Source organism: Pelophylax lessonae (genome assembly GCF_965119305.1).
Source record: "Pelophylax lessonae genome assembly, chromosome: 2".
NCBI lineage: Eukaryota > Metazoa > Chordata > Amphibia > Anura > Ranidae > Pelophylax > Pelophylax lessonae.
Genome location: NC_138769.1, coordinates 564,537,596 through 564,797,354, shown reverse-complemented (window position 1 = coordinate 564,797,354; position 259,759 = coordinate 564,537,596). Strand labels below are relative to the sequence as shown.

The 259,759-nt window shown below is 45.0% G+C and overlaps 2 protein-coding genes across 3 annotated transcripts; one reads left to right on the top strand and one right to left on the bottom strand.

The window, feature by feature from the left end:
• Window positions 1-41,151: 41,151 nt before the first annotated feature.
• ORMDL2 (ORMDL sphingolipid biosynthesis regulator 2) lies at window positions 41,152-71,957 on the bottom strand. The gene is made up of 4 exons (XM_082245274.1): window positions 71,807-71,957; window positions 60,143-60,317; window positions 50,717-50,868; window positions 41,152-41,721 (listed from the first exon to the last, which is right to left on the bottom strand). The coding sequence occupies exons 2-4, from the start codon at window positions 60,314-60,316 to the stop codon at window positions 41,586-41,588; spliced, it is 462 nt and encodes a 153-aa protein (XP_082101400.1). The 5' UTR covers window position 60,317; window positions 71,807-71,957; the 3' UTR covers window positions 41,152-41,585.
• A 232-nt stretch (window positions 71,958-72,189) lies between these two features.
• On the top strand, window positions 72,190-251,544 carry SARNP (SAP domain containing ribonucleoprotein). Of its 2 annotated transcripts, XM_082247114.1 has the most exons (11): window positions 72,190-72,364; window positions 105,308-105,407; window positions 110,415-110,461; window positions 115,359-115,426; window positions 147,036-147,087; window positions 149,501-149,574; window positions 149,750-149,778; window positions 149,926-149,951; window positions 150,227-150,295; window positions 217,236-217,319; window positions 251,351-251,544. In XM_082247114.1, the coding sequence occupies exons 1-11, from the start codon at window positions 72,332-72,334 to the stop codon at window positions 251,390-251,392; spliced, it is 624 nt and encodes a 207-aa protein (XP_082103240.1). In that variant the 5' UTR covers window positions 72,190-72,331; the 3' UTR covers window positions 251,393-251,544. The 2 variants fall into 2 exon arrangements, with proteins under 2 accessions (XP_082103240.1, XP_082103241.1); XM_082247115.1 differs by lacking the exon at window positions 150,227-150,295.
• The last annotated feature ends 8,215 nt before the right edge of the window (window positions 251,545-259,759 follow it).

Here is a 259,759-nt window from a genome sequence, read left to right as displayed (position 1 = left end):
CTGTGGATTCTTCATAGCAATTTAGATACTGTAACCTACTACCAACAGGGTATATTGGATAGAAAGCTGACATCAACCTCCTGTTATGGCAGTTCTGGGTGGGGGGGGGGGGGGGGGGGTGGGGGGGGAGTAATTTTCCTGTCATGCTCCCAAAAACCAGTAAAGACTCAACGGACAAAGCTATTGAGGTGGCGTTCCGATTTAATCCTGCAAAGTCTTTGTGTGCAGTGGAAAATAATCAGATTTTGCTTGATACCAAATGAGAAGTATAGACATGGCATACATTTTAGGTATTCTAATTTCTGCTTTCTGTTAAGGAGTAAGAATACATGTAACCAATCATGAAAGCAGTGCTGTGAAAATTAATGTACACTTGAAAGGGACGTAAACTTAAACTTGCATCTTTAGGCTTCTAAGTGGAATTCTGTTAGTTAGAGCAAGGTTTACTAGTAGTTGTATTGTTGCCACTACTTCGGGTGCACAGCTTTTTTTTCTGTGACCTCAGTCCAGGCTCAAAATCCCAGTGCTTTTCTATGGTTTTCTGAGGATAGTCTGCATGGCATTTGGATACACTAAATCAACAGCAACCAACTGGTAGCTTTGGAGCTTTTCTCAAACCGCTGATCTTGCAGAGAGGTAAGAGCTACACTTTCCTTGCTGGTTACAGACATGGGCAGAAATAAAGCAGTATTAAACCCAAAAGCAAACCTTTATTATATTGCAGCTTACCAGCTGTTAGTTCCTATTTTTATCTGGTGATCCAGCCAGTAAGTCTGTTTCCTTAAAACAACAAGCTCTCCAACGTGTATTAGTTTACAGTGATGACTCAAACCATTTTACAGTGGCAGGGGTGCTGGCCCTGGGTTACCATGATTTGCTTTTAATTTATGTAAAACCTTTATCCCAAAAGGAAAAAAAAAACTGCTGTAACGCAGCTTTCCCCCAACCTCCCTGGCACCAGGAACTGGCTTAATGGAAGAAGACCCCTCCGCGGATCGGGGGGGGGGGGGGTGTTGGTGGTTTGCAGCTTGTCACCTCACCTGCCACCCACATCTTTATTATTATTATGAGAAAAATATTATTTTTACTATTTAAAAAAAGTGTATTTTTAAAGCTTTATTTGTATCTGTTTGGCTGATCACACGAGCCCTATTTATTATTAAAAAATAATAAATGGAGCTTATGTAATTGTCAAACAGATACAAATAAAGAATAACATTTGTTGACCATATGAGCTCAATTAATATTATTATAAAAATTATAAAAATTGTCTGCTGTGCCCTCTGTGCTCCTTCATTCAGAGTTGGGAGGTGTTACTGGCCAGATCAGCAGGTGAACACGGGAAAAAGCAAGAAAAAAAGAAAACTAATGTAGCCACCATCAAAGGATTGGTAAGCTGGAATATATTACATTTTTGGTTTTGGGCTTTTACTGCTTTAAGGGACCTGACACACAGAAACTTAAAGGTAAAACACTGAAGGAAATCTGTCATGAGAGGAACACATAAGCCAGCACTGATGACCTCTTTTTGGGAAAATAGTTGACTATTTTCTAGGGGCTGTGAAATAATCCTCATGAGCCCTCTGGCAAGCCTAAAATAATATGGTTTGCAAATCTGATGATTTAGCTTGCTTGCCTCATCAAACTAAATTTGTCTAAAAGATTGAATTGGACTTTAAGAGCCCATTCAGACTAGCGCGACTTGTCAGCCTGACAAGTCGCGGTCCATTGAGTAGTACAGGACCTGTTCTAATAGGAGCGACACAAGAAAAAGGGTCCTGTACTACTTTGGGGCGACCTCGGAGCGACTTGCATAGACTTCCATTATGTGAAGTCTCTGCAAGTCGTGGTGCACGCGACTTCACAGGTCGCCCCCCAAAGTCGTGTCGCGCTAGTCTGAATGGGCTCTTAATGGTACAATTAAAAATACTTGCTGAGCTATCTTGTAATGTGATTTTACTGTTCTATAAAGTAAAGTCTATCAGGGCAGTGATAGAATTCAAAAACCTCTATGTCCATTGTATGCATTCTTAATGTTGTAAATCTACTAACATTTGCATACCATGTTCTGCCTTAAATGCTGTATTCACGCTTGTGCTGGTGTCCTTTTTAGGCCCCTTTCACGCTTGTATGACCTGAAAGTCGTGTGACTTTGTCACGACTTGAAGCAACGCCTGTGTAATCTTGAGATCTATGGACCTCAAGTTGCATCAAAGTCAGACCAAAGTAGTGCAGGGATTACTTTGAAGTGGCTGCGACCCGAAGTCAGATATTAATGGTTCTCATTGGAAATCATGGGGTACGGCTTATTATGCGACTTTGCAGTCCCAAGTTGCAGGACAAGTCACACAAGTGTGAAAGGTGCCTTACAGCCAGTAACCCCAGATTACCACCCTGAATCTTGAATGCAGAGAGGCTTCATCCACACCTCCTATAAAGGAGATGAGGGGTTTTTTTTTTTTTTTTAAATCCTGTTGGAAGGTGTATTTTTATAGAAACAAAAACACAGCAGAATTTCTTAGTGCGCAACATCTTCAGCGCACCACAACATAGAGGTGTGAATTGACCTTGAGTTTCAATCCACTTTCTATTGACCAAGCTGCCCTTGGCAGCAGCTAGAGACAAGGGACTGACTCTAAGCTGAGTAGCCAGCCTCCTGTCAGTAGAGTTTGAGCTGACTCAGAGACCTGATCACCAACCAGAACAGTGTTTGGTAGGCAGATCACATTTTCAGAAGCTTAGGTTATTAGCAGTAAAGATAACTGTTTTGGTCTACCCCCCCCCCCCCCCAAGAGGTTGCATGGCCAACTGTAAATACAGCATTTAGAGTAAGAGAGCAAAAGTGCACTTATTCTTTAAAGTGGTTATAAAGGCTGAAGGTGTCTATGCATGAAGGTAAAAAACCTTCAACGTGCTACTCACCTGAGCCCCTTCTCAATCCAGCGATGTGCACAGGAGCCTCTGTCCCGGGTCTCTCTCTCCTCATTGGCTGAGACAGCAGCAGGAGGCATTGGTTCCCACTGATCAAATGTAGCCAGTGAGCCAATCAGTAGAGAGAGGGGGCAGGGCTGAGACATGGCTGTGTGTCTTATGGATGCATAGAGCGGGGCTCGGGAATAAGCACCAGTGCCCCCATAGTAAGCGGCTTGCTATTGGGGGCACTGGTCAAGGGGGAGTAGCTAGAAGCGCAGGCCTGGGACCCGAGAAGAGGATTGGAGCTGCTCTATGCAACACCATTGCACAGAGTAAGTAAGTATGACGTGATTTTATTATTTTTTTTTTTAAACCTTTTAAATATCACTTTAAGTGCCCATATGGTAAAAAAAAAAAAAAATAAGACTTTAATATTTGGATTTCAATTTCTGTCAGAGTGTGAGCTAGTGTGTTATCAGTCACATAAATTGATAAGTTTTTTTTTTTTAATTCTCTAATCTATAAACAGAACCACATTTTTAGTAGCATATGCTAAATGCATATTAGCTAAATTTTGCTTATGCAAGTCTGTAATTTGGTTTTACTGTTTTTATTTAAATCTCTTCCTCTGTAATACTCTTGGAACATGCATTTTTGCTTTCAAGTCATGTTGCTGTCATTGTCTGCCATGCAAGTGATTCGTACCAACGATCATCATCGTCCTATGTACATCACCCTGTCTGCTTTTGTTTCCCTATTTTATGCTACATACTCAGGCAAAGCAAGTGAGAAAGCCGTCCCAAGCTTCCATGTGAACAGTATTTGAGATTAAGGAAATTGTTTTGTGGCTGCTGCAATGCTGGCTTTTTATTTTGGTCTGAGGTGGTCAGATCTAGATCTTATTATATGGTAAATTTCTGCAGGAACAGTGTATAGGACAATCAATTTTAACAGGTTGTGTTTTGTTTGAGTATTTTATATTTTCTGATTTGTACAAGTGTGATACCTCTCAGCCCTGAGGCTCATCCTCATACAGGTGGACCCCCCCCCCCTCCGTAATACTGTAGGATAGAAAACTTTGTGTTAACCTAACAAAAATTCCTTGGTGCAATTAGGAATTTACAGATGGGGAGTTGCACATTATCACATTATCGAACTTAGTAGTGGAAACACCTCTTGCTAATGTATATTTGTAACAACAGGTTTTAGTATTAAACTACGCTTTTGCTTTCTATGGCATGTTGTCAGAGTTAATTTAAGTTCTGTATTACACAAGTGGCAAACTGCAGTAAAGAGTTGATGAGATTAGACAATGTAGGTGCTGGTTTTTGAGACCTGGAGCAAAAGTGGTGCTATCACAAAAAGTCATATATAGCCTATTTATGTAAATAATGAAAGCGGATTCATAACCATGGCTCAGGTTTTTTTTTTTTTATATATATATATATATATCAGCCACATAATTTGTTTCCATTGTGTTAGTGATTCACCCATATCTGCACTGTAAAAATGATTTGTTTGTAAGATCCTAAGACAAGTGAACATTATATTCTCTTGTAAAGCAAACAATGACAATTGGAACCCTAAGACCAATGGAAGTGTGGCACTGGTGCCCACCTCTAAAAGAATAAGCATGGCAGTCCTAATTGAGCATGGGTCCCATATGTTCCATAGAATGCACCTTTCCTATTAAAGTCCTCTTTACCCTTTTTAGTTTTATACTGCATTAAAAAAAGGAACAGTTCAATTGTGAATGGCTGTACAGGACTGAGGGTGAACTTCGGGACTGAGTGGTAAAATGGTCTTGTATCATATTTTGTTAAATTAAAACTTTTATGCTTTGAAATATGGTTTTGTGTATTCTGTTCATGGCTTGGATTTCAAGACATTCTTAATATTGCTGTTTACTGTTGCAAAAGTAAGGCCTTTTCATTTGTCATAACCAGGCTGTTATACTGACAACTGGCTTCAGTGTTTCCTGAGTCTATAATCTATGGCAAGTAGAGATGGGAAGGTCGGGGGGGGGGGGGGGGGGGAGGAGAGCGAGAAATGAAAAACTGTGAAAAATGTTTTTTCTCTAGCGCTCATTGACAGACGTAGTCCTCGGTGATACACCACCTTTCGGGTTATGTTGCCTCCACAGGAGCAGGACTAGACAGGAAATTAAAAAGCTCTGGCCACACCCTAGGGGCAGTCCCAGAGGGTATATCCTCTCTCTCTCTGCCTCAGCAAATCAGTTATTTTCTGTCTAGTTAGGAGTAAGGACCTAGATACCTTGCTGGGATCTTAGGTCCTGGCAAGATTTTTTTCTTAAAGGATTTTTTAGACAGCTTTTTTTCTCCAGTGTTCCTGTGAGATCTTCAAGCAAGAAAGCTGAACTGGGCGACGGGCTGGATGTTGAGATCCGGTGGTCACCCCAGTTCAGCCTACGAGCGCGTGCAGGCCATAGCTCCGCGCTGGGTCGGCCGCGACAAAGTCCCATTAAAGGACTGACCCCGCGAGTTAAACGTCTCGCTGAAACGCCAAAGACCATGAGTCACGGCGTCCATATCGGTCGACAGCCCTCCCGCCCTGGTGGAGAGGGGTACTGTCAGGAGTTGGTGCCCGCCTGGTTCCGGTATGGTGAGTAGTATGTTCCCCCTTTTCCCCTGACGGGTCTTGTGGTGAACGCGGGCCCCTCTCTGTATGGTAAGATAGAGTCCCTCTCTATCCTATAAATGACACAGATCCTCCTACTTTGAGTGTGATTTTATGTGCAAAAAGCCAGGAGGCTTGGTTTGGGAGCTAACAATCTAATTGTATACATGTTAAAAAGATTATAATCTGTGGCATTCTGGGAATCTTACGGTGATAAGAATAAGCTACCTACCAGTCAGAAGCCACGGACATGTAGACTGCCTTCCTAATCAGATCTCCAGCTATTAGCAGGCCTCCCGAATGGCCATGCGGTCCGCCAGGGCCGGTACCGCCAACCACGCCAAATCCCCATGCAGAGAGAGTGTTGTGTGCCCTGCAGCACACCGCTATTCAGTACAGGCCGCCGCCATTTTTTTTGCTGGATCGCACGAGCCGCCATTTTGGCGTAGCCTCGTGTCTCCAGCATGGGGGCGGCCATGTTTGAGGTGATCCAAACACCTCGTGGAGCTAGGGGAGGCGCCGGAAGGCGTGCAGAGGGGCGGAGCCGCCTCCTTTCTTCCTGGGCAGCCAGCCAAAAGACTTCCTGTTTGTCAAGACAGCGCTGTAACCTGTTGCAGTTAAACTCTGAGCATCAAGTGGTGAGCCTGGGGGTCTATCTCTCTCTCTCTCTCGATCGATAGGGATCCCTAGCAGGTAACACTAAGGGGCTTTTTTGTGGCGCTGGGGGTCTGAAAAAAAAAAAAAAAAAAAAAAAGTTTTTTATTTTTGAATTATATTATCCAGGAAGTGACTGGAATTATCATGGACCCTGCCACACATATTCCCCCACCTGTTTCCCTCGAGGGGGCCACGGGACCCGCCGGTGCACATTTTGAGACAGAGTGTAGACACAGAGTGTAGAGTCATTTACAGCAATTTTGGAGTCTATGGTGGCTCGGGTGGAGGCGGCCTGTCAGGGACGGGGGTCAAGGAAGCGACCCCCGCCTACCCCTATACTATCTGACACCTCTGACTCAGATTCAGAGATGGTCACTGCAGTTGCAGGTTCCTCTGCAAAGGCTGTTATCCCAGGTAAAGCCCCCTCAGACAGTGAGGAGGACGCTTCTTCTCCTGCTATAATTCAGGAAGAAGCATTGGTGGACGCACTAGTTGTGGCAGTGCAGGAAACCTTAAAACTTGAGGCTTTACTGGCAGAGGCAACTGAAACAGAGATTCCTTTTGGTACTAATAAGCCCATCAAAACGGTGAAGGTTTTTCCTGTACCCAAATGTTTCGGTAATCAGATTAAAGGAGAATGGGAGCATTCTAAGCGTACCTTTACTATTTCCAAGCGTATTGCTAGACGCTATCCGTTTGAGGAATCCATCATTAAGAAATGGACGGTACCACCAGTGGTGGATCCACCTATTTCCAGGCTGAATAAAGCCACGGTTATCCCAGTGGAGGACACTTCGTCCTTTAAGGATCCGGTGGATCGAAAGATGGAAGCGGAGTCCCGCACCATCTTCTCTCTGATAGGGTCAGCATTTAGACCAGTAATTGTTATTGGTCTAGTTTCCCAGACACTTACGGAATGGGCGAAAATGGTACGCCAAGACCTTAGGGGAAAAGATATTCCCCAGGAGACATCTGATTTGATGGAACAGATTATACAAGGGCTACAGTTTATCTGTGACGCAGCCTTGGACACTACTCCCTTATTAGGGCATGCATCTATGTCAGCGGTGATCCTCAGACGTGTGCTGTGGTTAAAATGCTGGTCAGCTGACCTAGGTTCCAAAAAGACCTTGACAAATCTCCCTTTTCAGGGGAATCGTCTATTTGGGGCCAACCTAGATGAAATCATCAAGGATGCCACTGGGGGCAAGAGCACTTTTTTGCCACAGGCTGCTAAAGCTAAGGGACCTCGCAACAAGCGAGGACCTTTCTTTACCGCCCATAAAGGGCGCCCGGCTGGTACTAGCGGGAAAGGCAAGACTCCTCCAGGAGGGTTCAAGAAGGGCTGGTCGGACAAGCAGAGGACCAACCCAGCCAAACCCGAAGCAAAGGAGTACACAGCCTGAAGGTGCGCCCCCACCCGGTTTCAGGGTGGGGGGACGTTTTCACCGGTATTCAGGACATTAGATCGAGCTTCAACCACTACTACCGGTGCGATTCTTCCCTTCCAACATTTAAGTACTACAGGAAGCGGTAGTTACCGTTCCCTGAATAGATCTTTTCCTTTACCTTTTCCTAAGATTAGTCCCTATACCTCACAGGAATCGGATCTGGTTGACCAGATAGGCCAAGTAGCCTCTAGTCGGGTGACTTCGGTCCCTGAGGTTCAACCAGAAAAGATCACCCTTCCTGATAACAATCAGGTATCTGATAAATGTGTGGGAACAGAAAACGACCAGACTTTCTCGGATGGTCGGGGCCAGATACCTCTAGGGACGCCTGGTTCAGATTCTATCAGCGCCAGTGGTCCTAGAAATTCTAGGCTGGCCTCCTCAAGCCGGCCTGGCCGACTTGGACATGCTAGTCGCAGACGTTCCGTGGGAACTTCGTCTCAGGGAGTGTCTGTGGTCTCAAGGACCAATTTACCATCATGCTTTACAGTCGCTGGGTTTAATGGCCTGGCCATTGAGACCCAAGTACTGAAGGACAGAGGTTTGTCTACTTCAGTCATTCCTACCCTTATTAAAGCAAGGAAAGCGACTTCCAGCAAGGTCTATTATCACACATGGAAGACTTATATTGCGTGGTGCGAATCTTTAGGATTTCCTCCACGTACCTATTCGGTGACTCGAATATTGGCCTTTTTGCAACAAGGGGTTGAGCAGAAGCTAGCCTTGAGCACCATCAAGGGTCAAGTTTCAGCATTAGCAATCTTCTTTCAGAAACCTTTAGCTACCAAGTCCTTGGTGCGGAATTTCATCCAGGGGGTGCGGCACCTGGCTCCTCCAGTCCGCGCGCCCTTACCGCCCTGGGATCTTAATTTGGTTTTGTCGGTTCTACAGAAACCTCCCTTTGAAAACATCAGGGAGATTCCCTTGCTTACTTTATCCCAGAAGGTGGCCTTCTTGGTGGCTATTACTTCTGCTCGCAGGGTGTCAGAACTGGCTGCATTATCATGCCAGTCCCCATACCTAGTGATTCATAGGGATAAGGTAGTACTTCATCCTAAGCCATCTTTTCTTCCTAAGGTGGTTTCAGATTTTCATCTGAATGAAGATATTGTACTACCTTCCTTGTGTCCTCAGCCCAAGCATCATCGGGAACATGCGTTGCATTCCTTAGATGTGGTTCGGGCAATCAGGGTATACCTGAAAGCTACGGAATCATTCCGTAAGACGGATTCACTTTTTGTGATCACGGATGGCCCCAGAAAGGGTTTGCCTGCATCTGCCGCGACCATTGCCAAATGAATTAGACAAACGGTGGTACAGGCTTATTCTATTAAGGGTCAGAGTCCTCCGTTCCCTGTTAGGGCGCACTCCACTCGAGCGCTCAGTACTTCCTGGGCCTTTCGCCATCAGGCGTCAGTGGTCCAGGTATGTAAGGCGGCCACCTGGTCGTCGGTACATACCTTTACAAAATTCTATAAAATTGATGTGACGGCATCGGTGGATGCCTCATTTGGCCGCAAGGTTTTGCAGGCCGCAATTTGAGGAGACCGGTGGTCTACCTCGAGGGTTTTTTTCTGTTTGAAAAAAAAAATAAATTTTTCTCTTTTTTGTTGAGTCTCATCATTAAGGATGAGCATTGTAAACTTCTAGTTGGCACCGGTTGGGCCTTCTAGATTGGGATTTGATTTCCATTTTCCCACCCCTCATTTGTGATACTGCTCTGGGACGTCCCGAAGGTGGTGTATCACCGAGGACTACGTCTGTCAATGAGCGCTAGAGAAAAATGGATTTTTGTAAAATCTTACCGTAAAATCCTTTTCTCTTAGCTCATTGACAGACGTAGTCCCCGCCCCTCTGTTTTTGAGTTGGGTTGGGTTAAAATCTCTAAAGACTGCTTTTTCACATAACTGATTTGCTGAGGCAGAGAGAGAGAGGATATACCCTCTGGGACTGCCCCTAGGGTGTGGCCAGAGCTTTTTAATTTCCTGTCTAGTCCTGCTCCTGTGGAGGCAACATAACCCGAAGGTGGTGTATCACCGAGGACTACGTCTGTCAATGAGCTAAGAGAAAAGGATTTTACGGTAAGATTTTACAAAAATCCATTTTTCTCTATCGTTCATTGACGGACGCAGTCCTCTGATGCTTATCAGTAGGGTAATACCGCCCCCTACAGGAGTAGGACACTAGGCAGAAAGAATTTCTGGCCACGCCTATGGGCAGTCCCTGGGAGTATACCCTCTCTCTTCCTGCATTAGATGTCCGTTTGAATCTGCCGTGTCGGGAGTAAGGACCTAGTGCATTGCTGGGATCTTTGGTCCTGGTATAGAAGTTTTTTTTTTTTTTTTTTATGTATTTTTTTTTTTTTTTTTTAGCTAGCCTTTTTTTTCTCCAGAATGTTTGGTTTTTTTCCTGTGAGATCTTCAAGCAATTATGCCGAGCTGGATCCCCAGTCCCAGTCTGGCCAGCTTGCTTGTGCAGGCCTTAGCTCCACGCCGGGTTGGCCCCGTCATAGCCCCACTAAACAGGGACTGGCCCAGCGAGTTAAACGTCTCGCCAGGACGCACACGACAGGGTCTAGGCTTTTGTCGCAGCGTTCCTATTTGGCCGACAGCCCCCCCCCCCCCCCACTCCGGTGGCGTGGGGTCTTGTCAGGAGATGGCGCCCACCTGTGTTCCCGATATGGTGAGTAAATATCCCCCCCTTCCCTGGCTGAATTTGGGGTGGACGCGGGCCCCTCATACTACTGGGTTTCTCTCTGTCCTGTGACCCCCCCTCTCCCACGTCACCCACCCCCTCCCACGTGGGGGACGGTTGGGGCCTACCTGAGGCTGGGACCTAGTGTGCAGGCCGCATGGGGGGCCGGGGGCTGTGGCGCTCGGTCGATGGTGCGGGGGGGGGAGAGAATGTGAAGGTAGGCATCAAGGATGCCTACCTTCACATTCCCATTAGTGCCGCTCACCAACGTTTCCTCCATTTTGCCATGGTAGAGGATCACTATCAGTTTGTGGCGTTAGCCTTTGGTCTCGCCTCTGCTCCTCAAGGGGTTGGCCCTGGTCCTGGTGCTGTTACAGCAGCGGGGGATATCGGTCCTGGGTTACTTGGACAATCTGATTCTCGGTGCAGAGTCCCCAGCATTATGGAAAACTTGGGGGTCACCATGAGAACGCTGGAGGAGTTTGGTTGGATCGTGAATCTTCAGAAGTCATCTCTGACCCCTTCCATGAGACTGGTCTATCTGGGCCTGACTTTGGACTCGTCCTCAGCCAGGGTATTTCTTCCTCCGGAAAAACTCCAGAAGCTCCAGTCAGTAGTTCTTCTGTTGATGTCCAACGACCCGCTGTCCCTTCAGACCTGTACGAGAGTATTGGGACTGATTGTGTCCTCCTTCGAGGTGGTCCCATTCGCTCAGTTTCACACAAGTGTTCTTCAAAGGGAAATTCTTAAGTGGAACAAACATTTAAATTCTCTGGATTCTCAGATTTGTTTAAGCCACAGGACCAGGGAGTCCCTGGTCTGGTGGCTTCGGTCCCCAATACTTCAGTTGGGGGAAGTCCTTTCTCCCCATATACTGGACAATTGTCGCCACGGATGCAAATCTGTCCGGGGGGGGGGGGGGGGGTTTCTAATTAGGAACCTGGTCACTGGAGGCATCTTAATTGCCGATCAAGGTCCTGGAGCTGAGAGCGATCCGGCTTTGCCTGGCACACTGGACCGACCGTCTGGAGGAGTGTCCTTGCAGCCCTGGAAGTGGCAGGCATTCTACGTTGGGCGGAGAGCCATGTTCCAGCTCTCTGCTGTCCACATTCCGGGATAGGAAAATTGGCAGGCGGTCCCTGCATCCGGAGGTGTTTCAGCAGTTGTGCCTTCGCTGGGGCACTCCGGACGTGGATCTGTTGGCATCTCGCATCAACAGGAAGGTGCAGAGGTTTGTGGCCTGCTCTCGGGACCCTCTTGCAGATGCCCGCGGAAGTGCTGGTGGCCCTCTGGGGCCAGTACCGGCTGATGTATGCCTTTCCTCCTCTCATGTTGCTGCCAAGACTTCTTTGCAGGATAGAGGCAGAAGGGATTCTGGTCATTCTTGTGGCTCAGGGGACAATCTTCTACTTCTACTTTAGTCGCTGGCTTTGATGGCCTGGCTGTTGAAAGCCAGGTGCTGAAGGACAGGGGTTTGATTGCTTCAGGGATTCCGACTCTGCTAAAAGCGAGGAAGGTGACATCCAGGAAGATTTATCATTGTACGTGGAAGTGGTACATTGCGTGGTGTGAGTCCATTGGGACCCACCCTTGCTCTTATTCGGTGGCTCGGATCTTGCCTTTCCTTCAACGGGGAGTTGATCAAAAGGTGGCCTTGAGTACTATCAAGGGTCAGGTCTCGGCCTTGGCTATTTTCTTTCAGAGGCCATTGGCCGCCCATTCTCTGGTGCGTAGCTTCATCCAGGTGGTGCGACACTTGGTACCTCCGGTGTGATCTGCTACCACCATGGGACCTTAATTTGGTGCTGTCCCCTGCTTACCTTGTCTCAGAAAGTGGCTTTCTTGGTGGCTATCACTTCTGTACGCAGGGTGTCCAAACTGGCGGCACTGTCCTGTCGTCCTTGTCTGGTGGTCACAAGGACAAGGTGGTACTTCGGCCAGCTCCATCTTTTCTGCCGAAGGTAGTTTCAAGTTTTCACTTGAATGAGGATATTGGGTTACCTTCCTTGTGCTCGAAGCCTAAACATCCTTAGGAATTTGCTCTGCATACCCTAGATGTTGTTCGGGTGATCAGGGTGTATTTGGCGTCTGAGTTTTTTCGCAAATCTGACTCGCTATTTGTGCTCACGGATGGCCCAAATAAAGGGATGCCTGCGTCTGCTGCGACTATTTCTAGATGGATCAGTCACAGTGGTGCAGGCTTATTCCATTAAGGGTCATGTTCCACCTTTCCCTGTCAAGGTGCATTCTACTTGGGCGCTTAGTGCTTCCTGGGCTTTTCGCCCTTCGGCATCTGTGCTTCAGGTGTGCAAGGCGGCGACTTGGCCTTCTGTTCACATGTTTACCATATTTTATAAGGTGGATGTGATGGCATCTGCGGATGCCTCCTTTAGCTGCAAGGTTTGGCAGGCTGCGGTTTAGAGGGCCCCTTGGCCTTCCTTGATGGTGTTTTTCTGTTTGTTTTCAGGTGGACCTCATCTGGTTGTTCTGATGAGTTCTGTGTTGCCTGGTTGGCCATGGACTTTTTTTTTTTTTCTTTTGTTCTGCTGTTCCCACCCCTCATTTGGGTACTGCTTTGGGATTTCCCTACTGTTATGCTTCAGAGGACGCAGTACCCGCCCCTCTATTTTTTGGTGTGCTTTTCTCTGACACTGCTTTGATACAAAACTGACATCCTATGCAGGAAGAGAGAGGGTATACCCCCAGGGACTGCCCATAGGCGTAGCCAGAAATTTGTCCTAGTGTTCTCCTCCTGTAGAGGGTGGTATTACCCTACTGATATGCATCAGAGGACTGCGTCCATCAATGAACATAAGAGAAAAGGATTTTACGGTAAGTCACAAATCATGTGTGTTTGTTTTTTTTTTTTTGTTTTTTTTCCCCTGGAAGATTAAAAAAAGTGTGGCATATGTTCTTTTACAATGACAAATAATATATCTATGAAATGGTATTCACACTATATAACATGAAGACCTTCATGAAAGATTTCTGAGATTTTATGTAAAGTCTTGAATGATTGCAAATTCTCTCAGCTGAAGACAATTTTGCCAATAAGGGGCACTGCAGGAGAGAATCCAGTTTAGTTTGCCTGTTGGCTCCATCCTATACCTGCTATAGTTGGATGATTGTTTGGATACAGTAGAATGATAGTTTCTGACCTCTCTGGCCTTAATTGACAGGTAAGTGGGTATGTTTGACAAATTAGTTTCTTTTATAATCTTTAAATGATTCCTATGAATTTTTCTTTATAGTCTGCTCAGTAAATTCGTTTTTTTTTTCTTTTCTTCATCTCAATAAAAGGGTTGAGACCAACATCTAGAGTTTGGAAACATTTCTACAATACAATTTCTGCTGAGAGCAAAGCTGCAATTTGCAAATATTGTAAGAAGAAATATATATATTTCTCTAGCGCTCATTGACAGACGTAGTCCTCGGTGATACACCACCTTCGGGTTATGTTGCCTCCACAGGAGCAGGACTAGACAGGAAATTAAAAAGCTCTGGCCACACCCTAGGGGCAGTCCCAGAGGGTATATCCTCTCTCTCTCTGCCTCAGCAAATCAGTTATTTTCTGTCTAGTTAGGAGTAAGGACCTAGATACCTTGCTGGGATCTTAGGTCCTGGCAAGAATTTTTTCTTAAAGGATTTTTTTAGACAGCTTTTTTTCTCCAAGTGTTCCTGTGAGATCTTCAAGCAAGAAAGCTGAACTGGGCGACGGGCTGGATGTTGAGATCCGGTGGTCACCCCAGTTCAGCCTACGAGCGCGTGCAGGCCATAGCTCCGCGCTGGGTCGGCCGCGACAAAGTCCCATTAAAGGACTGACCCCGCGAGTTAAACGTCTCGCTGAAACGCCAAAGACCATGAGTCACGGCGTCCATATCGGTCGACAGCCCTCCCGCCCCGGTGGAGAGGGGTACTGTCAGGAGTTGGTGCCCGCCTGGTTCCGGTATGGTGAGTAGTATGTTCCCCCTTTTCCCCTGACGGGTCTTGTGGTGAACGCGGGCCCCTCTCTGTATGGTAAGATAGAGTCCCTCTCTAACCTATAAATGACACAGATCCTCCTACTTTGAGTGTGATTTTATGTGCAAAAAGCCAGGAGGCTTGGTTTGGGAGCTAACAATCTAATTGTATACATGTTAAAAAGATTGTAATCTGTGGCATTCTGGGAATCTTACGGTGATAAGAATAAGCTACCTACCAGTCAGAAGCCACGGACATGTAGACTGCCTTCCTAATCAGATCTCCAGCTATTAGCAGGCCTCCCGAATGGCCATGCGGTCCGCCAGGGCCGGTACCGCCAACCACGCCAAAATCCCCATGCAGAGAGAGTGTTGTGTGCCCTGCAGCACACCGCTATTCAGTACAGGCCGCCGCCATTTTTTTTGCTGGATCGCACGAGCCGCCATTTTGGCGTAGCCTCGTGTCTCCAGCATGGGGGCGGCCATGTTTGAGGTGATCCAAACACCTCGTGGAGCTAGGGGAGGCGCCGGAAGGCGTGCAGAGGGGCGGAGCCGCCTCCTTTCTTCCTGGGCAGCCAGCCAAGAGACTTCCTGTTTGTCAGGACAGCGCTGTAACCTGTTGCAGTTAAACTCTGAGCATCAAGTGGTGAGCCTGGGGGTCTATCTCTCTCTCTCTCGATCGATAGGGATCCCTAGCAGGTAACACTAAGGGGCTTTTTGTGGCGCTGGGGGTCTGGAAAAAAAAAAAAAAAAAAGTTTTTTATTTTTGAATTATATTATCCAGAAAGTGACTGGAATTATCATGGACCCTGCCACACATATTCCCCCACCTGTTTCCCTCGAGGGGGCCACGGGACCCGCCGGTGCACAGAGTGTAGAGTCATTTACAGCAATTTTGGAGTCTATGGTGGCTCGGGTGGAGGCGGCCTGTCAGGGACGGGGGTCAAGGAAGCGACCCCCGCCTACCCCTATACTATCTGACACCTCTGACTCAGATTCAGAGATGGTCACTGCAGTTGCAGGTTCCTCTGCAAGGGCTGTTATCCCAGGTAAAGCCCCCTCAGACAGTGAGGAGGACGCTTCTTCTCCTGCTATAATTCAGGAAGAAGCATTGGTGGACGCACTAGTTGTGGCAGTGCAGGAAACCTTAAAACTTGAGGCTTTACCGGCAGAGGCAACTGAAACAGAGATTCCTTTTGGTACTAATAAGCCCATCAAAACGGTGAAGGTTTTTCCTGTACCCAAATGTTTCGGTAATCAGATTAAAGGCAAGACTCCTCCAGGAGGGTTCAAGAAGGGCTGGTCGGACAAGCAGAGGACCAACCCAGCCAAACCCGAAGCAAAGGAGTACACAGCCTGAAGGTGCGCCCCCACCCGGTTTCAGGGTGGGGGGACGTTTTCACCGGTATTCAGGACATTAGATCGAGCATCAACCACTACTACCGGTGCGATTCTTCCCTTCCAACATTTAAGTACTACAGGAAGCGGTAGTTACCGTTCCCTGAATAGATCTTTTCCTTTACCTTTTCCTAAGATTAGTCCCTATACCTCACAGGAATCGGATCTGGTTGACCAGATAGGCCAAGTAGCCTCTAGTCGGGTGACTTCGGTCCCTGAGGTTCAACCAGAAAAGATCACCCTTCCTGATAACAATCAGGTATCTGATAAATGTGTGGGAACAGAAAACGACCAGACTTTCTCGGATGGTCGGGGCCAGATACCTCTAGGGACGCCTGGTTCAGATTCTATCAGCGCCAGTGGTCCTAGAAATTCTAGGCTGGCCTCCTCAAGCCGGCCTGGCCGACTTGAACATGCTAGTCGCAGACGTTCCGTGGGAACTTCGTCTCAGGGAGTGTCTGTGGTCTCAAGGACCAATTTACCATCATGCTTTACAGTCGCTGGGTTTAATGGCCTGGTCATTGAGACCCAAGTACTGAAGGACAGAGGTTTGTCAGCTTCAGTCATTCCTACCCTTATTAAAGCAAGGAAAGCGACTTCCAGCAAGGTCTATTATCACACGTGGAAGACTTATATTGCGTGGTGCGAATCTTTAGGATTTCCTCCACGTACCTATTCGGTGACTCGAATATTGGCCTTTTTGCAACAAGGGGTTGAGCAGAAGCTAGCCTTGAGCACCATCAAGGGTCAAGTTTCAGCATTAGCAATCTTCTTTCAGAAACCTTTAGCTACCAAGTCCTTGGTGCGGAATTTCATCCAGGGGGTGCAGCACCTGGCTCCTCCAGTCCGCGCGCCCTTACCGCCCTGGGATCTTCATTTGGTTTTGTCGGTTCTACAGAAACCTCCCTTTGAAAACATCAGGGAGATTCCCTTGCTTACTTTATCCCAGAAGGTGGCCTTCCTGGTGGCTATTACTTCTGCTCGCAGGGTGTCAGAACTGGCTGCATTATCATGCCAGTCCCCATACCTAGTGATTCATAGGGATAAGGTAGTACTTCATCCTAAGCCATCCTTTCTTCCTAAGGTGGTTTCAGATTTTCATCTGAATGAAGATATTGTACTACCTTCCTTGTGTCCTCAGCCCAAGCATCATCGGGAACATGCGTTGCATTCCTTAGATGTGGTTCGGGCAATCAGGGTATACCTGAAAGCTACGGAATCATTCCGTAAGACGGATTCACTTTTTGTGATCACGGATGGCCCCAGAAAGGGTTTGCCTGCATCTGCCGCGACCATTGCCAAATGGATTAGACAAACGGTGGTACAGGCTTATTCTATTAAGGGTCAGAGTCCTCCGTTCCCTGTTAGGGCGCACTCCACTCGAGCGCTCAGTACTTCCTGGGCCTTTCGCCATCAGGCGTCAGTGGTCCAGGTATGTAAGGCGGCCACCTGGTCGTCGGTACATACCTTTACAAAATTCTATAAAATTGATGTGACGGCATCGGCGGATGCCTCATTTGGCCGCAAGGTTTTGCAGGCCGCAATTTGAGGAGACCGGTGGTCTACCTCGAGGGTTTTTTTCTGTTTGGAAAAAAAAAAAAAAAAAAATGTTTTTTTTTTTTTCTCTTTTTTTGTTGAGTCTCATCATTAAGGATGAGCATTGTAAACTTCTAGTTGGCACCGGTTGGGCCTTCTAGATTGGGATTTGATTTCATTTTCCCACCCCTCATTTGTGATACTGCTCTGGGACGTCCCGAAGGTGGTGTATCACCGAGGACTACGTCTGTCAATGAGCGCTAGAGAAAAATGGATTTTTGTAAAATCTTACCGTAAAATCCTTTTCTCTTAGCTCATTGACAGACATAGTCCCCGCCCCTCTGTTTTTTGAGTTGGGTTGGGTTAAATCTCTAAAGACTGCTTTTTCACATAACTGATTTGCTGAGGCAGAGAGAGAGAGGATATACCCTCTGGGACTGCCCCTAGGGTGTGGCCAGAGCTTTTTAATTTCCTGTCTAGTCCTGCTCCTGTGGAGGCAACATAACCCGAAGGTGGTGTATCACCGAGGACTACGTCTGTCAATGAGCTAAGAGGAAAGGATTTTACGGTAAGATTTTACAAAAATCCATTTTTTTTTTCCAAATGCTACAAAGGTTTACAAAACGCATCCTTGCATGCCGAGGTGCCCTAAAGAAAACAAAAAATACTTTCTGGAATTAAATGATTATGGAAGGGAGTAGCTTTTCACTCCAGAGTTCTCATTCTAGGCAAGTTTAGTTTATTTATTGAATAAGCTGTACTGTTATTTCAAGCTTAATACTTTTGTATACACTGCATTTCACCTTCCCAGTGTAACAAAATTACTTTAAATTTGCAAACTACTTCGCGCTCAATTTTTAATTTTTCTTTCGTTTGTTGACGGACACTGCTTCATATCTTCTTGACCTTTGGGTTGTTGCTGCTCCCTACAGGAGTAGGACACTAGGTGTAAAAAAGTTTGACTACGCCTATAGGGCAGTCCCAGGGGGGGTATACTCCCACTTCCTGCTATACGTCTTCAGTTTTTTTTTTTTTTCTGTTTAGTCAGGAGTAAGGGCCTAGTTCCATGTGGGATCTCTGGTCCTAGCGGTTTTTTCCTTTTTAAACTGAATTTCTTCTTTTATTTTCTTTTCCTGTGAGAACTACAATCAACTGCCAGACTGGGCGATGGACTGGGTATCCTAGATCATGGGTGTCCAACCTTTTGGCCTCTCTGGGCCACATTGAGTGTAGAGAAATTTTCTCGGGCCGCATATAAAATATATACTATAGGTAATATATACTATAGTTAAGGTGAATAAGTAATAAAATGCCACCGCGCTCCCCGCACTAATTTAACACAACTAGAGGATGATCAAATTAAATTGAATCAGTATACAGAGGTTTACTTCTTCTGAGAGATAATAAAGGAACACTCTAACCACCATGACCACTTCAATGATTTGAAGTGGTCATGGTGGTAGGAGTCAGAAACACTGCACATGCTCCCCTCCCCCCCTCTGAGGCAGCCTCTGCCTACCGTTAGTTGGAAGCTGCTGTGGCCATGCCCCCGACCCGACTTCCTTCCTCCTTCCTCCCCAGCAAAAAAAAATTTGTCAGGGGGCAGTGGGCCGCATTGCCTGAGGTTCCGGGCCGCAGGTTGGACATGCCTGTCCTAGATCCTTATGGTCTTTCCAGTCTTGCCAGTGAGCGTGACCTGACCTTAGCTCCGCGTAGGTTGGCCGTGACATAGCCCCACTGGACGGGGGCTGGCTGGCAAGTTAAGGGTCTCACAAGGACGCATAGCCCTTGTCACGACCTGTTCGCCACTTGGCTCCCCCAGTGCGGTCTTCATAGCCCTCGTGAGATCTCAACTTGGTGCTGTTGGTTCTTCAGTAACCTCTGTTGGAAAATATTAGCGAGATTCCTCTGCATACATTGTCCCAGAAGGTAGGCTTCTTGGTGGCTTTTTCTTCTGCATGTAGGGTGTTGGATCTGGCAGCTTGTCTTGTCCACCTTACTTGGTAGTTCACGGAGATAAAGTGGTGCTTCGTCCCTGCCAGTCGTTCCTTCCTTCCTAAGGTTGTCTATGGTTTTCATTTCAATAAAGGCATTGTGTTACCTTCCTTGTGTCCTAAGCCCCCTAAAGAGATTGCCCGAACCGCATCCAAAGAATGTATAGCAATCAGGGTGTACCTGGTGGTGACAGTCATTCCGAAAATCTGCCTATTTGTCCTTTACGGATGGACCCAGTAAGCAGCTGGCCGCGTCTGCTGCGACCATTTCCAGACGGATTAGGCAGACGGTGGTGCAGGCCTATTCCGTTAAGGGCCAGGGTTCTCCTTTCCCTGTTAAGGCACATTCTACAAGGGCACCTAGTGCCTTTTAGGCCTTCCGTCATCAGGCGTCAGTGGTGCAGGTTTAGAAGATGGCCACCTGGTCGTTCGTGCACACTTTAACAAAATTTTATAAGGTGGCTATGTTGGCATCTGCGGATGCTTCCTTTGGCCGCAAGGGTATGCAGGCCGCTGTTGGAGAGGATTAGTCCTCCTTTTGAGGGTGTACTTTTTTTGTCAGGTGAGCTCCAGTTGTTCCTGGTTGAGCTCCTGTTTTGCCTGTTTGGCTAAGTTTAACCTATGGGAAGTATGTTTTATTGCTATGTTCTTCCCACCCCTCATGTTGACCCTGCTTTGGGACGTCCCAAGGGTCAAGAAGATATGGAGCTGTGTCATCCCTCTATTGAGTTGGGTTATATGTTCTTCTGACACTGCTTGTTACAAAACTGAAAACCTATAGCAGGAAGTGGGTGTATAAGCCCTTGGGACAGCCCTACAGGCGTAGTCAAACTTTTTCCTGCCTAGTGTCCTACTCCTGTAGGGGGCAGCATAAACCTAAGGGTCAAGAAGAGATGGAGCTGTGTCCATCGATGGACATCGGAGAAGGATTTTATGGTAAGACAAAAATCTATTTTTTTCCAAATATTTCTATTTTTTTTTTCTTGGAAAAAAAACAGGGAAAATTGGATTTTTTTCTTTCTTACCGTAAAATCCTTTTCTCTGAAGTTCATTGACAGATGTAGTCTCTGTTCTTCATAACAGTAGGGGTTATACTGCCCCCTACAGGAGTAGGACACTAGGCAGAAAAAAAAGTTCTGGCTACGCCTATGGGCAGTCTCAGGAGGTATACTCCCCCCTCTCTGCTTTAGAATGTCAGTTTTGTAACAAAGCAGTGTAAAAAAAAAAAAAAAAAAAAAACCATACCAACCCAACTCAAAATAGAATGGCTGGTACTTCATCCGTCAATGAACTTCAGAGAAAAGGATTTTTGGGTAAGACAAAAATCCAATTTTCTCTACGCAGTCTCTGTTCTTCCTAACAGTAAGGTTGTCCCCAAGCAGTGCTATAAAAATGAGGGGTGGAAACAGCAGAAAACAATTCCCCAGGGCTGAACCATAGCGATCCAGGCAACATAGGACTCCTCAGAACAACAAGATGAGACTCACCTGAGAAAAAATATTACACTCAGGGAGACTAAAAAACACCCTTTAACGGCAGCCTTCATGAAGGTATGAACAGATGACCAGGTAGCCGCTATGCTAACCTGAACCATAGATGCCTGATGGCGAAAGGCCCAGGAAGCACTAAGCGCCCAAGTAGAATGTGCCCTAACAGGGAAAGGTGGAACCTGACCCTTAATTGAATAAGCCTGCACAACTGTCTGTCTGATCCACTTGGAAATAGCGGCAGCAGACAAAGGCAGCCCTTTCTTTGGTCCATCCGTGAGTACAAAGAACCAATCTGACTTTCGAAAAGACTCAGTAGTCGCCAAGTACACCCTGATTGCCCGAACCACATCCAAAGTATGCAGTGCAAATTCCTTAGGATGTTTTAGGTTTAGGACATGAGGGTAGCACAATATCCTCATTTAGGTGGAAACTGGAAACCATCTTCAGAAGGAAGAAAGGACGGACGGACGGATCCGGACGAAGCACGATTTTTATCCCTGTGAACCACCAGATAGGAAGAACGACAGGCCAACGCCGCCAGTTACAACACCCTGCTTGCAGAAGTAAAAGCTACCAAAAAGGCCACATTCTGGGATAAGGTAAGCAGGGGAATCTCCCAAATATTTTCAAAAGGAGGTTTCTTGAGAACCGGCAGCACCAAATTAAGGTCCCAAGGTGGCAACGGCAGTTGCACCTGATGGTGCCAAGTGTCGCACCCCCTGGACAAAGTTACGTACCAGGAAATGGGTGGCCAAAGGCCTTTGGAAGAAAATTGCCAAGGCCGAGACCTGACCTTTGATGGTACTCAAGGCCAATTTTTGATCAACTCCCTATTAAAGGAAGGCCAAGATCTGAGCCACCGAATTAGAGAGAGATGAAACCACGCAATATACGACTTCCACGTACGATGATAGATCTTTCTAGAAGTGGCTTTTCTCGCTTTAAGCAGAGTGGGGATCACTGAAGCAGACAACCCCGTCTGTCAGCACCTGGCTTTCAACAGCCAACCTGTCAAAGCCAGCGACTGTAAAGAAGGATGGGAGATCCTCCCTTGAGACAGTAGATCCTCCCTGAGAGGAAGTTTCCAAGGAACGTCTGCGACTAGCCTGACCAGGTTGGCGTACCAAGCTCGGTGAGGCCAGTTCGGAGCCATAAGGATGACTGGAATCCCTTCTGCCTCGATCCTCCAAAGTAGTTTTCTCTGTCGCTCATTGACAGACTTAGTCCTCCTTGATTAATATCAACTCGGGTTATACTGCCCTCTACAGGAGTAGGACTAGACAGGAAAGAAAACGTTCTGGCCACACCCTAGGGGCAGTCCCAGAGGGTATATCCTCTCACTTCCTGCTACAGCAAATCAGTTTTTTTCTGTCTAGTTAGGAGTAAGGACCTAGATGCCTTGCTAGGATCTTCGGTCCTGGCAGGATTTTTTTCTTAGAAAGATTTTTTTTTTTTTTAGACAGCTTTTTTCTCCAGTGACGGCCCACGGACCGCATGCGGCCTGCCAGGGTCCTATACCACCGGAGGGTGAAGTTTGTGGGGCCGAGGCACTCCCGCAGGCCGCCAGGCCGAATACATACTTCCCGCAGGCCGCTGCTAGCCGCCGCTATCCTACACAGGCCGCCGCCATTGTTTTGCAGATTGCACGAGGCCGCCATATTGGCGTAGCCTCGTGTCTCCAGCATGGGGGCGGCCATGTTTGAGGTGACCAAACACCTCGAGGAGCTATGGGGAGGTGCCGGAAGGCATGTAAAGGGGTGGAGCTGCCTCATTGGCCCAGGGAAAGCTAGCCAAAGACTTCCTGTCTGTAACAGACAGTGCTGGACGCAAGTTGATAGAAACTTCTGTGCATCAGGTGAGCTTGGGGTCTCTATCTCTCTCTTTCTGAGGGGTCCAAGCAGGTAGACTGAGGGGCGCTATTGCGCTGGGGGACTAAGTTTTAAAAAAAAAAAAAAGTGTTTTTCTTGCAATTAATTTTTTTGTGTTTGCTGGCAAGTGTCTTGTTACATGAACCCTGCCACACATGTATCCCCACCTGATCCCCTCGGGGTGGCCGCAGGACCCTCCAGTACCCCATTTGTGATGATGCATTATCAGCAGTTTTGGAGTCTTTGGTATCCCGGGTGGAGGTAGCCTGTCAGGGACGGGGGTCAAGAAGAGCGACCCCCGCCTACCCCTAGGTCATCTGATACTTCAGATACGGATTCTGAGCTGGTCATTGCAGCCCCTTTTTCTGGGGTTGTTGTCTCAGGTACGGTCTCCTCAGACAGTGAGGAGGACGCGTCTGCCTTCGCCATAGCACAAGAAGCGTTGGTGGAAGCACCAGTTGTCTGTCCGGGAAACCTTAACTCTTGAGGTGACACGGGCAGAGGTAGCGGAGACTCGTATTCCTTCTTTGGTACTAGCAAGCCTACCAAAATTATGAAGGGTTTCCCTTACTCAAATGGGGTCGTCCGTAAACGAGCCTCTGCTATTTCCAAACGCATTGCTAGGCGCTATCATTTTGAGGAATCCCTCATTACAAAGATGGACGGTACCACCAATAGTGGACTCACCGATTTCCAGACTAAATAAAGCCACTGTTATCCCGTGGGATTGACAGAATGGACCTCACCCATCTTTAGGGTGGGGGGACGTCTTCACCGGTTTCCGGATCCAGGGCTTACCAGAATCCCGGATAAAGGGGTTCGCAAGGTCATATGGTCGGGATACAAGATCGAGTTTCGATCACTTCCACCGGTGCGATTCTTCCCTTCCAATATTCAACATCCCCGGGTCACTTAAAAAGCTTTGCGGGGGACAGCTTGATGCAACAAGCAGTGGTAGTTCCCATTCCTTGGAGGAGTTCTAGTCGAACCTGTTCACAATGCCCAGGAAAAAGGGCTAGGTGCGTCCAATTCTGGTCTTGGAAGAGCTGGAGTCCATCCATACAGTGGTGGCCTCCCTGCATCAGGGGGATTTCCTGGCGTCCATAGACATTTAGGGTGCCTATCTTCATATCCCCATCTTCGCAGGACATCAGCGTTTTCGTTGCTTTTCCCAAAGATCATCCCTGGTTCCCACCAGGAGACTGAACTATCTGGGCCTAATTTTGGATACATCCTTGGCAAGAGTTTTTCCATGCGGAGAAACTCCAGAAGATTCAGTCATGATTCGGATATTACTGTCCGTCAACTGGCTGGGATTGATGGTCGCCTCTTTAGAGGCAGTACCGTTTGCCCAGTCTCATACCCGAATTCTCCAAAGAGGAGATTCTTCTCATATGGAATCGGAATTTCCGATTCCCTGGACAATCGGATCCGATTGAGCGAGCGGACCAGGGAGGCTCTGGTCTGGTGGTTTCGGTCTCCGATGCTCAGCCAGGGGAAGTCCTTTCTTCTGATAAATTCCAGGTCACCGATAAATGTGTTGGAACGGAGAGCGATCAGATTTTGTCTGATTTACTGGACCGAGCAGCTCCAGGGCAGCCCGGTTCGGATCCAATCGGACTATGCCTCGGTCATGACTTATGTCGATCACCAGGGGGCACCAAGAGTGCCCTGGCGGCCATAGAAGTGGCCAACATTCCTATTGGGGGAACAGTTGTTCCAGTTCTCTCCGCGATAGTTATCACGGGGGTGGACAGGCAGATTATTTCAGCCGTCAGATTCTGGATCAAGAGGAATAGTCTCTTCATCCAGAAGTATTTCTCCAGCTGTCCCTTCATTGGGGCACCCCGGAGATGGATCTGTTGGCAGGTTGGCTCAACAGGGCTCGCGCCCGCGATCCTCTAGCGGAGGCAGCAGACGCGCTGAGCGCCCCGTAGGGGAAGTATCAGCTACTGTATGTCTTCCCCCTTCTCAAGTTACTGCTGAGATTTCTCCGCAGGATAGAGGTGGAAGGAACTCCAGTTATCCCGGTAATTCCGGGCTAGCCTCGTCAAGCCGGGTACGCCGACTTGGGCAAGACTAGTCGCGGACGCTCCTTGGAGACTTCTTCTCAGGGAGGATCTGCGGTCTCAAGGACCGATCTTCCATCGTGCTTTACAGTCGCTGGCTTTAACGGCCTGGCCATTGAGACCCAGGTACTGAAGGACAAGGAATTGTCAGCTTCAGTTATTCCTACTCTAATTAAAGCAAGAAAAGCGACTTCCAGCAAAGTCTATTATCGCACATGGAAGGCTTACATTGCGTGGTGTGAATCGTAGGAGTTTTCCCCCACGTACCTATTCGGTGACCCGAATCTTGGTTTTTTCTGCAAAAGGGGGTTGAGCAGAAACTATCCTTGAGCACTATCAAGGGTCAGGTTTCAGCGTTAGCAATCTTCTTCCAGAAGCCTCTGGCTACTCATTCCTTGGTGTGGAATTTCATCCAGGAGGTGCAGCACTTGGCTTCGCCAGTGCGCGCGCCCTTACCACCCTGGGATCTTAATTTGGTGTTGTCGGTTCTTCAGAAACCTCCCTTTGAAAATATCAGGGAGATTCCCTTGCTTACATTATCCCAGAAGGTGGCCTTCTTGGTGGCTATCACTTCTGCACACAGGGTGTCAGAACTGGCTGCATTATTGTGTCATTCCCCATATCTGGGGATTCATAGGGAGAAGGTAGTTCTTCATCCGAAGCCATCCTTTTTTCCTAAGGTGGTTTTCAGACTTTCTTCTGAATGAAGATATTGTGCTACCTTCCTTGTGTCCTAAGCCCAGTCATCCTCGGGAATGTGCGTTGCATTCCTTGGATGTGGTGCGGGCAATCAGGGTATACCTGAAGACTACGGAATTGTTCCGTAAGACGGATTCACTTTTGTGATCACGGATGGCCCCAGAAAGGGGTTGCCTGCATCTGCCGCGACTATCTCCAAATGGATTAGACAGTCGGTGGTACAGGCTTATTCTATTAAGGGTCGGAATCCTCCGTTCCTTCTTAAGGCGCACTCCACTCGAGCGCTCAGTACTTCCTGGGCCTACCGCCATCAGGCGTCAGTGGTCCAGGTGTGCAAGGCGGCTACCTGGTAGTCGGTGCATACCTTTACAAAATTTTATAAAGTTGATGTGATGGCATAGGTGGATGCCTCATTTGGCCGCAAGGTTTTGCAGACCACAATTTGAGGAGACCGGTGGTCTACCGCGAGGGTTTTTTTTCGTTGGAATTTCTGTTGAGTCTCATCTTTTGTTTGATGAGCCTTTTTAACTTCTAGTTGGCACCGGTTGGGCCTTCTAGATTGGATTTTGATTTCCATTTTCCCACCCCTCATTTGTGGCACTGCTTTGGGACGTCCCGAGTTGATATTAATCAAGGAGGACTACGTCTGTCAATGAGCGACAGAGAAAAATGGATTTTTGTAAAATCTTACCGTAAAATCCTTTTCTCTTAAGCTCATTGACAGACGTAGTACCCGCCCCTCTGTTTTTGAGTTGGGATGGGTTAAATTCTCTAAACACTGCTTTGTGACATAACTGATTTGCTGTAGCAGGAAGTGAGAGGATATACCCTCTGGGACTGCCCCTAGGGTGTGGCCAGAACGTTTTCTTTCCTGTCTAGTCCTACTCCTGTAGAGGGCAGTATAACCCGAGTTGATATTAATCAAGGAGGACTACGTCTGTCAATGAGCTTAAGAGAAAAGGATTTTACGGTAAGATTTTACAAAAATCAATTTTTGGCAGAAACCTGAGAGGGGGAAAGGCATACATCAGCTGATACTGACTGCACAGAGCAACCAAGCGTGTTTGTGGTGTCTCCAGAGGGTCCTAAGAGTGGGCCACAAACCTCTGCACTTTCCTGTTGACCTGAGACACCAACAGATCTAATTCTGGAGTGCCTCAACGAAGGCACAACTGCTGGAACACCTCCAGATGGAGAGACCATTCTCCTTGGTCAACTGAGGTAATCCGCCTGCCAATTTTCCATTCCTGGAATGTGAACAGCGGAGAGAGACGGAAAACAAAGCATTCCACCCATCGAAGGATGCCTGCCACCTCCAAGGCCACTTCTGGTGCCCCCCCTTGATGATTTGACATAAGCCACACCCGTGGCATTGTCCGTTTGAATGTGCACTGGACAGGCCTGAAGATACTCCGTCCAGTGGACTAGGCAAAGCCTGATCACTCTCCGTTCCAGAACATTGATCAGTAACCTGGATTCTTCCAGGGACCAGACTCCTTGATCAGAAAGCTTGCCGAGAACATCTCCCCACCTGGAGAGCCTGGCATCTGTAGTAACAACTGTCCAATATAGGGGGAGCAAGGATCTTCCTAGTTTGAGCGTGGGGGACTGAAGCCACAATATCAGGGACCCCCTGGTTAAGCTGGATCTGGTTGTCCTGGGAATTTGGATCTTTTTTCCATTTGAGAAGGATTTCCTTCTGGAGGCATCTTGTGTGGAACTGAGTGAAAGAGACCACCTTGAAGGATGACCATCAGTCCCAGACCTGCATACAAGTCCGAAGGAACGACCATTTTCTGGACAGCAATAGCTGAATTGCAGGCTGGAGTTTTTGGAGTTTGGACTCGTCCTGAGCCGGGGTGTTTCTTCCTCCGGACAATGTCAGGCCCAGATAATCCAGTCTCATGGAAGGGACCAGGGCGGACTTCTGAAGGTTCAGAATCCACCCGAAGTTCTCATCATGGTGACCTCCAAGTTTGTCACCAGCGTCGTGGGAGACTCTGCACAGAGAAGCAAATCGTCCAGGTAACCCAGGACCGATATCCCCCCTGCTGGCGTTGCAATGCCAGGACTGGATCCAAGACCTTTGTGAAGACCCGAGGAGCAGAGGCGAGACCAAAGGGTAACGCCACAAACATAGTGATCTGAAACCGTTGATGTTGGAATGTGAAGGTAGGCATCTTTGATGCCTAGGGAGACCAGGAAATCCCCCTTAAGACGTTCTCCCACCCCAGATCCGGATCAGAGCACACCTTCAGGTCGGAGGGGTCTTATCCGCAGGTCTGGAGAAAACCGATTTCTGTTTTCCAGACCACAGTCGCTTGGAGCCACCGGAGGGGGCCTTGAAGGCCTTTGATCCCTTATTACTTGACCCTGAGGGATGAAAAAAACTTTGTGTACTTAAAAGGACCCCATCTACGATGAGGGTCCTTACCCTTGTTAGCCTGAGGGAGAAAGGTACTCTTACCCCCTGTAAGACCTTTGATAATGTCATCAAGGGTAGCCCCAAACAGGTGATCACCTTGAAAAAGGTAGCTCAGACAAGGCATTCTTGGAAGTCTGATCCACAGACCAGCCTTTTAGCCAAAGTATACGCCGAACGATCACTGCCAACATTGACTGACAGACAGTTGCACCAATAGTGGAGCCACATCCAGTGAGGCAATGCAAAGAAATTGCAGCCCCTGAATCAACTGGTGCGCCAGCTCCGCAAAGGCATGGGGGGAGATGTTCTCCCTCCAGGTCATGGTGTGGTAACTTAGCCCATTCAGTCAAGGTTTGTGAGACAAGGGCAATAGTAAACACCAATCTTAGTGCAGACCCCGCCAGGGAGTACATATTGCGGGCCACAGACTCCCCATTTCCATCCGCTGGATCCTTAAAGGACAGGGAATCCTCCACTGGAATCATGATGGCGTTATTCAGTCTGGAGCCCAGAGGGTCCACCTCTTAATAAGGGACTCCTCCAAGTGGTAGCGTCTAGCAATCCGCTTAGGCACCCCAGGGGGCGCTTTGGGCGGTCCCACTCTTTTTTTTTTGATAAAAATCACCACTTTTTTTTTTATTTTTTGTAGGAACCTAAGCTCCCACCATGCTAAAGTGCCCCCAAGAGGTTAGGCACAAAGCGCTGAAGACCCGAGAGAGACTCCCCCAGACTCCCCACCCGCACCCTGAAAGACCCAGGATGTCTGTACAGCACATGTCTGCAGCAGTCTTGATAAGAAGAAAAAAAATCCCTAGGGAATAGGGAGGGGCTCCATTGCCAAAAAAAAAACCCCTCCAGGGACTGCAAAAACATGGCCGCCATTGAGTTTCAATGGGGATTCACCACAAAATGGCTGCCGAACTACAGAAACATGGCCACCAATCCTATGCAGCACATAAGCTGCAAGAAAATTGTGGCCCTGTGCGTCCTGTGGAGCTTCTGGGGGACCCCACAGCCTCCTGGATGGGATTGACAGGCAGGGGGGCCCTGGTAGTGACCGGTTAGTCCCCACTGCGCGATCGATCGGTCACTTGCAGTGCACCCCCCGCCCCCATCATCAGCATGAGGCCCGGTTCCAGCCCCTAGGGATACCTGGAACAGGCAGGCACCATCTCCTGAAAGAACCTCTCTCCACCGAAGTGGGGGGGGGGGTGGCTGTCGGCCAATAGGAATGCTGCAACTAGAGCCAAGACTTGGTCGTGTGTGACCTGGCAAGGCGTTTAATTCGCAGGGCCAGTTCCTGTCTGGTGGGACTATGTTGTGGCTGACCTAGCGAAGAGCTGGCCGGCTGGGGTGACTACTGGATCTATATATCCAGCCTGTCGCCCAGATCCGGCTTAGTTGCTTGTAGATCTCACAGGAAAAAAATCTGGAGCAAAAACTAACTAGAAACAACTTTTTCCCAGGACCACAGAGCCCAGCAAGGAATTAGGTCCTTACCCCTGACTAGGCAGATACGTAGACAGAAATTTTTTTTCTCCCTTGTGTCCTATTCCTGTAGGGGGCAGTATAAACCCTACTGTTATGAATAACAAAGACTGCGTCCGTCAATGAACGCTAGAGAATTTTTTTTTTATTGCGTTAAAGTATCTGGAAAATTGACACTGCTCTAGTAGCATACACAGATCAGAAAAGGCAGAAGTTCTTATCTGCACAATTGATTCTGGTCATTGACGGAAGGTATTAAAGCCAGAGAATCTTAGACAGGCAACCTGCATTTTTTTTTAGGAAGGGTTTGCTCTAGTGGCAGCCTCCATGTTACTTCATGAAAGCTTTCCTTTATGACCACAAATAGTGCATGGTTCCCACACTTCCAGATAGGGGAACTGCTGTAATAACTGGTAAACTGTGATGAGTCGACCTGAGTCGATGAGTCTGAGATGCATGCTGTTTTTGGGGACTGGGTTAAGGCATCTGTACCATACAACTCCTGTTATGAATGGCTTCATTTCCTTGGAACAAATTTCAGCAATTCACACTTCCGTCTGAAGATTTTACAAAGGTTCTTGACAGATTCCCTTTTAGAATAAATGTGTGTGCTGGCTTTTAAAATACTTATTGATTTGTTCCTGTTTATTTTGGCACATTTATACTGGTCTTGCCAAAACCTGGACCGGAGACCAAAAAGATTGTTGGAGATTAGCAATGCAAAAACTGGCAGGCTAAAGCACACTCGGAGGAAAGGGGGCCACTGTACAGGAGGTCCCTAGGTTAAAAACATTTCACTTACAAATGGAGGGAGACAACAAGAAGTGAGGAGAAATCTAGCCCTAGGAAGGGATATTCACTCCTATGAGTTAATATGGGAAAAAGGTGTCTCCACTGAAGCTTCATCACTCATGCTTGTTTCCACAACCACCCACAATTTTCAAAATGCAGTTGTCACAGGGACAGAAAGTGAGGTAAAATCTTCTAAACTGGCACAGACAGCAAAACAAATGTTACAGGGGTGTTAACCCTTCCCTATGCTATCCAAAAAAAACATAAAAAAAAAAATGTTTGGCTGGAGCTACACTTAAAAAAATGTACCTGTTTTGACTTGCAAACAAATTCAACTTAAGAACAAACCTACAGAGCCTATCTTGTTTGTATATGCAAAATTTTAACCTTTGTGCTGTCCATTTTTGATTTTTTTTTTCCTGTTTAAATCGATGTATGTTTTCTTTACAAACAAACCAATTTAATTATAAAAAAATAAAATTCTCTACAAGCCATGCTGGCTATTCAGACTAAAGCCCCGTACACACGTACCGATTGTCGGCCGTAAATATTCGGCCGACGACCGATCGGCCGATTGTAGGCTTGTTAGTTTGATGCTTCCGACAGCGCACTTTCGGCCGAAAAGAATCTGTCGTGTAGGCATTAAAATTTTTGTTGGCCAACACCAGAACGGCCGATTGTTCGCCAGTCAGTACAGAATTCGGCCGACAATCAGCAGATTTGCAAGACTGGGCATGCTCAGAAAAGAAAAAACACACGGAAAGTTAACCATCACATGACATCACTTCTGCAATCGGCTGTTGTTGGCCGACAAAATTCGTGTGCAGTCTTTTGCAGTTTTCAACAGACACCGACAGCCCTGGACAAAAGACGGCCGATCGGTACGTGTGTACGAGGCATTACTTATCAGTTAGTGCAACTAATACTTGAGCTCAATTTCCAAATATCTGCCAGTAGTGGAAAGAGACTGAAAAAGGTTTTGAAAGCTATGTAAATCAGTATGCAGTGCTATAAATGAAAAATCAGGCCAATTGTTCATCACATTTATTGGTTTACATTACATCAGAAATATACATTTTATGTACACACACTTACAGATTAGGCATCAAGAGATATGACTGGAAAACAGAAGGTTTCGGTCTCTTTTTTTTGTCGGGTGAACCTGTTTTTTTTCCAGTTCTTTTGGCGCTCTATATAGTATGTGCGGGAGCTTGCCAACACCTTAATTGTGCTAGTGTGTATTCCAGTAATATCTTCAGGCAGAACTGTAGTAGGACATGCACAGGGGTGAGAAGATTTTCCTGCTGTAAACTCTGTAGTGGTCCCAATAAAATAACATCTTTGCTTGGGCTAAATCAGGGCTGGACAAATCTCATGACCCAGGTAGCCAACGTGCTTTTTTTTTTTTTGTGGTTGCTTTTTCCCCTTTTTATCCATTACATCCCATATTCCATAGCCCCTTAAAGTGTATTTCCATTTTTGCAGCCAAATTGGCAAAACCCCTATTGTTATACCATGTTAACCATAAAACCACATGATTTCACTTTGAAAAATAGATTTTAAAACTGCTGCTTAACTTTATGTACTCTTTTTTTACTTGAAAATTTCAAAACTGAACATTTAATACTATATGTACTGTTAAGGGGGCTGAGGAGTTAATGTTAACAGATATGCAGGCATATTATAGTAAACTGTAAATTGGATGTGTACACTATCTGTCCTAACAAAGTATTAAAGATCTGAAAGCTTGGGTGGTACACTGTATAGTAATGGTTGTGAAAAAAAAAAAGTATTGCAGCAGGGCATGCAGGCAGCAGCACAGCCTTCTGATTGTAATTGCAGATACAGGGCAGGCCAGGGTTAATAATGGTATTGTACTCACTCAGTGATAGTCAGTGTGGAATTATGGATTATTCACAGTCTCACTCTCGGGACTCACAGTTGTGGTAGGAGGACTAGGAGCCGGTAGAAGAACACAGCCATACAATGACTCACTCGACTTCCGTGCAGCCCACACGTTCAGTCTGCTGCCCAGCAGCTAGTTTTCTTCACTGGCACAGCGAACCAATCAGGTGTGCAGGCATGCATGATTGGTTAGCTGTGCAGCTGCTCACCACTGAACGTGTGGGACGGATGTGTCGGCTGCAATCACTGTGAGTCCTCCTCCTCCCCCTGAGTCCCGACTTCTCCCTGCCTAATGCCTAAATATCGTATTTTCGGCGATGTGAATATCGCCAATGCCCGCAGAACGATCATCGATATCACATCGACTATCGTTCAGCCCTACTAGAGTCCTATGTGTAAACTTGCTTTAAAGAAACAACTAGAAGAGTAAGAAATAGTTTTAATGATATGTATGTATGCATGCATGGGAACACAAACCTATAGAAGGGGGTTCTCAAATTTGGCTGCAGAAGAAGAAATATTTTTTATAATTTTTATAGGAACAGTTGAAAACACAAACTGCCTCTGCTGAGTTTTTTTTAAAGAGGAAGTAAAGTCACTTAAAAAAAATTAGAAAAAAAAGCTCTGTAAAGAGAAAGGCATAATGTCCGGCCGTCTTGCTTCCAGGTTCGCGTCCTGCGGCCATCTGATTGGCCGAATGCGCGATTACATCACTCCCGTGTGTGCGCGCGGGAGCCTCCGTTCACGGCATAGGACTCTGAAGGAACGGCACGGGTGGCCGTGCCTTTAGAGCGCATGCGCCGATGATGTCATCGGCAGTATGCACTCTAAATATCTCCTAAACGGTGCATGTTTTGGAGATATTTATAGCACCTATAGGTAAAAGTTTGTGAAGTGGGTTTACAACCTCTTTAAGTTTCATACTCCAGGGTTGTCCCTGCTCTTTTCAAGACTAGAGTGGTTAGCCTTGGTTCACACTGATGCGATTTCACAGTGTTTTTTTTTAACGGGTGGAAATTGAATGCAATTCCTGTGGGAACTGGGTTTTATAGAAAACAATGTATGTTTAGATGACGTGAATCTATGCATTTTGGATCGCATCACTTTGAACTGGGCTTAGTGCTTAAATTCTTTGGCTATTTGTTCACCCCTGCAGAAAATTTACCCATAGTCAGCCTATTTCATTCAGTTAACTATAGTGGTGAACACAAAATGTGCTGTAAACTCCCCCCTATCACCAATGTGCATGTAGTTTTAGGTCAGAGGCTGATCAATACCATCATCTTACAATGACCAGCTTCAGAAGGCAGAGACACTGGGGTTGCTTTGCTAAAACTGGAGAGTGCAAAAGCCGATGCAGCTGTGCATGGTAGCCAATCCGCTTCCAGGTTTGCTTTTGCAAGGCTTAATTGAACAAGCTGATTGGCTATCATGCACAGTTGCACCAGATATTGCACTCTCCAGACTTCGTAAATCAACTCTACTGGCACCTTGCAAGTACTTCCAAATTGCTTCTGCACCCATTGCAACCAGTGACAATACCCAGTGTTTTTTTTGTATGGCAGAAAACCCTAACCACCTTCGCTGTGACAATACTTAGGTACCAACCAATTAGTAGATGGAGGGAATGATGCCCCACCCCTTCATAACCACAGCAGCTGACAATTAGGCATGTAAATGCCGAGACAGAAGTGGAAGTAAGATAGTGGCAGTTGCCATTTACAAAAGACACTGTCACTTTGCCACGAATGGGCAAGATTTATTAAAACTGGAGCATTCAGCATCTGGTGCAGCTGTGCATGGTAGCCATGGAGCATTCAGCATCTGGTGCAGCTACGCATGGTAGCCAATCACCTATCAGCTTGTTCAGTTAAGCTTAGGCAATAAAACCTGGAAGCTGACTGGTTTCTGTGCACAACTGCAACAGATTTTGTACTCTCTGGCTTTAGTAAATGAGCTCCAATTTTTAAGACTCAGTTCACACTGTCGCAACTTGGGCTCTGACTTTTGAGAGCCCAAGTGATGAGACGTGAAATCCCATGTTAGTCCATGAGAGCTTGAGAAAAGTTTCCCATACTACTTCAAGGCTGGTTCTATCAAAGTATGTGGCAGTGTGAACCAAGCCTTAGAGCTTTGTTACATGTTTGAGATTAGCTACTACTGCATAGTAATATGCTGTATCAACTATTTGCATTTACTTTCTATGCTCAGATATTCTCTCTTTTACCAATCCCCCGCTATAATTTTAGCATGCAGTTCTAAGGAGCAGGTAAAGTCATAAAAAACATCTAAAATTTGACAGATTAGCAAAAGGAAATGAATTCTGCTGTGATTTCAAATATTAACATGGTAGCAACAGAATGTGTAAAGAGAAATAGAGAGGGAGTGGTGCCTAGCTGCATTCAAATCGTAATATACATCTAAAGAGCCCATGGGTACTTGACTTGACTATTGCCTGACAAGAACAAGAAGGGCAAGGACATTTCAGAGCGTTTCATGCCAGCAATGTTTAAAAAGCAGCAAGACAAAATTTCTCACAAAGCTGCTGCTTACTGGATCATTTCTGTAAGTACTCTACTCCTGCCTGCCACAGCATCAGTTTCTGTGGTGCAATTCTTTTTGGGTGGTAAGGTATTTATGGATGGTGTTAATATGGCGCTCAGTAGCCTGTCAACCCTCAATGCACAACTTATAGCTGGCAGCAACTGCTACAGTCTATATGGCAGCAGTTTGGAGGGGATTGTTTTCAAAAAGTCACAGCAGAAAGCATGCTGCAGGTATCGGATACTCATTCAAGATAATGGAAGTAAATAGCACGTTATTAGGCTTTTGAACTATTGTTAAAGTATGGTTTTTATTATATGTAAAAATTTAGGAAGTGGTATGAAAAAAATCACAATACCTAGTTAATTACCAAAACACTATAGGCGCATGTAAGGCATCCATCTGTATGTAGCCTTGGGGAAGAAATGCAGTTGCATGCTGAAGATGTTTACAGCAAAGGAAATAAACTATTTAAATAATACCAATTATGATTTTGGTTTGGCTAAATACAAGGTAAGAACAATGACTGAAAAAAAATAAAAATAAATAAATCTAATTGAAAACAGCCTTTGTGATCCAAATTAAATGTGCAGCGCTGCTCTAATCCAAGAGAGATCTCCCCGATGGTTGAAGGGAGTCAATGCCCCTATTCAGAGGTGTAAGAGCATTATCAAAGCAAAGAAAAAGGCACCGCTTACCAACCCAATGCATTATGATGTCGATGAATGTGGTCTCAGCCAGCGCCCTGACATGTTTCGCCCCGCTCATTGGGGCTTCGTCACAGAAGTCACTCTCCCAGAGGCCACAGTCCTCTACATCCTATTGTACTGGATCGGAGTGTGGCACCTTTTTGTCACTTTGGTAAAACATTCTATGCAGTAAAATGCAAGGTCTGCTTATTAGGTCTCCACCCCTTGTAAAAAAAAAAAAAAAAAAGATAAATAATTATATACTTATCTAACCTTCCATCTTCAGTGGTGCAGGGGGCATTACTTCCCTTCCAGCAAGATTAGTAAACAACGAGTACCCAAATCTCACACAAAGAACCTCTAGGCCAGTGCAAAAGTGTGTTTTCAAGAATTTGGCTGCTTTGCATGATTTTCTAGGAGTGTGATAGGATGTTACCGCTGCCAAGGCATCACCAGTGAAAGATAGATTATATGCTTGCATTACCCCTAACGCTTTATCTTTAGGGGTACATGTTTCACATACTAGTTGACAGTGAAATTTTGAGGGGGAAATGGGCCAAAACCTTAAAAAAAACCCTTGCATTTTACTGGATGTTCTGTTTTTGACTAGGTCCATACCTTTGCATCTGTATTTTATTGCACTGCCAGTGTAGTCTAGGAGGGCAACAGTGCACAGGTGGGAACAGGCCATATAGAAAAGAGTGGAATCCCTCATCTTAAATCACACAAGGGTGCATAGGGACTTAAAGTGTTACTAAACCCAGGACCCTGCATTCACTAGATCTGGTCTTCCACAGGACACAGAATGCAATTATTTTAGTAAATATAGACTGCTAATACCTTTTCTCATCAGCAGTATATAGCAGTCTTGTGACTCCTATAAGTGTCTGGTTAAAGCTTGTAGGAGGAGTTTTCAGTCTACTCTAAACATCCTGTGAGGCAGTAGGACCCCCAACCCTATGTCTGGACAGTGCTGATTGGCCCTGGCCCAAGCACATACACCCTCCAAAAAATAAAAAATAAATTATCAATACACACAAAACTGAGCATGCGTAGTGTAAAGCCCCGTACACACGTACCGATTGTCGGCCGTAAATATTCGGCCAACGTCCGATCGGCCGATTGTCGGCTTGTTAGTATGATGCTTCCGACAACCGACTCCGACTTTTCGGCCGAACAAAATCTTGTGTGCAGACTTCAAAATTTTTGTTGGCCGTCACCAGAACGGCCGATTGTTCGCCAGTCAGTACAGAATTCGGCCGACAAACAGCAGATTAGCAAGACTGGGCATGCTCAGAGAAGAAAAAAAAAAACACGGAAAGTTAACCATCACATGACATCACTTCTGCAGTTGGCTGTTGTTGGCCGACAAAATTTGTGTGCAGTCTTAGCACTTTTCAAAAGACAGGACAGCACCGGACAAAAGACGGCCGATCGTGCGGCCGACAATCAGTACATGTGTACGGGGCTTAACTCTAAAGGCTGTCATAGCAGGATATAAATTGGGGACAGTAAAAGGGGAAGATCAAACAGCCTTTTTACACAATGCGGAGGAATAACCCCTTAGATTCCATATTGAGTATAACAAGCATGCTTTACTATATATATATATATATATATATATATATATATATATATATATATATATATATATACAGACTGATTTTTACGGTTGTGAGTTTAGTAACACTTTAAAGCAATAACACTCATGTCATGTATGGTGCAGCTGGAGCACATCCCATAGACATATCTGTTTTTATTTTTTACATTATACCTATGGGGTCTGCTTTGCTCCAAAGTCATGGACTGATATAAAAATAAGAAATAGATTACCCAGATCTAAAAAGGGGGGAAAAAAAATGTTATATACACTCTATACCTAATACTGGAAGGGGGGACCTTACTGGATTCCAGGTTTAAGAGAGGAAAAAAGAAAAATCATCAACAAGTTAGAAAACTAACAAAAGTAAATGGACAAAAACTTAGAGCCATGGTGTCCTCGCCTTGGGAGAATTCTTGAGAAGCATGGACTCAGATTTCAGCCAGAGTAGTTTAATCATCTAGTGAACAGCTACATTTTAATAGTGTCCATCTATAAGATTCCGTATTTCCAGTGTAAATGTGCTATTCATAAATGAAATTTTGTTATTCCCATCTTAGAATACATACTGTACCTGGTACCCACAACCAGGCAAATGTGTTAATAAAAAAAAAAAAAAGGTAATTGTGTAAATTATGCTTATATTAGAACATCAAAAGTTGCGGCGCTCATAAAAACGTGAATCCAAAAAGATATAGTTAGTTAATCAAAATGCCCAATGTCCATGGAAATTTCCATAAAAAATCAATATCATGAAAATTGATAAATAGGTTCATATGGGTAGGGATCCAGGTGAATAACTTAAGTCTAAATCATTTCAAAGTGCATGTGGGTTCCTCCCAGTGATTAAATCCACAGCAAAACATGAAAAGAAAATAATGAACACATCATGGTGCAGTACAAACAGGTGTAGGTGCACCTGTGTTGGAAAACAAACCTTAGTGTGCGCAGCTCCTTACCCCTGCATGCATTGCACACTCACCAGATGTTGGAGATATAAGCACTTTAAATCTCCTATGTTGCTAACATTCAGGTGAAGAGACAGGCATTATTTCAGCATTATAATCCATCCATCCCATTAGTTAGGATCACTCCACACCCATTGCTCTCCAGATGTCAGTCAGATCAGTGAAGTCAGTGTATGATAAAAGAAAATTGATTTGTACAAATAGTCAGAACAATAATAAAATTATAGTAGCCACTCACATTCAAAGTCAAAACTTTGCTCCAAACACCATAGGCAGTGATGTGACAGCTCATGTGTGGCTCCGCAGATACTACACTAGGGCTGAACGATAGTCGATGTGATATCAACTATCGTGCTGCAGGCGTGGGCGATAGTCACAACGCCGAAGATACGATATTAAGGCACATAGGCAATAGGCAGGGAGAAGTTGCCTTGGATCCCTCCACTCAACAGCCCCACACTGCATACAGTCTCGGCCGAGGCATAGGCTAGCCTAATCGGCGGTGAATGACGGAGGGCAGGGGTGCGCAGGCGCACTAGCATTAGCATGTTGTGATCCGGTGGGGGGGCCAGAAGCAGGAAGTGGCTGAGAGCGGACTAGAGTGGCGTCTGCTGCGATAGATGAGTCCAGAGATTACCCCGGAGGGACGGGAGGAGCTGGAAGCTACCGCTGATGTGCTTGTCCTGCAAGGACTTAAATGGGAGTGCAACCTTATTGTATTGTCCTTTATTAAAGCGTTATTATCCGAGGTCTGCGTGTGCTTTCTTTTTTACTGTTTGGTATCTGCTATATATCCACCACCCAGTGGAGTACAAGAGGAGCTGCAGTGACCTGCATAAACTTCTTTCCAACATACAAATTGTCACAAGTAGGGATTGGATTCAGGATCAGCGCCAATGTCTGGTGAAGTACTCCTATATATATATATATATATATATATATATATATATATATACCTGATATCTATATGGGTTCTTGTTGATTGAAATGTGTTCTTCTACCGGCTCATACCACCACTGTGAGTCCCGAGACTGTGCCTAATCCACACTGAGTGTCAATCCCTAGTACAATACCATTATTAACCCTGGCCTGCCCTGGCTGTATCTGCAATTACAATCAGAAAAAGGCTGTGCTGCTGCCTGCAATACTCCATGATTTCCATCCCAGTAGGGATGCACCGAATGTTCGGCGGCCGAACATTATTCGGCCGAAAATAGGAAAAATAGCACTTTCGGTGTTCGGCCGAATAAGTCAAAAGGCCGAATAATTTTGTGCCGAACAATAGGGCTGAACGATAGTCGATGTGATATCGACTATCGTTCTGTGGCCGTAGGCGATATTCATATCGCCGAGGTCACGATATTTACATAGGCAGGGGGAAGGGACTCGGAGGAGGACAGGAGGACTCACAGACTTCCGTGTTAGGCAGGGGAAGCCGGGACACTTCAGCGGTGAGCATACATACATTACTCACTCGTGCACTGCAGCCCGCCCCACACATTCAGTGAGTCTTACTCTCCTCCCTAGTTTTTCCAATGGCACATTTAGAGAGCCAATCACGCCGTGATTAGCTGCACAGCGAACCAATCACGCGTGCCTGCACACCTGATTGGTTCCGCTGTGCCGCTACTCACGGCGTGATTGGCTTCCTGAATGTGCCATTGAAAAAACTAGGGAGGAGAGTAAGACTCACTGAATGTGTGGGGCGGGCTGCAGTGCACGAGTGAGTAATGTATGTATGCGGCTGTGCTCCTTTCCAGGCTCCTACTACCACCACTATGAGAGACTGTCTGTCACTGTATAATCTGATCGAGTCCACACTGACACTGACTGACTGTCACTGAGTAATTGATGTTACCACATTAACCCTGACCTGCCCAGTGCCCTGTATCTGCAATTAAAATTTACAAGGCTGCCTGCATGCTTCCTGATTTCCATTCCCAGCATCCTTCCCAATCCCTACAGTGTCACTAACATTAACCCTATGGTACAAGGCTGCAGTGTGCACTGAATCCCATTCCCTACAGTAACATTTAGGGAGAGAGAGAGAGAGAGACACGAGAGGACAAGAGAGAGGACAAAAAATTGGCAAAATAAATGGAAAAAATGCGAAACACCGCGTTCGGTATTCGGCCTTCGGCCAAACATTTCATTATTATTCGGCTTCGGCCAAGAATTTCATTTCGGTGCATCCCTACATCCCAGCATCCCTACAGTAACATTAAACCTGGCTGTCCCAGTGCAGTATATATACAATCAGAAGAAGGCTGCTGCAATACTCATCTCATCCCTACAGTAACATTAACCCTGGCTGTCCCAGCCCGTAATTGTTGACTTTAGCCTGGATTGATGGCTGTCTCAATATCACAATATAGATCATTAAAAAAAAAAAAAATATTGCAATGTACTTTTTTTCCAATATCGTGCAGCCCTATACTGCACTATGAAGTGTTCATTGTTTTCTTTTCATGTTTTTCTGTGGATTTATTCACTGGGAGGAACCCACATGCACTGAAATGAAGATTTCAGGTATTCACTTAGATCCCTACCCATAGGCTCTCTTTATAGATTTTCATGATATTGGTTTTTATGGAAATATCCATGGACATTGAGATATTTTGATTAATGAACTATATCTTTTTGGATTCACGTTTTTATAAGCGCTGCAACTTTTGATATGATACTTCTTTTGCTAGCAGCTGTTTAAGGAGACCAGCGCTGATCTTATATTTGTATCTATGCTCATAATATAGTCTGTCCCACTATATATATATATATATATATATATATATATATATATATATATATATAGTAAATTTACCCTTTTCTTAGTTTTGAAGTGGAGAATGTATTGTATTTAAAAAAAAAAACTCCAGGCAAGAAGTAAAATTAAATACTCTACTGTGCTAATGCAATCCAAACAATACTGTGAATGTGTGACAGTCAGAAATCTGATTTAAATTTTCATTAAGTTTGGCTAAGGCCATGCACCCCATCTTCTCTCTAATTTCCCCCAGAAGCGATTATGCACCCAAATGTCCTTTGGCTACCACCATGACAGTAATAGCCAGGCAAGTAATCAAGCTCTGAAGTCAGCAGACAGGGCCTGGAGTGAAGGGAAAAAAATGGGCCATAGCAGAGGTTTGGACTGTTAACCCTGCTTAAGGTTTATTAAAAAACAAAAAGGAGGGAACTAGGCCCAGAACACCAGATTAAAAGCAGCCCCTTCATGTTCCATAGCAAGCTGATATGCAGCAATACCTAAAAAACCTGGATAGGTGGATGTTTTCCCTTTATACATTAAGTAATTTAAATTCACTAATGACTGGATTGTATATTTTAACAGACGCTGAATAAGTCACTGCAGAATTAATATAGGGTAAAAACAGAAAAATCTTTTACAGTAGTTAGGAAAAGACACAATCCTGACCACTATAAAGAGGCACATTTTCCTTTTCCCATGAGCACAGCTGGTGATTATCACTGTACGGTTTTCATCTGTCAGTAAAAAACATTATGTCTGATTGAACTAAATCAATAAATGATTTTAAAGCACAAAAGGCATTGTCCAAGATGTAATGTCTAAAATAGGGACTTTGACATGCCACGTCGGATGAGAAGTTATCCATCTGCCCACATTCATTGAGAGCTCTGTTAGAAAAGACAACTGCATAAAAGAAGAGCTGGTTTGCACACTAGGCAACTTAGCCCGTTATCTTCAGCACAAGAATAAATATTAACTTTCCCAGCAAGCTCTGCAGAGCAGACTGTCTTATCTGATGGGCAGATATCTGGATATAAAGTCCTCTTCAGTATTTATTTATCCCAAATATCCTGACGCCATGGAACTGTGGAAGTTTTGGAAGGAGGACGCTGATCAATGACAAAGTGTTGATAAGGAAATGGACTGCATCATATTTGGTATAAAAGCTTGCAAGAAGATATCTGAAAGAAAACAGAGGAGGTGAATGGGTAAATACTTACTGTATGGCTATCACATAGCAACCATATATGGCTATTCTTTTTACTAGGATATAATGCGTACTATCATACCATTTTTATTTTTTTTAAATCCCTTAAAATAACAACTTTTTTGATTGGGTTATCTGAGGTCATAGTTACATAGTTAGTGAGGTTGAAAAAAGACATCAGTCCATCCAGTTCAACCTGTGGTGTGTGTGTGTGTTTGCGGTTAACCGTACATTGTATACCCCTGTATGTTGTGGTCTTTAAGGTGCCCATCTAATAGTTTTTTGAAACTATCAATGGTCCCTGCTGATACGACTGCTTGCGGAAGAGAATTCCACATCCTTACCGCTCTTACAGTGAAGAAACCCCTGCGTATTTTAAGGTTAAACCACCTTTCCTCTAGTTTTATTCAGTGGCCACATGTCTTATTGTATCTCCTTTCTCTGAATAGGTTTTTCCATATGCTAGGGTTGCCAGTACAGTATTTGTACATTGATATCATATCCCCCCTCAATCGTCTCTTCTCCAGAGAGAATAAGTTCAGTGCTTGTAGCCTTTCCTCAGAGCTGATGTCCTCCATTCCCCTAATTATTTTTGTTGCCCTTCTCTGGACTCTTTCCAGTTCCAGCACATCCTTCCTGCGGACCGGTGCCCAGAACTGGACAGCATACTCCAGATGTGGCCGGACCAGAGTCTTGTAGAGTGGGAGAATAATCTCTTTACTTCTGGAGTGAATCCCCTTTTTAGGCATCCCAGTATTCTGTTGGCTTTGCTTGCAGCGGCTTGGCATTGCATGCCACTGCCAAGCCTGTTGTCTACCAGTACCCCCAGGTCCTTTTCTATCCTAGACTCACCCAGAGGTTCCCCCCCTAATGAGTAGCTTGCTTCACAACTGAATTCTGGGTAATAAGATTTGTTCTTAGGAGAATAGACACTTAAGCTGCTTATATACTAAGTTTAGCCATAGGCAAAGTGCTTGATTCCCCCATCAACACAGTCAGTGGGTACATTCAGTCTGCCCATACATGGTTTGAATCTTGCAATTCAAACAATCTGTGGCCAGCTTAACAGATTTTTGTTCAGCCTGTGGCTCGAGTACAGATTCCTCCATCCACACAAAGGGCATGGTGGATGAATCGCCCTGTTAGACTCTATTGCATTCCAAGAGCCAATGCTAGCAGTATACCTGAACAGTGCCTGCAGAGGACTGAAACTTTTTTTTTTTTTTTTTTTTATTCAGGCACCATTAAACGGTCAGTTTTTGCCAATAAAGTGGATTTTAAGGTTGGAACTAATTAAGGTAAAACTGCTCCCTCCCCTTCTAACACCTTTTTTAAAGAGGTTGTATACGCAAGAAAAAAAAAAAACCCTGCAGGACAAAGGCATAATGAGCTAGTATGCATCGCATACTAGCTCATTATGAAATACTTACCTTAGAACGAAGCCCCGACACGGTCGTCTGGAAAAAATATATTAGTAAAATTAGTGAACTAATATAATAAACTAATTTACTAATATATTTTTCCTATTTCCCATTGGATGACTCTCACCGAATACTGCTTTTATCTTTATGTTTTACATTTTAATTTAATCTTCCATTGCCCCATCTGTGAGTCACCCATCTGACACCTTTGCATTGCTGTAATACTTCTACCGCTTTCACCTGCACCGATCGGTTGTGATTGAACACGCCCCTTTCGAGGGGTATATAGACTGCTCTGCCCCATTGTCTGGACACTTGAGAAAGGAGTGCGCATGTCCAAGACCGGACATCCGCGCATGCTCTGAAACGCATCGTGAAGCCCAGACTGCCCACACCACCTTGTGACGTCAGACGCTACCGCTGACCATCGGCTGCCGCACAAGTCTCCATCGCTGCATAGCATATCCGGAAGGCTAGAGCGGGTCTCCTTCAGTTCCCGGACATCAAGCTTACGCCTAGACACTTGGATGCAATCACCAGCAGCTGCCCTCGGAGCGTTCTGCACTTACCTGCTTACCCATATGTAAGTTACTACATTGTTTTGTAATAAAATCTGCTTTTACCAGTACTCAAGAGGCACTTCCCTCTTCTCTTTATCTACTGCTCAGAGTCGACTTCACTCTTTTGGATAGCAGCCCTGAGTGCCTTGTGACCCATCCATCCATCCCTGGATCAACCCTGTGTCTGCTTATCCCTTATTGGATTCCAGGTAATTTTATCTCCCCTTTCATCCTCAGAGACTTGCACACAGACTTATAATCCCCACTTTGTGCCAGCATTACAGCCTATTAGCAACACGCTGATTATTGTCCTGGTTATCCACCTAGGACATACTATTCCACCCTGTATTGCTACTGTTATTTCCCTGCATTATCTATGAGCGCCATACTATCACTATATTTTTTTTTTTGCTGGGATCTCTGGTCCTGGCAATTTTTTTTTTAATGCAATTTTTCCTTTTTATTATTTTGTTCTTGTGTAATCTACAATCAAGTGTCAGACGGGCGACAAACTGGATAATCTAGAACAGGGATCCTCAAACTATGGCCTTTCAGCTGTTGAGGAACTAGACATCCCATGAGGCATTGTAAAACTCTGACATTCACAGACATGACAAGGCATGATGGGAATTGTAGTTCCTGAACAACTGGAGGGCCATAGTTTGAAGAACCCTGATGTAGATCCTTAGGGTTCGACGAGCGAACGCGTGCAGACCGCAGCTCCACGCTAGGTCGGCCGTGACAAAGCCCCACTGGACGGGGGCTGGCCTGGGGATTACATGTTTCACGAGGACGCACATGAACTGGCTTCGGCCTGAGTCGCAGCGTTTCCTCCTGGCCACATTACGAGGAAGCAGTGGCACCTCCCTGGGACGGTGGCACCCCCCGGGTTACGCTCCCCCATCCCCTCTAAAATTTTGGTGGTCACTGTGGGTCTTTCCCGAGTCGGGTGCCTCCAGTGGGGGGGCGGCCCCAGTGCCTTTAGACGAAAGCCCCCACTCTTCCTTTGGGCATTTGCCAGGCTGAGATATGTGCGGCTGGACCTCCACAAAAATTTAGGCCGTGGCTTGCAGCCTGCTGGGCCCTGTGGTCATCTTGGCGCCTCCCTTGGAAGGGGTGGCACTTCATTTTCTAATGACAGCCTTGCTGCCATTATTGTGTGGGGCACCTGCCCCTTTTAGAGCTGAGGGACCATCAGGGTACCCTGCCTGTGCGTCCACATCGCGGTGGCCATCGGTGCTTACCCGCTGCCTATTCTACTTAGAGCCGAGAGGGTAGTACACTCTGCAGCTAAGGGGAGGCTCAGGCTGAGCACTGTCACTGTGGACCGCCCTGCCCCCCCTATCCTCTCCACCCCGCCTATAGCGTCAGAGAGACGAGCCATGTCAGGAGGGAAACTAAAAGGAGAAAGTCAGCTGATAGCTGACAACTAATAGAGTGCAGGGGGGAGAGCTTTCCGCTCTTTGAGGAAACCCCAGAGGGAACATGAAGGAAGGAATAAACTGACAGTGAGCAAGCAATTATCAGTGCCCCTGATCCTATCCTCCCCACCACCACCACTTACTGATCGGGATGAGATCAGTGGTGATTGGGGGGGAGGGGAATAGGGATGAGATCAGTGGCACTGATATCATCCCTTTACCTCTCCCCCATCAGCAATGATCTCCCCCCCACACCGATCTCCCCCCCATTCCTCCCCCCCCCCCACACACTGATCTCCCCCCCCACACCAATCTGGTCCCCATCTCCCCCTCCACACACCAATCTGGTCCCCATCCCCCCCCCACACACACACACACACACACACACACACCACACACACACCGATCTCGTCCCTATCCCCCCCCCCCCCCACACACACCGATCTCGTCCCTATCCCCCTCCCACACACACACACCGATCTCGTTCCTATCCCCCCCCCCCCCCACACCGATCCCGTCCCTATCCCCCCCACACACACACACACCGATCTCGTCCCTATCCCCCCCCCCACACACAACGATCTCGTCCCTATCCCCCCCCCCCCCACACACACACACAACGATCTCGTCCCTATCCCACACACACACACACACACACACACACACACACCGATCTCGTCCCTATCCCCCCCACACACACTGATCTCGTCCCTAACTCCCACCCCCCCACCACTGATCTCATCCCTATCACCCACCCCCCCACCACCACCGATGTCATCCCGATCCCAACAACACCACTGCCACTGATGTCACTCCTATTCCACCACCAACCACCGCCACTGTCGTCCCTCGCCCACCACCAATGTAGTCCCTCGCCCACCACCACTGTCGTCCCTCGCCCACCACCGCCACCACTACTGGGTCTTCGTCCATGCACCCCGAGTGCTTTGCTCTGCTCCTCTAGCTGCGCATAAAAAGGTGCTTGTGGATACACTGTTTGTACGAGACACAAAAAAGAAAAAAAAAAAAAAGGGGGGGGGTGGGGAGTTGCGGCTGATGCGTCGGAGGCGCAGGTCTCTTGGCACCAGCAAGCCCTCCAAAGTGGCGAGGGTGTTCCCTTTTCCGCTTACTTTGACAACATTGTCACGAAACAGTGGGGTTGTCCAAAATGGGAGTGGTTTCTAGGCGCTTTTTGTTTGCGGTGTCCTTATGAGGATTAACTGTGTCAAAAGGTGGACATTCCCACCTGTAGTGGAATCGTCGGTTTCCAGGTTAAATAAAGCTACCTTAATTCTGATTGAAGAGTCCCTGGCTTTAAAATATCCAGGTGATAGGAGGGGCGGAGGCTCTGGCCCGCCATATGTTCACTGTGGCTGGTTAGGCACTTAGGCCGGTATTTACTATTGCCCTGGGAGCACAAGCTCTGACCAAGTGGGCTAAACTTTAACGCCGGAACCTGGAGGGGGATATAGCTTCCCCGTCTTTGTGGAGCTGGCAGATTAGTTGCTCCAGGGGCTACAGTTTATCTGTGATGCCTCTTGGATGCGGCCCCTTTGATTTCTAGGCTGTCTGTATCAACAGTGGTCCTTCGGTGTATTATCTGGCTGAAATACTGGTCTGCAGACCAAACTTCTAAGAAGGCCTCATCTGACCCCAACCCCCCCCCCCGTACGGGATTGCCGTTTGGAGCTTCCTTGGATGACATCTTTAAGGGTCTCACATGAGGAAGGGGGGGGAGAAAGAGCACTCTCCTGCAGGATACCAAGGGCAAGGAGCCCCATCATAGACATGGGCTATTCTCCTCGGGTCGGAAGAGGTTTTTTCGTCCCTCAGGGTCTCAAGACAAGGGATCAAAAGTCAGGGCCTCCACCAGAGGTTCCAAGAGGATCTGGTCTGGCAAGCCACCTCTTCCAGACATGCAGACAAGGCTGCCTCTGCATGAAGGGGTGCCCTCACCGTATCTGGGGTGGGGGACGTCTTCGCTTGTTTCCAGATCCCTGGACCTCCCTGGTATATTATATTATGTTATATTATTCGGTCAGGCTCTGTTTAGTCTTATCCTCCGGAAAGGTTCTTCCCTTCCAACCCGCACTTGTCCTCAGATCAATTACAGGTCTCCATTGGGAAGTGCAAGACTTGTTCCTTCAAGGGGTGATTGTTTCAATTTCGGAACGGTTTCAGGTGTTTCTTACTAAAACCTCTTTACAGTTCCCAGGAAGGAACGCAAGGTACGTCCAATTCTGGACCTCAAGGCACTAAACTGCTGGTGCGAGTGCAGAAGTCCCGCTTTGAGTCCATTCACACAGTAGTGGCATCCCCACATCAGGGGGATTTCTTCTAGCTTCTATCGACAGCAAGGACACCTACCTGCACATTCTAATATGTGCAGATAATGCTCCTCGCCCACCCTTCCTCCGTCTTGCCATGGACGAGGAACATCATCAGTGTGTGGCGTTGACCTTTGGTCTCGCCTCCGCTCCTCAGATGTTCACAAAAAAGTGTTGGCCCCGGTGCTGGCATCGTTTGAGTCAGCGGGGGGGGGGGGGGGGGTTGGGGGGAAATCACGGTATTGGGGTACCTGGACGATCTTCTTCTGCAAGACTACTCTGATGGACAATTGGAGATTGCTCTGTGAACTCTGAGGTAGCTCGGTATGTAAATCACCAAGTGCCATCAGTAGTGTCCTGGTGGCTCGGTAAGTAGCTGGCATCCTAAGATGGGCTGACTGATTCGTTCCAGCCCTCTCAAATTTCTGCCACGTCTCCCAATTCCATCCAGACTGACCTCGCCGGTCTTGGTACTGCTGGTCACAGACACTCCTTGCGGGGGGCTTCCTCTCAGGGAGGATCGGCGGTTCCAAGGACCGATATTCCATCCTGCTTTACAGTCGCTTGCTGTTGAACACCAGAGGCTGAAGGATGGAGGTTTGTCTGAGTCTGATCCCTACGCTGTTGAAAGCTAGGAAATCTACTTCTAGGAAGATCTATCATCGTACATGGAAGACGTACATTGCGTGGTGTGAGTCTCTTGAGGTGCATCCTCACTCCTTCTCGGTGGATTGGATCCTAACCTTCCTTTAAATGGGGGTTGAACAGAAATTGGCCTGGAGTACCATCAAGGGCCAGGTATCAGGTTTGGTAGTCTTTTTCCAACGACCTTTGGCCTCACTCCCTGGTACGTACTTTTCTTCAGGGTGTCCGACATTTGGTTCCTTCAGTGCGGGCTCCGCTGCCACCCTGGGATCTTAATATGGTGATTTCAGCTCTACAGAAGCCTCCCTTTGAAAATATTTGGGAGGTTTCCCTACTTGCGCTGCCCCGAAGGTGGCCTTCTCTGGTGACTATCACCTCCATACATCTCTAGGAGATCACCTGATTATAGAGACAGGAATATCAACCATAGAGTTAAGAGCCGGTCTGCTGGATATTTTAGAAGGCGTTGAAGCTGGTTTATAACGTTACCAGCCACTCCATCTGGTGAGTCCGTTTTGGGCGATCGGTGGAAGGATTGCACAGATTTGCCTTTTGAAGATTTTACACATTGCTACATGTACTTTTTGCACTTTACTTTTCACATGGGACTTTATGACAGATGGGACAGTTGTTGCAGTCTCTGATTTTTGGATCACTTTATCACATATTTGATTTTGGATTCACAGTATACATTTAACATGCACTATATAAATTTGTAGTTTATGATTGTATTTGTTATATATGAAACATTTTGCTTTGTGGTACTTCTTGATCACACTTATATGAGAGTGATTGCTTCTAATAATTATTTACAATAATTGCACTCTCACTTTAGGATAGAGTATAAAGAATAGGTTTCTCTGGGATAATTTAATAATTATCTCCACCTCATTAAATAGGGGAGTGTAGATCTGCGCTGACTTATTTTCTTATTACCCAAGTGGGTCTCCCCCTCCATTCCCAGGTGGTATGCGAGTCCAAGGGCTGTGGGTAGCATCTATTAATGCTAAAGAATTGAATGTGAAAAAATAATAGGCGTGTTCATATTGTGTACTGGCAAACCACAAATATTCTTCTCGCTTTATATACATTTGGCTTTTGTTGCATTTCCGTGGTAATTTAATACGCTCTATGTGAACAACTGCAAAATGCTCTACCTCCACAAACACAATCCATGCACAGCTGTCAGAGAGATGAAGCAGTTTATTTACATAACCTGATTGCCTTCTGTCTCACTTCTTCCCATATCCTGGATTCTTCTGGAGCCCTAGCCTCCTTTCATTTCTTAATTTAAATATTACTTTGCCTACCTATCCAATACAGCATGTGAAGTGCAGGACTGCAGCATGTTATACATTTAACATTATTCAGTTATATGTTATTACAATACCCAATAGTGGCAGGTAAAACAAACAGAAATCTTTCATTCACTTAGGAAACCTGATTTTTTTTTTTTAGTGGTTACTCACTGTGGAATGGTCAGCCAACTCTCAGGATCATCTAAATGCATGCACTGCTGTGCAAAGTTAACATTCTGGCCATCTCAATCCCTGCTCTGATGTGCCCAAAACATGCACACTTTTGCTGGTCAAAATCGCCCATATGATAAATGCTAATCTAGTTTTTCATGGTTTAATCCAGAGGTTTGCTAGAAACAATCTGGGTGTTTAAGGCGGGCCATTACAACAGGAAGATCAACTTAAAAAAAAAAAAAAAACATACTTTTAAAAAGGGACTCAACCACCCCCAAAAGCATTGCCAGAAACCAAGATTAATCTATCTTTGAACCCCCAACACATGGACTGCTACTAAAGACTCCCATACAAGAGACTCTGGCATACAAGAGGCTACTGGAGGCAATCTCTACTGCGTTTCAGGAGCGAGATCCAGGAAAGGGAAAGGACTGCTCTCAGGTAAGGAGGAACCAGAACCTTACCCACAGGCAGGCTAGTTCACCTGAGAGGCAGTCAACCACATTTCACACCTAGGTAGAGAACAAAAAACGGGACAATGGGGTTGATTTAGGCAAATATTCTGTGCACTGCAAGTGCTGTTGCTCAAGATCTTCGTAATGGAGGGAAAGCCCTGTGGACTTATATCGTCCAATCATGTGGAAGCAAAAAAAGTAGTTTTTTTATTTTCCTTGCATGGGTTTGGGTATTCTTTGCAAAGTGAAGTTTTACCTCATTTACTAAGCACTGGAGCAACTGCACTTGCAGTGCACAGCATAGTTGCCTTTAGTAAATCAATCCCAATTGCAAAGTGAAGCTTTACCTCATTTATTAAGCACTGGAGCAACTGCACTTGCAGTGCACAGCATAGTTGCCTTTAGTAAATCAATCCCAATTTGTCTTCCTAGAGAGAGTCAGAAAAATAACTAAAGATGAGGGGATGGGAGGGTCCTTTTAACTGTGTGATTGCGTTTCCTATAGAGGGCAAAGCCAATCATCTCATGTAGCTTTCCTGGACGACACTTTGGGAAGAATTGTTAGCAGCTATAGTCTGTCTATATGTCCTTTCTGACTTGCTAAAAATCTTTTCTTATTTCCTACTGACTGTACAGTGCATAAACCGCACAAAAAAAGAATTACTTACAAAACAATTGGGGTTATGGTGAGGAACTTGCGAGAGGATGTAAACTGGATTCCATAATCCATTTGCTCCCAGTGAGTTAGAAGTCGATCTTTACCCTGGTCAGGGGTTTCAAATGGAGTCCCCTTTACCGTGTGCAGAAAGAGGTACATGACCTGATAGAAAGATTTACAAGAAAAGACAATTACAACCATAACAAATGTGGACATGGGCAGGCATAACAAACAAAATACACGGATTATAGTTTTATTAACTGATAGTAGTGATGAACTGAAAATTATTGGCCAAAAATAGGGTTTCTCTTTTGTTTATTGACGGACACAGCTCCTGATCTTCTTAACCAGTGGGTTATACTGCCCCTTACAGGAGTAGGACACTATGTGGAAAAAAGTGCAGCGCTAATAAATACTAGCAATATAAACGTGTATATATATATATATATATATATATACACACACACACATATACATACACACACATACATATACACACATACATACCAAGAAAGGTAAATACAAATAAATTGCAAATTAAATAAAAGTGGACATCAAATCAACAGTCCCATATGCGAAGTGAAAAAAAAACAAAAAACACAAACAGTCGACAACGGTGATAATTGAAGTGCTCACTGGATCCCAACACCAACAAGCTATAGAGATATAATGTGCTCACCAGAATGATAGGACTCAAAATGCCATATAGCATACGAGTCAAATCAGCTTGTTGTACAATGGATGGATAATCCGAAGGGATGACCGAGGTCACTGATATGAACCGTCTGACAGCCTAACTTGTCATCTGTATACGCTCTTTACCACGAGATGTTTGCAAGTGCAATTTGGTGTATTTTTTATTAATAAAAATTTTAGCAGTGTTACACTATTTTGTGCTCCCTTGTTTTTTGGTTCCTTTCTGGCCATTTGACGGAGTGAGAGCCTCTCTGGTGCGACGGTTCATATCTGCTATCACCTCAACATCAGTGACCTCGGTCATCCCTTCGGATTATCCATCCATTGTACAACAAGCTGATTTGACTCATATGCTATATGGCATTTTGAGTCCTATCATAATGTGCTCACCAGAATATCTCTATATCTTGTTGGTGTTGGGATCCAGTGAGCACTTCAATTATCACCGTTGTGGTCTGTTTTTTTCACTTCACATATGGGACTGTTGATTTGATGTTCACTTTTATTTATTTTGCAATTTATTTGTATTTACCTTTCTTGGTATATATATATATATATATATATACACATACACACACACACACACACACACACGTTTATATTGCTAGTATTAGCGCTGCACTTTTTTCCACATTTTGTTATTCACAATTTTCTTGTCAGTTGTTTAGTGTAGCAGCTTTTTTTATGGTTAGCGCAATATTTTTGCTTTTCACTTTTAGGAGTAGGACACTAGGCAGAAAAAAAAGTCTGGCTACGCTTATGGGCAGCCCCAGGGAGTATACTCCCTCTCTCTGCCTAGCCAGGAGTAAGGACCTAGTTCCGTGCTGGGATCTCTGGTCCTGGCATTTTTTGTTTTTTTTATTAGATAGAAATTTTTCTCCTGTGAGATCTACAATGGACTGTCAGACTGGGTGACAGGCTGGATAATCTAGATCCAGTGGTCACCCCAGGGTGCGTCGCTGGCAACCAGATGATTGGCTGTGAGGGGGAGGGGGGTGGCTGTACCTGGTGGGGGCTCCTGCCAGGGCCCGTCTTCGAGGCCCAAGGATCCCTCCTCGGTGCCTCGTGGTGCCGCCATTTTGTTGTAGCCTTGTGCTGCAATGCACAGTGGCCATGTTTGTGTAGTCCGGCAGCCCTTTTGTGGTGGTTTGCCATAGAAAACAGCGGCGGCCATGTCTGTGGAGCCTTCTGGGCGGCATTTTCAGCAGTGGGAGCCCCTTATCACAGACTCCTGGATCTTTTAAATTTTCTGATCGCTGATCGTGCAGTGCAGATTCTTCTTGGTGGCTGCGGTGCCTGGTTTCTACAGAGTGGTGAGTGGGGGGATGTCCTCTCCTTCTCTGCTGAGGATCGATTGGTGCTCTGTAACTGGGTGGTGCTGCCAGAGCGGCGGGGGTTTTCCCGTAAAAGTGTTTTAACACCTTTTTGTGGGGTCCCCCGGTGACTCATGGAGTCTTTGGAGCACATCTCCCCACCTGATCCCCTCTCTGAGGCTACGGGCCCTCTGGGTCCCCACCATCCATTGATGCACTGACGGCGGTCCTTTGTGTCTCGAGTGGAGGTGGTTCTTGGGCGACGGGCTGACAAAAAGTGACCACGCACCTAGAATACTTTGATAATAAGGATGATTCCTCCAGGTCTGACCACGCACAAAATGGCAGTGGCGGATGCACTGATTGCATGTGTGCTTGAGACCCTGACGATGGAGGACACAGCTGCGATGGAGACGCAGGTTCCCTTTGGCACTCACAAGCCATCCAGAGCGGCAAAATGTGTTCCCTTTCCCCTCCTATTTTGGACAGACTTGTCACTAAAGAGTGGGGACGACCAAAGCGTCCCCTTGAGGTCCCTGAGCGATTTGCTAGGCAATACCCCTATGGGAGGAGCCCCTTCTTAAGAAGTGGACTTTTCCGATGGTGATGGACCCTCCGGTTTCCATATTAAATCAAGGCAACCATGATTCAGGTTGAAGAGTTACCGGCCTTTTAAAGGACCCAGCTGACAGGAAGGCGGAGGCTGAGGCCCCCCAATATGTTCACCCTGGCGGGAATCGGCACCGAGGCAGATATTCACTATTGCCCTGGTTTCGCAGACTCTAGCCGAATGGGCTAAGCTTTTGCGCTGTGACCTGGAAGGGGAGCAGCTCCCCCTGCCTTTGGTGAGCTAGTTTGGGCTGCAGTTTATCTGTAATGCCTCTTTTGATGCAATTCACCTAGTGGCTCGGCTCTCTCTTTCGGCAGTGGTCCCTCAGCGTGTCTTCTGGCTCAAATGCTGGTCTGCAGACCAGACTTCTGAAAAGGCCTTGACTGATCGTCCCTTTCAAGGAGATTTCCTGTTTGGTGCTACCCTGGATGACATTATTAAAGGTTTTACGAAGGAAGGGAGGGAGGGGGGGGGGGGGGGGGAGAGTAACTTTCTTCCGCAGGCTACTAAGGGCAAGGACTCTCGTCGTAGACGTGGGTCCTCCTTCTCAGGTCATACGTTTTTTTCGTCCCTCAGTCGACGGACAAGGGATCGAAGCCCTTCGGGAGCGAACTTGGTCTGGCAAGTCAAAAGCGGGCTTCTCCATACCCGCGGAGAAAGCCCCTTCAGCATGAAGGTGCACCCCCATAAGTATCTGGGGTGGAGAGATGTCTTCGCTGGTTCCCAGACCCGTGGACATCCCTGGTACAAGACAAGGGAGTCCACAAGCTCAAGTGGTCCAGCTACAAGATAGAGTTGCATTCTTACCCTCTGGAAATGTTCTTCCTTCTAACGTGTTACTATTTTAGGTCCGCTTACAGGCTTTTTTTGGGGCGGTGCAAGACCGTTTACTTCAAAGGGCGATTGTCCCAGTTCTGGCTTTGGAACATTTTTAGGGGTTTTACTCAAACTGGTTTACAGGCCCCAGGAAGGAAGGCAAGGTGCGTCCAATTCTGGACCTCAAGGTGCTGAACTGCTTTGCGAGGGTGCAGAAGTTCAGAATGGAGTCCATTCGCATGGTGGTGGCTTCCCTGCATCAGGGGGATTTTCTTGCCTCCATCGACATCAAGGGCCCTTAGCTTCACATTCCAATATGTGTTGGTCACCAGCGATTCCTCCCCTTTGCCGTGGGAGAGGAGCAATATCAGTTTGTGGCGTTACCCTTTGGTCTCGCCTCCACTCCTCGGGTCTTCTTGAAAGTGTTGGCCCCAGTGCTAGAATGGTTACGTCAGCGGGGGATCGCGGTCCTGGGCTACTTGGATGACCGTCTTCCGAGAGTCTCCTAATGCACTGGTGGAAAACCTGGAAATCAACATAAGGGCCCTAAAGGAGTTCGGCTGGATTCTGAATCTTCAGAGGCCTGGCCTTGGTTCCTTCCACGAAGCTAGACTATCTGGGTCTGACTCTGGGCTCGGCCTTAGCCAGAGTACTCCTTCCTCTGGACAAACTCCAGAAACTGTAGTCTGCAATTCGCCTCCTGCTGTCTAGTAGATCCCTCTGGACTTGCATGTGGGTGCTGGGCCTGATGGTGTCGACCTTCGAGCCAGTCCCGTTTGCACAGTTCCATACAAGGTCCCTGCAAAGGGAAGATTCTGATCAAATGGGACAAGAATCCAGTCTCTGGACAACCAAATCCAGCTGAGCCAGGGTACAAAAGGGTCTGGTGGCTGATCTGGTGGCTACCTTCACCGGCGCTCCGGCAGGGCAAATCTATCCTCCCCTTGTATTAGACAGTGGTCACCACGGATCGTCTCCAAGGATGTTCAGTGTGCATTTAATCAGACAATGCCACAGCCGTGGCTTATGTCAATCACCAAGGGGGCACAAGAAGTGTCTTGGTGGCTCGAGGTAGCCGGCATTCTCAGATGAGCAGAACATTTCGTTCCAGCCTTTTCCGCCATACATGTTGCCGGAGTGGAAAACTGGCAGGCAGATTACCTAAGTCGGCTGGCATTGGACCAGGGGGAATAGTCTTCATCCGTAGGGGTGTCATCAGTTGCGTCTCTGAAGGGGCACCCCAGAGGTTGATCTGTTGGCGTCTCGGCTCAACAGAAAGGTGCGGAGGTTTGTGGCACGGTCAGGGGATCCTCTGGCGGACACCACAGACGCACTGGTGGCCCTGTCGGGTCGGTTTCGTCTGATTTACGCCTTCCCTCCTCTCAAGCTTGTGCCAAGACTTCTATGCAGGATTGAGGCAGAAGTGATTCCGGTCATATTAGTGGCCCTGGACTGGCCTTACCGGGCCTGGTACGCTGTTCTGGTGCGGCTGGCCACTGACGTTCCTTGGAAGTTTCCTCTCAGGGAGGATCTGCCATCCCAAGGGCCAATCTTCCATCCTGTTTTACAGTCGTTGGCTTTGACGGCTTAGCTGTTGAAAGCCAGGTGCTGAAGGATAGGGGGTTTGTCTGAATCTGTGATTCCAATGCTGTTAAAAGCTAGGAAATCTACTTCTAAGAAGATCTACCGCCGTACGTGGAAGACATACATCGCAGGTGTGAGTCTCTTGGGGTTCATCCTCGCTCCTTCTCGGTGGCTCGGATCTTGACCTTCCTTCAAAACGGGGGGTGGGTGTGAACAGAAAATGGCCTCTTTTGGCCTTTTTTTATTGGTTTATACATTGCCAAGAAGGGACCCCAGCAGGAGGTGTAATTCACTACCAATACTAAAACAACATTCCTAAGTACCCAGTCCTGTCCAGAATTTATTTTATTAGTCAATATAGTTATCCCAAAAATTACAATAAAAACATGACGACATGTTCTAACTGTCCCCTTCTGGATCTAGAGATAAAAAAACTTGCAGGATGGCACAAAAAACAATCAGGGCTTACCCTAAATGTACTTGTACAGTGCTCAGCATAGATGAGTACAACCCTTTTGAAAAGTAAGATTTTAATCAATATCTCATTGAACATAATTTCCAAAATTCCACAATTTCCAAAATTGTATAGAACATTGGTTTATCTCATTACATGAAAGTAAGGTTAATAATATAAATTTAGATTATTAAATCTTCGGGTTTTACTCAAAATTAGTTGATGCAAAAATTAATACACCTCACAACAAAATCTACTACATCTAATATTTTGTGAGAACTCCAAGATTTGTAAGGACAGCACCAAGTTTTCTAGGCATGGAATGAACAAGTTGGTGACATATTGCAACATCTATCTTTCTCTTACGTCCTCCGACAGTCGCCGCCTCTTCATATTCGTCACAATGGGGTTATTGACCTTTTCTCCGTAGGAGTAGCTAGGCAACAGAATATGTTAATATCAAAGCTTTTAGCATACCCCACCCCTAGGGGGTGGTCCCCTCAGTCAATACCCTCCTGCTTCCTGCATTCCTACCTCAGTTTCATTTGTCTAGCTCAGGAGTTAGCAGGCTTCCCTGTGCTGGGATTTCAGTCTCAGCCTCTATTCTCTTTTTTGATTTTATTTCAAGTATTTTCTCTTCTTTACTTAGCTGTTATTTTTCAGCATTAGTTTAGTTCTTCGGATGAAGATGATCATGCGGAGCTGGGTCTCGGGCTGGCCTCCCTGGGTACCCGGGGTTCAGGGCCAGTGGCTTCCCAGCCTGCCATCGAGCGTTCAGCTCAGGTTTCCCTGGCATTTGTGAACGACCCATCCCTGTTCGCTGCAGGGATGCTGCGGTGAGGTGGCTACCTCACCGGACGCCATTTGCGGTTTCGCACCGCAGTTCCACTGCGTCCTGGCTGCGACTCTCCCTGTCCCTAGTACAGCGGTTTGATCGCTTGTGCGGGTTCCCCACGCCATCCGGAGTCTGCCCAGGGAACTTGGTCGGAGGAGGAGTCCTCCCTTCCGATCAACATTCTGGAATTGCGAGCAATAAATCTCTGCCTTCGGCGTTGGTCGGACAGGCTGCAGGGCCGTCCGGTTCGGGTGCAGACGGACAATGCCACAGCGGTGGCCTACATCAACCACCAAGGGGGCACCAGGAGTGCCCGAGCGGCTCGGGAAGTAGCCGACATTCTATCTTGGGCCGAGACGCACGTCCCGGCGATATCTGCTGTTCACATTCCGGGGCTGGAGAACTGGCAGGCGGATTACTACCGTACTTGGAAGGCCTATTTTGCTTGGTGTGAGTCCAGGGGGTATTCCCCTCGCTCATACTCGGTATCAAGGGTGTTGGCTTTTCTTCAAACGGGCGTGGACCAGCGTTTGGCGTTGGCCACGATTAAGGGTCAGATTTCTGCTCTGGCCGTGCTTTTTCAACGCCCTGTGGCGTCTAATTCTTTGGTTGGCACTTTTGTTCAAGGGGTGCGGCATCTGGTCCCTCCTAGGAGGGAGCCTTTGCCCCCATGGGACTTGAATCTTGTTCTGTCCGTGTTGCAACATGCTCCCTTTGAAAAAATCAGGGAGATCTCGTTGTCTATGTTGTCCAAGAAGGTCGCCTTTTTGGTGGCAATCACCTCGGCTCGTAGAATGTCGGAGCTGGCTGCTTTGTCCTGCAGATCTCCGTATTTGGTGGTTCACTTGGATAAGGTGGTCTTGCGACCTAACCCGTCTTTCCTTTCCTTTTCCTTGCGCAAAGCCTAAACATCCAAAGGAAGTGGCTTTGCATTCCTTGGATGTTGTTCGGGCGATCAGGGTTTACCTGTCATCGACTGAATCCTTTCGCAAGAGGGGCCTCGGAAGGGCATGGCGGCGTCGGCTTCTACCATCGCCAAATGGATCAGGCAGGTCATTGAACAGGCCTATGCTTTGAAGGGGAAAGTTCCCCCCATGCCTGTGAAGGCGCACTCTACAAGATCTCCGAGTACGTCTTGGGCCTGTCATCATCGGGCTTCTGTGGCCCAGGTGTGTAAGGCGGCGACTTGGTCGTTTGTTCACACCTTCTCCAAATTCTACAAAGTGGATGTTCAGGCATCGGCAGATGCTTCCTTTGGCCGCAAGGTTCTTTGTGCGGCTGTGCCTTAGGGTTCCTTGTCTTTTCTTGGACCCTTGGCTGTTGGGATGTTTTTATCCCTAGGTTATTTGTTTTCCTGGGTTGTTGCTCCTGTTGAGCAAGTTTTTTACATGTTGCCCAATTGGTTTCCTTCCTTTGGTAAGGTTCCTTTCTCTGATGTGGGTATTACGTTGCTTTAGGCGCGGCTGCTGTTTTCCCACCCCTCATGTCTACACTGCTTTGGGACGTCCCCATTGTGACGAATATGAAGAGGCGGCGACTGTCGGAGGACGTAAGAGAAAACTGAATTTTTGTAAAATCTTACCTGTAAAATTCCTTTTTCTGAGTCCTCCGACAGTCGCCGCCCCCGCCCCTCTTTTGGGGTTTGTTTATGTACTCTACTGCTATACTACTGAAACTGAGGTAGGAATGCAGGAAGCAGGAGGGTATTGACTGAGGGGACCACCCCCTAGGGGTGGGGTATGCTAAAAGCTTTGATATTAACATATTCTGTTGCCTAGCTACTCCTACGGAGCAAAGGTCAATAACCCCATTGTGACGAATATGAAGAGGCGGCGACTGTCGGGGGACTCAGAGAAAGGAATTTTACAGGTAAGATTTTACAAAAATTCAGTTTTTTCCATTCTTTAGGAATTACTTAATTTTAGAGCCTGGATGCTGGATGGAGAGTGATGCTCAACTTGTCTCTTCAGAATTCCCCATGATAGATGTGCGTTTTGAATCACTGTCATGTTGGAAAAGGGCACTGTGACTGCGGGCAGTGATGGTAGCATCTTCACTTTCAATATAGAGCAGTCCATCTGTGAATTCATGTTACTATCAATAAAATGCAGCTCTCATGTAGCCCCATAGGAGGACACTACCACCACCACCACCACGTTCCACTGTAGGCACCGTGGAATTTTTCTTTGTACTCCTCACCTTTGCGACACCATACAGTTTTGAAATCATCAGTTCCAAAAACATTTATCTTGGTTTCATCACTAGCCAGAGTCCCACTAGCCGTCATCTTTTTAAGCATGGATCCTGGCAAATTCTGGGCAAGCTTTTTTGTGCTTTGGGCTTTAGGAGAGGCTTCCTTTGTGGATGACACCCATGCATGCTATTCCTTTGCAGTGTACTCTGTATTGTGTTATGGGAAGTCATCATTCCAGTTTGGCTTTCTACTTCTTTAGTTAACTGCAGTGAACTTGCATGGTGATTTTCGTTAACTCTTCTCAGACAGAAGACGCTCCTGTCGAGGTGTTAACTTCCGTGGATGACCTGGACGTCTGTGTGAGATGGTTGCAGTTTCATCTTTGTTAAACGTTTGCTACATTATTCTGACTGATAAGTAAAGTTTTGCGGATCTTCTTGTAGCCTTCACCTTTCTTGTGTAAAGAAGTTATTTTCTTTCTCAGGCCTAGTGACATTTCTCTTCCATGTGGTGCCATTGCTGATAGCATGAAATGAGAAGCGGTTTTCTTTAAGTAATGCCCCTTTATAATCAACTGTCTGCTGGACACCGGTCCAGCCTCACCTGTAGTTGAATTCTTGTCATTTAGAATTTTGTTGTCTAAAATGTAGCTTTGCTCCTAAGAATTTCATTGGGGTGTATTCATTTTTTTTTGCAACATGGTCTTGAATTAATTTGTTTATTTGCACACACTTTGTGTGTGCAAATTAACAAATCTTGATTGCAATCAATGGCCTGCATTTGTGGGAGTATTTTATAGAATAGCGTCCCAAAGAAAAAGTTGACTCTGAAAGGAAACTAAAGATTTTCTAAAAAATCTGTTGGGGTGTACTTGTGTATGCTGAGCACTTTATATATTAAGAATAACAAAGTATGTTTATAAGCAATAACTTACAAAATTGTGAATGACATTAGTCAGGGTCCAGACAACAGGAACACTGAAGAAAGGAAAGCTCAGGAGGATTATGTGAAGAAAACCCACTAGAATAATGTAAGCCAGCCATATTCCTCGACTGTTCAACACCCGTGTGTTGGGGTTCACTTCACTATGAGCCACCCCAACATTCATTCTGAAAGACAAAAGGGTTATTTTAACTTGCTATATTTCCTTACAAGCACACATAAAAGCAGAAATCTGGCCAATATATAGGCATAAGAGTTAGAAAATGCATATATAAATGTCCACAAAATGTTATTGACTGCACTCTGGAGTCAAATGGAACAGTTTGATACAGTATAATGAATACCGTTGCTGCTTACTGTTCCCAAGGGGAAAGGTTTTTCCAATGTGAAAAATGTTCATTATGAATTTATGGTTTGCTTTTCTGTTCCATGCCATCCTGATATAGATTTTGAATTGTTCTGGCTCTTTCATTTGACAACATATGTTCTCAGGCACCATTTCCCTGAACATCATTTGTCTGGGAATGTTGAAATGATCGCATCGTCAAAATTGTATAAAAGGGAGGGCTCTCCTTGTAGTGTGAAATCTTGTGGGTGGGGTTTTAATAGGTTGATATACTCTGGTATTTGTAAATACTTCTATACAATAAAATGGACCTAAAGCTGGATATACACTATACAACTTTTGTTGTCAGATTTCCTTTAGATTTAACTTTTCTATGTAGTGCAAGGGCCTGCCTTATTGCATACAAATTGAAAGTGTTTAGGTTTGACCTCATATTATATGGTTTTGGTAAGTCTAAAGGAAAAAATCTAAAGAAAATTGTATAGTGTGTATGGCCCTTAAGATGGGACGTGGCTATTGAAGCGTTAATTACCTTTTTTATATTGGTCATTGACTATCACTGGTACATTATCATATGGAAAAATGTTAGATGAAGTCCAGTAATGGTGTTGATTTTTTGTTTTCTTCTAGCTACCCCTGACAATATACTGATAAGAAGACTGGCAGCAAAGAACACTTTATTTCACAACTTTAAAGCGGGGACTTGACAGTTCAACAGTAGTTGATCCAATGGCTGACTTCTTTCAAACAGGAAAGGCCACATACAGATTGAAGTTCAGCCGGTCCCTGCTGAACCAGCCAAATTTCGATCCATCTGAGCTCAACTTAAGAAGAAAAGTTTTTATAGTTGTAAACAAAGTAAAGCTGCACAATTCTGGATAAAATGAGAATCACCATTTTTTGCTTAGAATAAAGATCACGATCCGCTCATGATTCTCAGCATAATATCTTTCACATTATACAAAAAAAGATTTGGGCTAACTATTTAGTTTTGTTAAAATTAATTGAAGTGTATTTTTTCCCAAAGAATTGCGTTTGAAAGACCGCTGCACAAATACAATGTAAAATAAAATATTGCAATGATCGCCATTCTATTCTCTAGGATCTCTGCTAATATATATTATATATGTTTTAATGTTTGGGGGATCTAAGTAATTTTCTAGCAAGAAATACAGATTTTTAACTTGTAAGCAACAAGTGTCAGAAAAAGGTTTAGTCTTTAACCACTTAAGCCCCAGAGGATTTGGCTGCTAAACGACCAGGGGGTATTTTGCGATTCGGCACAAAAAGCGTCAATTTTGCAAATATTTTTCACATTTTTTTTTATATGAAATTCCCCAGAAAATAAATGTAAAAATCAAAATTTTTTAAAATTCTCGGCCAATTTGTTTTAGGCTACCTATGTTTGGTAAAAAAAAAAAAAAAAAAAAAAAAAAAAAAAAAAAAAAAAAATCGCAAAAAGCTTATTTTTATTGGTTTGCGCAAAAGTTATCGCGTTTACTAACAAAGGGAAAGATTTATGTCATTTTTGTTGTTTTTTTTTAATGCGTAATGGCGGCGATCTGCGATTTTTTTGCGGTAGACAGATCGGACCCTTGACTGACATTTTTGGGGTTACCAGTGACATTTCTACAGTAATCAGTGCTATACATATGCACTGTTACTGTAAAAAATACACTGGTAGTGAAGGGGTTAACTTTATTTGAGAGGGAGGGGCTGTGTGTGTCCCTAGGGGCGTGATTCTTACGGTGATTGGCTGTGGCTTGAGCTGTAGGGACACTGATCAACGGTTCTACATTGTATCAGTGTTTTTACACCGAGGAGAATGACAGGTGGCTTGTTTACACAAGCTGCCTGACTTTCTCCCTCTCTCCCGACGATCGCCGAGTGACCAGCGGACATCGGGTCCGCCGGTCACACGCGCGCGGGGGGGGTCCCAGAGCCTCAAAGGCTAGCGACGTAGACCTACGTCGCTCTGCCTGGGAGGGGCTGACTGCTGCAGTAAATATACTGTGAGCAGTCGGCAAGCGGTTAAGAGGTTAAACTGTCCTCACTTACAGATGGAAGTTCATTCCTTTCATCTAAAAGAACAAAATGATACATTGTAAAACATTGGGTTTACAGTTATCTTGCAGCCATGGCAATGTAGAAAAATATTTTGGAGTCTTTTTTTTTTTTTTTCTTTGACAGTAGTAAGTGAGCAGAGAACAGCTCTGCTCTGTAAGATTAGAACAAATGCTGTTTTAAGATTGGCGAGGGGTGAACCGAGATCATGATTTTTTAAACGATTAATTGTGCAGCTCTAAAACAAAAAAGTGCTGCTTTTACTGTGCTATTCTGCCAGACTGCTGACATTATGTTTAACATACAGTCATCTACTTCCAGCATCACCAATCACATTTAAACATCCAGGATGTATTAACCTCCCTGGCGGTATGATTCTTTTGGATTTTAGGTACTGAAAGCGGTACCATTATTCTGCATGTAATTCTTGTGAATGAGCAGCCCAAACCAACTGTATACATTTATTATATATATTATATATATATATATATATATATATATATATATATATATATATATATTACAGTAAAACTGCAGGAAAGGGCATAATGTGAATTTTATTTTATTTTGAATGGGATCAGTGTGTTTGGTGTGTTTTACATTTGAATTTCCCGCTGGTTCCACCCCCCGGCGGACGTCACGTCGCCGGAGACGGAAGCCGAGGCTCGCAGACGGTCGGGAGGAAGCTCCGCCGCCGCATACAGCCCGCATTCCTCGCTGGATCCCGGAGAAAAGGTAAGTAAAACCTCTTCCAGCATCCAGCGATCTTCCTAGCAGTACCCCGAGTGTGGCTCGGGGTTACCGCTTTTGGCTCTAAAATCTTACCCCGAGTCACGCTCGGGAATACCGCTAGGAAGGTTAAAATTTGATTTGATGAACTGTGTCCTTGCATTTTGTAAATCATGCTTTTTGTATGCGAGAGGCAGCAAGAGGGTGCTCAAGAATCCCAAGCAGGTGTGTTCCAATATCACCAAATGTTTTGACCCTCCCTTCTACCGAGCAGGGCCCTCTAGTTCCCCCTGTATTGAACTGTATTGTCTTCCCTCACATTGTAAAGCGCTGCGCAACCTGTGGGCGCTATATAAATCCTGTATTATAATAATAATAATAATGTCAGGCAACAGGAATCAGCTTGGAGGGGGGGGGGGGGGGTTTCAACAACAATGCTAGGGTGCAATAACAGACTCTTCCTATGTATCAGATGGCTTAATTTGCCATTTTGATGTGAGCAGTGGCTTGTTAGAAAGCAGCCGCTGATGTGCAGTGTGAAGCTGATGCACTGTGAATGTCGCCTTGCGCTTTTTTTTTTTTTTACTTTTTTTGCTGTAAATATTGTTGAAATGTCGCAAAGTGACATTTTATTAACCACTTCTGGACCGGAAGGATTTGCCCCCTTAATGGCCAGGCCATTTTTTGCGATTCAGCACTGCGTTACTTAATGGACAATTGCGCGACACTGTACCCTTTTTCCCCACAAATAGAGAATAGAGCTTTCTTTTGGTGGCATTTGATCACCTCTGATTTTTTTTGGGCTATAAACAAAAAAAAAAAAAAAAAGGAGCGACAATTCTGAAAAAATAAAAAAAAGTATTTTTCATTTTCTTCTATACAACACCCCCCCCCCCAAAAAAAAAAAAAAAAAAAATCTAAATTTAACATTTTAGACCAATTTGTTTTCTGCTACATATTTTTGGTAATCAAAAAAAAAAAAAAAAAAATTGGCAATAAGCATATTTTGATTGGTTTGCACAAACGTTGTTGCGTCTACTAACAACGGGAAAGATTTAGGTAATTTTTATTGTTTTTTTTTTTTTTTTAAACTAGTAATGGCAGCGATCTGCGATTTTTAGCGGGACTGCAACATTGCGGCGAACCCCTGACATTTTTGGGGGGACCAGTGACATTACCACAGTAATGCTAAAAATATGCACTGTTACTGTAATAATTACACTGGCAGGGAAGGGGTTAAATGTGAGCCTAGAGGAGTGATTCTAACTGTGGGGGCGGGCTTGTGAAATGATCACAGAGACATGTGATCCAACATAGAAGGATCACAAGCATTCTGATCATTGCAGAGAGAATAACGGTCAGCTGTGTTTACGATAGCCGACTGTCCTCTCTCAGCGAGGAACGATTGCGGGTGTCAGGCAGCAATCGGAGCCGCCTGCACCGTGCATCCGAGTCCCCGCTGCCGAGTGGGGGCAAGAGCTCGCCCCCTAGCTGCAGGCGAGCGACCGACATATACCTACATCAGTTTACGCAGGAGGGGCTGCCCGCCGCAGTATAACTGCGGCGGGCGGTCCCTAAGTAGTTTAAGTGTTACTTAATGCAGGACCCTGCATTCACTATAGCTGGTCTCCCACAGTACAAAGAAAATGGAAATGCAATTATTTTAGTAAATATAAACTGCTAAATACCTTTTCTCATCAGCAGTATATAGCAGACTTCTATCAGTGTCCAGCCAAGCACTGGTTAAATTTTGGTCAACTGGTTAGTTTTCATTCTACTCTGACTGCCCTATGAGGCTGCATGACTCTGGACCTTCTGTCTAGACAGTGCCGATCAGGGTGGATTGGATTGAAATCACTAGTAAAAAAGCTTGATTTAAAATCATAAATTTTTAAAGAGCAGCTGTCATCTCTGTCCTGCAGCCGCTCCTTCTCTGACCCGCTGTTCACTCACAGACAGTCCCATTCACTTTTGGGACTTTTAAGCCCTATGAATATGTCATACGACGAAATGCGTCAGACGTTTGTTTCTGCCTGTAATCACTCCACATGCTCAATGCTGGTTACCTGTAGTTGCTTGTAATTGTTCTGATGTTTTTTTAATAAACTTATTGAAGCAGTTTTACACTATATGTGTATATCTCGGCTTGTTTTTCATATCGATCTAATGCTTGGAGACATAGCCATTATATCCATATATGTGATGACACAGCCTGATGGAAGATTCCCTAACATTAGAAATCTTACACCTATGAAGATCTTCTGGCCTGTTTGACCCCATTTACTGTATGGTACCTGGGTCCAGATTTTCTGGTGAGCGTATATATACCCTTGTTATTGGCGTTGGGTTCTATCTCACTGATGATTAATGGATTCGGAGCACTTTGGCTTCATATCTGGTTTCCAGTCTTCTCCACTTATTTTGGGAATTATGAACTATTAATTTTTCCATACACTCGTCAGCTCCATTTAAGACATTTATAAAACTGTTTTTCACCTCTACACATATACTTCATTGTGTGTGTATATATTTTTAGCGCTGCACTTTTATTATACTTTAATGGGACAGCTGGTGATGCAGCAGTGACAGAATGGGAGGGACGTGGCGTCAGGAGGCGAGTGGATACCTACTAACAGGTGCATTCATGGATCTAAAAATGACAGGTGCTCTTTAAATGTAAGAACTCATTCTTGTTGGTAGTGTGAAATTGTATGAATGCATCAATGCAGTGCATGTTATATCAATTAAAAGAGTTTACCAAAAATGTAACTATTGAAGAATATACAGCCTCAAGCTGCATAACTAAGCCCCATTTCATGCTGAATAAACTAAATTATTAATGTATCTTACATAGAAAAAACTATCTTTAGATAGATTTTTACTCAAAAAGCATTTTATTAAAAATAAAAAGTTGATGAAAAAAATGATTTAAATAAAAATTGATGTATTTTTATCCACCTTGGTGCGTATTTGCCCTGTACTGATCACATGCACCCTTCCCAAAAAAAAAAAAAAAAACCCCCTCTAGCAATACACACCAAATTGAGCATGTGAGCATGTACAGAGTGCCCCGGAGGCTCTGTTCTATCAGGAGATAAATGGGCACTGTGGAATAAAAGGGGAGGATCAAAGAAGACAGGATCAAACAGCATTTTTACACAATGCACAGGATTTACCCCTTAGGTTTCACAGTGAGTATCACAAGCATGCTGTACGGCATATACAGACTGATTTTACTGTTGTGGGTTTAGTAACACTAAGTTCTTTTGGTCACAACACAGTACAATGCAGTATATTGTACTGCACCACTACAACGTGGTAGTGGGAATTGGCATGACAGAGAACAAGGCTTTTTGCTTTGATTTGAGTTGGGATTGTGCTGGTCAAGGTTGCCCAGCACAGTTAAAAACGCACCTAGTGTGAACAGGCCCTCAAAGAGCATGTAAAAGAAAATGGACAAATATAAGGGCATCACTGAGCTCCTGAACAGACTGAGGTGTATCCTGTCGGCGTCGGATGGATCGAAACAATGTCCCAGAGGTGTTGTATTGGATTTAGGTTAGGCGAGCATGGGCTGGACCATTCAATGGTATCAATTTATTCATCCTCCAGGAACTGGCTGCATACTCTCTCCACATGAGGCAGGGAATTGTGGTGCACCAGGAGGAACCCAGGACCCACTACACCATCGAAGGGTCCGATAATGGGTCCAAGAATTTCATCCCAATACCTATTGCACCAGTCAGGCAGCCATTGTCTAGCCTGTAGAGGTCTGTGCATCCCTCCCCCGACCATCACTGACCCACCACCAAACTGGTCATGCTGAACGATGTTACAGGCAGCATAACGTTCTCCACACCCTTTCATGTCTGTCACATGTGCTCGGGGTGAACCTGCTCTCATCTAGGAAAAGCACAGGATGCCAGTGGCAGACCTGCCAATTATGCTGTTCAATGGTAAATGCCAATCGAGCTCCACAGTGCCAGGCAGTGTGCACCGGGCCCAATAGAGGAAGTTGGGCCCTCAGGCCACCCTCAAAGTCTGTTTCCGATTGTTTGCTCAGAGACGTTCACACCAGTGGCCTGCTGGAGGTCATTTTGTAGGGCTCTGGCAGTGCTCATCTTGTTCCTCTTTGCACAAAGGACCAGATACCGGTCCTGCTGATGGGTTAAGGACCTTCTACGGCCCTGTCCAGCTCTCCTATAGTAATTGCCTGTCTCCTGGAATCTCCTCCATGCTTTTCTGGCAGTGGCACATATTAATGTGCCATCCCGGAGGAGTTGGGCTGCCTGTGCAAACTCTATAGGGTCTAGTTATTGCCTCATGCTACCAGTAGTGACACTGACTCCAGCCAAATGCAAAACTAGTGAAAAACTGTCAGAAAAGATGAACAGGGGGAAAAAAAAATGTTTGTGGCCTTCACCTGTAAAACCATTACTGTTTTGGAGGTTGTCTCTTTGTTGCCCATCTAGTGCACCTCTTAACTTCATTAACACCAAAGCAGCTGAAACTGATTACCAACCCCTTCTGCTACTTAACTGACCAGATCAATATCCAAGGAGTTTAATTGCCTTAATGCTATACTCTGATTAAAAAGTGTTCCTTAATTTTTTTGAGAAATATATATATATATATATATATATATATATATATATATATTAGAGCTGCACGATTATTTGTAACAGAATCGAGATCGCGATTCACTCCCCCTGATGATCTTAACATGACACTTGCTCGATTCTTTACATACTATGAGGGAGCAGCTGTCAAAAAAAGCCTCCCACAAAAGCCTATCAGCATTATTCTCCCACTGAACTGTAAACACAAATGATTACATTGTATCTTTTCTTTCCCTCTGCCGGAAGGAAGTTTAACCTCGTAGGGCTGGTTCACACTTATGCGAGTGCGGGAAGGCTGCGAATTCGCAGCCTGATCCCGCATCGCACACGCACCCCCGGCAGTTCACACTGCCATATGCGATACGCTGGGGGTGTCAATGTAATCTCAACGACACCCCCAGTTTGATCGCATATCGCAGTGCGATCGTACAGTTCGCACAGGATCGGATCGCACAAGTGTGAACCGCTGTGCGATCCGATCCTGATGCGGCTAGAAAAAAGGGTCCCTGTGCGTGTTTGGTGCGGCTGCGGTGCGAATTTAGCCATACAAACTGTATGGCTAGACTCGCACCGCACAGCCGATCGCATGTAATGTTGGAGCAGTGCGCTCCGACATTACATGCGAACCCCGCACACGCACAAGTGTGAACCGGGGCTAAAAGACTAAACCTTTTTCCTACACTTGTTGCGTGCAAGTTAAATCAGTTTATTTTTCCTAGAAAAGTAGTTAGAACCCCCAAACATTTATATATTTTTTTTTTTTAGAAGAGACCCTGCAGAATAAAATGGTGATTGTTGTAAATTTTTATGTCACACTGTATTTGCGCAGCAGTCTTTTAAACGCAATTAATACACTTTAATGAATAAAAAAAATAAAACAAAACCGTAACGTTATCCCAATTTTTTTTTATAATGTAAAAGATGTTACACAGAGAATCGTGATCTTTATTCCAAGCAAAAAAATCGTGACTCTCATTTTGGCCAGAATCGTGCAGCTCTAATATATATAAATAAATCTATCAAGTATGGAGCATGAATGATTACAGCATAAAACGTTCAGTCCGGCGGGAACAGAGAGGGACCGAGCAGGTCTCGCTGTTCCCGCTGGACTGAATGTTTTATGCTGTGAACTTCTTTACCAATGTAAGAGGCCATTTTATACCTTTACTTTTACTCAATAAATGTTATCAGGATTACACTATTTGGGCGTTTTTTTCCCTATGCTTTCCATGCCATTGGAGGAGAATTTACCCAGAAGTGTCATTTATCATTTGAATCTGGAGGTGTTGCTGTTTGCCCGTGAGATGTGTTACATTGCCTGTTTATAAAGATCTGAGGTGAGAGGCCACTCTGGAAGGTGGAGGGTTGTGTGTTACTTCTATCTGCACCTGGCTCCTTTGGATTTACATCTTCCCATGCTGAAGTGACGTCATGATGGCCAGGTGTTGATGTCCCCTTCTGCTGCCTCTAAAAGCAATCCTGTGGATGAATAGCCGCTAGGGTGGCTTCTATATTACAGGAAATCGCCGGCTGATCACAAAGATATGTCACAATCTCATCGTACTTGCTGTCACAATCATCCCTGTGAAACAATGAACTAAAAGTCTGGACAGCCTTTGCGGCAGTTGGCTTGCAGTTCTCAATGAAATACCAGAACAAAAAAAAAAAACAATAGATTTTAACTGCATAAAAAAAAAAAAAAGTGCATTCTTTTTTTTTTTTTTAAAGTGAATTTAGCCTTTAAATGTTTACAGGACAATTTAGTCAAAGCAGCAAACTGATGAGCTCATCTTGTTGTCACTCTGCTCTCTTCTCCTGCCAGCATGTCCCTTGTCACTGCATTTGCCCCTTCCACCCCAGTCTGAGTGCTGTTGCACAGAGGGAGCACACAGTGGAGGGAAACCAAGTCAAATCCAGGTTGCATGAAAAACACCCTTCTTTTTAGGGATTTTTTTTCAGTGGGAATGCAGTTCTGGCACCTCCAGCACTGAATGTATGCAATAGCAAGGGGTGCAGGGTCTGTTACTAGCTGCTAGGGAAACTATTGTCGTCAGAGAGGATTTTTTTTTTGTGGGGGGGGGGGGGGGGGGTCTATTGTAGCTGGGTCTTATGTTGCTGAGAGGGGTCTATTAATGCTTGCTGCGAGGAGATCTATTGCTGCTGCTGGGGGTATTCAGGAGCGGGTGGTCCATTATTGCTGGCTACTGGAGAGTCTATTTTTGCTGGCTGCAGGGAGATCTTTTGTTGCTGGAGGAGAGGGGTTATTTTACTGCGGGTTGTCTATTTTTGCTGACTGCAGGGAGATCTGTTATTGCTGCTGGGGGTATTTTGTTGCGGGTTGTCCATTGTTTCTAGCGGTTGTAGAGTTTATTATTGCTGGCTTCAGGGAGATCTATTATTGCTGCTGGGGATCTTTTGTTGTGGGTGGCACATTGTTGCTGGCTTCAGGGAGAATTGTTATTGCTGCTGGGGATCTTTTGTTGCTGGGGGAAGAGGTATTTTTTTGTAGGGGATCCATTGTTTCCGACTGCTGGAGTGTCTATTGATGCTGGCTGCAGGGAGATCTTTTATTGCTGGAGGAGAGGGTTTTGTTGTTGGGGGTCTATTGTTGCTGGAGAGTCTATTGATGCTTGCCACAGGGAGCTCTGTTATTGCTGCAGGGGATCTTGTGTTGCGGTCGGTCCATTGTTGCTGGCTGCTGGAGGGTCTATTGATGCTGGCTGCAGGGAGATCTGTTATTGCTGCTGGGGATCTTTTGTTGCTGGCTTCAGGGAGCTCGGTTATTGCTGCTGGGGATCTTGTGTTGCGGCTGGTCCATTGTTGCTGGGGGTCTATTGATGCTGGCTGCAGGGAGATCTGTTATTGCTGCTGGGGATCTTTTGTTGCTGAGGGAGGTGGTATTTTGTTGTGGGCGGTCCATTGTTGCTGGGGGTCTATTGATGCTGGCTGCAGGGAGATCTGTTATTGCTGGGGGGAGGTGGTATTTTGTTGTGGGTGGTCCATTGTTGCTGGGGGTCTATTGATGCTGGCTTCAGGGAGCTCTGTTATTGCTGCTGGGGATCTTGTGTTGCGGTTGGTCCATTGTTGCTGGGGGTCTATTGATGCTGGCTTCAGGGAGCTCTGTTATTGCTGCTGGGGATCTTGTGTTGCGGTTGGTCCATTGTTGCTGGGGGTCTATTGATGCTGGCTTCAGGGAGCTCGGTTATTGCTGCTGGGGATCTTGTGTTGCGGTTGGTCCATTGTTGCTGGAGGGTCCATTGATGCTGACTGCAGGGAGATCGGTTATTGCTGCTGGGGATCTTGTGTTGCAGTTGGTCCATTGTTGCTGGAGGGTCCATTGATGCCGACTGCAGGGAGATCTGTTATTGCTGCTGGGGGTCTTTAGTTGCTAGGGGAGGGGGTATTTTGTTGCAGGTTGTCCATTAATGCTGGGGGGGGGGGGGGTCTGTTTTACAGCTTTGTTATTAATAAATTCCATACAAATTACTTAGTAGCAGAATTGTTACTTGGCTCTGTATTCTCAAAAAGGGGCGGAACCAAGGAATGGTGCAGGAGGTGGGTAGTGGGGGAGTTCCTGCACTTGTCTGAGGAAAAAAAGCCCTGCTTATAATTAATATGATTTATTAATGAATACCGAGGTGGACCATGGCTGGAGTTGAGCTTGGTCAGTAAATACAGAGCTGATTCAGTCTGTACACTGTACATGTGACTGGAGTTTAGCGTTCAACAATGGACTTCCTGGAAGGAGGCCCAGCGCCTCCTCTGCAGTGAGAACATTGTGGGTAGACAGTCGCAGAAAGCATGCATTTAGCACGCTGGGTATCTTATACAATATGACAACAGACACCACACTCTACAATACCCACAACATCACCCAAACCCACCCGGCACCATTTACCTGTAGCTAGGGCCTCCGCCTGTCACCGGTCTCCAGGAAACGCCGCCACTTCCGCTACCACAAATCCAGGGCGGAGAGCAAGTGACGACATTCCGCACATAACATGGCGCCCAGCCCTAATATTACAATCCTAATGAGGTCTCCGAACCTAACAAAGATGGCGACGATGGTCTGACGTATTTCTCCTGCGCACAACTCTGATTCGCTCCCCCCTTCTTCCCGCCCCTTCTCTCTGTTTGGCTGGTGCTCGCTGCCTTACAACGTGGCCAACCAATGAAAAGCGCTTCCGGGTCAGGTGATCGGACTGCTGAGAAGCAAGTGTTGTTTAGCGATTGGTGAGCCGTCGTTTTAATCAAGTGGCTCGCGGAGTTGTACGGGGGAGTTGTAACGGCGGAGCTTCTTGCGGCTTCGGTAAACTGAAAAGCGGTGGAAACTCCCGCGCTTTGTTGTGGAAGTGACGTCACGTGTGCGACGGGCCAATAGCTGTGCTTGCTGGGAGTGTGGCCACAGAGGCGTGTAAGAAACATGGCGGAAATTGTAGATATTCACAAGCTGAAGGTATGACCGAAATAACAGGGAAACGTTAAGAGGGGCTTTGTGTCGTCTGAAATAGTGACCCTTTCATATATAAGAAGGGCGGCTGCTGTGTGTGTGGGAGGAGGGGGAAGGGTGCTGCTCGGTGTGCTCATCCCTGACCATACTCGTAGTGTAGAGGAATGTGGGAGTGTGGTGTGTATGTGGAGGCACACTACCCTCTTATTACTGGAATCTTCTTCCTCCCTCTGCCCCAGACAAGTTGGCTGGGAAGTTCCAGCACATGCAGTCTTTATGGGGAACAGCTGTTCAGAGTTGGCCATACTCTGGTGCTGGGGGTTGGTGGTGAATACTAGAATAAAAAAGTGTACATGTGGATTCCAAAGAAGGAGTCCCCTTCAGGGTATACGATATCACTAGTGTAGATTTACATGTGTGTCTAAATCTCTCTTTCCTCTGAAGACTGATCTGTGTTTAGATTGCACTCCACAGGCTACTGAAACGTAATGAGGCACCGCATGTTTTTACCCCATTTTTGCCAGCCAGCGAGCCCAAACCATTTGCATTGCACACGCTTGCAGGGTGCTTCCCTTTAATATGTTGCCTTGCTGTCCTCCCAGTTTCTACATATCAGGTAACCTTTGTCATAAAAAATATATAATAAAGGGCCCCTGCGCTATCGGATTTAGAAAATGCAGTGATAAAATAACAGGAAAGAATAAACAGGACACTTGCAGCTCCTAATTCCGTCTAACCAAACAGCTGAATAGGGGTGCGAAGAGGATAGATATATTATATGAAGCTGCACTGATCCAATAAGGTAAATAGAAACATAGAATGTGTCGGCAGATAAGAACCATTTGGCCCATCTAGTCTGCCCAATATATTTGAATCCTATGAATAGTCCCTGGCCCTATCTTATATGAAGGATAGCCTTATGCCTATCCCATGCATGCTTAAACTCCTTCACTGTATTTGCAGCTACCACTTCTGCAGGAAGGTTATTCCATGCATCCACTACTCTCTCAGTAAAGTAATACTTCCTCATATTACTTTTAAACCTTTACCCCTCTAGTTTAAAACGGTGTCCTCTTGTGGTAGTATTTCTTCTTTTAAATATGCTCTCCTCCTTTACTTGATTCCCTTTATGTATTTAAAAGTTTCTATCATATCCCCTCTGTCTCTTCTTTCTTCCAAGCTATACATGTTAAGGTCCTTTAACCTTTCCTGGTAAGTTTTTTCCTGCAATCCATGTACTAGTTTAGTAGCTCTTCTCTAGAGTATCTATATCCTTCTGGAGATATGGCCTCCAATACTGCGCACAATACTCCAAGTGAGGTCTCACCAGTGTTCTGTACAGCGGCATAAGCACTTCTCTCTTTCTACTGCTTATACCTCTCCCTTTCGTGCTGCTCTATTACATTGTCTTCCCACCTTTAAGTCTTCTGAAATAATTACTCCTAAATCCGTTTCCTCAGATACTGAGGTCAGGATTGTGTCAAATATTCTATATTCTGCCCTTGGGTTTTTACGTCCCAGGTGCATTATCTTGCACTTATCCACATTAAATTTCAGTTGCCAGAGTTCCGACCATTCTTCTAGTTTTCCTAAATCCTTTTCCATTTGGCATTTCCCTCCAGGAACATCAACCCTGTTACATTTTTTTGTGTCATCAGCAAAAAGACAAACCTTACCATCGAGGCCTTTTGCAATATCACTTATGAAGATATTAAACAAAATTGGTCCCAGTACAGATCCCTGAGGTACCCCACTGGTAACATGACCTTGTTCTGAATGTTCTCCATTGACTACAACCCTCTGTTGTCTGTCACTCAGCCACTGCCTAATCCACTCAACAATATGGGAGTCCATGCTCAATGACTGAAGTTTATTGATAAGTCTTCTATGTGGGACAGTGTCAAAAGCCTTACTAAAATCTAGATATGCAATGTCTACTGCACCTCCACCGTCTATTATTTTAGTCACCCAGTCAAAAAAATCTATAAGATTTGTTTGACATGATCTCCCTGAAGTAAACCCATGTTGTTTTTCATCTTGCAATCCATGGGAAAATATTAGCAGGTAGGTAGAATGTCAGGAAGCATCGTGACCATGGCACAGAAACGCCCCTGACCGCTGCGTTATGCAGCTTAAAGTGGAACCAGTGTTAACCACTTGCAGACCAGTCTTCTTTTTTTTCTGACATTTGTTGGTTACAAGTAAAAATCTGTATTTTTTTTGTGAGAAAATTACTTGGAACCCCAAACATTTATTTATATATTGGGTAAACAGTTGGAAATTCGTTAAAGCGGAGTTCCAACCTTTTCTGTGCCTATTAAAAGTCAGCAGCTACAAAAAGTTTAGCTGCTGACTTTTAATAAACACACACTCACCTGTCCCACGGTCCAGCGATGCGGCCCCCCGAAGCCTCGATCCTCTCCCTCTGGTCTCTGCGGCGCGGGCATCACTGGTGTGGTTTGCGGCTTCACAGCCGGGTACGCACTGCGCATGCGCAAGTTGCACTGCATGTCTTGATTGGCCATCAATCTTATGGGACCTCTGACATGTTGCAGAAGATTGCAGGGAGGGGGAGAGGAGAACATACGATCGGGGCGCCGCGGCGCTCCGAGCGGAAGTGGGAGCGGGTACCTGTCAAAATTAGGTACCCGCTACCCCCCCCCCCCCCCCCCCCAAAAAAAAAAAAAATTACATGCCAAATGTGGCATGTCAGGGGGTTAGGGCTACCTGAAGCGGAAGTTCCACTTTTGGGTGGAACTCTGCTTTAATTTTGTGATGAGTCTGCTATTGCCAACATTCACGTGTAGGCTGGGTTCTCTTGGTTTTGGGGTTCCCACATTCACGTGTGGCTGGGTTCTCTTGGTTTTGGGGTTCCCACATTCACGTGTGGCTGGGTTCTCTTGGCTTTGGCAATCTACACGTCTAATTAAAATAATACGAAACAATGTGGTTTTGATATAGAAGATTAGGAATAAATGATTGCTGTTAGCTATGGGGGGTATTGCGTGGAGGTGTGAAAATTTGGCGATCATTTGGCGGTTGTTGGAAAATGAGTTAAAGTGGATTTGATTAGAAATTGTGATTAAGGAAATACACCGGTGTAGTGTGAGGCTGGACTCACTGAGGGAATAGAGATAAAAGATTGTACTGAGGAATAGTGCCACACCTGCAGCTTGATGAAGGACATATGCATGCCCGAAACTGTGCAGCCGCTTGTAAATGTATGTTTACTTATATTCTATGCATGAAGATCTGAAGTAAAGGATATTTGGAAAAATTGGATTGCATTTTCAATTATTTGATATATTATTTTTTTTCTTTTTAAGCCCCTAGAGAGAATAAAATGGCAGGCGTTGCAATATTTTATGCCACACTATTTGCGCAGCGGTCTTTCAAATACTTAAGTTTTTGGGAAAAATACACTTTAATATTAAAAAAAAGTAGTTAGCCCATTATTTTTTTTTTTTTTATAATGTGAAAGATGTTACGCTGAGTAAATAGATACCGAACATGCTTTAAAATTGCAACAAACTGCTTGCCGAGCTCACGGGCGAGTCGATAGAAGCATTGGAGGGAAGGGGGGCATCCCCTCCTTCCGCCTATAAAAACGATCAAGCAGCTGAACTGCCACTATGATTGTTCTTGTGGTGCAGGGAATCGGCGGCTGAAAAAGAGGATATCTGAATGATGTCTGCAGCTACAGGCATCATTTTAGATATCCCCACTCAACGTCCAGGATGTCACATGATGGCCTTGGGGGGGGGGGGGGGGGGAGTTGTAAAAAAATCTCCATAGGCAACACTTTATAAACTTTTACAGGTTACTTGTTTAGTTAGAAGAGGACTAAAGCTAGAATTATTGCTCTTGCTCGAGCAATTGCGGCGATACTTCACATGTGTGGTTTGAACACCGGTTACATATGCAGGGGCGACTTGCGTATGCATTAACATCTGCACATGAGCACGCAGAGATGGGTTGCTTTAAATTTTTTAGTTTTACACTATAGCTTTTATTTTTTTTATCACTTTCATTGCTATTACACCAAATGTAAACATCCCTTGTAATCGAAATAGGCATGTCATGTCCTTTTGAGAGATCTGGGGTCAAAGACCCCAGATCTCTCATTTAGCCTTTTGTGTTTTTTTTTAATTCTTTATTTAAAGGTATGCCATGAACAATAAGGAATAACAATGCTACAAACATTTGCATGATAGTAGTAGAAATGTGGACTACGTTATACAGGGAACAACCTCTTCTAAAACATACTATCACAAAGTATAAACATATAGTGTAACCTGGGTTCGTATGTTGTCTTATCTTTCATACTTATTCATTCATGTGCAGCATTGCTGTAAACAAGAGTTTGTGTGGAGGGAAGTCCAGCGCCACCCGCCCAAGCGGAGGGGGGTAGGAATCCCCGCCGGCATCTATCACTCGGCCGGCAAGGGGGCCCACCAAAACCCCCACCCGAAGCGGGGAAGACCCCGGGACTATCCCCCCACTCTTTGTTTGGAGCACACCTAGTGGCATTTTATGATTTAATAGAAGGGATAGGGCAAACACAATGCCCTAAGTCAGGGAAGGAGGGGAAGAGATGCAAGAGAGGGGAGAAATGAAGAGAGAGAAAGGGAGGAAGGAAAAGGAGAGAGGGAGGAGGAAGAAAAAGATAGACAGAAAAGTGAAGAGTGGGGGTTCGCTCCGTCCCATCCGCAGGCATGTCAAGCCGGTGAAGAGTAGGCTAGATAATCGTCGGACAAGTGAAAAAGGTCCCAGTGAATCCAACGTGTCTTGTCCCTTAGAGTTGCCGTAAGCTGTTCCATTTGCCTTATGTCATTCACTCTGGTAAACCAGTGAGAAATAGGGGGGGGGGGGGCGTTTGTTGTTTCCACATGCTAGGTATACAGGCCCTAGCCGCGGACAGCAAGTGTTTCAGTAGCGATTTGCGATACCGCTTGCTTGACATGGGTGTCAAGTTGAGAACAGCAACAGGGTCATCTAGTGAAGAGTAGTCAGTAAGTTTATGTATAATATGTAGTACCTGTTGCCAGAATGGTCTAATCTTGGGGCATTCCCAGAAAATGTGAAAGAGTCACCTCCTGGAGACCGCAGCGCCAACAGGAAGGGTTGTGTCCAGGGAAGATGGCAGAAAGAACTACTGGGGTACGATACCACCGTGTCAGAATCTTGTACGAGGTCTCCTGATATTTTCTACATAGAGATTTATGGGCAAAGAAAAGTATCTTGTTGTTTTGCTCCGTTGTGAACGTAGTGTTTAGATCCCTTTCCCATTTGAGGAGGAATGAAGGATCATGTTGGGTGGTCGTTGATAGAAGAATGGAGGAGGAGATTGAAAGTAATTTCTGGATCGTTCCCTCACTTAAACAGAGGTCTTCAAACTGCGTCAACTGTCTACGGAACTTAGTATGATCAGGAAGGGATCGGAGAAAGCAGGAGAGCTGAAATGTTTTCCAGTGTCCCAGTGGCAAAGAGTGGAATGATGGGATTATTTCTAAAGGTTTTCGCCAGCCAGAAGAATTGAGAAAATGGGAAGCCCTAACGACACTTGCGTCAGTGTGAGGGCGAAAAGACCTATCCGAGAGACCCGGGGCAAAATCTGGATGGCCAATTATCGGGGTCATGTGGGAGGGGAACGCCGTCGTCCCCGCTAACCTGAAGTATCTATTAAGTTCTGCTAAGGTCATTTTAGCCTTTAAAAGCAAAAGAAAAGAATTTGACACTTTCACTAAAAAAAAATCCTAAAAAAACCCCAACAAAATCACGTCTTTAGGATCGAGGACCAGCAGTGACGTCAGTGGTCGCTCAAGTCCTCCAAGAGCATAGAGCCGAGTGGGAGGCTATCTTGTCCTCACTCAGCTTCCTGCCTTGCCATCAGCCACACTGGATTGCTTCCGGGCTTACCAACAGCTCCAGTAAGCTTGGAAACGACCGGGGGGGGGGGGGGGGGTTGGGCACCCCGGGTGGGGCACCCCTCCCACCGCCTATAAAAGTAATCCTGTGGTGACTCCACTGTCGGGATCAATTTATCTGAAAGCTGGCCGCCTCAGGGAAAAAATGATTCCTGGGTTGTGGCAGCTATCTGCTGCCATTACCCCAGTATTTAATGTCAAAAACATGTTGTATATTACCAGCTAGGCGTTACTAATCCCAGGACCCTGCATTGGCTATATCTGGTCTCCCACAGAACATGGAAATACAATTTATTTAGTACAAATTAACTGCCAAATAGCTTTTCTCATAGCAGTCTTGTGACTTCTGCAAGCTTTAACCAGACACTGATAGGAGTTTGCATTCTCCCCTGATTGTCTGTCCAGGCTGGACCCCTGACCTGCCTGGACAGTACTGATTGGTCATGTGCTGATCACATGCACCCACCCAAGAAAAAAAAAATGCTAGCAATACACACCAAACTGAGCAATGTGCAGGGTGCCCCCAAGGCTATCAGGAGATGGTTTGGGGACCGTTGAAGGGGATGCTCAGAGAAGTTAGGATCAAATAGCCTTTTTACACAATACAGAGGATTGACCCCTTGGGTTCCACAGTGAGTATAAAAAGTATGCTTTGCGGCATATGCACACCGATTTTACTGTTGTGGTTTTAGCAACCCTTTTAATGATTTAAAAAAACAGTTACATGGTAACTGTCGCATATTTGCTTGTGCTCTAAAACTGTTAAGCCATCAAATAGTTGAAGTTATAACTGATCATATGTGCAGCACCTTGGCAGGTGCAGAGCAAACGGACTAAGATGGCAGCTTCCTTGGCTGAAAATAAGAGAGGGTTTAGTTTAGTTCCGCTGTAAGGAGGGGCATTTTGTGGACGGCTAAAATGCGTCTCAACCACACAGTTGTGCTGCCCAAAACTGCTCGTCTAAATTAAACCTTAGTTGTAGAAAAATAAACTTAATGAGAAGACTCCCAACACAAGGCGGCTTTACTTTAAAACTAAGGTTTAGGGGGGAAAATTTTTTTTTAATTTTCTCTACAGCTTTAGTCACTTCTCTTACCTGTTAGGATATGTAGGATGCTGTAGAAATGTTCACTACAGGGCTTCTCTGTCCTCTTTCTGCTGCTGAACTACTGTGCTGCAATTTTACCTGCTTCAGGTCTCCTGGCTCAGCTGCACTTAAGATGATGCGATGCTCAATGCCGAAAAGGTGTTTGACTCAGCACAGTGGGAATTCTTTTGGAAGTTGATGCACCGATTTGGATTCAGACCTAAATTCCTTTAGTGGTTGAATGAATATGTTCTACCGAGCTCCCAAGGCCCGTATCCTTACGAATAATAATCTTTCTGAGACCTTCCCACTGCAGAGGGGTGCTCTTCACGGATGCTTGCTGTTTCCCCCTTTATTTGCTCTGGCACTTGAGCCCTTGGCTATTTGGATTTGGGGTTCCCTTCTTATCGAGGGCCTGAGAGCAGGCCTTTTGGAGGAAAAAAAAATTCACTTTACATGAATGACGCCCTCCTTTATCTCCACAATGCTAATACCTCTTTACGGGCTGCCCTTGATATCTTTGACAAGTTTGGATGATTTTTGGGGATCTGAATTAACTGGTCAAAATCTACTCCCCTTCCTCAGGTTTAGGAGATGGCAGTTGACACCCTTTTTTAAAGTGGGTCGATCAGTTTAAGTATTTGGGCATTAAGGTTCAATGGGAACCTTTGAGCTTCCATGACCTTAATTTGCACCCGCTACTACTTCAACTTTGAGAAAAATGTTCCTCTTGGGCTACTCTGCCATTTAATCTCAAGGGGTGTATCAACATTCTCAAAATGATTTTGCTATCTAAATTCACCTATGTTTTTTGTAACTGTAGTTCTTTTTTGGGGAGATTGACCACTGTGTAGGGTCTTTTAATATGAAGGATGCCCTCCCTCGGTTGGCTAAGTTCACTTTACCCCTTCCAGTGTGGTGTGGAGGGCTGGCATTGCCTTAATTTTGGATCTACTACTTGGTTTCTCTTCTTGTTGCTGTCTACTGGTGGTGGTTAATGTGCTCCCGGGCCAATACCACAGTTCGCGTAGAGGCTGCCCTGTTGGGGTCACTTCAGGAGCTTGGTAATCTGGTGTACAGGGGCACTGGGGCATATCCTGATCTTCCACACCCCACTATGATGGCACTTAGGGTATGGGCTTTGATGGGTGATGTACTTTGCCTATTTTCAGTTAAGCTTCGGAGCTCGAGCCCAATTTCCTGATTTATTTTTTTGAAGATTTGGAGGACTGTTTTGAGGATAGCTCAGAATTGAGGATTTCCCCATGGGTTAAATTGATTCAGAATAAATTCTTCCATAAGGTGTACTACAGGTTGTACAGGATCTACCCTCAAAGATCACTGGATTGCCCCTGCTGTTGAGCTAATGCTGGGCACATATTTCCATATATTTTAGAGTTGTCCGGGGGTGGCACAGTTTTGGGTGGAGGTGTTTGAGCTTAGTATAACTTTCTTCTTCAGCTGACCCTCCCGCTTTTCTCCACACTGGCACTGTTGGGTATTCCAGATAAGCAATTGCCCAGATGCACTAAACTTTTAATCTCATACTTGTTTTTTTCTAATAGTCTTCCAGGGCAGCATCTGAGAGAGACTCCTCCCACCTTAAACAAACACAATAGTCCACCATTATAAAAACATTAGATGTACCTTCTGCCTCAGTTTGATTGTTTCCTCCAGATCCACAGGAGCTGCAACTGTATTTTTTATTTTTATTTTTTACCCAGTCTCTGTGCTATCTGCAGGGGACTCCGTGGTCAGCCTCCCATCCAGCTCAGTGGGCTTTGGGCAGCGCAGGTCAGGGACAGCATATGGGGGCAAGCTGGCCCCCGCCGGAAGTGTCACCCCTACTGAGGGGTATGCAACCATCCCCCCAGCTGGAAAAGATGTCAAGGGCATCTCCCCCAAAAAACTGCACCTGGATTGAACATCTACCTGGTCACTGCATTCTCCGGGCTCCAGTATGAGCTGTCCTGGGGCCATACCTCCGGCGGATAGTGTCCCACATTGCTGGAGGAGCAAGATGGCGGTGGGCACGTTATTTCTGGAGCCTTGTGGCACTTCCGATGATGCACTTCCGCCTTTCCCAAGATGGCTGCAGACCGGAAGTGGGCGATAGAGCAGCCAACTTTCGCTGACGTCACTCCTGGGTGGTGGTGAGGATTTCAAAAAAAAAAAACTAAGAGAAAAGATGGGTGGGCTCTCTTCTTCAAGGAAGTAGCAGACTACGAAGATACCAGAAATGCAGATAACAGTGGGGGTACATCCACCAATCTGCATGGGGTCAGCTGGGGGCGGGACTGGAGCTGTGCAGGAAGCAGTTAAAAGGCCCTATGCAAAGGTTCTTTTCTGAGGCTGACCATGTCGGATGCTTCCCCACCCTTCCCTACAGATCCTGTCTGTCAGGACGGCTCCAAGGTAAGCCAGAGCACTCTGAAGTCTCCTCTGTCTCTACCTCACCACAAACAGTTATACATGTTAGTGTATGGCAACCGCCTGTCTCACTGGGTCCTTTGTGCTTATTTGCAGACAAAAACCACATAAGAGAAAAGAGCAAAGACCAGCAGCAAGGCATGTGCCTCTTGTGGTCACAAGTTTCCTCCAGAATGGAAAAAAAAAATGTCAAAGCATCAACAAAATTGTTGGCAAGGAATCACAAGGGTTCCTTAAAGACAGAAATAAGGAGTACGATTGGTTCTCTACGTTCGGCCATAGAAAAGCTGGAGGATCCATCAACTTCCAGTCAGACCAGCACCCCATCTACCAGCAAGCCATCCATCCCCCTCGTGCAGCAGGGAAGAGGTGGACCCAGCGGGGCAGGAAACAGATTCCGATAACCTGAAATCAAAATCTGAAGACGGACTATGCTTGGATGAGGATGAATACCCAGCATCAGAAGAATGCTTTTTCCCACAGAAGACATTGACAATTTACTAGGGGCCATAGCTGATACGCTGGGTATCAAGAACCAAAAAGTCACAGAACTTTCCTTACATAAGATGTTCAAAGGCTTACAACCCAGGAAACCAAGAACATTTCTGGTACACGAGACTCTGAAAAACTTAGCCAAGAAAGAATGGAAAGAGCCGGAAAAGAAGCTCTTCACTCAAGCTGCGGTTAAGAGCAGATATCTTTTCGCAGAGGTGGATACGAAATCCTGGGCTAAATGCCTTTTAAGTAAAATGTCTCCCTCGCCAGAGTCGCAAACGAGGCCGACTTAGCCTTTGACGACTCCGGGACACTGAGTAATCCCATGGATAAAAAGACACCTTCTAAAAAGAGCCTAGGAAGTAGGAACAGCGAACCTAAGTCCAGCTATAGTTTCCACTTGCAGGGCCAGTACCTTGTTAGTCTGGCTGATGCAGCTGCAAGAGCTGCTAGAAGGGAATACCCCCTAGAGAGGAATTGGTAAAAACCATACCCACACTGACCAGAGCGGCAGCATTTTTTTGCGGATGCTTCGGCTGAATCTGTGAGGGTATCGGCCAGGACCACTGGCCTAATTAATTCGGCCAGAAGAGCCTTGTGGCTGAAGTCGTGGGGAGGGGACCCCGCTTTCAAAAATAGATTATACGGCATCCCCTTCACAGGCGATTTACTGTTTGGACCCAACTTGGAAACTTTTCTGGACAGAACCAAAGCCAAAAATAGTGTTTCCTCAAACCCCAAAAAAAGCCAGGGAAAAGCACACTTTCATCAGTACAGGAGATTTGATAAAGAAAAGGGACCAAGAAGTGCTGGACACAACAAAACCAAGGCAAGGGAGATTTTATCCTCAAGCCTTCCACTCCAAGAAACAAAGCAATGCCTGTCTCCAGATGGGGGGCAGACTTTCATCCTTTGTGCTCATCAATGGGAGAGTCACAAACAACGGATTTGTTCTTTGTACGATGGCCCCCCCCCCCCCCCCCCCCCAACCAAGTACCTATAGTGACGATACTCTCCAAAGGCACAAACCAAACAGAGGCTTTCCTTTCTGCATTAGAAAATGTAATAGTTTATGCACACATTTGCAAGGAAGAAGCCATTAGACAAGCTAAGGCTCATACTGAACCTCTGAGCACTCAACAGAAAGATAAGGTACAAGAGATTCAAGATGGAGTCCATCTACTCAGTCAGGAATATTCATCTGGCAGGAGTATTCATGGCCACAGTAGATCTGCAGGATGCATATTTACATGTGCCAATAAAGAGTCCTCAAAGATACCTTAAATTTTCAGTCCAGGGTCCAGCTACTATTCTGCATTTGCAGTTCACAGCTCTACCTTTCGGTATCTCTTCTGTGCCCAGAATCTTCTCGAAAATAATGGCAAAACCCCTAAATAGCCTCAGACAGCAAGGCATAGGTGTAGTGCCATATCTAGACGATCTATTGTTGTATGCCGAATCAGCAGACAGACTGGAAGCCAATCTGCACAAGAGCATCTCTGATTTACAAAGCTTAGGATGGATTGTGAACAAAGAGAAATCACAACTCACCCCAAGCCAGAGTGTCGTATACTTGGCCTTGATGCCAAAATAGCAAAGATTTTTCTGACGGAGGAAAAAGTAAAAAAAAACAAAGAAGCGATACTATACCTGATAGAGGACAAATCCATGACTGTCAGACATGGCAGTGTTGGGACTGATGTCATCCCCAATCCCGGCTATCACCTGGGCACAGCTCCATATGAGACCTCTACAAAATCACATTCTGGCACGATTTAATGGCAACTCATCATCCCTAGAGACAAATATTTTTCAATTCCTTGTTCAATCAAAGGAACGCTTCAGTGGTAGCTCAGCCCGCTAATTTACCTCAAGGGACTCTGACCAATCTGGTGCGGATCACCACGGATGCCAGCACTCTGGGTTGGAGAGCGCATATGAAGGATCGCTGTGTTCAAGGAAAATGGAACCCCCACTGGTCCCAAGCATCCTCAAACATGAGGGAATTAAGAGCCTTTCCAACCGGCCATTTAGGGCAAAGATGTCCGGATTCAATCAGACAACGTCGCATACATGAACAGACAAGGCAGGAACAAAATCAACTCTGCTAATGGATCTGGCCGAAACAATACGGTCATGGGGCGAGAGAAACCTCATATCCATCTCCGCCATCCATCTAAAGGGAACCGACAACATGCTGGCAGACTTCTTAAGCTGAAAAATCATAAAACAGACGGAATGGTCCTTAAATCAAAGTCGTCTTGTAGATCACCAGAATCCTGGGGGGTGCCCGAAGTGGATCTGTTTGCGTCCAAAAATAAGAAGCTCTCAATTTTTCTCCCTAAACCCCACAGATGGGAGTATCGGAGTAGATGCGTTCAACCCAAGCTGGGCTTCCAATTGTTATGCATCCCCCCCCCCCCTCCAACTGCCCTAATACCAAAGCTGGCACAAAAGATCTAGATAGAAAGGGCAACGGTGATACTTATTGCACCCCATTTGGCCTCAGACCATGGTTCAATCACTTAAAAAAACCTCAGCACTCAACCACATCTAACACTTCTAGATCTGTCGAACCTCCTATTGCAAGGGCCGGTCAACCACCCAAACCACAAGGGCATGAAGCTCTCAGCCTGGTTCCTGAAAGAGTGAGGCTACAGGACAAGGGTCTGTTAAACAAAGTGATTGACACTATCTTAGCCAGCAGAAAACCTGTGACTAGAGCCATCTACTAAAAAGTGAGGAAAAAGTTTGCCTTCTGGTACATGAATAAAGGGGACTATTCCAACAATCTTAGATTTTTTTACAGGAAGGAGTGGACAAGGGCATTTAACACCACACCTTGAAGGTTCAAGTGGCAGCACTATCTTCCCACCTAGATATCATGCTGGCAGAACACACGCTCTTAAAGATTCCTTCTCTTTGAAAAGAGCCAGACCCATAAAGCTCAGCAGAACTCCGACATCGGACCTCTCCACTGTACTTAAAGGATTCCTCTCCGAACCCTTTGAACTATTGGAGGAATGCTCAGATAAGTGCCTTACACTAAATACAGTACTTCTGGCGGCTCTTGTGTCAGCAAGAAGTCAGCGAAATGCGGGCTCTATCCATGATAGAACCTCATTGTCTGATTCTGACAGATAAAATTATCCTCACGCCAGACCCAGCCTTCCTACCAAAAGTCTCTTCAACTTTCCACAAAACTCATGATGTGGTTATCCCCCTCCCTTCCAAAATCGATGGACAGCAAGAAAAAACATATATACAACACTCCTAGATGAAGAAAGATCCTGATAGCTTGCCTCAAGAGAACTAAAGATTTGCAAAAAACGACCACACTAATCATTCTCCATGCAGGAGTCAGTAAGGGGAAGCTGGCCTAAAAGTATGATAGCCAAATGGATAAAGCTTGCTATTCAGACAGCCTACCAAGCACTGAAATTTGCCCCGCCAAACTGAGTCATAGCCCACACGAACAGAGTTTGGGTATCAAGTGCAGAAAGAGCCGGGGCAACACCGGCGTAGTTTTGCAGGGCAGCCACATGGTCAAGCTTTAGTACCTTCGCAAGGCATTAACGCATCGACCAGCTGTCCCACGCAAAAAGAAAAGGTTTTGCCTATAGTTCTGCTTTGAGCCCCTTTTTCTCTAGAGTGAGTGTTTATAATTAAGCTTCATAACTGAGGTCCTCTATCACCCTTGCAGGCGGTCCCCAGATTACAAACATCCGACTTACAAACGATGACTCCTTACAACAGGGCTTGACTAATTTGCCTGAAATCTAGGAGCCAGCTAAAAAAGTTAGGAGCCAGAATTTTTTTTTTTTTTTTTTAAACTAACAACCAAGCTTTATTTAATAAAACGGATACTAAATTTACACATAAATATGACTAGAACCCCACTCTCCTCTATAGGGCAGTCGGATGGAAACAGACTGTCTGTCTCTTTCCATCCGATGCTATCTGATCTGATCCACGGGGTGGATAGAAAATAGAACCACCATCCGTCTGTTTTTGGCGGACAGGATAAGATGGCGGCAGATTACCGCTCCATAGAGGAGAATGAAGGGTCCGATCAGGTCTGCCTGAAAAACTGACAGGCGGACCTGATCAGACAGCCCATGTGAAAGGGGCCTTCGGCTGTGCATGGCGACGAGAGAGAAAAAAAAAGATATATATATATATATATATATATATATATATATATATAACACACACACACACACACACACACACACACACACACACACACACACACACACACACACACACACACACACACACACACACACACTACGGAAAGTATTCAGACCCCCTTACATTTTTCACTCTTTGTTATATTGCAGCCATTTGCTAAAATCATTTAGGTTCATTCTTCTTCCTCATGAATGTACACATAGCACCCCATACTGACAGAAAAACACAGAATTGTTAACTTTGTTGCAGATTTATTTAAAAAAGAAAAACTGAAATATCACATGGTCCTAAGTATTCAGACCCTTTGCTCAGTATTTAGTAGAAGCCCCCTTTTGATCTAATACAGCCAGGAGTCTTTTTGGGAAAGATGCAGCAAGTCTTTCACACCTGGATTTGGGGATCCTCTGCCATTCCTCCTTGCAGATCCTCTCCAGTTCTGTCAGGTTGGATGGTAAACGTTGGTGGACAGCCATTTTTAGGTCTCTCCAGAGATGCTCAATTGGGTTTAAGTCAGGGCTCTGGCTGGGCCATTCAAGAACAGTCACGGAGTTGTTGTGAAGCCACTCCTTCGTTATTTTAGCTGTGTGCTTAAGGTCATTGTCTTGTCGGAAGGTAAACCTTTGGCCCAGTCTGAGGTCCAGAGCACTCTGGAAAAGGTTTTTGTCCAGGATATCCCTGTACTTGGCCGTATTCATCTTTCCATCGATTGCAACCAGTCGTCCTGTCCCTGCAGCTGAAAAACACCCCCACAGCATGATGCTGCCACCACCATGCTTCACTGTTGGGACTGTATTGGACAGGTGATGAGCAGTGCCTGGTTTTCTCCACACATACCGCTTAGAATTAAGGCCAAAAAGTTCTATTTTGGTCTCATCAGACCAGAGAATCCTTATTTCTCACCATCTTGGAGTCCTTCAGGTGTTTTTTTAGCAAACTCCATGCGGGCTTTCATGTGTCTTACACTGAGGAGAGTCTTCCGTCGGGCCACTCTGCCATAAAGCCCCGACTGGTGGAGGGCTGCAGTGATGGTTGACTTTCTACAACTTTCTCCCATCTCCTGACTGCATCTCTGGAGCTCAGCCACAGTGATCTTTGGGTTCTTCTTTACCTCTCTCACCAAGGCTCTTCTCCCCCGATAGCTCAGTTTGGCCGGACGGCCAGCTCTAGGAAGGGTTCTGGTCGTCCCAAACGTCTTCCATTTGAGGATTATGGAGGCCACTGTGCTCTTAGGAACCTTAAGTGCAGCAGAAATCTTTTTGTAACCTTGGCCAGATCTGTACCTTGCCACAATTCTGTCTCTGAGCTCTTCAGGCAGTTCCTTTTGACCTCATGATTCTCATTTGCTCTGACATGCATTGTGATCTGGAAGGTCTTATATAGACAGGTGTGTGGCTTTCCTAATCAAGTCCAATCAGTATAATCAAACACAGCTGGACTCAAATGAAGGTGTAGAACCATCTCAAGGATGATCAGAAGAAATGGAAAGCACCTGAGTTAAATATGAGTGTCACAGCAAAGGGTCTGAATACTTAGGACCATGTGATATTTCAGTTTTTCTTTTTTAATAAATCTGCAACAATGTCAACAATTCTGTGTTTTTCTGTCAGTATGGGGTGCTATGTGTACATTCATGAGGAAGAAGAATGAACTTAAATGATTTTAGCAAATGGCTGCAATATAACAGAGTGAAAAATTTACGGGGGTCTGAATACTTTCCGTACCCACTGTGTGTGTGTGTATGTGTGTATGTATATGTGTGTGTGTGTGTGTGTGTGTGTGTGTGTGTGTGTGTATACATACACACACACACACACACACACTTTCTTTTTTTTCCAATTATTAAAAAAAAATATTTTTAATATTTAGAAAAAAAGAAAAATTATTATTTTTTTTTTTTTAATTTAAAAAATAAATTAATAATAAGAACCACACTCCCTATCCACTTACCTTTTAAGCAAAGGTAACTGGACAGGGAGATGAAGCCTGCAAAAACTTACCTCTCATCTCCTCTTAGAAAGGAGAGGGGAATGCATTAACAGGCAATGGAAACAGTCATTACTCCCGGCCACCACAAGAGGGCGCCAGTTCCCCAGCCTCTCTCATCTCACAGAAGAAGGCCGAAAAGCCGGGGCCTCAATTTTCGGACGGCACGGAAGTCCATGCACTCGGGGAGGAGGTGGGGCGCAAAAGGGACAGGACACCTCCTACAGGGCACCCCAGGCGCCAGGTCGCTAATTCTAGTCGCAAATGCGACCTGGCGCCCGGGGGTTTGTCGAGCCCTGCCTTACAAACTAAGTGAGAGGAAATCTCCCCATAGGAAGGGAAATTCACTCCTGGAAGAGTTCTCATGGGAAAAAGGTGTCTCTGCTGAAGCTTTATCACTAATCCTTGTTTCCACAGCAACCCTAAATTTTCAAAATCCAGTTGTCATAGGGACAAAGTGGGTGAAATCTCTTTAACAGGGGTACAGACAGCAAAACAAATGTTTACAGGGGTGTTAACTCTTCAGTAATCTAATGCTATCCAAAAAACGTAAAAACCTTTTTTCCAACCTACAAACAAATTCAACTTAAGAACAAACCTACAGACCCTATCTTGTTTGTAACTCGGACTGCCTGTATTTAATTTTGTTGCCCCTTTCTGAACTTTTTCTAATTCAACAATGTCTTTCCTGAAGTTTGGTGATGAAAATTAAATTGCATATTCGGTCATTCTGTCTTGTTGCTTGGATGTCAGATGTAATAGCAGACCCATGATCGGAAGGCATATCCAATCCCTGGGTACAGGCTGTAGTGGCCAGGAAGACTTTCTAGCCTCTGTGGGATATGCAAGTAGAAATTCTTGATATCCAGTTTTTTTTCCCCAGCTTACCAGCGCTGTAGTTGCTCACCATTACCAGTTTGTAGCCCTACAGTTTGTCCTTGGCTCACAGTCCTAGCTGCTGCGCTGGCCTTATTTTTAGTTGGATCCTGAGCCTTTAGAAGTTAGTGCTGGAACTGGATTGTTGCTTTGAAGTATCTGGGTCTCCTTCTGGATAATGCTCAGTCCAGAGTTCTTCTGCTATACAAACTCTCCACTCCCAGGTTGAGATTCTACAGTCCAAGAGCCATCCAACTCTGTGCTTTTTGTGTGAAATATCTGGGCTTGATGGTAGCCTCATGGCAATCCTATTTTCCCAATTCCAATGCGGTCCGTTGCAAATAAACGTTCTGGCTGCGTTGGACAAGAAGGCACATTTTCTGGACAATCCGCATACATTGGTCACTCAAATCTGGGTTATCTCTGGCCTGGTGGCTCAGGAAAATCTTTCCTTCCACTCACTTGGAAGGTTTTTGTAAAGGATGCCGGACTTTCTTTCGGTGCAGGGGACCAGGTCGACAGGAATCTCATCTCTCTGTTAACCACTTAAGCCCCAGAAGATTTTACCCCCTTCCTGACCAGGGCCTATTTTGCGATCCGGCACTGCTTGACTTTAACGGACAATTGCGCGGTCATGCGAGGCTGTACCTAAACTAATTTGACATCCTTTTTTTATCCCCACAAACAGAGCTTTCTTTTGGTGGTATTTGATCACCTGTGCGTTTTTTTTTTTTTTTTTTTTTTTTCATGCGCTATAAACAAAAAGCGTCAATTTTGCAAAAATGACAATATTCACATTTTTTTTTTAATATGAAATTCCCCCCCCCAAAAAAAAAAATGTAAAAATCTAATTTTTTTTAAACATTTTAGGCCAATTTTGTTTTATGCTACCTATGTTTGGTAAAAAAAATCGCAAAAAGCGCATTTTGATTGGTTTGCGCAAAAGTTATTGCGTTTACTAACTAAGGGAAAGATTTTTGTCAGTAATGGCGGTGATCCTGTGATTTTCTTTTTTTTTTTGTGGGACTGCGACATTGCGGCGGACAGATCAGACCCTTGACTGATATTTTTGACACTTTTGGGGTTACCAGTGACATTATTGCAGTAATCAGTGCTATACATATGCACTGTTACTGTAAAAATGACACTGGCAGTGAAGGAGTTCACTTTATTGGAGAGGGAGGGGTTAAGTGTGTCCCTAGGGGCGTGCTTCTAACTGTGATTGGCTGTGGCTACTAGTGTAAGAACAGAAATCAACGGTCCTACATAGTAGAACCGTGTGATCTCCATTCTTACACAGGGAAGAATGACAGGCGGCTTTGTTTACATTAGCCGCCTGCCTTTCTTCCGGTGTAACGGATGATCGCGGTCTGCCGGGCGCGTGGGGGGGGGGGGCGGTCCTACGTCGCTTTGCCTGTGAGGGGCTGACCACCGCAGTAAATAGTCGTGCGGCGGTCGGCAAGCGGTTAACATCCTTAATTTCCAGGTAAATTGGTTGTCCCTTGAACTGGACTTTTTGCCTGCAGGGACTCTGGTCAGGTTTCAGTCACATGACTCCACAGCTGTGGCATACATCAATCATTCGGTAAGAACCAGAACTCTAGCTGCAGCAAGAGGTATTCCGAATTCTGTTTTGGGCAAAACTTCATGTTCCAGCCCTGTCAGCTGTTCAGTCTCCACATTGAAAATTGGCAGGCAGGGTTTCCCCAGACAATGTCTGGAGTGGACTCGCAACCTTTGTAGCAGGTGGGGGATTGGTCAGTATTGGCCTCCAGATTGAACAATAAACTGACAAATTTTGTTTTCAGACATGGGTCAATTTACTAAAACTGGCGAGTGCAAAATCTGGTGCAGCTGTGCACAGAAACCAATCGGCTTCCAGATTTTTTTTTTGTCAAAGATTAATTTGAGCAAGCTGAAGTCAGAAGCTGTTTGTTACCATGCACAGCTGCATCAGATTTCGCTCACTCCAGTTTTAGTAAATCAACCCCATAGATATCCTTTTGGTGGTAGCCATGGATGTTCTGGTGACTTTGTGGAATTAGTACAAACCAATCTTCGTCTATTTTCCTCTGAAATTCCACCCCTCTCTGCTCTGCAGAATCAAGGAGAGCGTTTTGGTGATGTTCTTAGCCCTGGACTGGCCCAAGAGGATATAGTACTCTGTTCTGATCATACTTCTGGGCTTTTTCAAATACACTATCACAAGGACCGGTTTACCACAATACTTTCTGGTCCCTGGTTTTAACGGCATGGCTGTTGAAACCCAAGTCTTGAGAGATGGGACATCTATAATTTCCAAACTGTTAAAAGCTAGGAAGTCTACTTTTTGGCAAAGTATACTACTGCACAGGAAACGGAAACTTCCCCTGTTGCACTTTAATCCAAGGAAATACTCTGGGATATGTATCCTGATATTTCTGCTATCGGGCTTAGATCAACATTGGCCTTGGGTACTATGAAAGGACAAATCTCAGTCCTTGTGGTCTTATTTTAGAGACTGCTAGCCTCCCCCCCCCCCTTTTTTTTTTTTTTTTTTTTTTTTTTTTTTATTAAGATATAGGGTGCTTCTCATGTAACTCCATCTGTTAACCATTTAAGCCCCGGAGGATTTGGCTGCTAAACGACCATGGGGTATTTTGCGATTCGGCACTGCGTGACTTTAACGGACAATTGCGCGGTCGTGCGATGCTGTACCTAAATGAATTTGGTGTCCTTTTTTTCCCACAAACGGAGCTTTCTTTTGGTGGTATTTGATCACCTGTGCGATTTTTTGATCATGCGCTATAAACAAAAAAAGAGCGTCAATTTTGCAAAAACAGCAATATTTTTCACATTTTTTTTTTTTATATGAAATTCCCCCTCAAAAAAAATGTAAAAATCTAAATTTTTTAACATTTTCGGCCAATTTGTTTTATGCTACCTATGTTTGGTAAAAAAAATCGCAAAAAGCGTATTTTAATTGGTTTGCGCAAAAGTTATCACGTTTACTAACAAAGGGAAAGATTTGTCATTTTTGTTGTTGTTTTTTTTAACGCGTAATGGCGGCGATCTGCAATTTTTTTTTTTTTTGCGGTACTGCAACATTGGGGCGGACAGATCGGACCCTTGACTGACATTTTTGACACTTTTGGGGTTACCAGTGACATTTCTACAGTAATCAGTGCTATACATATGCACTGTTACTGTAAAAATACACTGGTAGTGAAGGGGTTAACTTTATTTGGGAGGGAGGGGCTGTGTGTGTCCCTAGGGGCATGCTTTATACTGTGATGGGCTGTGGCTTGAGCTGTAAGGACACTAATCAACGGATCTACATAGTAGATCTGTGTGATCAGTGTCTTTACACCGAGGAGAATGACAGGCAGCTTGTTTACACAAGCTGCCTGACTTTCTCCCTCTCCCCCACCGATCGCAGAGTGGCCGGCGGACATCGGGTCTGCCGGTCACACGCGCGGGGGGGTCCGTGACCGCGCCGCCGGCGGCACGCGCTCGCTCCCCAGACCCTCCCAGGCTAGTGACGTACCGATACGTCACTCTGCCTGTGAGGGGCTGACCGCCGCAGTATATAGTCGTGCGGCGGTCGGCAAGCGGTTAATATGTGAGGCTTCTGTCGTCTGTTCAAAAACTGCCTTTTGAACTTGTGTGCTGCGCTGTAAGATGGGTCCCATGGTCTCCTGGGACATGTAATGTGTAAGTGGCCACAGGCACAAAATCTCCTGTGCTTGAGTGGGCCCAGAAATATTAATAAGCTATAATTACACCTTAGACTGAAATAAAGTGTAGCGCAACATAAATCAACAAAACCATATAATCTAAGTCCCAAAAGGGGTTCCCCCATAATGTTAATGTGTCCACTCGTTCCAAAGAAAAATATTTCACAAGTTCAGTGGTTAATAACCTGATGAATAAGCAAAAGCATATAAAAACCCAGTGTTTTCATTCTTCATGAACAGGTGCAGCTCCTTCACCAGTCAAAATGAATGTTCACCTCAATACATTAAACAACTCACTCAGTCAACCGATTCCCAACCAGATAGCGCCTCCTGGCTTCCCAGTGACACAGTCCACTTGTCCGAGCAGCTCCTCTCCTTCAGTTCAAATACTCCCCAGACAGCTCACCGCTTAGCACAGTGCAGTCCCGGAGTGATGTCACAAGCTCGACTTACCCCCCCCCCCCCCCCCCAAAAAAAAATTTTTGGGACTTGTATTTGTTGTGTTGATTTTATGTTGCGCTAAACTGTATTTCAGTCTAAAATTTTGGTGTGAAAACACTGAGTAGTGTTTGGCCGAGCACTTTTGTGTGCACTGATTGTGTGTGTGTAATATATAGTAATTACATCCTTGCTTGCATGGATAAGTCTCATCTTGCTGCCCTCGTGAGACTGGGGGAGTGTGTTGTATCTAGTAAACCACAAAACAAAAAAGGGTGCACAAACCTAGTGCATTATTCTAGAACAACTTTATTGATAAGAAGTGGTAAGTATTATACTCTCAAAATGACGGTTGCATCATAGTTCACATATAACACAGCATCGTCCAGTGCATAGTACATCCAAACGTGACAGGAGGAAGTGTTGATCCAATAGGCTAACGCGTTTTGAAATAGAAAATAGCAGGCTGTCATTCCTGGAGTAGCCAGCGCACCAATGCATTATTCCTTGGTACTCTCTCAGTTGACTTAAGCCCCGTACACACGTACCGATCGGCGGCCGAATGATCAGCCGTCTTTTGTCCAGGGCTGTCGTGTCTGTTGAAAAGTGCAAAAGACTGCACACGAATTTTGTCGGCCAACAACAGCCGACTGCAGAAGTGATGTCATGTGATGGTTAACTTTCCTTGTCTTTTTTCTTTTCTGAGCATGCCCAGTCTTGCAAATCTGCTGTCTGTCGGCCGAAATCTGTACTGACTGGCGAACAATCGGCCGTTCTGTTGTCGGCGTACAAAAATTTTAATGCCGCAGGACAGATTCTTTTCGGCCGAAAATGCGCTGTCGGCTGTCGGAAGCATCATACTAACAAGCCTACAATCGGCCGATCGGTCAGCGGCCGAATATTTGCGGCCGACAATCGGTATGTGTGTACGGGGCTTTAGTCCGCTGGTTCCCAGCATTAGTCTTATTTTTGCTGTTGGCGTGCCATATCTCTGGGAGAGAAATGGGTATTAGGGAGAGAGGAGTCGCAAATACATTCATGAGGCAGGGAAGAACATGGACGCAGCCCTCCTTGCGATGTATCCTGTGGGGTTCAGTTAGTTCCGTGTGGCTCTGATTCCCTCAACTTAAATTACTTTTGACCAGTTTCTTGAGGCCTTAAAAAAAGCCTCTATTGCTTTAGTGGGGGCAGCTATACAACCAGCAATTGCAGCCATAGGAGTGTGCCAAAGACTTAAAGTGATTTGTAGTCTTTTATTAGAAAAAGAAAAAAAAAAAAAATAACAAACCTGTTGTACACTTACCTGCTCTGTGCAGTGGTTTTGCACAGAGCAGCCCAGATCCTCCTCTTCTCAGGTGCCTGGCTGGAGCTCCTGTTGAGTTCCCCCGCAGCAAGCAAGCAGCTTGCTATGAGGGCACCCAAGCTGAGCTGCAGCTCCGTGTATACATTCAGACACAGAGCTGCCATTTGTCCCCATTCCCCCCTCTCTCCTAATTGGCTAAGTGAGTTTGACAGCAGTGGGAGCCAATGGCACCACTGCTGTGTCTCAGCCAATCAGGAGAGAGAGTCCCGAACGGCTGAGGCACTCGTGGACATCGCCAGATAGAAAGGGGGCTCGGGTAAGTGTTAGCAGGGTTGCTGCACACAGAAGGCTTTTTATCTTAATGCATTAGGATAAAAAAACCTTCTGACTTTACAACTCCTTGAACATCTGGGCCCGTCACTTTACGAGTGAGCCTACTAGTGGAGATACCGAGTCAAGCAGATACTTGGAAGATTTATCATTTCCCCTTAGTTTCCCAGTGGGCAGCTTTTAATCACTTGCCCACTATGCATTTATACCCCTGTGCTCTCACATTTTGAATGACATGCAACACTGTACCCATGTGGCATTTTTTTTTTTTCCCACACAAATAAATATAACTTTCTTTTTGGTGGTATTTAATCCACCACTGGGTTTTTTATTTTTTGCACTATAAATAAAAAAAAAAAAAAAAAGACAATTTTGTTAAAATGCTTTTTTTTTTTTTTTTTTTTTTTATAAAATTTTGTAAGTTAAGTATTTTTTTTTTCATAAATTTTGACCAAAAGTTATACTGCTACATATCTTTGGTAAAAATAACGAATATCAGTGTATATTATATTTGGCCTTTGTGAAGGTTTGAGTCTACAAGCTATGGTGCCAATCACTGAAAATTGATCTCATCTGATGTACTGATTGCCTATCTCATTTCTTGAGACCCTAACAAGCCAGGACAGTAGTACAAATAATCCCCAAATTACCCTTTTTTTTTTTTTTTTTTGGAAAACCTACTTTCCAAGGTCTTTAATAAGAGGCATGGTGAGTTTTTTGAAGTTGTAATTTTTTTTCCCACAATTCTTTGCAAAATGTTTTTTTTTTTCCCACAAAATTATCATGTTAACAGGTTATCTCTCTCACATGGTATATGCATACTTGCAGCTACACCCAAAACACATTCTGCTTCTCCTCCTGAGTATGGCGATACCACTTGTGTAAGACTTTTTCCCAAGTCATCCTCCAGGACGGTCACATGAGAGATGGCTCCTCCTCCTACAGGAAACACAAGCACAGTTAGGTTTAAAAGGCCGCCTCCCAGGCTGCCCCACAGTTCTTGTGTTTCCTGTCCTGCTTACACAAGCATGGCTTCTAAAACATCCCCTGTTTGTTATTTTTCTTTCCCCTATCCTGGGCAGACGTCCTGGGATACCTCCTCCTTCCACCAGCCTGGGCCGATAAGATTATCAGGCAGGCAGGTACCAGTAATGGGGGCGAAGGAGGAGGACTTCCGAGGGGGAGGAGGGGGTTGCAAATACCCTCTTCTCTCTCTTCCTTATTGGGGCGGATACATGTTGGGAGACCTGAGGCCAGGTGCTCTCCAGGGAATCTGCCTCACCTGCTTACCTTGCTCCACGGGGACTGAGGAGAAGCCGACCTATGAGGGGACCATGCGGCCAGCCGGAGGCCGCACCTGAGCCGCACGCCATACCCTTCGGAGAGGTCTGTTCCACGCTGGGCTCCCGATGGAGTAACCAGCGTATACTGCAGCAGCCAGCGTCGCCGCTGTTGCGGCGGATATGACGCAACTAAAATGGCGCCGCCACCGGAAGTGGGGCGGCGGCCATTTTGGAAGTGGGCAAAAGCGCCGGAAATGGCGGGGAAAGCGCCAAACGAGTCCCTGGTGGGAAATTCGTTTTCAAAAGGCGCCAACCCGCACATACAGGCGGACTACTCGCAGGCAAGTCAAGTTGCTGCAGGATTCCTTCCCTCCAGGCGGTCCTAATGGCGGAGGACCAGTCCCTACTACCAGAGGCTGTTGCCTGTGGCCCCAGCCTGAGTATGGTAAGTGGAGGGAAGGGGAAGAGCAGGGGACAACTCCATCGCTCTCACGGGGCCCCGCCCCCCCCCAAAAAAAAGGGGGGGGGGGAAACCCGGGGGGGGGGGGGGAGTCGGTGGTAGTCCCCTCATAAGGGGGGTAAAGGGGGTAAGCACCCTTGAGGGACGGGCGATAATGGGGTTTTTGTCTCTCTCTGCTTTCCCCTTCTGCAGCTCAAACCCACAGAGGCTACAGAAACAGCGACTAAACCTAAGAAGAAGTACTGCCGCATCTGCGGAACAAAAATCCCAACGGATTCAAACAAACTATTATGCCCCAAGTGCATTAAGAAAGTTATTGGTGAAGAATCCAAGCCGCTAGGGAAAGATTTTCTTGATTTCAAGAAAGAAGTCTCATCCACGCTAAAAGCACTACAATCATCCATAGATGGGATGAGACAGGCGGACCAACCATCCACGTCAGGATACCGCACAAAAACGACAAGAGTTCAAACGGTCACTAGGGCAGTGGAAGAATCCTCAGATTCAGACTCCCAAGATGAGGAAGGAGAACTCCTAAGAGACAGCTCGGATTCAGAAGGGCATGACAGTGGGGTTCAAGAAAAAGTGACCAGACACCTATTCCCATCGGAAGAGACGGAGGAACTTCTAAAGGCAATATACGTAACAGAAGACCTACAAGAAAAGGAAGAAACAAGATCAGTAAGAGACCGACTATATAGAGGACTTCAGGTGCCGAAGACGCGTACCTTTCCAGTCCACCACTCCCTAGAAGGGATCATCAAGAAGGAATGGGAATGTCCTGAAAACAAACTTTTTTTCCCGAAGGCTTTGAAAAAGAGATTCCCCTTTGATGAAGCAGTTGAGGTTTGGGCCAAATGCCCAAAAATTGACGCACCCCTAGCCAAAGTATCAAAAAAGTCGGACCTGTCCTTCGAAGACATGGGCCACTTAAAAGACCCGATGGATAAGAAGATCGACGTGACGCTTCGGAGGGCTTATGAAGCAGGGGCAGCATCCTTTCAGCCTAGTATGGCCAATACCTGTGTGGCTAGGAATGTGTCATTCTGGCTCGAACAGCTTAGGGGACAGCTGGAAAAGGTCCCGGGGAGCGAAGAAGCTCAGGATTCCCTACTCTTTATAGAGAAGGGGGTGGCCTACATGGCAGACGCAGCAGCAGAAGGAGTACGAATCGCAGCCAGAACTACTGGCCTGGTAAACTCTGCAAGAAGAGCCCTCTGGCTTAAAACCTGGGAGGGGGATTATGCGTCTAGGAATAAACTGTGTGGTATCCCCTTCGACGGGAAGCTACTTTTTGGCCAGGAACTGGACAAGGTCCTGGAAAGGTCAGCAGACAAATCAAAAGGATTCCCCGCCAAGAAGGAAAAACAGAAAACGTTTTTTTCGTCGCCCAAGAGGCGACACACAACCCAAAGGGGGAAAACCCAATACCCAGAAGAAGTGGGTATACAATAAAGGCAGGGGTAGACCAAACAACCTCTTCCAGAACAACAGCAGCAATGTCGGCAAGCCTCAGTGACGCCAGAAGGCCGGTAGGGGGGAAACTGAGATTTTTCTTTCCCCAATGGGAAGAATTCTGCACCAACCATTTCATAGTGAATATCATCAAGGAAGGTTACAAGATAGAGTTTGTAACAAATCCTCCCCACAAATTTCGGGTAACCTCTCTACCAGGAACACCTCCGGCAAAGGAAGCCTGGGATATATCCATATCAAACCTACTACAGGAGGAGGTAATAAAGGAGATACCCTTAGCGCATCAAGGGGAAGGGTTTTTCTCCAGAGTCTTTCTAAGACAAAAACCTTCAGGCAAACATCGCCTAATCCTGAACCTCAAGGACCTCAAAATAAGAGTAAGGTACAGGAGGTTCAAGATGGAGTCCATCTTCTCAGTGAGGACGCTACTTCCCGAAGATGCGTTTTTGGTAACATTAGATCTCCAAGACGCTTACCTACATGTGCCCATACACATAAAACATCAAAAGTTTCTGAGGTTCGCAACCAAGTCGGGGTCAAGGGTGCGTCTTTTTCAGTTCCAGGCACTCCCATTCGGAATCTCCTCGGCACCAAGAATCTTTACCAAGATCATGGCAGAGGTGGTCCAGGTCCTCCGAGTAAAAGGAGTCCAGATTATTCCCTACTTGGACGATTTCCTGATATACGGCAAGTCAGAGGCAGAAGTGTTGGGAAGTCTCAGAACAACAGAGAACTTCCTAACATCTCTGGGGTGGGTGATCAACACCCAGAAATCAAACAGAGTCCCTTCACAAGAGACAGTGTTCCTGGGTTACCGAGTCAACACAGTAACACAAAAAATCCTGTTACCAGAGAACAAGATTGTGAAGCTTCAAGAAGCTACAAAACGCCTGATAGACCTACGCCAGATATCAAGAAGAGAAACTATGATGGTACTAGGCCTCATGTCATCAGCCATCCCTGCAGTGCAGTGGGCTCAATTCCACATGAGACCCCTACAGAGACATCTTCTGAGTCACTGGAATGGGAAGACCGCGGAGCTGGACGGTTTAATAAAGATCCCACCATTGATAAAGAAGTCGCTAACCTGGTGGCTAAAGGGAGACTTATTATCTCAAGGGAGACTCTGGATGCCGACAGTACAGATCAGGATAACGACGGACGCAAGCCTCTTCGGTTGGGGAGCCCACATAGGACACCAGGTAAGACAAGGAACCTGGTGCCACTCTGGGGAGGAAGTATCCTCAAACATGAGGGAACTGGCGGCCGTAAGAGAGGCACTGATAGGATTCCAACAAGAGACAAAAGGGAAACATGTCCAAATCCAGTCAGACAACATGACGACAGTCTCTTACATCAACCACCAAGGTGGTACACGCTCAAAGCCCCTGATGAGAATAGCGCAGGAAATCCTATCGGAAGCGGAAGCAAACCTCTTATCCATTTCGGCAGTGCATATAAAGGGATCAGAAAATGTACTGGCAGATCTACTGAGCAGAAAGCAACTGGACCCAGCAGAGTGGGAACTAGATCAACAGGTTTTCAATCTGATGGTACAAAAGTGGGGCACACCGGAGGTGGACCTGTTCGCCACATAAACAACAGAAAAGTAAGGTCATTCTTCTCCCTACACAAGGAAAGAGAAGCGCTGGGCATAGATGCCCTAGCATTTCCCTGGAACTTTCGCCTGGCATACGCATTTCCACCGATACAACTGATTCCGAGAACTATCAGGAAAATCCATCAAGAGGGGACGAGGGTAATACTGGTGGCACCCTTCTGGCCAAAACGAGCTTGGTTCTCCCCGCTGTGGAAAATGGCGGAGGAGGAACCCTGGATGTTACCAGCTCAGGAAGACCTTCTGGCTCAAAAAGGAGCGCATCACCCCTCCAGTCAGACGCTACAACTAGCGGCATGGATCCTGAACGGAGCATACTATTAAATAAAGGACTCTCTACAAGGGTCACGGAAGTACTGCTCCAGAGCAGGAAACCCGTAACCAGGAGGATCTACAACAAGATATGGAAGACGTACAGACTTAAGATGGAGCACAGCAACAAAAATTTAAAAGACATTAGCACAGTGCTAGAATTTTTCCTGGACGGAGCAGACAAGGGTCTGGCTGTAGGTACCCTTAAAGTACAGGCTGCAGCACTGTCTATTTTCCTGGAAAAACCTATAGGAGAGGATCCTTTAGTGAAGAGATTCTTCAAATCTATACAAAGGTCCAGGCCTAGCAAAAATCTTAGCTTAGCCCCTTGGGACCTAACATTAGTACTTCAGGCACTCACCAAAGCCCCTTTCGAACCATTGGAGGAATCTAACTTGAAGTATCTTACTCTGAAAGCGGCTTTTCTTGTGGCAATTACTTCAGCTAGAAGGGTGAGTGACCTACAGGCTCTATCCATGAAGGAACCATTCCTAAAGATTTTTCCGGACAAACTAATCTTGAGGACGGATCCTCTTTTCCTTCCGAAGGTATCATCAAATTTTCATCGGACGCAAGAGGTAGTCCTTCCGTCATTCTGTCAAAATCCAACCTCACCAGGTGAGGAAGTTTTTTCTACACTGGATGTCAAGAGGTGTATCTTGCACTACATAGAAGCTACCAGGGAAATCAGGAAATCAGCTAACTTATTTGTCCTTTTTGGAGGTACTCAGAAAGGTGAAGCAGCTTCTAAATCATCCATAGCCAGGTGGATCAGGATGGCCATCCACACCGCCTACACAGGACAAAATAAAAGTTTACCTGCCGGCATCAAAGCTCATTCCACCCGAGCTATATCAACATCTTGGGCAGAAAAGGCTGGGGCCTCAGCAGAACAAATCTGCAAGGCAGCCACTTGGGCTAGTGATTCGACATTTGTCAAACACTACAGGGTCGACCTGGTCTCCGCCCAGGATCTATCCTTCGGTCGCAAAGTGCTCCAGGCAGTAGTCCCACCCTAGGTATGCATCGTTGGGGTCTCATGTGACCGTCCTGGAGGATGACTTGGGAAAGAATAAGTTATTACCTGATAACTCCCTTTCCAGGAATCCTCCAGGACGGTGGACCCCCACCCTATTAATGTTTGGTATACTTAGAATTTATAGTTTGAGCTAGTCGCTTAAGCAGGCCAGTTCATCTTTTTACAACTGTGGGGCAGCCTGGGAGGCGGCCTTTTAAACCTAACTGTGCTTGTGTTTCCTGTAGGAGGAGGAGCCATCTCTCATGTGACCGTCCTGGAGGATTCCTGGAAAGGGAGTTATCAGGTAATAACTTATTCTTTCGCAGCCTGGCCACATACAGAGGCCCAACATGCAGGGAGCACCATTGGGTGTTCTAGGGACATAAATTCCACCTCTAACTTCCTGACTACTTATTGCACTGTTGTGGCACTGATGTGACATGGATGAGCACTGATGTGGCACAAATGAGGCATGGATAAGCACTGATGTGGCACTGAGCATGGATGAGCACTGATTTGGCATCAATGTGGCACGGATGAGCACTGTTGTGGCAGGAATAAGCCATGAATGGGCACCGATCAGCGCTGTGGGCACTTTATCAAGAGCTTGACAAAACAAAAAATAAATCGTTTCATGCCAATTCAAAGAAACATTTGAAGGTCCCATGCACACAGGGCGTTTTTTGTAGCTGCTTTTAGGAGCGTCAGACTTTTTTTTTTTTTTCTGTAGCTTAACTTCTTCCGGTCCGCGATATAGCCGAAGTACGACTGCAGCGCGGACTCGAATTTCCGGGAGGCCGTCTTTAAACGGCCTCCCAGAGACAGGCTCCCCGTGCGCTCCCGCGAGCGCGCATCGGGTAAAATCTGTGTCGGCCGTGTCCCTTGGACACAGCCAATCACAGATCGTGGTAAATGGCCAATCACAGCGGCCATTTACCACGTGATCGGCCCATGCAATGAGAGATGATCTCATATGTAAACATATGAGATCATCTCTCATCGCCAGCTCTCCTTCCTCACACAGAGACTGCAGTGTGAGGATGGAGGAGAGCCGATCAGCCGTTCGGGGACACAGAGGATCACCAGTGCCCTGATTACACAAGGTAAATAAAATGCACTAAGTGCCCACCATCAGTGCCCACAATCAGTGCCCATAGTGCTGCCAGTCAGTGCCCATCTAGGCACTGATTAGCACTGACTGGCAGCACTATGGGCACTGAGTGTGGGCACTGATGGTGCTGCTCATCAGTGCCACCTATCAGTGCTCATCAGTGCGGCGTATTAGTACCTCCTCATCAGTGCCCATAAGTGCCACCTCTTCAGTGCCAATCAGTGCCGCCTCATCAGCGCACATCAGTGAAGGAGAAAAATGTATTTATTTTCAAAATTTACTCGCAGAAAATAAACTTTTTTTTTTTTTTCAAAATTTTCTGTCTTTTTTTCTTTTCTTTTTTTTTGTAAGAAATAAAAAACCCAGGGATGATCAAATACCACCAAAAGAAAGCTCTATTTGTGTGGAAAAAATGATAAAAATTTCATATGGGTACAGTGTAGTATGACCATGCAATTGTCATTCAAAGTGTGAGAGCACTGAAAGCTGAAAATTGGCCTGGATAGGAAGGGGGTGAAAGTGCTCGGTAGGCAAGTGGTTAAAAACACCCCTCCATGTTATTCTATGGCCTCATGCACACACACAGGCTTTTAGGCACTATGTGAATGGGCATGGGGTACATTGTACCCCTACCCATTCACCCCATAAAAGGCAGTGTATGTAAATAATGACGAGACATTTTGAGAAGTCCTTTATTAAAAATCTTTCTCTGGTCTTTTCCCCTCTGGTCCTCCTCCGACAGACTTCAAAACCCTGTATTTTTCTATAGGCAACCCTTAAAAAGCCCCCTATAGATCATCAGTTTAGTGTTATGGAGGAGGTCTGGTGCTAGAATATTATTGCTCTCACACCGGCATGCGTGGTGATATGTAGCATGTATTGCTATCGTTGTTTTCACGCATAGGCGCCCTGGCGCATCCATTTAGGTTCGTACGTGAGTATAGGTGGGGAAGATTTTATGTACTTGGATGTAACTTTTTATTTATTTTTTTTGCAAAAAAAAAAAAAAAAAAAAGAATTCACTCTTCCATCACAAGGGACAAAAAGTCCCAGATGAGATGATTTTTAGGTGACAGGTTCTCTTTATGTTCAGGCTCCACTAAATGTTTTGAAATGCAGATCGCATAGACGTTGCTTTCTGGGTCGCAGCAAAAAGGGGTGGATGTATGTTCGCTCTTCTGTTTTCCCCCTCCACTCAGTGGCACTCGCAATGTCGGTCCCAGGCCTGCAGATGGGCAAGCGGAGCCTAGAAAACAAGGTGGGGCACACACCGGTATCGTGGGTGTGTGTGAGCAATCGGAGTGGCAGCCCCAAAGAACCCTCCCATGTTGAGGGCATGTGGCCTGGTATGGTTCGGGGGGGGGCTTAAATTTGCATGTCCCCCCTGTGCCTGTGTGGGTTTCCACCCACACTCCAAAGACATGGGGGTATGTTTATTGTCTCCTATCTAAATTTGCCCTAGAATATATATGAATGTGAGTTAGGGACCTTAGATTGTAAGCTCTTTGAGGGCAGGGTAAAGTCCCCTCCCTTTCCTGACCTGCTGGGCTGCATGCTTGGATGAGGGTCTGGTATGGGATTTGGGGGAGGATCTAACGCCATTTTTTTAATAATCCATTAATTCTTGTTTTTACATTCAGGTGTCAGCGGGGAAATTTGTTTCGCTTGATTGTGCCATCGGGAAGCTTCCTGATGACACATTATTCATGCAAAACGCGTTGAGGCATAGTGGTGCGACGCATGTCACTTCCTGCCCTTGGTACACACGCTGGCTTCTGGGGACGGAGCAGCGTGAAACCAGTGATACGAATTGCTGGATTTTACCTGCGTGTTGGCATGTTATACTGGGCGTTTTTATGTAAACTGAATAAATATGTTGCACAACGATGGCATTTTTCTTATTGCATGACTGAGTGAGAGGGGCGACCATATTAGTGGACTCGGGATCCCTGGTGGGATGGATGATCAAGCTTATAATTGATGGCAATCTGGTAAGAAATTTTATTTTGCGGGGAACAGCACGGAATTGGATACTAACCTATTTGAGAGTGGTACAGTAATCGCCACTTTCTTTGGATGGACTTTTTTTGTGACTTTATAATGGATTTGGGGACAAGTATGCAGTGGTGTTGGTGTATATTTGTGTCACAGCAACTGAAGTTATATTGGCGTTTGTGCAGCTATCCATACGCCTAACGTTTTGAGTGCCTGGCTTTGACGGGGTACCTGCTCCCCACTTCCGGGTAAAAGCGGCGATCTACGAGCTTTCCAGCACCTTCTCCTTCCCCCTGTTGCCTTCAGTGCAGAGTTTATCTTGTTTTGAACTAAAGGTAATGCACTAAAGCCTCATTCATTTCTGTGCCACTCTAGCCTAGAGAAACCATCTTGGATAATCTTCAGACTAACATTCTGCTAGTCTGTTAGAGGATATAATCTGTCTTTTAGCACAAAAAAAGTTACTTGTACTTTCTAACCTTTTTTTTACAGGGATTGTTTTACTCTTGAGTACTCTGCAGGAGAGAAGGGACCACTGACAATGGATATACTGTAGGAGCTTATGGCTCCCAGGCATTCAGACATTGAGCGCTCTATCCTCTCCCCTGCATCTGCCATTGGCTGACACCAAAGAATCATGTGACCGGTGCAAGGTGGAAATGGGCACCTAACGTAACCCCCGCAATGGAGGGGGGTTTACTGTATATACATCTTACACAGGTTAATCAACACAAGTGTTAGGAGGGGAGAGGGACTGTTACCTAGAATTTCTACTTTACGAAACTGCACTAGAAAACATCAGACATTGATATTTGGCTGTATGGTAAAATATATTGTTAAATATAATACTGAGGTTTTTCCAATTTCTTTTTGTTGTGTTTTTTTTCTTTTCTGCAGCTGGCAGAGCTCAAACAGGAATGCGTGGCCCGAGGTTTGGACGTGAAGGGGAATAAGAGTGACCTGATCAGCAGGCTTCAAACATATCTAGAGGAACACGGTTGGAAAAGCTCAAATTCTGTTAATTTATATTGATGTTAATATTCTCATCTCAAATGATTTGGTTGCAAATGTTTTTTGTATTTTAAGTGAATTGCCCAGAATAAAATGGGGGTACTTTGACTGTTGTAGAATTGCATCATTTTGCAGGCCTGATTTATTTAAATACAATTCTTTGGGGATATTTCAAAAGAAATCTACCTCTTGTGTTCCTCTGCATACCTTTTATTCTTTCTATCTCATGGAATTATATATTTAAATTCAATTTGATGAAGATTTTATGTGAAAGATATGGCCATCGAGTACAGAACTGTAAGTTTTTAGACCTCAATGTTCGGTTTTGATGTCTTAAGGCCTGTGCAATTTTTTTAATTGTTTAGTTGCCTGGTATTTATTAACTTTATGCAGTTGTGTTTTTTTGGTGTGGTGTTTTTAAAAAAAAAAAAAAAACCTGTTCTTGTTTAGAGTATGACAAGTTACTTTTCAGGAAGTGAGCTTTTACATTGATTATGACAGCAATGTTAGCAAAACTTATGGATTCCCTTGCATCTTTGGAAGACGTGCTTTGCTATTTGAAGCACGATCTGTGTTCTGATCACATGTCAGATAGCAATAGACAGCCAGTGAGAAGGTAATGTATCCCCTCCTCCCTGCCTGTTTTACCCCTAAATGCAAGACAACTGCCTGCATTGCACCCACATTCACTAACTCTTACCACAGCAGTGAAGCATAGCACCCTGGCAAGTGTACAATTCCGATCCTTAGCAAAAGTGGGAGCGGTTGAGGGCTGGTAAAAAAGAAAAAGTGGCTCCACCTTGGGGTTTTACCACCCTGCAATTGTAAGTGTATACAAACTCTTAGGGAATCTTTATTGGATTTTCCATTTCTTTCTACTTATGCCATAGAAACCTAAGGTGACCCTTTACTTGGCAGTGTGTAAATAGAAATGTGCTTAATTTAGACACTTTTATGAGACGTTTTGTTAATCATTGTAATAAAGCGGTAGTAAACGCATTAAAAAAAAAAATAAGCATTGGGCAGTTAAAGTCATAATGTGCTAGTCTGCACTGCGGCACGCTGTTACTGTTGAAGGCGCTTCCATTTTCACCCAATCTTCCAGGTTCCCGGGATATGCTGTCTATGGCACAGCTCTGATCTAACGGCATGAGTAATGCCGTTGCTTCAGAGCGCATGAGCTGGTGACATCACTGGCTGAATCTAAAGTAAATCTCTCCTAAACAGTGCATGCGTAGGATATATTTACTGTACCTATAGGTAAGCCTTATTATAGGCTTACCTATAGGTAAAAATCATACTCACTCCAAAAAAAAATAAATATTCTGTGGTCATTGGAAGTACAGGGAAAAGTTTTCATTTAGACTGACACATTGATGATGTGTTAAAGGACAACTAAAGCAAAACAAAGCAATATATTGCAGCTTCCTTAGTTGTGTGTTTTTCCTCCTCCTCCTCCTCCTCCTCTTCCTCCCTCCCTTCCTCCCTCCCTTCCTCCCTCCTCCTTCTCGATTTTGGCCTAACCGGACCACAACACTTTTACCCAGCTCTCCTCTGAATCGTTCAGATGTTCTTTAACAAACTTCAGATGGACCTATGCATGTGCTTTCTTGAGTAGGGAGTAGGACCTCGTGGGTGCTGCAGGATTTCAGTCCTTCACGGGGTAGTGTGTTACCACTAGTTTTCTTGGTGACTATTGTCCCAGCTGCCTTGAGATCATTGGCAAGATTCTCCTGTGTAATTCTGGGCTGATTCCTCACCGTTCTCATGATCATTAAAACTCCATGAGGTGAGATCTTGCATGGAGACCCAGGCCGAGGGAGATTGACAGTTATTTTGTGTTTCTTCCATTTGTAAATCGCATCAACTGTTGTAACCCTCTCATCAAGCTGCTTGGCGATGGTCTTGTAGTCTATTCCAGCCTTGTGTAGGTCTACAATCCTGTCCCTGACATCCTTGGGACAGCTCTTTGGTCTTGGCCTTGGTGGAGAGATTGGAATCTGATTTGCTTCTGTGGACAGGTGTCCCTTATACAGATAGCAAGCTAAGATTAGGAGCACTCCCTTTTAGTCCCGGTTCACATTTGTGCGATGCGGGAACGCTGCGAATATGCAGAGTGATTCCCGCATCGCATCCGCACCCCTGGCAGTTCAGTTTACACTGCCATATGCGATACGCAGGGGTTGTCAATTAAAAGTTAACGACACCCCAGTTGCGATTGCATATCGCAGTGCGATCTGCAAGTTCGCAAAGAATCGGATCGCACAAGTGTGAACCACTATGCGATCTGATTCTGCTGCGAATAAAAAAAAAAAAAAAAAAAAAAAAAGGGTCAGGTGCGAGTTTAGTGCAGATGCGGTGCGAATTCAGCCATACAAAGTGTATGGCTGAAATTTGCACTGCACATGAGATTGTATGTAATTTAGGAGCAGTGCGCTCCGAATTACATGCGATCTCCGTGATGGCACTAATGTGAACCAGGGGCTTAAGAGTGCTCCTAATCTCAGTTCGTTATCTGTATAGAAGACACCTGGGAGCCAGAAATCTTGCTGATTAAAGCCCCGTACACACAATCAGATTATCGAACGATCTGTCATCGGTTTTTTGTGGCATGCTAGTCTTGATGTGGAAAGTGAAGAGGTTACTTTCATACGAATTTTCCCGTACGACAGAATTCTACTTCAGAATGATGTCATGTGTTGGATTGTTTTGTATGTGTTCTTTTGTCTCTGAGCATGCCTAGTCTTGCTCTTAAGATTTTTTCCGTCAAACTGTACTACTGAGACGAAAATCGGACGTTGTGTTGACGGGACGATAAAAATTTTTATAGCCTGCACATCAGGATTTTTTTGGCCGAAAAGTCTGAGTCGGCTGTCGAAAGCACCATACTAACAATCCCTTCAGATTTTCTTATCGTGTGTACGGCCTTTAGAGGGGATCAAATACTTATTTCACTCATTAAAATGCAAATCAATTTATAACCTTTTTGAAATGTGTTTTTCTGGATATTTTTTTTTTTTTTTTGGTTCTGTCTCTCACTGTTAAAGAGGTTGTAAACTCGTATCAATTTTTTTTTTTTTCTTACACCCTGCAAAAGAAAGACATAATGAGCTAGTATGCATCACATATTAGCTCATTATGCAATACTTACCTCAGAACGAGCCCCCGCCGTGCCGCTCACTCACCTCTATGACGGGCGACATGTCTAGTCGCCCGTCTTCCGGGATCGCGGCATCCGGCCATCTGATTGGCCGGAGCCGCGGTGACGTCACTCCCGCGCACGCGCGCGGGAGCCGACAGTCACGGCACGGGGCTCTGAAGGAACGGCACGATCGGCCGTTCCTTCAGAGCGCATGCGCCAGTGACGTCACTGGCGACATGTAAGGTAAATATCTCCTAAACGGTACATGTTTAGGAGATATTTACAGTACCTATAGGGAAGCCTTATCATAGGCTTGCCTATAGGTACAAGTTGTAGAGGAGGGTTTACTTCCTCTTTAAAATAAACCTACCATTAAAATTCTAGACTGATCATTTCTTTGTCAGTGAGCAAACGTACACAAATCAGCAGGGAATGAAATACTTTTTCCCTCACTGTACAGCTAAAGTGCAGTAACTTGCAGGAAATAAACACATTCTTTTAGCATACCTGACTACATTAAACTAAAAACGAGTTGCTTTCGGTTGCTGCCGTTTGCATATCAGCATTGCTGTTTGCATTTCATTATAGAGTAAGCTCAATAACATGGTTTGATATTGGTTGGTAGCATATATTAATGATTTTGTATCATTTGTTTTAGCCTTCTCTGATCACAGAAGCTACTTTTTCCTTTCTATCTATTTGAAATTCTACTGTAGGTGTATAATGGGAAATATATTCACACGTGGTTGTGGAATGTTTTTGCTGACAGTAATTCTGCACTTTTATGCATGCAAGGGAAACCAATAGGCACCCTTTAATGCTGCCCCCCCCCTTCTACTCCATTCAGTCACAAGACTTAGAGCTTACATAGGGTTGAAGACTCTCTCCCTGAATCCCCCCCCCGTATCACTGCATAGTGGGACTGAGTGGCCAGACCTGTTGTATGGGAGAAAGGGGAGTGACTGGAAATATGAAATATAGGTTTGATATTCAGAGCAGTTCAGGAACATAGGAAAGGTGGCCGCTTCAGGGGCCAGCAATAATGTAAACATGTCACTTCGCCCTGCAGTAACAAAGCATTTGTATATTGGTATATTTTTAGACCTTTAAAGCTAGGTTTTGCTTCAGGCTCACTATTTGATCTAGCACAGCACCTTCTTGAAATGACATCTATTTATAGAAAACCTACCCAAGTAACAATAGAGGCTGACAATGCTTAAAGTATAACTATAGGCATAATGTTGTGTGTTTTGTTTTTTTTTGTTTTTTTTTGGTTTTTTTTTTAGTTTTGAACAGTAGAGTTGGGTTATTTAGAACACCTATTAGTTTTTTTTTTTTTTCTGTCTGTGCCCCCATTGGGGAGATTCAACCAAATTTTTTTTCCAGTTTACCATTTACTGAAAGTAAATGACAAATTTTGGGTTGTCCTCAAAGGGAATCGAGTGGAAACTTTTGAATGGGGACACTAGTTCTGGTGACCTGAAAGGCCACAAGGGGTTCCCTTAATTTTTTTTTAAGGTGTTTTCTCTAACTTCCAGTTTTTTTTCTATGGGACAGGAAGATAAAGGAAATCTTCCCATTTTTTTCTTGAATTGCAAGCACTGGTGTGAACTGTGCCATTGGAAACCATATAACCTACTTTCCATGCATCTTTGGTGAAGAAGAAAAACTCACTGGATTGCATGTGGTGTGACCTGGCCCTTATAAGTTATAACCTTCCTTTACTCTATCCAAAAGGAAAATGTTGCCTGTAGTTCTACTTGAACACTTAAAAAATGCTGGCTTTCATTCTGCATTTAAAATGAACGTAGTCTTAAAATGTAACGTTTCGTTTCCTTGTTTACCCAACAGTTGAAGAAGAGGCCAATGAAGAAGATGTTCTAGGTGATGAAACCGAGGTAACGCCATTTTTAACCACCTGCTGTCTGGGGATGTTTTGACATTTTTCGTATACAGCACATGTTAAAATTGACTTTTCCTAGCAAAAAAAAAATAATAATTACTTGGAATTCCCAAACATGGTATATTTTCTGAAAGCAGGGGCCCTGGAGAATAGAATGGTGGTTGTTGTAACTTATGTTGCACAATTTTTGCACAGCCATTTATCAAACCTTATACAAAACGCATTTTAAATAAATTTTAGTGCACACAAGCACAAATACCTCCTTTTATTGGCAAAATATAAAAGATGATGTGGTATCATCAAGTAAATGGATACCAAATGTGGGAACATTTAAAATTGTGCATGCCAGTGAAATGGCTACAAACTAGTGCCTAAAATGTATCCGTAGGCCGCTCTTTAAAAGCCTTTACAGGTTATCAGTGTAGCCTTAAAACTTGAGCTTATGGCACTAAAATTGTTGCTCTCATTCTGAAGTTCGTGAAAATATCTTGTGTGGTGCAATCACTGCTTATATATGGGTGTTGGCCCTATGTGTGCGTTTGCATTCGTATGGTTGGGGGGGTGGGGGGTGCCTTAAAACATTTTATTTATCATTTTTATTATGTTTATAAGCTTTTTTACACTTTTTTTATTTATTTATTTTTTTCCATTTAACCACTTTACCACCGGAGGATTTTGCTGTCTTACGTCCAGGCCACTTTTTGCGATTCGGCACTGTGCGAATTTAACTGACAATTGCGCGGTCGTGCGACGCCGTACCCAAACGAAATTTACGTCCTTCGTCCTTTTTTTCCCACAAACAGAGCTTTCTTTTGGTGGTATTTGATCACCTGTGCGAATCTTACTTTTTGCGCTATAAACAAAAAAAAGCGTACATTTTGAAAAAATAACAATATTTTTCAAATTTTTTTTATATGAATCCCCCCCCCCCCCCCCCAAAAAAATGTAAAAATCTAAAAAATTTTTTTAATTTTATAGTTATACTTTATTGCTACCATAAGGGGTTAACTAGACCCCTTGTGATGCCTTTGGGCAGTGACAGGTAACCTTTATGGAGACCCCCCTAGTGCCTTCCTTACCCTTCAAAGCATCTGATCACACACAGATAGTTTGATCAGATATTTTCCTGGCTGTGAGGGCCAGGGAAACACAGCATTGAAACCAAAACCGACAAATTCTTTGTCAATTACGCCTTCATTAGTCACAAAAGAGATCAGGGAACAGATGTTTCTATATATGCTCTGTGGGCAGCTAACCCAACTGCTTACAGCTGGAGGGGGGAGGCCCCAAAGTGCTGTAAATTGAGCCACCCAGATCACTTTTGCATGAAATTGGCATAGCAGCAGCCATGATCCTGGAATAACAACTTGCCCATCTATATGTTCACGCTGGACAGCAAATTTTAGGTATGCTGTGTAAATGTATATGTGGTGGTTCTGAAATTTGACTGCAGAAGTGGAGATACACTTTAAGTTAGTGTAGTTAAGTTAATAATCAATGCATATCCAAACATCTCAACCCACTTTTTTTTACTTGGATGATCTGTTCACACAATGGATTGTTCATTTGTGCATAATTGGATAACTGAAGTGAATATTTACAAAGTAAATACGGTAGGCTTTTTCTTTTCATGTAAGAATTGAATCAAATCTTTTAGCATTTTAAAAATCCTTTTGTAAATAGTTAAATTTTGATATCCGATTACAATATAAACTTGTTCACAAGGTAAGCGTTTGATGACGGCCATTTGAAGTTCACAAGTAACTTTCAAAGAGACTCAGTTGCTTAAAGCTGAACTCCAGGCAGGTGCAAATGAATGCAACTCTTTATAATTGAATACATCAATGAGGGCCCATTCACACTAGGAACTGCATGTGAATCGCATAGGAATTAGTGTGTGATTCACATGCAGTTCTGTGAAGTGCTATTTCAGCCCTATTTGAATGGGCTGAAATCGCATCGCGCCAGAAGTAGTGCATGCACTAATTTCTGAAATGCACAACCACATGGTACTTTTTTTCCATAAATGCACTGCATTTGCGACCTGCATTTGGGGTGTCGTTATCATTGCACTGACCCCCGCAGCTGATCACAAGGCAAGTGTGATTGAAATGCGGTGCAGGAAGCCACATGGGAACACAGCTTTCCTGCACTGCATTCTAGTGTAAACGGGCCCTAAATATATTTTCTTGAATGCAAGCAGTGTAAGTACCTGAATCACTCGCATTCCCTGTACAGCAGAGCTCATTTTGAAAGAGAGAGTATCAGTACAAGGATCCTTTCAGCTGTGCTGCAGTGCTTATGTGCTAACAAGGATCATGCTGGTAAAAACACAGAGTGACCTAAAGTTGAGCTGATCAATGTGCTGCTTCTCTTTTCATTGTCCAGTTACAGACTGAGGGAGGGACAAGGCCTGTAAATTTTACTTAAAGGGTAAGTTCATGTTTCACTCATTTGTAGGGTGGAACGTGTTCCCACTCCTGCAGCATCTCCCCGATCCGCTGCTTTGACAGCAAGCGGGGATCTTCTCCCCCTGCTCTGTCACATCATTAATTCACAGATTCCTGTGAATGGGGAAACTACAAGTACTGACAGCCTTTGTGGCTTGTCGCTCTCAATGAACTACCAGGCCATTATTGAGCATTCTAGGCAGTTCATTGTCTCTTCCTGTCAGTATGTAACTGCTTGCCCATACGAGCAGACAGATACACTGACAAGTCTGCAGGAGTCCTGCATGGCAACCCCAATCTGCTTTTTGCAGGGTGCAATGCTTTCCAGGCACAAAAAAAGAAAGAAAAACCTGCAAAAAGGTGTGCATTTATTTATTTTTTTAAGTTATTTTTTATTAAGAGATGATCTTATCCTTTTACTGCAGCAGAGATCAATCAGATCTCCCTTCTAGACAGGGGTGTGGTATCTGGTGGCCCAATGCACTATTAAAATACATATAAAAGAGCCGTTTTACCTGTCAAAGGAGTGTATTTCTATCTATCCAGTCCTGAGATTTACAAAGCGTAGCACAGCCAGGACTTTATTTTTCTCTTCTGCAGTTTGGTAATACAATCTGGTCACTTTCTAACCCCCCTGCCTGTGATTGGACAGTAAATAAGTAGTGATAAGGTCATCACTCTTCTCTCCATCTGTCATCCAGTTCTGCCATACGGAGGTTTACGAGAAGGCGATACAAAGTCAAATTCAGGCACTTGTTACATTTCATAAATATTAATAAAATATAGTTCTCATTTTTACATATATACTTAATTTAATTAAAATCGAACTGAATTAGCCTTGTGTATTTTATATCTGCCTGCAATTCAGTCTCAAAGTAGAGCTATAGGTAAAACTTTTTTTTTTTTTTTTTTGTTTTGGATAGAGTAAGGGAGGCTTATAACTCCTGTCAGATTTTTTTTTTTCCATCACTTCCTGTTCCATAGCCAAACAAGATGTGTGATGAAATCCCTGCAAATTAAAAGAAATTTCTAAGTGGCACCCAGGTCACCAGAATTAGTGTCCCCATTGGAAGATGTCCCCTCTTACTTTTTCTAGGGACAATCCAAAATTTGGCATTTTCTTTTACTTTCAATGATGGTAAATACGAAGAATCTCCTTTTAACAGGGGCACAGACAGCAATAAAAACCAACAGGTGTTCCAATCTCTCTCCACTCCATCCAAAACGAAAGAAGAAAGGTTTTTCCTTCAGTTATACATTAAGCATTGATAGAAAATATAAATATGTAGCGCTAAAACATATTAAAAAGTCCATAAATAGTCCATATAAAAAAGTTTGCAGAGATCCCAGTGAGAAAATGTACAGCAACCAGCACTGAGTAAAAGAGTGAAGTAGATCCGCCACCAAGTAAAGTGCCAAAACACGCTTACCAGACGGATATGATAGACAGGCATTCAAGCTATAACTTGGCAAACTGCATATCACTGTCATAGGGTCATCATCCCAATCCACTTCTCAGAGGGAGGTCTCATAAGTACAATATCAGGTATCGCATCAGATCAGGAACCGCTCATAGAAGATAATACCCCTCATAGTGTAGTAAGTAATCGTCAATCATTTATTCAAATAAATAGGAATACAACTCACATTGAGCAGGGGGTATCTGAGCATATAAACGTCTAAAACATAATTTGCGTATGATGAAACTCGTTGGGCCGCTCCCGATTGGACGCTCATGCGCAGTAGAGGACAACCGCGGCCATCTTGTCGGTTAGATCCGGAACCACGCTGATCGGCGTTTATGTGCTCAGATACCCCCTGCTCAATGTGAGTTGTATTCCTATTTGAATAAATGATTGACGATTACTTACTACACTATGAGGGGTATTATCTTCTTTCTGAGTGGTTCCTGATCTGATGTGATACCTGATATTATACTTATGAGACCTCCCCTCTGAGAAGTGGATTGGGATGATGACCCTATGACAGTGATATGCAGTTTGCCAAGTTATAGCTTGAATGCCTGTCTATCATATCCGTCTGGTAAGCGTGTTTTGGCACTTTACTTGGTGGCGGATCTACTTCACTCTTTTACTCAGTGCTGGTTGATGTGCATTTTCTCACTGGGATCTCCTGGAAACTTTTTTTTATATGGACTATTTATGGACTTTTTAATATTATGTTTTAGCGCTACATATTTATATTTTCTATCTTGTCCACATATTGTCAGTATATGACTAGCGTAGCTGCTGTTTGCTGTGTTTGAAGATTTTTTAAGCGTTTATATATTAATACTTAGCGCAGCTATTTATTTACAATTTTATACATTAAGCATTGTCAGTCATTATTAAAACACTGAAATCCTAATAAATGGATTTGTAGCAGTTCCACAGTGTTTGAAAACTATTTTGTTTAGAGATTTTTTTTCTTCTTAATTTTCAGGAAGAAGAGCAAAAACCTGTTGATGTTCCTGAGAAGAAAGAGGAACCTTCTAGCAAACCAGGAGAAATGTAAGATCAACTATCTTGTCCTCTTTAGAACATCCACCTTGGAGGGTTGACCTTGCACTGTTTTCCTAAGTTTGGAGCTGAACACTGTGCCAAAAGTATCTTGAGGCCAACTACCTAAAGTCTAATTTCATAAATAAACTGTGCTGCTGTAAACCTTCATAGGCAAAATATAGATGACCATAGCAGACATTCTATAGTGATACAAAATAACATTAAGGCTAAGTAATCCTAACCTGTGAATAAATCAAGGTAAAAAGTCCCTGATAAAGTGCTTGTGTAAATTTAAACAGGTGCTCCACTTCTCAGTTCCTCCAGTGTTCCTATACAGACAGACACATGCCACAGGTTGTTGACCTACTATTGCTAGCCAGGTCAGTAGTGCTTATGTTTGGGGATATACCCCTAAGTCTCCAATGGCTTGTTCCTATGGGTCCTTCTCAGATGGTGTACCGTCATGCACGCAAATAAAATACCTGAGCAGATATCATAGTATAAAACTGTTTGATTTTATTAAAACACACAAAAATATTGTAGGTGCCTAGAAGAACCATCACTGGGTATGTATGGCTTGCATAGGGAGGCTAAAAATGGCCGCTGCTGTGCATATATATAGAAAACCAGTGTATGCTCCAAACAGAGGATACAATGTTTATTCACTGTTTATGATTACTTAGACCTAATTTTATTTTGTATCGCTATAGAATGTCTGTTATGGTTATGCTCTATATTTTGTCTATAAAGGTTTATAGCCGCACCATTTATTTATGAAATTAGACTTTTGTACTAAGTATTTTGATTATATAGAACTTGTTTTAATCTGCAGCAGCTAAATTCACAAGAATAATTTTTTTACGCATTTTATGCAATTTTACTTATTTCCTGGGTGTGAGATCTTTAGTTTCTTTGTCTGAAAGTCTGCCTCATTTGCATGTATTGCACTGTTTAAGAATATACATTGCACTATGCTGTGTAAATTGTAGCATTGTGAAAAAGTTTGGAAAATTTTGCAGTCTATTACCACTGACCAAGTGCTCTTAGCATTTGAAAACAGTCCGATCAAATGGATAAGCCATATGTTTTTTAAAGTGTGCAGTTGTTGAACTCACTGAATACAACCTGTTTAACGCTTTACTTTGTCTGCCCTCCCCTTCCCAACATTATGAGGTTGAATAACAAGAAAACAAAGATCCTGATTTGTTTTTTTTTCTTTCCTCATATTTCCCAGTTAGAAAATGCCTGTCTATGATAATCCATTTTTTCTGATAATACTTGGGTAACGCATGACCCATTTAGATGCAATTATTGCTTAGCAATGCTTTTTCTTCACAAGGGTTACATTTGACTTGTGCAATCTATCCTGCAACTTCTACGAAACCGATTCTTCTTTCCATGCTCCTTTTTGTTCATTTTGGCTGAGGATTTATGTACGCAAGCAAATGTTTATTTCCTCTGCCTTTAGGATAAGTCACAAAGCTGCATGATTCAGGGACCATGGCAGAGCGGAGTTGTATCCCAAAGCAACAGAAATAAACTAACTGAAGATGTTGAATACATCACAAATAAACAACATTTAGTGATGCTGTTTTATTCAAATATATTTTGCTTTGCTGTGTGTGCACTTCCACAGTGTATTTCTCTCACCATTGGTCCTCTAATGTGCTCATAACTTTTTTCCTGAAATGGGTGCTTCTGTAATAGTTATACTGGCAGGGGATTTGTAATGTTTTTGTTATATGTATCCTGCCATGGATGCTTGCACGTTGGGGTTCTCAATCTCTCATAATAGTTCTCCTGGTAGGTAATTTATGGTGTTCATGTAATATTTATGCTATGGGTGCTTCTGCATTTAATATTCTGCCAGGTGTTTTCTATTCATATTTTAATAATCCTGCTACGGGTTCTTCTGCCCTATATATCCTGGCCAGTGTTCTCTAATGCACATTTAATATTTGTCTTGCAATGGGTTCTTTAGCATGTTGCATATAGTGCCTTGCAAAAGTGTTCAACCCTTGACTTTTTACCTATTTTGTTACATTACAGCCTTAAGTTCAATGTTTTATTAATCTGAGTTGTATGTGATGAATCAGAACACAGTAGTCTAAGTTGGTGAAGTGAAATGAGAAAAATATATACATAAAACTATTTTTTAGAAATAGAAAACAGAAAATTGGCATGTGCGTATGTATTCACCCCCTTTGTTATGAAGCCCATAAAAAGCTCTGGTGCAACCTATTACCTTCAGAATTCACATAATTAGTGAAATGATGTCCACCTATGTGCAATCTAAAGCCCCGTACACACGCACCGATTGTTGGCCGATCGATCGGCCGTCTTTTGTCCAGTGTTGTTGCGTTGGTTGGAATGTGCTCTAGACTGCACACAAATTTTGTCGGCCAACAACAACCAACTGCAGAAGTGATGTCATGTTCTGGTTTACTTTCCGTGTGTTTTTTCTTCTCTGAGCATGCCCAGTCTTGCTCATCTGACTTTTGTCGGCCGAAATCTGTACTGACTGACGAACAATCGGCCGTTCTGGTGACGGCCAACAAAAATTTTATAGCATGCACACCAGATTTTGTTCGGCCGAAAAGTCAGTCGGTTGTCGGAAGCATCATACTAACAAGCCAACGATCGGACGTTGGCCGAAAATTTACAGCCAGCAATCGGTGCGTGTGTACGGGGCTTTAGTGTCACATGATCTGTCATTACATATACACACCTTTTTTTTTTTTTTTTTTTTTTTTTTTTTTTTTTTGAAAGGCCTCAGAGGCTGCAACACCTAAGCAAGAGGCACCACTAACCAAACACTGCCATGAAGACCAAGGAACTCTCCAAACAAGTAAGGGACAATGTTGTTGAGAAGTACAAGTCAGAGTTAGGTTTTAAAAAAATATCCAAATCTTTGATGATCCCCAGGAGCACCATCAAATCTATCATAACCAAATGGAAAGAACATGGCACAAACAGCAAACCTGCCAAGAGACTGTCACTCATCAAAACTCACGGACTGGGAAAGGAGGGCATTAATCAGAGAGGCAGCACAGAGACCTAAGGTAACCCTGGAGGAGCTGCAGAGACGGGAGTATCTGTACACAGGAGGACAATAAGCCATACGCTCCATAGAGTTGGCTTTATGGCAGAGTGGCCAATGTATGGAGGAAGGTGCTCTGGTCTGATGAGACTAAAGTTTAACTTTTCGGGCCATCAAAGAAAACACATCACATCACCCAAAGAACACCATCCCCACAGTGAAACATGGTGGTGGCAGCATCATGCTGTGGGGATGTTTTTCAGCAGCCGGGACTGGGAAATTAGTCAAAGTTGGGGGAAAGATGGATGGTGCTAAATACAGGGAAATTCTTGAGCAAAACCTGTACCGCTCTGTGTGATAGGACAGAGGTTCACCTTCCAGCAGGACAATGACCCCAAACACACTGGTAAAGCAACACTTTAGTGGTTAAAGGGAAAACATGTAAATGTGTTGGAATGGCCTAGTCAAAGCCCAGACCTCAATCCAATAGAAAATCTGTGGTCTAACGTAAAGATTGCTGTTCACAAGAGCAAACCATCCAACCTAAAGGAGCTGGAGCAGTTTTGCAAGGAGGATTGGGCAAAAATTCCAGTGGTAAGATGTGGCAAGCTCAGAGACTTACCAAAGCGACTTGGAGCTGTGATTGCCGCAAAAGGTGGCTCTACAAAGTATTGACTTTAGGGGGGTGAATAGTTATGCGCATTAACTGTTTCTGTTATTTTGTCCTATTTGTTGTTTGCTTCACAATGAGAAAAAATTAAATAAAATCCTCATTAAAGTTGTGGGCATGTTCTGTAAATTAAATGATGCAAATTGCCAAACAATCAATGTTTATTCCAGGTTGTGAGGCAACAAAACACGAAAAATGCCAAGGGGGTGAATACTTTTGCAAGGCACTGTAGATGCATACATGCATAGTAATTTGTCATACATACATATGTAATTTTAAAAAAAAATTCTGCCATACCAAGTAAACCCACTTATATTGATTTAATTTTGACAGTATACCAAAACAAAACAATATTATTTTGCTGGAAGAAATACCAAAATAATTCAGAAGGAATGAAAGTAGCTATAAAACATTAAAATATAGCAAAAAAAAGTGTAATAAGCTTTATAATTGTACAAATCCATGACTACTACTGCTGATGAGTTAGAAGAAGCTAAAAGAGCATACAGAAGTTTTGTATAACCTAAGTATGTCGCGCAACCTAAGGGGTATCACTTGTATGTTGAATTTAAATGAAATAATATACTGTATGTGCTCATAGCATGCACTTTCATTTTTATAACCTCAGCATTGTAATAACAATGCAAATAGGTATTTTTGACATTCAATAAAAAGTAGAAATAATTTGAAATTCATTGTGGAGATGTATATATGATTTTTTCATTATGCCTTTATGGTGATTTTCTTGGTCACAAACCAAAACACCAAGACAATTTTTTTTTTTTTTTTTTTTTTTAAGCCCCCTTCCCTGGTATTGGAAATTAAACTTCTATTCATTGTTGCCTGAACCAGCATTTAACCTATTATATTTATCACCACTTCATGACTTATACTGTTCATGCTCAAAAAAAAAAAAAAAAAAAATTAAAACGTATGCCCTTGTTACCTGGTCCTGTTTTTTTGTATGTATAAACAGACCATTCTATTAACTGCCCTTTCACTGAGTACTCTTGTAATGAGTGTCACCAGTGTCGGTGTTAACATTGGTTGCACTGACACTGATACTGGTTGCACTAATGCAGCACAAAGGGGTTAATTACCTGCCACTGGTCGGTCACTAATGCATCAGTGACCAGCAGTGGCAATACATTAACCCCCTCATGCTGCATAATACAAATACCGCCTCAACCGCCCCCCCCCCCCCCCCCAAGAGTTAACAATGACAATCTGCTTAGTGCTTACTTGTGGGATTAACATTGTGCTTGTTTCTTCCCGCACGCTGGCTCCTCCATGTCACAGGCAGGCGAAATCTCTGCTCCTCTCCTCTTGGGTCCTCCCTTTCAAAATCCCACCTCTGGCAGGCAGCTCGCCTCTCAGTGATGTCACTACTACGTGACTATGTATATGAACTAACACACCAGGCGGGCGAGTGGCCGCTAATGGCTGTAACGAAGTGAGCCCTTCACTTCCCTGTCAGCGGAGATACAGCCGCTCGCCCGCCAGGTGTGTTGGTTCATATACACTTCACCTGCGCTGTGCTGTGGCGGCCATTAATTTTCGGCATCTTTGATCTGTTTTCAGGCAAAAATTTTGGTTGCCGTCTCTAGTTCTGTTTCGTTCGGCCTACTAGTGGTTGTTGCGGTGTTGCCCACCCCCTCCCATTTGGGCTTCTTTTGGATGTCTCGATCGTACCTTAACCACTTAAGGACCAGAAGGTTTTACCCCCTTTATGACCAGGCCATTTTTTTGCGATACGGGACTGCATTATTTTAACTGACAATTGCGTGGTCGTGCCGCGCTGTACCCAAATAAGTAATTGGTAAGCCAAAAGCGGGTCCCGCTGGTCCCGCAGACAAGTCCTCTTCTGCCTGACAGGGTGCCCCTACCCGTACCTGGGGTTGGGGGACGTCTTTGTTTTTTCCCAAACCCGTGGACCTCTTTCATTCAAGACAAATGGGTCCACAAATTGATTCGGTCCGGTTACAAGATCGAGTTTCGGTCCTTGCCTCTGGCTAGGAAGGTTTTTTTCCTTCCAACTTTCGTCTGTCCCCGGATCTGCTGTAGGGCCTTTTTGGGCGGTACAGGATCTACTCTCGCAAGGAGTAATTGTACCGGTTCCAGAGTCAGAACGTTTTCGGGGGTTTTAGTCAACCTGTTTACTGTTCCCAGGAAGAAAGGAAGGCAAGGTCCGTCCAATCTTGGACCTCAAGGCCCTGAACCGCTTGCGCGGGTACAGAAGTTTGGGATGGAGTCCATTTACACAGTAGTGGCATCCCTTCATCAGGGGGATTCTCTGGCTTCTATCGATATTAATGACGCTTACCAATATATGTCGGACACCAGCATTTTCTTCGCTTTGCCATGGGTGAGGAGCATTATAAATTTGTGGCATTACCCTTTGGTCTCGCCTCAGCTCCTCGGGTGTTCACAAAAGTTTTAGCCCTGTGTTTGGCCTTGCCCAGGCAGAGGGGAATCGCTTTTCCTGGATGATCTTCTTCTGCGAGCAGAGTCTCTGTCTTTAGAAGGCGAGGATTAGATATCACTGTACGAACTCTTCAAGAGTTCTGCTGGAAACAGAGTTTTCAGAAATCAGCTGTGACTCCGTCCAACAGACTGGATTACCTGGGCCTGATTCTGGATTCAGCCTCATCCCGGCTGTTTGTTTCCGGAGATAAAACTCCTGAAGTTGCAGAATTCGACTCGGCTCCTGTTATCCAACAGTTGGTAAACTCTCAGGACTGGCATGCAAGTGCTGGGCTTGATGGTCTCCACCTACTAGGCAGTTCCATTTGCTTAGTTCCATACCAGGCCCTTGCAAAAAGAGATTCTTGCCAAATGGGTCAAGAATCCACAATCTTTGGACAATCTGATCCTGTTGCGCCGGGTACAAGGGAATCCTTAATATTGTGGCTTTGTTTCCCTGAGCTTTGACAGGGAAAGTCCTTTCTTCCCCTGTACTAGACAATGGTTTCCACAGATGCCAGCCTGTCCGGGTGGGGAGATGTCTTAGGCACAGATTAGGCTCAGGGGGTTTGGACTCGGGGAGGAGTCTAGTCTGCCAATTGATATCTTGGAGATTCGGGCGATCAGGTTTTGCCTGTCCCGTGGACGGATCGTCTGCAGGGGTGCCCGGTAAGGATTCAGTTAGACAATGCCGCAGCCGTGGCATAGATCAGTCAGTCATCAAGGGGGCACCAAAAGAGCCCTAGCGGCTAGAGAAGTGGGCGGCATTCTAAGGTGGGCAGAACTTTTTGTTCCAGCCCTCTCTCCGCTGTGCACATTCCAGTGGGAAATTGGCAGGCGGACTACCTCAGTCAACAGACGTTTGATGAGGGTGAATGGTCTCTTCACCCGGAAGTATTTTAACTGTGTCTCTGGTGGGGGACTCCCGACGTGAACCTGTAGGCCCCTCGTCTCAACCGGAAGGTTCAAAGGTTTGTGGCAAGGTCTCAGGATCCTCTGGCCGATGCCTCAGATGCTCTCGTGGCTCCTTGGGGCCAGTATCATCTCTTATACGCCTTTCCTCCATTACAACTTCTGCCGAGACTTCTACGCAAAATCGAGGCAGAAGGGATTCTGGTGGCCACAGACTGGCTTTGTTGGTCTTGGTATGCAGGCCTAGTAAGGCTGGTAGCCAATGCCCCTTGGAGACTCCCTCTCAGAGAGGATCTTTTTGTCTTAAGGGCCGATCTTCCATCCTGCTTTTACGGTGGTTGGCTTTAACGGCCTGGCTATTGAAAGCCAGGCACAGAAGGACATGGGGTTGTCGGTTTCGGTAATTCCTAGACTGTTAAAAGCTAGGAAATCTAGTTTGAGGAAAATGTATCCTCGAGTGTGGAGGACGTATATTACTCTGTGTGAGGCTCTGGGGGGGGGGGGAATTTCTCCCCGTTCCTTTTCTGTGTCCTGTATGCTGGAGTTGCTACAACAAGGTATAGATGAGCATTTGGCCCTGGGCACCAACAAGGGTCAGATTTCTGCCTTGGCAATCTTTTTGCAACGTCTGTTGGCCTCCAATTCCTTAGTCAACACTTTATTCAGGAGGTTGCCTCCATGGGACCTCAACCTAGTTCTCTCGGTTCTTCAAAAACCGCCTTTTGAAAATATTTGTGAGCTTCCTCTGCCTACCCGGCCACAGAAGGTGGCCTTCTTGGTGGCTATCACTTCTGCGCACAGGGTGTCTGAGCTGGCTGCGTTGTCCTGTCGGTCACCCTACCTGGTGGTTCACAGGGACAAAGTGGTGCTTCGTCCCTGTCAGTCCGAAGATCGTCTCAGATTTCCATTTAAATGAAGACATTGTGTTACATTCCTTGTGTCCTAAGCCAAAACATCCTAAAGAAATCTCTTTACATTCCCTGGATGTGGTTTGGCAATCAGGGTTCCCCTGGCGGCAACAGAGCCCCCCCCCCCCCCCCTGAAAATCTGATTCCTTGTTTGTCCTTCCGGATGGATCTCCTAAGGGGTAAGCTGCATCTGCGGTGACCATTTCCACAGGGATCAGGCAGGCGGTGGTGCAGGCCTATTCCATTAAGGGTCAAGTTCCTCCTTTTCCTGTTAAGGTGCATTCTACAAGGGCGCTTAGGGCTTCTTGTGCCTTCCGTCATCAGGCGTCAGTGTTACAGGTTTGCACGGCGGCCACCTGGTTGTCTGTACACAAAGTTTTAAAAGGTGTATTTACTAGCATCTGCGGATGCTGCGTTCCACCCAAAGTTTAGCAGGCTGCTGTTGCAGTGGCTCCTGCCTCTTAGAGGTGTAGTTTTTCTTGGTAAGTGAGCTCCAGTTCTTCCTGATTGAGGTCCTGGTTTACCTGGTTGGCTAAATTTAGCTCTTTTGGGAAATCTGTTTGTTTATTGCTGTGTTTTTTCCTACCCCTCATGTTGTCACTGCTTTTGGGATGTCCGTAATGTCAAAGAAGATATGGAGCTGTGTCCGTCAATGAACGAAAGAGAAAACTGGATTTGTCATACCGTAAAATCCTTTTCTCTGATTTTCATGGAGACGCTGCACCCACCCCTCTGTTAAATTGTTTTTTTATTCTGACACTGCTTGTTACAAAACCTGAAGTCCTATAGCAGAAAGTGGGAGTATACCCCGTAGGACTGCTCTATGGGCATAGTAAATTTTTTTCTGCCTAGTGTCTTACTCCTTTGAAGAACAGCATAATCCAAGGGTCAAAGAAGATAAGGAGCTGTGTCCGCCAATAAACTTCAGAGAAAAAGCTTTTACGGTAAGACAGACAAAAATCCATTTTTTTTTACTTTCTGCTAAAAAACATTCCCAATAAAAAAAAATAAACTGTTTTCATCAACTTAGGCCAATATGTATTCGGCTACATATTTTTGGTTAAAAAAATCCCAATAAGTGTATATTGATTGGTTTATTGGTTTACGCAAAAGTTATCGCGTCCACAAACTAGGGGAAAGATTTGTCTTTTTTTTTTTTTTTTTTTTTTTTTTTACTAGTAATGGCGGCAATCAGCGATTTTTAGCAGGACTGCGACATTGCAGGGTGACAGATCGGACATCTGACACTTTTGAGGGGACCAGTGGCAGGCAGTAATCAGTGCTAAAAATATGCACTTACTGTACTGACACTGGCAGGGAAGGGGTTAACGCCAGGGGCAATAAACTGTGTTGGGGGATTTATTTACTGTTAATCAGAGACCTGTGATCCTAAATAGGAAGAACACAGAATCCCTGTGTTCATCACTGACAGAACAGCGGTGTGCCGTGTTTACATCATCAGACCGCCATTCTGTCTCATGGGGAGCGATCGTGGGTGCCCAGGGGACATCGCATCTGTCGGACCAGCTGATTTGCTCCTCCTTGGGTGCCCCGTGCACCCCCCACTCTATCTGCTACACGAAAAGACGTACAGGTAGATCGTTTTGCATAACAGAGCCGACCTGCTGTAGTATAAAAAAAGTCATACTTGCCTGCTCTGTGCAGCGGTTTTGCACAGAGCAGCCCTGATCCTCCTCTTCTGGGTCCCCCGCTGGCGCTCTGGGCCCCTACCCCTTGCTGAGTGCCCCATAGCAAGCATGCATTTGGGGGACGGCATTCATGCGTGCACTCTCCCGAGCCGTCTCTCTGCATCCAAAAGAGACAGTGCGGCTCCCGCCTCACTGGCTGTGATTGCGATTGGCTCCCACTGCTGCATCTCAGCCATTTAGGAGGGAGACCCTCAGGTCTCATGCACATCACTGGATCGAGATCGCTTAGGCAAGTATTAGGGGGGCTGAGAGTGAGCTGCACCATGAAGGTTTTTTACCTTCATGCATAGAATGTGTGAAGGTAAGAACCTTCAGCCTTTACAACCACTTTAGCTCTTGTGTTCACTAGATGAGAAAAAGAATCATCAGATTTGTGTACTCGCCATAAATTAATTTTCTTCGAATCCATTGATGGACACAGGAGTTTAGATACTGTCACACTAGCGAACTGTAGGCCATCCTTGGATAACCCATCATGCCTCAGTCTTTAGCAAGCAGGACCAAAGGCTCAAACATAACTACAGTGTGGGTGGGATCTGTCCCTTAAATATGATCGCTAGGAATTCCTCTTCTTTGTAAAACGTGCAGGTTTTTTAGGAGTTGAGTCCAATGAGGTGCATGCCACCTCCTGGACTTATCTCGGGAGTTTGCATCTGACCGTTTTATAAAGCTGCAGTTTTGCATTCAGCTGCTGTGCCTGGACCAGCTTCCTGACATGGCATGCCTGGGCAATGCGTGTCAGCAAGGTTGCTTGTATTCTGTATCGGAAACACATGAGACCGTGTGGGAGTGCAGAAACCCTAACATTTTTACCTGTGATTCTATTACGTCATATGGAAGAAAATGTATTTGTTTAGTTATCCTTGAGGACTGATTGGATCTATCGAATTTGGTGCCATAAGCAAATGTCTCGCAATGTTACTTGGAATCCACAGATGTTGAGTTTCATTCTATTTGGTTCTTACACACCCTTCATAAAATTAGAATATTATCAAAAAGTTAATCATTTCAGTAATTCAATTCACTCAATTCAGTCAGTGATGATTTGGGGAGCCATGTCATCTGCTAGTGTTGGTCCACTATGTTTTAAGTTCAGCGCAGCCCTCTACCAGGAAGGAAATTGTAGAGCACTTCATGCTTCCCTCTGCTGACCAGCTTCATGGAGATGCTGATTTCATTTTTCAGCAGAACCTGGGACCTGCCCATGCTGCCAAACGTACCAATACCTGGTTTAATGATCACGGTATCGCTGTGTTTGATTAGCCAGCAAACTCGTCTGACCTAAACCCCATAGAGAATCTGTGGGGTATTGTCATGAGGAAGATGAGACACCAGGCCCAACAATGCAGATGAGCTGTACATGGACATACTTTTCAGTAAACCAACATTTTCTTTATTAAAAACCCTTTTCTCTATTGATCCTGTGTGTAACGCATCTATATAAAATATGAGTTTCACTTTTTGAATTGAATTACTGAAATTAACTTTTCGATATTCTAATTTTTTGAGATGCACCTGTACATATGAGGAATTTTGAAGCTCATTTGTAGCGCCAAATAGTGAATTTACTCCACGCCAACAGTATGTTTTAGGGCTTTTTCTGCCTACTTTTATTTTAAACAAAGCAAAAAGTTCACACTTGAATAGGGTCCCATATTGGGTTCTCAACATCAATGCAACAAAACATAGAATTTAGCCTTGTGGCTCTCTTTGCAGCTTCACTGCTCAGGCCTAATGCCTTGGTCCTCCAGAACATCAAACACACAGTCCCAGTGCTCATGCACGAAACGCTGTACCTTTTGCCATTTTGACTTTTTTTTTTTTTTTCCTGTAGCTCCCAGCTGCTACATCCTCACAGGCTCGTGCCTTTGTCTGTCCTGACCTGGACAGTATCGTGAGATGTGCGCCTCGCAGCGCCCTTCATACACTGATCCCCTCGGGAGGATTGGGCTACTGACCTCTAACATAAACCCAGCACAGATCTGCATCATTTGTGTGCCTTATTCCTGCAAAATCTGGCCAAAACTGCCATTTTTAAGCAGTGGCATGGGCTTGACCTGCCGATATAAAAATGTAAATAGATTAGGAGCTTACAATCTTAGGTCCCTAATTCACATTCATACATGCACATACTAGGGCCAGTTTAGATAGCAGCCAATTAACCTACCAGCATGTCTTTGGAGTGTGGGAGGAAAGAGGAGTACCTGGAGGAAACCCACACGGGGAGAACATGCAAACTTCATGTAGTGCCACTGTTGGGATTCGAACTGACAACCCTAGTGCTGCTAGGCAGAAGTGCGAACCACTTAGCTACTGTACATGTTACACCCTAAATATGGGTGTAACCTGTTGCTGAAGGTGGAGATGGCTTTTTCGACCTACCGTATTTAACAAATTCTTTTTACAGATGTTCATGTTAAACCTAAATGTTTCTATAAATAAAAAATGTTTACTGGCATTTTTGGACCTGCATGAGCCTGACATAAGGACAGCAAGAAAAAACAATTGTACCTTTTTTATAGGCCAACAGTTTTTTCTTCTTTTTGCCTTGCCTGTATGGGCACATCATGCTAGTGTGCTCAATGCCTTCATGAACATTTGTGCAACAATGGTTTGTGAAAATTGTTTTATGATTGAATTGTCCTTAGTTGCCACCTAGCATCTGTAGTCCCACAACAAAAAACAAACAAAATTGGGTACTAATGGAAAGATGGTTATGAGCTATGGTGTCCTAATATGTGAAGTAATCTGATGGAAATGATGTAACCAATTTAAAGAAATATCACACAGAGGGTTAGATTGCCTACTGTACTTTATTGAAGTTGTAGGACATTTGCATTTTTTGTCAGCTAATCCACATCTGGTTTTACAGGGTTTAATTCTACTATTCAGAAGGTTATATAAGGAGTATATTTTATATACCTATAGACTCATAGATTTGTTTTCAGTGCATGTGTTATTTGCGTAATGTGCACATTTCTTTGTCCTCAGATAAACTTCTGGCTTAAACTATAGATGTTTGCCCTGTCGTTTTTAAGTTCCACTTTATGAAAAGGGCTTAGTGCCTGCAGCAGGGTATCTACCTAACAATTCCTCTTACCCTTTATTCCCCCTTTTCATTTAGCAGTTTCCCATGCAGATTACAAAAGATCTTTTCAGATAAACTTTCATCCTAATCTTCTCAAACGTGTATTCTGATGTCACTAAGGGAGGATTAGCTGACATGTAAATTCAGGTTTTGTGCTTTTATACCTTGGAATAAAATACTGTTTGATAATCGGGGTAGTATACGGACAAATGGAGATGGTCATCTTGCTATGCGTTATTATGAAGAAATCTGTTAAATAAATATTTCACCAGAGGGGGTCCCAGAATCTTGTGGCATTTTGCTATAGAATTCCATGTGAAATGAAAATGAATAGGAACCTGTAGAAGGGGGACACTGTGCCACACAAGATGGCAATCTGTGCTGTGCGGACGTGCTAAAATAACCAGCGGCTTCCAACAGGGGCCCAGATGTGGGTTTACAATGCATTTTGGTATCCTGAATGATACTTTTAAAGTTATTTTATAGAAGATTGTCCTGTGACTTCCCACAGTGCATTTTTCAGTTTACTAACAGGAAAAGCTGCACAATTAATCGTTAAAAATCTTAATTCAACCCCCCCTCTTGATCTTAAACAGCATGTCCTCGATTCTTACAGAGCTGTTCTCTGCTCACTCACAGCTGTCAAAAAAAAAAAAAAAAAAAAAGACTCCAGCAAATGTTTATCAACATTGTTAACCACTTGCTGACAACCGCCCGACTATATACGGCGGCGGTCAGCCCCTCCCAGGCAAAGTGACGTACCGGTACGTTACTTGCCTGGGAGCCAATAGGGGGCGAGCGCGCGCTGCCGGAGGCGCGCTCCAGCACCCGCTCGTTCCTTAAGAAGCCCGTGCGTGTGACCGGCGGACCCGATGTCCGCCGCTCACTCGCGATCGTCGGGTGGAGAGGGAGAAAGGCAAGCGGCTAATGTAAACAAAGCCGCCTGTCATTCTTCCCTGTGTAAAAGCACAGATCATATGGTCCTGCTATGTAGGACCGTTGATCTGTGCTGTTACAGACAGTCACATCCCTGCTCAGTAAGAAACTCCCCTAGGGACACACTTAACCCCTCCCTCTCCAATAAAATTAACCCCTACCCTCCCAGTGTCATTTTTACAGTGACAGTGCATATGTATAGCACTGATTACTGTCGTAATGTCACTGGTACCCCCAGAAATGTCGGGGGTCCGATCTGTCCGCCGCAATGTCGCAGTCCCGCAAAAAAAAATCGCAGATCGCCGCCATTACTCATTAAAAAAACAATAAAAATTACAAAAAATCTTTCCCTTAGTTAACGCAATAACTTTTGCGCAAACCAATCAAAATACGCTTTTTGCAATTTTTTTTTTTTCCAAACATAGGTAGCAGAAAACAAATTGGCCTAAAATGTTAAAAATGTTTGTTTGATTTTTACATTTTTTTTTTTTGGGTAATTTCATATAAAAAAAATGTGAAAAATATTGTTTTTTGCAAAATTGTCGCTCCTTTTTTTGTTTATGGCACATGATCAAAAAATCGCACAGGTGATCAAATACCACCAAAAGAAAGCTCTGTTTGTGGGGAAAAAGAGGACATCAATTTAATTTGGGTACAGCGTCGCACGACCGCGCAATTGTCCTTTAAATTCACGCAGTGCCGAATCGCAAATAGGCCTTGGTCAGGAAGGGGGTAAAATCTTCCAGGGCTTAAGTGATTAAAGAGGTTGTAAACCTCAGGGAAAAAAAATTAAAAGAAAAACCTGAAAGACAAAGGCATAATGAGCTAGTATGCATCGCATACTAGCTCATTATGAAATAATTACCTTAGAACGAAGCCCCCACAGTGCCCGCCCGCTCACCTGTAATACCTCAGACATTTTCGGCCATCCTTCTTCCTGGTTCTCATCCTCTGGTCAACTGATTGGCCGGAGGCGCAATGACATCACTCCTGCGTATGCGCACGGGAGCCGCTGTTCACAGCACAGGGCTCTGAAGGAACGACAGGGGTGGCCGTTCCTTCAGAGCGCATGTGCCGATGACGTCATCAACTGCATGCAATGTAAATATCTCCCAAACGGTGCAAGTGTAGGAGATATTTTCAGTACCTATAGGTAAGCCTTATTATAGGCTTACCTATAGGCACGAGTCATTAGGGGGGTTTGCAACCTCTTTAAGGCTGCTAGATAACTATAAACACAATGCTTTGCAATGTATCATTTTGTTTTTAGATCACAGGAATTAACTTGTCTGTATGCAAGGGTAATTTATCCTCCTAGCCACTTGCCGACCGTGCGCTGCAGTTTTACTGCGGCAGGCTAGCTCGGCTGCGTGAATCGACATAGGGGTACGTCGGTTCGCAGGAGTGGTGTTGGAGGGTGAGCACACGGCGCCGCCGTGCTCCTGCCCCCATTAGATAGCAGGGTAGCCGATCCACGATACTGGTGGTCACGATTTCTGCTGAGCACCCGTGATCACTCCCCGCTCAGAGGACGGTCAGCTGTTCTAAATACAGCTGACTGTTGTTCTCTCTGGAATGATCAGAGCGCCTCTGATCCTTTTTTTATATAGGCTCACAGGTGTCTATGATCATTTCACAAGTCCCTCCCCCCACAGTTAGAAAAACCCCCCTAGGCTCACAATTAACCCTTTGATCACCCCTAGGTTAACCCCTGCCCTGCATATTTCTAGCACTGATTATTGTAGTAATTTCACTGGTCCCCCCAAAAGTATCAATGTCGGGGGTCCGATCTGTCTGTCCGCCGCAATGTCGCAGTCTCGCTAAAAATCACAAATCGCCGCCATTACTAGTAAAAAAAAAAGTAAATATTACGTAAATGTTTCCCCTAGTTTGTAGACGCAATAGCTGTTACACAAACCAATCAAAATAAGCTTACAGCGGGTTTTCTTTTTTTTTTTTTTTTTTAACCAAACTTATGTAGCAGAATACAAATTGGCCTAAAAGGATGAACAATTTTTTTTTTTTTTGTTTTTTGGAATGTTGTATAGCAGCATGTGAACAATATTTATTATTTTTTTTTATTTCAGGTTTGTCGCTTTTTTTTTTTTTTTTTTGTTTATAGCGCAAAAAAATAAAAATCGCAGAGGTGATCAAATACCACCAAAAGAGAGCTCGATTTGTGGGGAATAAAAGGACATCAAGTTTATTTCAGTATAGTGTCACAGGACTGCGCAGTTTTTCCCATTAAAGTAACGCAGTGCCAAATAGCAAAAAACCTTCCGGTCCAGAACTGGTTAAAGACTAAGCCTTTTTCTGACACTTGTTGCTTACAAGTTTAAAATCAGTATTTTTAGCTAGAAAATTACTTAGAACCCCCAAACATTATGTAGATCGATACAGTGTATAGAAAATATATATATCTCTCTTTAGCAGAGACCCTAGAGAAAAAATGGCGATCGATGCAACTCTTATGTCACACTGTATTTCCGCAGAAGTCTTTCAAACGCAGTTTTTTTGGGGAAAAAAAATACTTTTTTAATGAGTTTAAAAAAATAAATCAACCGCAAAGTTAGTCCAATTTTTTGTATAATGTAAAAGATGTTACCCTGAGAATCGTGAGAGAGCCGAAGCAAAGACGAAGCAAAAAAAATCATGATTCTCATTTTATCCAGAATCGTGCAGCTCTACTAACAAGTAGATGCACAGCTTTGATAATTTGTACCATATCAGAAGTGCACAGACTATTTACCTGTTGTGTGAAAAAAAAATCTGCAAAACCTAAAGACTAAGTACTGCAGATAAATTGGGAAAAGAAAAAAAAATGCAGCCGTTTTGGTCTCCGTGCCCACCAATTAGCCCCTTACTGATCTGTGTCGTAAAGCCAGTTTACTCTATATTTAAAGCGGAGTTCCACCCTTAAATATTTTTTTTTTTTTTTTTTTTTTACATAAAATACCCCTAGGACAGTCGGGGCTAGTGCATCTAAGCAACGATAGCCTCTGACCTTTCCCCTGCTTAGCTTACCTATAAGAAGAAAAACTTACCTTGAAAATGTCTTGTCCAGCGCTGCCATTTCAGGTGTGGGCAGCTGAAGCCGCAGCGTCCCTCATCGTGTCCTCTTCCTGGATGTCAGAGTCCCAGAATGCCCTGCTCATCGCTTCCGGTACAGGCGCGTCATCCCGCATCGGGTTCTGCGCATGCCCAGAAGCTGTTTTAATCCATCGGCAGAGAATGACGCGCCTGCACCGGAAGTGACGAGGGACACTGGTGCAGGCGCATTGACTCCTGGGATTTATGACGCTCATCTCCCAGGAGTCAATGCAAAGAAGGAAGGGACGTCGGGGGGCCACGGCCGCAGAGGGAGGAAGTGGAAGGAAGGCAAGTTCATTTTCAGAAAAAATCAGGTAAGTGAAACAAAAAAAAAAAACCTATCCAATTCTTTTTCAGAATGTTTTCATCTAACGGAAACTGCAAAGTTCAAAAATAGGGTGGAACTCCGCTTTAAGGATACCATTTTTACAATGGGTAAGCAGTTGTGTGTGTGTGTATAGAGTATCTCACAAAAGTGAGTACACCCCTCGCATTTTTGTAAATATTTTATCATACATTTTTTATGTGACAACACTGAAGAAATGACACTTTGCTACAATGTAAAGTAGTGAGTGTACAGCTTGTGTAACAGTGTAAATTTGCTGTTGTCTAAACTGCTGGCAACAGAAGTGAGTGCACCCCTAAGTGGAAATGCCCAAATTGGGCCTAAAGTGTCAATATTTTGTGTGGCCACCATTATTTTCCAGCACTGCCTTAACCCTCTTGGGCATGGAGTTCACCAGAGCTTCACAGGTTGCCACTGGAGTCCTCTTCCTTCCACTCCTCCATGATGACATCACTGAGCTGATGGATGTTAAAGACCTTGCGCTCCTCCACCTAACGTTTTGAGGATGCCCCACAAATGCTAGGGTTTAGGTCTGGAGACATGCTTGGACAGTTCATCACCTTTACACTCAGCTCCTTTTAGCAAGGCGGTGGTTGTCTTGGAGGTGTGTTTGGAGTTATGTTGGAATACTGAGGCCCAGTCTCTGAAGGGAAGGGATCATGCTCTGATTCAGTATGTAACAACAAAGAGTACAGCGCCACGTATACCCAATGAGCCCAAAATTGAATGATAGGTGTTCAGGAAAAGAGGATACTGTGTAAGGAATAGAAAAGGAGACAATCTATCAGTCCATCAATTCTATAAATGATAGTCCAGACACAATTCCACTTCTTATGTGTAAATAAATTTGAGGAGAGATGGGGAGGAGTCCAGAACCGGGAAGTGATCGTTTCCACATATGCTCCACCATGTGCTCAGGGGAAAGCTGTCCGCTTACCAGAGCTATTTGACGCTCGCTCAAGAGTGGTCAAAAAGCGTATGTAGTGATGATAAATCCATACGATCAGCAGAAATCAAGATCGATCAGCAGCAGCAGACAGCCACCTCCGGACAGAGATCATGCCCCATATTTATGAATTGATAAAACGACACCTCCGAAACTCCCCAATAGTGATCGGCTTGATAGATCAAAAATACCTCCAAAAGAGAAGAGGACTCCAATGGTGTAGTATGTAATGTTTAATAAACGTAAAAAGGTAGATAACTCGCATGTCAGCAGGAGAGTACAAACATGGATAATGAAGATGGCCGCGGCGTGGGCGTGCTTCCGTGCGTCGTGACGTGCCTAAGGCATCTCTGTCCGGAGCTGGCTGTCTGCTGCTAACTGAGTGCTGCTGATCGATATTGATTGCTGCTGATCATATGGATTTATCACTACATAAGCTTTTTGACCACTCTTGAGTGAGGGTCAAATAGCTCTGGTAAGCGGACAGCTTTCCCCTGAGCACGTGGTGGAGCATATGTAGAAACTATCTATCACTTCCCGGTGCTGGACTTCTCCCTATCTCTCCTCAAATTTAATTACACATAAGAAGTGGAATTGTGTCTGGACTATCATTTATAGAATTGATGGACTAATATATTGTCTCTTTCTCTTTAGCATATACACACCCATGGGGGCTGTCCCATCTGGTCAATACCCCCCCTGCATTACCACTCCCAACTCAGTTTTAATCTGCCTAGCGTCAGGAATAGTCAGGCTTACCTTGTGCTGGGGCTTCAGTCTCAGCCTTCCTAATCTTTTATTTGATTTTCTTTGAAAATGTCAGTTTTTTCTCTTACTTTACTAGCTGTTTATTTTGTCAGCTTCTAGTGTTAGTCTTCTCTTCGGATGAAGATGGATCATGCGGTGCTGGGATTCGGACTGACCGCCCTGGTTCTCCAGAGCAAAAGTGTCAGATGGACCCCCAGCCCGCCATCGAGCGTTCAGCTATGGTTCGCCCTGGCATTACGAACGACCCATCCCTGTTCGCTACAGGGATGCAGCCGTGAGGTGGCTACCTCACAGGACTAGTCTGCGGTGCTGCAGCGTCATGTCTCTGGCTCACGGCACTCCCTGTCAGAGGAGGACCGAGGCTTTCCGTGCTTAGCGGCTCCCCGCGCCATCTGGTACAGGTAAGTACTTCTGTGTGGGGCCTCTGTCTGGGGTGGCAGTCTGTGTTGCTGTGTGTTCCCCATGTCTGTGCCTGTGTGACTCCCTGTGGGGATCGCTTGTGCAGATACTGTGTGTGCCCGGGGGTCCCTGTCCCTGTGTCACTTGGGTGCATTGTTGGGGGTGCAGACGTTTCTGATTGTGTGACGACCGCAGCGGCGAATTTTCGCGCGGTCCGCCATCTTTACTATGGGCTAATGTGTAGCTCCTCTGGGGCGATCCTGCATGTTATTTTGGCTCCATTCGCCGCCATTTTGTGGGCGGTGGAACGATCGGTCCGCCCGCATGTCGGCGACCATTTTGGCATAGCCTCCAATGCATCCCTATGGGGCAGCCATTTTCCCAGGGTCTGGCATATAGTCCAGCCTTCTCCAGCAGCGCTTCCTTTCCATCAGCAGCAGGACATCGGTAGCAACACTCTGCAGGTTATCACTCTCAATTTCCCTCTGTGCTATCGCTTCTTTTATCACTGTTGCAGTAGCGGTGGGCTGCGCACACCGCAGCGTTTCTTAAAGGGGACAGTACTTTTGTATTGCACTGTAGTTTTGATAACTTGAGCAATTGATTCTCAGGAAAGCAAGTTTCCTCCAGCTTTAGTGGGGGGCCCCAGTTCTCCTGTGGCCCCGCTGCGACCCGATCTGGCTGCTGTGGTGGCGACTTTAGTGGCAAATATGGAAATACCGATGTCTGAACGCGCTGCGAGAGAGGCACAGGTTGTCTCTCTCTTCTGATTCAGACGGGGATATGGCTGCTGCTGCTGCGAGTATGTCCTTTTCAGGGTCCCGCTCATCCTTGGACCCCCCGGGGCCTGAGGGGGAGGCTGAAATGGAGGGGGTTGATACCTCCTCCCCGGGGTCGCCTGAAGAACGGGCGACCATGGATGAGTTGATTGTGTTTGTAAAGGACACCTTACATTTAGAGGATGAGCCCTGTCCTCCGGGCGTTGTGTCCTTGTTTGGGACGCACAGGACCCGCAAGTCTGCGCAGGTTTTCCCCTGCCCAGCGGAATTCCATTACACTGTTGTTGAAACGTCCATTCCTGGTTCCTAGTCGGTTCAAATTACTTTATCCTTTTGCGCCGGCTACGGAATCGCGATGGTGTGTGCCTCCACAGGTAGATCACACTGTGGCCGTGTTGAACAAGGCTACCTTGGTTCCTACCGAGGATATCCCGGTTTTCCGGGATCCCACGGACCGGCGGTTAGAGTCTCTAGCTCGCCATTCCTATACGGTGGCGGGTTCGTTGCTCAAACCCGTTTTCGCGTCCGTTCTGGTGGCTCAGGCGGTGGCTGATTGTACTAAGATGCTTAGGAGCAATCTCGTGTCTGATGGTGTTCCGCCTGCCCGGCTGGAAATGGTGGATCAGATCCGCCAAGGAGTTATGTACTTGTGTGATGCAGCCTTGAATGAGGCCCCCTTGGTGGCTCGCTTCTCTAGTGTCTCGGTGACTGATATGGCTGAAGAGCTGGTCGGCCGACCAGTCCTCACGGAAAACTGTTGCTGATTTTCCCTATGCTGGCTCTCACCTTTTTGGCGAGGCGTTGGACACCCTGGTGAAAGGCGTCACGGGGGGCAAGAGCACTATGCTGCCCCAGAACCCGAAGAACAAGTCTTTTCGGGGCAAGCGGGGTTCTGCGTCTAGATCCACTCAGGGGTCCTTTCGTGCCTTTCGGAACCAATCCAAGGGCAAGCCCTTCAAGGCCCAGGGCAACCAGAAGAAGCCCTGGGCGGGTAAGCAGAAGTCCGGCAATGCCGGCTCGGCGGGTCAATCCGCCCCTGCCTGAAGAGGCGCCCTCACCCGTTTCAGGGGTGGGGGGACGTTTGCGCGGTTTCCTCCAACCTTGGCTGCTCCGGATATCGGACAAGTGGGTTCAGGAAATCGTTCGATCGGGATACAAGATCGAATTCCTTTCCCGGCCGGCGGACAGATTCTTTCCCTCCAATCTTCATCTGCTTCTGGGGCGTCTGCAGGACTTGCATCAAGCGGTGCAGGACTTGCTTGCTCAGGGAGTGATTGTCCCGGTGCCTCATCGGGACAGGTTTCGGGGGTTTTATTCGAATCTGTTCACTGTGCCCAGGAAAGAGGGCAAAGTGCATCCTATTCTGGACCTGAAAGCGCTAAACCGCTTTGTGCGTGTTCGGAAGTTTCGAATGGAGTCTCTCCGTTCGGTAGTAGCCTCCTTGAGTCCAGGAGAATTCCTGGCTTCGCTAGATCTGAAGGATGCATACCTGCACATCCCCATTTTCGAAGGTCATCAGCGGTACCTTCGGTTTGCTATCGCAGAGGACCACTACCAGTTTGTGGCGTTACCTTTCGGTCTCGCTTCGGCACCAAGGGTGTTTACCAAAGTGTTGGCTCCGGTTCTGGGCCTGCTGAGGGCCCAGGGCATTGCCGTCCTGGGTTACCTGGACGATCTGCTTCTGAGATCACGTGCCAGCCAGGACCTAGTGCGCGATCTGTCCATCACGGTACAGACGCTCCAGGAGTTCGGATGGACCATCAACGTTGAAAAGTCGGCGTTGTCTCCATCGCTTCGCCTTCCCTACCTGGGAATGGTTCTGGACTCTGCTCAGGCAAAGGTGTTCTTGCCGGAGGACAAGCTCCGGACTTTGCGGGACGAGCTCAGGTCCCTCAGGGACAACCCGTCCTCGTCACTCAGAACCTGTATGCGGGGCCTGGGGTTGATGGTTTCGGCCTTCGAGGTGATTCCCTTTGCCCAGTTCCACACGCGGGCTCTCCAGATGGAGATCCTGGCCAGGTGGGACAGACTACCTCAGTCTTTGGATCTGGATGTCTCCTTGAGTCATCGGACCAGATTGGCTCTTCTGTGGTGGCTCCGGTCCCTGTCGGTGGCGGAGGGCAAGTCCTTCCGTCTGTTGGTGTGGACAGTGGTTACCACGGACGCCAGCCTGTCGGGCTGGGGTGGGGTCCTGGGCAACCTGTCTGCCCAGGGCACTTGGTCGGAGGAGGAGTCCTCCCTCCCAATGTGCTGGAATTGCGAGCGATCAAAGTTTCAGGGTCTTGGCAATCTTCTTCTAGCTTGGGCTATCTTTTTGTAGAGCAACAATTCTTTTTTTCAGATCCTCAGATCTTTGCCATGAGGTGCCATGTTTAACTTCCAGTGACCAGTATGAGAGTGAGAACGATAACACCAAATTCAACACACCTGCTCCCCATTCTCACCTGAGACCTTGTGACACTAACGAGTCGCATGACACCGGGGTGGAAAAATGGATAATTGGGCTGAGTTTGGACATTTTCACTTAGGGGTGTAAAGGATAAAACAGTGTAGCGCTAAAAATTACTAAATACATAAACTCATATGAATCTCAAATAGAAAGTCCATTTAAGGAAAAGTTCATGAAAGAATCAGGTGAAGGTCCATGCAAACAGCCCTCAAGTATGTGATGTATAGTGGCAAGAATCCTGATGGGAGACACAAGTGGTGCCAGGTGCAGATAGTAACAAACTCTTCGCACAGCTCACCGCCTTCCAAACTGGCCTCTCACCTCAGCCCGATTATAACAGGCAACTGGATCTCCACTCTCCTCAGAAGGGATGCACATTTTACAGTTTTATATCTTTATGTTTGAAGCCTGAAATGTGGCAAAAGGTCGCAAAGTTATAGGGGGCCGAATACTTTCGCAAGGCACTGTATTTTCCTAGAAGTAGATGTTCTAGCTTTTAACAGAGTAGGAATCATCGATTCAGACACCCCTCCATCCTTCAGCACCTGTCTTTAGACAGCCAAGCCGTTACAGCCAGAGACTGTAAAGCAGGATGGAAGATAGGTCCTTGAGCCAACAGATCTTATATGAGAGGAAGCCTCCAAGGGACATCGGCGACCAGCCGCACTAGGTCTGCATACCAGGATCTGCGAGGCCAGTCCGGAGCCACTAGGATGACCGGAATCCCTTCTGCCTCGATTCTTCACAGGAGTCTTGGCAGAATAGTTATTGGGGGAAATGCGTACATCAGACAATACTGGCCTCAAGGAACCACCAGAGCGTCTGTGGCGTTGGCCAGATGATCCCAAGATCTTGCTATGAACCTCTGCACCTTCCTGTTGAGACAAGAGGCCAACAAATCCACTTCGGGAGTCCCCAACCAGAGACACAGTCGATAAAACCCCTCCTGGTGGAGAGACCATTCTGCCAACTGAGGCAGTGCCCCTGCCAATTTTCTACCTGGAATATGCACAGCAGAGAGATGGCTGGAACGAATCGTTCTGCCCACCTTTAGAATTCTGATTACTTCCCGGGCCTCTAGGACACTTTTGGTGCCCCCTTGATGATTGACATATACCACAACTGTAGCACTGTCTGAATCCTTACCGGGTGCCCCTGCAGACAAACCGTCCATTGGGTCAGGAAAAGCCTGAATTTCCAGGATATTGATCGACAGGGCTGGACTCCTTCAGAGTCCAAACCCCCTGAGCAAAAACCGTGCCCAAGACACCTCTCCAACCGGACAGGCTGGCATCCGTGTCAACCACCGTCCAGTACAGAGGGAGAAAGGATTTTCCCTGTTGAAACGCCGTAGAGCGGAGCCACCAGATCAGAGATCCCCTCGTACGATCAGATTGTCTAGATGGAATGATGTAAGGAGTACGGTGCCTCCCCTGGTAAACAATGTATTGTGTAGAGCTGCCTTAAATTTAAGTAGTAATACTTAAATATGAAATGAGATAAATAAAGAGGCGCTGCTACTAGGTTATCACATACAAGTACATAGACCTATAAAGGATGTACACTTCATGCAATCTTAGTTAATGGGTGACTCCAACTCCCGTTCTGGGGTGGATGTGACTTTTCACTCAAAAGTGATGAAAATAATTATTAGCAAAAATAAATTAAATTAATAAAAATAAAAAGTGCTTGTGACAGAGGGTGCTGTTATCTGGATATGTGCTGTATCCAAATATGTGCAATAGTTAACATAAATAAATAGATCAATTTAAATGGTGTCATGCACATAGCAGGTGCCAAAAAGAACCAACATTTGCAATAAGAGGGTGCTAAGTATGAAGTGTATTAAAGCTCTCTTTTTATGTAGACCAAAAATGAAGACTTGATATACCGATGCTCAGTGTTGTTTTCAAGTAACATAAAGGTGAAACATATTCCTTATAATTAAGTGCAAGGCAACAATACATGTATTATTAAAAAGTAGTGTTCATGAAAGTAGTGCCAAATGGTGTAATATCCTTCTTCCCTTGGTGCAAATCAATGGTGCAACAGATCTCTGATCCTCCACCTAGTAAGCAGTGGCCACTCACCAGAAGCACTCAGGCCTCTGGGACCTAAAGTGCCTGTAGGACTCCTATTTCTTTAGGAACCACTTCCTTCTAGGGGTAGGTCAGGATCACATCTATCCACTTGTGCTTAAATCTCGGAAAATGCAAAAAATCCCTTCATAGTGTAGTAAGTTTTATTGATAAATTTATGCAGAGTTAAGTGGTACACTCACATTTGAAGGTGCTTCAAATGGCACTTGCTAAGAATAAAAAATGACAGGTGTCGGGGAATCGCCGCTCTCCTTGTAGCGTGCGTTCCAATATGCGCCTCACCCCGCTCCGACCAGCCACAAACCGGAAGTGATGTCGTGCTGGAACCTCAATGCATTTCACCAGGAAGTGAAGAACTTCCTGATGACGCCAATTTCCTGGTGCACTTGGCAGACCCTGCTTTCCTTCCAACAGTAAATAGGTTTAAATAAAACACGCGACAGCATTCGGATTCAGGAACCTGTACAATGACCCCTTGTGAAAGCAGATCCTGTACCGCCCCAAGAAGACCTTGTAGGTGATCTGGGGCCAAACGCAGGTTGGAATGGAAGACTCTTGCCGGAGGCAAAGACTGGAACTCGATCTTGTAACCGGACCGCATCAATTCATGGACCCATTTGTCTTGAAACCAGGAGGTCCACGGATACGGAAAGTTAGGTAAAGTTGTATTTTTGAGGATTCATTTCATTATTTTACTACAGTACTCTGTCAATCCAAAATGTTGTTAAAACCTCAAACCTGAATATTTAAAGTTTTTTTTTTTTTTTTTTTTTTTTTTTTTTTTTTTTTTTTTTTTTTTTTGTGTAACAAAAGGGAAACCTGTTCCTTTAAAGCATGTCGTACAGCACAGTGCTTGTGATGTGTAATTTGGCCCTTTGCATCACCTTAAATACCTGTCTGATCCTGCCTGGTTCTACCCTTCCCCCCAGTAAACAGACCATGGCTTTTTAATGGCTACTGAGCCCCGACACCGTGGTCAGTTTACGTGCCTCTGTCATCCGCAGCTCTCCTCATCCCCCCCCCCCCCCATTTCCCTGTCAGCTAGTGAAAGTGCCCGCCCCTTCTGCTGTTAAAATAACTTTTCAATGTCCATACAATCCTCTGTTTGATAGGGATATGTGTCCCAGTGTGTGTGGTCTCTGGTCTGACTCTGAACTGAAGTTGAACAGGATGGGCCAGGCGGGCCTCAGCGGCCTATATGCACGCACGCAGTCCTGGATGGATGGCAGAATCGGATGCCAGTGGTGAGTGGTCTGAGGGGACTCGGGGAGGCAGTAATAGCTGGCCTGGCTGTTAACTCACAGTGGGTGCTCTGCTCTGGATGTGGTGGTGGCCGGGTGCCAGTACCGTGTGATGAGTCGGGCCTGGAGCGTCTGCCTGTAGTGCTGCAGCTGCAGTGCTCTGGTGAGGTCAGGTGACTGGTCTCGAGTCTAATCTCTTGTTGTCCACTCCTCACGTCGGACGTCAAGGGATGAATCAACAACAAGTGGGACACAATCATGAAGTGGAACAAAATTTATTGGATATTTCAAACTTTGTTAACAAATAAAAAACTGAAAAATTGGGCGTGCAAAATTATTCAGCCCCTTTACTTTCAGTGCAGCAAACTCTCTCCAGAAGTTCAGTGAGGATCTCTGAATGATCCAATGTTGACCTAAATGACTAATGATGATAAATAGAATCCACCTGTGTGTAATCAAGTCTCCGTATAAATGCACCTGCACTGTGATAGTCTCAGAGGTCCCTTTTTAAAGTGCAGAGAGCATCATGAAGAACAAGGAACACACCAGGCAGGTCCGAGATACTGTTGTGGAGAAGTTGGATTTGGATAAAAAAAGATTTCCCAAGCTTTAAACATCCCAAGGAGCACTGTGCAAGCGATTAATATTGAAATGGAAGGAGTATCAGATCACTGCAAATCTACGAAGACCTGGCTGTCCCTCTAAACTTTCAGCTCATAAAGAGGCCCATGATCACTCTGGATGAACTGCAGCTGAGGTGGGAGACTCTGTCCATAGGACAACAATCAGTCGTATACTGAACAAATCTGGCCTTTTTATGGAAGAGTGGCAAGAAGAAAGCCATTTCTTAAAGCTATCCATAAAAAGTGTTGTTTAAAGTTTGCCACAAGCCCCCTGGGAGACACACCAAACGTGTGGAAGAAGGTGCTCTGGTCAGATGAAACCAAAATCAAACTTTTTGGCAACAATGCAAAACGTTATGTTTGGCGTAAAAGCAACACAGCTCATCACCCTGAACACACCATCCCCACTGTCAAACATGGTGGTGGCAGCATCATGGTTTGGGCCTGCTTTTCTTCAGCAGGGACAGGAAAGATGGTTAAAATTTGATGGGAAGATGGATGGAGCCAAATACAGGACCATTCTGGAAGAAAACCTGATGGAGTCTGCAAAAGACCTATGACTGGGACGGAGATTTGTCTTCCAACAAGACAATGATCCAAAAAATAAAGCAAAATCTACAATGGAATGGTTCACAAATAAACATATCCTGGTGTTAGAATGGCCAAGTCAAAGTCCAGACCTGAATCCAATTGAGAATCTGTGGAAAGAACTGAAAACTGCTGTTCACAAATGCTCTCCATCCAACCTCACTGAGCTTGAGCTGTTTTGCAAGGAGGAATGGGCAAAAATGTCAGTCTCTCGATGTGCAAAACTGATAGACATACCCCAAGCGACTTACAGCTGTAATCGCAGCAAAAGGTGGCGCTACAAAGTATTAACTTAAGGGGGCTGAATAATTTTGCACGCCCAATTTTTGTTTTTTATTTGTTCAAGTTTGAAATATCCAATTAATTTCGTTCCACTTAATGTTTGTGTCCCACTTGTTGATTCTTCACAAAAAATTACAGTTTTATATCTTTGTTTGAAGCCTGAAATGTGGCAAAAGGTCGCAAAGTTCAAGGGGGTGAATACTTTCGCAAGGCACTGTATATCAAGTTTGGAAGGTCTACATTGCTTGGTGTGAGTCTCCCCCCAACCCCCCGTTACTTTTCGGTGTCTCGTGTTTTGGAGTTTCTCCAAAGAGGTGTAGATCAGCCTTGGGTATCATCAAAGTCCAGATTTCTGCCCTGACGATTATTTCATGTAGTGCTCGTTGGCCACGAATTCCTTGGTTCACACCTTTGTTCAGGGGCTCCCCTGGTGACCTCTCTGTTACCTCCCTGGGACCTCAATTTGGAGCTGTCGGTTCTTCAGAAACCGCCTTTTGAAAATATTTTTGAGGGTTCTCTGACTGTCACAGAAGGTAGCCTTCTTGGTGGCTATTAACTTCTGCGCGCAGGGGGTCGGAGTTGGCTACATTGTCTCTGTGAACGACAAGACAAAGTGGTGCTTCCTTCCTGCCAGTCGTTTCTTCCTGAAAGTCGTCTCTGCTTTCCATTTAAATTAGGACATTGGGTTGTGTTCCTTGTGTCCTAAGCCTAAGCATCAGAGGTTGCCCGAACCACATCCAAAGAATGGAAGGCAATCAGGGTGTAACTGGCGACGACTGAGTCGTTCCGATTATCGAATTCTTTTTTTTCCTTATGGATGGACCCCGTAAGGGGCTGGCCGCGTCTGCTGCGACTATCACTAGATGGATCAGGCAGACCGTTGGGCAGGCCTTTTCAGGATCCTCCTTTCCCTGTTAAGGCGCATTCTACGAGGGAGTTTAGTGCTTCTTTGGCCTTCCGGCGTCGGTAGTGCAGGTTTGCAAGGAGGCCACCTGGTCGTCCGTGCACACTTTCACAAAATGTGATAAGGTGGATCTGTTGGCATCTGCGAATGCTTCTTTTGGCAGCAAGGTTTTGCAGGCTGCTGTTGGAGAGGATTAGTCCTCTTTGAGGGTGTTTGAGTTGTTCCTGGTTGAGCTCCTGTTTTACCTGGTTGGCTTTGTTTAGCCTTTGGGAAGTGTTTTTTTTTCTGCTGCGTTCCTCCCACCCCTCATGTTGACACTGCTTTGGGACGTTCCAAGGGTCAAGAAGATCTGGAGCTTTGTCAGTCAATGAACGGAAGAGAAAAATGGATTTTTGTCTTACCTCTAAATTTCTTTTCTCTGATGTTCATTGATTGACACAGCATTCGCCCCTCTATTGAGTTGGGTTTTATGTTTGTTACAAAACTGAAGACCTATAGCCTGAAGTGGGAGTATACCCCCTGGGACTTCCCTATAGGCATAGGCAAACTTTTTTTCTACCTAGTGTCCTACTCCCTGTAGGGCAGCATAAACCCAAGGGTCAAGAATATCTGGAGCCGTGTACATCAGAGAAAAGGATTTTACGGTAAGACAAAAATAGTTGTTTTGTTTATTTTTTTTCACAGTCCCTTCCATTTCACTTAAAATAGCTTGAGCTTAGTCTGTATATTTTCTTTTTTATTGGTTCTATAGGGTTATTTTGCTTTCTTCTTAAAGGTTCTTTTGTGCATAGTTGTTACCAGTAGATGGCACTGTGTACTCATCTAAATTGGGTAACCATTTTACTTTGCATTGCATCTGTTAAGAGCTGTGCACACCATTGTTAAAAATCATAAATTGGTGTTAAAAAAATTAAAAAATCATGCGTGTTATATAAGTTGAGTGGCAAAATAAAAAAATATTGTATATCTAATTACAAGTATGTAGCGGTCACCAGCAAATCACTTTAGTTAACTGCTTGTTTTTTTTTTTTTTTTTTTTAAGTGCTCTTCTACATAATTCAAGGCTGTTTTTAATACATTTTCACACAAAAAAAAAATTAAGGTTATTTCAAGATTCTTTATAACCCATAATGTGTATCAAAACCCAGGGACAATATATTGGTATAATATATTGCATCTTACCCATCCCCCTTGGGTGTGGTGTCTTCATTGTTTTTTTTTTTTTTTTTTCCTTCTTCTTTTAGGCTTCTTTTCAGTTTTATCTGAGGATGAAGGCAAGAAGTGTATTAGGGCTGCAGAATACCTTGCCCTCCCATCCCCATAGCATTAAGAAGGTGGTAAAAAGTGTTGTGCAGTTCACGGAGAACTGGAAACAGTCCTAGTTAAGGCATAAAGAGCAGGAAGGTATCAGTCCTACTAGTTTTTGGGCACAATAAACCAGAATTTTTTTTTGTATGCATTGAACACCTCTAACAAGATACTTTCAATGGTATATTTAAAGGAAAAGGGAAGCCAATATGAGGTAATTATTTTTGAGGTAGAAATTACCCTTTTTCTTTTTTGGCACACAAGCATGAGTTTGCTTTATTACAGGTATTTAAAAAATGCTGACAATTTACACAGCGCTTTACAATACTGTTCATTCATATCAGTCTTTATAGATATTAACTCTATGTAGAGTGTGTCTTGAACTGTTTTACATGTATGTCATTGGAAATGAAGGCATTTTCTGTTATTTTCTTTTTGAATAGACTTACATCTATGAAACTACTCACCAGTTGTGGCAGCACTTGATATTGCCAACATGCTGCTTCATGCTGCTTCTACCTACAGGGCATTCACATTTTTGTTAACCTATTATCTGTCTGCATCTACCTGGGAAGGGATTAGGACTAGGTTAATGTGCAAGCAGTACTGCATGCTAACATGTGTGCAGGTACAGTAGCCAATTAATTTGAGTAGGCTGCGATTCCTGCAGGAAAAAGGTCCCTACACTTTTTTTTTTTTTTAAATGTGGCCGCAGGGAAACCTCATGGTTTCCTCATGCGAGAAGCCGCACTTTTTTTTTTCAGTGCGCACAATTCCTTTTAAAAGCAGCATTTGTTTTGTGTGGCTGTGGGAATGAATGCAATTTACACACATTCCAACACCCGCTCAGATGTAAACCTAGGCTAATGGTTATAAAAAATATATTTAATCTTTTGCCATATTTTAAAGAAACGAGGTGTCAATCATGGTTATACCCCCTTTTGGCTTGGTGATCATGCATGCATTGTTAAAAGGATTAAAATCCTTTATGTTGTAGGATTATTATAGTAGATGCATACTTCTTACTCTTTTTGTCAGAACTGTTAATGACGCAGCACTTGTACGCAGGTGATGTGGTCAAGTTGAGCAGGTGTTCCTGTAAGTGTGTCCCGCCCTCCAAGAATCACAGTTGTCCTTATTTAATTAGCAAGGGTTTAGAAAGGACAGCCATGGTGGTCATGTTTGGAATAGACAGATTGCCTTGTGACCTGATGTTACATTGACTAAACTATGGACACAAAGAAAATGGCACATTTTAAAATGCCTTTTGATGAGTCCTAAAACTTGCAGTGCGTATTGACTTCTCTGGGGTGTGTGGAATGGCACGTCCTGTCCTATGACCCCACTGTGCTTCCTGTGAAAGTTGTTAAACCTTTTACTGCCCCATGGGAAAAACTTCTTCCAAGATTTTGGAACAAAAGCATTGCAGTGTTCCCCCTGAGTGAGCACCTCTGCCTTTATGGGGCTCTTACGACCCACACTTTATGGGAGAAAGCTTTTTAAGGGCCTGACACCACTTGACTTTCATTTTTGCTTTAAAGCCTGGGAACTTCCTACAAAGAAAATGTCCTTGTGTCACAGCCATAGGGGCAAGTGTGACACTTTCGTCCTCTTGTTGCAAATGAAATTATTGCTTGCTGAAAATCTTACTTCTGAGAGAGACCACCTTCACTTCCAGATGATGCTACCTATGTTTTCATAATGAAGGAAATGGCTATATGCAGCCCATGTGGCCACTCCCAGTTATTTGATTGACTTCACTCGAGGTTCTGCTCTTGGTGAACCTGAAACCTGCAACAGTTTAATCTATACGTTTTGGCAATTTGAATAATTGTTCTAAAATTGCAGTGGAAATCTAATGTTGTACATGCACTAAATTAAGTTGCCTTGGCCTTTTATTGCTTTACCTTGAACGTACTTCCATTTACAACAAAAGATATAAAGCATACGGTTCAATCGTCTCTATATAAAACCTTGCACTGCTATGAGTTAAAAAAAAATATCTTTTTTTCTTTTTGAATCTATGGAAGAGGATGTAGCTCAATATATTCTGTCTTCTATTTTTTGCAGAGAAACAGTGACGAAAGTGGTGAAGATAACAAGTGAGATGCCTCTTGGTGATGTAAGAAATTGATTTGTATTATTAAACTATGACTGTAAATGACTGATTCAGTAAGTGCTTACAACTGCTTAATTTTCCCTAAATACTTCTAGAAGTTTAGAAAACTGCCAATACCAACTTAGACCTAAAGGTACACACCTGTCCAGAAATTGAAATCTTTCAGAGTTATGTAATATTGCCTTGCGGTCTTTTCTTCTCTATTGGTTGCCCATGGGAAGAGAAACTTGGTAAATAACTGACTGATTTTTCTTGTATGGGATTTTTTGGAAAGGCAGTCGTGTAAGAGAAAATCTTTCCTGTTATCATAACAGCCTCCTCATACTATCTGCAAATGTTATAGAAACATCTTTTTACAACATTACTTCATATTTTACGGCCCTTATTTAGTAAAAAAAAACAAATGCCCATTCAACAGGACTGCAGAAATTTTCAAGAATTTCTTGTCTGTGTCCACTGAAGATCAGTTACGCATGCGGTATATAAAATTAACTCTTAACGCTGCTTTAATTAAACCTGCCTGTTGTCCTTCACTTATATTGCTTTTTGCATGGATGTCATGTTCTTAATCTCCATCAGTACTTATGTAGTCCTTTAACCTGTATATAGATCAGAAGTTGTAGATTCACTTGGTTGTTACTTGTTCCTTGTCAATGACTTAAATAAAAAAACTAGCTAGATGGTTAGCATGGTAGTCAGCCCTAATGTTGTCAGGACGTTACTAGCTATGGCAGCCTTCACTCTATAAGTCAGAGGATTTTTTATTTTTAGTTAAAACTATAAAAAAAAATGTGGCTGTTATAAGCATTCAAGAAGTCTTGAAACTTTGACTTTTACACACTGATCAAATAACTGTTCAGGGTTTCAGAGTGTGCAATATATCCTGGAGTTTCCCCTTTCTTGTCAAAGTGTAGGACCTCTTCAATTCTATTTCTGTATGCGTATATGTATGCGAGTGACCCTTATGGTAACCGCCCCACGTACATATACTGCGGCAGGGCGGCCCTTCCGCACAAAATCACGTACCTGTACGTGATTTTCTTCTTCAGCTATGGGGCGTGCACCACCACCCAAGCCCTGCTCCCGCTGTGATTGGACACAGCAAGAGGAAAAACTGGGGTCTGCCTATGTAAACAAGGCAGATTGCCGTTCTGCCAGAGGGGAAAATGGAGATCTTGTGCTAACCAGAAACGCAGATCTCTGTTTTCCTTTAGTCAAAGCGCATCCCTCACAGTTAAAAAGCTCTAATAGGAACACGTTTAACCCCTTGATTGCCTGTGATGTTAACCCCATCCCTGCCAGTGTCATTTATACAGTGACAGTGCACTTTTTTTTTTTTTAAGCACTGATCACTGTATTGGTCTCACTGGTCCCCAAAAAGTGTCACTTCGTGTCAGATTTATCCGCCGCAATGTCACAGTCCTGCTAAAAATTGCTGATCGCTGCCATTTTGTTTAAAAAATATTTTAAAAGAATGGAAGTCCCTAAATCTATCCCATAGTTTGTAGACTCTATAACGTTTGTGCAAACCAATCAATATATGCTTATTGGGATTTTTGTTTTACCAAAAATATGTAGCAGAATACATATTGGCCTAAATTTTATGAAGAAATTCAACTTTTTTTTTTTTTTTTTTTTTTTTTAATTGCGTATTTTATAGCAGAAAGTAAAAAATATTTTTTTTCTTTTTAAAATTGTCAGTCATTTTCTTGTTTATAGCGCAAAAAAATAGAAACCACAGAGTTAATCAAATACACCCAAAAGAAAGCTCTATTTGTGGCAAAAGAGGACATCGATTTTATTTGGGTTTAGCCTCACAATTGTCATTCAAAGTAATGCAGTGCTATATTGGTAAAAGTGACCTGGTCAGGAACCTTCCAGAGGTGAAGTGGGTAAATTAGAACTTCAGCCCAAAACAACAATTACTCTAAATCTGACAGCCACATTTTATCTAATCGTGTTAAGCAAAAATCGCTATACGCACCTTTTCTGCAGCCAACAGTCCGGTCCCACGCTGATCTGCCAGCGGCGGTTTCTCTGTGTAGGTGTGTGTAGAAGAGGCAACCGATAACGCAAGCCCCATAGTAAGACTATGGGTAATGTCACTTCCCAGGCATTTCCCAGCCATTGTTGGCTGTTTTTCACTGGAGACCGGTCTGTATCAGCTGCAGAAAAGGTATGTATAGCAATTTTTGCTTTACAGGGTTAGATAGATTAGTCTTAAAATGTGGCTGCCAGTAGATGTAGAGTTTGTTTTAGGCTGAACTTTTACTTATTGACCCATTTTTATTGATCTGCGCAAAGCAATAGTTTGTTTAGGTGGTCACACTCCAGCAATGTTTCGTCAGAATTAAATGTTGCAGAGCAAACGTCTTATCTGCTGATTTTTTTTTTTTTTTTTTTTTCCTCCTCACAGAGACTTCAGAAAAGAGCTGAAAGGTTTAATGTTCCTGCCAATTTGGATAGCAAAAAGGCTGCTCGTGCTATACGGTAAGTGCTTTTTTTTTTATGTTTTTTGTTTTTATGGGTATTGTGAAATGCTTGCAAATGTAGCACATGCAGACTAATTTATGATAGTTATGCACTAATAGACTGTAGCCCCATCGTTGTATTTAAAAATTCTCCATTACATGTGCTCACCATTTGCTTTTTGTTTCCTTGTAAGGTTTGGTCTTCCTTCCACTGAGCAGAAAGGTGAGCATACGAATGGATTTGAGAATCAGGGATTGTTTAGCTGTATTGCTTCAAGTATTAGTGCCTCTCATTTATTTACATGTTTTGTGGCAGTTCTACTAAATAAATATCTTTTATGTTTACTTTTTTTTTTTTTTTTTCTTTTAGGGCAGACCACAGGTGTAAAATCTCTGGTAAGTTTACATTGTTGCTACCCGTGGTTCTAGAAGAATGCATTTAACATCAAATTTTACTTTGAAGAGTAGAAATGAATATTTGGACTTGGGGTATATGCTCTACATAATTGTCACACTTTTTGTTTTTAGTGCACGGTTGCAGCAGTTTTTTGGGTTTAAAGTATGTAAACCTGGTGTTGTGAGATTCTTTCAGCATGATGGATTTTTTTTTTCTTAAAATATTCCCAATCATAAACAAATTTTTATGTATTGGTGAAAAATATTTCTTTTAGGTGAGTGTTGATAAACTTAAAGAGAGAGCCCAAAGGTTCGGTGTCAGCGTTTCTCCCGTCACAAAAAAGGTAAGGGATGATTAGTTTCCTGCATGACAGAAATTTTTTTTTTGTTTAAACCAGGCATGTCCAACCTGCGGCCCGGAACCACAGGCAATGCGGCCCACTGCCCCCTGACAATTTTTTTTTTTGCTGGGGAGGAAGGAAGGAAGTCGAGTCGGGGGCACAGCCACAGAGGTTTCCAACTAACTGTAGGCAGAGGCTGCCTCGGAGGGGATCATCCACTAGTTGTGTTGATTAGTGCTGGGGGGGCGGCAGTGCGGGAAGGGCGCAGCAGCGTTTTATTACTTATATACCTTAACTATAGTATATATTTTATATGCGGCCCGAGAAAATTTCTCTACACTCAATGTGGCCCAGAGAAGCCAAAAGGTTGGACACCCATGGTTTAAACCATAACGGAAAAAACAGCTTAGTCTCATGGCAACTTAAGTATGTGAACAATGTCTTTTGAGACACACAGGGGATTTACTTAAAGTGGAGTTCCACCCATTTTAATAAGTTTACATGTACGTAATCCCCTTTTAAAAATGCTTTTACCAATGTCAACTATTTTTTTTTGTGAGTAAATACCTTTTTTTTCTTATTTATTCATCCGCACTTCCGGGTCAGGCAGCCTATATGCGATTACGTCACTAGGCGTTAGCAAGGGCTGCTGGGATGTATCCCAGCAGCCCTTGCGAATCGCCTAGTGACGAAATCTCCCATTATTGCTAAAACCTAGACCATGCTCTAATTTTTTCCTGTGTGTTAATGTTTGAGCATTAGAGCATGTACCATTAAGAAACCTTTGGAACTGCTTTTCCTACAGGCAATTGGTGGGATGGTAACCGATAAATTTGTGAAAACGTTAGGCCACAGATTACTTAACCCCTTGGCGCCCGCCGTATGAAAATATTCGGCCTCCTTGGCGCCGAGTGGCTGTATGTTTGCAATAATTGCTGTGTTTTCACACCATTACCGTTAGTCTCCTAACCGAAAGCTCCTGATCGGGAGTTTGTAGACCACATGACAGCCAATCGCAGCGGTCACGTGATCTTAAGCCGCGCCCCGTCTCCTGGCGTCTTAAACCTCTTAAAACGATGGGTGCAGCTGGCACGAAGAGGTTAAAAAAACAAAACAAATTGCATCAATTGCAAAAAGCGTTGGGAATACAAGAAGCATTTTATCATAGCTAGTAATTTTCACCATCTGTGTTCTGAAATGGACACCGTTTATTGTACACTAGTCTGTTTGTAGACATCAGCCCTATAGTCCCTGTGTTATGAGATTTTTGACTTAGTTTTTTTTTTTTTTTTTTAGTTAAAAAATGTTAAACAATCTACAAAATATTAATAAAGTGTGCAATTTGGTCTGGCTGGTGTCATTACGCTTGTTGAAGGCATATAGGTGCAGAAATGTAGTTGGTTGGAATTTGAGTAGTAATTAGAAATTAATATGCATTGTCTAAAACTATTTGCAATACAAAATGTGAAAATGACATCTCCAATGCTGGCCATACACGTATAGATTTTTTTGACTAGAATGTTCGTAGGAAAATTCTTTGAACATTTCATGATTGGACAAATGTCGTTCCAAAATTCTTTTGCGTTTAACGTTCAATTTTAAAATGAATGTAACTTCTGAGAGATAACCACATACACTGCCTGAAAATTCGTTGATCGAGGAAAGTTTTCCTTCCTGCCCCTTCTAATTTTTCCATCGCTGCAGTCAAAAATGGACATCAATTTGACCCCACCATCGATTAGAAAATCAAAGAATTTTCTTAAAATGAAAGTTTCAGAACGAAAATCCTATACGTGTATGGCCAGCTTAAGTCTTTTCTTCCCCCAGATGCATAAAATGTTTTAATAAAACGTATATTGAGGTCCTCCTCAAAACACCCTTTATGTTAAACTGTTGTAACACAAATAATTGGGAGGTTTGATCTTAGTTTACAACTTAATAGCACAAAGGCTTCCTCGGTTTATGTAGCATGAAATCGGATGTTACTGTGCCAAATGTGTTCTGATTCTTTAGTTGGGCATTTTACTATTTGCAGATGCTTTGTATAGGCACATTGTTCAATGTTCTGTAGGACTGCATATAGAGTGTAAAAAAAAGTCATAACCTTTGTGTGGGTATTACATTGACTTCTAAAGCTGTATGTGGTTTTAAAGTTTTCTTGGCTTGAATACGGTTCTACTGCTGGTTTGCAGAACTGACCAACCTATGGAAGGCAGAGGGAGAGTAACTAACTGCTTTTATCTAATACAGCAGTTATTAACTTAGAGTCGCTTGTAATGTGTATATTTGAACCTCCCAGGTGTGCCCTAGTGCTACGCCTCCATCCGATCGCCATCTACCAAAATTTCACCTCAAGCAAAGTAAATCTCACACTGTAGTGTTAGCCTGCAATAAGATGCATTTATGAGGGTCCAGTTAACTGCCTTTGTCTTGCACTGTGCATGACATATTCACACCTCCTTGTTGGAAAGGTTATTGCTTCTTTTTAATAAATACAAGAGCCCTTCCCCCAACTCATTTATGGTTCTTTTATTCCTTCTATTTTTTTGTGAGCAGCATTCCAAATTTAAATGGTTATCTTGGAACATTTTCTGTGTTTTTTGTAAAGGTTTCTGGATGGGATGTATTTGTTTTCCAGCTGTAATTTTGAAATGTTAGACCATTTAAAAAATCTAGAGAAATGTTACAAACCTCACCCACATCTGTCTATAGTTCAAAACGTTTCTGTGGTTCTTTTATTTTTTGCCCACCGTAACTAAACTTAATCATAACTTTATAACCCTTGCCGGGTATTTGTTTTGTTTTTTTTGTTTTTTTTTTTTCTCCTGTAGGAGATTTCCCTTCACTTTCTGTACCATTGCCAAAGCCAGAAATTAGGAATTCCCTCCAAAGTGAGGGAATCCTGGTGTGTCACCAGAACTAGTGTCACCACTATAACTGTTCTGGTGTCATGCCAAAATGTGGGATTTTCTTATACTTTCAGTGAAAAGTGGTAAAAAGGACAAATAGGAACTGAGAATCTTCTCAACAACAGGGATACAGACCGCAATCTAAAAAAAACTGACAGGTGTTCCAATACATCTCCACTGCATCCAAAACTAAAAGTAAAATGTTTGGCCTTTTGGTTACTCTAAATATCTTTCCTTAAGAACTAGACATTTTGTTGTCACAAGATCATGCATAGAGACCTTTTCAACATAGTGAATAGGGCAATGATAATGTGCAGTAATCTATAGCAACCAACTAGAAATCTTGTGACAGCTGGAATTTGAAATCTGGTTGCTGTACTACTTCATTTAAAAAAAAAAAAAAAAAAATTCTTATTGCTTCTGCCAATGCCTTACTGAACAAAGCTAATATGCATAAAGGAAAGGATCTTCAAACAGATAAACACTTCCCCTAACCCTCGCAGAAAAACTGGCAAATGACCAGTGACACACAGGGCAAAAAGAACTATGCAGATATAGGGGTAGGAATGCTTTGTGATCAGTAATGGATAATGACTTAGTACGGACTAAAAACAAATTCAATAAAAAAATGAAAGTATTATAAACATAAATTAACATAAATCTTGAATTATCATAAAGTTCTATCTAAGGTTAGTCCCATGCAGTAGAAAAAATAACTCTTAACATTGAAATTGGTCCAATGCAGTCAGGCAATCCAGCGTGGGGAGCTCCAAGTACATGCAGGCGGTAGCAGAGAGAACAGCACAGAGGTTCCTATAGTGTAGTAAGTTAAAGCGTGGTAAAATTTAGAAAATCTTAAAATGCGCTCCAAAAGCAGTGTTTGGAGGAATCCACTTACTCCTACATATACACAGCCCTGCCCAGGGATAACAGCTGAAGTTGCTCAATCAATATTTGGTTGGAGTAAGATCACTGCACCCAGGAGGATCGCATCCACTGGACACTAACAAAGTCAAAACTAGTGCTAGGTGCAGGAACACGTGTTTCAGGAAGTTTCTCCCTTTTTTTCAGGGAAAGGATTTAAGTATTAAAAGGCTGTTACTCAAAATGGCAGTGGTTATTGGTGACACCATGACACCACTTTGCAATATCTGCCATTTTATTTATTGAAATTTTTTTTTTTTTTTTTATAGAAAGGTAAAAGTGTTTCTTAGGCATTTAGGCTTTTGCGCTGTCTATATCCCAACTGTGGAGAATGACCCTCCGTATTTGTCCTTGTGACCATTGTCACTGGAACTAAAATAAAAGGAAATAGTAAATTTGGAGTTGTCACCAGAACAGGAATATAAATAAAATCTTTGAAAGGAAGCATTTGAACAAGCGACAGTTCTGTTTGGCACAGTGAAATATTTCTAGTGGGACACATTACAAAAAGCCGGCCCCTTGTAACTGCGATAGCAATGTGGATGTCGGCAGAGGGGGTTATCTTAAATGGAGTGTTTTTCCTAATTTGAGACTTTTTTCCTAGTTTGAGAAGAATTACAGAATTTTGCATTCATTTAGAATCCAGTAATATATTGGCTTGTTCATAATACATTTACACTTGCTAAAGCCAAGTTGTTGAAAAATACCTAAAGCCTGTTGGGTTTTGAGAATGTTGCCTTATATTCAGTAAAACATTAAAATGTTAGAAAAGTAAAATCCCTGGCTTGATAATCGTCTTTTAGATGCAAAGTTTTGTAACCGAATTATGCAGTTGCAGAGGATAGGAGCCAGGTTTCGTTTTTAGTCACATTAAAGTGGTTGTAAACAATCACCTTGTAAAACAGCCCATTCAGTTTAAAATAGAAATGAAAGGTAAAGTATTTGTGTATAGATATTAAAAAAAAACTTTAATAGCCTTTTTCATTTTTTTAGAAGTGATCATATTCCCTCTGTTCTCAGCTGCATAAGGGGGAGTAGAAGGAACAGTACACTAAGCTTCCCAGTAAAAGGCTGTAGTGGGGTGGTTGGGTCAAAACAAGTCTAATCATTGGAGGAAAGTAGGCAGAGTTCCCAGCATGGCTGGAGAGCTGATCATGGTGTGTTCTCCTGCTTAGTGTGGTCAGCTTTTAATAGGAAAGCAGAGGGACTGGCAGGAACACCAGGGAATTAACACAAAGGAAGCAATACAAAGAGAACCGGATACTTTTTCATACAAGTACATAGTACAGTAGGCTCATATCAGGAATATGAAATGTTGGGTTTACATTAGTGATCGACCGATTATCGGCAAAGCCGATGTATCGAGGGGCGATATGTACTTTACCCGATATATCGGAATTGGCCACCAAGGTGACCGATATTGCCGATATTTCAGGAAAGTGCTTGTACCGGATTGATGCCTGCAGCTAGAGGCATCACCCCGGTACCGGCTTCCATAGCTGACAGTCGGCTGTCTTTAAGATGTCTCCAACTCTGGAATTTCCCCTTCTGGAGGGACACCAGTTATTTATTTATTTCAGGTACTTATATAGCGCTGTCAATTTACGCAGCGCTTTACATATACATCGCACATTCACATCAGTCCCTGCCCTCAAGGAGCTTACAATCTAAGGTCTCTAACTCTCATTCATACATACATACATAGTAGGGCCAATTTTATACAGGATCCAATTAACCTACCAGCATGTCTTTGGAGTGTGTGAGGAAACCCACGCAGGCACAGGGAGAACATGCAAACTCCAGACAGGTAGTGTCGTGGTTGGGTACATAGTGACATTCACCAACAATCCTTTTGGCTCACGAGTGGTTTAACTGCCCAATATGGAACAAGGAAATTGTTTCTTTTGTAGACAAATTGTCCACAAATGTTTTCAATCCACATCTTAGGAGTGGGCAGCTGCTAGGTGGACATTTTCAGGTACCACCGTTACATCTGGACCAAGAAAAGCCGTTTTTTTCTTCAGACATATTATCCAATCTATCATACAATGTAATATGCCACACTTGGAAAATTTACGGAAGTGGGCATCCTAAACTTCAGTTATCACAAGAAGTTAACCTTTGTTTCGCATTCCACGAATGTTCAAATGCTACCCTTGGATATTCTAAGTGGCCTCTGCTCTAGGTTTCAGACACTCAAGCCTTACTTTTACTTGGCATTCTACTCCCCCTAATCCATTATATAGTGTGGGAGGGAAGACCATTTTCTTCAAATACCTAATTGGTCCAAAACGTCTTGGTACAGAATCATTTTCAAACGTCTTACAGAAGACTCCTGGGCCCCTTTCTAATCAAGACCCTCTATTTCATCAGTCTTCACAGCCTCTAGCTTTTCAGCCAAAGCTGTTGAAACCCAGATCCAAAGGAACAGAGCGATCTCTAACTCGGTCATTGCTACCTTGCTGGATGCAAGAAAAAGCCACATTCAAGAACATTTATTATCGTCCCTAGAAATCTTATTTAGCATGAATAAGAACTATATAATAATTCTAGAGTTTACTTTGTATCCTTATTCTAGCCCCCCTAGTCAGTTCAGACCAGTATCTAGCTTTCAACACCCTAATGGGTCAGGTTTCAGCTTTATCCATCACTTCTAAGGCCTTGGGCTTGTTTTTCTGCACAAGAACTTTATTCAAGTTCCTTCTTGTATCAGGCCCCCCTTTGTGGCACCATGTGCCCCCTGGAGACCCTAACTCAATTATTTTTCCTATATAGAAACCACCTTTGCAATCACTCAGTACACTCTGAGAATCCCTGGCCAACATGGTAGCCTTTTCCAAAACATATCCTAAATTTGATGCATCTCAGAACTGATGATTCTTCCTGTTAGGAGTGAAAAGATGTCTTTAGCACACCAAGGATTTTTAAAAAGGAATCGCTTGCCTGGGGCCCTGCGTGGCATCGAAACATTGCCGTATGTGTACTGTGTGACCATGTGAATAAAGCTTTGGAACCTTTTGAGGAATCCTTGGTGTGCAGATGACCTTTCTTCACTCTGATTTCTGTAGTTTCCAGCCGGTGGTCCTCAAAAGCTTGCCAGCTGTACTCCATGGTATGAAATTTAAAGCAAGTCAAAATTCCTTTTGATTTCTGAAATGTATCTAGCGTTTATATTGCTGCACAGAGAATGCCTAAAGTGGAGCAACACCCAAATAGGGAAACTCCCAACTATCTGCTTCCTCCTCCTCTTCGGTGCCACGTTTGGGGGGGGGGGGGGGGGTACCTGGTTTTGATGCAGCAAGATCCCCTAGAATTTTGCCCCCCTGCCATTCAGAAAGTGTAGCGTGCTTTGCGCATGCGCTGTAGGGAACCCACTGTGAGGCCACAAGGCTTTGGGCTTTGCTGACGGTTTTCCTTAGAGGCAAGGGTGGTGGCAGCACCTGAGCGCGAATGGAAAAATGTGCTGGGGTGAAGACACCACAGCATCCCTGGACAGGTGTGTGTCCTAATATTAAAAGTCAGCAGCTACAGTAGTTGAAGCTACTGACTTTTATTTTTCTGAAGGAGCCCTAGAGCTCTTCTTTAACATCCAATTTCTTTGTCCATCTAACTATAGAGGTTGTTTATTCTCCACAAGAATTATAATTACTAAGTACCTTCCTCAATCTAACTTGAAGTGACTTGTGATATATGGACTTTTCTCTAAAGTTATGAATTGAATGTCATTAGATATCATTTTGACATGCAAGATATAGGAAGCATTTGATGCATAGCCAGTTATTCTTTACTAGTGTGTGTCCCCTAACCAGCCTATAAGCCTGTGTTTGAGAAGGTCTTTCTAACCTGAATGACTTCAACCTTGTCACCCCCAATCCCTCCTCCCTTTTAATTCTTCTTAATGAGGGCATATTTTAAATGTGGTCCCTGCGGAATTGTGGTCACTCATTGCAAAAGATTAGCTGCCCCAAACTGGCAGGCAAAATATTTGATGACGTTTTTTTTGTGGCAGGCGAGAGGCAGAGGTCAGCAGTCCTGCGGGGTTAATGTGTGTACAAAATAGCTACAGGAGAGGGCAGGGGGCACAAGAAGAATGGGTATGATTGTTTCAGGTTCACATGCGTGCCTAATTCAGATTTTTTATGATTATTATTTTACCTGCTTATTTTCTGTTGCGCTAAGAAATTCAATACACTGGCAGTCATTGTGTTATGTGTAAAGTGTTTAAATCAAACTTATGCCTCTGTTCTGTTGATATTGAATATAAACTGTAGTATGCGTTAGGGGAAATTTTGTATAACCTGGGTAGACATTTATTTTTTTTCCTAACTACACCTCATCTATCATAATGTCTTAAATGAGTAGTGTCCGTATTGCCCCCAGCCATTGAAGCTTTCATTTCTACCAGTTTTCTGCGTGGGTTTTGAATTTTATGGCAGCATTGAATATTTTGGGGGCAAATTTATAAAACAGTGAATGTTACTGCATTCTCTGGATATTAAAGTAAACTCTCCAGGAAGGTACGCCTGCATTAATTCTTGGTTAATATCTCATTCACGGTTTTATAAATATTCCCCTAGGCAATGCGGTCAGTACAAAGCTTGCTAAAGATGATCTTCTAGTGTGGAGTATGCAGTTGCAGAGGAAAGTTCTGAACCTTCTTCAATTGCCTGTCTTTTTGTATGATTGGGTCTGAAAATCTTGTTTGAACTCCATGGAAGCCATGAACATAAAATCAATTTGATGTATTCACACATCTTGAAAGCTTGACCTCAAAAAGTTTATGGTTTGAAGTATAAAGTCCAGAAGATCTATGATTTGGTTTAAAGCATTCCTGCTTGATAAAAAAAAAAAAAAGTTCTGTTGGTGTAAGTCACGGACTTATCCAGTTGGTTTTTACAAAATCCTTGGTAATGTTTATGCTAGTGGAGAAGTAAATTTAGCCATCCAGGGACAGGAAGTTTTGTAATGTGCAGGATTACCAGATGGAAAAAGGAGAACTAATGCAGCCACAATGTTTAAGGACTGCTTTTGTTTTAGGGTTTAGATTGCTTTAAAATGCATCCATGGTTCAAAGTTTTAATCTTTTATTGAAGGGGAGCTCCACCCAAAATTTAAACCTCCAATTATTTGCACCCTCCACTTCCACATTTGGCACTTTTTAGGGGGAAGAAGGAGCGCATACCTTGTTTTGATAGATATCTGCTCCCACATCCGTCTCAGATCGCTGTGGCGAACTGAGCCAGAAGTTACACCCCCCCCCCCCACTCCTTCCCCCGCAGTATTCCAGGACACTTCACAGGTCCCAGAAGACGGCGAGACCATTCTCAAGGTGCAGCTCAACTCGCCCATGTACAGTAGGAAACAGGCTTTGAAGTCGCAAGGCTTCGCTTATGGTTTCCCTTACTAGAGTTTCCGGCTCATCTGTAGTATTTTTTTTTTCTGAAGGAGCCTGGAGCTTCTCCTTAATTTCAACATTGTGTTTCAATTTCTAGTATATAACTATTAATCTGAATAGTCTTTGGCTTTGAAAACGTATTTCTTTAAGAAACCCGTGCATTTACTGTACGTTATTGAATTCTGCATGTTACGGTGTCATATAGAGTCCTTAGAAATCGAAAGTAAATCAAGAAATTACCAGTGAAGAAGCTGCAAAGCATGCAGGGAATCTAGGAAATGTTGAAAAGGTCGTCAGCAGACAGGCATCACATCGTGAAAGGAGATGTTTAGGGTTGTGCTGATAACCGTTTTTCCCTAAACGTCTTTCAGGACAGCACCTTGAGAGAGATGGCTCCTCCTTCTCACCAACAGGAAACACCCCATCCACCAGATTTTAAAAGGAGGCTTCTCCCACCATTCATCAATTTTTGTATCTCCTCCAGCCGAGGAACACCTGTGTGGGGAGTCTGGGCTCTTAAGGTGCTGTCTTGAGAGACCGGGCTTCCTGCGTCCACCTTACCCTATTTTTGGAGACTTTTGCATCCTCCCATTCATGCGACCGACTGCAGTGCATGGGCTCCTTCTTCCCCTTCAGTGCTCAGGGGAGTCGGGACCCCTCAGAGCGCAGCCCCTGGATGGCATTTCTGGCTGGCGGTGCAGCCTCTTTTCTTTCCCACCGCTACTTTTTCAAATTTGCCGCCGCTTGTCCCGGATCGAGTGACGCTCGTCTGGCTGTAAGTGAGTTTTCCGGGAGGGGCGGCGCTCAGACAGGGGGCGCACGGCGTCATTTCTGCCGGACGCAGGGAAAGAGGGGAGGAGCAAGCTGGTGCTTATTCCGGTCCAACGCAGGTGCGCTTTTGGTCTCTGGAACCGGTACCGAAAGCCACGGGATACGCTGCCGGCGATGGATACAGCTTCTACAGCGAGTGGGACAGGCACCAGTAAGGCCCAGGTAAGGGCTAACTGTGTATTACCTATCTTACTGTGGGGTCTGTCTCCTTCTTTTTTCGCTATCCCCCCTTGTGGCTGGGGGCCTGTCAGGGCACATGGGGCTTACATTATGTCTTCCTGTGCACCTAGGTGGCCCTGAGGTTTAGGCTGACTCATTAGAAAGAATTTTTGTGTTTTTTTTTTTTCTTTCATGTCTTCCAGGCTAGAAGCTCTGAAACAATAGCTAAGAGGAAATGCCCTCATGCAAGACAAAGTTGTCTGAACTTTGGAAAAATAAACGTTGCCAGGGATGTATTGATGCCTTAGTAAAAGAAGAAGCATCTTCAGTATGTGACGATTTAATTGCATCTGTAAGGAAGGAATAGGATGCTACCATCCAATCTTTTCGGTCATCCCTGCAGGATCCTGCCTTGAGTCAGCTATCAGCCTCACACTCTTCTCAGGGCTCCCAATCAGTCCTTCGGTGGAAACAGAAATGGTTCCTCCCACCCAAGGAAGTCATTCCCCCTCACATTCCAAAGAGGAGTCAGAGGAGGAAGGGGCGCAAAATATAAGCTGTCCTTAGAACATGTAGACGGTCTCTTAAAGGCAGTTTATATCACCTTGGGTTTAGAGGAAGAAAAGAAGGAACTATTCCTGCATGATGGGATGTATGCAGGCCTGGGTGAACCTAAGGGTCGCACCTTTCCAGATGCCATCAGAAATGAGTGGGCAGATCCAGAAAGGAAAACCTTCTTCCCTAAAGCCTTCAAGAGGCGGTTTCCTTTCGATTTGAAGACCCAGAAGCCCCCTGGAACAAGGTTCCGAAAATTGACACAGACGCAGCCTTCTCCTAGGTCTCTAGGTCAACCGACCTAGCATTCGAGGACATGGGAGTTTTGAGGGATCCCATGGACAAGAAGATGGACCAGCAGCTCAAGAGATCCTGGTAGTCCGTCATCGACAAGCTTAAGCCTGCTATGGCACTGACCTGTGTATCCAGGAATTTGGAGTACTGGCTTAGCCAGTTAAAAGCACATATTACAGCAGATTCCCCTAAACAAGAAATTCTGGACTCTTTCTCCACGGCTATAGCATTTATTGCAGATGCTTCAGCAGAATCAATAGATGACAGCAAGGTCTGCAGCACTAACCAATTCGGGCAGAAGAGCTCTTTGGTTAAAGACTTGGCCTGGAGATGCAGCTTTCAAAAACAAGCTGTGTGGAATCCCATTCCAAGGGGATCTCCTATTCAGTCCTGAGTTGGACTCTGTTGTAGACAGAACCGCAGACAAAAAGAGGTCCTTTCCTATCAAAAAGAAAAAGCAGCCACCTAAGAGGCTTTTTCGACCTAAAAAAACTCAGCAGGTTAGCAGGCCCCAGGAAAAGAGGAGAAATTGGTCAGCGCAAAGACCCAAGGGAAAAGGAAGCGTTCTGTTCCATCCTCCTGCGTCGACCAGTAAAACGCAATGACAAAACTTTGCCGGTGGGAGGAAGGTTAAGGGAATTCCACCCCTACTGGGCAGCCATAACAGAAAGCCAGTATATTCTGGATATGCTGTCCCAAGGCTACAGGATCGAGTCTGCCCGAAAGGTTCTTTGTCACAAACCTCCCAAGAGATGCAGCCAAAGCCCTGGCTATGACGGACCTATTAAAGGACCTGATGCAACAGGGAGTTGTCTGTCTAGTACAGTTGGAGGAGGTCAGGGGTTTTATTCCCACATATTTCTGATAAAGAATCCATCGGGGGATTTCTGTCTCATCCTCAATTTGAAACCTCTATAAACAGGTCAGTTCTGTACAGAAAATTTCGGATGGACTCAATTTTCAGCCAGAACCTTGTTAGCCAGAGGATGCTTTATGGCAGCAATAGACTTAAGGGGTGCCTATCTACACATCCCTATAGCCTCTCATTCAGAGATTCCTAAGATTGGCTGTAAATTTGGGGAAAGAAACGCTTCACCTTCAGTTCAAAGCCCTTCCTTTTCGCCTGTCATCAGCACCTCAGATTTTTTTACGAAAGTGATGGCAGAGTGCCTAGCACCCCTCCGCCTTCAGGGAATCTCTGGTACCATACTTGGACGGCCTACTTTTCTTTGCCCCTTCCAAAGAAAAGCTTCAAAAGGATCGACAAAGCCAGAGGTCATCTAGAGTCTCTGGGCTGGATAGTTATTATCCAGAAGTCGAACCTTACACTAGATCAGCGGGTTCAGTTCCTGGGGTTTCAAATATGCTCAGTGGAACAAAAGATCTTCTTACCAGAAGACAAACAAGTTAAGATCCAAAATATGGTAGCAAGGCTACAAACAAGTCAATTATGGTCAGTCAGAAAGGTCATGTCAGTTCTAGGAAACCTAACTGCATCAATACCAGCCATCCAATGGGCAAGGCTTCATTTTCGGCCACTACAATATTTTCTCCTGAGAGTCTGGGATCACAATCCAGAAACTTTGGAGTCCAAGGTAAAGATCCCCACTAAGGTCAAGAGGACCCTCTGGTGGTGTAGAAACCAAGCAACCTTGTCAAGGGGATTGGCATGGGCCTTCCCGGTAGACCAAAGATTAACAGACGCCATCAGATGGGGGTGGGGAGCCCACTGGAACCAAAACCTGGCACAGGGTGCTTTGGTCTCAGAGACAACAAAATCTTCAAATTGGAGGGAATTGAAAGCAGTCGGCCTGGCTCTGGTGGCCTTCTCTCAAAACCTCCAGGGGACTCATGTACAAGTCCTATCAGACAACGCCACTACAGTGGCATATCTAAACAAACAAGGAGGCACAAGAAGCCGATCCCTACAGTTATTGGCGACAGAAATCCTGCAATGGGCGGAAAGTCAGTTGCTTTCCTTGTCAGCAATCCATCTAAAAGGCACACTGAACGAAGTGGCGGATTACTTAAGCAGGCAAAAGATTTGAGAAGCGGAGTGGAGCCTAAATCTAGAAGTCTTTATATTGATAGTCAAGACTTGGGGACAACCAGAAGTGGATCTGTTTGCAGCAAGAGAAAACGCAAAACTTCCACTTCTCACTTCACAGAAATGACAACTTTCTGGGAATGGATTTTCTAGCACATCCCTGAAACTTCCGCTTGGGATACGCCGTTCCCCCGTTTCAACTTATTCCGCTGGTGCTGAGAAAGGTCCAGACGGAAAGAACCTCAGTGATTCTGATCACTCCATATTGTCCCAAAAGGGCCTGGTTTTCAACTGTCCTTCAACTGGCAGCCAAACTTGCTTTTCAGCTCCCTCCTTGTCAGGAATTGCTTCTTCAAGGTCCAGTCTGTCATCCAGAGGTAGAAAAGCTAAACCTCACTGCCTGGTATCTTGAGGAGCAACTGCTAAAAAGGAAAGGACTCTGACGCAGTAATAACCACTTTACTTGCCAGTAGGAAGAAGGTTACAACAGAGATGTATGCAAAAGTTTGGAAAACTTAAAAATACCTGGTGTCGTTCAAGAGATCAAAAATTGGACAGTATAGTTTCAATTTTGGGGTTTCTGCAAGATAGTGCAGGGAAGGGTTTGGCAGTGAGAACCCTCAAGGTGCAAGTAACGGCCTTGGGAGTATTCCTAGAAAAACCTATTGCCTCAGAATCGCTGGTCACCAGATACTTCAGGGCTCTTACCTGCTCCAGACCAGCACCGATCAAGAATTTTCCCAAATGGGACTTATCAGTAGTTCTTCAGGCCTTTACAAAAGAGCCTTTTGAACCTTTTAGAGACCATTTCGCTAAGAAACCTTTCCCTCAAAACTGCCTTCTTGATTGCAATAACATCAGCAAGAAGAATCCGTAAACTACATGCTTTTATTGAACCCTTTTTGTCCATATATCCGGATAGGATAATTCTCAAAACGGATCTGGGTTTTCTTCCAAAAGTAGCATCAATAAAAAAATGATCCCAAGAAATTATCTTACCGACCTTCTGTCCTAATCAATTAGGAGAGAAGGAAAGAAGTTTTCATAACCTAGACGTAAGAAGAATTCTAATGCACTACCTAGAGGTTACTAAGGAATTCAGATCTTCAAATTCTTTTTGTCCTTTTTTCTGGCAACAAAAAAGGTCGCCAGGCATCAAAGGGATCAATTGCCAGATGGCTTAGATCAGCTATTTTAGAGGCTTACTCCCAAATGAAATTATCTCCCCCGCAAGGGATTAGAGCTCTCTCTACTAGAGCTCTAGCCACTACATAGGCAGAGAAAGCTGGTGCCACTCCAGATCAAACCTGCAAGGCGGCTACGTGGTCAAGTTACTTTACGTTTGCACAACATTATAGGTTGGACTTTTTGGCAGCTGGGGATCAGGCTTTTGGCAGAAAGGTCCTTCAGGCTGTGGTCCCTCCCTAAGCGAAGTAAGTCTCTAATCCTCTCAAGGTGCTGTCCTGACAGACGTTTAGGGAACATTCAAGTTGGACTTACCGGTAACTTGCTTTCCAATAGTCTTTCAGGACAGTGGAAAAAGGGAATCTAAGAGCGAATACCCAAGTGTAAAGCTGCTGGCACAAAATAACTGATATACAAGTCATGAAAGTAAAAGGAAAAAACAAGTGCAGCGCTAAAAAGATAAATGTGTGTGACCATAATAGTAACACAAGATAAACATGATAATAGGACTAATTAAATGAATCAAATAAAGTCCATGTGAAAAGTGAAAATATAAAGTCCCAAATAGTGATGAATCTTGACGATGAATACAATAGTGACCATTTAAGGCCCGTACACACGTACCGATCGTCGGCATACAAACGTCGGTGGACGAAGGATCTGCCGATTGTACGCGTGTTAGTATGGTGCCTCCGACAGATGTCTGCGCACAATCCGCGGACAAAAGTCTTTCTTGCAAACATGAAAATTTTTGTATGCCGACACCAGAACGGACGATTGTTCGCCTGTCAGTACAGAATTCGGCCGACAGACCGCAGATTTGCAAGACTGGGCATGCTCAGAAAATTAAAAACACAGGGAAAGTTAACCATTACATGACATCACTTCTGCAGTCAGCTGAAGTCTGCAGACAAAATTCTTGTGCTGTCTTTGCACTTTTCAACAGACACCGACATCCCGGGGAGAAAAGAGGAACATTTGTATGCCGACCATCGGTACGTGTGTACGGGGCTTTAGTGAGAAAAATGTCCCATCACCAGGAAACAAATGAATTGGGCGCTCACCAGATCCAGTGGGTCTGTATTGCCATATGACAAACAAACCAACCAAGCTTTTAAAGGATGATCCAGACTCCTCCTAAGAATGTGACCATGGATGGGGTTCCAGGCTCATGTGATGGTGGGGAAAGGGATGAAAATCTCTCATAGCCAGATGACATGAAAGCCAAGAAAAGTGCACATAGCGTAATATTGCTACAACAAAACTTTTAATGAAATAAAGACTTGCACTTACAATGTTCGTATGGCAACAGGCAATAAAGTAAAGATGAGAATCTACTGCAAGCTTCTGACGCGTTTCGTCTACTTAGACATCAAAGGATATTGCTCGTTGCATAGGAGGATGGTAACTGCTTATATAGTTCCGTATATGAGGGTGTAATGATCTGCAGCTGTCAGATTCAGGCACTGTATCGCCATTTCTGCCAAAATGGTGCTGGCGTGTGCTTCAAGCCTCTCTTTGAATGAAGAGAGTGATAGGGCAGTGTGTCAGACCTCGCTGTGAGAGCGAGTACAAAGCATAACATAATTTCCGGTCCCAAACCAGAAATGCGGTAAGCGGAAGATCAAGAGCGTTCCTAGCCTCGTTCCAATAGTCCTCAGGTGAATGTGGAAACATCAGATAGCAACGGAATGTCTGCAAATACCGTAAATTACCCCACACACAAAATAAACAGGGGACACAGTGTCATCCCATTCATACACGGAACAAACATAAGATCATTAATCTCAACCACTGCAAAGCGGTATATGGAAAAGAATGACCCAAAACAGAATACAGGCATACCCCACTTTTAAGTACACAATGGGACCAGAGCATGTATGTAAAACGAAAATGTACTTAAAGTGAAGTAATACCTTTTTTCATTTCTCAATGCATGTAAATACACTAGCCCCATAGGAAATCTTGGTCAGCTTGACATGGCACTGCTCCCAAACCATAAGTGACAAGGACACCAAGCTTGGGGAGCATGTTAAGGGGATCCAGGACTATGACATGGTAGATTACCTAGGCAAGCAGACTGGCCACAAATAGGATATGTTGTAGTCCTTGGTCCCCTCTCAATGCTCCCTAAGTTTGGTATCCCTGTCACTTATGGTTTGGGAGCAGTGCCATGTCAAGCTGACCAAGATTTCCTATAGACGCCAATGTTAAAAACCTGGAGTAGTGCCATGCCAAGCTGATCAGGCTGTGTCTGTACTCGCGAGTGTACGTAAAGTGAGTGTACTTAAAACGGGGTATGCCTGTACAGTATGATGCGGACAGTAATTACCTAAACCACAATCGTAATAAACAAATGGAAGACAAATTCATTAATGATAATGACTTAAAATGGTACATTACTAAAAATAGTACATTATGATCTATATGGAAAAAATAGCACCCAAAAGATATGATATCTTATGGACAATAATAAATATAAGAGGCCAGAGAAATTGGAAATGGGAGACAATATTATATATAAAAAAGATATACTAATAATAATATCTCAATATTAAAAGTATATTGGAAAGAATAAAAAGTGTATATGAAAAAAAATTATGAATAAAAATTATTAAAACATTTTGTAAAAAAATAGAGATCAAAGGCAAAAGAATATATTAAAAGAAAAAACATCAAGAGGTATTAATAAATGAATATCCCACTCAATGTTTAATCCATGAGGTGAGTACGACTTAAGGGTGTATATCCAGTACGTCTCTTGATGTGATACCCCAATTTTAGTTGAGCCACCCCTCCATGGGGCAACATATTTGTCAATGACCTGAAATGTAGTGCCCTTGGGGTTTCCATTGTGATACCGAGTATAATGCTTGGGTATATTATGCGTGCGTTTCTTTGTTATAATGTTTGTGATATGCTCATTCAAACGAATATAGCACTGCCTGGTAGTACGCCCAACATACTGTTTCCTGCATGGGCAGGTAATCAAGTAAACCACATGTGTTGTGGTACAGGTGCAGAAAAACTTTATATCATAAGATATATTCGTCACTGTTGATTGAAATGTGGTAAATTTTCTCCTCTTGTCACAATTAACCACTTGCCGACTGCGCACAGTATATTTACTGCGGCAGTCAGCCCCGGCCAGGCAGAGTGACGTAGGTCTACGTCGCTACTTCCCGCCAGTCCTGTGCGTGCTCCCGCGCATCCCCGCCAACACCGATGGCTGGATTGGGTTCAGAACCTATCAGTCATCAGGTCCAGGCCAATGATTTTTGGCCTGGACCTGTAGATCGGTCCTGCCCAATCAGATCCTGTTCTGAGCCTGTGAAATGTAAACACAGGCTCAGAAAAGACGTGCCCTCCTCTCCCATGATCCTTTTTGGATCCAGCGTGAGAGGAGAGCACATCTAACTGTAAGTACAGCACCAAGCACATACATATACACTTAGATAGGCACATTTAACCTCCGATCGACCACCTAGTTAACACCTACACCCCCTGACACCACACACTGTATACAGCATATAGCATTTTCCTATATACCTGTATAAGTGTGATTTGTGGTCAGGTGTAGCGCTTGTGCCCCCCCCCCCCCCTTTCCACTTAAATTACCCGCCCCCCCCCCCCCCCTGATCACCGCCAGTTAACCCCTACCCCTCTGTCACATCAACACTAATACAAACGTAATATACAGTGTTTTTGTATTTTTGTATTAGTGTGATTGTGATCAGAATTAGCGCAGGCGACTAAGTTTCTGTCCCAAGAAGGTTTAGGGTTCCTGCCACCCCCCCAAAAAAGATTTAACCCCCTGACCTCCCCCCGATCACCCCTACTCCCCCCTGTCACAACACACACTGTATACAGTATATAGCATTTTCTATATACCCGTATAAGTGTGATTTGTGAACAGGTGTATGGCTTGCGACCCCCCCCCCCTTTTCCACTTAAATTACCCTCCACCCCCCCCCCCCCCCCAATAAAGATTTAACCCCCTGATCCCCCTCTGATCACATCCAGTTAACCCCTTCCTCCCTGTCACATTGCACACGAATACACACATAATATACTGTTTTTACTGTATTTTGTATTAGTGTGATTGTGACTTGAGGTTGCGCTAGCGAGTTCGTTTCTGTCCCAAAGGAGGTTTGGGGTCCCTGCCATCCCCGGCGCATAGTTAGAAATAACCCCTTGATTACCACACACACGCACATACACTTCCATTACTAGTATAGTGTTTGAACAGATCAATATCTGATCAGAACTATACTAGCGCCCCCATAGTTTAGGGTTCCCAAAACGCGGTGTTTGCACAATCAGCACTGATTCCTGCCAGCACCTGCGTTTAACCCTTTCACCCAGGCAAGTGTAGTAATCAATAGATTACTGTCACTTACAAAAAAACACAACACACAAAACCGCTGTGTTAGCAGAGTCAGGCCTGATCCCTGCTAGCATTAGCAGTTTTTTTGGTAGCGCTTGAAATATTCCTTGACAACCAGGTGCTTTTATTACCTGTGAGTCGCACCACTGTACTGGTAAATTTAGTTACCAAAATGAACAAACGTTGGTACAGTGGTGAAGAGGTATATAATATACTGGCCGTGTCATCTGATAGCGATGGGGAAGCTACAGTGACCGAATTACTGTCAGTATACGAACCAGATGACAGCAGTGGCTCCCTGACAGATAGCTCCGACGACAGATGGGTCCCTGTTAGACCCAGGCGTACCCGACCCCATTCTGGAGTTGTTGAGATGCAGGAATCGCAGGGTGCTCGTATGGAGCAGAGTGTGGTTACTAGTGCCGCTCATAATTCTGGCGACCTGGCAAGCGCCAGCGGCCTAGTACACCCTGGACCTAGTACAACCAGCACTGCAGTATCACCTGGTGACGTGGCGAGTCCCCTAAGTGCAGTTGAAGCTGGTGCGCTGGCTAGCACAAGTAGTGGCCTGCAGCCACCGCGTATTCGTACACAGGCCCGTAGAGCCCATAGTGCCCTCCCTGATGCGCTGGCATATCCCAATTGGCAACCCACTGATTCTACAGCGCCAGTACTTCCCCCATTCACTGCCCAACCTGGAATCCACGTGGAGACAGCTGGTTTTACGCCCCTGAACTTTTTATGAGCTGTTCTTCACGGAAGATCTTTACAGATCTATTGTGGATCAATCAAATTTATACGCACAACAATTCATCGCCGCCAACCCAAATTCGCACCTTGCCAGACAATTCGGCTGGAAACCTAAAGTTTCCGAATTTAAAATCTTTCTGGGCCTTTCCCTCCACATGGGCATAACTAAACAGAGTGAATTGCGGCTATATTGGTCCACTAGCCCAGTTCACCATATGCGCATGTACTCTGCCTCCATGTCCAGGGGGAGATATGACCAAATTCTGCGATTTATGCATTTCAGCGACAATGAAATCTGTCGTCCTCGGGGAGACCCTGAACATGATCGGCTCCACAAAATTCGGCCCCTCATAGACCACTTCAATCAGCGGTTTGCAGCCTTGTTTACCCCCGAACAAGTTGTCTGCGTTGACGAGTCCCTGATTAAGTTTACTGGCCGCCTTGCTATGAAACAGTACCTCCCCAGCAAGCGTGCCAAGTACGGGGTCAAACTGTATAAATTGTGTGACAGGGCCACAGGTTATACAGTTAGTTTCCGGGTCTATGAGGGAAAAGATAGCTGGGTGGAGCCCCCGAACTGCCCAGACTACATAGGGAGCAGCGGTAAGATTGTTTGGGACTTGGTGTCACCCTTATCCGGAAAGGGGTACCATTTGTACGTGGACAACTTTTACACAAGCATGCCACTATTTAGTCACCTTGTCGATTTACAAATTGGCGCATGTGGCACCATGCGACCTAATCGCCGGGGCTTCCCCCAACGGCTTGTAAATTCCCGTCTTAGTCGGGGGGCGAGAGCCTGCTTGAAAACAGACAAATTGCTTGCGGTGAAGTGGAAGGATACACGGGATGTTTATGTTCTGTCCTCCCTTCACGCAGACACGACGATCCAAATCCCTACGGCAACTGGCGTTATGGAGAAACCCCTCTGTGTCCACGAATATAACCTTAATATGGGAGGGGTGAACCTTAACGACCAGCTTTTGGCGCCGTATTTAGTTGCCCGTAAAGCCAGACGCTGGTACAAAAAAGTGTCTGTTTACCTTTACCAATTGGCTATGCTGAACGCCTTTGTCCTACACAAGGCGTCAGGACGAACTGGATCCTTCCGGGAATTCCAGGAAGCCATCATCCTTGCCTACCTGTACCCAGGAGGCATGCCTGCCCAACTTCCCCTTCCAGATGCAGTGAGCCGGCTGCATGAGAGACATTTTTCTTATGTCCTCCCAAGTACCCCTACCCAAAGATACCCCCAAAAAAGATGTTGTGTCTGTAGCAGGTGCGGATGTAGGCGTGACACCCGCTATTATTGTCCCAAATGTCCTGACCAACCTGGACTCTGCATCGGGGAATGTTTTGAACGCTACCATACACTAGTGGAGTATTAGTGTAGGGTACAGCACGACACAGTGTAGGGCACACAAACACAGGGTCTCGAAAGATGTTGGATGTCCATCGACATTTTGAGAGACCCAAGCTGGAAGATCGCAGTCCCAAATCAAGAAACAGTTAGAAAAAAAAAAATAAAAGGATCCAAAAACTGCTGTGGTGTCAGTCATTTTATGTTCTTCTACTCTTCCTACTGTACTTTTAATGTACTATGTTTGTTTTTTCATTCTTTTGTGACCGGTTTCTCTTGCAGGTACTCGTCGGCTGCCATGACATTGATTTTATATATTCTGACACAAACAGCGTTTGCGCTCAGCATATATGGATACCTTTGCTGGCAGCAGCTGTGGTGATTTTCTGATTTCAGCACTGCAGTTAAAATCCTATTTTGGTATACGTGGAGTAGTGTCGTGTATACCCATCATTAAATTCAGTGGGTGGTTGTTTGGGCGGTTAATGAGTAATACTATGCATTATTCCTGTGCTGATTTCTGATAGGTTCTCTTTTTTTCCGTTCAGCCCACAGTCTGCATGAAAAAAAAAAAAAAACCTATATGGCAAACCAGGACCAGCAATGTACTGGTACGTTGCTGGACTTTGAGTGGTTATACCAGGATGATGCCTGCAGATTTAGGCATCATCTTGGTATCGTTTTTTACAGCCAGTGGTCGGCTTACATGTAAAAGCAATCCTAGCAGGTAATTGGGCGCTAGACTGCTTTTACATGCAGTGGGAGGGGTCTCTCCCCCCCCCCCACCCACCGCCGCCTTCTGCGGCCTTCCGTGGTTTTTCTCGGGCTCTCCTGTCCCTCCGGTTAACCCGAGAGTGCAGCCGGTGGTTCAGTTATCTAACCATAGAGCTAATTGGAGATGAGAATGGCTCCAATCATCTCTATGGCCTAAGATACCGGAAGCTACGAGCATTTCATGACTTCTGTTTCGCCAGAAATAAACAGGGCCATTGGGAAAGTGTTTTATCACACCAATTTTGGTGTGGTCAGATGCGTTAAGGTCAGAAGAGAGATCTAGAGTTTAAAAGAACCCAATTTCTCTAGCGCTCATCGACAGACGTAGTCCTCGGTGATACACCACCTTCGGGTTATGTTACCTCCGCAGGAGCAGGACTAGACAGGAAATTAAAAAGCTCTGGCCACACCCTAGGGGCAGTCCCAGAGGGTATATCCTCTCTCTCTCTGCCTCAGCAAATCAGTTATTTTCTGTCTAGTTAGGAGTAAGGACCTAGATACCTTGCTGGGATCTTAGGTCCTGGCAAGAATTTTTTTCTAAAAGGATTTTTGGACAGCTTTTTTTCTCCAGTGTTCCTGTGAGATCTTCAAGCAAGAAAGCTGAACTGGGCGACGGGCTGGATGTTGAGATCCGGTGGTCACCCCAGTTCAGCCTACGAGCGCGTGCAGGCCATAGCTCCGCGCTGGGTCGGCCGCGACAAAAGTCCCATTAAAAGGACTAAACCCGCGAGTTAAACGTCTCGCTGAAACGCCAAAGACCATGAGTCACGGCGTTCGTATCGGTCGACAGCCCTCCCGCCCCGGTGGAGAGGGGTACTGTCAGGAGTTGGTGCCCGCCTGGTTCCGGTATGGTGAGTAGTATGTTCCCCCTTTTTCCCTGACGGGTTTTGTGGTGAACGCGGGCCCCTCTCTGTATGGTAAGAAAGAGTCCTTTCTATCCTATAACATGTCACAAATCCTCCTACTTTGAGTGTGATTTTATGTGTGCAAAAAGCCAGGAGGCTTGGTTTGGGAGCTAACAATCTATTGTATACATGTTTTAAAGATGTAATCTGTGGCATTCTGGGAATCTTATGGGTTAAGTATAAGCTACCTACCAGTCAGAAGCCATGGACATGTAGACTGCCTTCCAAGTCAGATCTCCAGCTAATAGCAGGCCTCCCGAACGGCCATGCGGTCCGCCAGGGCCGGTACCGCCAACCACGCCATATCCCCATGCAGAGAGAGTGTTGTGTGCCTGCAGCACACCGCTAGTCAGCACAGGCCGCCGCCATTTTTTTTGCTGGATCGCACGAGCCGCCATTTTGGCGTAGCCTCGTGTCTCCAGCATGGGGGCGGCCATGTTTGAGGTGATCCTACACCTCGTGGAGCTTGGGGGAGGCGCCGGAAGGCGTGCAGAGGGGCGGAGCCGCCTCCTTTCTTCCTGGGCAGCCAGCCAAAAGACTTCCTGTTTGTCTAGGACAGCGCTGTAAGCTGTTGCAGTTCAACTCTGAACATCAAGTGGTGAGCCTGGGGGTCTATCTCTCTCTCTCTCGATCGATAGGGATCCCTAGCAGGTAACACTAAGGGGTTTTTTTGTGGCGCTGAGGGTCAAAAAAAAAAAAAAAAAAGTTTTTTCTTTACTTTGAATTATATCATCCAGGAAGTAACTGGAGTTATTATGGACCCTGCCACACATATTCCCCCACCTGTTTCCCTCGAGGGGGCCTCGGGACCCGCCGGTGCACAGAGTATAGAGTCATTTACAGCAATTTTGGAGTCTATGGTGGCTCGGGTGGAGGCGGCCTGTCAGGGACGGGGGTCAAGGAAGCGACCCCCGCCTACCCCTATACTATCTGACACCTCTGACTCTGATTCAGAGATGGTCACTGCAGTTGCAGGTCCCTCTGCAAGGGCTGTTATCCCAGGTAAAGCCCCCTCAGACAGTGAGGAGGACGCTTCTTCTCCTGCTATTATTCAGGAAGAAGCATTGGTGGACGCACTAGTTGTGGCAGTGCAAGAAACCTTAAAACTTGAGGCTTTACCGGCAGAGGCAACTGAAACAGAAAGGCCTTTTGGGACTAATAAGCCCATCAAGACGGCAAAGGCTTTTCCTGTACCTAAATGTTTTGGTAATCAGATTAAAGGAGAATGGGAGCATTCTAAACGTACCTTTACTATTTCCAAGCGTATTGCTAGACGCTATCCGTTTGAGGAATCCATCATTAAGAAATGGACGGTACCACCAGTCGTGGATCCGCCTATTTCCAGGCTGAATAAAGCCACGGTGATTCCAGTGGAGGACACTTCGTCCTTTAAGGATCCGGTGGATCGAAAGATAGAAGCGGAGTCCCGCACTATCTTTTCTCTGATAGGGTCAGCATTTAGACCAGTAATTGTTATTGGTCTAGTTTCCCAGACACTTACGGAATGGGCGAAAATGGTACGCCAAGATCTTAGGGGAAAAGATATTCCCCAGGAGACATCTGATTTGATAGAACAGATCATACAAGGGCTACGGTTTATCTGTGACGCAGCCTTGGACACTACTCCCTTGTTAGGGCATGCATCTAAGTTAGCAGTGATCCTCAGACGTGTGCTGTGGTTAAAATGCTGGTCAGCTGACCTAGGTTCCAAAAAGACTTTGACCAATCTCCCTTTTCAGGGGAATCGTCTATTTGGAGCCAACCTAGATGAAATCATTAAGGATGCCACCGGGGGCAAGAGTACTTTTTTGCCACAGGCTGCAAAAGTTAAGGGACCTCGCAGCAAGCGAGGACCTTTCTTTACCGCCCATAAAGGGCGCCCGGCTGGTACTCCCGGGAAAGGCAAGACTCCTCCAGGAGGGTTCAAGAAGGGATGGTCGGACAAGCAGAGGACCAACCCAGCCAAACCCGAAGCAAAGGAGTACACAGCCTGAAGGTGCGCCCCCACCCGATTTCAGGGTGGGGGGACGTTTTCACCGGTATTCAGGACATTAGATCGAGCATCTACCACTACTACCGGTGCGATTCTTCCCTTCCAACATTTAAGTACAGGAAGCGGTAGTTACCGTTCCCTGTATAGATCTTTTCCTTTACCTTTTCCTAAGATTAGTCCCGATACCTCACAGGAATCGGATCTGATTGACCAGATAGGCCAAGTAGCCTCTAGTCGGGTGACTTCGGTCCCTGAGGTTCAACCAGAAAAGATCACCTTTCCTGATAACTATCAGGTATCTGATAAATGTGTGGGAACAGAAAACGACCAGACTTTCTCGGATGGTCGGGGCCAGATAGCTCTAGGGACGCCTGGTTCAGATCCAATCAGCGCCAGTGGTCCTAGAAATTCTAGGCTGGCCTCCTCAAGCCGGCCTGGCCGACTTGGACATGTTAGTCGCAGACGTTCCGTGGGAACTTCGTCTCAGGGAGTGTCTGTGGTCTCAAGGACCAATTTACCTTCGTGCTTTACAGTCGCTGGTTTTAATGGCCTGGCCATTGAGACCCAAGTACTGAAGGACAGAGGTTTGTCTACTTCAGTCATTCCTACCCTTATTAAAGCAAGGAAAGCGACTTCCAGCAAAGTCTATTATCACACATGGAAGACTTATATTGCGTGGTGCGAATCTTTAGGATTTCCTCCACGTACCTATTCGGTGACTCGAATATTGGCTTTTTTGCAACAAGGGGTTGAGCAGAAGCTAGCCTTGAGCACCATCAAGGGTCAAGTTTGAGCATTAGCAATCTTCTTTCAGAAGCCTTTAGCTACCAAATCCTTGGTGCGGAATTTCATCCAGGGGGTGCGGCACCTGGCTCCTCCAGTCCGCGCGCCCTTACCGCCCTGGGATCTTAATTTGGTTTTGTCGGTTCTACAGAAACCTCCCTTTGAAAACATCAGGGAGATTCCCTTGCTTACTCTATCCCAGAAGGTGGCCTTCTTGGTGGCTATTACTTCTGCTCGCAGGGTGTCAGAACTGGCTGCATTATCATGCCAGTCACCATACCTAGTGATTCATAGGGATAAGGTAGTACTTCATCCTAAGCCATCTTTTCTTCCCAAGGTGGTTTCAGATTTTCATCTGAATGAAGATATTGTACTACCTTCCTTGTGTCCTCAGCCCAAGCATCATCGGGAACATGCGTTGCATTCCTTAGATGTGGTTCGGGCAATCAGGGTATACCTGAAAGCTACGGAATCATTCCGTAAGACGGATTCACTTTTTGTGATCACGGATGGCCCCAGAAAGGGTTTGCCTGCATCTGCCGCGACCATTGCCAAATGGATTAGACAAACGGTGGTACAGGCTTATTCTATTAAGGGTCAGAGTCCTCCGTTCCCTGTTAGGGCGCACTCCACTCGAGCGCTCAGTACTTCCTGGGCCTTTCGCCATCAGGCGTCAGTGGTCCAGGTATGTAAGGCGGCCACCTGGTCGTCGGTACATACCTTTACAAAATTCTATAAAATTGATGTGACGGCATCGGCGGATGCCTCATTTGGCCGCAAGGTTTTGCAGGCCGCAATTTGAGGAGACCGGTGGTCTACCTCGAGGGTTTTTTTCTGTTTGAAAAAAAAAAAAAAAAATTGTTTTCTCTTTTTTTTGGTTGAGTCTCATCATTAAGGATGAGCATTGTAAACTTCTAGTTGGCACCGGTTGGGCCTTCTAGATTGGGATTTGATTTCCATTTTCCCACCCCTCAGTTGTGATACTGCTCTGGGACGTCCCGAAGGTGGTGTATCACCGAGGACTACGTCTGTCGATGAGCGCTAGAGAAAAATGGATTTTTGTAAAATCTTACCGTAAAATCCTTTTCTCTTAGCTCATCGACAGACGTAGTCCCCGCCCCTCTGTTTTGGAGTTGGGTTGGGTTAAATTCTCTAAGCACTGCTTTTTCACATAACTGATTTGCTGAGGCAGAGAGAGAGAGGATATACCCTCTGGGACTGCCCCTAGGGTGTGGCCAGAGCTTTTTAATTTCCTGTCTAGTCCTGCTCCTGCGGAGGTAACATAACCCGAAGGTGGTGTATCACCGAGGACTACGTCTGTCGATGAGCTAAGAGAAAAGGATTTTACGGTAAGATTTTACAAAAATCCATTTTTTTTAAAAAAAGAGTACCTGTCACTACAGATTGCTATCATAGGGGATATTTAAATTCACTGTGATAACAATAAAAATGATTAAAAAAAAAATGAAAGGAAAGGTGTCAAAATAACATAAAAGCAAAATAAAAAAAATCAAGCCCCCCCTTTTCCCCCCGTGCTTGCGCGCACGCAAGCGTTGGTCTAGTGTCATATGTAAACCGCAATTGCAGCATGCATGTGGGGTATCGCAGTAGACCTCCTCTGTAAGTCTAAAGTGGTAACCTGTAGAGACTTTTAAAGGTTTTTAAAAATGTACGTATTTTTTTTTTTTTTTAATTTTTAAAGCATGTCATGTTTGGTATCTATGTACTCGACATAAGATCCTCTTTTAAATTTTACCAAAAAAATGGGAATTATATAGTGTATTTGTGCAATAAATTTAAATAAAAATATTTTTTTCTAAAAAATTGCGTTTGGAAAATTTGTGCGCAAATACCGTGTGACAAAAAAATTTGCAACATCCACCATTTTATTCTATAGGGCCTCTGCTTTAAAGAAATATATAATGTTTGGGGGTTCAAAGTAATTTTCTAGTAAAAAAAAAAAATATATATTTTTTCATATAAACAAAAAGGCACAGAAAAGGCTTGGTTTTCAAGTGGTTAGAAGAGTGGGTGATGTGTGGATAAGATTGAGCATAAAATGCCGGGACAGTTCAAACACCCCCCAAATGACCCCTTTTTGAAAAGTAGACACCCAGAGCTATTTGCAGAGAGGCATGGTGAGTCCATGGAGTATTTTATATTTTGCCACAAGTTTCGGGAAAATAATTTTTTTTTTTGTTGTTGTTTTTTTACAGAAAGCTGTCACTAAATGATATATTGCTCACGCATGCCATGGGAAAATGTGAAATGACATCCCAAAATACATTCTTTTGCTTCTCCGGAGTACAGGGATACTACATGTGTGAGACTTTATGGTAGCCTAGCTGTGTACGCGACCCCGAAAACCAATCCCCATCTTCAGGTTTTCTAATGGCGTAAATTGCTGATTTTACCCCTGACTACCTGTCACAGTTTCAGAGGCCCTGAAATTTCAAGATAGCACAAAACCCCCCCCAAATGACCCCATTTTGCAAAGTAGACACTCCAAGCTATTGGCTGAGAAGCATGGTGAGTCCATGGAATAGTTTATATTTTGCCACAAGTTTCGGGAAAATTATTATTTTTTTTTTTTTTACACAAAGTTGTCAGTAAATGATATAATGCTCACACATGCCATGGGTATATGTGAAATGACACCCCAAAATACATTCTGCTGCTTCTCCTGAGTACAGGGATACCCCATGTGTGAGACTTTTTGGCAGTCTAGCCGCGTACAGGACCCGGAAAACCAATCCGCACCTTCTGGCTTTCTAAGGGCGTAAATTGTTGATCTCACTCCTTACTACCTATCACACTTTTGAAGTCCATAAAAAGCCAAGATGGCACAACCCCCCCCCCCCCCAAATGACCCCATTTTGCAAAGTAAACACTCCAATCTATTTGCTGAGAGGCATGGTGAGTATTTTGCAGCTCTCATTTTTTTTGGAAAATTAAGAAAAAACAGGAAAATGCATTTTGTTCCTCTTTTTTTTCAATTTCCAAAACTTTGTGACAAAAAGTGAGATCTGCAAAACACTCAACATGCCTCTCTGCAAATAGCTTAGGATGTCTACTTTCCGAAAAGGGGTCATTTGGGGGGGGGGTTGTGCTGTCTAGGCATTTCATGGCCTCCGAAACTGTGATAGGTAGTCGGGAGTGAAATCAACAATTTACGCCCTTGGAAAGCCTGAAAGTGGGGACTGGTTTTCGGGGACCTGTACTCGGCTAGACTGTAAAAAAGTCTCACACATGGGGTATCCCTGTACTCAGGAGAAGCAGCAGAATGTATTTTGGGGTGTCATTTCACATATACCCATGGCATGTGTGAGCAATATATCATTTACTGACAACTTTGTGTAAAAAAAAAAAAAAAATATATATATATATATATTTCCCGGAACTTGTGGCAAAATATAAAATATTCCATGGACTCGCCATGCCTCTCAGCAAATAGCTTGGGGTGTCTACTTTCCAAAATGGGGTCATTTGGGGGGGGGGTTTTGTGCTATCTTGGAATTTTAGGGCATCCGAAACTGTGACAGGTAGTGCAGAGGTGACATGCACAATTTACGCCATTAGAAAACCTGAGAGTGTTGATTGGTTTTTGCGGTCCTGTACACAGCTAGGCTCCCAAAAAGTCTCACACATGGGTCATCCCCATACTCAGGAGAAGCGGCAGAATCTATTTTGGGGTGTAATTACACATACACCCATGGCATGTGTGATCAATATATCATTTCAATGACAACTTTGTGTAAAAAAGTAATTTTTCAAACACCTGTGACAAAAAAATGAAATATTCAATGAGCTCAACATGCCTCTCAGAACATTCCTTAGGATGTCTACTTTCCAAAAAGTGGTAGTTTGGGGGGGGGGGGGGTTGTACTGCCCTGCCATTTTAGCACTTCATGAAATGAGATAGGCAGTCAGAAAGTAAAAGCTGCATAAATTCCAGTATTTACACCATAGTTTGTAGACGCTATAACTTTTACGCAAACCAATAAAAATACGCTCATTGAATTTTTTTTTGTCAAAGACACGTAGCTAAATATATTTTGGCCAAAAAAAAAGACATAAATTGAGTATATTGGATATTTTTTAAAAGACAAAGTTGAAAATGTCTTTTTTTTTTTGCAAAATTTTCGCTCTTTTTTTATTAATATCGCAAAAAATAAAAAGCGCAGAGGTGATCAAATACAAACACCAAAAGAAAGCTCTGTTTGTGGGAAAAAAAAGGACGTAAATTTCGTTTGGGTACCACATTGCATGACCGCACAATTGTCAGTTAAATTCATGAAGTGCCAAGTTGAAAAAAGGGGTCTGGTCAGGAAGGGGGTAAAATCTTCCGGGGCTTAAGTGGTTAGGGGAACATACCCTGCACCTATGACACGGATAGAAACCCACCAAGTCGGTGAAAAATTTAGGTTTTTTAGGTGGATCTAATAATTTGGGGGCCAAAGTACCTCTCAATGAAGGAGCACCTCTAAAAGTGATAGAGGTTCTATCAGGAATCAGAGGGCGAAGGATCTTATTTTTCAGAATGTTCCAGTGTTTAGCAAAAATCTGTTTTAGAGACTTATGATGGATGGAATATTCCGTAAAAAAAGGACCATTTTACAAACTCGGAAGAATTACTAGCTCTGGCAGGGGGTCCAGTTAATAACTGTTCTGTCCTTTAAAGCCACCTCTGAGATAGTGGCATCAAGGTCTCTACTATTATACCCTTTGAAATAAATCTCTCCTTTAGGATGGGAGCCTGTATTAAGAAGTCATCTTTCAGAGTACAATTCCTCCTAAGATGAGTGAATTGACTCTTAGGGATGCCTCTTATCCAGGGGGAATGACAACTGTCTGTAGGTAAGTATGAATTACGATCTGTCATCTTAAAAAAGGTATTGGTGATGAGACCAGAATTGGATTTTTTTTTTATTTCCAAGTCCAAAAAATGGATGTTGGTGTCACTATATTCATATGAAAGCTGAATCCCACGGTCATTGGAATTCAAGGTGGACATAAATGAATCCAGTGACGTAGGGTCCCCCTTCCATAGGAGGAGGATGTCGTCTATATACCGAGAAACTTTCTCCTTCATCTCCTTAATATCTTTATCTAGAGATAGGGGCGCGCAGCGCTGCGATCAGGGATGAGACTCGTACCTCGGACAGAGCCCATCCCTGATCAAGGTAAACAGCCAATGAAATTGGCTGTTTACCACGTGATCGTCTGTGTCCAATCACAGCCGATCACATGAGTGGCTCCAGCGCGAGCCCCTCGTTCTCTCAGCAATGCGCGCCTCCGGGGGCGCGCAGATCGGCGATGAGGCTCGTCCCTCGGACAGAGCCCATCCCTGATCTAGGTAAAGAGCCAACGAAATTGGCTTTTTACCACGTAACCGGCTGTGACAAAATGTCAACAGAGAACACGGTAACTAGCTGTTGCCGTGTTCTCCTGACACACTGATCCTGTGTGAGGAGGAGATTGCGGTAACAGCTAGTTACCCATCATAGTGCACCCCAAAACACACTGATTGCCCCCCCTCCAATAAAGAGGACCTGTCACTAGCCCATCAAAGTACCTGTCACTAGCCCATCAAAGTACCTGTCACCAGCCCATCAGAGTACCCGAGTACCTGTCACCAGTCCATCAGGTACTCTGATGACAGGTACTCGAGTACTCTGATGACAGGTACTCAGGTACTCTGATGGGCTGGTGACAGGTACTCGGGTACTCTGATGATGGGTACTCTGATGGCTACTCGGGTACGCTGTTGACGGGTATTCGGTGTACCCGAGTACCTGTCACCAGCCCGTAGGTACTCTGATGACAGGTACCCGGGTACTGTGATGGGCTGGTGACCGGTACTCGGGTGCTCTGATGACGGGTACTCGGATACCTCGGGTTCCACTCGCCTACCAAATAAAATTTAAAGTACCAACAATAGTTTACAACGCCGTCCACAACTCTGCCCCCAACTGCATCACTAACCTACATCTCAACAAATTTCAACCAAGCCACTCTCTTCGGTCCTCCCAAGACCTGCTGCTCTCTAGCTCCCTTGTCACCTGCTTCCATGCTTGCCTCCAGGATTTCTCCTGAGCTTCTCCCATCCTTTGGAACTCTCCAACCCAATCTGTCCGATCCCTGCCTGAAAAACCTTCTCTTTAAAGAAGCTTGTCCGGCTTCTACTAACTAATACACTGTTTCACTTTCTCCATCAGCTTATTCCCCCACAGCTATTACCTTTTTGTATCAATTGACCCTCCCTTTTCGATTGTAAGCTCTAACGAGCAGGGCCCTCTGATTCCTTTTGTACCAAATTGTATTGTAAGGGCCCTTTCACACGGGCGCTCCGTATGTCCGCAAATCATCCTATTTTTTTGCTGATGATTTGCGGACATAATGTAAGTCTATGGCATTGCTGATGTCAGCGGAATACCATCCGCTGACATCCGATTTTCTTCCTGTCAGTTCTGTTCCGTTTTTCGGAACGGAACAGAACCCTATTTTTGCTCCGTTCAAAAAACGGAAAGGAAGGAAAATCGGATGTCAGCGGTGTCATCCGCTGACATCCGCAATCCACATAGACTTACATTATGTCCGCATATCATCCGCAAACGGATGGGATGATATGTGGGCACACGGAGCGGATGACAGAAATGTCATCCGCTCCGTGAAAAAAAAAAAAAAAAAAAGTCCCGCAGCGGAGCTCTCACACGGAGAGGCCGTGTGAAAGAGCCCTAACTGTAATGTCTAGCTTAATTTTTGCATAAACTGTTGGCGCTATATAAATCCTGTATTAGGGATGCACCGAAATGAAAATTTTGGGCCGAAACCGAAACCGAAAATGCAGGATGCCCTTGGCCGAAAACCGAAACCGAAAATGACTTTTTCCCCAAAAAAAATTTGAAATGGATAGAACAGGGACATAAACCAAAAACAGGCAGCGACGTACACCTACACCTGTCGCTGCCACCCTGTCACAGTATATGTACTGTGATGGGTTGGCAAGAGGTTAATTTAATTACCAATGGTATTTGTATTATGAGGCATGAGGGGTTAATGTATTGTCACTGCTGGTCACTCATCTATTAGTGACTGACCAGTGGCAGGTAATTAACCCCTTTGTGCTGCATTAGTGCAACCAGTGTTAATTAACACTGACGCTGGTTGCACTAATGCAGCACAAAAGGGGTTAATTAACTGCCACTGGTCAGTCACTAATAGATGAGTGACCAGCAGTGACAATACATTAACCCCTCATGCCTCATAATACTAATAGCATTGGTAAGCTGCCTCAGCTCCCCTCCCCCCTCCCCCACTGCCTCAGCGTCCTCCTCCTCGGGTGTCCTCTCCTGCATTCAAAAGTCCCGCCTCTGGCCGGCGGCACCGCCTCTCAATGATGTCCCTACTACTCTGTGCATTATGAATGGACATACTAGGCGGGGGGCGGGGCGAGCGGCCGCTATAGAGAGAACTATTGTGATCCTTCACTGTCAGCTCCTCACGTCTATGTATGAATGAGAACTGAACTGAGCTGACACCGGGCGGGGGGGCGGGCGGAGCGGCCGCTATTAGCTGTGACTATGTGAGAGCTTCTCTTCCTTGTCAGCGGAGATACGTGCCTGTCAGGGAAGTGAAACTCTCACATAGTCACAGCTAATAGCGGCCGCTCCGCCCGCCCCCCCGCCCGGTGTCAGCTCAGTTCAGTTCTCATTCATACATAGACGTGAGGAGCTGACAGTGAAGGATCACAATAGTTCTCTCTATAGCGGCCGCTCGCCCCGCCCCCCGCCTAGTATGTCCATTCATAATGCACAGAGTAGTAGGGACATTATTAAGAGGCGGACGGCCGGCCAGAGGCGGGACTTTTGAAACCTGCCCTGCGCTGCGCTGCGCCCTCCTCCTTCCCCACGGCGGCCATTTTTATTTTCGGCACTGTTAACCCATTATCGGCCGAAATGAGAGAGGCTCATTTTCGGCCGATAATTTCGGTGGCCGAAATTTCGGTGCATCCCTATCCTGTATAATATTAATAATTTGCAAACAGCTGTGTATTTTAGTGAAGAACAGAGAGCATTGCCTTCTTCCTATATACAAGCAAATAGAATTTGGCAGTTAATTGCAAAGCACTCAGTAACTTAGCATCTCCCTGATCTTTTCTCTGCTGTGGAGTTTTAGGAGGTCTAAGCCTGTTATTTTTTTTTTATTAAAAAAATTCTTCTTTCCCAAAGCCCCAAAACTCTTTTTACCCCAAAAATGTAAAATTAGGAGAAGGCTGATCTCAGTTCAAAGGGTGACCCATTTATTCTTTATCTATCCCTGCTGTGAAACAAAACTCGTCTTTGTCACTACTACAAGATCCTCTTACCTCATCTACCTCCCCCCTCTCTTCTGGTTCAGTGAGCGTTGTCATGAACTGTTCAGGTTTTTTCTGAGAGCCACCAACCCTGCTTGTCAGAGCATAGTGGTGCAAATAAAAAACATGGATGTGTACAGAGCTCTATGCTGTAAGGCTTTTACCTACTCAGCCTTTTACTACCTCCATGGAAACATTCCAAAGCATGTTTTCCAATGAACTAAAAGATCAGTAGATGCTGTTAACTAATGACATGTGTCCAGCATGTGCTTTGCTGTATGTAGAACAATGCCTCACAGGAGCAGTCACACACACTGCATATCAAACTGAAAGAGCAACTGAGGTGAACTGTGCCAATCTTGCCATTAAGGGCTCAACAGTTTTACTGCATCCCTAGTATATACATATAAATTAAAGAAGCAATGTGTCACACAACTGATTGGCTACATCCCTAGTATACAGTATATATTTCAAGTAAAGCACAGTGTCACACAACCGATTATCTTACACTTAAATTGATTGAAGACAGAAGTTATATGCAGTAATTGATTTTTTTTTTTATATATGCAGTAATATTGACCCCCCCCCCCCCCCCCCAAGACCCTTACGGTTATATATGGTTCAATGTTCTGGAATGCTAATCAATGTGGTTGTTTGTTTTTTTTTTTTTTTTTTTAAGCACAGTTTTCATTATGCTAGAATATTTAACTTTGCCAAAGGTATTCTTGCCATTTTTTTTTTTTTTTTTATACAAGTCATGTGATAACCTTGCCTCTAACTCTGTTTTGCAGTTTTACATTTTCCAGCGCTCTTAACCCAAGAACAAAAATTGACAGATGGAATTGTAACTTACCGATCCCTAGATGTGGTGGCTACAATAGTTTTATTTTTTTCCCCCTTTTTATTTTAACCTGGTAATCTTGCCATAAACACACTCCTGTTCCTGTTTTGTCCCCCTAGGATGGAGAATTTTATTACTACAAAACGCCTCCCTCTTCTCTCCATAACAGTAGTTGTCCAGAGAGATAGCAGGGAACCACTCTAACTGATAACGGTGCAGAGACACTGTTGACTATAAGTTAATTTATTTTTAGTAATTAAATGCAAAAAGTGAAACTCCTATGATACTGCTCAAAGAAATTAAAGGGACACTTTGAAAACCCATCAGATCTCAATGGGGAAAAATATGCTGATTATCTATACTATCTATACTGACATGGACTGGGTAATGTGTTAGGATGCCAGATGGAAATTAAAATTATCAATGGAAATTAAAATTATCAACCTACAGAGGGCTGAATTCAAAGACACCCCCCCAAAAATCAAAGTGTAAATGGGGCATGCTCCTAAGGGTGATACAGATGGTGTCCTGGGATATTTCCTCCCAGATCTGTATTAGTGCATCACTGAGCTCCTGAACAGACGTGCAACCTGGCAGCATCAAATGGACCGAAAAACATAATGTCCCAGAGGTGTTCTGTTGGATTTAGGTCAGGGGAGCATGGGGGCCATTCAATGGTATGAATTCCCTCATCCTCCAGGAACTGGCTGTATACTCTTGCCACATGAGGCCAGGCAATTTTCGTGCACCAGGAGGAACCCAGGACCCACTGCACCAGCGTAGGGTCATCCCAATACCTAATGGCAGTCAGGGTGCCATTGTCTAGCCTGTATAGGCCTGTGCGTCCCTCCATGGATATGCCTCCCCAGACTGTCACTGACCCACTACCAAGAATGAATGCTCAACCTGTTCCTCGTTGCACAAAGGAACAGATACTGGTCCTGCTGATGGGTTAAGGACCTTCTATGGCCCTGTCCAGATGATCCTGAGCAGTGATGGCAAACCTTGGCACCCCACATGTTTTGGAACTACATTTCCCATGATGCTCATGAACTCAGCAGTGTGTAGTTGAGCATCATGGGAAATGTAGTTCTAAAACATCTCCGGTGCCAAGGTTCGCCAGCACTGTCCTAGAGTAACTGCTTGTCTCCTGGAATATGCTCCATGCTCTTTACACTGTGCTGGGAGACACCGCAAAATGTCTGGTAATGACACGTATTGATGTTCCATCTTGAAGGATGCGGACTGCCCGTGCGACCTCTATAGGGTCCAGATATCGCCTCATGCTACCAGCAGTGACACTGACTCTGGCCAAAGTCAGTTGCCTCCACCTGTAAAACCATTTACATTTTGGAGATCGTGTCAGTGTTGCCCATCTGGTGCACCTGTTTAATTTCATTAACACCAAAGCAGCTAAAACCCATTAACAACCCCCTCTGCTACTTAACTGTCCATATCAATATCCCAGGAGTTTAATTGACTTGCTCATATACTCTTGATTAAAAAGTGTTCCTTTCATTTATTTTTTTTTTTTTTTTGAGCATTGTATAGAAATTCATTACACACAGTGATATATTTGAAGCATTTTTCCTTTAATTTTGATGATTATGGCTGCATGCTCCCTCGTTTAGTTGTGTCTGACTCTTCGTGACCTCATGAACCATAGCGTGCCAGGCTTTTTTTTTTCTCTTCCACTACCTCCCGAAGCTTGCTTAACTTCATGTCATTGTCTTCTCCTTTTCCCTTCCATGTTTCCCAGCATTAGAGTTGTGGCCACCTAATGCGAAGGAGTCCTCTCTTCGCATTAGGTGGCCAAGGTATTCAAGTTTCAGCTTCATGATCTGTCCTTCCAGTGAATTTTCAGAGTTAATTTCCTTCAGGATTGATTGGTTTGATTTTCTCGCCATCCAAGGGACTTTCAGGAGTCTTCTCGAACACCATAGTTCAAAAGCATCAATTCTTTGGCGTTCAGCCTTCCTTATGGTCCAAATTTCACAGCCATAGGTTACTACTGGATATACCATAACTTTGACTATATGGCAATTTGTCAGTAGGGTGATGTCTCTGCTTTTTATAATGTTTAAGTTTTGCCATTCATCCATCTGAAGGATTGATCTGCTTCTTTTGAACATAAAGCAGGGGAGCCCAATAATCGCTGCCATTTGAGACAACTTCCAGAGTAAAAGTTTATCAATACCATGGTGTGTTTGCTGTCCTATAATCTAGTTCTGGTGAGTTCACCATTCTACTAATGGGTGGAGGATATCACCGTGGTGACACATTGTAAAGATTGAGCACCAAGAAATATTACTGCTCACTCACTATTTTTTATGGACTTTAAATTTCAGATATTTTTGCCACATTTCATTTTGTGATATTGTGTTGTGATTACGCTATATTTTTTTACGACCTAGACTACATAGCGCTACAACCTTTCATTGAGTGTTTGTTAGTGTTGGTATATGTACACTGTTTGCATGTTGCTGGTTCTTATTTTATATTGCCCTGACATATCTTTTCACTAAGTTTGCCTTTGCTTTCCTCCCAAGAAGCAAGCGTCTCGTAATTCCATGGCTACAGTCACCGTCTGCTGTGATCTTAGAGCCTAGAAAGATGAAATCTGTCACGGTTTCCATTTCTTCTGCTTCTATTTGCCAAGGAGTGATGGGACCAGTTGCCATGATCTTAGTTTTCCTAATTTTCAATTTCAGGCCAGCTTGTGCGCTTTCCTTTCACCTTATTAAGAGACTCTTTAGTTCTTCTACACTTTCTATTTGTGTGGTATCATCTGCATATCTCAGGTTATTTCTCCCTGCGATCTTAATTCCGCCTTGTGATTTGTCGATCCTGGCATTTCTCATGATGTACTCTGCATATAGGTTAAATAGGTAGGGTGACAATATACATCTTTGCCGCACTCCTTTCTCAATTTTGAACCAGTCAGTTGTTCCATGTCCTGTTCTAATTGTTTTTTCCTGACCTGCATACAGGTTTTTCAGAAGACCGGTGAGGTGGTCTGGTATTTCTTTCAGTATTTGCCACATCTTGTGATCTACACAAAGGCTTTACTGTAGTCAATAAAACAGAAGTAGACTTTCTTCTGGAATTCTCTTGCTTTCTCCATGATCCAGTGAATGTTGGCAATTTGATCTCTAGCTTTTCTCTAGATTATGGCTTACAGGTAGTGAAAACCCAAAATTCAGTATCTCAGAAAATTAGACTATTAATTACATAAGACCAAAAAAAAAAAAAGATTTTTAATACAGAAATGTTGACTTACTGAAAAGTATGTCCATGTACAGTATAGTATGCACTCAATACTTTGGTCCGGACTCCTTTTGCAGGATTACTGCATCAATGCGGCGTGGCATGAAGGCAATCAGCATGTGACACTGCTGATGTTTTATGGAAGCCCAGGTTTCTTTGATAGCAGCCTTCAGCTCGTCTGCATTGTTGGATCTGGTGTCTCTCATCTTTCTCTTGACAAAACCCCAGATTCTCTAAGGGGTTTATGCCAGGCGAGTTTGCTGGCCAATCAAGCACAGCGATACCGTGATTATTAAACCAGATATTGGTTCTTTTGGCAGTGTGGGCAGGTGCCAATTCCTGCTGGAAAATGAAATTGGCTTTTCCATAAAGCTGGTCAGCAGAGGGAAGCATGAAGTGCTCTAGAATTTCCTGGTAGAGGTCTGCGCTGACTTTAAATAAAAAAAGTGGACCAACACCAGCAGATGGCATGGCTCCCCATATTATCAATGACTGGAAACTTCTCACTGGACTTAATGCAACTTTGGATTCTCTGCCTCTCCACTGTTTCCTAGTAGTGGCTTGGCACAAGGAATGTGACAGTTGTAGCCCATGTCCTGGATATGTCTGTGTGGTGGCACCGACACCAGCCATAGTCCACGCCTTGTTGAATCTCCCCCAAATTCTTAAAAGGCCTTTGCTTCACAATCCTTTTCAAGGCTTTGGTTATCCCTGTTGCTTGTGCACCTTTTTCTAGCACACTTTTTCCTTCCACTCAACTTTTCATTATTATGCTTGGATACAGCACTCTAAACAGCCAGCTTCTTTAACAATGACCTTTTGTGACTTACCTTACCCACCATTTGGAGGGTGTCAGTGACTGTCTTCTGGACAACTGTCAAGTCAGCAGTCTTCCCCATGATTGTGTAACCTACTGAGCAACACTGAGAGACCATTTAAAGGCTCAGGAAACCTTTTACAGGTGTTTTGAGTTAATTAGCTGATTAGACCGGGACACCATGATTCTACAGTATTGAACTTTTTAACAATATTCTAATTTTCTGAGATACTGAATTTTGGGTTTTCACTAGCTGTAAGCCATTATCATCGAAATTAAAAGAAATGCTTGAAATTATATCACTTTGTAGTGAATCATATCTGAGTTTCACTTTTTGCATTGAATTACTGAAATTAACTTTTTGATAATTCTCATTTTTTGAGATGAATCTGTAAGGAGCAAATAAGATTAATAATTGTTTGAACATATTTGCAACATTAAGGTGTATGTAAACACCAAGATACTTGCATTTAAAGAGGAAGTAAACCCTGCAAAAAAAAAAAACAAGCCTGTAAGACAAAGGCATAATTGGCTAGTATGGATCGCATACTAGCTCATTATGAAATACTTGGCTTAGAACAAAGCCCCCGCAGTGCCGCCCGCACAGCGACAGGACGGCCGACATGTTCGACCATCCTGCTTCCTGGTTAGCGCCCTCCGGCCAACGGTGGCCGCCGTTCACGGCACAGGGTTCTGAAGGGGCACAGGTGGCCGTTCCTTCAGAGCGCATGCGCCGATGACCTAATCGGCTGCATTAAAAGTAAATATCTCCTAAACGGTGCAAGTTTAGGAGATATTTACAGTACAGTACCTATAGGTAAGCCTTATTAAAGGCTTACCTATAGGTACAACTTCCAAGAGAGGATTTACAACCTCTTTAAGTGTCAGCACAATTGGCACCCGATGATCCGTTCTTAAATTACCAGCGTGTACTTTTATGGAATTGTTTTCTTAAACTTTGGTAATTAAGGACCAACTGTCAATAAGCTTTCCAGTTATTATTGCAGTTAGCAGCTTAACACGATCTCAAAGCCCCTTCAGAATCTTAGACAAATGTTATCTGCACTTTCAGTTGTCATATTGCCCATGTATTAAAAAAATACTGTTAGTGAAAGTAATTTATATAAATGCTAATTTTTGGCCCCACCCTAACAACAAAGGCAGATATCTTTCGGTCGACTAGTCATCCCTGCTGCTCTAATCACAGAGACTAATGTTGCTTTCAGATGGCCCTCAGCCCACGCTCCACTGCCTCTTTTCTCCTGCATACAGATCCCTAAGCCAGAATACTTTTCCCCTCCCCTCCTGTTCCCTTACAACTAACAAGTTCAGTAAGGCCTCACTCCTTATTACAAACCTGTAGTCCTTTTGTTTAAATTAATGGCTACTTATAATATGCTGTCATGCCTATCAAAGCCATTTTAAAACTCTTAATTCTAATATAAAATATATTCTTTACTATTTAAAAAAAACTTTTTGTGACAAATTATTTTAGCTTTGGGGAGGTGAAACGGTCAATGTAACAATATATAGTTTAACATCTTCGCTAATATTTACCTTTCCTCCCATAATCTGTTATTGCATAATTTTTTTTTTTACCCTTGTAGCTTGATTTTAAAACAAGTAGCTCAGCCCATGAATAGGAGTCGGCTAAATTCTTATTCATGTAGTTCCATTTTCTTTCTCAGACGACTTGACGCATAAGAATCTAGATTTGACTGTTTTGGGCAGACTTATTCATGTTCTGTCTTTGTTACGCATAATAAAGTATTTTGGGTTTTCTTTCTTTACTAAAGCTATGCATTTTGTTGAGTGCATAAAACACCATGCAGGCCATGTTCCATTAAAGCTGGGTGTTCTGGCTGCATTTTTTTTATATAGTCAGTGATTACAGCAATATATTTATCAAACCGGACATACAAGGCATCATGTGTAGCTTGCTAGGAGCCACCAAACATTAGGTAGTTTCTGAGAAATAAAATATTCATAACATTTTGAACAAGCAAAATGAGCCACTTCAATACTGAGCACTTTCACCCCCTTTCCTGCCCATGCCAATGTTTAGCTTTCAGCACTGTCACACTTTGAATAACAATTGTGTGGTCATGCAAAACCACCCATATATAGCTTTCTTTTGGTGTTATTAAATCACTGCTGTGTTTTTTTTTTTTTTTTTAATGGTAACTCCACTTTTCGTGGGGGAAAAAAAAAAGCAAATAAAGAATAAATATAGAATATACAATTGCAACACAAGTCCTATTGTAATTGAATGTTATTAAAAATTACCTTTCCTTTTCAGTCTGCAGCTGCTGTAAATTTCTGAAAATGCAATATGGCTACCTGGAGGTGTTCTGTACACAGAATGTATACAGAAAGCCCCCCCCCCCCCCCCCCAGAAACCTAATTTCCTGCTAGTGTGATTGGCTCACTGATTTTCCCAGAAGTCTGCTCTAAGACACAAGTCAGATTTCAGGCATCCCTTGCAACAAAAATTTCATTTTTGGTAAGATACTCCCAATAGGAAATCACATCTAAAGGGATGCAGGCCCAGCAGCTTTCCTCATTAGTGCCCTGCAGCTGCCACAGCTGATAATTATGAAACCATTCCCATTAGATTTACTTTCCCACATGGACACAAGACAAACACACAGGGATTTCTTCTGAATAACAAAATGTAAATAAGCAAAAAAGTGTGTTAAAACCCTTGCAGTGTTCATAAATCACCCAGAGAGGAGAATGTTTGTTTTTTTTTTTTCCTTCCTCAAAAGTGGAGTTACACTTTAATGTTTTCTAAATAAATGAAAAAAAAAATGAAACTTTTTTGTTCGTTTTGGTATAAAAAATTTTGCCAAACTGTTCTGCTACATTTCTTTGGTGAAAATAACCCAAATCAGTGTTTATTATTTAGTTCAGGGGCCAGCAACTCCGACAAGTGCCAGACATGCACGTGGCAGCATTTAGGATGGCACACAAAGGCTTGGACACCCGCATAGCCAGCCATCCGATGCTTGCAACTGGCTACACAATAAGGAGCTCGGCTGCCTCTGTCACACCCACCCTTCGTTCTGGGAGACAACCGACAGATCAACATACCCAGTTGCTCAATGCTTGCAGCTGGCTAAACAAGAAGCAGCACAGATGCCTCTTTCCTGCCTCTGGTCCCACCCACCTCATTCGGCTTGCGTTCATTTAGCCAACATAGATGCTGGTGTGCCCTCCAATGTGCCCAGCCTGCTTAGCCTTTCCTCCTATCCCCTGAGTGCACGGGGCACTCAGGAAAATCTTGTCCTCTCACACCGCACATAGATGAAATCTGATTATTTTTCAGATAAAATCTCCATCTTCACAGTATGTAGCTGCTTTCTATGTTACTGCTCTGACCTGTAAAATCTAAAGATCAAAACAGCAGCAAAGAGACAGTAGCTACCTTTTCACTGTGCTGATGGAGGCTGTGTCTGTAAAAGAATCTGATCTCAGCTGTGTGGTGAGGAGGAGCTCTGCTGTGATCCCTTCCAACACTGACCCCTGTGATCTGCCCCGCTGACCTCTTTCCTCTAACCCCCACTCTCCTTGTACGCTGACCTCTGTCCCCTATACGTTATTATTATTATACAGGATTTATATAGCGCCAACAGTTTGCGCAGCGCTTTACAATGTGAGGGAAGACAATACAGTTACAATACAATTCAAAACAGGAGGAACTAGAGGGTCCTGCTCGTTAGAGCTTACAATCTAGAAGGGAGGGTCAAGTGAAACAAAAGGCAATAACTGTGGGGGATGGGCTGATAGAGAAAATGGAGGTATATTTAAGTGTGGGTAGGATAGGCTTCTCTGAAAAGGAGGGTTTTCAGAGATCGCCTAAAAGCTAATAGAGTAGGAGATAATCGGACAGATAAGGGTAAGGAGTTCCATAGAATTGGAGAGGCTCTGGAAAAGTCCTGGAGGCGAGCATGGGAGGAGGTGACGAGGGAGCTAGAGAGCAGGAGGTTTTGAGAGGAACGAAGAGAGCGATTAGGTTGGTATTTTGAGACTAGGCTAGTGATGTAGCTAGGGGCTAAGCTGTGGATTGCTTTGTAAGATGTTGTAAGTATTTTGAATTTAATTTGTTGGGTTAGCGGAAGCCAGTGCAGGGCTTGACAGAGAGGAGCAGCGGACACTGAGCGATTGGTAAGGTGGATGAGTCTTGGCGGCAGCATTATTGATGGATTGAAGGGGGATAGCCTGTGTAGAGGTATGCCAATGAGAAGAGAATTGCAGTAGTCGAGGCGCAAAATGACCAGTGAGTGAACTAAGAGCTTTGTTGTGTCTTTGGTTAGAAAGGGGCGTATTTTGGAGATGTTGCTGAGGCGGCAAGATTTGGACAGCGATTGGATGTGGGGTTTGAAGGAGAGTTCAGAGTCCAGGACAACACCTAAGACCTTGGCATGCGGGGATGGGCTGATAGTTGAAGCCATTGATATTGACAGAGAAATCAGGGGAAGGGGCACGTGGTGGAGGAAAAATTATAAGCTCGGTTTTGGATGGATTGAGTTTGAGGAAATGGTGAGACATCCAGACCGATATATCTGATAGTAAATTAGTGATGCGTGAGGAGACTGAGGGAGAGAGCTGAGGGGTGGATAAATAGATTTGGGTATTGTCAGCGTAGGGATGGTATTGGAAGCCGTGGGAGGCTATCAACTGACCCAGATAGGAGGTGTAGATTGAAAATAGGAGGGGTCCAAGAACAGAGCCTTGGGGGACCCCAACAGAGAAGGGAAGAGGAGAGGAGGAAGTAGAATTGTACATAACGCTAAAGGTGCGGTTGGATAAGTAGGAAGATAACCAGTGAAGAGTACAGTCACGGAGACCAAAGGCATGGAGTTTTTTGAGGAGGAGGGGATGGTCAACCGTATCAAAGGCAGCAGAAAGGTCCAGAATTAGGAGTACAGAATAGTGTCCATTGGTTTTGGCCGTTAGTAGATCGTTTGTCAGTTTTAGGAGATCAGTTTCAGTGGAGTGTTGAGGCCGAAATCCAGACTGAAGTGGATTAAGGAGACTATTCTCAGCAAGGTGGTCGCACAGTCGGTTGTAGACTAGACGTTCTAGGAGTTTGGATGAAAAGGAGAGCAAGGAAATAGGGCGTAGGTTGTTCAGATCGGTTGGGTCCAGTGAGGGCTTTTTAAGTATGGGGCTGACTAGTGCATGTTTTAGAGAGTTGGGGAAGATACCAGAAGAGAGGGAGAGATTGAAGATGGGGGTTAGAGAGCGTAGAATAGGGCCAGAGGGTGAACGTAGCATTTGTGAGGGAACCGGATCCAGAGGGCAGGTGGTTAAGTGGACTTTAGCAAGTAGTTTTAACAACCTCATCTATAGTGGCAGGGTTGACGTTGCCCCTGTACACTGCTTTGCTGAACACATTCTTTGCCCTGCTGACCTCTGTCCTCTGCCTCACCCTTTTACACTATCCCACTGGCCACAGTCATCTGCCATGCTGACCCCATCCTCTGCCTTGCTGAATGTTGTACTATGCCCTGCACTGCTAAACCATTTTAGCTATTGTGTTCTACTAATTTACACATACGGGAATAGGGCCTGGTATTGTTTAAAGGTGCCGAAAATGGGGCTGATGCGAGGTGTAAAGGTGCAGGAATTGTCGCTGATCCGAGGTGTAAAGGTGCAGCAATTGGGGCTGATCTGAAGTGTGAAGGTACAGTAATTTGGGAGATCTGAGGTGTGATTGTGCAGAAATTGGGGACTATTTGAGATCTGAAGGTGCAGAAATTGGTGTGATCTGAAGTGTGACGGTGCAGGAATTGGGGCTGATTTGAGGTGGGAAGATGGAGGCACAGCTCATGAGGAAAGGACTACTGATAACTGCCACGTCGGTTTACACGTGATCAGCTGTGATTGGACACCGCTGATTAGATGGTAAAAGGCTGCTGTGATTGGCCTTTTAACCCAATCTGTGTTCAGAGAACCCAGCGGTCACGTCATCATCAACATGAAAGAAGTACCTTCAATATTTTCTAAAAACCTAAAAATTTAGATGTCCGAAACAAAACAAGACCTACCCTGAAAATAAGACCTAATATGATTTTCAGGGAGGGCTGAAATATAAGCCCTATCCCGAAAGTAAGCCCTAGTTTTAACCACTTAAGCCCCGGAGGATTTTCCTGCTCAAAGACCAGGGCCTATTTTGCGATTCGGCACCGCATGACTTTAACGGACTTTTGCGTGGTTGTGCGACGCTGTACCCAAATGAAATTGACGTCCTTCTTTCCCCACAAACAGGGCTTACTTTTGGTGGTATTTGATAACCTGTGCGATTTTTTTTTTTTTTTTTTTTTTTTTTTTTTTTTTTTTTTTTTTTTTGCTATAAACAAAAAAAAGCGTCAATTTTGAAAAAAATACTTTTCACTTTTCTTATATGAAATTCCCCCCAAAAAAATGTAAAAATCTAATTTTTTTAACATTTTAGGCCAATTTGTTTTCGGCTACATATTTTTGGTAAAAAAATCGCAATAAACCTATTTTGATTGGTGTGCGCTAAAGTTCTGCGATTTTTTTTTTTTTTTTTTTTTTTTTTTTTTTTTTTTTGCGGCACTGCGGCGGACAGATCAGACCCCTGACTAACATTTTTGACACTTTTGGGGGTACCAGTGATATTACTACAGTAATTAGTGCTATACATATGCACTGTTACTGTAAAAATGACACTGGCAGGGAAGGGGTTAACTTAGTGATCAAGTGGTTAAGTGTGTCCCTAGGGTCGTGATTCTAACTGTAAAGGGGCGTGGCTTGTGATGTAAACACCGAGACATACGATCCTACATAGCAGGATCGTATGATCTCTGCAGTTACACCATGGAGAATGACAGGGGGCTTTGTTTAAATCAGCCGCCTGCCTTTCTCCCTCTCGAGCGGGAGATCGCGAGTGACCGGCGGACATCGGAGCCGCCGGTCACTCGCGCGGGGATGTCAGGGAACAAGCGGGGGCGGGAGCGCGCCTCCGGCGGCGCGTGCTCGCCCCCTGCAGGCTCGTGGGTGAGCGACGTAGTACTACGTCGCTTTGCCCAGGAGGGGCTGACTGCCGCAGTAAATATACTGTGGGCGGTCGGCCAGTGGTTAAAGTAGTTGATATAATACTGTAATAGAGTGGATTCTAGGATTTTACAACCAGTTTTACTCGGTTCACACTGAGGATTCCTGACAGGCAGGCAGGGAGGGAGAGGGGGGAAGAAGAACACACATTACGAAAATAAGCCCTACTTTGTCTCTTGGTGTCAAAATTATTATAAGTGCTCGTCCTAATTTTGGGGAAACACAATAGTTTGACCCACTCTTTAGCTAACTGCTTCAGTTATCTCCGGTATGAAGGTTGCCTTCTCGAAACAGCATACTTCAACTCTTTCTATAGATGTTCAATAGGATTAGGATCAGGGCTCAAGGACGTTCCAGAATAGTCCAATGTTTTGTACTTAGCCATTTTTAGGTCCATTTAGCTGTGTATTCCTTGGTAGTCCTTAGATTCCATTGCACCCTGCATAAACTGTATTCCATTGTACCCTGCATAAACTGTATTCAAGGTGCCAGATTCGAACAAACCCCAAATTGTCACCAAGCTCCCTCCATGTTTCACAGTAGGTTCTGTTCTTTTAGATCAGGTGTCGCCATACTTTCTAAACAAAGGGCCAGTTTACTGTCCTACAGACTTTAGGGGGTCCGGGCTGTGGCCAGTGGGGGTAGAAAATGTCCAATTGTTGGTATCAGTGGAAGGAATAGTGCCCTACTTTTTTTATCAGTGGGAATAATAATGCCACATTGTTGATATTCAGTGGGAAGAAGAGCACCCCATCATTTGTGTCTGTGGGATAAATAGTGTACCACCACTGGTGTCCATAGGAGGAATGATGCCCCAAACGAAGGGGGCAAACGAAGGGCCACATCTGGCCCCAGGGCCGCAGTTTGGAGACCACTGATTTAGATGCTTCATTTAAATTCTCTGAACATTGAGCTGACATGGCAAAAAGCTTGTTTTGTCTCATCTTTCCCCCGAAGAATTTTGCAATTTGTCACTGCCTTTTGTCACATTTCAGTCTGGCTTTTTTTTTTTTTTTTTTAAATAGTAGAGCCCTCGTGGGCAGTCTTCTTTTGAGCCCACTGTCATTCAAAAAGTAATTAATGGTGTGATCAGAAACTGATGTACCTTGATCATTGAGTTCAGTTTGTTTCTCTTGGAAGACTCTTGGGGAAGATTTACTAAAACTGGTTAACACAGAATCTCGTGCAGTTCTGCATATAGTAACCAATCAGCTTCCGAGTTTTATTATCAACGCTTAATTGATCAAGCTGAAGTTACAAGTTAATTGGTTACTATGCACAGCTGCACCAGATTCTCTGTGGACCAGTTTTAGTAAATCTCCCCCTTTGTATACCATTTCCACTGTTTTGTTCATACAGGGGTCATGTTTATTTCCTCTTTCCTTCTTTCTCACAACTCCCCCAATGATCAATACTTACCTGGCTGAGCTCGTACTGGGCACAGTCCAGGGAAAGGTGAGTGAACACCCCCCCTGGCCTTTTAGAACATCTCCTCCCCATAGGACCGTGCTGTTTTTTTTACCAATTCCCCAAAGCTAATTTTCTATACACCTTCTCTCCATATAGTTACTCCCTTACCCCTACTGTAAAATAAAAACAAGGAGAGCAGTCGGAATGCAGTTTATAATTCTTTTTTTTTTTTTTTTGCCAACCCACTTAGGGTTAATAGTACCTTTTTTACCTGTTAATCCGTTATAAATCGACTGTTAGGCAAATGATCACCTCTGGAAACTGCATACGTAGAATATAAATTTGTTGATTCTTATGTGTGCTGTGACCACCTGAAATAATACTGCATTCGTATACAAAACAGTTATTAATCCTTCAGTTATCTTCCTCAAAAAAAAAAAAAAAAAAAAGTGTTAACTTTTTTTTTTTTTTTTAATATCACCATTTCCACATTTTACAATTTTTTTTTAGGGGTACTAATAACTCTTTATTTCACACATTGTTTGCTTATCTCTGTGACATAGCAAAGGCATACAAGTGTACATTATTTTTATTTCAGCACTTTCCAAGAGTAATGAAGCATTGTTTCAATGAGCTAATAGGATACCAACAAATTTGTCCACATTTATATTTTTTTGTGCCAGTATGGTGGGTAAATTAAGAGGAATGTGAAAACGATAAATAAAACCCCTACTGATATTTGTTTTTGGTTTTTATATTAGTCAGGTTTGCGTAATTCAATTTTTTCATAAACATCCGCACCAAATCCTGTTTCTCTCCAAAGAATTTAGGGGTAAATAATTGTTTCAGAAAGTGCCGGATCTCTCCCACTGAAGATTTGCACAGATCTTGTGGAGAGAGCTTCATTACAGAACAGGAGTTTTAACTCTTAAAGAAAACTAGCATTTTAGAAATGTAGCCAGTTCAGCTCTTTGGACATACTACCATCAGCTTGTGCTTGTTTTCCTCGTCAGGTTTCGAGCTATAAACTGAAAGTGATCAGATAGCTGTATAACCACCTGATAGTTTTTATTGTGCAGGCACACAGTCCCCCATGCATTGCTCGATTTTCCTCTGCAGTGACTGAAGCCGGAAGCAATTATGATTTAGTCACTTCAGGTTTCTGAGCTATCATTTCCTGCCCAATATAGTCAGGGAAGCATCTAACCAACCATGATCTGTGCTTGATTAGATGCTTTGGGTGGCAGACGAGACACTGGGGTCTAATAGACCCCTAATGTCTCCATAAAGAGTGCCTGTCACCTGCCCAGTGCTATCACATGGGGGTAAATAAAGTTAAATGAAAAATTATATGTGTTTAAAAATAAAATAAAACATCAATTGTAACTGCCTTTGCCCTGCACACACCAGTAGATGCAAACATGTGCGTAGCACGCACACGTAGATGTAAACTGCAGTTAACTACATATGCAAGATATCGCCACGATACGTCCGACTGCGAGCCAATAATTCTAGCACCAGAGCTCACAGTAACCTTTTAAACTGATGAACTTTTAAAGCGTCGCCTATGGAGATCTGTGGGTGCTGTTGTTTTTTACGGAGGTATGCAATTTTTAGATTTAAAAGGTTTGTCATCTGTTATCTATTTACTTGATGCATCCTGATTTTTTTCTTTTTATATTTAACCAAAAAAATTAGTGTTGTGTGCGTTTACACTAAAATCCATTTCTATTTTTTTTCCTTAATATATGTGTTTAATAACCAGTTGCGGAAATATTTAATTTTTTTTTAATTTTTTTTTTTTTAACAGGCCTCTAATTAAAAATCCACCTAGAACATCATATGTTTTCTTGTGGTTGTAAAGCCTTAAAGCGGTAGTATCCCGCTTTTTGACACTTTTACCTACAGGTAAGCCTATAATAAGGCTTACCTGTAGGTACAAATAATATCTCCTAAACCGGCATGGTTTAGGAGATACTTACAGTGCATGCAGCCGCTCTCGCAAGCGGCGCATGCGCTCTGAAGGTCCGGGGAGAACTTCAATTAATTTGCCGGGAGCTTGCCGGAAAATCACTCCCGCGCGCATGCACGGGAGTGACATCATCGCGGCTCCGGCCAATCATCGCGCCGGAGCCGTCTCTTCCGGCCAATCACCGCGCCGGAGCCGCCGAACCTAGAAGAGATGGCGAGGGATCATGGCAGCGCCCGCAGCGATGTCCGGGGGTCCGTGTGGGGGCTTCGTTCTAAGGTAAGTTACACATAATGGGCTACTATGCGATGCATACTAGCCCATTATGCCTTTGTCTTGCAGGTTTTTTTTTTTTTTCCCTAGGGTTTACAACCGCTTTAAGATTTTTCACCTTAAATTAATGCATACTATGCATTAAGATGAAAAACCACCTGTGCTGCAGCACGTTAGGTAATTTTATAGCAGAAAATGCAGATTTTTTTATGAGGGGTGCAAAAAAAAAAATGAAAAAAATTGCTTTAGTGCTTAATTTCTAGCCCTCCATGGGACTGCTAAATATTACAATTTTGTTGACATAATAGACCTGCAAAAATGGATGCACGTGCCATCTATTGCAGCCTTGATATGTACTGGAAATGTTTTTTTCTAGATATATCGGTGTGTGTGTGTATGTATGTATTATGTATAATATACATACATACATACATACATACACCAATATGTGTGTGTGTGTGTGTGTATATATATATATAGGAAGAATGAAAAAGGTTGCTGCACAAGAAGTAATTTTGTTCCAAATATAAAATTACAGTTACATACATATTGCTGGTAACCGTTTCAGGGTAATATCGATAGCACCCTTCTTCAAACCAAATTCGTAATATTCTTTATCTAAATCTGTGTGTGTGTGTGTGTGTGTGTGTGTATGTATAATTGTAATCTTAAATGCATGAAATCAATCTTGTTAATTATTCAATGAGTATCAAATCAGTTCTACACATATCTTACACCTACGAGTGAAACGAAGGCTATAACAGGCATGTCAAGTCTTCCACACATGAACAATCTATATAGTTTAGGACACCTGTTATCCATCCAGAAAATTAAAATATAAATAGCAAATGAAGATTAAAAAAAAAAAAAGAGAGAGAAAAAATAAATATTGCACATATACACATAATTCATACTAAATAAGTCAAAATCAGAATTTTAGCCCGAATCCAGGTCACTTCTCGTTTTTTTAAAGCGATTCCCTATTTCCTCCTCGCCTATTCTTAGGTATCCCATCTATTACCATATATTTAAGTTGTGAAACAGTGTCCTTCTTTTTTTTTTTTTTTTTTTTTTTTTTTTTCAAGAAAATGTCTCGATAACGGTAATTTGTCTAATTTATCCCTCATGGAATACTTGTGGCGGGCAATACGTTCCTTGATTTTCTGGAAAAACTAAAACCGTTTTAAGTAAGGCTCCTATTTAGAATAGTTTTTAGGAAGATACTTATATTTATGCATTTTGAATTTGGTAAAAGAATCGATATACAAATCACTTAAAACACATTGATGGGGTCATCAGTCTAGGGCAGTGATGGCGAACCCATGGTACGCATGCCACAGCTGGCACGCAGAGCGCGGCAGCAAACAGTGGCGAGTTTGAGGTGCAGGAAAATATCTGCCTATGGTGAGCGAATGAGTGTGCAGCCTCCGTGGGGAAGGCCTGAAAGCTCAGGAGGGAGAGAAGAGCTTCACTGCCTGCTTGACCCCCAGGAAGAGGTGAGCAGCGGCTGCAGGAGGTCAAGGAGGCGGTCCAGAAGATGACGGCCAGGAGGCACAGGCTGCGAGGGAGCGGCTCGAAGGAACAGAGTAGAGAGCACCCAGGGATCAAGAACAGAGACTGGCTTGGAAGGTACCAGGCATGATGATACAGACTACTTGCACACAAAGACTGGGAGAGGGGGGCAGAGCAGGGATTGCAGCTAAGGACAGTGCTAGAGGTCTCTCATCTCCCCTCTCACTCTCCTCTTGGCTCCCCCTCTCTCTCTCAGCCTGTCCTCCCTCCCTCTCTCCCTTCCTCTGTGTCCTCTTCCCTCCCTCCCTCTATGTCCCTCTCCCTCTGTGTCTCCTTCTCTCTCTCAGCCCCTTCTCTCTCTAAAGCTCTTTCACCCTCCACCCTCTCTCTCAGCCCCCCTCACACACCCCCTATCTCTCTCTCTCTCTCTCTCTCTCTCTCTCTCACACACCCTCCCCCTCTCTCTCACACCCTCCCCCCCTCTCTCTCACACCCTCCCCCCCTCTCTCTCACACCCTCCCCCCCCTCTCTCACACCTTCCCCCCCCCCTCTCACACCTTCCCCCCCCCCTCTCACACCTTCCCCCCCCTCTCTCACACCTTCCCCCCCCCTCTCTCACACCTTCCCCCCCCCCTCTCTCACACCTTCCCCCCCCTCTCTCACACCTTCCCCCCCCTCTCTCACACCTCCCCCCCTCTCTCACACCACCCCCCCCTCTCACACCCCCCTCTCTCACACCCTCCCCCCTCTCTCTCTCCCTCCCTCACCTCTCTCTTTCTCTCTCTCGCCCCCTGTCTCTCACACGCTCTCTCTCAAACCCCCTCTCACTCTCTCACACACACAAACCCTCCCTCTCGCCCCCTCTCTCGTCCCTTATCTCTCTCTCTCTCGCCCCCCTCTCTCTTGCCCCCCCTCTCTCTCTCTCACACAAACCCCCTCTCGCTCTCTCGCACACACCCTCTCTCTCTCCCCCCCTCTCTCTCTCTCACACACACCCTCCCCCCCTCTCTCTCTCTCTCTCTCACACACCCTCCCCCCCTCTCTCTCTCTCTCACACACCCTCCTCCCTCTCTCTCTCACACACCCTCCTCCCTCTCTCTCTCTCACACACCCTCCTCCCTCTCTGTCTCTCTCTCTCACACACACACCCTCTCTCTCTCAGCCCTCATCTCTTACACACACACACACACACACACGCTATTTGCAGTGTTGGCACTTTAAAATAATTTAGTTGGTTTTGTGTTTCAGTTTGGGCACTCGGGCTCAAAAGGTTCGCCATCACTGGTCTAGGGTGTATTGTGGTCACCGAACATATCAGATCCCTACCCTCTAATACTTGTATTACATTATTTACCTTTATTGTATTTTGAATATTTTTACTTTACTCAGATATCTTCTATAGATGCACTAAACATTATAAAAGTGTGAATGCAAAGTGAATAAATCCCCTGATTTAGAGGAAAGTATTAACAACTCTTACCTTGAGAATGAACTTATAGCAATCTAGTGCTTTCTAATTTTGATTCTCTAGATCTTGTCTCACTGTATTACTTGTTTGTAGTTTGATTACAAGTGGGTTTATTACTGTTTCTTAAGAACAAGGAGAATGGGGAGGGTTGAGTGTGTGTAAATAAAGCAATCCAAATTAGTCTAATCTGACCACAGGGAGACTTCCTTAATTCGTCAGGTCTCGTGGTTGGTGGTATAAAGGCACTGACTTGGTATACATCACGACAGGGGAAGAAAAGCAACAGGAATTTTGAATCTCTGCCATGTTGCATATTCCTTGGGCCAAGATGTCGCCACTCCCTGTTGAGTAGGTCAGAAAGATGGTTCAGCTGTCTGTGAAGTCCTGCATGTAATAGCAGAAGATCTGTTTGGAAATACTTAAACTTGCTCCAAGACCAGCATTCATCTCCAAACAGGCAAAAGAGTTTGCATTTCCTGTGTACAGTGTATTTTCTCACAGACCTTAAGGGAAGTGTGTTCTTCGCATATCAGTTCTCCTATGCCAATATAAAGTTCAATACAAAGTTTGTTTCCAATAAAGCCATTTTTCAGGGTTTTTAAAATTTAACAATATAGTCTAAATTATTTGTAACTGGATGGCAAAACAAGTCTGCAAATTTTGATCTGAAGCTCTAAATATAAGTATATTAGTGTGAATCCAAGACAGCTTATTACTGTATATTCCAAGAACCAGTTCTAACTCATATTAAATCAAAAGTAAAGATTCGCATTATTGTACAACTGTACAGACATCCTTCTAAAAATGTACTATATATTATGTTCTATTTTTTTTTTTTCCCTAAACCTGACATTTAACTTTTGTCAGCCTACCGCAAGTATGACAGTTGCTGTTGTTGTGTCAACTGCCTTGACCCTCTTGCTGTCTCTCAACTCCTGAAAATGCAAAATCAATTAAACAGAGCCCTGTGGTTTAAATATGTAAATCCAACTTTTTATATTCCTCATATGTGCCTCCTGTACCATGTACCTGTATGAAAAAGTATCCTGTTCTTTTGTCTTGCTCTGTGTGAAATACCTGGTGTTCCTGCCAGTCCCTCTGCTTTCCTATTGAAAAATGACCACACTGGGCATGAGAGCACAGAATGGCTAGAACTCGGCCTGCTCTCCTGATCAGACTTCTCCTGAAACGCTCCCCCTGCACAGTCATTCACTTGGAAGATCATCATGTTCTGCGGTTTCTCCTCCTCCCGCTCTCTGAGCTCCTTATGCAGCCAAGAACAGAGGTTGTGATCACTTATAAAAAAAGGGGGGGGGGAAAGTAATTTAAATGTTTGTTTGTTTTTTTAATCTATAACTTACGTTTTGAATTTCATTTATTTTTTAATCTGAATGGGTTGTTTTACAAGGTGAGGGTTTACATACACTTTGAGTCCTCTTTATTGCAGAGCTCTGTTACGACTCTTGAAGGCTGAAAGACAATGTTTTTAGTGCAAAGAAGGCAGCTGTCAGATTTCACATGGCCTCTGACCGCTGGCATCCATTCCTAACTGTCGAACAAGTACCGAAAGCTAGCTAATGCAGGTATATAGTTAGCACTCTCTGTATTCAAATCTTGCTCTATATTGAATCCCAGATGTCTTAGGAGCTTAAGCAAACACTTTAACTGTGCTGAAGTCTTAAAAGTAATATCAGTTAACATTAGTCTGAAATGTATGTAATTAACTGCATCCAGATTCCCAACCACTCTCACCATGGGTTCTGGGTGCGCCTGCTTCACAAAACCTGTGCTGGGTAGCATGTTAGCTTGCCGTGTGCAATTCCGTCTTCCAATTCGGGTTTACTTTTCTCTTTTTTTGTGACTTTTTAGAAATTAATGGTTTAAGGAATTTCAATACATTTTGTATCCAGTTACAAAAATAAAGATTAGTACTTTACAAAGACCCTTCCTATGCTATTGAACATTTTTGTGCTTTTTTTTTTTTATCTCGCTGTTTATTAGATAAATATTTGAGCTGATTTTGTTTATGGATGAAAATCTTCTACGTTTTACTGTTAGTAAAGTTGTAAATGCTTATAAATGACAAAACAAATTCTTGTGGGGCTATGTGTAATATTTTTTTATGCAGATGTAGCACCCTCCTAGATAGGTGCTAGATAGCAAGAATAATTTTGCTCTGCCTGCTTATCAGGAGAGTAACAGGCAAAACCTAGTTGCTCTTTCTGCTTATCAGGGAACAGGATTTGTAGTTAGGCCTGTTGCATGTGTCCATTGTGTGATTCATCTGGGCTGAGGGAGTGCCCCACTGTATCCAATAGTGAGGCAGATTGGACAGTGGAGGAAACCCAGCCAGTGACACACAGGCTTTTTTACTGCCCCAGGGATTGGCACAGACTGCTGTCTCGGTTCATTATGGGGCAGGGTATATAAAGCCAGGGACACATGTGCTCAGGGTCTTTGGGTGGGAAGCAAAGTCCCAGAAGGAGGGTGAGGGCTGTCTCCTCTTCTGAAGCTGTGGAAGGGTGGTCACAGGCAGTCGGCCTGGTGAACCAGAAAGTGTGGCTGAACCCAGAGCTCCAGTGGGGGCTGACTGGTGGAGTTTGGAGGTAATGGTGACTCTGGAAAAACAGTGTCCATGAGTACAGAGGAACTTGCCCAGGGGTCTGCCAGGAAGGGGACCACTCCAGAGGCTAGGGTCAGCGGATGGGTGTCAGCACACAGGCAGTGAGAGTAAAGGGGGTGCCAAGTTTAGAACCCTGAAGAGAATATTCAAGCAGGAACATTTAAAGCATCTTCACTTCAGTGACAGTGAAACAGCGGCCTTGCCGCATTCTACAGTTAGCTGTCCTCAAGACTGTGAATAGTTGGAGTATCCCACTCCTCCCTGCTCCTATCCAAGTTCTCAATAAAAAAACACAAAAACATCCCCTGGATCGATTGACTGAGAAAATAACATTCATTGCCGTTTATCTGCTGTCAGTTGCTAAGGGTAACCCAGGGGAATCTAGAAAGTATAATTCTCAGCAGTACTGTAGGGGGCAGTGCTACACGTAATTTGTGTTGGTTTGTTTTTATTTTTTTTTATTGGCGAGAACAATGTAAGCAATTTTAGTTACCCATCCATGATTTCATACTGACAGGGCACAATGCTAGACATTCTAAAACCATGGCTAGCTTGTATTGTTTTAGATAGCCATAGTTATCTAGTAATATACAGTAGTTGTTTTTTTGTTTTTTTTTTAAAATGCTGCAAAACTGTATTCCTGTGTTTGCTGGACTTTATGAATACAACTATATTATGCCAAGTTTTATGACTGGTGATCTTTGTTTTTCTTTTGCCTTATTTACCCAATTCATCTCTGCCATATGTGCTCACATTTGCACTTGTTTACTACTTTTTTGTTTTATCCTCTTTAGCAAGGAAACAAAAATATTTATTACATATGAAAATCAACTTCTATGTAGGACCGTGTTTTAAAGTAATACAAAAAAAGGAAAAGAAGCCATCTGACACTTAACGTGTAGGAGGTCACTAACAGCTGCTTGGTGCACTTGAGCATGGCCTGGTGCAGAAACAAACCTAGGGAGAGGTTTGATAAATGCCTTGCCTGATGGCTTTTGGATAGGGGTAATTTAGCTCAGATGGGCTCCAGCAGCCCATGAATCAAAAGCTGTCAGCATAAGGCTAAAGATAGAGTGAGGAGCATTGTACGTGTGCCTCCTTGTGATCCTTGCTGGCCTAGAGGTCAAGTGGGCTAGATATTTCTGAAGAGTTGATTTAGTTCAGTAGTCAGTGGTGCTTTCTGGCAGTTAGGGAGAATGCACAGGAGATGTGCTAATGCAACTTGAAATTTACAATTTATATAGTTTAAAAACCTAATGACATTTTGCTCTTCCATTAACCCTCACAGTAGTGCTAAGGATTCCTTCTTGATCATAAATGATTGTTGTTGTGTCCTTTTTGTAGCAGCTGTTTATCTGTTAAAATACAAATGAGACAATTGACGGTTTATATACGGTTATTCTTTTTTTTTTTTTTTTTTTTTTTTATACCCAAACTTCACTTTTATTTTACATGGATAATATTTTGATCATTTTTCTGCTAGTACTAAAAACCTTCCCTTTTTTCTGGTGACTACTTTACAGTATTAAAAGCTTTTATGGTTATCCTCCGTGAACTAGATGTGTTACTGATCCAGGATGAAACCAGAATCAGTTTTTCAGGTTGCCTACCCTGCATTTTTAGAAGAGGTCAGCAGTGGCACCCTACATTTATTTCTTTCATGTCATATGGGTAGTGACCAAACCTAAGCTAATAAAAAATTACCATTTCCTACATTGCAAAGCGAATCCCTTTTCAAATCAGAAATTTAGCATGGCCCATAGTATTTTTCTGACATTTTGTACAAGTTTAATGGTAAGGGCCTGCTTAAACTTAAAGCGGAGTTCCACCCTGGGAATAAATTTTTTAATAAAAATACCCCCGGGACAGTCAGGGCTAGTACATTCCACAATGACTAGCCTCTGATCTGTCCCGGTTCGCACTTGCCTTTTAGGAGAAATACTTACCTTGAAAAAGTATTGTCCAGCGCTGCCATCTCAGGTGTGGGCAGCTTGAAGCCAGCGCGATCCTCTTCTGCGTCCTCTTCCGTCTTCTTCCGTGCCGCGATGCACTGCACCGGCCGCGCCGTCACTTCCGGTGCGCGCGCGTCATCTCTCCACAGCTTCTGGGCATGCCCAGAAGCTGTTTAGAAGGGAATGACACGCGCGCACCGGAACTGACGTCGGGGCCGGTGCAGCCGCATTGATTCCTGGGAGCGATGACGTTCAGCTCCCAGGAATCATTGCAAAGCCAGGAAGTGACGAATCGCCGTGGGGAGGAAGAAGGAAGTAAGGTAAGTATATTTTCTTCTATACGAGGTAAGTAAAAAAAAAAAAATTGCGATTATCCATTTGTTTTTCAGGTGACCCGGAGCGAGAAGATGGAGGTAAGTATTATTTTAGGGTGGAACTCCGCTTTAAGCCTCGTACACACGCAACGAATTTCCGCCGACCGGTCGTCCATCTTTTGTCCAGAGTGGTGTTTTGTTGGTTGGAATGTGCTCTAGACTGCACACAAATTTTCCCGCATGGCAGAATTCTACTTCAGAAGTGATGTCATGTGTTGGTTTGCTTTCTTTGTGTTCTTTCTTCTCTGAGCATGCCCAGTCTTGCTCATAAGATTTTTCCCTGTCGAAATCTGTACTGACTGCACAAAAATCGGACGTGTTTTGACGGAGGACAAACATTTTATAGCCTGCACACCAGAAGTTTTTCGGCCGAAAAGTCAGAGTCGGTTGTCGGAAGCATCATACGAACAAGCTGAAAATCGGCAGATCGGTCGTCGGACGAAAATTCCCGGCCGAATTTCGACTCATGTGTGCGGGGCTTTAGGCTCTAACTATACGCAAAGTGTGTCGTTGGCCACTCATCTTTGGTCACATGTACATATTTCATGGACTATGAAATGAGTACCTGGGTTAGGAGGAGGGCTTAGCCCTACTACCTGAACCTTCAGCTTGCCCACCACATAAAACTGCAGTTGGCTAAATAGTATTTGACTCCAAACACAATCACTTTAAAGAATTGTTCAAGGCAATTTATGCACATATATATTAGTCTTCTGAAACCTAAATGTAATCACTTTTTATTATTGTATTGAAATATATGTACAGGTGCATCTCAGAAAAATAGATTATCAAAAATTTTATTTATTTCTAGAATTCTAGTAAAAAAAAGTGAAACTTGTATCATATAGATTCATTACACATGCAGTGATATATTTTACAAGCATTTCTTTCTTTTAATTTTGAAGATTATTGATTAAACCAAAGTTTAGTATCTCAGAAAATTAGAATATTATGAAAAAGTTCAATATTGTAGACTCGGTGTCCCACTCTAATCCGCTAATTAACTCAAAACACCTTTTAAAGGTTTTCTTAGTCTTTTTAATGGTGTTAGTCTGGTTCAGTAGGTTACACAACCATGGGAAAGACTGCTGACTTGACAATTGTCCAGAAGGCAGTCATTGACACCCTCCACACGGAAGGGAAGTCTCAAAAGGTCTTTACTAAAGAATCTGGCTGTTCAGAGTGCTTTATCCAAGCATATTAATAGAAAGTTGAGTAGAAGGAAAAAGTGTGGTAGAAAAAGGTGCACAAGTAACAGGGATAACCGCAGCCTTAAGAGGATTGTGAAGCAAAAGCCATTCAAGAATTTGGTGGAGATACACAAGGAGTGGACTACGGCTGGTGTCAGTGCTTCAAAAGCCACCCCACACAGACGTATCCAGGACATGGGCTGCAACTGTCAATTTCCTTGTGTCAAGCCACTCCTGAACCAGAGAACGTCAGAAGCATTTTAGTTGGGCTAAGGAGAAAAAAGGCTGGACTGTTGCTCAGTGGTCCAAAGTCCTCTTTTCGGATTAAAGTATATTAAAGTACATTTTGCATTTCATTTGGAAATCAAGGTCCCAGAGTCTGGAGGAAGAGTAGAGCTGTACAGAATCCAAGTTGCTTGATGTCCTGTGTGAAGTTTCCACAGTCAGTGATGATTTGGGGAGCCATGTCATCTGCTGGTGTTGCTTTACTGTGTTTTAGCAAGTCCAAAGCCAGCGGAGCCCCCTACCAGAAAATTGTAGAGCACTTCATGCTTCCCTCTGCTGACCAGATTTATGGAGATGCTGAAATTATTTTCCAGCAGAACATGGCACCTGCCCACACTGCCAAAAGCCAGCGCAGCCCCCTACCAGAAAATTGTAGAGCACTTCATGCTTCCCTCTGCTGACCAGATTTATGGAGATGCTGAAATTATTTTCCAGCAGAACATGGCACCTGCCCACACTGCCAAAAGTACCAATACCTGTTTTAAAGTGGATGTAAACCCCATTTATTAAATTTTGACCTGGACCTTCATCTATCTGTAGTGTTTACTTCTCTCTTTTTAACCACTTCTGGACCGGAAGGATGTGCCCCTTAATGACCAGGCCATATTTTGCGATTCGGCACTGCGTTATTTTAACGGACAATTGCGCGGACGTGGGACGCTGTACCTAAATAAAATTGATGTTCTTTTTTTTCCCCACAAATTTAGCTTTCTTTTGGTGGTATTTGATCACCTGTGCGATTTTTTTTTTTTTTTTTTTTTTTTTTTTTTCCACTATAAACAAAAAAAGTGACAATTCTGAAAAAAAAAGTTCACATTCTGCTATATAACATTCCCAAAAAAATAAAAAAATCTAAATTCTTTAACATTTTAGGGCAATTTGTTTTTTGCAACATATTTATGGTAAAAAAAAATCGCAATAAGCGTATTTTGATTGGTTTGCGCAAAAGTTATCGCGTCTATTAACTATGAGAAAGATTCATGTCCTTTTTATTGTGTGTTTTTTGCGGGACTGCGTCATTGCGGCGGACAGATCAGACCCCTGACTGACATTTTTGACACTTTTGGGGGGACCAGTGACATTACTACAATAATTAGTGCTAAACATATGCACTGTTACTGTATTAATGACACGGGCAGGGAAGGGGTTAACATTGTGGGTCATCAAGGGGTTAAATGTGAGCCTAGAGGAATGATTCTAACTCTGGGGGGCTTATGGCTTGTGAAATGATCATAGAGACCTGTGATCCTATATAGAAGGATCACAGGGGCTCTGATCATTCCGGGGAGAAGAATGGTCAGCTGTGTTTACAACAGCTGACTGTTCTCTCTCAGCGGGGAACGATCGCAGGTGTCAGGCGGCAATTAGAGACACCTGCCCTGTGCATCGGCTTCCCCGCTGACGAGCGGGGGCGGGAGCGCACCGCCCCCTAGCTGCCTGCGCATGACCAACGTATACGTACAGCAGTTTGCGCAGGAGCGGCTGCCGTCCACAGTATAACTGCGGCGGGCAGTCGTAAAGTGGTTAAAGTCCTATGTTTTTCTCCTGCTCTGTTATCCACATAACTTCTGACAAGTTCTCAGTCAACTGAGATAAAACCAGCCTTCATTTTGTGTCTGGGTGGGTGCTGTAAATGGTTTAGCAGAGAGCTGGTCTATTCACAGCACAGCTCTTCATGTTTCTGCCTATGTGGAGAGGGGGTGTGTGCCTTTCCTCCAATCAGCTGTCTTACATTGTGTGGCAAAAAGGGTTTGCATCCACTTTAATGATCATGGAATTACTGTGCTTGATTGGCCAGAAAACTCTCCTGACATAAACTCCATAGAGAATCTGTGGGATTTTGTTAAGAGGAAGATGAGACCCCAAACCCAACAATGCAGGTGAGCTGAAGGCCGATATCAAAGAAACCTTGGCTTCCATAACACTTCAGCAGAGCCACAGGCTGATCGCCTCCATGCCACATTGATGCCGTAATTCATGCAAAAGGAGCCCCGACCAAGTATTGAGTGCATACTATACTATACATAGACAAACTTTTAGAAAAGCCAAGGTTTCTGACAGTCGCCGCCCACTCATTCAGTCTTCACCAATGGGTATTGACCTCTTATCCATAGGAGCAAGCTAGGCATAAGACAAAAACAAAGTAATTTACATAGACACACTTATGGGGGCTGTCCCACTGGTCCAATACCCCCCTGCTATCAGCCATCCCAACTCAGTTTGTCTTCTGCCTAGTTAGGAGTGAGATAGGCTCTCCCTGTGCTGGGGCTACAGTCTCAGCCTTCTTTTTTTTTTTTTATGATTTTATTTCTGCAAATGCGTTTTTTTCTTTGCATTACTAGCTGTTTATTTCTCAGCTTTTAGTTAGTCACTTCAAGATGATGACGGCATTGCGGAGCTGGGAGTCGCACTGGTCGTCCTTGTATCCCAGGACAGAGGGCCTTATGGAATCCCAGCTCGCCATCGAGCGCTTAGCAGGCTATGCATTCGCCCTGGCCTCGCAAACGACCCATCCCTGTCCTCAGGGATGCAAGCCTGCAAGGTTTTTACCTCGCCTGGACGTCTCACCCACGGTTCCGTACGTTGCTAGCGTCCTACGTTTTTGGCTGACGGCACCCCCTGCCATCTGGGTTGGGAGGTTTTTCTGTCGGATCTGAGGCACCCACGCCATCGGGTACGGTAAGTACATTCTGTGTGGGGCCTTGTCTGGGGCTGGCAGTCCTGTGTGTCTGTGGTATCCCCTGATGTCTGTGCGTTTTTGGGGCTCCCTTTCTCCCGGTCCCTGCGGGGGCTCTAACTCGTTCGCGGTGTGGGTTTGTTTGTGGGGCTCCCTCTCCTATGTGACACTTATGGTGTGTGTGGAGGTGCAGACACGTGCGGCGACCGCTGCGGGGTTAAAAACCACCGGTCCGCCATTTTAGGTGTGGGCAGCATGCTGGCTTCACTGTGGGCGCTTCTGCAGCGATGTGTGTAGTGTATTTTGGCGCCTTACGGCGCCATCTTGTGTGTGGCAATGTGTTCTGCTGAGCACATGTTGGCGGCCATTTTCCCGGAGCCTCTTATTACTTTCTATGGGCAACCATGTTTCCTTAGTCTGAAGTCCTAGTTCAGCCTCCTGCTGTGTCATCACTTCCTTTTTCTGTACAGAGGAGATCGGCAGGCATGTGGTAACACTTGTGGGGTCTGTCTTTGCTGTTTTTTTTTGTGGAAATACCTCTGGCTGTCAGCTTATTCCTGTTTGGGGGTCTGCTTGCAGAATCATTCATAGCAGTGTACTGCGGGGGATCGCGGTGTGCTTAAAGGGCAAGTACCTTGTAAAAAAAAACGTTTTTTATTATGGACTCCCAGGACAGCAAATTTCCCCCAGCTTTGGTGGATGATTCAGGTTCCTCTGAATCCTCTGCTCTGACTGCCGCACTTGCGACTTTAGCGTCCAAAGTGGATCTTTTGATGACTGAACGGGATACTAGAAAAAGGCCTAGACTTTCTTTCTTCTGATTCTGAATCTGACATGGTTGCCGTAGATAGTGTGCCCCTTGAAGGGTCTTGCTCTTCTCAGTCTGAGGGGGGGCGGAGGTTGCGGGGGGGGATGATTCCCCCCTTGGGATGTCCGAGGACCGCGCAGCTATGGATGCGCTGATCATTGCCATTAAGGAAACACATTTAGAGGATGAGCCCAATCCCCCGGGAAAACGGTCCTCTTTTGGTACCCACAGATCCCGTAAGTCGGCGCAGGTATTCCCTTGCCCCGCTGAGTTCCATGAAACTGTGAATGAACAATGGCGCAACTTGAAGCGCACTTTTGTGGTGCCAAAAAAGTTTCAACTCCTCTACCCCTTTGCGTCTCCTACGGATTCGCGCTGGTCTGTGGCTCCCAAAGTGGATCACACTGTGGCCAGATTCAACAGGACCACTCTGGTACCCACCGAGGATTCTCCAGTGTTTAGGGATCCTACAGATAGGAGGCTGGAATCTCTTGCCCGACATTCTTACATGGTGGCTGGTTCCATGCTGAAACCTATTTTCGCCTCTGTCATGGTGGCTCAAGCGGTGGCAGGTTGGACCAAGGTGCTCAGACGCACCCTTGTGGCTGATTCTGCCCCCCCCCCCCCCTACTAGCTTGGAGATGGTGGACCAGATTTATCAAGGGGTCATGTATTTGTGCGATGCGGCCTTGAATGAGGCCCCATTAGCTGCGCGCTTATCTAGTGTTGCAGTACTTAATCGCCGCTTGATTTGGTTGAAAACCTGGTCGGCTGACCAGACTTCCAGGAAGACGGTGTCTGACATTCCTTATGCTGGGTCTCGTCTTTTTGGAGAATCCCTGGATGAATTGGTTAAAGGTGTCACTGGGGGCAAGAGCACTCTGTTGCCCCAGAATCATAGGGGGTAAGTTTTTCCGCGGTAAGCGGGGCCCGTCCTTTTAACCAATTCAGGGGTCCTTTCATGCCTTCAAGGCGCAGGACAAGGGGATACCTTTCAAGGGCCAGGGTGGCCAGAGAAAGCCCTGGGTGGGCAAGCCAAAAGCCGCCCAGGCTGGTACGGCGGCACAGTCCGCCACTGCCTGAAGGGGCGTCCTCACCCATTTCAGGGGTGGGGGGGACGTCTGCGTGATTTCCTCCAACCTTGGCTGCTCTGGATTCCGGACAGGTGGGTTCAGGAAATCATTCGATCCGGTTACAAGATCGAATTCCTTTCGCAACCAGGGGACACGTTCTTTCCCTCAAATCTTCATTTGACCCCAGATCGGTTGCAAGATCTTAATCGGGCGGTGCAGCATCTGCTCGTCCAGGGGGTAATAGTCCCGCTGCCGCATCGGGACAGATTTCGGGGGTTTTACTCAAATCTGTTCACTGTGCCCAGAAAGGAGGGCAAGGTGTGTCCAATTCTGGACTTAAAAGCTCTCAACCGATTTGTGCGCGTTCAAAAGTTCCACATGGAATCGCTCCGCTCGGTGGTGGCCTCCCTGAGTCCAGGAGACTTCCTGGATTCCATCGACTTGAAGGATGCGTATTTACACATCCCCATTTTCGAGGGTCATCAGAGGTACCTCCGATTCGCTATCGCGGAGGAACACTATCAGTTCGTAGCGTTGCCTTTCGGTCTTGCTTCGGCTCCAAGGGTGTTTACCAAAGTGCTGGCTCCTGTTCTGGGCCTGTTACGGGCACAGGGCATTGCGGTCTTGGGATATCTAGACGATCTCCTGTTAAGATCGAGTGCCAGTCAGAGCCTGCTGCGCGATCTGTCCACTACAGTTCAGACGCTCCAGGAGTTCGGATGGACCATCAACGTTCGGAAGTCGACTTTGTCTCCTTCGGTTCGTCTCCCGTATTTGGGGATGGTCCTGGACTCCGCCCAAGCGAAGGTGTTTCTGCCGGAGGACAAGCTCCGGAACCCTGCAGGACAAGGTGAGGTCCCTCAGGGACAACGAGTCCTCGTCACTCAGGACTTGTATGCGGTCCCTGGGATTGATGGTGTCAGCCTTTGAGGCGATACCGTTTGCACAGTTTCACACGTGATCTCTCCAGGCGGAGATACTGGCCAGATGGGACAGGCTTCAAGCCTCAGTCCTTGGACCTGAGGGTGTCTGAGTCACCAAACCAGAGTGTATCTTCTGTGGTGGCTCCAGTCCCCGGCTGTAGCCGAGGGAAAATCCTTCCGGCCGTTGTTGTGGACGGTATTTACCACAGATGCCAGCCTGTTGGGCTGGGGTGGCGTCCTGGGCAACCTGTCTGCCCAGGGCACTTGGTTGGTGGAGGAATCGTCTCTACCAATCAACATCTTGGAATTGAGAGCGATTAGGCTGTGCCTGCTCCATTGGTACGGGTGCAGGCGGACAATGCCACTGCCGTGGCTTACATCAATCACCAAGGGGGCACCAGGAGTGCCCGGGCGGCCCAGGAAGTGACCAGTATTCTGTCTTGGGCCGAGACTCGCGTCCCGGCGACTTTGGCAGTTCACATTCCAGGTGCGGAGAATTGGCAGGCCGATTATCTGAGCCGCCAGACCGTGGACCAGGGGGAATGGTCCTTGCACCCGGAGGTGTTTCAAATGCTGTGTGCGTGATGGGGATACCCGGATGTGGATCTGTTCGCGTCCCGGTTAACAACAAGGTGGGAAGGTTCGTGGCAAGGACGTGCGATCCTCTGGCAGACGCCTCGGATGCGCTGGTGGTGCCTTGGCACCGATATCGTCTGATATATGCCTTTCCCCCGATTCAGTTGTTGTCCCGGTTCCTCCGCAGGTTGGTCTCGGAACCGAAGTTGGTGATTCTGGTGGCACCGGACTGGCCGCGCCGGTCTTGGTACGCGGACATCATTCAACTGGCCGTCGAGCCTCCATGTGGCAGCTGCTGTTTAAGAGAAGATCTACTGTCTCAGGGGCCGATCTTCCATCCTGCTTTACGGTCGCTGGCTTTAACGGCGTGGCTGTTGAAAGCCAAGTCCTGAGAGACAGGGGTCTCTCATCTGAGGTCATTCCTACTTTGCTCAAGGCTAGGAAAGCCTCGTCCGGTAAGATCTATTACCGTACTTGGAAGGCTTATTTTGCCTGGTGTGAATACAGAGGCTTCCCTCCTCGTGCCTACTCGGTGGCGAGGGTGTTGGCCTTCCTACAAACTGGTGTGGATCAGCGCCTGGCGTTGACCACGATTAAGGGCCAGCTGTCTGCACTGGCCGTCCTTTTTCAGCACCCTTTGGCGTCTAACTCTTTGATTCGCACCTTTATTCAAGGTGTGCGTCACTTGGCCCCTCCTCGCAGGGCGCCTCTACCTCCTTGGGACTTGCAACGTCCTCCCTTTGAAAACATCAGGGAAATTGCCTTGCCTCTGCTGTCAAATAAGGTTGCTTTTCTAGTGGCGATCACTTCTGAAACGCAGAGTGTCCTTGTCTTGCCGCTCCCCTTACCTGGTGGTTCATAGGGTTAAGGTGGTCTTGCGACCCAACCAGTCCTTCCTTCCAAAGGTGGTTTCTGATTTTCACCTTAATGAGGACATGGTTTTGCCTTCGCTTTGTGCAAATAAACATCCTAAGGAGTTTGCCTTACATTCCTTGGATGTTGTCAGGGCGATCGGGGTTTACCTGTCGTCCACTGAATCCTTTCGGAAGTCGGATTCTCTTTTTGTCCTTCCTCGGAAGGGTATGGCTGCGTCTGCGGCGACCATTTCAAAATGGATCAGACAGACGATTGTACAGGCCTATTCGATTTAGGAAAGGGTACCACCCTTCCCTGTCAATGCGCACTCTACCAGAGCGGTGAGTGCGTCCTGGGCCTTCCGGCATCAGGCTTCGGTGGCCCAGGTGTGCAAGGCTGTGACTTGGTCGTCAGTGCACACCTTTTCAAAATTCTACAAACTTGATGTTCTGGCATCGGCAGATGCCTCTTTGGCCGCAAAGTTCTGTGTGCGGCAGTGCCTTAAGGGGGCCCTAGTTTTGCAAGTTCTGGCTGTTGGGGTTGTTTTCCCCCTTGTTTATTTGCTTTCCTGGGTGGTTGCTCCAGTTGAGCTTTTCTCTTGCCCAGAGGATACCTTCTGTTCACGTAAGGTTCCTTTCTCTGACGTGGGTGCTGCGTTGCCTTTGTGACGGTTATGTTTCCCACCCCTCATGTCTACACTGCTTTGGGACATCCCATTGGTGAAGACTGAATGAGTGGGCGGCAACTGTCAGAGGACGCAAGAGAAAACTGAATTTTTGTAAAATCTTACCGTAAAATTCCTTTCTCCGAGTCCTCTGACAGTCGCCGCCCCTCTATTTGGGGTTCTTTGGACTTTAACTGCTTGCTACCAAACTGAGTTGGGATGGCTGATAGCAGGGGGGTATTGGACCAGTGGGACAGCCCCCATAGGTGTGTCAATATAAATTACTTTGTTTTTAACAAGTTTTATGCCTAGCTTGCTCCTATGGATAAGAGGTCAATACCCATTGGTGAAGACTGAATGAGTGGGTGACGACTGTCAGGGGACTCAGAGGAATTTTACGGTAAGATTTTACAAAAATTCAGTTTTCTCATTGGTCTTATGTAATCTAATTTTCTGAAATACTGAATTTTGGGTTTTCTCTAGCTGTAAGCCATAATCGTCAAAATTAAAATAAAGAAATGCTTGAAATAGATCACTCTGTGTGTGATAAATTTTATATAATGAGTTTCACTTTAACTGAACTACTGAAATGAATTAACTTTTTGATGATATCCTATTTTTTTGCGATGCGCCTGTATACAGTATATAATATTTATTTATTGGAATATTCACCTTCACTTTTTTAAACCCATACAGACTGAAGATGATGAAAAGCTGAAGAAAAGGAAGGAACGTTTTGGTATAGTAACAAGCTCTGCATCAATTTCTGATGATGCTGAGGTATGTATGCTTAACATGTACTTGTATTTTGGTACTCTTTTCCATTCCCCCCCCCCCCCCCATGCCAACCTGATCACAAATGCGTCAAAAATTTTGTCACCAATTATGGGCACTATCCTTTATGGACACAACATTTTACAATTGTTTGACAAGTCCCTCCTATGCAACTTTTTGCTGTATTATTTATTTTTTTTTTTAAGTATTGATTTCCGTTATGACTCCTTGGTTTTCAAAATTGTCCACCAATACCTGTTACATGCATTTTGTGATCATATTTAATTAAACCTTTAACCCTTTCGCTTCCGAAACAGTTTTTGTAATTTTTTTTTTTCCCCACACATGCTTAAAAAAATAATTTAAGGCACGAAGATTACATAAAACCCCCAAAACCTTCTATATTTTCTGAAAACAGACATCCTAGAGAAAAAAAAAATTGGTAATTCTAATTTTTAATTTCACATGATATTACTGCAAACATCTAAAATATAAGATTCAAATTTCAGGTAAATACACGAAAGTTAATTTTAGGGCGCACTAACGCAATAAATTGCCAAGTTTTTGGTAAAAAAAATAAAAGATGAGGTTGCACCAAGAAAATAGAAACCAAACAATTCAAACCTTAAGTTTGTGTGCACCTGTGAAATTGTAACAAACTTCACTACCCTATATTTTTCTTTGGCGACAGTTTGAAAGGCTCCTATCGGTCCTCATTTTAGCGTTACAGAGGTGGTCTGGTGCTAAAATTACTGCGTATCACAATCTCCATTTTCATGTGTAAAAGTTGTTTGGGAGGGCAGTTTATGTGCTTGAGCATAACCTAATTGTTTTTTACAATTTAAAAAAAATAAATAAAAATTTACTCTTAAGATTTATTTATTTTCTCATGGGGGGCGAGCGAACGGGAGTGTGCAATCATGCGGTAGCGCAACTATCTGACAGGCTGGAATCTGCTTATCAGATTTACACACAATCCCAGTGTAACCCCCCTCACCCTTCCCTGTCACGACAAGGCAGTGTAAGGGTTAAAACAAGATTAGTCATTTTCTAGCAAAACAATGTCCGAATTGGGCGGCGGCTGAAGTGGTTAAATAAAACATAGGGAAATGTGTACCTATTGCATAGACTGGATACATTTTTTTTTTCTTATTCTGTCCCAGACATACCCTTTAAGCCATTGTGTTCAAAATATTGAACACTATACATTTCTACTGACATGTGAGCTTTAAATTTCTCCCATGTACTAGATCTCATGTGGCTAGTGACGGCTTTTGCACAGTGCTAAATCACGATGTGTAGCAGGTGCCAGGTTGAGTGCATCACCTCATTCAAGTATTCTAAGAAGCTAAAATGAATTCAGCAGGTGTTATTTTCACTTCACCAAATCCTTGTTTTATAAATCTGATTACATGTTTTTATAGTTTAGTAAGTTCCTAGTGTTGAATTTCTAAAGCCAATTTGTAAACTTGTATGTCGCACAAATATATTTTGAGGCACTACATGGTTTCCTTAATACTTTGTTGCCTTGCACGGGCAGTAAAAACACAGCTGGAAGTAGATGATGTGTTTGTAATGTAACTCATGCAGTGGCTTGTAAAACTGGAATGTGAGGTCAAATATGCAAACTTGCTGGATTCTGGTTACCTTGCTAAAAAATGTGAGGGCTTCTGTCAGAAGTGTGAACTCTATGCCACAGAGACCAGGAGCCCTCCTAACAGCCTCCGATGGGGGAAGGCTGGCCAATTAGTCCTTATCGTGGGTCAAAGGGCACCTAAGTGGGAGCTGCTAAGAGTGGGGGAAGTGAGAACAGGAAGCAGTGTCCATAAAGCGCTGTATGCCAGCTGTGTAATACTTTATTGAGCTTCTTTACTGCAGCTTTCACATGGTCTATAATAATTAATGAAGTGGTGGCATTTTTTTTATTCTGTATAATTAAATCTCTCCAGAGTGGACTTTCACTACTTGGGTATCTGATATACTGTACACTCTATTTTATTTTGTTATAAAATTGGAGTGCAGGCAAACTTTTCTACTTTTTTAGTGAATGAACTGGAGCCTTTTTGCATCAGTTCCTGCTTGAGTGGAGTTTACGTTCTCTACCAAACTCTTAAAAGGGCTCACAATTAAAGTAGTTTGTAAACGATCAGCTTGTAAAACAACCCATTCAGTTTAAAATTATTATATAAAGGATTTATGTAGCGCCGACAGTTTACGCAGCGCTTTACAACTTGAATGGAAATGAAAGGTAATACATTTTTGTATAGATATAAAAAAACATTATAAATACCTTTTTTTTTTTTTTTTCCATTTTATTTATTTTGATGTTTTTTTTATAAATGATTACATTCCGCCAGTACTTATGCAGCTGAGAACAGAGGGGAGGAGAGGAAGCAGCACACCGAGCTTGCCAGTGAGTGGCTGTGCAATGGAGGATTGTCAGGACAAGTCTGATTGGAGGAGAGTACACTGATTTCCCAGCATAGCTAGAGAGCTAACCACGATGTGCTCTCCTACTTAGTGTGGTCAGTTTTTAATAGGAAAGCAGAGGGACTGGCATGAACCCCAGGGATTTCACATAAAGAAAGCAAATCAAAGAGCACAGGATACTTTCTCATACAAGTACATGGTACAGCAGGTACATATCTGGAATTTGAAGTGTTGGGGTAACAGTTGCTTTAAGGTGGCCATAGACATGGCTCCCACCTAGAAAATGGTGTCCTGTAAACTAATCCACAACAGCACTTGCTGTTATCTTTTTTTCTCTCGATCATACATTGACGGACGTAGTCTCTGATGCTTATCAGTAGGGTTATACTGCCCCCAGCAGGAGTAGGACACTAGTCAGAAAAAAAGTTCTGGCTTCGCCTATGAGCAGTCCCAGAGGGTACACTCTCTCTCATCCTGCATAGGATGTCAGTTTTAATCTGTCTAGTCAGGAGTAAGGACCTAGTTCCCTGCTGGGATCTCTATTCCTGGCAAAGTTTTTTTTTTTTTTTTTTTTTTTCCTAGATAATTTTTTTTTTTTTTTTTTTACTTGACTTTTCTCCGGATTTTTTTCCTGTAAGATCTACACGCAACTATGCCCGATCTGTGCGACAGGCTGGATGTATAGATCCAGTGGTCACCCCCAGGCGGCAAACAAGTGCGCACAAACCTTAGCTCCACGCTGGGTCAGCCGCAACATAGTCCCTCTGGACAGGGACTGGCCCCATGAGTTAAACGTCTCGCCAGGTCGCACACGACCGGGTCTAGGCCCGAGTCGCAGCGTTCCTATTTGGCCAACAGCCCCCCCTCACTTCAGCGGAGAGGGGTTCTGTCAGGAGATGGCACCCGCCTGTTCCGGTATGGTGAGTAAATGTCCCCCCCCACCTCTTCCCCTGGCGGATTTTGGGGTGGATGCGCGCCCTTCCCCGAGGTCGGTCAGACCCTCACAATCCCAGGTTCCCCTCTGTCTTGTCACGCACCCCCACCTACCTAACCCTCCCACTGCTGGGGGCTATTGGGCCTACTCCTGGGGGCTGGGACCATGCGGCAGGCTGCATGTGGGGGCTGGGGGGGTGGTCTCTACCTGTCACTTTAGGACCCACCTTCCAATCAATCCTGTTCTGGTGTCTGGGGGGTCCCCACGAGGGTCCTCAGTTGCTCTGCAGGCTGCCATTTTCTTGTAGTCCTGTGCTGAGGAGGTCGGTGGCCATCTTGGTGCACCCGGCATGACCATTTTGCGGTGGCTTTTTCTAATAAGAATCAGGATGGGAGTTCCCGGAGGCTGTTCTTGTGGGCGGAGCCCCTCCCTATACCCTGGGCTGCTCTTCAGATCCTACCCTCTTGGATCAAGATTGCTGCTTACATTTGCTGTGCAGTCGTTCTGGGCCTCCTAGAGCATCTTTGATACAGTGAGCCTGGGAGTCTCTCTCTGGGTGGCGCTGTGGAATGCCTTTTTTTTAAAAAGAGTCCCTTTTTTCAAATTTGGCTGACAGGTTCCCCTGGTGCAACATTGACCCTACAGATTATCTGACCCCCTCAAGGAGGCCACAGGGCCTTCCTCACCCCAGCTGTCTACAGATGCCATTTCGGCGGTCCTGGAATCGTTTGTGTCCCAGATAGAGGTTGCCTTTAAAGGGCGAGGTGCTAAGGAACATGTGCTAAGGAACATGTCAATTTACGCAGCGCTTTACATATACATTACATTTTCACATCAGTCCCTGCCCTCAAGGAGCGTACAATCTAAGGTACATCCTCCGCCTACTCCTGCCTCATCTGATGTCTCAGATTCTGAGTCTGACTCAGCCACCGCAGACATGGGCCTCCCTGCCGGGTCCACTACCTCTCGCCCTTTCTCCTCTGACAGTGAGGATGACATTTCTACCTCCACTGCCACGCAAGATAAGGCGCTGGGGGACGCACTGGTTGTATCTGTGCGTGAGACCCTGGAAATTGGAGGAGGCAGCTGGGGCGCGGGTTACGTTTGGCACTCACAAGCCACCCAGAGCGGCAAAGGTTTTTTTTTCTTCCCCTTTCCCGTGTATTTTGACAACATGCTCAAAAAAGAATGGGACCATCCAAAGCGTTGCCCTGGGGTGCCTTAGCTAATTGCTAGAATCTACCCTTTTGAGGAGTCCCTGATAAAGAAGTGGACTGTTCCACCTACGGTGGACCCTCCGGTCTCAAGACTGATTAAGGCTACCTTTATCCCAGTGGAGGATTCCCCATCCTTTAAGGATCCGGAGGATAGGAAGGCGGAGGCTGTGGCTCGCAATATGTACTCCCTTGCGGTGTCTGCTCTGAGACTGGTGTTTACGGTTGCCCTTGTCATGCAAACAATGACTGAATGGGCTGAGTTACTATGCTGTGACCTGGAGGGGAAACAAGTTCCCTCTGCCTTTGAGGAGCTGTTGGACCTGCTGGTGCAGGGGCTGCAATTTGTTTGCAATGCCGTGCTGGACACTGCTCCCATATTGGACTGACTGTTGGTTTCGTCAGTGGTCCTTCGGCGTATAATTTGGCTGAAGTGCTGGTCTGCGGATCAGACTTCAAAGAAGGCCTTGACTGATTTGCCTTTTCAAGGAGATTGCCTGTTTGGCGCTACCCTGGATGACATCATTAATGGTCTCGCAGGGGGGGAGAGTACCTTCTTCCACTGGCTAACGAGGATAAGGACCCACATCGCAGACGGGGTCCCTCCTTTTTTCGCACACAGTTTTTTTTTTCATCCCTCAGGGTCAGTTGATAAGGCAAAGCCCTTCAAGTCTCCCTTGGGCGGTTTCAAGCAACCACAGGGGGTACTGGTCTGGCAAACAAAAGTCTGGTTTCTCCAGACCTGCGGACAAGATCTCCTCGGCCTGAAGGTGCGCCCTCACCTGTATCTGGGGTGGGGGGACATCCTTTGCCAGTTCCCGGACCTGTGTCTATCCCGGATACCAGACAAATTGGTTCAAGAGGTCCTATGGTCCGGTTACAAGATCGAGTTTAGATCCGTCCCTCCAATAAGGTTTTTCCCTTCCAATGTGCGACTGTCCCCGGATCGCTTGCTGACGCTCTCTGGGGCAGTTCAGGACCTGGTTCAACATGGGGTAATAGTTCCGGTTCCGTGTGCGGAACATTTTCAGGACTTTTATTCAAACCGGTTCACGGTTCCCAGGAAGGAAGGCAAGGTGCGTCCGATCCTGGACCTGAAAGCACCAAATTGCTTTGTGCGAGTTCAAAAATCCAAAATGGAATCGGTTCGCACAGTGGTAGCCTCCATAGACATAAAAGATGCCTACCTTCACATCCCAATCTGTGCAGGACATCAACGGTCTCTCCGTTTTGCAGTGGGAGAGGATCACTATCCGTTTGTGGCTTTGCCCTTTGGTCTCACCTCTGCTCCTCGGGTCTTCACAAAGGTGTTGGCTCCGATCCTGGAGCTGTTGAGGCAGTGGGGAATATCGGTCCTGGATTACCTGAACAATCTTCTCTGTGTGGAGTCTCCTACGGTGCTGGAAACGCATTTGGAAATCGCCATGAGAATTCTGGAGGAGTTTGGGCGAATTCTGAACCTTCAGAAGTCGTCCCTGGTCCCTTCCATGAGACTGGACTACCTGGGCCTGACTTTGGACTCGCCCTCAGCCAGGGTGTTTCTTCCTCCAGAAAAACTCCAGAAAACACCAGACTGCGGTTCAGCTGTTGCTGTCTAGCAAATGGTCATCCCTTCAGACCTATATGAGAGTTCTGGGACTAATGGTGTTATCCTCGGAGGCGGTCCCTTTTTGCTCAATTACACCCGAGCATCCACCAGAAGGAAATCCTTGTCAAATGGAACAAGAATACAAATTCCCTGGACATTCAAATCAAGCTGAGCCGGGTGACCAAGGAGTCCCTGATCTGGTGGCTTTGGTCCCCGATGCTCAAGCAAGGAAAATCCTTCCTCCCTATATATTGGACAATTGTCACCACGGGTGCAAGTCTGTCCGGGTGGGGGGGGGGGGGGGAGTTCTCGGCAGGTTATCTGCTCAGGGAGTCTGATCCCTGGAGGAATCCAGGTTACCGATCAATGTTCTGGAGCCGTGAGCAATCCGGCTTTGCCTAGTCCACTGGACCGAGTACCTGAAGGGTTGCCCAGTGCACATTCCATTTAACAGTGCCACGGACCGTGGCTTATGTCAATCACCAAGGGGGCACCAAAAGTGTCCCCTCTGCCTTGAAAGTGGCAGGCATCCTTCCTTGGGCGGAACGCATTTGTTATTTGTTCCAGCTCTCTCCGCTGTTCACATTCCAGGAGTGGAAAATTGGCAGCCAGCTTACCTCAGTAGACAGGCCTTGGATTGGATGCAGGGCAAAGGTCCCTTCATACGGAGATGTTCCAGCAGTTGTGCCCTTGTTGGGGCACTCCAGATGTTCGCGTCTCGGGTCAACAGAAAAGTACAGAGGTTTGTGGCCCGCTCACGGGACCCTCCGGCAGATGCCGCAGACGCACTGGTGGTCTGGTGGGGTCAATATCCGCTGATGTATGCCTTTCCTCCTCTCAAGTTGCTGCCAAGACTTCTTTGCAGGATCGAGGCGGAAGGGATTCCGGTCATTCTTGTGGCTCCAGACTGCCCTCGCCAAGCTTGGTACACCGACCTGGTCAAGCTAGTCGCAGACGCTCCTTGGAGACTTCCTCTCAGGGAGGATTTACTGTCTCAAGGGCCAAACTTCCATCCTTTTTTTCGGTCGCTGGCTTTGACAGCTTGGCTGTTGAAAGCCAGGTGCTGTAGGACAGGGGATTGTCTGTCTGCTTCAGTGATTCCCACTTTGCTTACAGTGAGGAAAGTGACTTCTAGGAAGATTTATCATCGTATGTGGAAGTCGTATATTGTGTGGTGTGAGTCTCTTGGGGCTCTCACTCGGTGGCTCGGATATTGGCTTTCCTTCAACGGGGAGTTGATCAAAAGTTGGCCTTGAGTACTATCAAGGTTAAGTTTCAGCCTTGGCAATTTTTTTCCAAAGGCTGTTGGCCACCCATTCCCTGGTGTGTAACTTCATCCAGGGGGTGCGACACTTGGTACCTCCGGTGTGACCTCCGTTGCCACCTTAATTTGGGGCTGTTGGTTCTTCAGAAATCTCCTTTTGAAAGTGTTCAGGAGATTCCCCTGCCTGCCTTATCCCAGAAGGTGGCCTTCTTAGTGGCTATTACTTCTGCGCGTAGGGTGGCGGCGTTTTCCTGTCGTTCTCCCTATCTGGTGGTTCACAGGGTTAAAGTGGTCCTTCGTCCGGGTCTGTCCTTCCTCCCGAAGGTGGTTTCCAGTTTTCACTTAAATGAGGACGTCGTGTTACCCTCTGTGTCCTTAGCCAAAACATTCTAGGGAATTTGCATACTTTGGATGTAGTTCGGGCAATTAGGGTGTACTTGGCGACTACTGAGTCTTTTTCGAAAGTCAGATTCGCTCTTTGTACTCACGGATCGTCCAAAGAAAGGTCTGCCTGCATCTGCTGCGACTATTTCCAGATGGATCAGACAGACAGTTGTGCAGGCTTATTCAATTAAGGGTCAGGTTCCATCTTTCCCTGTTAAGGCGCAGTCTACTCGGGGGCGCTTAGTGCTTCCTGGGCTTTTCACCATCAGCCATCTGTGGTTCAGGTTTGCAAGGCTGCTACCTGGTCATCTGTTCACACCTTTACCAAATTTTATAAGGTGAATGTGCTGGCATCTGCTGATGCCTCTTTTGGCCACAAAGTGTTGCAGGCTGCTGTTTAGGGGGGCTTTTTGGCCTTCCTTGAGGGTGTTTACTGTTTGTTTCAGGTGGGCCTCATCTTGTTTTTCTAAAGAGTCCTATGTTGCCTGGTTAGCTGTGTTTAGCCTTGGGGACTTCATTTTCTGCTGTTCCCACCCCTCATTTTATGGCACTGCTTTTGGGACGTCCCTACTGATATGCATCAGAGCCTGCGTCCGTCAATGAAAAAAAGGAAAGGATTTTACTTACCGTAAAATCCTTTTCTCTTAAGTTCATTGACGGACGCAGTACCCGCCCTTCTATTTTGAGTTGGGTTAGTATTACTTCTCTGACACTACTTTGATAGAAAATGGACATCCTATGCAGGAAGAGAGAGGTTGTACCCTCAGGGACTGCTCATAGGTGTAGCCAGAACATTTTTTCTGTCTGGTGTCATACTCCTGTAGGGGGGCAGTGCGTACGTCAATGAACTTAAGAGAAAAGGATTTTACGATAAGTCAAAAATCCAGTTTTTTTTTTTTTTTTCCTTACAGATAGTATACAGAGATATAGTAAGGGGCCCCTTACCTTATGCATGTAGAAGAGGGAGTGGGAGTGTATGGTTTCCAACATGTCTGTCAATCTCTGCACATGATCATTATTGGGTTTTATTCTGATTATTTTTAGGCTGTTTTAACACTGCTTCATAGCAAAAATGAGGTAGACGCCACCCCATTAGCACAGAACAAATGTACATGCAGTTTCATAGGATGTATGGCTCTGCAATTTTTTATATAATATATCCTCCTAAGTGTGCACTGCAATTGTATTAACCACTTACCTTTTTGGGCACTTTAACCCCCTTTCTGCCATGCCAATTTTCAGATTTTAGTACGGTCACCCTTTGAATAATTGCGCGGTCATGCAACACTGCACCCAAACAAAATTATTTATATCACTTTTTTTTGAGACCGCTTTTTTTTTTTTTTTTTTTTTTTTGTGGTATTTTATCACCACTGTGGGTTTTTTGTCTTGTTTTTGTTTGTTTTTTGCTAGACAAAGGAAAAAAGACCAAGAATTTTCACGGGGGGATAAAAAATTTGCACAGGTGATCAAATACCACCAACAGAAAGCTCTATTGTGGGAAAAAAAGGTCATCAATTTTATTTGTGAACGGCATTGCACAACTGCGCAATTGTCCGTCAAAGTAATGTAGTGCGGAATCGCAAAATATGGCCTCGTCATTAAGGGGGAAAATCATCCGGTCCAGAAGTGGTTAAATGAACAGGTCTAACCAGGTGTCAAACTTAGAGCATGATTAAACTTTGCAAAGAAACCTCTGCTTATAATAGAAGGTAATTGAGACAGTATTTGCTCATCTACTGACAGTCACTGTTGGGTGTCAAAGAAGCAGGTCCAGATTGGCATAGCAGGACACTTCAGCCTTAATGGCACATGATTTGCCTGTAAAAGTCAAGCCATGCATTGTCCAATTATATGGCAGCAATGCTAAAAATGTATGAGCAACACTTGTACGGGTTACCAAACGAAGGCCCCTTTTACAGGGATCAGTTTTTCTTCTGTTTTTGCTTTACCAAAAGTGGAAGAAGAAATTCATGGCCATTAAATACTATGGAGCTTTTCACACCTTCATGCTGCATGTTTGGTGAGGAAAAAGAAAAAAAAGCACCTCCCCATTCAAATTAATAGAAATTGCTTCAAATGTGGCAAAAATGTACCAAAAACAAACCCATAGCTGCGTTTTTTTTTTTTTTTTTTGTCACGTCCTTTTCAAAGATTTAAAATGTACCGGAAACGCAGCAAAAACACATGCTTTGTATCAAAGCAGTGTGAAAGTAGCTTTCTCTGTCGCTCATTGACAGACGTAGTCCTCGTTGATTAATAACAACTCGGGTTATGCTGCCCTCTACAGGAGTAGGACTAGACAGGAAAGAAAACGTTCTGGCCACACCCTAGGGGCAGTCCCAGAGGGTATATCCTCTCACTTCCTGCTACAGCAAATCAGTTTTTTTCTGTCTAGTTAGGAGTAAGGACCTAGATACCTTGCTGGGATCTTCGGTCCTGGCAGGATTTTGTTCTTAGAAGATTTTTAGACCGCTTTTTTTCTCCAGTGTTCCTGTGAGATCTTCAAGCAAGAAAGCTGGAACTGGGCGACGGGCTGGATGTTGAGATCCAGTGGTCACCCCAGTTCAGCCTACGAGCGCGTGCAGGCCATAGCTCCGCGCTGGGTCGGCCGCGACATAGTCCCACTGGACGGGGACTGACCCTGCGAGTTAAACGTCTCGCTGAAACGCCAATGACCATGAGTCACGGTGTCCGTATTGGTCGACAGCCCTCCTACCCCGGTGGAGAGGGGTACTGTCAGGAGTTGGCGCCCGCCTGGTTCCAGTATGGTGAGTAGTATGTTCCCCCTTTTCCCCCTGACGGGTTTTGTGGTGAACGCGGGCCCCTCTCTGAAATGGTAAGGATGGGTCTCCCCTCTATCCTATAACGTGTCACAGATCCCCCTATTTGAGTGTGATTTTTGTAAACAAGTAACCAGGAGGCTTGGTTTGGGAGCTGACAATCTAATGTCATTTAAAAACTGTGAAGATGACTGAAGTCAGTGGCAGTACTAGAATATTACTGTGGTAGCATAAGGTATCCTACCTGTCAGAGGTGTTCACTGGGCGATGTCTATGCATGTATAACCGCAGTCCAGATCGCATTCCTCCAGCAAGGGCAGGCACGGACCGCATGCGGCCCACCAGAGTCCGGTACCGCCGTCCAGGCTGATCACCATCCAGGGTGAAGTTTGGGGGGCCGATGCACTCCCACAGGCCGCTAGGCCGTATACAGCATCCCGCAGGCCGCTGCTAAGCCGCCGTTATCCTAACAGGCCGCCGCCATTTTCTTGCAGAGCACACGAGGCTGCCATATTGGCGTAGCCTCGTGTCTCCAACATGGGGGCGGCCATGTTTGAGGTGACCAAACACCTCATGGAGCCAGGGGGAGGCGCCGGTAGGCGTGTTAAGGGGCGGAGCCGCCTCCTTTACCCAGGAAATAGGGCCAAAGACTTCCTGTCTGTAACAGGACAGCACTGAGCAAGCTGATAACTTCTGTGCATCAGGGATGAGCCTTGGGGTCTCTCTCTCTCTCTGTGGGGTCCAAAAAGGCAGGTAACACTGAGGGGCGCTGTTGCGACTGGGGGACACAAAAAAAAAAAAAAAAGTTTTTTACTTTGTCATTTTTTGTCGCTGGCAAGTGTCTTGTATAATCATTGACCCTGCCACATAGGTATCCCCACCTGATCCCCTCAAGGTGGCCGCAGGACCCTCCAGTACCCCACTTGTATTTAATGCATTATCGGCAGTTTTGGAGTCTTTGGTATCCCGGGAGGAGGTGGCCTGTCAGGGACGGGGGTCAAGAAGCGACCCCCGCCTACCCCTATTGTTTATCTGATACTTCAGATACGGATTCGGAGCTGGTCAATGCAGCTGCAGGTCCCTCTTATGGGGCTGTTGTCTCAGGTAATGTCTCCTCAGCAGTGAGGAGAACGTTTCTGCCTCCGCCATAGCACAAGAGTGGTGGATGCACTAGTTGTGTCCGTCCGGGAAACCTTTGGTCTTGAGGTTATACCGGCAGAGGTAGCTGAGACTGAAATTCCTTTTTGGTACTTGTTAGCCTACCAAAAGGGCGAAGGATTTTCCTTTACCCAAATGGGGTCGTTTTGAAACGAACCCCTGTTATTTCCTAACGCATGGCTAGGCGCTATCCGTTTGAGGAATCCCTCTTTAAAGGATAGACGGTACCACCTGCTGTCTTGCCACAGACTGTTAGGTTAAAGAGGACCTCGTAGCCAACGAGGACCTTCCCTTTCTGCTCATAAGGAGTTGTTCGTTCCGCGAGGGCGGGCGATAAGGCGAAACCCTCCAAAGCCCCTTCAGAGGGTTTCAAAGGGCGCTGGTCGGCTAAACAAAAAGTCCGGCTCAGCCAAGCCTGAAAAATACAGCCTGATGCGCCCCTACCCATCTCTGGAGTGGGGGGGACGTCTTCACCGGTTTCCGGATCCATGGCTTGCCGGAACCCCAGACTAAGGGGTTCGCGAGGTCATACGGTCAGGATACAGGATCGAGTTTCGATCACTTCCACCGGTGCGATTCTTCCCTGCTAACATTTAACGGTTTCAGAGGTTCTATTCGAACCTGTTCACAATGCCCAGGAAAGAGGGCAAGGTGCGTCCAATTTCTGGACTTGGGGAAAAATAGAGTCCATCCGAACAGTGGTGGCCTCTCTGCATCAGGGGGATTCCTGGCGTCCATAGACATTTAGGATGCCTATCTTTATATCCCCATCATCGCAGGACATCAGCGTTTTTCTTCGCTTTCCCACATCCCTGATTCCCACCAGGAGACTGAACTATCTGGGCCTAAGGTTGGATACATCCTGGGCAAGAGGTTTTTTCCTTGCGGAGAAACTCCAGAAGGTTCAGTCAATGATTCGGATGTTGCTGTCCGTCAATTGGCTGGGACGGATGGTGGCCTTCTTAGAGGCAGTACCGTATACCCAGTCTCATACCCGAATTCTCCTGAAAGAGATTCTTTTCTTATGGAATCAGAATTCCGATTTCCTGGACAATCGGATCCGGTTGGGCGAGCGGACCAGGGAGCCTCTGATGCTCAACCAGGGGAAGTCATTCCTTCCGATAGTATCCAGGTTACCAATAGGGTATCGGAACTGAGAGCGATCAGATTTTGTCTGATTTACTGGACCGAGCAGCTCTAGAGCAGCCTGATTCGGATCCAATCGACTGCGGGAACTTCTTCGCAGGATAGAGGTGGAGGGAATTCCAGTTATTCTGGAAATTCCGGACTGACCTCGTCAAGCCTGGTACGCCGACTTGGTGAGGCTAGTCGCAGACGCTCCTTGGAGACTTCCTCTCAGGGAGGATTTGCGGTCTCAGGGACCGATCTTCCATCTTGCTTTACAATCGCTGGCTTAATGGCCTGGCCATTGAGACCCAGGTACTGAAGGACAAGGGAGTGTCAGCTTCAGTTATTCCTACCTCTAGTTAAAGCAAGGAAAGCGACTTCCAGCACATGGAAGTCTTATATTTGCGTGGTGTGAATCTCTTGGATTTCCCCCACATACCTATTTGGTGATCCGAATCTTGGTCTTTCTGCAACAAGGGGTTGAGCAGAAATTGTCCTTGAGCACCATCAATGGTCAGGTTTCAGCGTTAGCAATCTTCTTTCAGAAACCTTTGGCTAATCATTCCTTGGTGCGGAATTTCATCCAAGGGGTGCGACATCTGGCTCTGCCAGTGCGTGCACCCTTACCGCCTGGGATCTTAATTTAGTGTTGTCAGTTCTTCAGAAACTTCTCTTTGAAGATATTAGGGAGATTCCCTTGCTTACATTATCCCAGAAGGTGGCCTTCTTGGTGGCCATTACTTCTGCACGCAGGGTGTCAGAACTGGCCGCATTATCTTATCGTTCCCCATTTCTGGTGGTTCATAGGGATAAGGTGGTTCTTCTTCCGAATCCATCCTTCCTTCCTAAAGTGGTTTTCAGAGTTTTCATCTGAATAAAAATATTGTGTTACCTTCCCCGTGTCCTAAGACTAGCCATCCTTGGGAGTTGCATTACACTCCTTGGATGGGGTTCAGAAGGATACACTTGACTACTACGAACTTGTTTTCGTAAGACGGACTCACTTTTTGTGATCACGGATAGCCCTTGAAGGGGGTTGCCTGTGTCTGCCGCAACCATATCTAGATGGATCAGTCAGACGGTGGTACAGGCTTATTCTATTATGGGTCGGAAGCCTCCGTTCCCTGTTAAGGCGCACTCTACTCGGGCGCCTAGTGTCTCCTGGGTCTTCCGCCATCAGGCGTCAGCGATCCAGGTTTTCGAGGCGATGACTTTATCGTCGGTTCATACCTTTACAACATTTTATAAAGTTGATGTGATGGCATCGGCGGATGCCTCTTTTGGCCACAAGGTTCTGCAGGCCGCAATCTGAGGAGACTGTTGGTCTACCTCAAGGGTTTGTTGGGTGTTTCACTTAGGTCTCATCTTTTTGCTCGATGAGTCCTTGATGCTTCTGGTTGGCTCCGGTTGGGCCTTCTGGATTTTGATTTCTGTCATCCCACCCCTCATTTGTGGTACTGCTTTGGGACGTCCCGAGTTGTTATTAATCAACGAGGACTACGTCTGTCAATGAGCGACAGAGAAAAATGGATTTTTGTAAAATCTTACCGTAAAATCCTTTTCTCTTAAGCTCATTGACAGACGTAGTACCCGCCCCTCTGTTTTGAGTTGGGTTGGGTTAAATTCTCTAAACACTGCTTTGTGACATAACTGTTTTGCTGTAGCAGGAAGTGAGAGGATATACCCTCTGGGACTGCCCCTAGGGTGTGGCCAGAACGTTTTCTTTCCTGTCTAGTCCTACTCCTGTAGAGGGCAGCATAACCCGAGTTGTTATTAATCAACGAGGACTACGTCTGTCAATGAGCTTAAGAGAAAAGGATTTTACGGTAAGATTTTACAAAAATCCATTTTTAGTCATTGGACATGGGACTTCTATGCACTTGCTTCTGCTGCAAACTGAGGCACAGTCCTGCATGTCTACAGAATTAGTTTACTTTAACCACTTTACCACCGGAGGATTTTGCTGTCTTACGTCCAGGCCACTTTTTGCGATTCGGCACTGTGCGACGTTTAACTGACAATTGCGCGGTCATGCAACGCTGTAGCCAAACGAAATTTACGTCCTTTTTTCCCCACAAACAGAGCTTTCTTTTGGTGGTATTTGATCACCTGTGCGATTTTTTTATTTTTTGCGATATTAATAAAAATAAGCGACAATTTTGAAAAAATAACTATTTTTCTACTTTGAAAGTTAACAAAAAATCCAATATATTCAATTTTTGTCATATATTTAGGCCAAAATGTATTTAGCTTACATGTCTTTGACAAAAAAATTCTCAATGAGTGTATTTTTAACCGCTTTAAGACCAGAAGATTTTACCCCATTCCTGACCAGGCCATATTTTGCGATTCGGCACTGCGTTACTTTAACGGACAATTGCGTGGTCGTGCGATGCTGTACCCAAATCAAATTTGTCATTTTTTTTCCCCACAAATAGAGCTTTCCTTTGGTGGTATTTGATCACCTGTGCGATTTTTACTTTTTGCGCTCTAAACCAAAAAAGAGCGACAATTTTGAAAAAATGACTATTTTTCACATTTCTTTTATATGAAATTCCCCCAAAAAAATGTAAAAATCAAAATTTTTTTAACATTTTAGGCCAATTTGTTTTATGCTACATATTTTTGGTAAGAAAAATCGCAATAAGCGTGTTTTGATTGGTTTGCGCAAAAGTTATTGCATCTACTAACTACGGGAAAGATTTGTCTTTTTTTTTTTTTTTTTTTTTTTTTTTTTTTTTTTTTACTAGTAATGGCGGCGATCTGCGTTTTTTTTTTTTTTTTTTTTGCGGGACTGCGACATTGCAGTGGACAAATCGGACCCCTGATTGACATTTGCGACACTTTTGGGGGGACCAGTGATATTACTACAGTAATCAGTGCTACAAATATGCACTGTTACTGTAAAAATGACACTGGCAGGGAAGGGGTTAACACAGTAGGTGATCAAGGGGTTAAATGTGTACCTAGGGGCGTGTTTCTAACTGTATGGTGGCGTAGCTTGTGAAATGATCAGAGACCTGTGTTCCTATATAGGATCACAGGAGCTTTGTGATCATTGCAGAGAGAACAACAGTCAGCTGTTTACAACAGCTGAACGGTCTTCTCTCTCAGTGGGGAACGATCGCGGGTATCAGACAGCAATCGGAGTCGCCAACCCCATGCATCGGAGTCCCCGCTGACGAGTGGGGGCGGGAGCTCGCCCCCTAGCTGCAGGCGCTTGACTGACGTATATATACCTACGTCGGTTCGTGCAGGAGGGCCGCCCTGACGCAGTATAACTGCGGCGGGTGGTCCGGAAGCGGTTAATATGGGTCTTTGTTGCACATTTTACGTCTGCCTGAAGCTTTCTTATACTTTAATAACAAAAACAGACTCTAATAAACATTGATCAGAAGCCGCAACACACCTATTCATCCAAAAAAATCCAGCTTTGTACTCTTAATCACAATACAGCTTGGCGAGCTAAATCAAGGGGTTAATTTTATTTCTAAAGAGATTTTCATTCTGTGAAACTGCATGCGTATTCATCCTATGCAATTTGGAGCAAAACGAAATGTTATTAGGCTATTTTCTCTCCAGGTCAGATAATAATCTTATACGAAATAGAATCGGGAAAATCCTGCATTTTAGCCACTAGATGGAGTTGAGAGAGATGAAAAATTCATAGGAATTTTTTTTTATTTTTTTCCTCTGTGATTGTCTGCTTCATCTAGTGGCTGTAATGAGGGATTATTTTTGATTCATTATATTTTTTGTATTAAAAAAACATATCTAAAATGTATATATCAATATTGGTTTTTGCACAGAACAGATTTACATGCAATTTCAAAGGCCGAATCCCTATGCAATTTTCTTTTCTTAAATAATATCCCCCTAAGTATGCAGTTTTGTTGCATTAACGTAAACTGATCTTGTATACATGCAGGACTGCCTCGGTTTGAAACCGAAGCAAATGCAGAGTGACAGTGCAGAGAAGCACCATGTCCAAGCACCAATCCAATGCTTTCATACTGCTCTATTGCTAAAATGTGTTAAAAATGCATATGCGTGTTTGCTGCATTTTTGGTCATTTTACACTTCTGAAAAAAGGACATGTGACTCAAACGCACCAAAAACACAACTACGGGTGCAATTTTGATGTTTTTGAAGAATTTTCCATTCATGTATACAGTGGGGAAAATATTGATTTGATCCCCTGCATATTTTGTAAGTTTGCCCACTTACAAAGAAATTAAGGGTCTATCATTTTGATCATGGGTGTTTTTTAAATGAGACAAAGTATCAACCAAAAATCCAGAAAAAAATCTCGATACAAATGTTTTAAATTAAGTTACAGTTCAGTGAGTAAAATAATCCCCAGGCAAAACATGACTTCGTGCTTGGTGGAAAAACCCTTGTTGGCAAGTACAGAGGTAAGACGTTTCTTGTATTTGGTTACCAGGTTCGTACACATTTTAGGAGGGATTTTGGTCCACTCTTCTTTACAGATCTTCTCTAAATCTTTAAGGTTTCTTAGCTATCCTTGGCAACTTGAAGTTTCAGCTCCATCGATGCATTTTCTATAGGATTAGGGTCTGGAGACTTGCTAGGCGACTCCATGACCTTAATGTGCTGCTTCTTGAGCCACTCCATTGTTGCCTTGGTGGTATGTTTTGGGTAATTTTCATGCTGGAAGACCCATCTTCAGTGTTTTGGCTAAGGGAAGAAGGTTCTCATCCAAGATTTTGCAATAAATAGCCCCATCCATTGGTCCTTCAATGCGGCAAAGTGGGCCTGTACCTTTAGCAGAGAAACAGCCTCAAAGCATAATTTTCCCACTTCAGTGCTTGACTGTAGGGATGGTGTTCTTAGAGTCCTAGTCAGCATTTGGTCTTCCTCCAAACACAGAAAGTTGAGTTAATGCCAAAGAGCTAAATTTTGGTCTCCTCTGACCACAGCACTTCCTCCCAATCCTTCTCTGAATCATTTTAGATGTTCATTGACAAACTTCAGACGGTCTGAACATGTGCCTTCTATAGGAGATGGCATTAGCGGGCGCTGCAAGATTTTAATCCATGGTGGTGTATTGTATTACCAATGGTTTGATTAGTGACTGTGGTCCTAACTGCCTTGAGATTATTCACAAGCTCTTCCTGTGTAGTTCTGGGCTGATCCCTTTGCTTTTCTCATAATTATCCTTACAATCAACTTACGGACAGAAGCTAGCCCACGAGTTAAACTTCTTGCAGGGTCGCATACAACCGGGCGCTGGTCCGAGTCCAAACGTTCCCTTGGCCGACAGCTCCCCCGCTTCAGTGGTGAGAAGTTCCTGTCGGGAGCGTCACCCGCACCATGGAAGGGTAAGTACAGTCCCCCCTCTCCCCTTTAGACATTTTGGGGTGGATGCGGGTACCCTCCTGTGATGGTTGGACCTCTCTCGGGCAGGCAGCGGTGACTCTTGGGGGTCTCCCCTGCCATTCCCCTTCTGTAAAGATCTTGAGGTAGTGTTTGTCCTGCCCTGGCGGTATGGGGGGAGGGGGTTCCAGTGCAGAGGGCGCAGTGGAGACCCCTAGGTGAATGCCCTACTGTGTGTGGGTATGGTGCGGTTTGGGGGTTCCCAGTGCAGAGTGCACAGCAGAGTTCCCCTAAATGTTGTCCCTGCCTGGTGGTGTACAGTACCTTTTGGTGGGGGGAGGTCCCTTGCAAAGGGCGCAACGGTGTGGAAGGCACGCTTCAGCAGCCTGTGGCCATGTTTGGTAAGTCTAACGTCATGGCGGCCATTTTCCCTTAGTCCGGCCAGACTCTGGAGATGGCCGGAACCTCATGCAGAGGCCGGAGCGCCTCCTCTACCACTTTCATCTCTTCTTGTCCTGGGATATATGAAGCAGATGGCTTTCATGGGTTGCTGGAGTCCTTGGGAGGGTCCCTGTTATCGCTCTCTACTCAGTGGTGTATTTAGGTTTTGTGCTGCCCTAGGCCTGACTAAACTTGCGCACCCCCTAATTGAAATATGACCCACCCCTTCCTGTAAAGGCCACACTCCTTCCTGTTTATGACCCGCCCTGTCATCTGTAAACCACAACCACAGTCTATCAGTGCAGCATATGAGCACAGCCTCATCAGTGGCCATCAGTGCAGCCCCATCAGTCGCCTCCAGTACAGTCTATCCGTGCATCATATCAGTGCCCATCAGTACAGCTTATCAGTGCTGCCTCATCAGTGGCTATCAGTGTAGCCTATTAGTGCCCATCAGTGCCCATCAGGGCACCATATCAGTGCAGCCCCATCAGTGAAGCTTATCAGTGCCGCCTCATACCCATCAGTGCAGCATATCAGTGCTGCCTTATCCATGCAGCCCTTATTAGTGCCCATCAGTGCAGTTTATCAGTACCCATCATTGGCAACTCATTAGTGGCCATCAGAGCAGCAAATTAGTGCCCATCGGTGCAGCATATTAGCGACCATCAGTGCAGCCCCATCAGTTCTTTTAAGATATTTGGACTTGTGTTTGCTGCCACTGATTGTAATCCTAGGATTATGTCCCTTATTTGTATAATAAATAGAAAGTCCTTAGTCCTTATACAAATAAGTGAAATAATCAGTGGCAGCAAACACAAGTCCAAATTTTTTGCTGCCCCCCCTCCAAAGTGCTGCCCTAGGCCTGGGCCTTGTCGGCCTAGGCCAAGATACAGCACTGCCTCTACTGATAAGTACCCTGAGCATTGGGGGGATCCTTTAGTGGTGCCAAAAGCTCTTTTGCACTGCAAGGTCTTCCTTTTCCTTATGGAGCCTCAGGGTCACATCTCCCCCATTGACCCCTTCATGGTGGTGGCAGGTCCTTCGGAACCCCAGCTTTTCATGGTTGCGCTGACAGCGGTCCTACAGTCCTTAGTATCACAGGTGGAAGCAGCATGTGGGCAAAGGCCCAGGAGGAAGCGTTCCCCGCCTCCCCTTGCTCAGTCAGTCTCATCTGGTTCTGAGCCTGATGCTGCCGTGGACTCAGCCCATCAAGGGGGCTTGATACTACACCCCCAGATCCATTCAATAGTGAGGATGATTCCTCCATGGTCGCAGCAGCGAATGAAAAAGCACTGGTAGACGCACTTATTACCGCACACCGCAGTGCGTGAGACTTTAAAAATGGAGGATGCTGCTGATGTGGCGATGGACGTGGCTGTGTCTTTTGGTATGCATAAGTCACCTACCACTCCAAAGGTGTTTTCTTATGTGCCTTATTTTGATAGGTTTATCTATGAGGAAAAAAAAAAGTGGACTATTCCACCCATGGTGGACCCTTCTGTTTCCAGCTTGAATAAAGCAACCATGATCCTAGTAGAGGATTCCCCATCCTGTAAAGACCTGGCTGGCAGGAAAGTGGAGGCTATGGCACGCAGCATGTTTACTATGGCTAGTTCGGCATTGACACCAGTCTTGGCCTAAGTCCTGGTGTCTCAGACCCTAACTGAATAGGCCAAGCTTTTGCACCAGGGCCTGGGGGATGAGCAGGTTCCTGCTGCTTATCTTGATTTAGAAGACCAGTTGGTCCATGGACTGCTGTTTTTGTGATGCAGCTTTGGATACAGCTCTCTTGCTGTCAAAACTTTGTTTCAGCAGTGGTGATTGGGCGCGTGCAGTGGCTTAATTGGTTCGCAGACAAAGCCTCTAAGATTGCTTTCATTGATCTGCCCTTTCAAGGTGATCGCCTGTTTTGGGCTACTCTGGATGACCTCATTAAGGGTCCCCTGGGGGGGAAGAGTGCCTTTCTGCCACAGTCTAGGAAAGGGAAGGAGCCTCATCACAGACGGGGGGGGCCCCCTCCTCAGCCCATAGAAAATGTTGTGCTTCTGGGGCTGAGATTAAGGGAAAGAAGTCTTTCAAATCTTCCCTGGGAGGTTCCAAGCAACCCTGGTCTGGTAAGTCTAGAGCTGGCTTCTCCGGACCCTCAGACAAGACCCCTTCAGCATGAAAGTCTGCCCTCACCCATTACTGGAAGAGGGGGGACATCTTCGCTGGTTTCCAGCCTCGTGGACCTCCATGAGTGCCAAGTGGATCCACTAAATTATTCTTTTGGAGGTACCAAATGAGGGGGGCAAAGTTTATCCATTTCGGCTGTTTTAGGTCCCAAATCTCCTTTTGCAGATCCAATTCCTGCAAAGGTTAAGGTGACGAACTGCCTAAGTCCCCTCTATCCCTGTCCAGGAAATTGTTACCTAGGTCTAATTTTAATTCTGACCAGGGTAGTCCTTCCTCTGGACCAACTTCAGGAACCCCACAGGCTGTGATTCACCGGCTGCTGTCACACAGACAGTTCTCCCGAATTGCATTCAGGTTTTGTGTGTGGTGGTATCCACCTTCAAAACAGTTCTGTTTGCACAGTCCTACATGTAGCTCCTTTAGCAGGTTCAGCTCCACTGGAGGTTTGTGGCAAGGTCACAAGTTCCTCTGGCAGATGCCACAGGCGTCCTAGGGGCACGGCCAGTATCCTCCTCAGCTCAAGCTTCTTCCAATGGCGTGGGTCTTCCAATCATTCTGGTGGCTGTAAACGCCCTTTGGGGGCTACCCTTTCGAAGAGGACCAGTTGTCCCAAGGGCTGATCTACCATCCTGCTTTGCAGTCACTGGTTTTAATGGCCTAGCTATTAAAAGCCAGGTATTAAGGCATAGAGGTTTGTCTGGATCAGTGATCCCTACTATGGTGAAGGCAAGAAAGTCGACCACCAGCAAGATGATATACCATCGTAAGTGGAAAACGTACATTTCTTGTCGATTTGGCGCTCATCCTCGATCCTTTTCTCTGGCTCTGATCTTAGCCTTTTTTCAACGGGGCGTTGAGCAGAAGTTTGCCTTGAAGTGACATCAAGGGCCAGGTGTCTGCCTTCACAATCTGCTTTCAGCAACCCCTAACCACGCACTCTTCAGTTGGTACGTTCATTCAGGGGGTGCGACATGTAGCTCCACCTGTACGGTTACTTTTGCCGCCATTGGATTTAAACTTAGTACACTGGGTTCTTCAGAAACCTCCATTTGAGAATTCCCAAGGGAGATTCCCCTGCCTACGCTCCAGAACGTGGCATTTTTGGTGGTTATTACCTCGGCCTGCAGGGTATCTGAGTTGGTGGCACTATCCTGTCATACTCCCCTATTTAGTGGTCTATAGAAATAAATTGGTTCTTCGTCCCTGTTCATCATTGCTGCCCAATGTTGTCTCTGACTTCTATTTGAATGAGAACATTGTGTTGCCTTCCTTGTGTCCCAAGCTGGCTCATCCGAAGGAATTTGCTTTGCATACCTTGGATGTGGTTCGGGCGATTCTGGTGTATCTGTATTTCTTTAGCTACCATCTCCAAATGGATCAGACAGATGGTGACTCAGGCCTATTCTAATAAAGGTCAAGTTCCTCTTTTCCCTATCACAGCACATTCTACTCGGGCGCTGAGTACTTCTTGGTCCTTCCGTCATCAAGCGTCAGTTTCTCAAGTTTGCAAGGCAGCCACTTGGTCGTTGGTGCATACCTTCACCAAATTCTAGTTGAAATTTTGGCATCTGAAGATGCTTTCTTTGGCCGCAAGGTTTTGCAGGCTGCTGTTTAAGAGGGGCTGTTCCCTCTTGAGGGGTGTTTTTTCTTTACATTTTTATTTCATATGGGTCTCCTGTGACCCAGTTAAGGCTCCTGTGTCCTGGCTAGGACGCTTATGTTTAGCCTTGGGCTATTTTCCCCACCCCTCATTCTCCTTTTGGCACTACTTTTGGACGTCCCAGTAGTTATGATTAGGGATGCACCGAAATGAAAATTCTGGGCCGAAACAGAAGCCGAAAACCAAAAATGACTTTTTTTTTCCCCCCAAATTTTCTTTGCCCTGTATTACAGTAAGTTTTTTTCCACCTTTTAACAAGAATGTTGAGTTGAGTGGAAGGTTTGTGTTTATGAACCTGCTGGCAGTGTTGGTGTTGTAGAGTCGCAGGATTGTGTGTGCATACCTACCTCAGTTGGACTCCAGTTGATCCCATAAGAGAAGGGATTGTTTAGGACAGACAACCATTGCATGGGCAGTATTTAAACTATCTCTTGTATTCAAATTGTAGGCAAGGAAAGTGGAAGGGATAAGTTGTCTTTGAAAGTGCATTTTCAGGCTGTTTTGTAAAATCAAGTATCTAATTGTGAGCTAAATTATTATAGGGAAAAAAGTGGTTTAGTGGACCTTGAAGTAATGCAGTGTTGCTTCCAGGAAAGTCTTACTTTATTTATATTCTCATTAAAGCATTTCTTTTTAAAATGCATACACCTGAGGCAGTCTTTCAGTTGAACATTACTTATTTTTTTCTGACAGTTGTCTTTTAAAAGAGTGCATTTAATAAATTGACTCAACTTGTAACAAATTAGGCCCTAGAGCACAAACATTGCTTTGCGCAGATGCAAAAAGGGAGCCCATATCTATTTTTAGATTCAAGGAGTGGCTCTATGGCTATGTTTTAATAAAAGGCGTCAGGTTATGAGGTAATGATCAGCATCATCAGTGCCATGGGGGAGGGGATCCATGAAAATATTGGCCACATACATTTTTGTGCTCACCTGAACTTAAGTAGACAACATTCTCACCAATGACAGCAGGGTGGGAAATTAGGTGAGAGGAAGACAAGCATTATTGGAGGAGGGTGGGGGGGATCACGTACAGATCACACATTGATCTCCACTCCCAGATATCAGGACTGTTGGACACTCAGTTCCCGTTGATATGTCATTCCTCATTCTGAGCTTCCCTGATTGGCCAGTGATTGCAGCGTTTTCTCTCCCTCAGTTATCTTCAAGCGAGCCAAAGTGGCATACGACTGCCACCATTGCCCACAGCAGATTGATAAGAGCCCTTCCATCCAGCACATAAAAGGATGGAGAGAAAATTCAGGCGGGCCTCAGTATGGCGCCACATAGTACAGGCAGCCCCACCACATGAGAAGAGGGTGCAGGCATCACCTCACCCGCTCCGTGCCTCAAGCCTCTACCCACCTATTTTTCGCCCCCTCCCGGATTTAAAGATTTCGCTTTTGCCGCTCGAAATTCCTACCTGCCCTGTGCTACTATTGGATGGCCGTCTCCTTACTCCGCCCATCCTTTCCCGCGTAGCCAGTGGAAGCAAAGAAGCTAGCTGTCTGTCGTACAGTCTGTCTTCCTTCCCGCCGCAGCACATGAAGGGAGGAGGTGGGTGGAGCACTGTAATGGGCGCGGAGGAGGATCCGCTGTGCATGCTGGGTCCTCTCCGCGGGACGTCACAGGTTGCTAGATGCCAGTCGTTTGGCCATCCTAGCAACCAGTGTAGCTCACACTAAAGCAGCCGGGCACCAGCGGAGGAACAAAGCGGAGCGGTCAGCGGAGATACCCGCCTAATAGGGAAGTGAAGGGCTCACTTCTTACAGCTTTTAGCGGCCATTCATTTTCGGCGGAAATGGGGAAAGGCCCATTTTCGGCCGAAAATTTTGGTTGCCGAAATTTCGGTGCACCACTAGTTATGGATATATGGAGCTCTGTGTCCGAATTAAAGACAAAATGGGATTTTCTCTGTCGCTCATTGACAGACGCAGTCCTCTTGATTAATATCAATTGGGTTTTACTGCCCTCTACAGGAGTAGGACACGAGGCAGAAGAAAACGTTCTGGCCACACCTTAGGGGCAGTCCCAGAGGGTATATCCCCTCTCTCTCTGCTACAGGATGTCAGTTTTTTTCTGTCTAGTCAGGAGTAAGGACTTAAGTTCCTTGCTGGGATCTTCGGTCCTGGCAAGATTTTTTTTTTTTTTTTAGATCCTTTTTAGTTAGCTTTTTTTCTCCAGTTGTTCCTGTGAGATCTTCAAGCAATTATGCCGGATCTGGGCGACGGGCTGGACGTTGAGGTCCAGTGGTCACCCCAGCCGGCCTACAAGCGCGTGCAGATTCCAGCTCCGCGCTGGGTCAGCCGCGACACATTCAAGCAATTATGCTGGAGCTGTGCGACGGGCTGGATGTTGAGATCCAGTGGTCACCCCAGCCGGCCTACAAGCGCGTGCTGATTTCAGCTCAGCGCTGGGTCGGCCGCGACACATTCAAGCAATTATGCCGGAGCTGGGCGACGGGCTGGATGTTGAGATCCAGTGGTCACCCCAGCCGGCTTGCGAACGCGTGCAGGCCCTAGCTCCGCGCTGGGTCGGCCGCGACATAGTCCCACTGGTCGGGGACTGGCCCTGCGAGTTAAACGTCTCGCCAGGACGCCTACGACCAATCTGAATTGGAGTCGCGGCATCTGTGTTGGCCTACAGCCCCCCACCGCGGTGGAGAGGGGTTCTGTCAGGAGTTGGTGCCCGCCGGTTTCGGTATGGTAAGTAGAAGGTTCCCCCTCTCCCTCTGTCGGGTGGACGCGGACCCCTCCGTGGGATAATCGGACCCTCATAGTCCCGGGTTCCCCTCTATCCTGTAAACATACTCCTCCTATCTTGCCCACCGATTAAGGGTTGGTAAGTAAGACCTGTCCTGTAAAGACACCAGGAGGCTTGGTTAAAGAGCTTACTATCCTGTAAAGTCACGACAAAGGATCCATGACTAGGGTTTGTAAAGGATGGAGTATAGGGCCACATTATTAGTAACTCGGATATACAGTTTGTCAGACACCTACCGTTCTATCGCTAAGGTTTGTCAGGGCGCACGGAACAACATCCTTTCGAGGTTTGTCAGGGATGGGGATGGCGCCCGCAGGCATTCTCACTAAGACGAGTATGCAGATTGTCAGATACCTACCGGTGGTTCGGTCGGTTGCAGCACGGAACACCAGCCTTTGGAGCGATCGGTCGGCTGCAGCATGGAACCCATGATTAAAATGGTCAGGTATGGGGCCGCGGGCGTTACCAGTGTAACTCGGTCGGCTGCAGACGCGCGGAGCGCCATTCTATCGTGGGCCACGCGGGGCCGCCATTTTGGCATAGCCTAGATGTCCCCGCTATGGCGGCGGCCATCTTGGATCCACCCAGCCTCGTGGAGCAGCGGTGGGAGTGCTGGAAGGGGCGGGGCCGCTTCCTTTACCCGGGTAAATCAATCCACAAGACTTCCTGTCCTGTAAAGACAGCGCTGAGAGCAGTCCGGTAGGAACTTCTGTGCATCAGGTGGTAAGCCTTGGGGGTGTCTCTTCTCTCTCTGTGGGGGCTCCAAAGCGGTCACTGAGGGGCGATATTGCGCTGAGGGATTACTTTAAAGAGAAAACATTTTTTTTCTTTAGTTTCAAATTTTGTCATTTGTTTGCTGAGAGGTTCCTGGCTTTGCCATGGACCCTGCGACACACGTATCCCCACCTGATCCCCTCGAGGTGACCACGGGACCCTCCAACTCTCCACTCACTATAGATGCATTATCAGCGGTCCTGGAGTCTTTTGTATCCCGGGTGGAGGTGGCCTGTCAGGGACGGGGGGCGAAGAAACGACCCCCGCCTACCCCTATTTCATCTGACCTATCAGATACAGATTCTGAGCCTATCGCTGCGGCTGCAGGTCCCTCTTCTGGGGCTTGTCTCGGGTACCGTCTCCTCAGATAGTGAGGAGGACGTTTCTGCCTCTGCCATAGCACAAGAAGAAGCGTTGGTGGATGCCCTAATTGTGTCTGTCCGGGAAACCTTAAGACTTGAGGTTACACCGGCAGAGGTAGCTGATACTGAAATTCCTTTTGGTACTCTCAAACCTACCAAAATGGCGAAGGTGTTTCCCTTGCCCAAATGTTTTGGTAATATAATTAAAGAGGAATGGGGTCGTCCAAAACGAACCCCTGGTATTTCCAAACGGATTGCTAGGCGCTATCCGTTTGAGGAATCCCTCCTTAAAAAATGGACAGTACCACCATTGGTGGATTCACCGATTTCCAGACTAAATAAGCTACTGTTATCCCGTTGGATGACGCTCCGTCCTTTAGGGATCCGGTGGATCGTAAGGTGGAAGCTCTATCCCGCTCCATTTTTTCCCTGATAGGGTCAGCCTTTCGGCCAGTGGTTGCCATTGGTCTGGTTTCACAGACATTGACAGAATGGACCAAGTTGCTACGCCGTGACCTAGAGGGGAGAAGTATCCCCCCGGCAGTATCGGACTTGCTGGAGCAGATGATACGAGGGCTACAGTTTGTCTGTGACGCCGCTCTGGACGCCACTCCATTGTTGGGGCGTGTATCGATTTCAGCAGTGGTCCTCAGGCGTGTGTTGTGGTTAAAGTGCTGGTCGGCGGATCAAGGTTCCAAAAAAGCTTTGGCTAATCTCCCCTTTCAAGGGAATCGCCTGTTTGGGGCCACCTTGGATGAGATTAAGGATCTCACTGGGGGCAAGAGCACTTTTTTGCCACAGAATACTAAGGGTAAAGGACCTCGTCAGAGACGGGGGCCTTCCTTTTCCGCTCACAAAAAGTTTTTTCGCCCCGCTGGGGCGGGCGATAAGGCAAAGTCCTCCAAAGCCCCTCCAGGGGGTTTCAAGGGGCGCTGGTCGGGTAAACAAAAGTCCGGCTCTTCCAGAGCTGAAGATAAGACCACTAAAGCCTGAAGGTGCGCCCCCACCCATATCTGGGGTGGGGGGACGTCTTCACCGGTTTCCGGATCCATGGCTTTCCAGAATCCCGGACAAATGGGTTCGCGAAGTCATACGGTCGGGATACAAGATCGAGTTTCGATCACTTCCACCGGTGCGATTCTTCCCTTGCAATATTCGACTATCCCCGGATCGCTTAAAAGCTTTGCGGGGGGCAGTAACGGATTTGATGCAACAAGGAGTGGTGGTCCACGTTCCTTGGACAGAACGTTTTCAGGGGTTCTATTTGAACCTATTCACAATACCCAGAAAAGAGGGCAAGGTGCGTCCAATTCTGGACTTAAGAGCACTCAATCATTTTGTCCGGGTACAAAAATTCAAGATGGAGCCCATTCGCACAGTAGTGGTCTCCCTGCATCAGGGGGATTTTCTGGCGTCCATATCCTTAGACATCAAGGATGCCTATCTTCACATTCCCATTTACGCAGGACATCAGCGTTTCCTTCGTTGTTCCGTAGGAGAGAACCATTATCAGTTTGCGGCGTTACCCTTTGGTCTCGCCTCTGCTCCCCGGGTCTTCACAAAGGTGTTGGCCCCAGTTTTGGCGCTGTTGCGACAGCGGGGCATATCGATTCTAGGTTACCTAGATGATCATCTTCTCCGTGCGGAGTCTCCGCATACTCTGTTGCTAAACTTGGAGATCACTATGATCTCTTTGCAAGAGTTCGGGTGGCTGGTGAACCTGCAGAAGTCATCTCTGGTTCCCACCAGGAGGCTGGAATATCTGGGCTTAATTTTAGACACATCCCTAGCAAAAGTGTTTCTTCCTGCGGAGAAACTCCAGAAGATTCAGTCAACGACTCAGTTGTTGCTGTCCGTCAACTGGCCTTCCCTTCGGACTTGCATGAGGGCCCTGGGACTGATGGTGGCCTCCTTCGAGGCAGTACCGTTTGCCCAGTCCCATACCCGAATCCTTCAAAAGGAGATTCTTCTCAAATGGAACCGGAATCCCGATTCCCTGGACAATCGGATCCGACTGAGCGAGCAGACCAGGGAGTCTCTGGTCTGGTGGCTTTGGTCTCCGATGCTCAGCCAGGGGAAGTAATTTCTTCCGATATACTGGATGATTGTCACCACAGTCTATCCGGATGGGGAGGAATTCTCTGCAAATTATCTGCTCAGGGGCTTTGGTCCCTGGAAGAGTCCAGGTTACCGATAAATGTATTGGAACTGAGAGCGATCAGACTTTGTCTGATTCACTGGACCGAACAGCTCCGGGGCAGCCCGGTTCGGATCCAGTCGGACAATGCCACGCAGTGGCTTACGTCAATCACCAAGGGGGCACCAAGAGTGTTCTGGCGGCCATAGAAGTGGCCAGCATTCTTCGTTGGGCGGAACGATTTGTTCCAGCTCTCACTGCGGTATTCATTCCGGGGGTGGAGAATTGGCAGGCAGATTATCTCAGCCGTCAGATTCTGGATCAAGGGGAATGGTCTCTTCATCCAGAGGTATTTCACCAACTGTGCCTTCATTGGGGCACCCCGGATGTGGATCTGTTGGCATCTCGGCTCAACAGGAAGGTGCGGAGGTTTGTAGCTCGCTCCCGCGATCCTCTAGCAGACTCGCTGGTCGCCCCGTGGGGGCAGTATCAGCTACTGTATGCCTTCCCTCCTCTCAGATTGCTGCCGAAACGTCTTCGCAGGATAGAGGTGGAGGGAATTCCAGTTATCCTGGTAGCTCCGGACTGGCCTCGTCGGGCCTGGTACGCCGACCTGGTCAGGCTGGTCGCAGACATTCCTTGGCGACTTCCTCTCAGGGAGGATCTGCTGTCTCAGGGACCGATCTTCCATCCTGCTTTACAATTGCTGGCTTTAACGGCCTGGCTATTGAGACCCAGGTGCTGAAGGACAAAGGGTTGTCAGCTTCAGTTATTCCTACTCTAATTAAAGCAAGGAAAGCGACTTCCAGAAAAGTCTATCATTGCACATGGAAGTCTTATATCGCGTGGTGTGAATCTCTTGGGTTTCCTCCACGTTCTTACTCGGTGGCCCGAGTATTGGCTTTTCTGCAAAAGGGGGTTGAGCAGAAACTGTCCTTGAGCACTATCAAGGGTCAGGTTTCAGCTTTAGCAATCTTCTTTCAGCGGCCTCTGGCTACTCATTCCTTGGTGCGGAGTTTCATCCAGGGGGTGCGGCACCTGGCTCCGCCGGTGCGCACGCCCTTACCACCCTGGGATCTAAATTTGGTGTTGTCGGTTCTTCAGAAACCTCCCTTTGAAAATATTAGGGAGATTCCCTTGCTTACTTTATCCCAGAAGGTGGCCTTTTTGGTGGCTATCACTTCTGCACGCAGGGTGTCAGAACTGGCCGCATTGTCCTGTCGTTCCCCATATCTGGTGGTTCATAGGGATAAGGTGGTTCTTCGTCCGAATCCATCCTTCCTTCCTAAGGTGGTTTCAGATTTCCATCTAAATGAAGATATTGTGTTACCTTCCCTGTGTCCTAAGCCCAGTCATCCTCGGGAGTTTGCGTTACATTCCTTGGATGTGGTTCGGGCGATCAGGGTATACTTGAATACTACGGACTCGTTTCGTAAGACGGATTCACTTTTTGTGATCACGGATGGCCCTAAAAAGGGGTTGCCTGCATCTGCCGCGACTATCTCCAGATGGATCAGACAGACAGTGGTACAGGCTTATTCTATTAAGGGTCGGGTTCCTCCGTTCCCTGTTAAGGCGCACTCCACTCGGGCGCTTAGTGCTTCCTGGGCCTTCCGCCATCAGGCATCAGTGGTTCAGGTTTGCAAGGCGGCTACCTGGTCGTCGGTTCATACCTTACATTACAAAATTTTATAAAGTTGATGTGCTGGCATCGGCGGATGCCTCTTTTGGCCGCAAGGTTCTGCAGGCCGCTGTTTGAGGAGACCGGTGGTCTACCTCGAGGGTTTTTTTCTGTTGCGTTTTCAGTTGAGTCTCATCCTTTTGTTTGATGAGCCTTTAAGACTTCTAGTTGGCTTTCCGTTATCCCACCCCTCATTTGTGGCACTGCTTTGGGACGTCCCAATTGATATTAATCAAGAGGACTGCGTCTGTCAATGAGCGACAGAGAAAATTGTATTTTTGTAAACTTACCGTAAAATCCTTTTCTCTTAAGCTCATTGACAGACGCAGTACCCGCCCCTCTATTTTTGAGTTGGGTTGGGTTAAATTCTCTGACACTGCTTTGTGACATAACTGACATCCTGTAGCAGAGAGAGAGAGAGAGGATATACCCTCTGGGACTGCCCCTAAGGTGTGGCCAGAACGTTTTCTTCTGCCTAGTGTCCTACTCCTGTAGAGGGCAGTATAACCCAATTGATATTAATCAAGAGGACTGCGTCTGTCAATGAGCTTAAGAGAAAAGGATTTTACGGTAAGTTCTTACAAAAATCCAATTTTTGCACTTAACCATAAAATCCATTTCTCGAGTTCAACCATAAAATCCATTTCTCGAGTTCAACATACACGACACCCATCCCTCTATGGCGTTTTGATACTTCTAATACTGCTTGCTTGATTCTTCCTTGGGCTAGACATCCTTATTATATAGAGCAGGGGTCTTCAAACTATGGCCCTTCAGTTGTTCAGGAACTACAGTTCCCATCATGCCTAGTTATGTCTGTGAATGTTAGAGCTTTACAATGCCTCATGGGATGTGTAGTTCTGCAACAGCTTAAGGGCCCCTAGTTTGAGGATCCCTGATATAGAGCCTTGAAACCTGGTAAGAAGTTGCTTCGTGATTTACATCTTGTAGACAGTTGAAGAACTTCAAACATGAGGATCAAGGATTTCAGCTATTACTCCAAAACACATGACACATATTCCCGACTGGACCTAATTTTTGTTGATCCGTTTTATTTAATGTGATCTCCTCCTCCATTGGGTCAGTTACCATTCCCCGGTGTCGCTTTCCTTTTCCCCTCCCAATGCGCATTAGAAAGAAAGAACTTGGCAACTTAATAAGACCCTCCTGGATGATTCTGCTATCCTGGAGTCAGTGACAAACTCCTTGCGAAATTATTTTGAAGGTAATACTTCTGAAGAGGTGTCTACTCGGGCGCTTTGGGAGGGCCACAAGGCTGTGATCAGAGGGGAATTGCTCTCTCATGGGGCTAGGCTTAGAAAAGAGAAACCGGTGATCTCAGACTTTCCAAAATCCATGCTCTGTAGATAAAACATAAACGTCTGACTTTAGACTCCCTTAGGCAAACTTTAGCTCAATGCTTGGAATGCAGAGAAAAAGACCAGTTGCGCTTTTGGGCCCATCATTTTTATGAATCTGGCAATAAACGTAAGAAGCTGTTAGTGCGCATCCTGCGGAAACAGCAGGCCGTCCGACATGTCCATTCCCTCACGGCACAGGGCAAACAAACCGCTGGCTCCATTTCCATAGCTAGGGAATTTCAACGCTTTTATGAATCTCTCTATATAGCACTGTTTTTTTTTTTTTTCTGTTCCAGGGGGGTGGAGGGGAAAACGTTTTGTGCTAATTTTGCACCTGACGGGCGGTTACTGCCATTAGACACCCTTCAATCCCTTTACAGTCACGTCCCAATGTCATCATGGAGATGCAGACAACTGACTTTCTTTCCAAATTTTACAGGCATTACCACGCCCAATGGGTTCACTATCCCCTTTTGAATCCTGGTGTGTGCGATCCTCAGACTCTAGGCATCTACTATCTCATATGTCTAAATTGGTGCTTGGGACACACTCACGAACGACAGCATATTATATTTAAGAATGGGATTCAATAACTCCCTGGATTCAGAAAACACCCATATGACCAGTCAAGCTTACCCCTCTTCAGTTTCTCTTCCATGATGTCAAGTCCTCGGTTAATTGTTCAACAAATAGGATGTTAAACATTTCTTTTTTTTTTTTAACGCAGCCAAATGCCTGATTCCAAGGTACTGGAAACAGGCCGTTTGCCCCACAGTGGCTGAGTGGAAAAAAGAAGTGAACCACATCATGGGAGCTGAATGAGGGGTGTTTACTGTTAAGGATCAGTTAGACCGCTTCTGCTATATATGGTCAGGATGGATGTATTATTCTGAAGAGATTTCTGATGCCTGAATGTACCCGTTTCAGACTGGCAAATACCCCTTGGACACTCACACCAATCACAATAAACACTAAAGATTCGCAGGCAGTGTTGAATACGATCATAGCATCCCCAACTTGGCTTGCACAAATTTTCTTGTCTGTGCTCTGAGGTATTGCTTCCGATTCCTCTACCCCCCCCCCCTTTTTTTTTTTTTTTCCTTCTCTCTTTTAAAAGCTCTCTTCCTTTTTTAATTATCATGTCAAGTGGTATCTGTCCAACATTCACAATGTTATACGCTGATAACCTCCTGGATGGGCTGAAGGCCCCAATTCTGGATGTGCCAATCCAGTGTACAGGTTATATATCGATGAGGGTTAAACTCTGTTTGGCCTATGGGGAAAATCTGTAGGATAGGCAATCTACCCTGTTGATATGTTTAACTGGCCATTGATTGGATGATTACCATGTATATCTTTTTAGTTTAGCATACTTTTTAGTTTGTAAAAGCCTTACATAAATAAAGATTATATAAAAAGAAAAACTCGGAGAAATGGATTTTATGGGAAGTCAAAAATCCCCATTTATTTTTTTTACTCACTGAACTGCCACTCAATGTATAACATTTGTATCATGTTTTTTTTTCTGGATTTTTGGTTGCTATTCTGTCTCTGTCATTTTAAAATACACCAGGATAAAAATTATAGACCCTTAATTTCTTTGTAAGTGGGCAAATTTCCAAAATCAGCAGGAGATCAAATAATTATTTCCCCACTGTATGTGTTTTTTTTTTTTTTTTTTTTGTACTGCACCAAAAATGCAACATGCAGAACTTTTTGAAAATGAAACTGCCCCACAATTGTGTGAAGACTTCCATAGGATTTAATGTTCATGCATTTTTCTTTCACTTTTGGTAAGGCAAAACTGGAAGAACAGATCAGTGTGAAAGGGCCCTAAATTCTAAGTAGGAGAATTATGAAAACTATTTGAGAACCTGTAGAAAACCTGCAAGAAACACGGTACATTTAAACTTTGTGATCATGTCCTGTTGCACTTAAATGACCCCCATTTCTACTCTGTTTTATATGTTCAAATGTAATCTTGAACATGCATTAAGATGAGGACAAGATCTACCATTAGGATAATGGGAGTACTAGTCTTCAGCACATGTGGCAGGCTTCTGTGTTTCTCTATGGTGGTTCTCTTCATCACAACACATGTACCAGACTGTGCACAATTTAGCTCCAGAATGTGTCCATTCTGGCCATGCCATTTAGAGAAAAAACTGACAATTGCCAGTTATTTGTATAGATTCCCATATAAATAAGTGTTTATGGAGTTATTTAGTGAAAGTGCACTTGTCTTTAAAAAAAAAAAATTCTGTTTACACAACTTCAAATTATTGCATAGATAGATAGATAAAAAAAAAAATCTCTCTAACGTAGCACATACAATTTCAATAGATCATGAGACCTTTTCCTTCATGTCACTTGCCCCCAATTGGAGACTAATTTCCAGATCACACTGATAAAAATGTTTTTTTTCTTTTGGTAATATTTTGTATGCTTTCTCCCCCAGGCAAAGAAGAGGAAAAGATCAGAGCGATTTGGCCTGGTTTAGTCATTCTCACCTCCTTAATCCTCCACTTTTTGTTTTGTGCATCTCTACTTAGTATTGTAAAATGTATTTCTTATTCTTGATTTGTAAGGTTTTTTTTAAAACTTTTAAAAACAAAAAAATTTAAATTGAATAAACTAAAATGTGTATTCCTATTATGGTGTACATTATTGTGTTTGGATTGTACTTTGGTTACTGAATTTCTAATTTCCGCCATTATGGTTACTGAATGAAGAATTTTGTAACTGTTGCAGCACAAATGAGCTGGGTACGAAGAGGTGCTGGTACTTGCTGTTCCTTCTATCATTATATAATGGAACGCAGAAGGGAGGATGTTAACAATGCTTTCCTATTCCAGTGTTGAAAGTAGGCTGGCACTAATTACAAATGGACTTTTTATACATCTGGCAATTCATTACTTTACAACACTGACCTCATTCAGGCTTTATCCTGCATTCAACCCCACACACCCTTAGGCTCACTGCCGAATGCTTTATTGCCTCAACTCCCATTTGTCACAATTACAGGTTTCTTTTATTTGAATGTCCCTGGGCTTTTTTTTTTTCTTGTGGCCAAGAAAACTGAAAAATAATCTAAGTGTCATTTAGTATTAGTAATGGTACTAGTTAGTAGTATTTTGTCTTTACCATATTTATAGGGCATGTACAATTTTAGATTTGTTGCTGCTCCGACTTTCATTCATTCGTTTTTTTTTTTTTTACTTTTTTAAACCTGCTAAGTTTTCAGCTTGATGTCAATCTTCCTTTTTTATTTGTGACAGCCAGGATCTCTGCTGCTGCTGCTACAGACCAAATAAAACACACTTTGAGCTGAACCATTTCGCTACACTACATGAAAATATTGCAATTATGTGACATTTTCATTAACAGACTTTGTTGATTTATATTTTGCGGTAAATAACATGAGTTTACAAATTAAGGAATTGTGTTGAGTAAAAATTTCTGGGAGATGCATTTTTTCTTTCGTTCATTGATGGACACAGCTCCATATTTTCTTTGACCCTTGAGTTATGCTGCTCTTCTTAGGAGTAGGATACTAGGCGGAAAAGAGTTTAAAAAGCTTGACTACGCCCCAAGGGCAGTCCCAGGGGGTATACTCCCACTTCCTGCTATAGGATCTTTAGTTTTTTTTTCCGCCTAGTCAGGAGTAAGGACCCTAGCTCCTTGCTGGGATCTATGGTCCTGGGCTGGCATTTTTTTCCTTTTTTTGTTTTCTTCTACAATCAAGTCTTTTCCATGGAGCACTACAATCAACTGCCAGACTGGGTGATGCACTGGATATCCTAGATCCTGCCGAATTGAGTGATGCACTGGATATCCTAGATCCTTATGATCTCCCTAGTCTGGCCAGCGAGCGCGGCCTGAGTCGCAGCGTACCTCTGGCCCGCAGCACCCCCTATTCCAAGGTGGGGAGATGATCTGCCCAGAGTGGTGCCCGCCCAGTTCCGAAGGTATGGTGAGTAGTGTCCCCCTTTTCCTATGGAAATTTTGGGGTGGTTGTGGGCCTCTCCCCAGGTTGGTTGGTCCCCCATGTGCCCTTCCTACCCCGATGGCACCCCCTCATTTGTGGATTCACCTGCACTAGATACCCCCTCCCCCTTTGACTGGGGTGGCAGTACTGATTGGTGGGATGGGTGAGAGCTGTGGCTGGAGGGGGTAGGAGTGCACTGCGGCGGCTCCATTTCTCATGGGCCATATGCCTGGAGGGGGGTCCCTAGCTAAGCCCTCCTCACTGATAGGTACGTGTTTGTGTCCCTGAGGCCCAGGGAGTTGGCGCACTCGCCGTATGGCACTGCCATTTTCCCATAGTTTAATGCATGGGAGCTCGACGGCCATGTTTTCAAAGTTTACCATTGAAGCCTATGGGTGGCCAGTTTCCTGTAGCCAACAGGAGCAGTGCTTGGCGGCGGTACAGACGTTTTCTTCTTCCCATCTGAACGGCGTAGAGCGAGCAGCTTGGCACTTTCCCTCTCCTGCTCCAAAGCACTTGTGGAGGCACTGATTGTATCAATGCAGGAAACTTAAAAATGAAGGACACGTGGCGTGGCCGGGATGTCAGAGAGAATGGACCTGTACCACTGGAGCTCCGATCCTGTCATTTCTCTGCTGGTACATGCTGACTTTCTGCCGTGACCTGCTTTCCCGGGACTCGTGAGCCCAGCTCATACCTCCCTGCTGAATCTGTTGAGCAACTGCTGGTCTCCCTATTCAATCTTGGCAATGTACCCCCCACTTTTGTGGTCGAGCGGGCCCATAGGGTCCCACTGTGGCTTCCTGTTCTGGGAGCCCCAACCCCCCCGCGACTATTCCTGCTGAACTACAGAGACCGGGTCTGTATATTGCCAGCAGATCGAACGACTCCGGATCTGCAATATGAAAACGCCAAGCTCCTCTTTTTCCCAGATTATTTACAGGAAGTACAGCAGAGGTGCAGATTTTACACGAATGTCTGCAGCCAGTTACGGGAGAAGGGAATTAAATTCAGCTTGCTCTACCCCTGTAGGCTGAGGGTTGCTGACGGAGACCAGGTTTGGTTCTTTGATTCCCCCCAGGTGGCCTCTGGCTTGATGTGCACGGTGAAGGCATCATATACGTTTCTGAACTCCTCTTCAACTCTGTCCGCTCAAGTGTCCTCTGACTACCACTACATTTTATCCCGATTTCATCCTCATGTCGTCTTGGATACGTTTTGCGGATGTACTCCCTCATCCAGGGAGCTACTATGATGTTAATTCCCCCTGTATGTTTCCCAAACTGTTCATTCTTTGCTCATCATATCTACCTACCGCAGTCCTGCAGAAGTAACACAATAGGAGCTCCAGTTGCCTTCTCTACGGACCAGTACGCTTTATTTGACTGACTTTTTTTTTTTCTCTTCTTTGGATTGCACAACCACTTGTGCCCAAGTCCGATAGCTTGCCCCCTAAATCCCGGGATTCTGGGTCTAGACTATAGGCCGGCGGTGCCCCCCTATTGGGTTTTCTCGGCCTTGAACACCTGTGCTACGCTGGAATCCTTCTAAGGTCTACCTGGACATAGTTTGACTACTATCACCATTTGTCTTTTGTTTTGTTATGGGTACTAGGCCCCTATCTGGGCCCCTCCTTGTTTTTGGAATGGGTTCAACTATGGGCAGGGTATGCACCTTGGTGCTAATGAGGTTTCTGGTTTTTGTTAGGCAATATGTTTTTCCTGTTTGGTGCTGGTTTATAAAGGGGATGCTGTTCCTGAGATGCCTTTCTGAACTTCATTCCTGCTGGATTTTCTTCCCCCCCCCCCCCCCCCCCCGGTTATGGCTAAAAAAGATATAATTCTTTCAAGATAATTTCTTGGCACGTACGAGGGCTTAACTCTTAAATTTAAGAGAGCTTTGCTATTCCAATACCTAAAAACTCCCTGCCCTCAAATTATTCTCCTTCAAGAGATTCATCTCATGGGCAGCAAGCTCCTGGCTCTTAAGAAGCCATGGTTGCGATGAGCATTTAATGCCACGTACTCCACCTTTGCTAGGGGAGGGTCGGTTCTGGTTCATAAAGCATTTCTGTGTGTGATTTGAGGAAATCCATACCGATCCTCAGGGTAAATATGTGATTGTGGTTTTCACTCTCTGGTCACAGAGATTTGTATTTGTAGCGGTGTATATCCCCCTCCCTTTTCTCATCCCTTGTTATACACTATTCTGGAGAAGATTACCTTGTATTGTACGGCTAAAGTGTTGGTCATGGGGGATTTTAACGCTATATTGTCATCTGATCTCGATAGACCCGTCCCCCCTAAACATTTTTACACAGACTTATCCACTTGGGCACAGGCGGTGGGATTGATGGAGGTCTGAAGGTGGAAACATCCTGATACTAGAGCGTATTCCTGCTTCTCTGCCTCCTACAAGACCGCCTCCCGAATTGACCTTGCTTTTGCCAACCCTGAGCTTTTGGTGGATGTACTGGATGCATTCTACTTACCCAGGGGTTTATCAGATCATAGCCCCCTTACCTTAGTATTGCACCCCCCTACTTCCCGAAATGCATCTCTTTGGCATCCTGGCCCTCACTGGGTCTCCTACCCAGCTGTGGCTGAAAACGTCCCTCCTTTAACTGGTTTTGGGAACATAATGAAGGGTCTTCTTTTCCAGAAATGACCTGGGTTGCATTTAAGGCCTACAACAGGGGCCAGTATATGTCCTCCATTGCTGCAGTTAGGAAAGAACAAACTGCTACTCCCCACCTCCTCCAGCAGTCGGTCTTGCAACACACTAACACATATACCACAGATCCTACAGTCAAAAATTTTGACTTACTGCTAGCTTTACAAAGGGACGCTTCATCTACATCTGAGGTTACTAGAATTTATAACAGAACAACTTTTCTTTGAACAAGGTGACAGAAATGGCTGACTGTTGGCTATGCTGGCCAAAACATGACCATCCTCATACATTGATGCCTGAAATTGCCACTCCCACGGATGAGTCTGTGATATCCTCTTCGGAGATTCTGGAAATTTTTAAGGGTTTTTATGAGACATATTGTATACCTCCACTCTTCCCCCCCGATTTTCACCCTAATGATTTACATGGTCTCATGGACTCCCTGGTGCTTGGGTGGCTTTCGGATGAGAAACAAGAAGCTTTAGTGAAACCTTTTACCGCCCTGGAGGTCCTTAATGCTATACGGTCTTTCCCTTCTGGGAAAGCGCCAGGTCCTGATGACCTGCCGATTGACTTCTGTAAATCCCACGGGGAGTTGCTGGCTCCATGGTTGGCCTCCCTTTACACCACATGTTTGGCGGAAGGGAAATTGCCGGCCGGTCTCCGTGTATCAGGCTAACATCATCCCTATATATAAACCACCCAAAGATCCCAAACTTTGCACCTCCTATAGACCCATTGCCCTGCCTAATAACTAGCTCAAAATATTGACAAAACTGCACTCTGTACTGCCCTCTATTATAGACTCAGACCAGACTGGTTTCATGCCTCATAGCGCTACTTATGTTAATCTCCGCAGATTGCAGACAAACTTTCATGCCCCGTATGTCAATACTGGCTCGCGGGTGCTGGCCTTTCTCAACATAGAGAAGGCCTTCAACACAGTCGAATGGCCCTTCTTGTGGGAAACACACTGCAGGTTGGGCTTCCCGCTGGTCTTTATTGAATGGCTTAAGATCATATACTCCAGCCCCGTTTCCTCGGTTAGGCTGGGGGGTGGCTTGTCCGCCCCCTTCGCCCTGCACAGGGGAACGAGACAGGGCTGCCCTCTCTCCCAGCGCTCTCTGCCATAGCCATTGAAACGGTGGCCAAAGCACTACGCACTTCTCCACATATTAAGGGTCTGCGAGTTGGCTGCCTGGAGGAGAGGGTCGCTCTGTACGCTGACGACATGCTACTGTACTTCCTTAATGCTGGTCCATCGCTACAGGGAGCCCTCCAGGTGTTAAAATCTTTTTCCAAATTTACTGGTCTCAGAGTTAATTGGTCCAAATCATTGTGGTTTCCCATAGACCATGAGGCTAAGCTCACGGCCCTCCCAAATGTCCCTCTACAATGGGTAGATAGTTTTAGGTATCTGGGGGTGGTGGTTTTCCGTCAGGCCTCAGATTTTATGTCCCTAAACCTGACTCCGGTCATGCAGGTGGTGATGTTAATGTTGAGGGCATGGGAGAATCTTCCCTCATCTCTTCTAAGTCATATTAACTTGATCAAAATGAAAATAATCCCTAAATTACCTATTTATTTTGACATTCCCCACAGTGGATACCCAAATCCTTTTTTGTAAAGTTGAACCAAATGTTCTCGTCATTTCTATGGGGCCCCTTGACACTATAAACTGAGCACACTGATGCACCCATGCAGTCAGGGTAGATTGGCCTTCCCTGACTGTCAAGTATTTCTCTGTCGCTCATTGACAGACGCAGATTCTATCTCTTGATATCCGTAGGGTATTGCTGCCCCCTACAGGAGTAGGACACTAGGCAGAAAAAAAGTTCTGGCTACACCTATGGGCAGTCCCAGGGGGTAAACCCTCTCTCTCTCCCTGCTATAGGATGTCCGTTTTTTTTCTGCCTAGTCAGGAGTAAGGACCTAAGTTCCTTGCTGGGATCTCTGGTCCTGGCAAGTTTTTTTAGATAAATCTTTTTTTAGCTAACTTTTTTTCTCCGAATTGTTCCTGTGAGATCTACAAGCAATTATGCCGGATCTGGGCGACGGGCTGGATGCTGAGATCCAGTGGTCACCCCACCCGGCCTACGAGCGCGTGCAGGCCCTAGCTGGGTCGGCCGCAACATAGTCCCACTGGACGGGAACTGGCCAGCGGGTTAAACGTCCCATCGAGTCGCAGCGTACCTTTTGGCCGACATCCCCCCCCCCACTGGGCGGCGAGGGGTTTTGTCTGGAGTGGCGCCCGATCTGTTCCGGTATGGTGAGTAAATGTTTCCCCCCCTTCTCATGGCTGACTCTGGGGTGGACGCGGGCTCCTCCCTGGGACGGTCGGACCCCCATTTCTCTGGGTTCCCCTCTGTTCCTCTGTGCACCCCCCTCCGGTGGTGTCCCTATCCCCCCCCCCTCGGTTTGTGTGTGTGTGGGGTGGCTGGCAGTTCGTGCAGGCCGCTAAGGGGGTGGGGGGGTCCCGACGGTGCGGGCGGCTGTTGTGCGGGGGGGGCTTCCTCCCTGGCTCCCCAGGGCCTACCTGCCGATCGATCGCCTGTTGGTGGGGGACCCCCCTTCCCGCCGCAGCGCGCGGACCGCCATTTTCTTGTAGCCTCCTCGTGTAGTTCATGGTGGCGGCCATCTTGATACACCCAGCTCATTTTTTCTTCAGAGCTGGGCTCCAGTGGGAGTTCCTGGAGGCGTGTGAGGGGGTGGAGCCCCTCCCTAGACCCGGGAACATCGCTCCATAGGACTTCCTTTCCATGCGGGCAGCGCTGAGAGCAGTCCTTTGAACTTCTGGTGCATCGGGTGGTGAGCCTTTTGGGGGTCTCTAGGCACGCTGCCTGGCCACTGGGGGGCACTGTAGCGCTGGGAGACATTTTTTTCGTTTTGTCATAATTTGCTGACGGGTTCCCCTGGTGTACCATGGACCCTGCTGCACATGTGTCCCCACCTGATCCCCTTGAGGTGGCCGCAGGGCCCTCTGGTCCCCAGCTCACCATTAATGCACTTCCAGCGGTCCTGGAGTAATTTGTGTCCCAGGTGGAGGTGGCCTGTCAGGGACGGGGGGCTAAAAAGCGACCCCCGCTTACCCCTGTCTCGTCTGATGCCTCAGATTCTGATTCTGAGCCAGTCGCTGCTGATGCAGGTCTCTCCTCTGGGGCTGCTGTATCGTGCCCCGTGTCCTCTGATAGTGAGGATGACCTTTCTGCCTCCGCTGTAGCGCAAGACAAGGCGCTGGTGGACGCGCTGATTGTGTCTGTCCGGAAGATCCTAAAGCTGGAGGTTGCACCTGCGGATGTGACTGATACGGAAGTTGCCTTTGGCAATCGCAAGCCCTCCAGGGTGGAGAAGGTTTTTCCTTTTCCCAAATGCTTTGACGATATCATTAAGGAGTGGGTCCGTCCCCCTGGGATGCCCAAACGGATTGCTAGGCGCTACCCGTTTGAAGAGTCCCTCCTTAAGAAATGGACGGTGCCGCCTTCGGTGGATCCGCCGGTCTCCAGGCTAAATAAGGCTACTGTTATCCCGTTAGAGGATTCCCCGTCCTTTATGGATCCGGTTGATCGTAGGGTGGAATCTGTGTCCTGCTCTATATTCTCACTGGCGGGGTCGGCCTTCAGACCAGTGTTTGCCATTGCTCTGGTTTTGCAAACATTGAGAGAATGGGCCAAGTTGTTACGCCGTGACCTGGAGGGGAGAAGCCTCCCCCCTGCCGTGGCGGAGTTGCTGGACCAGATGGTGCAGGGGCTGCAGTTTCTTTGTGATGCCACGCTGGATGCTGCTCCCCTGCTGGGGCGTGTGTCGTTTTCGGCGGTGGTCCTCCGGCGCATGCTATGGTTGAAGTGCTGGTCGGCGGATCAGGCTTCCAAAAAAGCATTGACTGATCTCCCTTTTCAGGGGGATCGCTTGTTTGGTGCTACTTTGGATGATATCATCAAAGGTCTCACTGGGGGCAAGAGCACCTTTCTCCCGCAGGCTGCCAAGGGTAAGGAACCTCGTCGCAGGCGGGGACCTTCCTTTTCAGCCCACAAGAAGTTTTTTCGTTCCTCCGGGGAGGGTGACAAGGCAAAGCTTTTCAAGGCCCCCTCGGGGGGTTTTAAGAGGCCCTGGTCTGGTAAGCAAAAATGCGGTCCTTCCAGACCTGAGGATAAGTCCGCTTCGGCCCAAAGGTGCGCCCCCACCCATGTCAGGGGTGGGGGGGGTGTC

What these genes read in the sequence shown, in the direction of transcription:
- ORMDL2 (XM_082245274.1), bottom strand. Translation starts at nt 60,316, where the DNA reads ATGAATGTTGGGGTGGCTCATAGTGAAGTGAACCCCAACACACGGGTG. An exon ending in CTAATGTCATTCACAATTTT is followed by an intron (nt 50,869 to 60,142) that starts GTAAGTTATTGC and finishes TCTTTCTATCAG; the next exon opens with GTCATGTACCTCTTTCTGCA. An exon ending in ACCATAACCCCAATTGTTTT is followed by an intron (nt 41,722 to 50,716) that starts GTAAGTAATTCT and finishes GTTTTCTTTCAG; the next exon opens with ATATCTTCTTGCAAGCTTTT.
- SARNP (XM_082247114.1), top strand. Translation starts at nt 72,332, where the DNA reads ATGGCGGAAATTGTAGATATTCACAAGCTGAAG. An exon ending in AACATATCTAGAGGAACACG is followed by an intron (nt 105,408 to 110,414) that starts GTTGGAAAAGCT and finishes TTTACCCAACAG; the next exon opens with TTGAAGAAGAGGCCAATGAA. An exon ending in TTTCTCCCGTCACAAAAAAG is followed by an intron (nt 150,296 to 217,235) that starts GTAAGGGATGAT and finishes AAACCCATACAG; the next exon opens with ACTGAAGATGATGAAAAGCT.